Below are 288,358 nucleotides of genomic sequence, written 5' to 3'. Positions count from 1 at the left end.
ATTTTGTTTTTCTAATGGGTTTGCTTTTTGTGATGTTTTCGGTGAAACATAACAAAGTTACTTACGAGGATCTCTGAAAATAGCAGCTACAAAATAACCTGAAAAACCAGCGTGGCGAACAAGCCTTGAGGAAGATTGAGGACAATGTCGTGTATATACAGTGCGTGTGTATTCAGCAAAAGGTTTCACACGAAAGGACCCTTTCCTCCTCTGCTCTCAATCCCTGAATAACCAGTACACCTCTTGAATGTCACCTCATGTGGAAAGGAGAACTGAACTAACGGTTTCATTAACATGGAAAAATCGTACGAATAAAAATATCCAACTTCAGGAGCACAGAGATGGTTTATTAAGCAAACCTGAACCTACTGCCTTAAAGTCTTAGGTCTGCTATAATTTATATTTCCTGTCAAGAACGCTCATACTTCAGCTATAAATAGAACATGGCAGCGGAGAGAGTGGTGTTTTAATTAGGTCATTCGTGACTCTGAGTGACTTATTTTCTTGGAGTCTTTGCCATTTTTTTACTTCAGATTTAATTTCTTTGTGATGATAATGCAACATGACAGAGCCACACCAGGCTTCCAGAGAGTCCCCTCGCTGCTCTCCCCTCTCTCCATTTCTCTCTGTCTTTGTCAGTCTCTCTTTGTCTCTCTGTCTCTCTCCTCCCTACCCCCCCCTTCGCTCGCTCTCTCCCTCTGTCTCTATCTCCATCTCTCTCAGTGTCTCTGTCTCTGTCTCTCTCTCACGTCACCTGTGCACTTGCTCTGTCAAAACCTCTCACAAAGGGGAGGCAATGGGAGTTTCCATCATATGTTTACATCACAGATTGAGGCTCACCTCTGGTCACTCTGCCATCTGGGACTAAATGTCCCACCTGGTGCTTGGCTATGTCTGGCTCTCCCATGGCCACGTACCTTCTCTCCTGGACTTCGTGACTGACAATAATGGAGTATGTGAGTATGACTAAGGAATTGAGACAGAAGTAAGGGTCATTATTAAAAGGAATTGAGTGCTTTTAATGGACTGATTGATAGCTTTCCTGTCTTCCTTATTAAACCGAAATCTATAACAGTTCCTACTAGCTTTTGAAGGAATGATGAAAATGAAAAGACCCTTTCTAATCAATATTCTTTTACTTCATATAATTTTTGAGATGCTGAGAAGAGTCCTATGTCCTCTCCCTGTCACAGGCCCGTGGTAAAACTTTAGTAGGGGATAAATGTCTTCATTACCAGTGGCAGCACCATTGGTGACCCTGGAGGCTTTGGCATCCCCATAATTCTGTCAACACTCCAAAAGACAAACCCGAAGTCCTTCCTAATACCCACACATCTCAGCTAGAACTTACAGGAAAGGGCAGCTTCCCCCGTGTGTCCTCTCCATCAGCCCTCCCTTCCAGTCCTTTCCAACCAGACCACCTTCTGCATTTGTCCCAGGGTCATTTGGCTCCTATTGTGGCTGTGTGGGCGGGCCACCACAGCTGCATTATCAAGCCCAGACCTGCTTCCTGGTCTGGGATCACGGCCTGGAAAGGGCCAGCTGTTGTCTTCATAACTCGTTTAGCAGGAGAACCTGACCTGGACTGAACCCTCCTGGTGGAAAAACAGACCCTGTCTGATGTAAGACTATTTTAGCCCATATTTATCTGCTCTAGGACAGTTGGCCCCATTACTTTCCAGGTTGGGAGGGTCCCTTGAGGGTCCCTGCCACCATGCTTCTGAATCTTCACATCTCCAGCACGGGTACTGGACTGGCATGTAAGCGTCCTATAAATATTTACTGAGTTTAATTGAAACTTTATGTCTGAGCACTTAAGAAATAAAGCAAGTGATATCATGGTAAATTGTCCTTCAGAATAAGAAATCATGGGGCACCCCGGTGGCTCAGTCCATTAAGTGACCAACTCGTGGTTTTGGCTCAGGTTATGATCTCATGATTCTTGGGATCGAATCCAAGTCAGACTCTGTGCTGACAGTGTGGAGCCTGCTTTGGATTCTGTCTCTCCTTCTCTTTCTGCCACTCGCTCTCTCTCTCTCTCTCTCTCTCAAGATAAATAAATACAGTGTAAAAAAAGAATAAAAAATCGTGGACTGTTAGTTCATTCTTTCATTCCATCAATCTTTCATTTAACTAACAAGCATTTTTTGGAGACTATGTTTTAGGCTTTTGACCACGTATCAGGAGTGTAAGATGAGTTATACATGGGCAGTGCCTCTCCTTGTTAAGTTCATAGCCAAGTAGAGAAGACAGATAAGCACCCCAGGATTTTAATAAGATATGATAAGCATACTGATAAAGGTGTATACATCTATCCCTGCACAGAAGTCAGGCATCTATCCCTGTGTGACAAGATGAGATTTGCATTTTAGAAAGATCACGCTAAACACTAAAGACATTATTGTTTGAAAATAGGGAATGGTCAAGCCTAATTACTGCAATATAGAGTAGTACGTGGGGGTCCTTGCTTCAAGCTATTGGTAGTAACTAAAAGAGACTGCCTTTAGAAAAGAAAATCAGAGATAAAAATGGTCGGAGTTTTATTTTTTTTTAATTTTTAAATGTTTTTTATTCTTTTGCATTTTTATAAATGTTTATTCATTTTTGAAAGACAAAGTGTGAGTGGAGGATGGGTAGAGAGAGAGGAAGACAGAATCCAAAGCAGGCTCCAGGCTCTGAGCCATCAGCACACAGCCTGATGTGAGGCTGAAACCCATAAACTGTGAGATCATGACCTGAGCCCAAGTTGGTTGCTTAACCACCTGAGCCACCCAGATGCCCCCTGAGTTTTAAGTACAAAGATGTCATTGTAGGACTACATATAGCTCTTGCCTACTGTCACCAAAATGGTGCCACTTTCCTCTTCCTGGGGAATCTGCCCAAGATAACAGGTAACAGTGTCACTTCCTTTCATCTTAAGAGTCCTTGGGTCCCTGAGGAGGGCCTTTCTAAAGCATCAAAGGAAGGGAAAAGTCTACCCTTCGTCTCCATCAAGTGCTAAGTTCAAATCTGGGACTGCAGAGCTGATGCTCATGAAAGGAAGATGTGTGCACATTCCAGGGTCAGTGCTGGGCGTGTCTGCAGCGCATGCGAAGGTCCAGCCCTCCTTTTGCTCCCGGAAAATGAAGGTGGGAATCAGGATATGTTGTGCTGACCCCAGCGGCTACCTTTCAGCTCCAGATAAGTTTCCCTTCCATGCACTTCTATAGCATGTCTCACCATTCTGGCTCGAAGATTAGGAACAAAGTAGCATCCAGACAGGCTGAAGGACTGTGGGGAAACAGGAGGTGTTGGAGTACTTCCTGCAGAAGAAATGATGTTTGCATTTTTCAAATCCACATTTCCCTCCTGGCCATAGCCCAGAGACTCGACAAGGGCTGTAATAATGACAAATGTGCTTCCCTTAATGTACCCGCTAACTACAAGTCAGGTCATTTTTACATCAATGTCATAAATCTTGATGCTTCTGTAGCCACTTACATGACTAGCAGGAAATGCAGCTTTTTCCCAGGGATAAACTTGCTCAGATATATGTGAGAAGTCCTAGGCATGCTCAGAGGACTCTGCTGCTGCCTGCTGGGGGCAGGGGAAGCTTGGACCTGCCCCAATAGTCATCAGAGCCACCACTCCATTTGGGCCTCCAGTGTCTGCTGATCTCAGCTTCATGAGCACCAGGGCTGCCACTCTAGGGGCCCTGGGGTGGGAGGTCACTCTGGTCAATGTAGCAGGACATCTGCCATTGCCAGAGGTATTGCTGCATGGACCCAGCTGGTCTGAGGGCAAACCCCTATCAGCTGGCCAATGCAACAACTATCCAATGGGATGAGAGGTGGCTTTCTCTCTGTGTCATACTCTGTACTGGGTTCCTTATCCTTAAGAAAAGTGGTCTTACCCCCCCTCCCCAGTATTATAATTCCTCAGATTCTCTCTAGAGCCATTCCCAAGGTGAGCCCACAGCCCTGGGATGGGTAACTTGGATAGGTTCTGGTATTGTGCTCAGAACCAAGCCTTTCCTGATACTCTAGCTAGTTGAGAGCCTTCTGTTTGATCTCCTAACCCAACCCACCTAGTACCTTGTTCTTTGCAACTTTATTACTACAACGCTCCATCGACTCTTGGACCTAACTTTTTATTTTTTTTGTCACTCTTCTCTTATGTTGAGTCACCTTTTAAGAGCTCCATTGCCTGAGAATTTGAAGAGCTCCATTGTAAACAGCTCTGCTCTTTGGCCTCAGTCCATACCTTGCCTAGGCTATCGAATATGTTTTAATAGTCTGACAACTCAATGAGAGACTTCTGCTTTTGGAAAGATAGAGTACATATACCCTTCACTATTCTTCCCACTAAGTACAGCTAAAACCCTGGACATTATACATAAAACAAATATAAATGACTCTGAAGGTGGAAAAGAGGCAGATAAACCAGGCACTTTGGGACCAAAGTGTCATGAGCTAAATTGTGTTCCTCTCTAAAAGGCATATGAACAATAGCCTAACTATGGAAAGACCCCAAGTTTTTAGCAACTGATGAATGGATAAAGAAGATGTGGTCTATATACACCGTGGAATATTACTCAGCCATCAAAAAGAATGAAATCTTGCCACTTGCAATGACGTGGCTGGAGCTAGAATGTATTATGCTAAGTGAAATAAGTCAATCAGAGAAAGATAAATGCCATATGATTTCACTCATATGTGGAACTTACGAAACAAAACATGAACATATGGGAAGAGTGGGGGGAAAGAAGAGAGGGAAACAAACAATGCTAGAGAACAAACTATAGGTTGATGGAGGAAGGTAGGTGGGAGATGGGCTAGATGGGTCATGGGTACTAAGAAGGGCACTTGCTGTGATGAACACTGGGTATGGTATACAAGTAATGTATCACTGGATTTTATTCCTGAAACCAATAGCGTTCTGTATGTTAACTAAAATTTAAACATTAAGAAAAAAATAATAAAATATAAAAAATAAAATAAAATGAATATATTGAAGTCCTAACTCCCACTTCCTCCAAATGTGACTGTATTTGGAGACAGGATCGTTAAGAGGTAATTAAGGTCAAATGAGGTCATTAGGGAGGACTGTAATCCAATATGATTGGTGTCCTTAGAAGAAGAGGAAAGTTAGACACATAAAAAGATACCAGAGGCACATGTGCACAGCGTGTGAGGACACAGGGAGAAGACAATCATCTACAAGCCTTGGAAAAAACAAATCCTGCCGACATCTTGATCTTGGACTTCTAGCTTCCGGAACTGTGAAAAAATAAATTTCTCTTGTGCATGCCACCCAGTCTGTGGTACTGCTTATGTCAACCTTAGCAAACTAATACGCTAAAGAATTACACACTGGTAAGTTCATATATTGCAGACTTTGGTGTTTCCAGGTTGTTGCTTCTTAAGCTCAAAGGGCACAGATTAAAAAAAAAAAAAAAAAGTCTGCTCTCTCTAGGTAAAGGACAAAGAAAGGGGCAGCTTAGCAAGACAGAATTTTTGGATAATAACAGCTCTAATCCAGTCAAACTCCTCAGAAAAAACTATGGCCATGGCCATACTCTACCCATGGCCAAAGTCCAAGGGCAGGGGGACTAGACTTCCATCCTCATTGGACTGTAATGAGGCACCCTAATCCCCCCCTGGGGAGTTGTATGAAAGAGGGCTGAGTAGGGAGCAAAAACTTTCAGCCCTGGAGGGCCTCAGTGAGCCTCTCCATCCCTTAGTACCATTGGAGGCCACATGGGGAACTGTAACAAGATACTCCTAACCTTTTTACCCAGAGAAGTAGCTGTGGAGGCCTACTGGGAACTGGAACTCTCACCAACCCCCAACAGAAGCCCTCAGGTTTCAACAGAAGCTAACTCAGGAAACCTAGATTACTACTCCTGCCTGGAATTCTCCCCTTTCCCTTCTGGAGTGGTGTCAGCAGCTAAATTGGAAGATTTAAATAAGGTTTGGAGTCTCCTAATATATTATGAGAATGTCCAATTTTTAATAGGAAATCACTCAGCATACCAAGTCCCCAGAGTATCTCAAACTGAATGAAAAAAAGATCATTAATAAATGATAGCACCAAGAGACAGACATAATAGAATTATCTGGCAGGAGATTTTTTTTAAAGCAGTCATAAAATGCTTCATAAAAATGCTTCAACAAGCAATTACAAACAAGCTTGAAACAAATGAAAAAAATATCAAGTCTTAGCAAAGAACACAAGATACAAAGAAAAACCAAATGGAAATTTTAAAAGTGAAAAAGGCAATAACTGAAATAAAAAGCCTCAATGGATGGGCTCACCGGGAGAGTGGAGGGCCATAGAGGAAAGAACTAGTAAATTGTAAGACAGAGCAAGAGAAATTATCCAATCTAAAAACTTGCAAAACAAAACAAAACAAAACAAACAAACAAAGCAGAACCTAAGGGATCTGTGGGTATATAACGAAAGATCTAACTTATGTGTCATCAGAATCTCAGAGGGAAAGAAAAAAGCCAGGAATGAAAAAATTTTAGAAAACATAATGGCTGAAAAGATCCCAAGTTTTGTAAAAGATGTAAACCTGCAGATTCAAGGAGCTGAACTAACACCAAATAGAAAAATCCAAAGTAATCCACACCAAGACACACAATAGTTTTTGTCCGGAAACTAAAGACAAAGAAAAATCTTGAAAGCAGCATGAGACAAATGACCTTTAGGAGAAAACCAACTCAAATGCAGAGGATTTCTCATCAGAAACCATGGAGGGAAGGAGGTAGTACAACATTTTTAAGTGCTACAAGAGAACTGTCAACCTAGAATCCTATATGCATGGAAAATATATTTCAAGCATGAAGAAGAAATCAGACATTTTTAGACGAAGGAGAACAAAGAGAACTTGTCACGAGTAGATCTACCCTAAAGGAATTTCTCTAAACAGAAAGGAAATGATAAAGGAAGGAATCTTAGGATATCAGGAAGGAAGACAACTTGGCAAATAAAAATATGGGTAAATACAATATACTTTCCTTCTTCCCTTGAGTTTTATGGTTTTTTAAACTTAATTTAAAATATATAGATATGTATCTAAAATACAAATATAATAAATTTGAAGATTAATAAATATAATAAGTTTATGAATATACAAAATATATTTTTAGATATAGATCTATATATAGATATATTTAAATATATAGATCATATATTTAAATATATATTAGAGAGAATATATATGTATTTTAGAGAGAAAGATTGAGAGAGCGGTGCGAGCAGGGAAGAAGAACAAAGCGGGAAAGAGAATCTTAAGCAGGGTCCATGCTCAGCACGGAGCACAAAGCAGGACTTGATCCCACAACTCTGGGATTATGACCTGAGCTGAAACCAAGAGTTGGATGCTCAAAAAAACTGAGCCACCCAGACACCCCCCTTTGACTTTTCTATGTTATGTTTGATGGTGGAAGCGAAATTTGTAATAGCATCTGATGTGGCTCCAAATGTATGCAGAGTAAATGTTCAAGAATATCATAATATAAATGGGATAGAAAGGCAGATATAAAGGGAGGTAAGTTTTCTATATTTTCTATATTTCCTCAACTTATTAAAGAGCACCTATAAAAATCCTACACCTAACATTATACCTAGTGGTGAAAGACAGAAGGTTTTACAATAATCTCAGGAGCAAAGCAAGGTTATCTGCCGGGCAGGAAAGTGTGTAAAAGGTAGGTGGTTTGGGAAGGAAGAAATAAAATTATCCCTGTTTACAGATGACATAACTGCCTACATTAAAAAAAAAATGAAAACAAAAACTTGTCGAATCTCCAAAACTTTCCTACGATTAATAACTGAATTCAAGGTCACAGAATGGAAGATAAACAAACAAAAATGTAACGTATTTCTATATACTCACAACGAACATGTGGACACCAGGATTAAAAATGTAATACGATTTACAATCACTCAGAATAAAATGAAATACTTAGGTTATAAATCTAACAAAATAGGGATAGCACTTGTATGCTGAAAGCCACCCAAACACTGATAAAAGACAGAAGTGGCAAGATATATCCTGTTTGTAGACTGGAAGACACAACATGGTAAAAAACATCAATTCTCCCCAAATTAATATACAGGTTTAATGCAATTTTCTAACAATCTTAGCAAGCTTTTTTTTTTAAATTTTTTTTCAACGTTTTTATTTATTTTTGGGACAGAGAGAGACAGAGCATGAACGGGGGAGGGGCAGAGAGAGAGGGAGACACAGAATCGGAAACAGGCTCCAGGTTCTGAGCCATCAGCCCAGAGCCTGACGCGGGGCTCGAACTCCCTGACCGCGAGATTGTGACCTGGCTCAAGTCGGACGCTTAACCGACTGCGCCACCCAGGCGCCCCAGCAAGCTTTTTTTTAATGTGGACAAGATTATTCTATTTTGGTTTTTTGTTGTTGCTGTTTTAAAAATTTTTTTTTAATGTTTATTTATTTTTGAGAGAGAGAGTCAGAGCATGAGCTGGGGAGGGGTGGACAAGATTATTCTAAACTATAAAGTTTAGAGGCTAAGGAACTAGAATGAGTAAGATCATTTTGAAAAAGGTGAATAAAATGGGAAGAATCAGTCAACCCATTTTTAAGCCTTGTTATTCATCTACAGTAATCACAGCCCTGTGGTATTAGCAAAGGGATAGGCATGTAAATCAATAAGAAAGATGGAAAACCCACAAGCAGACCCATACAATATACCCAACTGATATTTTTAAATTCTTTTTTAAATGTTTATTTATTTCTGAGACAGAGAGAGACAGAGCATGAGTGGAGGAGGGGCACAGAGAGAGGAAGACACAGAATCTGAAGCAGGCTCCAGGCTGTCAGCACAGAGCCGGATGTGGGGCTCAAACCCATGAACCGTGAGATCATGACCTGAGCTGAAGTTGGACGCTTAACCGACTGAGCCACCCGCCCCATATACTCACCTGATTTTTGATAGAAATGCAAAAACAAGTCAGTGAAGTGAAGATCACCTTTCCACCTGGACATTCATAGGCAAAAACAAAACAAAACAGAAAAACCTCAACATAAGTTTCACATCTTATGCAAAAGTTAACTCAAAATGGATCACAGACTTCAACGTAAAATGTAAATCTTATAAAACTTACAGCAAAAAAAAAAAAAAAAAAGGAGAAAACCTTCAGGATACAGGGCTAGGCAAAAAGTTCTTTAGACTTGACACCGAAGCATGCTCCACACAATTAAAAATTAATACAATGAACTTCATCAAAATAAAAAAACCTTGCTCTGCAAAAGACCGTGCTAAGAGGAAAAGATAACGTGCAAACCAGGAGAAACATTTGCAAGCCACATATCTGAGAAAGGAATAAAGAATCTCAAAATCCAACAATAAAATCCCAACAGTTAGGAAATGAGCAAAAGACACAAAGAGACATTTCACCAAAGAGGAAATACAGATGGCAAACGAGCATATGAAAATGTGTTCAGCGTCATTAGCTACTAGGGAGGTGCAAATTAAAACCACAATGAGCTATCACAACATACCTGTCAGAACGGCTAAAATAAAAATAGTAAAACTCACAAGACCCTTTTGTCTTATGCTATCATAAGACAAAAGAGAGAGAGATCATAAATTACTGATGGTAATGTAAAATGATGTAAGCACTTTGGAAAACATTTTGGCAGTTTCTTTAAAAATCAAACATACCTTTACCATACAATCTGGCAAGTTTACTCCTGGGTCTTTATCCTACAAATATGAAAACTTAGGCTGATGCAAAAACCTGTATATGAATGTTTATAGAAATTTCATTCATTCAAGCCCCAAACTGGAAACAAGCCAGATATTCTTCAATAGGTATATCGTTAAACAAACTGGTACGTCCATACTTATTAACGTATTATTAACATATGATTAACATCCGCACATATTATTTTTTTGTAATTTTTTTTAATGTTTATTCATTTCTGAAGAACAGAGAGAGAACACAAGCAGGGGTGGGGCAGAGAGAGAGGAGGACACAGAATCCGAAGCAGGCTCCAGGCTCTGAGCTGTCAGCACAGAGCCCGATGCGGGGCTCGAACTCACGAACCACAAGATCATGACCTGAGCCCATGTCGGATGCTTAACCGACTGAGCCACCCAGGCACCCCCATCCGCACATATTGTAATATAATACTACTCAACAACAAAAAGGAATAAACAATTGATAAAGACAACGACCTAGATGAATCTCCAGAGAGGTTTGCTGAGTAACAAAAGCCAATGCAAAAAGGTATATACTGTGCAATTTATGTAACTTTTTTTTTTTTTTTTAAGCCTACAGCACCTGGTATTTCTGGGCAGTCCCCATCCAAATACTAACCAGGCCTGATTCTGCGAAGCTTGTGAGATCAAATGAGATCAAGATTGGAGCATTCAGTGTGGTATGGCCAGAGACTATGACATTCTTGAAATCATAGAAATGGGGAACAGATTAGTGGCTGCCTGGGGTTAAGGAGGGGGATGTAGTGGAGGGAAGTGGGTGTGTTTATCAAAGGGAAACAGGAAGGACCCCTGTGGTGATGGAAATGTTCTGTATCTTGACTGTTTCAATGTCAGTGCCTTGGTTACGTATTGTGTTACAGTTTTGCAAGATGTTATCATTGGAGACGCTGAGTAAAATGCTCACAGGATCTCTCTGCACTATCTCTTACAACTTTATGCGAGTCTACAATTATTTTAAAGTGGAAGGTTTGAAAAACTTACAACTAGATTGCTTCTAGTTGTAGGTGGTAAAGTTAGTTCAGTGTTTCTGTCAGTTCCTCTGAGAAACCAACCGAAAAGAGCGAAAAGAACAAGAAACAGACAGGCCAACATCATCCTTGACAAAACTGGACAACATTAGAAAGCCCAAATCAGAAAATAGCAGGAAGGGCTGTCTAATAATGAAGGCCAACTAGGATTGCAAAAAAAAAAAAAAAAAAAAAAAAAAAAAAAATGCAGAGCATGCCCAAAACTCATCGTGGTGATCACTTTGTAATGTATATAAATGGTGATTCACCATGTTGTACGCCTGGAACCAATATGATAGTGTATGTCTACTATACTTGAGTAAAAAAACATATGCAGACTTTTAAGAAGTGCAACAATAGGGAGCCAACAGTTTCAATCGGTTTGATTCCAAAGCGAAGCAGAGGAAATGGAGGCTGAACAAGGGATCGTATCGACAAACCACATTTTTAGAGAGCTTTCTGTCGGTGTGACAGAATGGAGGAGAAAGATAGCATTGTGAACAGACCTCAGCCTCCCCTCTCAGTTGTCAAGGACAAAGTAAATCACCAAAGAAATCACTCACATACTCAATCCTGTAGGATAAGAAAAATTACTCTGGCTCCCCTCCCAGATGAATCTCTTTTAAGGAACTGGTCCGGGAAGGTGTTGTGTCATTCAAAGATAGGTATTCAAAAAGAAAACTTACAGAATTGATATCAAGATACCACAATGTGAAAAAAGGGAAAGAAAAGTTAAAAGCAAATAGCAAATAAAACAAAACACCTCTTTGGGATTTCCCATAATGCCTAGAGCATAAAGTTTTCCAGCAAGCTTCTCCCACAAAGTTTTATAAAAACTGTCAAGGGGCACCTGGGTGGCTCAGTCAGTTAGGAGACTGACTCTTGGTTTCGACTCAAGTCATGATCTCATGGTTTTGTGGGTTCGAGCCCCACATTGGGCTCCATGCCGACAATGTGAAGCCTGCTTGGGATTCTGTGTCTCCCTCTCTCTGTCCCTCCCCCACTTGTGCTGTCTCTGTTTCTCTCAAAATAAATAAATAAACTTAAAAAAAAAAACTGTCAAAATTTTTTCTTTTAAAAAAAATTTTTTTAATGTTTATTTATTTTTGAGAGAGAAAGAGAGACACAGCATGAACAGGGAAGGGGCAGAGAGAGAGGGAGTCACAGAATCTGAAGGAGGCTCCAGGCTCTGAGCTGTCATCACAGAGCCCGACGCGGGGCTCGAACTCAAGAACCGTGAGATCATGACCTGAGCCAAAGTCAGTCCCTTACCCGAGTGAGCCACCTAGGTGCCCCTCTTTTTTTTTTTTTTAACATTTATTCATTTTTTGAGAGACAAAGGGAGACAGATTATGAGCAGGGGAGGGGCAGAGACAGAGGGAGACTCAGAATCTGAAGCAGACTCCAGGCTCTGAGTTATCAGCACAGAACCCGAGGAGGGGCTCAGACTCACGAACCCTGAGATCATGACCTGAACTGAAGTTGGACACTTAACCGACTGAGCCACCCAGGCGACCTGCCGCCCCCACCCAAATTTTTTTTCTCAACCTTCTGAAGATCTTGGAAAGTGACTAAAGCAGGTAGTAACTGCAGGGGAATTTACTATTGAAAGAGGACTGTAAGAGTAAGAATTGTAAGTTTGTGGCTTATTTTGAATTTCTGCCCCAACCGAAAATCCTACTGCTAAAAATCACAGCCTTCGTGGCTAAAGGTGGTAGAAGATGGAGCTCAATGTTGGCAGAAGAGAAGACTATTTAGAAGACTATCTTGAAGTCAGGAAACTTCCAGAAGGAATAAACCCCAAAATATGAATGTGAACATCGCTCACATCCCTGGCTAACTGCTAAACTATATGCATGGGGGAGATTCTGCTGGGCAGGTGGGGACAGTCCTAGTAAAATATGGGAGGTAGAAACAACAGAGGAATCTGCATTTGAAAAAGAACTGCACTGGATAAGATTTGTATTTGCTGTATATTTTGACTGTATATTTTCCAACTTGAATTTGGCTTAGATGGGAGAATGCTCAAGTTTTACTGGCCTAAGGAGTTAAAAGATAGAGCTAAGGATTTCAGAACACCTGGAAATTTAGGAGGCAATGCTGGAAGCAGAAGAACCACAGACAGTGTAGGTTCCCATATAGGAGTATAAATTCTACCCAAATCTTTGGCTGACAACTAAGATAGGCATATGTAACAGAGGCTCGGAGGGGCTCAAAGAAATAAGAGGCAGATGAGGGAGAGGAATGTGTTCTCAAAAGCCAGAACTGCCCCAGATGCATTATGTGTATTTGCTGCTTTTTTGACTATACGTGTTTCCAACTCATGCACAGCCCAATATGGTATAAAGGTGGAAGCCATAATGCCTGTGGTTTCACAGAACAGAGCTGGGGCTGGCAGATTAGCTGGAAGCAAGGAAACCTCAGAGAGAACAAGATCCAGAATCTGAGAATCAACTCTTTCCGAACTTGGCCGACTTCATACTACAAAGGTGGAGAACACTCCCAGAGGCAAGACTGTGAAAGCAGCAGCTGGAAGCTGAAATATCCTGAGCAGAGATATCAGCTGCCGCACCATATAAGGGAGACAAGGCTTATACTTAGAATTAAGGCAAGTTGACTCCTTAATAGAACAAAATCCAACAATCATTAGAAGAATGTAACAGAATGCAGAGTCTCCACAACACATCACCAATAACATTCAGTTTCAACCAAAAACTAACAGACACACAAAGAAACAGGAAAGGATGGCTTATATTCAGGGTAAAAGACCGTTTATGGACCCTTTCTGAAACTGGACCCGGGTGTTAAATTCAGCAGACAATGGTTTTTTTAATTAAAAAAAAATTATTTTAAATGTTTATTTATTTTTGAGGGAGGGAGAGAGACAGAGCACGAATGGGGGGAGGGACAGAGAGAGAGGGAGACACAGAATGTGAAGCAGTCTCCAGGCTCTGAGCCATCAGCACAGAGCCTGACATGGCGCTCGAACCCATAAACCACGAGATCATGACCTGAGCTGAAGGAAGACAAATAAACACTATCCAACCCAAATAAACACTATCCAACCCAAAGAGAAGAAAGAAAAGCAAGTGAAGAAAAAGCCAGAACCTCAGAGGCCTATAAAACAATATCAAACATCCAACATAATGTTTGCTTGGGATCCCAAAAAGAGGAGAGCAAGAGAGAGTTGAGAGAAAGAGAGAGAGAGAATATGAAGATAAAAATTACTAAGTCCCCACATCTGGTAAAATATGACTAATATCTGGTTAAGTATCTGATAAAACTCTACAAACCCCAAGTTGGATAAATACAAGGAAAACCACATTCTGGCACAGACTTCCGCTCTACAAAAAACCAATGATAAAGAGAAAATCTTGAAATCAGCAAGAGAAAATAAGACATTATATAGAGGGTAATTGACTTTCAGTGTCAGCTTAGACATAGGAAGAGCTTAGAAGTTATCTCTTCCAACTTTACAACAATGAAAAGCTAAACAAAGTAAAAATTAATGATTTCTGTTGGATGCATCAGAGCACTGAGATTGTAGAGCAAACTGCCACCCCAAAATCTGGAGAGACAGGGGAATCCAGAGAGTCACAAGGAAATCTGTTTACCCTGAGCTGAAGCCAGTGAAGCTATAAACTGGTAGAGACACTTAAATAAGAATTTTGACAAATTGCTAGAGGCTGAATGTAGAGTTGCATGAGAGTGAGAAACTCTTGAAGGATACAGTCTTTTTTTTTAAGAAATGCTTATTTTTTTTAACGTTTATTTATTTTTGAGACAGAGAAAGACAGAGCATGAACAGGAGGGTCAGAGAGAGGGAAGACACAGAATCTGAAGCAGGCTCCAGGCTCTGAGCTGTCAGCGCAGAGTCCAACGCCGGGCTCGAACTCACGGACCGCGAGATCACAACCTGAGCCGAAGTCGGACGCTTGACCGACTGAGCCACCCAGGCACCCCATGAAGGATACAGCCTTGGGGGGCAGGGAGACTCTACCTTCTCATGGTTTTTATCTCCAGAAAACTCATCAGGCTTTCATGGTGGAAAGCCAAGAAATATCCCCTCATGGCTCTGGCAGAGGCAGGGAAGGAACAAACCTTGTGAGATATAGCAGAATTACAAACAAACACACGCAGTCTGAAAGACAAAATAAGCATCACCATCAGACCCATATGACAAAGATTATGAAGTTGTCAGAGAAATTAAAATACCTATGATTACTGTGTTGATGATGTTTGAGAAAAATTAGACGTCATGCAAAAAAACAGATGGTAATATAAGCAGAGAGAGGGAAACTCTAAGACAAAAACAAAAACAAAAGGAAAACTAGAAATTGGGAACACTGTAATAGAAATGCAGACTGCCTTTCTTGTGTTCTTCAGTAGACTGCACACATCCAAGCAAAGAATCAGTGAGTCTGAAGATGGGTCAATAGAAAATTTCCCAAACTGAAATACAAAGAGAAAAAATAATGAAAAAAAACCCCCCAGAATATTCAAGAACTGGAAGACAATTTCAAAAGCTATAACATACATGTAATTAGACTACCAGAAGAAAAGAGAACAGAGTAAGAAAAATATTTTAAATAATGGCCAAAGCCTTTCCAAAATTAATGGCAGACACCAAAACAGAGATCCAGGGATCTCAGAAAACACTAAGCAAGAATAAATGCCAATACCTAAAGAGCCTATCTATGCATATTATGTTCAAAACCCAAAAAAAGAAAGACAGCAAGAAATTTTTGAAAGAAGCTAGAGAAATAAAACAACTTGCCTATACAACAAGAGAAAGAATTATAGTGAACTTCTTATCAGAAACCATGCCATAAAGGGACTCCTGGGTGGCTCAGGTGGCATCCCACTCTTAGGCTTAGGTCATGATTTCACAGTTCATGAGATCAAGCCCTGTGTCAGGCTCTGCACTGAGCTTGGAACCTGCTTGGGTTTCTCTCTCTCCCTCCCTCTGTTCCTCTCTCTCTCTCTCAAAATAAATAAACTAAAAAAAAAAGAGAGAGAGAGATGCTTAAAAAAACATACTATCAAGAAGAGAGTTGAATTTAATATTTAAGGTATTAAAAGAAAAAAAATCACCAACATGGAAGCTTATATTCAAAAAAACTATCCTTCAAAAGTGAAAGAGGGATATAGGTTTTCTGAGACAAACTAAAACTGAGGGAAATCACCAGAAGACCTATTTTGTAAGAAATTATTGACAAAAGAAGTTCTTGAGGGATAAGATAAATGGTATAATTCAGAAACACAAATCTACATAAATAAAGGAAGAGGGTAGGAGAAGGAATAAATTAAGGTAAGATAAAATCTTTTATTTTTATTTTTCATAACCGATCTAAAAGATAACTGTTACTGTTAAATAACAGTAACAATGTTTTGGGTAATAATAGCACACAGATTAGTGAAATGAATGTCACATGGGCCAGGGAGAAGGATTGGAAATACTCTATTATAAAGTTCTTACATTACATGCAAAGCAGTATAAATCAGTTTTAACTGATTTAGATCAGTTAAAAATGTATATTGCAAACTCTAGGGCAACAACTAAAATATTTTTTAAAAAGAAGTATTATTGATATGCTAAGAGAAGAGATATAATGGAATCAAACAAAATACTCAGTTAAAATCAGAGAAGTCAGAGAGTGCCTGACCCAGTGTCAGTGTCACTGACAGTGTCAGTGCCTGACTCAGTGTCTCAGTTGGTTAAGCATCCAACTCTTGGTTTCAGCTCAGTTTATGATCTCGTGGTTCATGGGTTTGAACCCTGCATCAGGCTCTGTGCTGGAGCCTACTTGGGATTCTCTCTCTCTCTCCCTCTGTCTCTCTGCCCCTTCCCTGCCCTCTCAAAATAAATAAATAAATAAACTTTAAAAAATTAAAATTAGAGAAATAAGAACAAGAGGGATGAGGCAAGAAACAAAGAACAAGAGCAATAATAGCAAATAGTCACAAATATGGTAGATATTAATCCAACTATGTGGATGATCTAAATACACTAATGAAGAGAGATTGTCAGAGTGGGTAAAAAAAAAAAACAAGACACAACTATACGTGTTCTATAAAAAAAAATTAATATAAAGATTCAGATAGTTTAAAGTAAAGGGATGGAGAAAGATATACCATGCTAACACTAACAAAAAAGCTTGAGTAGCATATTAACTTCATGAAAAGCAGACCTCAGAACAAGGAAAATTATCGAGGATAGAGAGAAGTGTTATGTAATGATAAAGAGGTCAATTCTCCAAGCAGACATAACAATCCTAAATGTGTATGAATCTAATAATAGATTCATCAAAATGTGTGTGTGTATGTGAAACAACCACACAAAGGACTGGATAAATAGAACCCTACGGTTTCAAAATTCCTGTATTGTACTTGAAATAATTCAATGTTAAATATACTGTTATGTGAACAGTATATGGATAATATCTAGAGAAACACCTAGATAATAATGCAAAGTGACATAGTTAAGTAGCCAATAGGGAGATTAAATTTTGGACTAAGAAATATCTGATTAAAACAAAAGAAGACACAAAAGGAGAAACCAAGGAACAAAAATATGCCGAGACAAATAGAAACAAGGGGAAAAATGGCAGTTCAAATCCAACTTTATCAATAATTATATTAAATATAAATGGACTAAGCACTCCAACCAAAAAGTAGAGATTGGATTAAAAAATAGAAAACAACAAAACAAGACTCAACTGTATGCTATGGGTCTTGTAAAACTTTAAAACATGAAGACATGAAAAGAATGAAGGTAAAAAAAAAAAAAGAAAAGAATGAAGGTAAAATGATGGAAAAAGACATTCCATACAAATTCTAATAAAAAGAAATCTGAAATGGCTATATTAATAGCACACAAAAATGATTTCCAGATCAGAGGTACTATTATCAGCAAAGAGAGACATTTCTATGTAGCCCATAGAAAGCACAGAGTGTGTCAGTTAGATGATTTCTTAGCAGACGATCAAAAGAAACAATGTAAAGGTGACACATCATATACATAAAAATACAAAGGTTAAAAGAATAAGAAAAATATAATCAAATAAAATTGGCTGGTAAAGTGGAAGGAAGAAATGTGCACATATATTACTTTCATGTTTCTCACACCTGGGAGACAGAATATACTAATGACCAAGTGGATTAAAAATATTCTATAAAGTTATAATTATAAAGGAAATCACTAGAAAAAAATTTTAATTTTCAAATTGTCAGATAAAACTTCTCCCTAAAACAAGCAAAGACAGGTCATGTAGTAGAACATACTTTAAAGATAATGATGACAGAAAACACAGCATGAAATTGACATGCCAAGATTAGATCTAACATTACCTGTAATATCAATAAATGTAAATGGGTTAAACTCACCTATTAAAGAAGACAAGTATATTGTATCACAAGGCAAAATTTAATATTTTCTGGATCAAAAAGATATACCCAAAACAAAGTGACTCAGAATTTACTTGAAGGTGACTTTTAAAATAAGAGATTGATGAAAGAATATCAGGTAAATTAAAAGAAAGAAATTATAGGGACATCTGGGTGGCTCAGTCGGTTGAGCGCCAAACTTCTGCTCAGGTTGTGATCTCGCAGGTTGTGAGTTTGAGCCCCACATTGGGCTCGCTGCTGTCAACCTGTCAGCGCAGAGCCTGCTTTGGATCCTCTGTCCCCCTCTCTCTGCCCCTCCCTCACTTGCAGTCTCCCAAAAATAAGTAAATATTTTTAAAAATAAAGGAATTATCTCAAATATCATGAAAGTTCGAATTTAGGGCAAAAAGAACAAAAGAATAAAAGAAGGCTCCTTTTTAATGATAGGTGTTCCAATCCACAGTAAAAATGTAATAATTCAAAATATCTATATGGCAAATAATTTTCTCAATATTCATTAAGGAAGAACTACAGGAACTACAAAAATTAATAGAAACACATTAGAAGTAGGAACCTTTCCCTCATCCTTCCTGACTCAACCAGATCAAGTGAATTAAAAATATGTAAATAAGTCCACCCTGGAAAGAGACAATTCATTTTCTTTTTCAAATACCCACAGAGCATTCATATAAATTGACTATATATTAGGCTACCAGGAAAATCTCAATAAATTCCAAAAAACTGAACTAGTACAATCTCTAGTCACAATACAAAATAAACTAGAAATAAGTGTAAAACTAGATAACAAAAATAAGCAAAACAAACTATCCTTCCTCTTGAAAATTTTAAAACTTTTTTCAAACAGTTCTTATGTAAAAAAGAAAATTAAAACAGAAATTGAGAAAATAATCATAGTAAAAATATATTATTGTAGAACCAAAATTTATAGACTGAAATACTTATCTTAATCTTAAAAAATAAAAGCTAATGAATACAGTATCTGTTTCAATAAGCTAGAAAAAGAACAATAAACTAAAGCCAAAGAAAGAAGAAATGAACAAAGAGTAGAATTTTTTTAACTTTCTGTAATTTATTTATTTTTTATAATTTATATCCAAGTTAGCACATGGTGCAATAATGATTTCAGGAGTAGATTCCTTAATGCCCCTTACCCATTTATCCCATCCCCACTCCCACAACCCCTCCAGCAACCTTCTATTTATTCTCTATATTTAAGAGTCTCTTATGTTTTTATATTATTTTTGCTTCCCTTCCCTTATGTTCATCTGTTTTGTATCTTAACATCTTCATGTGAGTGAGGTCATATGATATTTGTCTTTCTCTGACTAATTTCGCTTGGCATAATACCTTCTAGTTCCACCCACGTAATTGCAAATGGCAAGAATTCATTCTTTTTGATTGCCAACTAATACTCCATTGTGTATATATATACACCACATCTTCTCTATCCATTCATCCATCAATGGACATTTGGGCTCTTTCCATACTTTGACTACTGTTGATAGTGCTGCTATAAACATTGGGTGCATGTGCCCCTTTGAAACAGCATAGCTGTATCCCTTGGATAAATACCTAGTAGTGCAATTGCTGGACCATAGGGTAGTTCTATCTTTAGTTTTTTGAGGAACCTCCATACTGTTTTCCAGAGTGGCCGCACCAGCTTGCATTCCCACCAACAATGCAAAAGAGATCCTCTTTCTCCGCATCCTTGACAATATCTGTTGTTGCCTGAGTTGCTAATGTTAGCCATTCTGACAGGTGTGAGGTGATATCTCAATGTGGTTTTGATTTGTATTTCCCGGATGATGAGTGATGTTGAGCATTTTTTCATATGCCGGTTGCCATCTGGATGTCTTCTTTGGAGAAGTGTCTATTCATGTCTTTTGCCTATTTCTTCACTGGATTATTTGTTTTTCTGGTGTTGAGTTTGATAAGTTCCCTGTAGATTTTGGATACTAACCCTTTATCTGATATGTCCTTTGCAAATATCTTCTCCCATTCTGTCGGTTGCCTTTTAGTCTTGCTGGTTGAAGAGTAGAAATTTTTAAATGGCAAAACAGATAAAAAGTAGGTTCTTTTTTAAAAAAAATCAATAAAATTGGGGCGCCTGGGTGACTCAGTCGGTTAAGTGTCCGACTTCGGTTCAGGTCATGATCTGGTGGTTTGTGGGTTCGAGCCCCGTGTCAGGCTCTGTGCTTGCAGCTCAGAGCCTGGAGTCTGCTTTGGATTCTGTGTCTCCCTCTCTCTGCCCTTCCACTTCTCATGCTCTCTCTCTCTCTCTCTCTCTCTCTCTCAAAAATAAATAAACATCAAAAAATTAAAAAAAAATAAAATAAAAAATAAATAAAATAAATAAACTATTAGCTAACCTAAATATAAGAGACAAAAGCACAAATTCACAAAATAAAAAAATGCAAAGGGGGAAATAATCACAGTTACAGAGGAAATGAAAAGAATCATGAGAGACTACTTTTCTTAAGTATATGCATATAAATCTGAATTACTAAATGAAGGGAAATTCCAGGAAAATGTAATTTTATGAAACTGATTTGAGGAGAGACAGGAAATCTATTTTTTTATTTTATTTATTAATTTTTTAACATTTATTCATTTTTTGAGAGGCAGGGAGAGACAGAACACAAGCAGGGAGGGGAAGAGAGAGAGAGGGAGACACAGAATCTGAAGTAGCTCCAGGCTTCATGCTGTCAGCACAGAGCCGGATGCAGGGCTCAAACCCACAAACCACGAGATTGTGACCCAAGCCAAAGTTGGACACTCAACCCACTGAGCCACCCAGGTGCCCCAGGAAATCTGAGCAGAACGTTTACCATAGAAGAAACATAAATTTGTGCAAGGGCTATTTATTAACTCTCATGGACACTCCCCCATTAAAAAAAAAAAACTCAACTGAATAAATATTAAAGATCTTATTGACTTTATTCAATGATCCATGTATCAGGCAGCATCCCCTGTAGCAGATAGAAAGGGGCTCCAAGATGCTGTATAAAATGAAAGACTGTTATAGGCAAAAGGGAGCAGGAACATGGGAATTCTAATTATAAAAATCACATTGGGTATGGCAAGGTGACTTTCCTCTAGGGGATGGCATAGGTCTATCAGGCAGATGACCTAATGAGTGGGGATCAGATGATTCCTGATTGACTGGTTTTAGATTCCATTTCTGGGAGAGCTGAAATCATAATTAAGCAAAGTCTTGGTTAGTGACATGGGACTTAGCACAAATGACTCCATTTTGAGCCCGTTGTCTTGTTTTTAACACTCCTAGCCGCCCCCACCCCTCCCCCCCACTTCCCCGGCCCCTGCAAAGAACCGGGCTCAAAGCTTTCATAGAATTTCCACCAAACCTTTATGGAACAGATGCTCCAGTGCAATTTCAAACTGTTCCGATGCAGAGAAAGAGAAGGATATCTTTTCAGTTCTTTGTATAAAGCTAGCAGACCAAATCCTGACGACAATAGCACAAAAAGGAAACCACAGACCAAATTTACTTATAAACACTGATGCAAAAATCCTAAATAAAATATTCACAAACAGAATCCAGCAGATATTAAAAGAGTGTTCTTTCTTTCTTTCTTTCTTTTTTAACTTTACTTATTTATTTTGTGAGAGAGAAAGGCGAAGAGAAAGAGAATCCCAAGCAGACTCTGCACCTTCCGCACAGAGCCTGACACAGGCCTCAAACTCACAAACCATGAGATCGTGACCTGAGCCAAAACCAAGAGCCGGACACTTAACTGACTGAGCCACCCAGGCGCCTCAAAAAGGCACTCTTTCAACCAAGTGAAGTTTAGTTTGGGAATGCAGGCATAGTTCAATAAAGATATTCAATATTAAAGCAATTCCCCCTTAAAAGAAAAAATACTATCATTATCTTCATAGATAATCCATTTGATAAACATCCACTCTTGAGGATTCTGAATAGATAAATCATTAGAAGGTAATTTGTCAGCATGATAAAAAAAATGTATTTATCTCACCCAAACTACCATAATGCTTATGGAAAAAACCCTAAAACAGTCCCCTTAAAGTCAGGAACAAGACAAAAATGTCCATTACGCTCACCATTATTTGACAATGCTTTGAGGTACTAGCTAAGGCCACAATACTAGCAGAAAAAATAAGAGGTATAAAAATTAAGAAAGGAAAAGGTAAAATCATCATTATTTGCAAGTGATATTGTTGTATATCTAGGATACCTCAAAATAATCGAAAAAACTAGTTCAGTTAGAGAAATCAGTAAAGTAGGTAGAAAACTGCAAAATAAATCAATTCCCTTCAAATGTACAAACAATACGCAGTGTTAAGATATACTGGGGGAAAAGGACCTCATTTACAATAGCAACAAGAGATGAATGAACTAAAAATAAGCTTAAAAGGAAATGTAGAAGAATCAGAGAAAACTTAAAAATACTATTGAGAAAAAAAATACTATTGAGGTCCCCCCAAAGAAGACTTGAACTATGGAGAGATCTATTATCTTCTATAGAAGGGAGTTAACCTTATAAAGGTATCAATTATCTCTAAGTTAACTTACATATTTATTGTGATCCCAATAAAAATGCCAGCATGAATTAACAAATTTTTTTATTTATTAAAAAAAATTTAATGTTTATTTATGAGAGAAAGAAAGAGACAGAGATCGAGCAGGGGAGGAGCAGAGAGAGAGAGAGAGGAAGAGAAAGAATCCCAGGCAGGCTCCACACTGTCAGGGCAGAGCCCAAAATGTATTCCAGTCTGTTAAACTCAGTTCAATTCACTTCTTCAATCAGTTGAAGAGCCAAAATCAAGAGTCAGACGCTTAACCGACCGACCAACCAAGTGCCCCTGCCAGCATGAATTTTTTTTTAACTAGGTAAACTAAGTGTAATCATAGGGTAATGTAAAAAAGGTATGGAAAGCCAGGAAAAGTCTGAGAAAGACAAGTGAAGTTGTCCCAGAGATATTAAATGTACTTAGAAGCTCTGTATGTAGAACAGTGTGGTTTCGGGATGCAAATAAACCCATCCTGATGTCCCTGCAAACGTGCTTCTCCCCCATCCTCCCATTTCAGTACAGCACCTCTCTCCACCCAGTTCACCACTTCAGAAATACAGAGGTCTTCTGGGGGCCTGGGTGGCTCCGTCCGTTGAGCCTCTGACTTCGGCTCAGGTCATGATATTGCAGTTTGTGAGGTCAAGCCCTGTGCTGACAGCTGGGAGCCTGGAGCCTGCTTCAGATTCTGTGTCTCCCTCTCTCTGCCCCTCCCCCAGCTCATGCCTCTCTCTCTCTCTCTCTCTCTCTCTCTCTCTTCTCTCAAAAGTAAATAAACATTTTTAAAAATTAAAGATAGAAAGAAAGAGGTCTTCTTTGACACTTCCTTGTTCTTTACCCCTCGGGGTACATTTCATACTATATGATGCAAATTCTACCTGCAAAATACCTCTAAAAATCAGCCATAACTCTCCAAGTTACTAAGCCAACCAGTCCAGGTCAGAATCTTCTGGTACCTGATCTCTGCAGAAATCTTCCTTCCCCACTTATGACTTACCCACCCCCCGCCGCGCCCGGACATTCTCCACATGGCCAGGGATGTTTCAAAAGATAGATCTGCTCACGTCACTGTCCCGCTTCAAATCCCGCAGTGGCACTTAAGAGATAAAATCCAGGGGCTCCTGGGTGGCTCCGTGGGTTGAGTGTTGGACTCTTGATTTCAGCTAGGGTCATGATCCCAGGGTCATGGGATCGAACCCTTCATAGGGCTCCATGCTGAGCATGGAGCCTGCTTAAGAATCTCTCTCTCTCCCCCTTCCCCCTCACTACCCCCTCCCCTGCACCCCCCTAAAAAAGATAGAATCTAAAATAGCTGTGGTAACTGTAGAGCCTCCAGTGGGCAGACTCATCACCCGCCCTCCCCTTGCTCCCAGAGCTCTGGCCACTCTCTTTTAGTTCCCTCAACTTGGCAGCCCTTTCCCCCTCCAGGCCTTTCTATAATAAGCAGTTTCCTTTGTCTTCCTTTGCCTGGAATATTCCTCATATGGCTAACTCTTAACTTTCTTCCTTTTTTTTTTTTTTTTTAGGAAACAAACTTTTAATTTGGAGCTAATTCTAGATTCACACGCAGTTGTAATCTACAGCGGATCTACAGCACGGTATCACAATCTGCAAATGGACACGACTGCAATTCACCAGCAGCAAGGTCTCACCAATTTACATGCCCTCAAGTGTGTGTGTGTGTGTGTGTGTGTGTGTGTGTGTGTGTCTGTGTTTAGTCCTATACAATTTTTCACGTGTACAGACTCACATAAGCACCACCACAGTTTAGACACAGAACAAGCACCCGTCAGAAGGATCCCTCAGCCAAAGATGACCTCGCTGATCACACCCCAGACAGCGACAGTCTGTCACCCCTTCCCTCCAGGCTGCGGTCACATAAGCCTCCTCATGCCCAGTGGCCATTTTGGAAAGAAGTCCTTGAAGATGAGGAAATCTGAAAAAATGGATTCTCCAAAGGGAACTGATTGAAGAACTGAACTGAACTGAACTGCGTTTAACAGACTGGAATACATTTTAAAATGCTCTCCAGAACCCAGAAGGTGGCTTTGGAAACAATTAGATCAGTTTGGGAAAATGAGGGGCCTTTTTTTATCTGTCCACATGGGGGTACAGTGTGAGTAAACCAACTCTTTCCCAAAATATTTGTTGCTAGGATTATTTGTTTAAAATCTACCACTCATTTTAGACTGTAAACTCCAAGGAAACAAGGAAAGAAACTGTTTAGTTATTGTTTTTGTATTGCAATATCTGCACTACTGAGCGTGAGGCAAGCACTCCAACATTTCATACTATAAACACTGATGAATGCAGGGGCACCTGGGTGTCTCAGTTGGTTGAGCCGCTGACTCTGGCTCAGGTAATGATCTCCCCTTTCTGAGTTCGAGCCTTACATCCGGCTCTCTGCTGTCAGCGCAGAACCCACTTCAGATTCTCTGTCCCCTTCTCTCTCAGCCCCTCCTCTGCTCACGCTCTCTCAAAATTAAAGAAAACCTTTTTAAAAATGAATGCATGCCTACAGATTTAGCTCTGTATTAATGATTCGCCCGTACCGTGAAGCAAATCTGTCCCTTAAAATGTATTAAATATATTCTAGATACTTGAAACACCCTGTAAGATAAAAGAGCTTTGTTTTGATTTGTTTTCAAGAAAAAGCTGGTCAAGGCCAGGACGCGTTATTGTGTTACAAGTAAAATATAAGTGGCCCCCAGAGTGGATGCCTCTTGTCACTAACTCGTTGGCAGGGGATGGAGGTGGTGATATCAATTTTTTTTTCCCCTCCAGAGGGAAAAAAGGCTATCCTTCCCACCTTCAGTGGTAAAGGAAGAATAAACAATACATATTATTATGAAATTGGCATACAATGAAGACGTGCCTATTTAAAAAAAAAAAAGCTGGCTACTCAAATAATGTATAACATTTAACAACATCCTTTCCAAGGCTGGCTGGTAAATCCTGGGCCTGATAAACACCTGTCCCGTGGGAGGGGCAGCTCAGAGTTTGAAAAGAGATGCCTGACAAAAGGGTAAATGTCCGTAAGAAATCAGAAATGAGAGCTGCTTTCCTTCTTCAGGAACTCAAAATGGAAGAAAACAAGAAACCTCTTCAAATAGCCTGCCTCCTCTTTACAAAACAAACAAACAAACAAATCACAAACCACTCTGAGGCCATGAGAACAAAGAGATAGAAAGGTGCCTTAACCTTAGTTACAGTTTTATCAGTTTGTGCCATGACACGGACGTTATTTACTACAAGTGCTGAAGTTCTAAGCCAAGTTGTTTCTGGTCCAAGCCTCTTGCTTCTTTTCCCACAAGTGTGCATCTGTATGCTGTATTATACAGTTGAAGACACTTCTGTTTGTGAGAATAAATCTTCATTTACAAAATTTTTTGTGGGGGGCACGTGGGTGGCTCAGTCGGTTAAGGATCCGACTGTGGCTCAGGTCAAGAGCCCATGGTTCATGGTTTTGAGCACCATGTCAGGCTCTGTGCCGACAACTCAGAGCCTGGAGACTGCTTAGGATTCTCTCTCCCTCTCTCTCTCTCTGGCCCTCCCTCCAACTCTCTCTCTCTCTCTCAGAATAAGTAAACTTTTAAAAAATTTAAAACAATTTTTTTAATTTTATTTTTTAAAATTTACATCCAAATTAGTTAGCATATAGTGCAACAGTGATTTCAGGAGTAGATTCCTTAGTGCCCCTTACCCATTTAGCCCATCCCCCCTCCCACAACCCCTCCAGTAACCCTCAATTTGTTCTCCATATTTATGAATCTCTTCTGTTTTGTCCCCCTGTCTGTTTTTATATTATTTTTGTTTCCCTTCCCTTATGTTCATCTGTTTTGTCTCTTAAAGTCCTCATATGAGTGAAGTCATATGATTTTTGTCTTTCTCTGACTAATTTCACTTAGCATAATACCCTCCAGTTCTATCCATGCAGTTGCAAATGGCAAGATTCCATTCTGTTTGATTCCCGAGTAATACTCCATTGTGTATATATACCACATCTTCTTTATCCATTCATCCATCGATGGACATTTGGGCTCTTTCCATACTTTGGTTATTGTTGATAGTGCTGCTATAAACATGGGGGTGCATGTGTCCCTTCGAAACAGCACAACTGTATCCTGTGGATAAGTACCTAGTAGTGCAATTGCTGGGTCTAGGGTAGTTCTATTTTTAGTTTTTTGAGGATCCTCCATACTCTTTTCCAGAGTGGCTTCACCAGCTTGCATTCACACCAACAATGCAAAAGAGATCCTCTTTCTCCGCATCCTCGCCAACATCTGTTGTTGCCTGAGTTGTGAATGTTAGCCATTCTGACAGGTGTGAGGTGATATCTCACTGTGATTTTGATTTATATTTCCCTGGTGATGAGTGATGTTGAGCATTTTTTCATGTGTCGGTTGGCCATCTGGATGTCTTCCTTGGAGAAGTGTCTATTCATGTCTTTTGCCCATTTCTTCACTGGATTATTTGTTTTTTGGGTGTTGAGTTTGATAAGTTCTTTATTGATTTTGGATACTAACCCTTTATCTGATATGTTATTTGCATATATCTTCTCCCATTCTGTCAGTTGCCTTTTAGTTTTGCTGATTGTTTCCTTCGCTGTGCAGAACCTTTTTATTTTGATGAGGTCCCAGTAGTTCATTTTTGCTTTTGTTTCCCTTGCCTCTGAGACGTGTTGAGTAAGAAGTTGCTGTAGCCAAGATCAAAGAGGTTTTTGCCTGCTTTCTCCTTGAGGATTTTGATGGCTTCTTGTCTTACATTGAGGTCTTTTATCCATTTTGAGTTTATTTTTGTGTCTGGTGTAAGAAAAGTGGTCCGGGTTCATTCTTCTGCATGTCCCTGTCCAGTTTTCCCAGCACCACTTGCTGAAGAGACTGTCTTTATTCCATTGGGTGTTCTTTCCTGCTTTGTCAAAGATTAGTTGGCCATACGTTTGTGGGTTCATTTCTGGGTTCTCTATTCTGTTTTATTGATCTGAGTGTCTGTTCCTGTGCCAGTACCATACTGTCTTGATGATTACAGCTTTGTATATAGCTTGAAGTCTGGGATTCTGATGCCTCCTGCTTTGGTTTTCTTTTTCAAGATCGCTTTGACTATTCGGGGTCTTTTCTGGTTCCAAACAAATTTTAGGATTATTTGTTCTAGCTCTGTGAAGAATGCTGGTGTTACTTTGATAGGGATCGCATTGAATATGTAGATTGTTTTGGGTAGTATCGACATTTTAACAATATTTGTTCTTCCTATCCAGGACCACGGAATCTTTTTCCATTTTTTTTTGTGTCTTCTTCAATTTCTTTCATAAGATTTCTATAGTTTTCAGTGTATAGATTTTTTTCCTTCTTTGGTTAGACTTATTCCTAGGTATTTTATGTTTTTGTGCAACTGTAAATGGGACTGATTCCTTGATATCTCTTTCTGTCGCTTCATTGTTGGTGTATAGGAATGCAAACGATTTCTGTGCATTGATTTTATATCCTGCAACTTTGCTGAATTCATGAATCAATTCTAGCAGTTTTTGGTGGAATCTTTTGGGTTTTCCATATAGAGTATCCTGTCATCTGCGAAGAGTGAAAGTTTGACCTCCTCCTGGCAGATTTGATGCCTTTTATTTCTTTGTGTTGTTGGATTGCAGAGGCTAAGACTTCCAATACTATGTTGAATAACAGTGGCGAGAGTGGACATCCCTGTATTGTTCCTAACCTTAGGAGGAAAGCTCTCAGTTTTTCCCCATTGAGGATGATATTAGCGTTGGGTCATTCATATATGGCTTTTATGATCTCGAGTTATGCTCCTTCTATCCCTACTTTCTTGAGGGTTTTTATCAAGAAAGGATGCTGTATTTTGTCAAATGCTTTCTCTGTATCTATTGAGAGGATCAGACGGTTCTTGTCCTTTCTTTTATTAATGAGATGAATCACATTAATTGTTTTGCGGATATTGAACTAGCCCTGCATCCCAGGTATAAATCCCGCTTGGTCGTGGTGAATAATTTTTTTAATGTATTGTTGGATCCAGTTGGCTAATATCTTGTTGAGGATTTTTGCATCCATGTTCATCAGGGAAATTGGTCTATAGTTCTCCTTTTTAGTGTGGTCTCTGGTTTTGGAATCAAGGTAATGCTGGCTTCATAGAAAGAGTTTGGAAGTTTTCCTTCCATTTCCATTTTTTGGAACAGTTTCAAGAGAATAGGTGTTAACTCTTCCTTAAATATTTGGTAGAATTCCCCTGGAAAGCCATCTGGCCATGGACTCTTGTTTTTTGGCACGTTTTTTATTACTAATTTGATTTCCTTACTGGTTATGGTCTGTTCAAATTTTCCATTTCTTCCTGTTTCAGTTTTGGTAGTGTACATATTTCTAGGAATTTGTCCATTTCTTCCAGATTACCCATTTTATCATCTTATAATTGCTCATAATATTTTCTTATTATTGTTTTTATTTCTGTTGTTTTGGTTGTGATCGCTCCTCTTTCATTCTTGATTTTATTTATTTGGGTCCTTTCCTTTTTCTTTTTGATCAAACTGGCTAGTGGTTTATCAATTTTGTTAATTCTTTCTGAGAACCAGCTTCTGGTTTCATTGATCTGTTCTACTGGTTTTTTGTTTGTTTGTTTGTTTGTTTGTTTCAATAGCATTAATTTCTGCTCGAATCTTTGTTATTTCCTGTCTTCTGCTGGTTTGGGGTTTTATTTGCTGTTCTTTTTCCAGCTCCTTAAGGCGTAAGGTTAAGTTGTGTATCTGAGATCTTTCTTCCTTCTTTAGGAAGGCCTGGATTGCTATATACTTTCCTCTTATGACCGCCTTTGCTGCATCCCAGAGGTTTGGAGTTGTGGTGTTATCATTTTCATTGACTTCCATATACTTTTTAATTTCCCTTTAACTGCTTGGTTAGCCCATTCATTCTTTAGTAGGATGTTCTTTAGACTCCAAGTATTTGTTACCTTTCCAAATTTTTTCTGGTGGTTGATTTCGAGTTTCATAACGTTGTGGTCTGAAAATATGCATGGTATGATCTCGATCTTTTTGTACTTGCTGAGGGCTGATTTGGTCCCAGTATATGGTCTATTCTGGAGAATGTTCCATGCGCACTGGAGAAGAATGTATATTCTGCTGCTTTAGGATGAAATGTTCTGAATATATCTGTTAAGTCCGTCTGGTCCAGTGTGTCATTCAAAGCCATTTTTTCCTTGTTGATTTTTTTATTAGATGATCTGTCCATTGCTGTGAGTGGGGGTGTTGAAGTCTCCTACTATTATGGTATTACTATCGATAAGTTTCTTTATGTTTATGATTAATTGATCTATATATTTGGGTGTTTCCACATTTAGTGCATAAATGTTTACAATTGTTAGGTCTTCTTGGTGGATAGACCCCTGAATTATGATATAATGTCCTTCTGCATCTCTTGATACAGTCTTTATTTTAAAGTCTAGATGCTCTGATATAAGTATGGCTACTCTGGCTTTCTTTTGTTGACCATTAGCATGATAGATGGTTCTCCATCCCCTTACTTTCTATCTGAAGGTGCCTTTAGGTCTAAAGTGGGTCTTTTGTAAACAGCATATAAATGGATCTTGTTTCCTTATCCATTCTCTTACCCTATGTCTTTTGATTGGAGCATTGAGTCCAGTGACATTTAGAGTGAGTACTGAAAGATACGAATTTATTGTCATTATGATGTTCATAGAGTTGGAGTTTCTGGTGGTGTTCTGTCGTCCTTTTTGTCTTTGTTGCTTTTGGTCTTTATTTATTAGGTTTTTTTTTTAATCTTTTCTCCCCTCAGAGAGTCCCCCTTAAAATTTCTTGCAGGGCTGGTTTAGTGGTCACAAACTCCTTTAATTTTTGTTTGTCTGGGAAACTTTTTATCTCTCCTTCTATTTTGAATGACAACCTTGCTGGATAAAGAATTCTTAGCTGCATGTTTTTCTGATTCAGCACACTGAATATATCCTGACACTCCTTTCTGGCCTGCCACGTTTCTGTGGATAGGTCTGCTGAAAACCTCATCTGTCTTCCCTTGTAGGTTAGGGACTTTTTTTCCCTTGCTGCTTTCATGATTCTCTCCTTGCCTGATTATTTTGTGAATTTGACTATGATATGCTTTGTTGATAGTTGGTTTTTGTTTAATCTAATCGGGGTCCTCTGTGCTTCCTGGATTTTGATGTCTGTGTCTTTCCCCAGGTTAGGAAAGTTTTCTGCTATGATTTGCTCACATAATCCTTCTACCCCTATTTCTCTCTCTTCCTCCTCTGGGACTCCTATGATTCTGATGTTGTTCCTTTTTTAATGAGTCACTGATTTCTCTAATTCTTAAATTGGGCTCTTTTGCCTTAATCTCCCTTTTTTCTGCTTTGTTATTCTCTAAGTTTGTCCTCTGTATTGCTGATTCTCTGTTCTGCCTCATCCATCCTTGCTGCCATTGCATCCGTCCGTGATTGCAGCTCAGTTATAGCATTTTTTATTTCATTCTGGCTATTTTTTTACTTCTTTTTTTTTTTTAATTTTTTTTTCAACGTTTATTTATTTTTTTGGGACAGAGAGAGACAGAGCATGAACGGGGGAGGGGCAGAGAGAGAGGGAGACACAGAATCCGAAGCAGGCTCCAGGCTCTGAGCCATCAGCCCAGAGCCTGATGTGGGGCTCGAACTCACGGACCGCGAGATCGCGACCTGGCTGAAGTCGGACGCTTAACCGACTGCGCCACCCAGGCGCCCCTTTTTTTTACTTCTTTTATCTCTGCAGAAAGGGATTCTAATCTATTTTTGACTCCAGCTAGTATTCTTATTATCGTGATTCTAAATTCTGGTTCAGACATCTTGCGTGTATCTGTGTTGGTTAAATCCCTGGCTGTCATTTCTTCCTGCTCTTTCTTTTGGGGTGAATTCATTCATTTTTTTCATTTTGAAGGGAGAAAAGGAATTAATGAGGTAGAAAAATTGAAATCAAAAATTAAAATTAAAAAAATATTAAAATTAAAAATTATGCACACGCACACACACACACACACACACACACAAATTGAATAGATGATGCTAAACCCTAGGTGTGTTTTGGTCTGGGTGTTGAAAGTGGTGTGACAGATTAGAGAAAAAAAATGGGAGGAGAAAATAAAAAGGAAATCGTTTGAGAATTTGAAAAAATGAATCACTGAAGTAGACTAAAATGAGATGATGGGGGTAAAATAGAATTTGAAAAAATATACACAAAATTAAAGAATATAGTAGAAAAAAATTAAAGAAAACTATTTTTAATAAAAATTAAAAATAAATATGAATTTTTCTTTTTCTGTATTTAAGAAAAAAGAAAAGAAAAAGAGAAAAAAGATTTAAAAAGAAAGAAAAGAAATCCTTTGAAAATTTGAAAAAGTGAATACACTGTAATAGACTAAAATAAAATGATGGAAGTAAAATAGAATTTGAAAAAATTTACATAAAAGCAAAAAATATAGTAATAAAAATTAAATAAAATATTTTAAACGAAATTGAAAGTAAAAATGAAGTTTTTCTCTTTCTGCATTCAAGAAAAAGAAAAGAAATGAAAAATAGAAAAAAGAAAAAGAAAGAAAAAAAGGAAATTGTTTGAAAATTTGAAAAGGTGCATACACTGAAGTAGAATAAAATAAAATGATGGAAGTAAAATAGAATTTGAAGAAATTTACACAAAAGTAAAAAATATAGTAATAAAAATTAAAGAAAAATATTTTTAATAAAAATTGAAAATAAAAATGAATTTTTTCTTTCTGTATTCAAGAAAAAGGAAAGAATTGTAAAAGAGAAAAAGAAAAAAAAAGAAAGAAAGAAAATTGAATAGATGAACCTGCTAACAGATTGAAGTAGGACTGAAATTGCTTCGTTTTCCCCTAGAAGTCAGTGTATGTAGCGCTTTGTAGTCCATAAACTAAGCCGGCGGTGAGACTTGTGTTCTTGAAGAGGGAAGTTGGCCCAGTTGGGTGGGGTTGAGTGTAATGGCTCTCCTCTCCACCAGATGGCGCTGCTAGCCTACTGGGGTGGATTGTTGCCGCGCTCATAGGTGCGTATGCGCATGCGCGGCAGTGGTAAAAATGGCGCCACCCATTTTTGGCGTCCACTCCCCTCTTTCTCAATCTCCGTGACCAGGCCCCAGGCAGTACCTCTCTCCCGAGTTTTGTGTCAGATGTGGCTGTTTTCCCCAGCCCCTTACTTCCGAAGGACTGCGGCTTTGACCCGTTCCGCCCCTCTGCGGGAGGGTCTCACCGAGCAATGGCCGAATGAGCAATGGCCGAGTGTCGGCTGCAGCCAGGATCGCTTGCGGGACCCTGCTGCTGCCGGTGCCCCGAGACTGTGGCCAGGTGCCACCCGCCCCAGAAAAAGTTCGCGAGATGGTGTAGCTGCAGCGTTTCAGGGATTATGGAAAATCACAACACACATCTGGCACCAGGCTTCAGCCTTAAGGACCTTGTTCCAGCACCAGCAAATGTGGCCATTTTCTGGGGTCTGCTGGGACCAGGTGGCTTCAACGGTCTCCACCAAATGTCCTTACAGCAGTGGAACCGCTTTTCCCCGTGTGGCCGAGAACCTCCCAGACCCCACTCTGTTCCTGGGGATTTGCCCTTCCCACCAGAGCACCGCCAGGTATGGAGCTGCGGAGTTGCAGCCTTTGCGCTCCCCTTGTTTCCAGTCTTAATGGAATTTAAACCCTCTCCTTTCTCCTTTCTCCCTTCTCCCTTTTTAGTTTAATCCCTGCGGCTGTTCTCCAATTTTCCACTTTGTCTCCAGCTCCTTTTGGGGAGGGGTGCTTTTCCTGTATTCTCCCCCTCTCCCCAGTCTCCATCCTCTCTCTGCCTGAAAAAGCAGTTCCCTACCTCTCATGGCTTCTCGCTTCCTAAATTCACCTCTCCGCACTGCGTACCTGCTGAATTCTGTGGTTCAGGTTGTGCAGATTGTTGTGTTAATCCTCCAATCAGTTTTCTAGGTGTGTAGGATGGTTTAGTGTTGGTCTGGCTGTATTTCATGGATGCGAGACACACAAGAAACTTCCATGCTGTTCCGCCATCTTGGCTCCTCTCCAAAAAAATTTTTTTAAGATTTGACAGTAGGTGATTACCTCACTAAACATAAATTATTTCAGTAGTTGTACTTTGTCCAGGAATAGACTGTAGGTGGCCCTTAAGTAAATAATTAATATTTACCCAGGGCTGGGTCAATTCGTAATCAGAAAGAGTAATCCCAGATCTTCTCAAGTCCTAGTCAAGGCTCTTTGGGTTGAAAACCATGCAGACTCTCTCCAAATTACACAAAATGAACAGAAATGAGTGAAATGACCCAGGAATATTCATAGAATCAAGTGCAAGTACAAGACTTGGGACTGGAACCCAGGCTTGGGAAGCCACAGAAAGTTCCTCTCTGGTGCTTTTTTGGAAGTTTTTGGTGCCTCCTCTCTGCTTTCCTCTGAGCATCTACTTGACTATTCTCTCCACAGACTCAGTTTCTTTACTTCTAGAAGAAAATGACTCATTGGGTCCTCTAAAAGTTCTCCACCAACCACTAGGAATGCCCTTGTCCCGGTGGCACATTCCCAGGAAAGTAAACTCTGCTGGCCCAGGCTATCAGTGGACTGGCTCCCCTCTGGCCATATCATCAGTTAACGTTTTGTCAGGGTAATGGAAGCCTTCCCTGTATGCCAAGATGCAGGGTTTTATGTCATGGAATAGGAGGACCACACAGCCGTTGGAAAGAATGGAAGATGGACCATCAGGCAAAAAAGTGTGTCATCTCAGCCTGCACAGCCAAGCAGTGGTTTTCAAGAACTCACCCCAAAATCATTAAGAATCTCAATATCTTTGGGGTTACCCACCCATTTATCTCTATCCACAACAGGGAGATTCTCAAGAAGTTTGCCAAGGAGATGCTTCCACGATCAAGAACCTTCTGGAAGCTCCCACTCCATGTTAGCCTGCAGCACAGATGAGTGATTCACAGAAGTGGCTGCAAGCTCTCTCAGCTGCCTGTATCCCCAAAACGGTGGTTGGCAGGAACTTGCCCAGACACTGCTGTGAACCCTGGGTCTGCCTACAGATGCTTCCAGACAATAATTATTTCTTCTCTTCTGTCTGCTAAGTCTCATGAGCGCCTCTTACTAGAAAACTCTGACCAGAACCCTATGTGGAGGGGGATTCTGGAAAATGCTGTTCTAAGCTTCTCCTGTGTGATATGGAGGAGATGGGGGAAGGGGGTGGTGGTGAGCTGAGCGTGGGGGCGTGCACATGTGAGTGTGTGTGCATGTGTACATGCCTGTATGTGCTATATCCAGTGAGAAAACAGACAGGTCTTGGGAACTGGGGCATGGCCTAGCCATCACTTAATACCAGAAAAAGCAGATTTCCCAGACTTTCCTTTCTTGCCCTTTCCTACATAATCTGACAACAGTTCATCTCAGCTTGCTTAAGAAAACTCACCACAACACATCCAAAGAACTCGTCTGTAGCTAACATTTGATGTTCTCATCTCCTCTGCATTCCCTCCTCCTTCTGCTTGCCCTAGGCCCTCGCTTTAATGTGCGCAGCCATATTCTCTGTGAGAATGACTTAGCCGCACGGGCATGGGAGTCAGGACTATCTAGTCAACCCACTGCTCCAGCCTGGGGCCCCAGCGTTTGACAGAATCGGGAGGGCAGCCAGGCCCAGCCAGTCAAGTCATCCCTGGATGGGAATTGGGGGAGGATTACAAAAGTATCCGTGATTACAAAATGTGAGGCCAGGATTCACAAGAGATGTAGAGAGCACAGAGACTTGATCATCTCTTTTATATCCCCAGATTCAGCAACCAACATCTGAGGTCAGTTCTTCTAGCATTTTCATTACACATGCCAATAAATCTCTCATTTTATTTAAGTCTATTTGAGTTAAATGTCTCTGTCAAACATCTTAACTAGTAAATAAACGTAACTAAATCTGGTCTAGACTTTTCCTCCGCTTGCATGTTCTTTGTGCCGTTTCCCTGCCCCACCTCTACCTGTTGAAATCCCAATTACCCTTTCCCACCAGGCCAAATGTCACCTTCTTCCAAATGGAGCCTACCCTGTTCCCCTGGACTTCCCTTCCCCCCTATGGTGGGAGGGCCATATTTACTCCACGCTCTCTGTCCTGAGTAAGTTGTTCACACACATTCTCCCCACGGTGTGAATACTGTAACACTACAGTGTTAAGCATTAAGTTCTAGGGAGCCAGTGTCTTATTCATCTTTGTATTTATCCCTGAACTGAGGGCTTGCATGGTAAATACTAACTAAACAGTTATTGAATTTAAAAAATGCCCCAAACCAACAACCACCGAAACAACCATACCCAAAATGGACTTGAGTAGACATTTCTCCAAAGAAGATGCATGAGGGATCAGTAAACACAGGGAAAAATGCCCAACACTATCAGACATTAATTAGGGAAATGCAAACAAAACCATGAGATACCATCTCACACCCATTATCGACAAACCAAACAAACAAACAAGCAAACAAACAAACAAGAAAAACAGAAAATAGTGAGCGTTGGTGAGGATGTGGAGGAAATTTGAACCCTTGTAAATTGCTGGTGGTAATGTAAAAATAGGGAAGCCTCTGTGGAAAAGAGTATGGCAGTTGCTTAAAATTTAAACATAGTTATCATATGATCCAGCAATTCCACTCCTAGATATATGCCCCAAAGAATTAAAAGCAGGAGCTGAAACAAATATTTGTACACTCGTGTTCATAGGGGCATTAGTCACAACATAGCCAAAAGGTGGAAACAGCCCATGTGTCCACTGACAGATACATAGATAAACGAAACATGGCGTAGCCTTACAAGGGAATATCATTCAGCTGTAAGAAGGAAAGAGATTCTGACACGGGCTACAACCATGGAAGAAATTTGAAGACATTATGCTAAGTGGTATAAGCCAGTCATAAAAAGACAAATGCTGAGCGATTCCACTTATGAAGTGTCTACAGTAGTGTTTAGCATGGAGACAATGTAGTACGGTTGCTTCAAGAGTCTGGGAGGAAGGGGGAAGAGAGTGTTGTGCTGAAGACGGACAGAGTTTCAGTCTGGGATGACGAAAAAGATCTGTGCCCAGCTAGCGGTGAAGGTTACGACAGCGGAACGGAATATGGATGTATTTAATGCCGCTAAATTCCACACTTACAAATGGCTAAAATGGTTAATTTCATGTCATGTGTACCATACCACGATCATGATTGCCTGCAAGGTTGTTTTTTTTTTCACTTTTCTTTTAATGTGTGTTTATTTTTAGAGAGAGAAAGACAGAGTGTGAGTGGGGGAGGGGCACAGAGAGAGGGAGACATAGAATCCGAAGCAATTGCCTGAAATTTTGGACCAGTTGTTAAACTTAGGGAGCCTTTCGTGGTGCCGACATCTCATCCCATTCCCAACAACCAAATACAGGGCAGATATAATTTTCCCCCTTCTAGAGATGAGGATGCTGAGGTTCTGAAGACTTATGTTGTGTCCAGAGTTATTACATTTTGGATTAGGTCTCCGGACTCTTGAATTCCAGGCTTTTTCTGCTACTTCTTTCAGCATTAATTACCTTCTGCTTAGTGCAAAGGGAGTTCCTAAGCCAGAGCCTCACACACATCATTTGCCAGAAGGGCTACTGTGGGTCTGCATGGGCCTCCTAATGTCATGAGGACATTATGTTCACCTCCCTGGAGCAGTGGCTTTGCTACGTGTTCCTGGGGTTGCCAGTGTCATGGACTGAATGTCTGTGCCCCCCCACCCCCCGCCAAATTCGTATGTTGAAGCTTTAACCCCCAGTGTGGTTGTATTTGGAATTGGAACCTCTAAGGAAGTCGTCAAGGTTAAATGAGGTCAGAAGGGCAGGGCCCTGATCCAATGGAATTTGTATCCTTCTAAGAAGATAACACCAGAGGCCTTGCTCCCCCACCCTCCCCACTTGAGCACAAAGAAGAGGTCATGTGATCACACAGTGAGATAGCAGCCACCTCCAAACCTAGAGAGGAGGCCACAGATGAACCAACCTTGATCTTGGACTTCCCAGACTCTAGAACAGTGAGAAATTAATTCTGTTGATTAAGCCCCTCAGTCTGTGTGGGATTTTGTTATAGCTGCCCAGGCTGACTAATACACCAAATCAAGAAAGCAATATGATCAAAAGTGTGTAGCACGTTTGTGTACAGCAATGTGTGTGTAGTATTCCTAGAAAACATACCCAAGAAAACCTCGTAGGAAAATGATTTCTAGTGGCCTCCCTCTTGGTAGCCTCCCCCTCAGAGAAAGTGGCTGTACGTGCTGGTTGAGACATCAGTCTCAGGTATTCCAACATCACCGGCCTCTCCAGGAGAAAGGCAGACAATCAAATCCGTGGACCTTGATCTAGGCAGCTCTGCCTCCCACGGTGTGTTCACCTCAGTTCCCTCTGAGGATTTTTAGAATCCCAGCCCATCTTTGGCTGAGAAGCCCGGGACTAAGCAGCTGTCAGCTTGGCTCTCATTCTGGTGGCAGATTTTCTAGTCCAATGGGTACCACTCAACACCCATGCAGTATGAGCAGAGTCTGAGCAGCTTGGCTGTCATCTGCACATTCTGGTGCTCCTTGAATGTGGGGTACTCCCTTGAGACACAGACTGGACCTCATGGGAAGACTACCGATAAAAATAACAAAGAAAACAGTTAGTTTTCTTAAATCATGTCATGGAGAGCTCCAGATGAGGGCTATGTTCACTGTTAAAAGAAAGGAATGAGGGGCGCCTGGGTGGCTCCAACAGTTGAGCGTCCAACTCTTGATTTCAGCTCAGGTCATGATCCCAAGGTCGTGGGATCAAGCCCCACATCAGGCTCTATGCTGAGCATGGAACCTGCTTAGATTCTCTCTCTCTCTCTCTCTCTCTCTCTCTCTCTGTCTCTTCCTCTGCCCCTCCCCTGCTCACATACACTCTATCTCTCTCTTTCAAAACTAAAAAAAAAATTGTGTGTGTGTATACACACACACACACACACACACACACACACACACACAATTTTTTTTAAAAAAAAAGAAAGGAGGGGCACCTGGGTGGCTCAATTGGTTGAGCCTCCGACTTCAGCTCAGGTCATGATCTTGCGGTCTGTGAGTTCGAGCCCCACGTGGGGCTCTGTGCTAACAGCTCAGAGCCTGGAGCCTGTTTCAGATTCTGTGTCTCCTTCTCTCTCTGACCTTCCCCCATTCATGCTCTGTCTCTCTCTGTCTCAAAAATTAAAAATAAAACGTTAAAAAAAAAAAGAAAGGAAAGAAATTTAGCACATACTGAACACCTATCATGTGCCAGGGAATGAGGAAAGACTTTTCCACAGAATTCAAAACAACCCTGCAAATTACAGGTTACTATCCCAATTCTTTAATTGTGGTAAAATAACACATAACCATCTTAATCACTTTTCAGCCTATAGCTCTGTGGCATTTAGTACATTAACACTGTTGTGCAACCATCCAGCTAGAACTCTTCTCATCTTCCCAAACTGAAACTCTGCATCCATTAAACACTAACTTCCATTGCCCACTTCCCCCAGACCCTGGCGACAGCTATTCTATTTTTTGCCTCTGTGAATTTGACTTCTCAGGATACCTGAATCACACAGTATTTGTCTTTTAGTGACTGGCTTATTTCGCTTAGCATGAAGTCCTTGAGGTCCATCCATGTGGTAGCCTGTGTCAGAATTCCCTAGTCTTAAAGGCTGAATAATATTCCATTGTGTGTATATATCACGTTTTGTTTATACATTCATCCATGGATGGACTCCAGAGGGTTTAACTTTCTGTTTAATTTTTTGATGTACCACTGCACTGTTTTCCATTGTGGCTATAATATAGTATTTTCTATTCCCACCAACAGTACACAAAAGTTCCAATTTCTTCACATCCTTGCCAAAACTTGTTATTTCCTTATTACCTTTTTTAAAATGGGAGTATGGTGCTATCTCATTATGGTTTTGATTTGCATTTCCCTAATGTCTAATATTGAGCATCTTTGCATGTGTTTATTGGCCGCTTGTATATTTTCTTTGGAGAAATGTCTGTTTGAGACCTTCGCCTGTTCTTGAATAAAATTGTTTTTTGTTGTTGAGTTTTAAGAATTCTTTACACATTCTGGCCCAGTCGGTTGGGGCTGACTTCGGCTCAGGTCATGATCTCACGGTTTGTGAGTTTGAACCCCATGTCAGGCTCTGTGCTGATGGCTCGGAGCCTGGAGCCTGCTTCAGATTCTATGTCTCCTCCTTTCTCTGTCCCTCCACCACTCACTTTCTGACTCTCTCAAAAATAAATTAGCATTTAAAAAAAGAATTCTTTATACATTCTGGATATTAACCTCTTATCAGATATATGATATCTGATCATCTCCCATTCCACTGGCTGCCTTTTCACTCCATTAATTTTGTCATTTGATGATGTTTTTAATTTTGGTATAGTTCAACTTATCTATTTTTTTAATTTTGTTTCTTGTGCTTTTAATGTCAGATCAAAAAAAATCATTGTCAAATCCAATATCATGAAGCTTTTTTCAGTTTTTTCTAAGAGTTTTACAGTTTTAGCCATTAAGTTTAAGTCTTTGATCCATTTTGAGTTAATTCTTATATATGGTATAAGGTAAGGGTCCAACTTCATTCTTTTTACCTGTAGATATCCAGTTTTCCCAGTATCATTTAATGAAAAGATTGCTTTTTCTGCATTGAATGATCTTGGCACCCTTGTTGAAAATCCTTTGACCACATTTGCAGGAGTTTCTTTCTGAATGCTTCAGTCTATTTCCTCGCTCGTATGTCTGACTTTCTGCCATTACCACACTGTTTTGATTACTATAGCTTTGTAGTGAGTCTTGAAATCAGGAAATGTGACTCCTCCAGCTTTGTTCTCTTTCAAGATTATTTTATCTATTTATGGTCCCTTAAGATTCCATATTGATTTTAAGGTAAATTTTTCTATTTCTTCAAAAACTGCCATTAAGCTTTTACTAGGGATGGCATTGAATCTTTGTTCAATGGCTTTGAGTAGTAGACATCTTAACAGTAGTATTAAGTCTTCCAATCTATGGATATGGGATGTCTTTTCACTTATTTGTGTCTTCTTTAATTTCTTTCAGCTCCATTCTGTAGTTTTCAGTGCACAAGTCTTTCGCCTCTTTGGTTAAGTTAATTCCTAAGTATTTTATTCCTTTTGTTACAATTGTATGTAGAATTGTTCTTTTAAACTCCTTTTTGGATTATTCATTGTCAGTGCATAGAAATACAATTGATTTTTGTGTGTTGATTTTGTATCCTGCAACTTTTCTGTATTCATTTATTAGTTTAACAGTTTTGTATGTGTCCATGAGTGTGCATAGTCTTTATGGCTTTCTACATATAAGATCATGTCAGCCGCAAACAGAGATCATTTTACTTCTTCTTTTCCAGTTTGTATGCTTCTTATTTATTTTTCTTGCCTAATTGCTCTGGCTAGGACTCCCAGTCCTGTTAAATAGAAGTGGTATAAGTGTACATCTTTGTCTTGTTCTTTATCTTGGAGGAAAAGCTTTCAGTCCTTCACTATTGAGTATGATGTTGTCTGTGGGTTTTTCATATATGACTTTTACTATACTGAGGTAAGGTAGTTTGCTTCTATTCCTAGTGTATTGACTGCTTTTATCATAAAAGCGTGTTAGATTTTGTCAGTTGCTTTTTTTGGCATCCATTGAGACAATGATATGCTTTTTTTCCTCCTTTATTCTGTGAATGTTGTGTTTGACATTGATGGATTTTTATATGTTGGACAATCCCTGCATTCCAAGACTAAATCCCATTTGGTAATGGCGTCTAATTCTTTCCGTGTGTTGTTGAATTTCATTTGTTACTGCTTTGTTGAGAAATGATCCCAATTTTTACAGATGAAGAAATTAAACCCCAAAGATGTGAGATGATTTAAGCCTGTCTGATTCCAGAATCCATGCCATTTTCACTATGCCAGTCTGCCTCTTATTACTCCACAGTGGGGTGGGGAAGGGAAATTGTGGGCTAGCAAATACCAGCTCTGTGACTTTATAAGAAGAAGAAAAATTCATTCATTTCTGAGCCTTAGTTTGTGCTTCTATAAAATAGGGATGATGATACCTATTTTCCAGCACTGTTTAGATAAGATAAGGACTGTAACACCCTAAAACATCCTGAGCTTTTAGTTAATGGAAGCATGTATGGCCCTCAGCCACCGAGGTGGACTCTTCCCATCTCAAAATGTAGCTTGTTCCCCAACTTGAGACAGAGGCTTCGTGTGTGGTTTTTTGGCCAAATTACTGATCTCTTCTCTTTACTATAAATATTCCAGAAGGCTTAAAACCTTCAACAAGTTGTCCTGTGACTTTATGTTCTGGCCAACAAGGAGGTTTCCTTTCCCCCGATGACTCATTTACTCCTTTTGGCAGCCTCCCCCCTCCCCAATACCTTTGGCCATTGACATTTCAAATATCCTTTTCTTTTGGCTCTTCTTCAGCAGCCTCAACTCATGTCTTAAATTCTTTCCCTTCCTTCTCTTCTTTTTTCGCAAGCTTGGTGAACAGAGCATTGGTAGCGAAGATACCTAGCATTTTTAGGAGCGCTTCCCCCACATTTGTCACAATAATTTCATGCAGATCATTTCTGAGCCCAGCATGCAGACAGGGTGCCTGGGGCTCATAGTGGTGATGAGATTTTTCCAAAACATGCTAATGGGAAAAGGGAACAAGAGATGGCAAATCCAGAAATTTGACTTCTGGCTTTCGGGGCTACACACTCTTCCACTTAACGAGAATTTGTTCATTTCCTTGGAAATGAGAAGCACAATGCGTGAATCCTGAGAACGCCTTCACAGTGCAGCTTGAGAGGGATCTGCGTGAGGACCACAGGGGTACACAGAGGAAGGAGCTGTGCACTGGCCATAGGGAGGAAGTTACAACTTGAACTACAAGGGTTGCAGTGAGAAATGCTATTAAACTGCACTTTATATGCAGGAACATATAGACAACTGAGCTCCAAGAGCCAATGTTTACGTAGTGTTTTCCACCCAAAGGGCCCAAAGCCCTCACTAAAGCTATAAATACCAGAATCCCTTCATCTTTGAAATACAGCCAGTTCCAGGCCCTGCTTAAATAGCCCGAAGCCCGTACATACAATGCATGTGTGTATGGTGAAAGAGGCCTTTATGAGTTTGCCGCTGCTGGAGGCCACAGAGAAGGGTGAGCAGAATGTTTTGGAATGTCTAGCAAATGACAGAGGCGGATTCTGGGGCCAAACTGCTTGGTGGTTACTGTGGGGCTGAGTTCTAATCTCTGGGGCTGCAGGCTGCCTGGCTGACCCGGCCTCTGTACTTGTCTCTACAGTACCCCTTGCCTGGTTCCTGCTCCAGAGACAACATGGGAGGGTGCCGTTCTCTGGCCCCATGGGAGGTGTGGGCATTCACAGCCCTAGCACTTGCCCTGGCACCCTCCCAAGCCTGAGAGAGGCCCTCCTTCCTCCCAGACTGGGCCCCCACCCCCTCCTTGGATTCAAGAACTAGGCTACTCACATGCCCTGAACAAGCCCCCAGGTCCAGCATTTCCTCTAGCTCACTTCCCTTTCCTAATTCATGCATTCATTCCTTAACAAACATTGCTTAGGACCTGCTAAGAGCCGCACCATGTGCCAGGCTCTGAATAGAACTGAATTAGACCGGCATGATCTGTCCTTCAAACCATAGCATCTGGTCAGGGAGCAAACCACAGAAAAGTAAATAAACAGAAAGCAAAATAATTGCAGATTGTGAAACATTCTTTAAAAGGAAAAAAAAAAAAAGAACCCACATGGGATAAATAGCAGTTTGGTGGAGGGTCTGTGCTCCTTATATGGATAGTTGGAGAAGGCTCTCCAGGAACCAGGCGGGTGTAGGGGAGCCTCCAGTGCTGGGGTGGGAGATAAGAAAAGGCTTCCTTGCAGTGCTCTGGGACAGCAAGAAGGAGGCCGGTAAGCAAAGGGTGGGGGGACAGGAGACGAAGTCTGACGGTGCTGGCTGTGTCCTCCTAATACGTGTGGCCCTAAAGGGAAGTTGAAATATATTGGAAGAGCAGGGGAAGCCATAGAAGGATTTTAAGCAGTGATAAGAGTGATACAGGGTGTGAGTGTGTGAACATGTGCGTGTTTTAATCGCTGCAGCTGCCGAATAAAAGAATGGATTACGGAGGTGAGAACAAAGCGAGAAAGAGGAGTTAGGAAAGTCTGGGATAGTCCAGGGGAACAACAATAGTAGCCTGGACCAGAGGAGTGAGGATGGAGTTAGGGGAGAGGGGGCAGCTGATGAGGGACTAACTTCACGAGTAGAGCCAACAGGACTTGGTGGTGAATTGGAAGGTAGAGGAAGGTGAGGAACCCAGGGTGAGTGCTGGGTTTTTTGCTTGAGCACCTGGGTGGTTGATGGTTTGACTTTCTAAAATAGAAAAGCCTGGGGACAGGCAAAGCAGTGACTGATGTGGGAAACAAAAGCAGAAGGAAATGGCAGAAAAAAATTAAATTTCCGTATAACCTACAGCGCTTTGACGAATACTTTTTTTTTTTATTGAATATAATTTATTGTCAAATTGGTTTTGGAGAAAAGACAGTCTGTTTAACAAATGGTGCTGGGAGAACTGGACAGCAACACGCAGAGGAATGAAACTAGACCACTTTCTTACACCATACACAAAAATAAACTCGAAACGGATGAAGGACCTGAATGTGAGACAGGAAACCATTGACAAATACTTGAGGCTGGCAGAGTGTAGCGTTTCTCCAGGAACTCCCTACTGTCTCGATGCTAATGCTTTGCTAGAGGGAAGAACAACCTTAGCTTGACCACAACTGGGCCTCCAGTAACCTGGGAGTCTTCTCTAGCATATGAAAGTCCCTTTGGAAACTTCCCCTTGACTTTACCTCCCCCAACTCCATAGTAATATAACCAGTCTCTCTTCATGGTCCCAGGGCAGCTCTTCCGGTTCACGGATCCCATTCCTGTGACACCTTTTGGCACCAAAGACATCACCAAGAATTCTTTCTTGGCTGTCAGCTCCGAACACCCCTCCCCATGACCCCAAAACCCCATCAGTAACTAGGGACAGGGCAGCTTTGAGGGGTTGGTGGGAGGAGGAGATCCAAGTCATTGGTGGCTCTCTTGGATGGTGCCTTTCCATCCCCCCACCCCCACCCCATGCTTCCCTGCCCCCCAGCACACCTGGGCTGATTTGCTCCACCTGGAATGTGCTTCTCCCGCCTGTCCACCCCTGGCAGCCTCTTCTCTCCTTCACCACCCAATGCCCCTTCCAGGGTGAATGGGGGACCTGCTGGTACTTAGATATGTTGGTGTCATCTTCATTTGCTTCTTGTAGTTGACAGACTAAACCAATTTGAGATCTGGCAAGGCAAGATAGAGGAGGAGGTAGAGAAGCCAGGGCCAGGGGCGCTGATCCTATATAGAAAAGACCTCCTAAATTACATCCACCAGCAGAGTACCAAAAGTCCCAACAGGTATGGAAACGTCCCCGCCGTGGAACTGAGGGATATAAATCAGCAATGGAGTGAGGTCAAGGTGCAGTAAGTGTCCTGATGGTTCTGAGTGATGGTCTTACTGAAAGGAGAACACTAGTGAGCAGCCACAAGGACAGGGGACGGGGTCCCACCCCCAGGGAAGAGGAAAGAGGGCTGGCAAGGGCTGGGTAGGGAATAAGGTGCAGACATACAGATGAGCCAACCCAGCAGGGGACAGGTATATCATCTCCCGTGTCTCCAAAGGGCGCCACACCCCCAGGCCACATGACTGTCAGAACTCTCCATCAGGTGTACCCAAGCTCTCCATTTACTGAGTGCCCACCACTTTCCAGGGTTGTGGCAGACAGCAATAGTGAGGTCCTGCTCACAACCACCTTAGGAGTGCCCTACCAGCAGTCCCGAAATACAGATGTGGACATAGACACAGAGAATTTTCATAGTTTGCCTAAGTGCTCAGAACTGGTAAGTAGTGGAGTCAGGAAGGGTTTTCCAGTGCATCTCATTCCAGAATTCCATCCATTCACCCTTTCCATCATGGCACCTCACCTTGGCTAGCTTACCTCAGGATGGACAGGGCTCATTATGTAGGCTAATGCGTTAGTAGTGACACCTGTAGGGGCCTTAGGAACAGTTGGGCCAGGCAGCAGCAGCAGCAGGAAGCTGACCATTAAACCTGCTTCCCATTCTGGAGTCCCTGGAGTCTTTCATAGTCCCTGTCAGGTTCCTTCCTCTCTGGCCTATGTGTCAATGGCTCTTGGTCCTCCAACAGCTAAATCCCAGATATTTCTGTAGTTTTATAGCTTAGGAAAGATGCGCCAAACACTTCCGAAGGATCGAAGGACAGACCCCACTCCAGAACCCTTCTTTGCGAGGTATGATTCTGTTCTGCCTAGCTTCTTGGTATTGTTTCTTGCTTCTGCAGGAGCCTTGTCTTAACATCCAGACCAGCGTTTCTCAACCTTTTCCCCTGAGAGCACACTTCAAAAATGAGGACATGGGTGTAGATTGTGGGGGCAGGCAGGGGAAGCTTCTCTGGCCTCCCCTGACCCCTGATACCCTCAGCCCATTGAAGACACTCCATTGAGAAACTCTGCCACCCCTCCCCCAAGACACCTTGATGGGGGCTACTTACAGCTTTGTCTCTATCACCCCTTTGTTCATGTTCCTTCTTTTTCTTGTTAGAAACAGAATCCCTGAATGACCCAGCTTTGTTTTCTGACATTTCTGCTCTCAAGTCCATGCATTGGAAGTTGTGCCTGCCTTCCCTTCCCCTCTATCTCCACTCCTATCATTTCCTTTGAATCGGAGGCCCTTTGATGCTTTATTTATGTAAAATGTCTAGCATGTGTCTGGCACATGGTAGACACTCAAAATATGTTCTCTCAGTCCCCCTTTCTCCTATCCTAACATATGTACCAGGAAAATAACTAGATCATATGGCAACGATATATACCAGATTTTCTGGGGCAGTCCCAAATTTAAATAATTTTATCCTTTTCAGAAAGGCAACATGTTAAACGTATAATTACATGAAATTTAATTTTTGAAGAAAGATTTATTCAAGTATGGTGCGGGCAGAATTCTATGATGGCCTCTAGGAATTCTTGCCCTGCATAATCCCCAGGACTGATATAATATGGATTTTACTCTCATACTCAGGATATGTTATATGACACAGTTGATCTTAAAATGGTGAAATTATCCACGTCGGCCTGACCTTTTTATATGAGCCCTTGAAAGCAGGGCTGGTCACAGAGTAGGAAGTCAGAGATTCAACATTGCTGGCTTGAACATGTGGAGGGTCATGTGGCCAGGAGTATGGGTGGCCTCTAGGGACCAAGAGCTGACCCAGCTGACAGCCAGCAAGGAAATAGGGACCTCATGCTTATAGTTACAAGGAATGAAATTCTGTCACTAAGAAGAATAGGCTTGGAAGTGGATTCTTCTGCAGAGTGTCCAGACGAGAACTCAGCGTGGCTGATCTCATGTTTTCAGCCTTGGGATGCCCTGAACCGAGAACTCAGCCACAGATTACCAGACTTCTGACTTGCAGAACTGTGAGCCCAATGGGTGTTCTAAGCTGCTAGGATTGTGGTGATTTGCTACTGCAGTGGAAAACCAACACGGATATAACTTATATAAAATAAATTCATCACTTTGAAGTGGTCAGCTCCATGAGTTTTTCTAAAAGTTTATTTATTTTGAGAGAGAGAGAGGGAGAAAGAAAGAGAGAGAGAGAGAGTGTGTATGTGGGGGGGGGGGGTGATTCGGGGAGGGGCAGGGAGAAAGAGAGAGAGAGAATCCCAAGCAGGTTCCACACTGTAAATGCAGAGCCCCATGCTGGGCTCTATCTCACAAACCATGAGATCATGACCTGAGCAGAAATCCAGAGCTAGTTACCTAACCAACCAAACTACCCAGGCGCCCCTCAGTGAGTTGTGTTTTTTTTAAGTGTATTTATTTTGAGAGAGAGAGAGAGAGAGCATTCATGCATGTGCATGAGGAGGGGAGGGTCAGAGAGGCGGAGAGAGAGAATCTTAAGCAGGCTCCTCGTTGTCAGCACAGAGCCCCACGTGGGGATCGATCTCATGAACTATGAGATCATGACCTGAGTCAAAATCAAGAATCGGAAGCTTGACAGACTGAGCCACCCAGATACCCCAGGTTTTGACAAATTTATTCAGTCTTAAAACCACCATCATAATCAACATACAGAACATTTCCATCCCTCCAGAATTTCCCTACTCATTTAATTCTCTCCTTCCATCCCCAGTCCCTGAACTACCTGTTTCCTATCATATTTTTGCCTTTCTAGAAGGTCAGGTGAATGAAACACAGAATCTATAACCTTTTGTGTCTGATTTATTTCACTGAACACAATGCTTTTGGGATTCCTCTGCTGTTGCATGCATCTGGGGCTCCTTCTTTATTGTTGAGTAATATTCCATCAGATGTGTGCATCATAATCTATTCACCTGATGGTGCCGGTTTGGATTGTTTTCAGTTGTTGGCAATATTCTTATTTCTTTCAGTAAATATGTAAGTGTGGATTGTATGATATATTTGTATGTAACTTAGGAGAAACTGCCACACTGTTTTCCAAAGTGGAATATTTTCACCAGAAATATATGAGGGTTTCAGTTGTCCCACACGCTCATTGACACTTCGTATTGTCAGACTTAAATTTTAGCCACTCATGTGAGTATGCAGTAGTATCTCATGAGATTTTCATCTGTATTTCCCTAACGGCTAATGTTGTTGATCATCTTTTCCTGCGCTTACTTGCCATCTGCGTCTCTCCCCTGGTGAAGAGTCTATGTGCATTGTTCATCCATTTTTTATTGGAATGTTCTAGATACAAGTCCTCTATCATCAGCCAGATATTTTGCAAACATTTTCTTCCAGTCTGTGACTTGTCTTTTCATTTTCTTGACAGTTTCATTTGAAGAACAGGAATTTTTAGTTTTGATAAAGCCCAATTTATGAATTTTTCTAATGGTATGTGCTTTTTCTATGCCTAACTAAAGATCACAAAGCTTTTCTTCTAATAGTTTATTACAGTAGCTCTTATATTTTCTATGATCAATTTAAAATCAATTTATTATATAAGATTCAAGGTAATTATAAGGGTTTGTTTTCTGCATATGAATATCTGATTGTTCCAGAACCACTTATAAAAGAGTATCCTTTCTCCATTGAATTGCCTTTGTATCTTTGGAAAAAAATCAGTTGACCACACATATGTGAGTCTATTCTGTTCCATTTATCTATATACCTATTTTTAAGCCATGCTCATTCTCTCACTGTACTTTTATAGTAAGCTTTTAAGTTATGTAGTGTGAATCTCTCAACTTTGTTCTTTTTTTCAAAATCCTTTCGGCTGTTTGAGATCTTTTGCATTTCTGCATACATTTTAGAATCAGCTTGTCAACTTTTATGAAAAAAACCTTCAGGGGTTTTTACTGAGATTGTGTTGAAACTATAAACTAATCTGGGAAGAAATTATATCTTAATAATATTGAGTTTTCTAATCTATGAACATAGTATAGCCCTCTCTTATTTAGATCTTCTTTAATTTCTGTCAACAGTGTTATAGTTTTCAGTGTACAGGTCTTGCACATATTTTGCTAAAATTTTTCCTAAATATTTAATTTTTTGATGCTCATATAGTGGTTATTTCAGCTTTTTAATATCCAATCATTCATTGTTAACATATAGAAATATAATTTTTTTTATCTTGACCTTTGCAACATGGCTAAACCCACTTAGTTCTAGTAGCTTTTCAGTAGATGCCTTGGAATTTTCTGTCAATGATCATGTCATAAGCAAATAAAAAAATTTTAACTATGGGGCACCTGCGTGGCTCAGTTGATTGAGCACCCAACTCTTGGTTTCAGCTCAGGTCATGATCCCAGGACTGTGGGATTGAGTCCTGCTAAGCGTGGAGCCTGATTGAGATTCTCTCTCTCTCTCTCTCTCTCTCTCTCTCTCTCTCTCTCTCTCCCCCTCCGTCTCTCTCTCCCCCTCTGCCTTTTCCCCTCTACCCCCCACCCCCTCCAAAAAAGTTTAACTTTTCCCTTCCTAATCTGTAGGCCTTTGATTTCATCTTCCTGGCTTATTGCATTGACTGAGACCACAAGTAAAATATTGAATAGAAGTGGCAAAAAGTATTCCTGGCCTTGTTCTTGAGGTTAAGGGGAAAGCATTCAGTTTTTCACCATTAAGTATGTTGTTAATTCTAGATTTTCCATAGATGTTCTCTGTCAGGTTAAGGAAGTTCCTGCCATTCTTAATTTGCCTAGAATTTTTTATTGTGTGTAAACCTTACCTTTCTTTCTTTTTTCATGCTATTTCTTCATTTATTGACAGGATCATAGGTTTTTTTTCTTTTTCTGTATTATTGATGGGTGATTTATATTAATTAATTTTCTAATGCTGAAACAGACTTGCATTCAGGGAAAAGCCCTTCTTGGTCATGAAGCACTTTTTATACATATTCCTTTTATATATGGAAGGATTTGAGTTGTTAAAATTTTGTTAAGGATTTTTGCTACCATGTTCATGAAGGATATTGGTCTGTAGCTTTCTCTTCTTATAAGATCTTTGCCTGTTTTGGGCATCAGGGTAATGCTGGTCTTACAGTATGAGTCGGAAAGTGTTGCCTTCTCTCATATTTTCTGAAAAAGCTTATATAAAATTCCTATTATGTATTCATTTTTTAAAAGTTTATTAAGAGAGAAAGAGAGTACAAGCAGGGGAGGGGCAGAGGGAGTGGGGAGAGAATCTTAAGAGAGCTCCACGGTCAGCTTGGAGCCTGACATAGGGCTCAAACTCAGGATTGTTAGATCACAACCTGAGCTGAAATCAAGAGTCAGACGCTTAACCAAATAGGCCACCCAGCTTCCCCTTATTTCTTAATTTTTTGGTAAAATGCCTTACTTTTTTGGTAGAATTCACCAGTGAAGCCATCTGGACCTGGAGTGTTCTTTGTGAGAAGGTTTTCAACTATAAAGTCATTTTACTTATTTGATACAGGACCAATCATTATCTAGCTCTTCTTGAGTAGTTTGTGTCTTTTAAGAAGTTATCCATTTCATTTAAGTTATAAAATTTATTGGCATAAAATTGTTCATGATAACCCCTTTTTTTCTTTCATGACAAGGGATTTACAGTGATGGTGCCTCTCTCATTCCTGATACTGGTAATTTATTTCTTGTCTCTTTTGCAGATTAGTCTTTCCAAGAGCTTATCAATTTTACTGATCTTAAAGAACCAATGTTTGGTTTTTAATTTCCTCTATTATTTTTCAGTATCCTATTTCACCGATTTCTGCTCTGATCATCATTGTTTCCTATCTTCTGCTTACTTTTGTTATAATTTGCTCTACCATTTCTAGTTTCTTAAGGTGTAAGTTTAGGTTGTTGATTAAGGTGTTTCTTCTTTTCTGATTACAGCCATTTGGTGCCGTAAGTTTTTCTCTAGTCATTGCTTTCTCTCTAAGCTGCATCCTATACCTTTGATATGTTGTATTTTTGTTTCCATTCTGTTCAAAATATGAATTTCCCTTTTGATTTTTCTCTGATCCATGGGACTAGAAGTGTGTTATTTAGTTTCCAAGTGTTTAAAAATTTTCCAAAGATTGGGGCACCTGACTTCAACTCTTGATCTCACATTTAAAATTGCTCTCTCCTCTACATGGCCTGGAAATTCTATGAAGATAGCAATCATATCTGTCTTCTTTGTTAAGGGTCCCTGATACATAATAGGGACACAACTGCCTTCAAATGGATGATGATGTGAAATCAGAAAGTGTGGGTTAAATTTCAGCCTCACCACTTAATGGGCAAGCACACCTGAGCAGTAATGTATTCCATCCTTTACATTTTCTTCTAAAAAGTAGAGTCATCATAATCCTATTTTACAGGGACTTTGTGATGATTAAATTGGGGAATATACACGTCAGGTATGATTCTCATGCCAAACACTTAGGAAAACAAGAAATGTAACTTTTTTATTGTCTTTGTAAGTGAATTCAGTTTCTATTTCAGCCACCAGTCTGCTGGATGATGGAAATATAATAACAATAATAATAATAATCTGCCAATTAAGTGTTTTCTTAGTCATGTCCAGGCAAACACTCCCCACTTCTGTCCTCCCTGGGGTTAACATGAGTTCTGGAGGGCTTTCCACTGTGAGAGCATGTGCCGTTGAAGAGACACTAAGCATCTAGTCTCATGTAACCATCATCTTCACGCACATTGGCATCAGCTGGCATATCCGGTTTCCATCTGGCTTCTAGTTATACGGTAGATTAACTAGTAGATTCTAGTAGATTCTAAATCTAGTAGATTTAATCTACTAGAATTTAAATCTAGAATCTAGTAGATTCTAAAAGGTTGCTTTAGGTTTGCCAGATTTCTGGGGATAGATCTGAGCCATTATAAGTCACACACAAACAAACATTCTGGTGCTTCTGGAACACTTGTGGGGAGTGCAGGGACCCAGCTGGGCTGCCTTGGCCTGTCTGGACACAATGTGTAGCTATTTCAGCTCTCCTGCCTTTTCACCCATCTGGGCCCTCCATGAAGCTTGAGGCTTCTCAGGCTACTCCCAGAAATTAAAACTCTGATTCCCTCTGCTTTCAGATCCCCTGATCTACATGAAGTGTTTGCTCTCCCCATCCCTTCCTGCTGGGTCAGTATGGGATCAGGGGTCAGCAACACCCACCTAGTGACATGCCAACACTCAACTCTCCAGCTCTCTTTCTCATTCTGTATCATTTTCTCTGAAGGACACTTTTGTTTGTTTGGTAATTGTTTCTTCCTGAAGCAGGAGAAACTGATTCTAACTGATCTTGTGGTCTGTTAAAAACTGTTATTTATGACATAAATTATGTGTGCTGAGTTATTTCAAGCTCAGAACTTTTTCTATACTCCAAATTTGAAAATTACTTTCTTTTTTCTTAAAATATTGTCTTTTCCATGAGTTCAAAACCTTATTTGGAAGTCACAAGCCAAGACTTGACTCTTTTTCTCTCTCTGGTTCTACTATGAACACCATCCCTTTGAGATGGGTATGGAGTTTCAATGATATCTTGATATAAAGAGAAATACTTGAAAATAAATTATTAAAAAATATTGAGACTATTTGACTAATACATCAAAATATCGTCCAGTTACATGCACATAAAAGACGTGCAAGTATGAGTTGGTCATAATTTTTTAATTTAGCATTGTTTCACTAAAAGCTTTCAAATCAATGCTGTTAAACTTTAATCAATGCATAGTGTAAGCACTTAAAAGTCTCTCTTTGCTTCCTTTGTTTTAAAAAAAAATCACTGTTCTCTATTTTTAGCAAGTTCATTACTTGCTGTTTTCTTTGTTCTGACTGTGATATCTGTCTTAGATATTAAGCTCCTCTGGAGCAGAGATTGTTTTTCCTAAATACTATACCCATTTCCTGATAGATTGGTTCTGATAGCTCATCTATCTTTCTCGCTCACACAAGACATGTGGCTCACTTTCCCTACTATCCTCCAATGCGGTCCTATATTTGAGCCCAAATAGTCTACTTTCAGTTCATTTATTACCAATATCCATTGAGAATATAACACAACATATGTTGGGGGTGGGAGGCAGAAAAGTAAACAAGTATTTATACCTAATATTTGTTGAAGACTACACACTGTCCACTTTTCTTAATGTTATGTTTTCTTATACATGTTACTTCACTAAGCTGTCCCAGCCCAAGGTATATGCTGTTATTATCTCCACTTACAGCTGAAAAGTCCAACTCTGAGGGATTAAGCATCTTGCCAAAATTTTTCCAGCTAGATTCCAACCCATGTAGTCTAGCTCTAAAGTGCACACTTGTAATCTGTATACTGCCTCAGAACCCAGAAGGTTTGTCATATTTCTCTTAAAACCTGAAGAATCCTTAGGTAGAAATAAGTCAAATATGACTGATGTTAAGAAACTACAGTGCTGGGGTGCCTGGGTGGCTCAGTTGGTTTAGCGTCCGACTTTGACTTGGGTCATAACCTCACAGTTTGTGGGTTCAAGTCTCACATCTGGCTCTGTGCTGGCAGCTTGAAGCCCGGAGCCTGCTTCAGATTCTATGCATCCCTCTCTCTCTCTCTGCATCTCCCGAGGTGTCTCTCTCTCTCTCTCTCTCTCTCAAAAATAAGCAAACAGTTTTAAAAATTAAAAAAAAAAAAAAGAAACTACAGTCTACCTAAGTTTGTAGTGACTTCCCTGTCATAAAGTAATGCTTTTGGATAGTGAATTGGATAGTGATGTGGTTTTGAGTGGTCTTCAGCACTTTGCCATAAAGAAGATGCCCTGTTTGGTGCCCTATGTGTTTTCTCTCCTTGGTGATATATCTTTACAGGGGAGATGGGTGAAAAGCTATCAGAGTTTGAAAGCACTTCTTCACGATATTCCACTTCTTCTCTGATCTCTTATTCCCACCGATTAGCCAACAGGTTTATAAGCTTTGGGGGTTGGCCCTTTGTTTTAATATAGGAGACTGTTGGACTCAGAGGCACGACCATCCCATTCTAACATCCCATTGAGTTCCTGTCTAAGAGAATATTGAGTGGAGCAAATAAGGACATCATGGAGCCATGACTTCTGCTGTGGTCAGTGAGAAACATGGAGGCCAACAAAGGGAAGTCAATGGCCCATTTGAGTTGGAGATTAGGGTAGGAGCAGAGGGTGAGGTGAAGTTTAAGAGACTGAAAAAGGACAAGCTATGGGTAGAAAACAGCACCTAAGAAGGAAAAGAGCAAAAACGAAGAAAAGTTAAGGCTATTATTCAATAAAAACAGGTTGAGAGCAGAAAAATATCAACATCCAGACACAGTTGACTAAAGTATTCAACTAATCAAGGGCATTACCTTAATCATTTGAATAAGCAGATGGTCAACCCAATCTTGTCTTTCTGAACTCCTTTCTGAACCCCTATCTTTTCTGAAAGGAAAAGAAGGATATAAAAATATAAAAGCAGAGGGATATTTCATGAAACCTAAAGGTAGGAGTATAGCTCGGTGTCAGAACATGCAAGGTTGTAGGACCCTCAAAGGCCCTCTTTCTTCTCTGTCTCTGCATTTCTCCTTAATTCTTTACTGTTGCTTCTTTTGCTTTTTCTAAGATCACAACAGCTCATTAACTTTGGTGTTAGAAGCCCATCCCATCCAGATTCTTTCTCTGGATTCCAATTCTACATTCTAGGAAGAGAAGATTCGAATTGACTCAGTCTGGTCAGATGACCACCATTGGACTAAACAATTGTGCCTAGGTTTGGGATCCAGTTATATTAGCATGGCTGGTGAGAAACTACCATGTAGGCCAGAGCCCATCCTTCAATTTCACCATTTCCCAGGCCAGTCTGTTTTGCTGTAAGGATCAGATTAGATAACATACAGGAAAGGGTGCCATGAAAATGTAAAGTACTATTACAATTTTCGTGGCTGAAATTTGTAACCATAGAGAAATATTTGAAGCCAAATTGCTTTTATGGTAACAGGTATTAGTTTCCATGCACTATAAAGATACTCTGGGTCTATAAAGAGCCCTGTAAATTGGAGTCAATTTGTTTCATCTGATATTTTATTCTAGACCTTCTGCTCGCAAAGGATGCAGTGAGAGAAGAACAGGCTTTCCAAGACCGTGTTTCCTGATCTTCAGAGAAGAGTCTCAGCCTTAGAGGGTGAGGCAGTCATTATTTGGTACTCAGAAAGTTAAAATAGAAGGTCGTTAGGCATCGATCAAGGATGTCTGAAGGAGAAAGTGGCTGGGTTTTAAGATTCCTCTATAGAATCTGTCTTCTGGAAAAGAAACCAATTTTGTACCCTGGAGAGGATGTTTTATGTTGCTAGTGGTAATTGTTCCTCATCAACTTTGCCACAAAAAAGCTTTGGTGCACTGTGCATAGAGGGGGGGCGTGGCAGCTTTTTTCTAGTTAAATGCAAACTACTTTAGACCATATGGTTCCTGGGCTGTAGATTTTGATTAAATTTCCTGAATCCTCCTATACCGTAAAAAATAAGCCAACGAAAACGTAAAAGAAAAATATCATAAGCTTTCATTTAAAAATTTCAGAGATTCTTATGCCTGAGAATACGACATCTATTTTTAGTTGGTAAAGCCTTAAATACCATTCCAAATCATACTTGTAATTTGAAGGACAAAGCAGATTGATTGTTTTACTTGTAACTTGCTGTGTTCATTGGAGTGAATTATTTAACTTATTTGTACTTTTTTGGGAGGAGAGGCAACATTATCCTGCCTCTTGAGTGTTTCTGGGACGCTTTAGCATAAAAAGTATCTGAAACACAAATAAAAACTCATGGCAGAGTGTTTTCCTCTGCCTTGATGACAGTGCATTGTGGAATTTAAATTACTAATGTGCTGTTCCAATGTGTCCAAATGCTTCCCTTTTAAAAGAAACAGGGCCATAGAAAACGGAGTGCTTAGTATGACAGTAGAGGGATTTATGTTCATAACCAGGAATTAAATATGGGGCCATCTTTCTGAGATTCATAAGCAGTTTATTTTTTTTTTTCAACGTTTTTTATTTATTTTTGGGACAGAGAGAGACAGAGCATGAACGGGGGAGGGGCAGAGAGAGAGGGAGACACAGAATCGGAAACAGGCTCCAGGCTCCGAGCCATCAGCCCAGAGCCTGACGCGGGGCTCGAACTCACGGACCGCGAGATCGTGACCTGGCTGAAGTCGGACGCTTAGCCGACTGCGCCACCCAGGCGCCCCCATAAGCAGTTTAAAATAGAGATGGAGATGACCAAAGGAAAGAGAAGCAAGTAGAAATAATTAAACACTGAAGACCAAAGTAAGTAAAGGATGTTAAGAGAACATTCACACTGCCAAAAAACAGCAAGAATACATTTTAAAGGTCTTCTTAGTTTTATTCAGTGATTCATGAATTGGGCAGCACCCATCTAGCAGATAGAAAGGAGCTCTTTGGAGCTATACAAAAATGAAAGCCTTTTATAGGCAGAAAAGAGCAGGAACAAGGAAGTCATACTAGACAAAAAAATGGGTTGGTTATTACCTGAAAATGACTTTCCTCAGGGGATGACAAGGGTCTTACTAGGCAGACTACCTAACAAGTGTTGATCAGGCAATTCCAGATTCACTGGTTTCAGATTCCATTTCTAAGACAGCTGAAACTGTAATTAAATCTCAGTTTGTTGATGTGGGGCTTAGCATAAGTGACTCTATTTTGAGCCTGTTGTCTTTAACAGTACATGTACACACACACACACACTCTCTCTCTCTCTCTCTCTCTCTCTCTCTCTCTCTCTCTCTCATGCTAAAGAACAAGAAGAACATAACCTATTTGAACCCGAGACTTAAAAGGAGAACATTTCCATGTGGATTTGTTGATACCTTCTGCAGAAAAAAATGGTTTCCCCCAGAACTATGCTTTTCAGGGAAGGTTATAGGGATGGATAATATTTTTTTTATATAATTTGCTATCAAGTGAGCTAACCTACAGCATATACAGTGTGCTGTTGGTTCCAGGAGTACATTCCCATGATTCATCGCTTACATACAACCCCCAGTGCTCATCCCAACAAGTGCCCTCCTCAATGCCCATCACCCATTTTCTCTTCTCCCCCACCCCCCAATCAACCCTCAGTTTGTTCTCTGTATTTAAGAGTCTCTTATGGTTTGCTTTCCTCTCCATTTGAAACTATTTTTTCCTCTTCCCTTCCCCCATGGTCTTCTGTTAAGTTTCTCAAATTCCACGTATGAGTGAAAACATATGACATCTGTCTTTCTCTGACTGACTTATTTCACTCAGCATAATATAGGGATGGATAATCTTGAACACACAGCCAGTTGGTTGGTCCTCAAAGGTGGATACTTAGTAGGATCCAGGCAATGGTGGAAAAAACACAACATAGGGAACAAGACAGACATGATCCCATCCTTGAGGAGCTTCTTGTCTAGAGGAGACAGATACATAAACAAAATGGCAGATGATGATAGTGCTACAGAGGAATAATATAGGGTACTTCCAGGAACATATGAGAGGCACACCTAACCTGGAGGGTAGGGGTAGCCTAGACAGGCAGAGAGAATTGCATATCTAATGCATGTTCAACAGTGCTGAGTGAGAACAGATAACTTGGCTTGTCTGCATGTTCCTAAGCTCCCCTCTACGAACCACCAGTTCAGAGGGAAGTTGACAGCTGTGGCTTAAAGGAAGATGCTTGAACTTGAAGTCAGACCAGTTCTAGGTCCATCATCACAAGTTGCAAGACCTTGAGTTTCCTCACTTCAGTTTCCTTGCTTGTAATTGGAAATAATAAAATATTTCCATGATTCTAAGTGATTATAAGATGCACATTAATTTAATAAGAAATTTTGAAGGTAAAGGTAATGAGAGAGAGAAATATCTGTCAATTGTAGGATACTTCCTGATTTTAGCAGCATCAAAATGTAAAAATATGTACATCATAGGGGCACCTGAGGGGCTCAGTCAGTTAAGCATCCAACTTTGGCTCAGGTTATGATCTCATGGTTCATGACTTTGAGCCTGCATTGGGCTCTCTGCTGTCAGTACAGAGCCTGCTTCAGATCCTCTGTCTCCCTCTCTCTCTGCTTCTCCCACCCACTCTCAAAAATAAGTCAACATTGAAAAAAAAATTTTTTAAGTTGACACTAAAAAAAAGATATGTACATCATAAAGTTTAGGAAATGTGGTGACCTGTACTTCCCAAGGTTGTTTGTGAAGACTAAATGAGATTATATGTGAGAATATACTTTCACATTGTGCTATGGACTGAGTGTGTATCCCCTCAAAATTCATATATTGAAATCCTAACCCCCAATGTGATGGTATCAGAAGGCAGGACCTTTGGGAGGTAGTTTGGTGGTGAGGGTGGAGCCCTCATGAGTGGGATTAGTACCCCTATAAGAGATGTGAGGGGTGCCTGGGTGGCTTAGTCGGTTAAGCATCTGACTTCGGCTCTGGTCATGATATCACAATCTGTGAGTTTGAGCCCACGTCAGGCGCTGTGCCGATAGCTCGGAGCCTGGAGCCTGCTTCGGATTCTGTGTCTCCCTCTCTCTCTCGGCCCCTCCCCCACTCGCACTCTGTCTCTCTCAAAAATAAAAACATAAAAACAAGAAGTGATAGCTTGCTCTCCCCACTTACACGTAAGGACGCAAAGAGAGAAGGTTGCAGTCTACACATGAGCATGGGAGCTATCACCAGATACCAAATCTGCCCGTGTCTTGATCTTGGACCTCCCAGCCCTACTTGCCTCACCCTCTACATGGCCCGAACTTTTTTTTAAGTTTATTAATTTACTTAGAGAGAGACAGAGATAGCACAAATAGCTAAGAGACAGAGAGAGAGAGGGAGAGAGAGAGAGAATCCCAAGCAGGCTCCAAGCTGCCAGCTATGGAGCCCGACGTGGGGCTTGAACTCGTGAACCATGAGATCATGACTTGAGCTGAAAACAAGAGTTGGTTGCCCAACCAATAGAGCCACCCAGGTGCTCCAGTGGCCCAGCCTTTGATAATATACTAGTGACTTGAAAAACTGGATAGGGCATTCAATCCTGGGATCAAATTTCTTCATGAGTCATTTTTATGAAATGGGAAATATTGTTATTAATAACTAACATACAGAGCCTTTTAGAACCAAAAGGAAATTTAAAGTTCAATGAATCCTATCCTTAAATTTTATAATCGAGTTAGACTGAGGATCAGAGATACTAAAGACTTTTCTACACACCTATGCACACGGCACCGTTGGGACTGAAAGAGGTCTTTTGATAGATAATTGTTGACAATTATTAGTAATTATGGTTCTATAGGGTGAAGTATTGGAACTGGTTGTATCACACGAGCTCATCTGAAGCAGCTATAGAATACCAGTCTCCCAAGTGAGCAATGCCTTAGCAACACGCAGTAGAAGGCTAGGCTGATTTAGGTCATGGAATTGAGACGGTGGGGCCTATGGTATACACTCACAGGCGTACATTCCTGATGTATTACATGAGCTTCCTTCCCAAGAGAAACAAATTCATGCTCAACCTGAGTGACAGAGTTATTGAAATGGTGGGTCCTCTGTAGGGTAAGATTTGCATGCCCCTCCAGCAGTCATCCTCACACCACCCCCAACCAGTTTACCTGGGTCTGAAAATAACAAAGTAGATTAGGTCTCAGGGTTATGACTGCTTGGTGGGGGAGGAGGGGCTGCTCACAAAAGAACCATAAGAGGTTATTACTCTCTTTGTAGTCACCAGGAAGCAGGGCTGGGCTGAGCTGGACTGGACTGAGCAATGACAATGCTAAAATCACCAGAAATGCATCTTCAAGTGCGTTCAGTCACAGATCTACCTATGCTCATGCCAACCATCCACGACCTGATACTGTAGCAACTTCCTTGAAGGCTTATCAAAGCGTTGCAGGCAGGATCCAGCTCATTGTGGCTTTATCTACAGAAGGCAGATGAGGACAGACTTGTCACCATCTCCCGCCTGGGGAGACTGATACCTGGTTAAATAATCGTTCTAAGCTCCCTGTCGCTGAAGGGAAGTCAAGTCAGGTCTCTTACTTCTGGGGTGCTCTATCTGGCACTAGGTTGGACTGCTCTTCAACCTTAAGACAAACTGGAAGCAGGCTGCTCAATAGTGGACAGAACAGAACTGAAAAGTCCTAGGATTTCAAAGCAGAAGGAGGCTACGCAATTTGCGTTTAGGATTACTTCATTTAGCTCGAATACATAATTTGACCCATCTGACAGAGGTGGGATCCGAGACTAGGAAAGCTTAAGCAAGCTGCTCAAGATAGGACGACTGATCAGTTAGTTAAAGGGCCAACAATCCCAAAGTTCCGGGCGGGGCCACAAGGAGTACTGCGGAGAGTGTATCGCCACCCCGCTGCCCCAGCGGTGTACCCGCGAGTTATCCCTGTCCCTAAGGCAGCAAGCCGCAGGGCTGCAGCCTTTTCCTGCTGTGACCCGTCAGCCAGCTCAGCCCCCTCACCCGGTGACCCGCAGGCGCTGAGCCTCCACGCCTTGCTCTGCGGCGCCTATCTTGTCTTTGTTTGGAGTCCCGGAAAATCTGAGACCGGGGGAGGCGTGACTTCACTATTCATATCGCTTTTAAACAAACGATTTCCCAATGTGTGTCTGCTTCAAGGCTGCTGACACTTCCGTAGGCAGAGCCTGCCGCGCGGCGAGCCCTACCTTCTGCCTATCCCCACCCACCAAGCCCTCGGCCTCCCCCCACCGCGCTTCCCTCGGCAGCTGAGAGAGAACAGCGGAGCAGTCGAAACAGCCAGGGCCGCGGGTGGGAGGCTGTTCGCGTAGCTCGTGGCTGGCGTGGAGATCTCCCCATTCATAAAACTACCATCCCTGCTCGCTGAATTCCCGCCGGCCCCGCACCGCCCCACGCGCAGCAGGGTAGGGCTGGGCCCCGGGTGCTCGGTTCCGAGGGCCACGGGGCCTAACGCGGCTCGTTTTCGCGCTTCGCCATGAAGTCCCAATTTACAAATCCCATCTCGTGTCCTCGCTCAGTCTGTATGGACGACTGACATCGACCGCGGATGAGCGCTCTCGGTTGAAAGCAAGAGAGAAAATGGCTTGGGGTTCAATGCATAAATAGCACCTCACTCACCCTTTGACTTCAGGCTATCCGACATTTTGTGACTTGCATTTTTTGCTCTATCCTAGATTTAGGAAGCGCCTGTCAAACTATGCTACCTATTCATTTGTAAACAACTGGCTTTTTAGGTCCCTTTCTACCCTTTTACGGTGGTGGGTGGGAGCGCGGTAGTGGGCAAGAGAGATGATGGCAGGGGCGGGGCGGGGCAGGGCGTTGTACTAATTTAAGATGCAATCTCCATCCAAATAATAGATTGTTATTAACAATGATCCTCTCCGCGAAACCCTTAAAATTGCCCCCTGACTCCCCTAGCAGCAAAAGGCGAGCCCTTATTCGCTGAGCTGACGCTTCCTCGGCTCCCCCCGCCCCCCACTACTCCTGCTCTGGAAATTACAACTCCTCAGCGCGCCGCGCGGGGAGGAGGAGGCGGCGGCGGCGGCGGCGGCGGCGGCGGCGGCAGGAAGGCGGGGAGGGGATTCCCGAGCCAGCCGGGCGCTCGCCCTCCGCCCGCCGGCTGCAGCGTCGCGCGGCCAAGGTCAGAGGCTCCGCCGCCGCCGCAGCAGCAGCAAACCAGATCAGCGGGTCAATCCTTGCCGCGGAGGGGAAAAGCCCCAGGGCGCATTTGGTTCGCACCAGCAGCCACCAGGGAGGGAGGCGAGAGAAGGTCTCCGAGCCTGCTGGGCCCCACCGAGACAGTCGCGGGCGCAGCGACCCGGCACGGCAGGTGGCCGCCTCTCAGTCTGCGCTCCAGGAGCTGGGGCGGCACTTTGAGCTCTGGGCGCTGTCCGTCGCCTCGTGGTGCTGAACCCAGCCCCACGGCCAAGGGGCCTGCTCACCCGCCTTCTCGCCTACTGATCGCTCCGATTGGGGCAGGACAGGGGCAAAAGGGAGCCCCTGGGCAGCTGCCCACTGGAGCCGAGGGGTTGAAACAGGAGAGCTAGGAAACGGCAGCCTGGCCGCTGCTCCTGATGTGCATAGGAGACGCGCGCTGCAGCCGGCGGCGGCGCTAGTGCTGATTCATCACCTAGAGCTCCTCACAGGCCATCGCGAGGGCAGCGGACTGACTCTGGACTCTGGCCGCAGGTTGAAGCCGCTGGCGCAGGAGCCCCGCGGGCAGGAGGTGAGGACCCCTTCCCTTCTCTTGCCCCCAGTCGTCCTAGGGCGGTGGCGCCAGGACACAGAGAGGGGCGTGCCCCCAGGCTGTGAAGTGGTCATGCCTGTGTAATGCCCTCGCCTGCAGTCTCTCCGGTGCTGACCACGCTTGGTCCCCTCCTCAGCCTGTCTCTGGAGCTTGGGCCGTTCCATCTCCCACCCTGAGCACCTCGGTCTGTTCGCGCCGCGATGGAGGAGGAGCTGAAGTGCCCCGTGTGCGGCTCCCTGTTTCGGGAGCCCATCATCTTGCCCTGTTCCCACAACGTCTGCCTTCCTTGCGCTCGTACCATTGCCGTGCAGACCCCGGACGGTGAGCCGCACCTGCCCCAGCCGCTCCTGCACTCCCGGGGCTCGGGGCTACCCGCCGGCGCCGCCGCGGCACCCCCTCTGGACCACGACGCGGCGGCTGGCCCGGCCTGCAGCGGCGGAGGCGGGAGCGCAGCTGGCGGCCTGGGCGGCGGTGCGGGCGGTGGCGGGGACCACGCGGACAAGCTGAGCTTGTACAGCGAGACAGACAGCGGTTATGGTTCCTACACGCCGAGCCTCAAGTCCCCCAACGGGGTTCGCGTGCTGCCCATGGTGCCCGCGCCGCCAGGCTCCTCGGCCGCCGCGGCCCGGGGTGCCGCCTGCTCTTCGCTGTCCTCGTCCTCTTCAAGCTCCATCACGTGCCCGCAGTGCCACCGCAGCGCTTCCCTGGACCACCGAGGCCTCCGCGGCTTCCAGCGTAACCGGCTGCTCGAGGCCATCGTGCAGCGGTACCAGCAGGGCCGCGGGGCCGCGCAGGGGGCGTCCGCAGCCTCTGCAGTGGCCATCTGCCAGTTGTGCGACCGCACCCCGCCGGAGCCGGCTGCCACGCTATGCGAGCAGTGCGACGTCCTCTACTGCGCTGCTTGCCAGCTCAAATGCCATCCATCCCGGGGACCCTTCGCTAAGCATCGCCTGGTGCAGCCGCCGCCGCCACCCGCGCCGGCGGAGGCAGCCTCAGCATCCCCGGGCGCGGCCCAGGGCGCCCCCAGCGGAGGTGGCGGCTGCAAGAGTCCGGGGGGTGCGGGGGCTGGAGCGGCGGGGGGCAGCGCCGCCCGCAAGTTCCCTACGTGCCCCGAACACGAAATGGAGAACTACAGCATGTACTGCGTGAGCTGCAGAACCCCGGTGTGCTATCTGTGCCTGGAGGAGGGCCGTCATGGCAAGCACGAGGTGAAGCCGCTGGGAGCCATGTGGAAACAGCACAAGGTGAGTGCAGGGCGCGCTAGCGTGGGATCACGGGTGCAAAGAGGGTGGGAGGAGAAAGGCTCCTGGTCTCTTCCCTGGAGAGTTGGCAGAGGCAGGGATTACTTTGTTCACTCCCTCATTCCCTCATCAGTCATTTGACAAACACTTAAATGAATCCAAGTACTCTGAATTGGGTGTCGGAATGGGAAAGGCAGGGAAAGAGGACTTATTCGGTGCCCTTCCCCTGAGACTGTATGATTCTACACAAAGGGCACCCATAATGCAGAAACAGGGCTTTTTTCATTCCCAAAGTTGACTAATAAATTACCCTGACGGCCCCTTCGGTTTTATGGCATCCAGGGCCCTCTTCCTCCATGGAAAAAGATTTTTTAAGTACAGATGTTCCCACCTGCTTGCAGGAAATTGCAAGGCAGGGAGGATTCTTTCCGAGCCCTCAGTGAAGGGACACACTATTTCCTACAGAGCAGAACTCCCCTCTGCTACCAGAACAGAAATTTGCCTACTGTTTCAAGGAGTCTCTAGCACTTTCTACCCCCAGAGTGCCTCTCAGCCAAGAGGGAAGATATAATTGCTCATGGGCTTTATTTGAGAATTTGGCGGTGCGCCCTCTTAAGAAAGGAGCATCATTTTCCCCCAGAGACTTTCTCTTCCTGGGACTCTGTCACTCATGCTGGTGGGAGTGTGGTGGCCCTGCAGAGCAAGCCACCCTTCCCTCTGCAAGCTGCTGCAAACCTTCTTCCCCTGCGACTGGCCTGGGGGTGCCACCTCCCAAGTGAAAATGGAACAGCCTCTAAGTGCCAGTTCACGGTTGCCAATGTGTCTTCCTGTCTGACACTGGGCAAGAGAATCCTCAAAATCAGGTCATGCCCTTGTTCAGGCCCCCAGGCAAGAGTGGGTTCAACTCTTCTAATGAACATTGACCTTAATTTCCTATCCAAAGGCCAAGCCAAGCAGCTGGACTCAGGGGCACCGAAGGTCAGTGATTCTGGTCTGGCAGAGTTAGAGTCCCTGCTGGATGACCCCAACTACACCTGCACATTTGGACACTTGTCATTCAATATCCTCTTTCCAGTAAATTCTCACTCCACAAAGAGGCAGGAGGTCTTAAGTTCCCAACAGAATTATGTATTCTGCTTGAGGAGAAAAGACACAGGAAATTAATCAATTTGCCATGGTTACCTTGTATCATCCAACTGGAAATGGACAGAAAAGGTAGCATACATGAGAGAAGGGACTAACTATTCCTATTATAGATTTATTATAGTCACAATAAGTAACTATTAACTATATAATTTCATCTGCTGCAATGAGTGTGCTATTATTGTAATTTAACATTTTCAAATCAGAAAATTAGAAAAGGAATGGGGAAAACTTTAGAAATCCCCCTTGGAGATGGAAATTTGCAGAAGAGGCATCATGTCACAAATAAAACTTTTGCAAAGAGGGTGTGATCAGTTACCAAGACAAGAAGTATAGGTTCACATTCAGATGTCACAAGCTGTTAAATTTTCACAGTCTTGAAGGCTAGAAATAATTCTAGGTATTGCCACCCAAATCTTTAGACTTAGTGAAGAGTGGAAACCAACATGAATTGAGATTTTTTTAATTAATCTTTTAAAAAATTTTTTTAAATTTATTTATTTTAAAAATCTTTTTTAAAAATTTATTTATTTTGACAGGGAGAAAGAGGGTGTGAGTGAGGGAGGGGCAGAGAGAGAGAGATATGGAGAGAGAGAGAGAATCCCAAGCAGGCTCTGCACTATCCGTGTAGAGCCTGGCATAGGCTCAAACCCACAGACCGTGAGATCATGACCTGAATTGAAATCAAGAGTCAGATGCTTAACCGATCGAGCCACCCAGGCTCCCCCAGATGAATGTGCAGTCTTAAAAGAGATTAAGACTCTTGCCAGGAAAAGTGAGTTAGATAATGAGCTATGGTTTCCAGAACCTCTTGGTTCTTGCAGAAAAAATCATTAGTCATCCTTCCCTTGATGTCCACAGCACTTTTATAACATTTCTAACCTCAACCAACAATGCACAGTTATGAGAAAATACGGAAAGCACACGTGAAATTGGCTCAATGGACTGGGAAAGTTATCTATGGAAAACACAACTATGCAGAATCTGGTGTGTCAGATTCACAGCTTCACAAATCCAGAAGGAATGGTGGGAGATACTTTTGTGAAACCCCATTTCCAAGAATGAATAGAAGTTCTCTTTCAGTAGGTACTGGTTTTCTAAAGAAAGGAAAATTATTGAGTGCTTATGATGAGCAGCTCACTGAAGGGCATGGGATCAAAGGAAAAGATAAATGAGGAAGCACAGGTGGAACCTTTGGTCTTGCTTTGTGGTCAGGCATGTAGACCTCCACTGTGAGAGTGGCTTTTTTTTTTTTTAAGTTTATTTATTTATTTGGTGGGGGGCGTGCAGAGAGAGAGGGAGAGAGAGAGAGAGACTCTCAGCAGGCTCCACACTGTCAACACAGAGCCCATCGCAGGGCTGGATCCCACATCCGTCCTCAAGATCACGAACTGAGCTGATATCAAGAGTTGGGCGCTCAACCGACTGAGCCTCCCAGGTGCCCTGGTAGCTACCTTTGAAAGAGAAACTGGAACACTCAATTTCACAGTCCCACTGGGGCAATTTAAGTTCTTCAGTAAAACTTAAAGTCTCTGTTGTTGTTATCATCCAAAAATCCCAGCCGCCATGACAAAGACTTGCTGCCCTACCAGAACTAGACTTGGGACGGAAACATTTCCCTAACACTCCTGTGACTGCAGAAGCCTTCATTTAAGCCCTGCTCTAATTCCTCCCAAGCATGACCAGAGCTTGCCATCTAATTAGTGACTCTTTGTTGGCAAAGAGAAATGTAAGTGACACTGAAATCTATTTTAAAACGAGATTGATTATCACCTTTTGAAAACAGTGTAAAAACTTTAGGTGTTGGCTCAACACATTTTTATGTATTGAAGTATACTTGACATACAATATTCTATTAGCTTCACACATACAAGTTAGTGATTGGACATTTATATACATTGTGAAAACTGACCACCATAATAGGTCTAATCTCCACCTGTCCCCGTAGAAACTTAATACAATGTTATTGACTGTATTCCCCATGCTGTACATTGCATCCCCATGACTTGGTTGTTGTATAACTGAAAGTTTGTGTGTCTTGATCTTCTTCACCCATTCACACCACCCCCCTTTTGAACCCCTTTCCCTCTGGCCACCACCACTCTATTCTCTGTATCTATCAGTGTGGGTGTTGTTTTGTCTATTTGTTTGTCTTTTTTTTTTTTAAGATTCCACTTATAAGTGAAATCATGTGGTATTTCTCTTTCTCTGACTTATTTCACTTAGCACAATAACCTCAAGGTCCATCCATGTTGTCACAGGTGGCAAGATACTGTTCTTTTTTATGCCTCAGTAATGAGAGAGAGAAAGAGAGAGAGAGAGAGAGACCGCCTCTTCTTTATCCATTCATCTACTGATGAATGTTTAGGTTGTTTCCATATCTTGGCTATTGTAGCACTTTTTAGATGATTCTTCCAGAAAAGTATTCATCCTTTGAAAGACACGTTGATGTAAAGAAACAATGTGTGGGGAAAGATAGGACAAAGGAAGGGAAGCTTTCTAGGAGAGCTTTTGTCTTTCTGCGTATTGAATATGGAATTCTAATTTTCCTGAAGCCAGGGGAAAAGGATTGTTGAAAGCTGTGTCTCTTCCCTAGACAGACACGTCATGGACTATCAACAAGTCCATCTGTAACTCCTACTGGGTGCCAATGGTCAACGCTAAATTATCATCGGTAGAAGTTGATTCCTGAACTGAGGTATAAAATGCTAGATGAACCCTTCTTTAGAAGTCTTTGAAGATCCCGGGAAAATAAGAGAGTACTAAAACAAAATCTCGTTGAGACCCCAGGATTACTGTTCCTAATGAGTCAGCACTTCACAAGAGCAAAGGAAGGGATGACGAGGCCTAGAAATCTCAGAGAAAACAAGACTTCAGGCTACTCTCATGTCTTGAGGTTCTGCCAGAGGGCACTTGACTTCTCAGCACCCTGTTCCTACCTGATTTTATTTTTATAAAAGGGATAAGGAAAGGCTTTTAGCCTTTAAAGCCTGAGTGTAAAGGTTTCCTCCATTAAAAGAAATAACACATAAATAACAAAGGCAGAACATGTCATTGTAGCTGAACTATGATCATTAGTACACTTATTTGAATATTGGCAGAATTTTATAACACGAGTGACCAATGCTCATTGTTAAGACTTAGAATTACAAATCTAGAATTGTAAGAAAAGAAATAGCCCTAAATCCCAATTTGGAGAGAAAAAAAATTTCTAATGTTTTAGGTTTTCCTTGTAGAATTCTATCATATATTTATTTTGTGTCCTTTTTTCATTAATCATACAATATAAATATCTTTTCTGTCAATTAATGTACATCGTTTTTGATACAGCACGCCATTGCTGCATAAAGATTTAGTATTTTACTTCAGCCACACCTTAGTGCTGGACTTTAGGTTGTTTTCAGTCTATGCCTATACTCTTAATTATTTAAATCTATGCCTATACTCTTAATTATTTCCTTACGTTACATTTCTAAACATGGAGTTACTATGTGAAAACATACCTGGCTTTAAGATATTTGATTAATGTGGGGCGCCTGGGTGGCTCAGTCCGTTGAGTGTCCGACTTCAGCTCAGGTCATGATTGCACAGCTTGTGAGTTCAAGCCCCACATCAGGCTCTGTGCTGACAGCTCAGAACCTGGAGCCTGCTTCGCATTCCGTCTCCCTCTCTCTCTGCCCCTCCCCCACTCATGCTCTGTCTCTCTCAAAAATAAATAAACATTAAAAAAAATGTTTTTAAAGAAATCCTATATATAAAAAAAGATATTTGATTAATGTTACCAAATTACCTTTCATAAAGGTTATACTTATTTTATCCCAAGAGAAAAATTATGTAAATAATAAAAAAGTCATGTAGAGAGGGACCATGGTGGGGCAGGAAAAAGGTGGATTATTTTGTGTCTAGTAATTACTACTTGCTATTTTCATCACATTATTAATAGAATTATTTTTAAAAAGAAGATTACAAATACAGTAAAATCTTGGATTGCGAGTAACTTGTTCTGCGAGTGTTCCGCAAGATGAGCAAACATTTTTAATAAATTTTAACTTGATAAGAGAGCAACATCTTGCAATACGAGTTGTACGTGATGCTGAATGTCACATGATCACAACTGAGCCAACGGCTCTTGAAATTCACATTGATATATGAGTGATTTGGATTACAAGCAGATTTCCGGAACAAATTATGCTTGCAAACCAAGGTTTTACCATATGTAGAATTTTAAAATTTTTTTAAGGTTTATTCATTTTTCAGAGACAGAGAGACAGAGCGTGAGTGGGGGAGGGGCAGAGAGAGAGGGAGACACAGAATCCGAAACAGGCTCCAGGCTCTGAGCTGTCAGCACAGAGCCCGACATGGGGCCGAACTCACAGACGGCGAGATCATGACCTGAGCTGAAGTCGGACACTCAACTGACTGAGCCACCCAGGCGCCCCCATATGTAGAATTTTAGATCCCTAACTACTAGTTGGGGATCTGCCTTCTCTCAAAACTTGGTTTGATCTGCATGGCTGTTGTCCAAATAGCCCTCTTGATCTTGAAGGCCTATGAAAAGACCAGGCCTTGAGGGCCCACCTATGGCACTTTAGGGTGGGGTTGGGTGGGGAGAAAGAGTTCAGTAGAGAGAAGTGCTTGGCAAAATCCTTTGGGGAGGTCTGAGTTCTATTACTCTATAGCTGATTGCTGCACAAGAGCTGAGCTGCCTGTTCTAAGCCAACTGCTACTGAGTGAAAATGCATCAGTGTCATCAGAGCATGTGGCATGGAAACATGTGCAATCTGAGAGAAAGTCTGGATTAAAAAAAAAAAAAAAAAAGGAGCATGCGCAAGCAGGGGAGGGGCAGAGAGAGAGGGGAGACACAGAATCTGAAGCAAGCTCCAGGTTCCCAGCTGTCAGCACAGAGCCCCTCCTGGGGCTCGAACTCACGAACCATGAGCCAAAGTCAGACACTTAACCAACTGAGGCACCCAGGCACCCCAGAAAGTCTGGATTTTCGAGAAGCTGAATCTTTCACCAACTCTAAAGTTCTGAGAAATGTACTGTAGGCTGGCTTCTGTTCCATGTGCCCCAGGCCAGCTAAGAACCAATGGCTAATCTGTTTAGACTTCTGGAAACATGAGTTCACTCTGATAACTAGACACCACCATGTCTTCTCAAACCACCCTCCATGTTCACATCACCACTGTCTTCAAAGACACCTGGGCTATAGTCCTGCTCCTTTCTTGGATTTAATCCCAAGCAGGTTGGTGATTTCAGAACAATTACTCGAAAGAACCCTTATGTTAACAACCTTTGAAATATATGCTTTCCTCATCACTCCACACATTTGGAAAACAGAAGTGGGTTTCAGAGAAGAAGGCAAAAATCCATAAGCTTGAACTGCTTTCTTTGAAGGCTGTTTATAGAGATAGGAGTACTTAGAATTTAGGAAGACCTTAAAGAATGTGAAAGGACATTGCTAGTGATAAATAGATTTCATACTGTGTGCTATGGTAGTCATTCCATGGCTGAGGTGTTGTATTTTTAGCCTGCACTGGGAGGTATGGATGGATATTTATGGTGGGTGGATATTCATGGTGATGGGACTTTAGCTGTGGATGTCAACAACGTGGAATATTCCAGAGGGGAGCTTATCGCTTCCTCTCTGAGGCAGACTAGGGAGAGGGTTGACAAACTGTAGCCCACCATCTGTTTTTGTGAATAAACTTTTACTGGAACCGAGCCATGCTTGTTGGTTTACATATTGCCCATGGCTGCATTTGGCTACAGTTGCTGTTGGGGAGAGTTGAGTGGCTCCAACAGAGACCTGTGGCTTGCAGAGCCGAAACTATTTACCATCTGGTCCTTTGTGGAAAAAAGCGTGCTGACCTCTAGACAAGGACCTGCGACCACAGTGTGGTCTGCTGAGCAGCAAGCAGCAATGGCAATACCCAGGAGCTTGTTGGAAATGCCACAGTCTTAATGAGTCCAGATTTGAATGTTAACAACATCCCGTGTTGATTTGTGCGTACTTCAAAGTTTGAAAAACCCTGATGGGAATGCTTTCTGGGCTTCAGGGCACTGGGCCCATCATTCTAACTGTGCAAGTCGTTTGAGAAGTGGGGTGCCCCCTCAAGCCTGAAGCTGATACTCAGTAAGTGGACTCTAGGGAGTCTAAGCAGATTGAACCAGAGAGCCTTACTTAATTACTCTGGCGCCAGACAGAATCTTTAGGCTCAGCAAATTCTGGGTGCTGGGAGACATTTCAGTGTTCGAAGAACACCTGGCCCGGAGGGGCAGGAATCTCTGAGGGGTGGAGGCGTGTGCAAAGCTGAGCCTTCCTGGGCTCAAGCGTAGGTATCACAGGAGAAGGGAACGCTGGACAAATGCTCTTTGCTGCTTCCCTGGGATTGAACAGAAATGGATTTACTGTTTGTATCTCTGGATTTCCTTTGGGTTGGTGCCTTAGTTGTTCTGTAAAGAAGCAAAGAGAGTCTTTATCCACTCTTTAGCCAGGTTTGAAGGGCCTGCCCAGGGAATGGTGGAGTTTGGAAGTATCAAAACCATGGAACCTAAGGGGCAAGGGAAAATCCAGGCAGAGATGGGGGGGGGCGGGTATGAATTCACCCTTCCCTGCTTGCAATTTCCTCTTGCAAAGCAAGAGCTGTGCAGGATTTTAAGTGTTTCATTCCTAGAATAGACTGTTTCCGGCAGACGTGGTGAATTCCAGCCTCCTCATTTTGCAGATGAGGAACTTGAGGCCCAGGGGCTTGCTATTGTTGCACAGCAAGTTGTGAAATGATTTCGTAAAAAGATGATCCTTTCAATCTCTTCACTGTACCTTTTGATTAACTACAAAAATGTAACAGAATGCTGTGTATGTATCTGAACAAAAACAGATGTGTATGGCATCACTGAGAGAGTAATTGTGAATGGAAGAAATATTCTAAAAAGTAGGGACAGAGATTGGGCATGGCCTCTCTTTCATTCAACTGCAATGGGGCAGCATATGTGGAGGAGACAAAGCATCCTGTTTAGAATAAATAGGATGAAAGAATTTGAGGGCTGGAGGGAATGTAACAGATCACATAGCACCGCCTCTCTATTTTCCAGGTGGCTGTAGAGGGGTTAAGTGGTTTGGAGGCGAGAGTAGGGAACGGTCCAGAAGGGACAGGAACGGTGAGGTGGGGCTAGTGAGCTCAAGAGTATGGAAGAGGTCTAAGTGACAGAGATAGCAGAATGGAACACTGGCACCTGCCAGAAGACGGGGCCTTGGTCACATGTCGTTTGAAAAATCTGTTCGGACAGGACATTGTTTTTGTTTGTTTGTTTGTTTGTTTTAAGATATATATATATATATGTATATATATATATATATTTTATTTTTTAGAGAGTGAGTGCAAGTGGGGGAGGGTCAGAGGGAGAGAGAGAGAGAGAGAGAGTGAGTGAGAGAGAGAAAGAGAGAATTTTAAGCAGGCTTCATGCTCAGTGCAGAGCCCAACTTGGGGCTTGATCCCACAACGCTGGGATCATGACCTGAGCTGAAATCAAGAGTCCGATGTTCGACCAACTGAGCCACCCAGGCACCCCAGACAATACATAGTTGTTGTTTTTTTTTATGTTTGTTGTTTATTTATTTATTTAGAGAGAGAGAAAGAATGAGAGAGGCAGAGAATCCCAAGAAGGCTCTGTGCTGACAGCACAGAGCCCAACAGGGGGCTCCATCCCATGAACAGTAAAATCATGACCTGACCTGAAACCAAGAGTCAGATGCTTAACCTACTGAGCCACCCAGGCACCCACAGACAGTACATAGTTTTTAAAAATGAGGTCAAGGCTGTGTTAAGAAATGTAAGCAAATGTTGTCCAATCTCTTAATTCTTATTAATTGTTGGATTCTGGGTGGTAGTAATAAAGGCTGTAAACCAATAAAATATGAATAATCAGAAATGAGAAGCCTCTTAAAATGAAAACTGTGGCTTACCATCATTCAATGAATTATGTGTTGCCATATGGTTGGCTTTGCCTATCAGCTGAGCGGTATACCCACATAACTAAAAGTGATCTCTAGTACTTAACTATGGATAACTAAAAGCTGGTGGATGCCTCTTGACCATTAAGTCCTTTTTCTGAGCTTATGCCTCTAATAAGTATTTATTCTTCAATTCAACTAATTACTTCTTCAGTCAACAAGTAGATTGTGAATGTCTAAATCATACCAGGCACCATTCTAAACACCAAGGCTACAGAAGGGTGTGTTCTCTTCTCACAAAAAGCATAAATGTAGTCCCAAGAAAAGGAAGATCAACAAGTGTACAAATAAATAAATTTCTAATATTAGATGATTTCTTAGTGGATATCAGAAATTATCTGATATCAGAAATTATCTGATATCCACTAAGATGGAAGTAAAATAATGTGATAAAAAAAAAAACTTGGTGGACTTCTTTGGGGGGGAAGATGGAAAAAGCAAGACTTGAAAACTGGATGAGATGTGGCCAGCCCTGCCCAGTTCTGAAAGTAGCATATTTCATAGGGAAAACAAGAACCAAGAACCAGAGGTGGAAGGTGCCCAGTGTGTTTGTAGGACAGAAATGGGCCCCTGTGTTTGGAGTATAAGAAAGATGAATAAGTGGCAGAAGCAGAAAGATAGGCAGGGTCTGGAGGACACAGGACCTGGCAGCCACAGGAAACAGGTTGGATTTTATGGTAAATGAATGCAGTGGGAGACTGCCAGAGACCTTCAAGCTTGGAAGTGATGTTTTTTTTTAAATATCATTTTTTGACTGCTGTTTGCAAAATGCATAGTAGGGGGACAAGAATAGAGGCAGGAAGACAAATTGGAGGTGATTGCAGTAGTCTGGGCTACTTTAATTGGGAGAGAGGCAGCAGTGATGGAGAGAAGTTTATATATTCATGTCCCGCTTGGAATTCTCTGAGCTTCTTGGATTTGTGGTCTGATGTCTTTTATTATTTTGGGAAAATTCTCTTATATTGTCTCTTTAGATAATTTTTTTGCTCTGCTCTCTCTCTCTTGTCCTTTTTTTAAAAATTCTTTTTACCATTTATTCATTTTTGAGAGACAAACAGAGTACAAGCAGGGGAGGGGCAGAGAGAGAAGGAGAACACAGAATCCAAAGCAGGTTCCAAGCTCCGAGCTGTCAGCACAGAGCCTGACGTGGTGCTTGAACTCATGAGCTGTGAGATCATGACCTGAGCCAAAGTTGAATACCCATCCGACTGAGCCACCCAGGAGCCCCTCTCTTGTCCTTTTGGAGTTCCAATAACATATATGTTAGATTGTTTGATATCATTCTACAGTTCTTGGATGTTCTGTTCTTTTTTCTTTAATCATTTTTCTTGTCTCTTTGTGTTATGGTTTCAATAATTTCTATTGACTATTCTTCAAACTCGCTGATTCTTTCCTAGACCGTGTCCTGTCAAGTGATTAGCTTATTTCCAGATTTCCTCTGCATTTTCTTAGTTGTCTTGTCCCTTCTCCAGCAGTAGGAAGCTTCAAATAGTCTGGACCCATGACTGTTTTCTGCATATCCCCCAGAAACATAGGGTTTTTCTCTTTCCCTTTCTCCAGCCATAAGAGGTCTTCACCTTATTCAGAGCAATGAGGTAGAAGGACAGGAGTTGCTGTCTGTCCTCAGTGGCTTAGGATTTTGTTCTGGATGGAAGAAGGATCCCAGTGGAGCTTTGTACTTCCCTGTAGTGATTGCCACATTCCTCCTTCAACGCAACTTCTGGGGTGCAGAAGTTTCCCTTTTTTAATCTAATGATCACTTTAGATTATGTAACTAATCAGGTTCCCTTTTCTCTTCAGCTGTCAAAATGTCTAGAGCCAAATATTTGATACATACATAATAGATTTAATTATGTTACGGATTCCAAGCTTTATTTCTGGCTCCATTTATGTCCTCACCCTTCTTTTTCTCTCGTTTAAGTGATGCACTATTGAATTCTATAGCCCCTTGCAAACTGCCTTAAATACCTTTTGAAATAGATTAATAAAGAATAGGCAAACAGTGGCCTACTTGAGTCAAACCAAAAAGAATAAGAAACCTCATTAAGATAGTACCCTACTTCTGAGCAGTGCTCAGTCACTGCTAAAGAAATGCTGCTTGAAAACATTCAGTTCAGGGAACAGGGATCTTCCCAGTCACTGGGACATGTGGCTGCTCCCTTTCAGTCCTATGTAATAAAGAGACTCCAAAACGACTGCCTGCTCTAGACAATAGATCATTCACCCTATTTCACAGTCTTCATGGGAACAACACCATATACCATTGGTTTGTTTGGAGGTGTGATTACTACCTCTCAAATTGGCTTCCTTTCCAAGTATTTGCAGCTTATCACTGATGAATGTGTGTCCTCCTTACAGTCCAATCTAGCAGGGGCCACACCTGTAGCTTTTAGGGAATACGAAGATGCACAAAGGGGCAAGCCAGGGCACATTAAAGTCAAGAAGATCCTGCTGGGAGTAGTAGTGTCAGGAACTGTGAGACGTTTGAAATTTTAGCCTATGTACAAGCTCTCGAATCCAGTTACTACAATTTCATGCATGAAGGCAGAAGACATGAGACTCGAGGCAGAGATGAAGAACAATTTATCACTCCCAGCAATAGCAGTAGTCAGAGTATCGATCAGTATATCTGTGCCAATTCCCTGAGCCGCGATTCACCCTGGGTTGTATGCAGAGGGCCAGATCCACCTGCACACATAGTAGGTTGCATCACAAGACAGGAAGTGTGAACTTAGAGAGCCCAAATCTTTTTTTTTTTAATTTTTTTTTCAACGTTTATTTATTTTTGGGACAGAGAGAGACAGAGCATGAACAGGGGAGAGGCAGAGAGAGAGGGAGACACAGAATCGGAAACAGGCTCCAGGCTCCGAGCCATCAGCCCAGAGCCTGACGCGGGGCTCGAACTCACAGACCGCGAGATCGTGACCTGGCTGAAGTTGGACGCTTAACCGACTGCGCCACCCAGGCGCCCCAGAGAGCCCAAATCTTTTATAAAGGGCAGTTATCATGGGGCACTTTGCTCCAGAGAGAAACAGCTCTCTAGTTTCCAAGATTGTTGTCTCTACAAACATTCTTGGAAAGACTGTCCAGAAAAAAAGAGTAATCAGTACTTCATGGTCAGACTTGCAGAAATGTGTGAGACCCACAGAAAAATGTATTCCAACAGGATTAAAAAAAAAATTTAATAGTTCCTCGAGTGATTTCCACCTCATGGGCTTCATGGGAAGTTACACAGGCCCCTCTGGTGCCCAAAGCTTCTTTTCAGTTCAGGTACGCAGGCCTCAGAGCCACCTGGGTAAAGCAGGAAGGATTCATGCTGTTATCTGTCACGTTTCTTGCTCCTTTAGGGTTTGTCGGGTGTCATGATGGTGGTGGTGAGGGAATCTGTGTAATGGAGCCCAAATAATGTTATGAGTTAACATTGCACAGTTAAGGTAGCTTTCGTTCCTGAGTCTATTCATGTTTCCTCTAGCATATGAATGACAACAAACATCATTTCATGGCTCTGTATTATCTAATCAAAACATTCCATTGGATAAGCATTTGTTGGGCACCTACTGTAATTCACAGGCTGTGCTGGGGACTGGGGATACGCATAAAACAGGCCACAGGAGAGCTCAGCGCCAACTGGAGAAGAAGGATCATTTGATAATGTTGTTCTATGTACAACCTTATGTGCATAGAATTAATATTAAACAGTAGAACAGATGGGGTGCCTGGGTGGCTCAGTGGGTTAAGCATCCAGCTCTTGATTTCAGCTCAGGTCATGCATGACCCCACGGTTGGTGAGATCTAGCCCCACATCGGGCTCTGCACTGACAGGGAGGAGCCTCCTTGGGATTCTCGGTCTCCCTCTCTCTGCCCCTCCCTCACCTGTGCTCTCTCGTGCTCTAAGTAAATAAATAATTTTTTTTAAGTGGAACAAGTGCCATATTTTAAATGTGAATAAGCCAGTGAGGGAACAGAGAGGAAAAGGCAGTTAATTCTGCCTAGAGTTTCAAATGGGGAGGGGAAAAGAGTAGTAAGGGGGAGACTGAAGACAAGATCTTTGAGCTAATGTTATGACTGATGAGTGTGAGTTTTATCAGTCAAGAAAGAAAGAAGGAACTTACACGTACAGCAATGTGTGAGGTGTTAAGAAGAATGTTTTATGGTAGAGTAAGCCAGGGCTTAACATATATCCACTTGAAGCAAAGGGACATTGAGAAATATGATGCCATTCCTGATTTTAAAAAAACAAACAAACAAGGGATCCTCAGTTACCCATTTTTTTAGCACCTGAGACTTACTGAAAACATATTGGATCTGGAGTGGTAAAAGAATAATGAGGGTAATTGGATTCCAGCAGCTGCATTTAAGGGGACATCTAGCTTGAGAGGCTAAGAAAGGTTAAACATTAGCTGTATTTCAATTTCAATGGAGAACAGGAATAGCTTGGGCATAATCCTTTAGAAGATTCTTGTAATGTTTCATCATTTCCCCAGGTGTTATATTTACCCTGTTTGCCAGTAAAACCTGGTAACAAAAATCTGTGAACATTTCAACTTGCTTTGCTCGGTTAATGGGTTAGGGGAGGGAAGAGAGGAAACAAAAGGAGAAGAAGAAGGAGAAAGAGAAGAAGGAGGAGGAGAAGGAAGAGAAGAAGGAGGAGAAGAAGGAGAATAAGAAGGAGGAGAAGGAGAAAGAGAAGAAGAAGAACAAGAAGAAGAAAAGAAGGAGGAGGAGAAGGAGAAGGAGAAGAAGGAGAAGGAAAAGAAGAAGGAAGTGGAGGAGGAGAAGAAGAAGTGAGAGAGCTGGATGAGAAAAGAGATTCACAGGACAAAGGAGGCGATAAAAGGGACTGGACCCAAGGGCTGATTAATAGGGTGATTTTGGATTGGTCATTAGATAGACTCATCTCTCCACTGAGGCACAAAAGATAAAGAACAACTCCAGAGCACGAGTAACTTGTGCTGAAAGTGCATGGAACCAACCTAAGAATGAACGGGCTCAGAGTAGGGAGTCATACCAGCAGAGACGTTAGGGAGGGCTGTGAGAATTGGGGAGGTGCAGTTGAGTTTCAGAGAACTGGAAGAATTTGGAGGGGTGAAAAGGAAGGAGGTGTCCCAACAAAAAGGCAAATGGTATTTTCCGTAATTTGACCATGGAAAGAAAACTCTCAATTCTCATCAAACGTGATTCTCACAAAAACAATTCTATTATGGTTACCAGTGACGACAGTTGGCCTGATCCTAACGAAGCAGTTTGGGTTACTGGGCCATAAAAAGGTCCCCTCGCCTTTGCTCAGCAAATGTTTTTTTGTGCATTGGCAAAGTCAGGATTCTGGTCCCGTGGGGTCTGTGGGCCCGACATCCTATCCCAGGCTTGTTTGGTACCACCCACACATGATCTGAATTACTGTCTGCTCTCTGGCCAGTCTTCATGGTCATGGCTGTGCCCAATTTTACTTTTCTGCCAATAGGGTCCTCTCAGAGTCTTTATTACTCCGAGAAGTAGTTTATTACAGAGACGAGACTTTATTATAACAGGTAATACTCATTGTAATACTCCAGACAGCTTTAAAAATAAAATCCCATCTTGATTAGACTTTCCTTATTTATACATATCGATGGGGTCTTGCAGCTAACAGAGACTTACCAGGTGTCTGTCCTTATTTAACCAACTTTATACATCACATGCATAAATAACACTGTACTTTGAACATCTTGACAGCAAGAACTGTCTTATTTATCTTTGTATTCACAGTACCCAGCAGAGCGGCTGGCACCCAGTAGGCTATGAGAAACATTTATTTAATAAAGGAATAGTGACAATACCAAAATGTGTTTTAAGAGCAATGCCACAAATGACTATTCCAGTGGAATCCTTATGAATCCGTGGTGAATCACGAAACAGAGTGTGATTCAGCCAACGGTACGGAAAATGAGGGGAGGAGGGATTTTGCATTTTTCTGGTCCCCCTATTGAAAAGAGCCATCCACACTTGCTGGCATGGCACTCCTTTCTCTCGTTATATATGGAAGTGGTATCGGAAACAGTGAGCTGATCTCATGGCATGACAGAAGCTAGCTGGAAATGTTGGTGGATTTTTCCTAGATGTTAGCATTGCTACATCGCTTTTGTCATTAAGTTTTAAAATTTTAATTCCAGTGTAATTAATATACAGTGTAATATTAGCTCCATCACTTGCCAGGGAATGACCTTGTACTAAATGAGATAATGCACTTTAAGAAACTAAGGCAGTGCACACGCCGTAGTAGGTGTTCAATAAGGAAAGCCACTATCATCATCATTGTCGTGGTATTATTGTCAGGGTCAAGTGTGGTGTGAAAGGGCACTGGGTCCATCTTCCAGCGTCGGTCCTCTGGCGGGACCACTTCACACCATCGCGTAAAATGGATGTCTAGAGAGATCTATCCCAGGATCATCGGGACCGACCTTCTGGTCCTTCGCTGGCTGAAGTCATGGGAAGGATTTGAATTGAAATCAAAAGATCTAGGATCACTTCGGAGCTGTGTCTTTGGGTTAGTGTTTAATGGCTCTCCTGCCTCAGTTTCCCTCCACTTGAAAGACTGGTGTGGGATGAAATGAGATGGAGTAAAGGTCCCTATCATACCTTTGAGGCAATCATTCCTTGCGGTCCTCGACTTCTTTCCTGAAGGTACGAGGAACTTGTCCTGCCTTCCCTTTAACTCAGTACTTGTATTTATGATGTGGAGACTGAGGACGTGTGATATGATCCCATGCAGTGAATACATATGAAAGAATACATGGTTAGATAGATAGGTAAAAGGAGTATACATCATGGCCCCTTGTTAGGGCTGCTGAAACAAATTGTCACAAAGGGTGACTTAAAACCACCACAATTTATTCTCTCCCAGTACTGGAGGTCAGAAGTCAGAGATCAAGGTGCCAGCAGGGCCACGCCCCCTCTGAAAGCTCTAGGGAAGGATGGAACCCAGGCCTCTTTCCTACTTCAGTGTGTTTCCTTGGCTTGTGGCCATGAACTCCCAGTTTCACATGGCATTTTCCGTGTGTGTGTGTGTGTGTGTGTGTGTGTGTGTGTGTGTGTGTCAGTATCCAAACTCCCCTCCCTCGCTTTTTAAGTTTATTTACTTATTTTGAAGTGGGGGGGGGGCGCTGCAGAGAGAGAGAAGGAGAGAGAGAATCCCAAACAGGCTCCACACTGTCAGCAAAGAGCCCTATATGGTGCTCGAACTCATGAACCCTTAAGATCATGACCTGAGCCAAAATCACAAGTTGGATGCTTAACCGACTGAGCCACCCAGACCTCCCCAAACTTCCCCTTTTTATAAAGACATCAGTCACATCCGATAAGGGGTCACCCTACTCCACTGTGACTTCATTTTTTTTTTTTTTTTTTTTTACTTAACTAATTACATCTGCAATGACCCTCACCCCAAATAAGTCATATTCTGAGATACTGGAGATTAGGACTTCAATATAGGAAGTTTTGTGGGACACAATTCAACCCATGGCACACAATAACATTCATAAATCAACCTGGACGGAGAAATGAAACAAAAAAAGAGCTGGCAATCGAGAGACAGAAGTTACAAATCCAAGCAGGTCAAACCAACTGTTTCCTAAAACCCTGTGACAATATTCAGCCACATTGACTGGCTTTGCTCCTGACGTTGCAGAAACCAGACTCACTAAGGGCCGTGGGGGTTTAGACTCCAATTGTGGGTCAGGGGCAATGAAGGTCCTGTGGTAGGGGAGGGACCAAGGGTGTTAGGTGGCAGTGCTGGACACCTGCAGGTGTCTGAAGACTCCGGGCAAAGAGTAGGAGAAGGGATGGAGGGGAAGGTGGCTTCATGGGAGCCTTTTCAGCCTTACCATTTTCTCATGAGTCCTCACGGTAATCACCAGAAGTAACTATATTGAAAATATTAACCATCCAGGATTACAGCAAAGAAATATCATCGCTTAACACTGTATGTTAGCTACTCTGGAATTACAATACAGAAATAAAAGCAGCAATAATACATATGTATTATTGCTGCATCAAGACGTTGTTCTCACATTTAAATCCTGCATTAGAAGGTATTTGGGGGAAAGAACATGGGGCTGTTAGTTTTCGTTCTAAAATTGCTTAGTGGTGGAGATTTCAAATGAGATCTTAGTCACGTTATTTTTTTTAAACAGAAATAGCTTTATTGTTTTTTCTGACTGAAAAAGAAGAATAACACTCATTGTTTAAAAAATCCAGAAAATACAAAGATGCGAAGAAAAATGTGAAAAATCACCTGTACCTTTACAACTTACAATGTGTGACACACACACACACATATATAATTATCTTTATAGTGGCTAGATAGATAGATACATACACACACACACACACACACACACACACACACACACGGTATATACCATGTATACACACACACTACTTATTTATATATATAATTTTTTAAATATTTTTTAATGTTTATTTATTTTTGAGACGGAGACAGAGCACGAGTGGGGGAGGGGCAGAGAGAGAGGGAGACACAGAATCTGAAACAGGCTCCGGGCTCTGAGCTGTCAGCACAGAGCCCATGCGGGGCTCGAACCGACGAACCGTGAGATCATGACCTGAGCCAAAGTCGGACACTTAACCGACTGAGCCACCCAGGCACCCCTATATATATAATTTTTTAATGAGATTTTTTATATGTGTTTTTTGGTGTTATATTCTTCTTTCTACTGAACAATCTATCACAGAGATTGTTCTATGTCAAAATAGAAATATATTTGCCATTTTAATGGATGCTGAGTATTCAGTTACCTGAATAAAGCACCATTTATCTAATCATTATTCCTGAAAATTTAGATTGTGTATAATTTTTTACCACAAATTTTACAAATGTAGTGGCCATTCATATATATCTTTGCATGTTATTTTTTAGCCTGTTACTTCCTTTAAAATAAAGTCATATACAAATAGTGAAACACATTAGGGATGTATTTCTTATTTCTCCCTGAATATATAAAGCCACAATCTTGTCTTTAAGAAGCAATTGTCAGCACTTGTATTTAAGAAGCAATTCTTCCCACCGTCTCTGTCTTCCTTTCCCGTCCCCCTCGCTCAAATACTTGCCTTGCCCTAAGCTGTTCTGACTCCTGTCAGATCCATTGCATTGAAGTCAACAGCATGGAAGGTAGAGGATGGAGGAAGAAGGCAATCGTAGAAGGAGGGGTGGATGACCCAAGGGAAGGAAGAAAAAAAAAGGCACAGGGTGTGATATGTTTTTCAATTTTAATTGTCACAAGTCAGAAGTAGGTGCTGTAATCCACAACATATAGATTCTATAGAAGAGCGAAGACTTGCCCAGGAGGCCATGGCTAGTAAAGGGACTGACTCCAGACATCATGTTGCTACATTAAAAAGAAATTTTTAAATGTTATTTATTTTTGAGGGGGGTGGCGATGCACAGAGAGAGTGAGACACAGAATCTGAAGCAGGCTCCAGGCTCTGAGCTGTCAGCACAGAGCCTGATTCAGGGCTGGAACTCATGAACCACAAGATCATGACCTGAGTTGAAGTCAGACACTAACAGACTGAGCCACCCAGGTGCCCCATCTATATATATATATATTTTTTAAGAACATCCCTTTTTTTAAAGTTTATTTATTTTGAGAGAGAGAGAAAGAGAGAGGGAGAAAGAGAGAGAATTAGCAGGGGAGGGGCAGAGTGGATCCAAAGCCGTCTCCATGGTGCCAGCGGAGAGCCTGATGTGCGACTCGAACTCCCAAACTAGGAGATCATGACCAGAGCCAAAGTCGGGATGCTTAACCAACCAAGTCATCCAGGCATCCCATGTTACTACATTTTATTATTTCTTCAAAGCACCTTCTGCCCTCCTTGTGGGATGGTTGTACTTCCTGCCCCATCCATACAAGGAATGAGAGCAAGAAGTAAATGTTTGCTGTTGGAAGCGTCTGAGTTGTGTGCGGGAGTGTTTGTTACGATGGCTTAACTAGCTTCACACTGTCTGATACAACCACACTCTTTCCACTTCACTATCTTGCCTCTCCCTTCTGAGCCCTGCTCTGTTTCTTGGTCAAAATGTTTCTATCTTTTCGCGGTGCCTGGTTGCTCAGTCAGTTGAGCGTCCGACTCTGGATTTCGGTTCAGGTCATGATCCCAGGGTCATGGGATTGAGCCCCTCATCGGGCTCCTAACTGAGCGTGGATTCTCTCTCTGTCTCACCCTCTGCCCCTCCCCCACTGTCACACACACACTCGCTCTCTCTCTCTTTCTAAAATAAAGAAAAAAATTCTATCTTTTCATTTGATTTCATAATAATGAGGAACCACTTTTTAAATCTAGCACTGTCCTCTACCAGAACCATGTTTAGATTTGTTTTCAGACCTGATTTTTTTTTTAATTTGGGCTTTTTCTCATGAACCCCTGAACGATGAAGGGGTAGATATTCCCTGTCACACATACGACTCCTGGAAGAGGGCATCCTGTCCGGAGGTGACTTTTTTATCACTTTGGTTTTCCTTGAACTTCTTTTCTCTGTCCTGAACCTTTTTCTGGATGGTTTCATTTTGCTTAAAATCCATGTATTCTACTATGGTAGAAACATAAATCTACTTCCTGAGCAAGTTTAAAAGTGACAGTTTGAGGGGCGCCTGGGTGGCGCAGTTGGTTAAGCGTCCGACTTCAGCCAGGTCACGATCTCGCGGTCCGTGAGGTCGAGCCCCGCGTCGGGCTCTGGGCTGATGGCTCGGAGCCTGGAGCCTGTTTCCGATTCTGTGTCTCCCTCTCTCTCTGCCCCTCCCCCGTTCATGCTCTGTCTCTCTCTGTCCCAAAAATAAATAAAAACGTTGAGAAAAAAAAAAAGTGACAGTTTGAGGGGCGCCTGAGAGGCTCAGTCAGTTAAGCGTCCAACTCTTGGTTTCAGCTCAGGTCATGATATCACGGTTTGTGAGTTTAATCCCAACATCGGGCTCTGTGCTTGTCAGCACAGAGCCTGCTTGGCATTCTCTCTCTCTCCTTTCTCTCTCTCTCTGTTCCTCCCCCACTGATGCTCTCTCTCTCGAAATAAATAAATAAATAAACTTAAGAAAAAAAATTCAAAGCTAAAATAGAAGCTCTAATCCTTGCTTCCAATCCGTGGTTCACGTTACGAAATTCCATGTCTTGTTGTCTAATAAAAAACATAATTCATTTTTTCAACAAATACTTTGTACCCTGGTAGTTCATACAGAGGTGGAGCAAACAGAATTTCCATCCTCTAGGACCACGCAGCTTAGCCGAAGAGAAAATAAACGCATGACAACAGTATAATATAATAAGGTGTAGGGTGACACGGGGGCCCAGAAAAGGGCATCTCCATAGACTCTGGGAGAGTGAAGGAGGGAGGGGACAGGACAACCTGGAGGAGGGACACTTGAGCCGATTTTCGAATGACAACTGCGTGCGTCGGCAAAGCGGAGGACACATTAGGCAGGGGAACAGCAAGGCAAGGGTACAAAGGTGTGGCGCAGCCCGACAGGTTGTGCTAAGGTGGTTTGTGTCTGGAAGGTGGCCGCAGCCGCTGCCCTTGCCTGTTAACCGCGACAGGAACTGGCAAGCCCGAGTCCCAGGGGGGACAGGCAATTTCCAATTATTCTGAGTCTGGTTCCTGCACATGGGTACCCTTGAGTCACTTGGCTCTAATGGACCCCCTTCTCGGAATAAGAAGCAACCGCGTGCCCGTGGGTATATTTAATGATTAGAAGCTACTTCCTGGTGATATCAGCCAGGAGGCCTGCCTCTTCTTATTTTTGACCTCAGCATGAAGTCCCAGCCAGGAAGTTTGGTTGGGGGCTCTGATCTATCAATATTGGCAGCTTCAAGATTCCAGCAGACAGGCCGGACTGCCCCCCAACCCTTGCATGCCTGGGGGCAAGAGCTCATGGAGAACTCCTGAGCTGTCAGCATTTGGAGAGTCGGGAGTCTGAAGCTGAGTCGTGGGTAGGAAGGAAAAGAGGTCTCCCCGTCTCCCCATCTCCATAAGGATCAGATTCATCGAATCATGAATGATAACACAGCTATCTGTGTTTGTTTGGCCTCCTTGCCACTAAATTAGTCAGAGTTCTGTGTTGCAAACAAAAGAATTCAATTCTGGGCAACTCAAATCGAAGAGGATTTATTGGAAATATCACCCTTTTTTGCTGAGCGCTCGCTGAGTCAGGGGGAGCTTTGAGGGCCGGGATTGAAGGCATAGCAGTGGTGAGCACATGCACAGCATTGCATGGGAGACGCGCTCTGTTCTCAGCTCCTCGCACGTCTGAACGCACTTCATCACGCTAGAAGGTACCTACCGCCATTATCCCCCTTTCCGTGGTTGAGAAAAAGGGGGGCAGGGAGAGATGAAATGATTCATCCGAGGACACGGGAGTATGTGAGCCGGGATTCGAACCCAGCATTCCAGTTCCAAAGGCTTTTCCAAATGCTGAGAAGCAAGCCCCAACAGGAATGGTCTAATAGCAGGAATCTGGTCAGGGAGCAATGGAAAAAAAGCTTATTTTTCCAGGTCTGTTTGTCCCTTTGCCGAGTTTTGAATTCTAAGGAGCTGGTATACTAAGGGCCTAGATCAGGGCATGCGTTTGCCCCTTGTAGGGGTGAAGGCGATGATATCAGGGCTGATTCCAGTCCCGCCAGACTGTCCCCCGTGGGGGAAAAGGCAGTTTCTCAAAGCAGCATAAAGTACTATTATGAAGAACTGGATGGCCAACAGCAGGGAAACTATGGTCCTGGGCGCCTCGGTGGCTCAGTTGGTTAAGCATCTGACTTGATCTCCACTCAGGTCATGATCTCACAGTTCGTGGGCTCGAGCCCCGCATCCAGCTCTGCGCTGACAGTGTGAAGCCTGCTTGGGATTCTCTCTCCCTCTCTCTCTCTGCCCCCTCCCACTCAAAATAAATAAATAAAGTTTAAAAAGAAAAGAAAAGAAAAGTATGGCCCTGCAATTGCCTGGAGAAGCCCTCTCTGGGGTCTCATTATGCTCAGAACCACCATCCGTGGAATGCCCCTGAACCCAGGGCTTTCTGTGAATGCTCTCACTAATACCCTGCCACAGCCCTATGGGGGCATGTGTCATTACCCCATTTCACAGTTAAGGACACAAAGGCTCAGAGAGGGTAAGAAACTTGGTCACATAAAATTAGGGTTTGCACTCAGACCCGGACTCCAAAGTCCATTTCTAGGAGTCACTGGGTGAACATGGGGCAGGGCATCTGAACTCATGGCTGGCAGGTGGTAGAGGGTCAGCTTATCGTGCTCTCAGGGCCTGAGTTAGTGTGAAGCTGAACTGGGACCTTGGAAGCACTTCAGTCATCGTCTCCCATCTACCAAAGCCTGAGTGGCTGACTTAGGGAAAATATCCATCTGCAGGAAATTCTGAGTCAAGCCAGCCAACATGTAGCTACACGGCATCCATTCCTGGCCACACTCCACCGTTGTCTGGATTGGCATAGCCTTTATCTGAAACCTCTCTGCAAGAAAGGAGCCTCCCCTCCCCCCAGACCTCCCTCCATTCCACCCATCTGCTTTGGAGGGATCTAAGGAAAGCAAAGGAAGGAAGTCAGAAAAGCGTCTGGCTCTACGTTTCTCATCTTAAATGGGGAAGAATCTAAAATTGCCCAAAGGAGTGGAGCTCAGGCACCCCCACCAGGGTAGGACCGCTGGAAGGGGCCATAAAGCTGGGATGAGCCAGACGGGGCAGGCCAGGAGGTGAGGCTACCTCAGGAATGGGGCATCAGAGCCCCTAGAAATAGAACAAAGTACAGTCCACAGCTGCTCCCCTGGACCTCACCCAAGGGAACTAAGACTTATCCCTGCTTTTCTGTTGCCCCCAGAGTCCCTGGCACGAGATTCAGTCAATTCACTATTCACTAGCGAGCAATTCACAGACACTACTGAGTGCCTGTTCTGTGCAGGCACAGAACTTCTCACTCTGAAAGTCCCAAGCCAGTGAGTGACACCGGCAGGTAGGCAAGGAACTAGATCTCAAGACACACAGTGATAAGGACTATCACTGGGGAAAGCAAAAGGCCAAGGTAGAACAGTGGAGAAGGGGTCCCACAAACTCATGGACTCTTGGAAGGCTTCATGGAAGAGGAGAACTGTGAGTGAGACTTGGGCAAGCAGAGTCCATTATTAGTGGAAGTGACAGCTGGGATAAGGGCTCACAGCTGTGGGGGAGAAGCCAGGGTTGTGGATCTGCTGGAACGTAGGTGCCTGGGTTTCAAGTTAGCCCAGGGAGGGAGAAGGTGCTAATCCTTCCAGCCATATAACGTGGCTTCCTCATCTATGGGAGGCCAACAGATGGTTGTTGACTGAGTAAACCAATGAGTAGATGAAAGTCTTGACGGCCTGGTGGAGAAGTTATGACTTTGTTCTGCATGAGCTGCAGAAGAGAAAACCTTGAACCCCAAGGGTCAGAGGGAGAGATGTTGTGGCAGAGACAGGATTTTTTATAGAAGGAGGAATCCATTTCAAGGTAGGACAGAACAGATCAGGATCAACCCCTGGCTTTATGGTTTAAGCAGGACTTCTGTGAATGTCCTGCTAAGACCCTTTTGCACTTTGCCAAGGCTGCCATAACAGAGTAGCACAAACTGGGGCACCTGGGTGGCTCAGTCAGTTGAGTATCCGACTTTGGCTCAGGTCATGATCTCATGGTCCATGAGTTTGAGCCCCACATGGGGCTCTCCCCTGTCAGCACAGAGCCTGCTTCAGATCCTCTGTCTCCCTCTCTCCCTCTGCCCCTCCCCTGCTTGAGCTGTCTCTCTCTCTCACTCTCTCTCTCTCAAAAAGTAAATAAACAGGGCACCTGGGTGGCTTAGTTGGTTAAGCGTCTGACTTCAGCTCATGTCATGATCTCACAGTTTGTGGGTTCGAGCCCCGCGTCGGGCTCTGTGCTGACAGCTCAGAACCTGGAGCCTGCTTCGGATTCTGTGTCTCCCTCTCTCTCTGCCCCTCCCCTGCTCACATTCTGTCTTTCTCCATCTCTCAAAAATAAATAAATGTAAAAAAAAATTTTTTTAAGTAAATAAACAACAACAACAAAAAACACCAAAGTACCACAAACTGAGTGACTTGGAATGCCATAAATTTATTCTCTCGCAATTCTGGAGGCCAGAAGTCTGAAATCAAGGCAACACAAGGCCACTTGGTTCAAAGGCTCTAGGGGAAGATTGGTTCCAGGCCTCTCTCCCAGCTTCTGATAGTTCCTTGGCCTGTGGCTGCATAACCCAAGTCTTCACATGGTGTCTTCCCTCCACGAGTGTCTATCTCTGTGCCTGTACATAAGGACCCCAGTCGTATTGGGTTAGGGCCCACCCTAACGACGTTATTTGATCTTGAACACCTCTGTAAAGACCATATCTCCAGATAAGCTCACATTCTGAGGTACTAGGGTTAGGACTCCAACATATCTCTTTGGGAAGACACAATTAAACCCATAACACATCCTCTTGAAGCTGATCAAGGGTGAGGGCTTGAATTGAGAAGTATCTTGACTGCGGGAAAACGGCAGTCAGCCTCTCCCTGCTCCCTTCCAGATGGAAGCTGGGATAATGGAAAGATATTGCTCTGGCCATCTGGATTGCTTCTATCCCCTGTCAGAGGCCTGCCCGTCTTACTAACATAGTCCCATGGCATCTATGTCTACCTGATCAGCAAGGTCATGTGTCTTACCAGGCACATGAATCTCAAACAGAAGATAAATCTATGAACGGAAAGCTCAGAGGCCTCCCGGGGGAATGATGAAGCTGGAAGGTCACCACTGTGTTAGTCGTTGGGGTCCTAGTTGCTGGGTCCTTCGGCTCTTACACAGCAGAAGAGAACATTTCAGAAGATGCAAGGAAAAGACGTCAGTGGGCTTGGACTCCCCAAGTGGGGAGTAGGATTCTACCCTGGGAGACTGAGGAGGCCACCTGCTTGGGTGGGGGTGGGTATGTCTTAACACTGCTCATGCATCTCCAGCCACAAATTTTAAAAACCAACACATTACTACTAGCAGAGGATGAAAAGGTGGGAGAAATACCCTGGGGCCCATGCAACCCCATTTCACCACCTCCTCCTTTGTGTGAGCGTGCCAGATGCTCTGTGAATATCCAGCTCCTTTTTCAATGTATCCCTTCTCTAGTGTCTCCCGAGGGGGTGTCACGCTGCAGAGGAGGTGTAGGAAAGGCAGGTCCAGAGGAAGCCAAGTGCCCCAGAAGCACAGGAGGAGGAGGGACTGCAAACTGTCTCTGAGCCGGGCTGTGTGCAGAGGGCTCCTGGTGGTACTTCCCTGTGGAGACTTGCTGGATGTGGGCACTTGATTAGGCTGAGGGACAGGACATCTAGTTTTAGTGACAGCAGAGAGAGCCATTGGGAATGCCCTTTACAGATGAAAAGCAAGTCCTCTTTTCTGTTTGCTCTTCTAGAGTTTAGCTGCCCGTGTGCCCCTCCCCCACCTCTCTAGTCTGCCTCTCACACCCTCCTAGTGCGATGATAGTGTGATATTGTGATTTAAAAATAAAATATGTATGTGGTCTTCATCCCAGTTCCTGGCACAGAGCTCCTAAAACCCTAGAAATTTCCTAAGTGATGAGAGCAATAAAGGTTTCTTTTACATTAATGAGGTGACTTTTGGGAAGCCCCTAGGTAACCTACAGTTGGCCATGGGACCAGAGGGTTAAGCTGTTCAGCCCCTCCCCACTCTGGCACCCTCTCCTCCACCCCCAACCCAACTTCCAGGGAGGGGAGAGGGGCTGGAGGTTGAATCAATTGCCAGTGTCCAATGACTTAATCCATCATGCCTCTGTAATGAAGCCTCCATCAAAATCCAAAAGGATAGGGCTCAGAGAGCTTCCTGGCTGGTGAATTCATGGACATTTGGGGAGAGTGATGGCTCAGAGAGGACATGGTCACTCTGCACTCTTTCCCCAGGCCTTACTCTATGCATCTCTTCAATCTGACTGATCGTGAGTTATATCCCATTTTAATAAACTAATAATCTAGTAAGTAAAGTGTTTCTCTGAGTTCTGTGAGCTGCTCTAGCAAATTAATCAAACCCCGAGGAGGAGGTCATGGGAACCTCCCATCTATAACCAGTCTGTCAGAAGCCCCACGTCGGGCTCTGTGTTCACAACTCCGGGACTGGAGCCTGGTTCAGATTCTGTGTCTCCCTCTCTTTCTGCCCCACCCCACTCACGCTCGCTCTCTCTCAAAAATAAACATTAAAAAAAAAAGTGTTCATGGAAAAGATAAATTCAGCTGCTAGGTGTAGCAGGCTAAATAATGGCCCCAAGAACATCCCCTTCCCAATCCTCAGACCTGTGAATATGTTACCTGATATGGCAAAAAGTACTTTGTAAGGAGTTTGAGATAAGAAGACGGTCCTGGATTACTCAACTGGGTCCAATGTCATCGTAAGCGTCCCTGTAAGAGGAGGCAGGAGGCCAGAGTTGGTAGTTGAAGACATGAGGACAACAGCAAGAGGTGGATGATGAAGGAAGAGCCAGATGGGGGTAGTGCCTCTAGACAGTGGTAGAGACAGGGAAACAGATTCTCCTTTAGCCTCCAGAAGGAATGAGCCATGATTTTACCTTGATTTTAGCCCCATAAGACTCACTTTGGACTTCTGGCCTCCAGAACTGTAAGAGAATAAAACCAGTGTTGGCGTGGGTCACTAAGTTTATTGTAACGTGTCATAGCAGCAACAGGCAACTAATACAGCCTAAGAACTCACAACCAGGGGAACTGAATGAGTCTGAGAAGTCAAGACAAGGCAGATCCTCTCAGAACATTCTCTTATTTCGCATCAACGCTGTGTGGGGGCAGTAAGGGAGGGTGTGGTCTTCGTAGATAACAGTTCTTCAGTGTTGACAGGGCCATGGCAGTAGCCTCCATCTAGAGGTTCTGGGGTTGGCAGGCTCATAGGGCAGAGCATTGGATTAGCATCTAGAGCCCCATTCAAACACCATGTCTCTTCCTTACTGGCTTAGTGGCCAGAAACACAGGGAGCCAGTGGGGACAGAGCTGTGATCCTCTAAACTGTTTTGCTTCAGGGGACCCCCCACAAACCTGGCCCACATCCACTGGAAAGAAGCTGTCTGGGTAACCCCTGGTTGCTTAGTTCTTCCGGCAAAGATATTTTGTGCTACTGAGGGGGGGTCCCCTTAGCCTGTGACCCACAGTAAACCCAGAAGAAGTCTGCCATTCAGCATTGCTCCCCTCAGAGCAAATACTGGTCTGATCTGTCTCAAAGCAGACTTCTACTTAAGGGCCCTGTCCATGTTGCCCCTTAGCATCAGTCCTTCACACCCCGTGGATCAAAGTCTCTATGACTTGGCCCCTTGGGGGTGGGGGCTGAGTCCTGGAAGCCGACTGGGAAGGAAGGGCCTTATGGGTTAGAGGATTCTGGGAGGCCTGGCTGCCACTGCCTCATTGCGGGGAGGGTATTCTCATTCCCATCTCAGCACCCTGCGTGGGTCTATCCACTTCTCCCTCCTGGGAACTCCATGTACCCACCTGTCCCTGTGAGCTGTCTCCAAGGACTGGAGTGCTAGGCTTTCCAGTCTCCAGCTCTGTCACTGCATCTGCTTCAATAGTAACGGCAATCAAATCCCACCACTGGCTTTCCGAGCCTCACTTTAGGCTGACAACTAGGACAGTTTTAGTCATTTAGTTACTGGGCTCTTGAAGCGTGTGGCTAGCAGGTTGGAGAAGACTGGAAAACAAAGCTGTTGTCTGCCAGCTAGAAAGGAGGGTGCTGCTATGAGACAGGGCTTTTCCAGCTGTTGGCAGTTTGCTCAGGTCTTCAAGCAGGAGCCAGGATTGGAAGGACATCAGAAGTCCCACCTAGTATGACTACATTTGGGTGGATCTGTGGTGGCAATTAACTAGAAAGAGTTAACACCCAGAAGTCATGAAAATCATCTCAATCACTAGGGTAGGGTCAGATTGCCAATGCCCAGTACCATATGGGGCTCTGTGCCCTGGAAATGGTGGGTTCAGAGTGGCCACATGGCCATTTTAATTATGCCCAGCAGGTGGGAGAATTGAGTCTTGAATAGCTCAAGGGAGCTAGTCAGACAAAATCCAGACAGAACAAAATCAATTCACTGACACAGATATTTATGCAGCACATTCTAGGTGTAAGGCATCGTGCTGCCCACACAACATGCACAGGGCAAGCTTGCCAGGCACCAGGGGCTGGGACTGGCCAACAGGACAGGAAAGTTAATGCACTTCTCCTGGGCCACCTGTCTCAAAGACAGTGAGATATGTCCTAGAAGCCAGCCCTATTTGAGGAATTCAAAGGGAACACTCCATTTGCTGAAGGTCACAAAACTTCAGGAGGAGGTAGCATTTGGGAAGGGTCTTGATGGATGGATGGATGGAAGGATGGATGGATGGATGGAAAGATGGATGGGATGTTAACAGGCAACCGCAGGCAAAGCAGAAGTGAGAGAGCTTGTGAGGCAGAGGGAACTGCAGGAGCCCAAGCAAGGAGGAGGGGAGCCCAGGGGTTGCTGAGTCCAGTCTGACCGAAGGGTGGAAACCACATGGGCAGCCCTGGGAGGTAACGCCAGAGAGGGTGACAATGTCCAGAGCCTTGGACGTTGAGCTAAGGACTGGACAGTGACTCAGTGGGGAGTGGAGGCCATTGGTGAGAGGGGAAATGACATGGTCAGAGCTATTTGAGAGACAACAGTCACAAGGTAATTTGGATATGCAGGATTCAGTTTCCTGGCATGACCTTTAAGTGGTGAGCTTCATCATGTAACCACACATTTCCCCCATCAGGGCATACGGGCAGCGTTGAACTCAAAGCCCTACCTCACTCCCCAGTTGATGGGGGCTAACAGTTCTACTGGGAGCCTTGCCTTTTCTCATTTGGTAGTGGGTCTCTAGTGCTAAAAGGAAGGATTCAGCAGCTCATGGGAAAAATGTTCTCCAAACATTAGTAGCTGGTGTTAAATGAACACAAATAGACACTGTAATAACATGGGTCTCATTCCTCCACCCCCTTCAAGCCTATGGACAATATTTTCCTTGAGAGGGGTGCCTAGGGAGTTCTAGACCTTTTACATTCAAACAGGAATGGCTTTTAGTAAGCTGTATGACCTTGGGCAATTTCACGAAAGAAACATTTCATGAGTGTTTACTGTGTGTAAGGCATACTACCCGTATCATTTGTGCCATCTACCATCAAGGTAATATGCTAATGCATTTGTGCACTCCTTGACAGTCACCTTTTACTAGGGGCTCAGTTTTCTCGTGTATGAAATGAGAGGTTGGACTGAGCCATGTCTAGACCCCTGGTGTCTAGCCAAGGATGTTCGAGAACAAGGACCGAGTTTAAACAGAGGCAGCTTAGGACCTTCTGCACAGAGCCCATGACAAATGGATGAGAATGATCTCTGAGGCCATTTGCAATGAAAATATAATAGATTCCAGTCAGGTAACTTAGATAAATTCACGCCCTGGTCTCTTTCAGCCCCTCTAACAAAATACCACAGACCGAGGTAATCAACAACAGATTCATTTTTTTACTGTCCTGGAGACTGCAAGTCCAAGATCAAGGTGCTGACTGAGTCACTTCCTGTTAAGACCTCTCTTCCTGCCTTACCAATGGCCAGCCACCCCATCACTGTATCCTCACATGGTCTTTGCATAATAGTAAGACGTCTTTGGAGGGAGGGGTTATTACTATCATCCCCGTCTTGTAGAGGACACTACAGAACAAAGAGATGGCATATGGAAGGAAGAAATAAAAATGATACACAGCCGGTGACAGAGCCAGGATTTGAACCACACTAGCCCAGAGTTCTCATGCCCCATGCGTTATAATGCTCTGCACCGCCATCCAGAATATGGAAGACGAAGGCAGAGGACTGCCCTGTGTACCTAGAAGCTGCTCTTGGTGAAGACAGTTTGCTGGGCCAGGCAGGCAGCTGGTTTGACCCAGATGGTAAATACTTATATTTTCAACTGCCTGTCTCCATTCAGAGACTTTACAGGAACGTAATTCCAACCTTAAAAGAATAGGGAGACATAATGTGTACCTGGGTGGCTCAGTTGGTTAAGCGTCTGACTTCGGCTCAGGTCATGATCTCATGGTTGGTGAGTTCCAGCCCCGCATTGGGCTCTCTGCTCTTGGTGCCAAGCCTGCTTTGGACCCTCTGTCTCCCTCTCTCTGCCCCTCCCCCGCTTGCTGTCTCTCATCCTCTCTGTCTCTCTCTCAAAAATAAATAAACATTAAAAAAAAAGAATAGGGAGACATAAAATGCAACTTTTTTGATTCAGGTTAAAATCCATTCAGTCATGAATCACTGTATTGTACACCTGAAACTAATATAACACTGTATGTTAACCATCCTGGAATCAAAGATTTTTTAAAAATCCATTCAGTCATGAAAAAAATTTCACCTTCTGCCTGGATATTCCCTTTCTTTCCAAGAGTTTGGTATAGTCACCATCCAAAGAGACAACACGATCCATTCTTATTTCTCAGACCAGAAAGAGACAATTCTCGGGGCACCTAGATGGCTCAGTCAGTTAAGCATCTGACTCTCCGTTTTGGCTCAGATCATGATCTCATGGTTATGTGAGTTCGAGCCCCCAAGTTGGGCTGACAGTGACAGTGTGGAGCCTCCTTGGGATTCTCTCTCTCCCTCTCTCTCTACCCCTCCCCTGCTCACACTGTCTCTGTCTCTCTCAAAATAAATAAGTAAAACTTTAAAAAATGTTCTTTATAAAATAAACAAATAAAAGAAAAGGACAATTGTCCATGTCCTCTGCTAGCACTCCAAATAGTCCCTGTAGAAAAGAAAAAGCACGTGTCTTAAGGAAAACTGAAGCGGGGCGCCTGGGTGGCTCAGTCGGTTGGGCGTCCGGCTTCGGCTCGGGCCATGATCCCGCAGTTGATGGGTTCGAGCCCCGCATCAGGCTCTGTGCTGACAGCTCAGAGCCTGGAGCCTGCTTTGGATTCAGTGTCTCCCTCTCTCTCTGCCCCTCCCCTGCTCATGTTCTGCCTCTCTCTGTCTCAAAAATAGAATCAAACATTTAAAAAATTAAAAAAAAAAGAAAAACTGAAGCAAAACACAATATGCTGTAAACCCCTAACACATAGCCAACATATAAACCATTTGTCCCTCGAGAAGTGATTTCCACCTTTGCCCCCAGAACCTTTGCTCCTTTTCCACTAGAATGCCCAGGTCCAGCTTCTACAATGCTGTCCCCCCGGCAAGTAGAGGTGACTTGTGGCCATTCCACGCACAGAGCAACGGGGGTCAAGAAAAGTACAAGTTTGTGCTTGTGGGACTTCCATTAATGCCCCCCGGCATTCACACTGCCATCAGGGGCTCTTCCGTGGGGAAATAGCAGACCAGGGTACAGGAGCCCCCACGTGGATGAGCACGCTGCTGGGCCCTGGGATGGTCTGTGCTTGGACAGCCTCTCTGGGGGTGCATTGAGAGAAGGAGCTGGAACGATCAGGCAGCTGGTGGGTCTGGAAGCAGTGTCTACCAAGCTGTGAGATTATTCCCCTTTGAGCTGGGTATTTGCCTAAGGTCACTTGTGTCCTTCAAAATCACTCTGTTCTTGGGCTCCTTGCCACGCTCCTTGGTCTACTTGCCAAGCAGGAAGCAGGTGGACAGGCCCTGCGGTGGGCTGGGCTGCTGGGAGGCCGGTGCTGGCCGGATGGAGTGGGGACAGAGCCATGTTGGCTCCAAGTACCAGGAAGAGGGTGAAGGACCCTCACTAATGCCGCCTCTCAGAACTTCTTGCTGGCAAAGGGTGCGCGCAGCAGTGATAGGTCTCCTGGAATCTGTCCCATGTTAGCATGTACCTCCAGTGAAGCAATCAATCTGTTTTGTTTTTTTTTTTTTTTATCCAGCCAGTGAGGCTTTTCTGAGCCCCTGCTTTGTGCCGGCATCACTGGCTAGAAATGCAAAGACAAAAGACAAAGTCCCCAGCATCAAGGACTATATAGGTTCATGGGAGATGCCTCCCCCCCACTTGGGGAAGGAACTTTGCAGCCACTGTGGGCCCCATGCTTTGGGAGAGTGTAATAGGGAGGAAGGTGCCACACTTTTCTGGACACTGATAAACTTGCATTTAAAATCCCTATTGTATGGGAATACAAGCTGGTGCAGCCACTCTGGAAAACAGTATGGAGGTTCCTCAAAAAACTAAAAATAGAACTACCCTATGACCCAGCAATTGCACTACTAGGCATTTATCCACGGGATACAGATGTGCTGTTTCGAAGGGACACATGCACCCCCATGTTTCTAGCAGCACTATCAACAATAGCCAAAGTATGGAAAGAGCCCAAATGTCCATCGATGGATGAATGGATAAAGAAGACGTGGTATATATATATACAATGGAGTATTACTCGGCAATCAAAAAGAATGAAATCTTGCCATTTGCAACTACATGGATGGAACTGGAGGGTATTGTGCTAGGTGAAATTAGGCAGTCAGAGAAAGACAAAAATCATATGATTTTACTGATAAGAGGACTTTAAGACACAGAACAGATGAACACAAGGGAAGGGACACAAAAATAATATAAAAACGGGGGGGGGACAAAACAGAAGAGACTCATAAATATGGAGAACAAACAGAGGGTTACTGGAGGGGTTGTGGGAGGGGGGATGGGCTAAACGGGTGAGGGGCATTAAGGATTCTACTCCTGAAATCATTAGTGCCCTCTATGCTAACTAATTTGGATGTAAATTTTAAAAAATTAAATTAAAAAAAATAAATATATCTTGAAAAAATAAATAAATAAAATCCCGATTGTTGAAGATCCTCTTGGGGCCCATGAATGATCCTGACATCTCAGTCTCTTTGTGGGTGCAGCTTTCTGGGGATGGGCTGAGTTATCCTGGGACCTGTAACCTTCCAAGGCTGTCCACACCAGCAGCCACTGGCCACATGTGAAGCATTAACTAAATACAATTTAAAATGCACCTCCTTGGGGCGCCTGGGTGGCGCAGTCGGTTAAGCGTCCGACTTCAGCCAGGTCACGATCTCGCGGTCCGTGAGTTCGAGCCCCGTGTCAGGCTCTGGGCTGATGGCTCAGAGCCTGGAGCCTGTTTCCGATTCTGTGTCTCCCTCTCTCTCTGCCCCTCCCCCGTTCATGCTCTGTCTCTCTCTGTCCCAAAAATAAATAAAAAACGCTGAAAAAAAAATTTTTTTTAAATAAATAAATAAAATGCACCTCCTCAGTTACATTGGCTACTTTTCAGTGCTCAGCAGCCACACGTGGCTGGTGGCTGCCGAATCAGAGCAGACATGGAACCCTTCTGTCATTCCTGTAAGTTCCATTGGCTAGTCTTCGTGCATAGATACTTATAATAGAAAGTGGTACCCCCTGTGTGGGCTGTGGGGGGCGGAGCCTAAACCACCTGGGGTGGGGGTAGGGATGGGGAGGCCAGTGGAGAAAGGGGCAGGACAGAGCCCAGACCTCACCCTGACCTCATCTTGAGTGTGGATGCTTCCTGGGTCTGAGGCTCCCTCCTTCTCTCTCCTCATTTTTCCCTGAGTGGTCTTTTCCACTCCATGGCTTCATTTACCATGTTCCCCAGAGATGTTCAACCAGGCTGTGTTGGTACAGTTCAGTGGATCTCAAACTACATCAGATCCCCTGAGAGGGCTTCATAAAAGCCAGGCTCCTGGGCCTTCACTCCCAGTTTCTGATCAGTAGGGCCGAGGGTGGGGCCAGAGAAGTCGTGTTTCAAAGTCCCAGGTGACAGGTGACCCCGATGCTGCCGGTCTAGGAACCACACTTTGAGAATCATTGGTACGGTCTAAAGAATCACCTTCACTGGGGCACATGGGTGGCTCGGTTAAGTGTCCAACTCTGGGCGCAGGTCATGATCTCATGGGTCATGGGATCGAGCCCTGCATTGGGCTCTGTGCTGACAGTGTGGAGCCTGCTGGGGATTCCCTCTCTCCCTCTCTCTCTGCCCCTCCCCTGCTTGCATGCATGTGCGCTCTCTCTCTCTCAAAAGAAATAAACTTAAAAAAAAAAAAAAAGAATCTCATTCACGGATTCACCCATTCCACAAATATTCATGTAGTGCTACCACGTGCCCAGTGCTAGAGGTGAACAAACCAGGCAAGGTCCCTGCTCTAGGGAGCTTACGTGCGGGCGAGGGGAGACCGTCAGTAAACAAACCTGTGTCAGGTGGTGATGAATGTTATAAAGAAGAACAGAGCAGAGCGAGGGGAGAGGGCTATTTCATAGGGTCACCAGGAAAGGCCTCGCTGACCAGGTGACATTGGAACAAAGACCTGAAGCTAGAGGGGGAGGGCGGGCCGGATATGACCCTGGCCTTTCTGGCCCCGTCTTCAGTTTTTTAATTAGCAAAATGTGACTCATGGTCAACATGGCCACAATCAAGGTCATCAGTCTCCAGCAGCTAGGTTCGAAGACCAGTTCGATTGCACGTGTATGCATTTTGTTAAAAAGGCCATAGATTCCATCTGGGCTGGCGGTTCCACCTCTGGGTGCCAGCAACTGGTGTCCCCTCCGAGCCCCCTCTGTCCACACTGCCCTCTGCAAGGGGAGGACTCTGGAGGGCTAAGGGGACCGCCACAGGAGGCTGCGTCCCACTTCCAGAGGATGCCTTAGGGCTCCCAGTCCGTACGGCTCCAGCACGCGGGATCCGTTCTAGCCCCTCACATACCCACAAGCCTTTCGGGTGCGGCGCAAACTCAGGGCCGTTCATGCCGGATTTGTCTTTTCACCGCTCGGTATCTTTTTAGGCCCAACTGTCACAGGCCTTAAATGGAGTTTCCGATAAGGCGAAAGAAGCAAAGGAGTTTCTGGTTCAGCTGAAAAACATCCTGCAGCAGGTCCAGGTGAGCAGAGCTGCAGCACGGGGAGGGCGGGCGTGTCGCAAGGGAGGGTCCTGTGGCGAGCGTCTTGTGGGGGACGAACACAGGAGGCTTAACTGTCCTGCTGCACAGCCTCGGACGTTGCAGACGTCACCCGCTCAAGCCGCTGACAGTCACGTGGCACCTGATACTGGAAAGGGATCCCACATGCACCCAGTTACGGAGAATCGTAGAACGAGAGCTGGAAAGGGGCCAGCACTCCGTGCGGCCACGGAGGCCTATGTAATATCTGTGCACGGCGCTTCTGTACCCAGGGAATCGATACATCATTTACCGCATAAATGTGTTTACTGTGCCACATACTGAGCCCAACACAGATCAGTAAGTCTCTGGCTTCAGGAGCTGTCCGCAGGGGAGAGGACACACGCGCGTGTGCTCTATACGCATGTGCATGCGTGGAGGGCCCATTCATACAGACCGGACCAAAGGCGCCGACTTCTTAATCTTGGAGCAGCCCCCCCACGAATGACTCCATTGTAATGTCATCACCTCTCCAGAGGCCTTGTCTCCAAACACGGTCACATTCTGAGTTCCTGGGTGTGAGAGCTTCACCAGAGGCCGTAGCACAAGGTCTGGATCCCTGCTGATCTCTGAGACCTAGAAGGATTCTTTTTTAAGACTGACCGAGATCCTGCAGTCTTCCGTTGTTTTCCTGCTTTCCGATTATAAAAAGCAAAAGCATGTATTATAGAAATTTTGGAAAGTAGAGAGTGAGAGAGCCACGGAAAGGTTCACCAATATCTCCCCCCCTGGGGTGACCACCTCACCATTCTGCCATGTTCTTCTGCAATGTAGACACGCGTGTGCACGCACACACAGGACGGAATTATGCTGTGTGCAACTTGTAGCCCCCCTTTTGTTTTCTTCCCAGTCTCTCATGAGCATTTTCCAAGACGTTAAAAACTCTCAACGGACGAGGTTTGAATGACTACCGGATATTTCACCATACTGGTGTGCCAGGATTCATGGTACCCTCTCCTGATTCGTATTTACGTTGTTTCCAATGTAGTAATGTTACAGATGACTCTGGGGAAAGCTTCTCTGAAATACGTCTTCGCGGCTAGCACTGGCCGGGTTTCAGCATGTCTTCTGTCTAAAGCTCTCTGCTCCCCCCAGGAAAACGGACTGGACTACGAAGCCTGCCTGGTTGCTCAGTGTGATGCGCTGGTCGATGCTTTAACTCGGCAGAAAGCCAAGCTGCTCACCAAGGTCACCAAAGAGAGAGAGCACAAGCTGAAGGTACGTCCCCGGGTGACGACACCCTCGTTTCCCATCGTGGCCTCCACACCGCGAGTGGACTGGAGCACACAGTAGGTACTGGGTCAATATTAGGTGGGTGAGAGAATGAATGAATGAATGAATGAGGCAAGGAAGGGATAAGCCAGCTGCCCCGGACGTGCTCACACTCACGTGACTTTCCCCAAAGCCAGCCATCACCCACACTGTCCCTGCAAAGCCACAGTCAGGTGCGCTGAATCCTGCTGTTCTCAGGTCAGGGGTACCCTTCTCCTATCTTCTCTGAAGTCCTGTTTTCCATCTAAGGGACTCCGCCTGTTCTCAGCTTGCAGAGCAGTAGTGACCAGTGACCGTAGTGAGGCCGCCCTCTGTTCGGGTCGCCAGCTCTGTCACCTTCTTCAGGCCCTCTCTAACATCTCACACATTCAATAAGCAGCAATAATAATGCAATGTTGTTATGGCATTATTAAATATTAAATATTTATTGCGTTGTTAAATATCCACCACGGGAAGGGGATGGTGTCCCCTCACGGGACGCTGGGCTCCTGCTCCGGGCAGGTGCCATGAACGCTCTGCGTTGACAGAGGACTGCTTCATTGCCTTGACGGCTCAACCGATTTCATAGACATTTCCCAACTGAAGCAGGAAATATTACTTTCAAGGAAAGGAGGAATGCGTGTTGGGGATAGCCCATGGTTTCCAAGTGAAGAGGCCAAGCCCATGGAGTTATCCACGACCACCAACGATGAAAAGTAAGACAGGAGGTGGTCACTGATCACGTGGACAGTTTCAGACCGTGCACTTTCTCTAGTGCCCAGGGTTCAGGCAGAGAGTTTGTTCTGTTGGGCGGTGGGTCCGTTTATTCCCCAAGGAAGAGGGCGCGTGGAGCTCAGGAGCAGAACAGCCAGAGTCTCGAGAGGGTGCAAGGTGGCGCAGACCAGGGCTGCAGCGTCTAGGGCTTTCTCTGTGCTAATTCTCCAACTTCCACTGCAGCCTGGCTGCCCCTCCTCTGATGAGATGGTTACTAGGGGTTCTTTGCATCACAGATGGTTTGGGACCAGATCAATCACTGCACACTGAAGCTGCGTCAGTCAACCGGGCTGATGGAGTACTGCCTAGAGGTGATCAAGGAGAACGACCCCTCTGGCTTCCTACAGGTGAGCCTGCGCGCTGGGAGGACCCAGGGAGGCTTGGCTTCCTGCCTCCAAATCCACCACCGCTTCCCAAGCTATCCGGAGTTTTAGGACGGTCCCTACCAGTGGCTTGGAATTGAATAGATTCTCCCTTGCTCAGAGATTCCCGAAGACCCAGGTTCTCCTCTCGTCTGACTCTCACTAGCTGTGACCCTGATTCTGTGCCCTCGTTAAAAGAGGAGGTCAAACGTCATAATACCTAGGGCCAACGTGTCGTGCATTTATGCTTTGACTTCCAGAGACCCCAACTCAACATTTTCTCCACAAATGGGAAAGGACAGTCTTTGCCAAACAAGCTGGAGGCTTGGAGGAAGTGAGTTAGCAGAATCCACACGGCCCATTACCTCAATGTGCGGAGTGCCACAGGCCTGGACAGATGGCCGCTGCCTGCAGAGCCCATGCAGGCTTGCCAGGGCGTCCCTCCAACAGCCAGGCTGACTCAGGGCCACGAGCATCTCTAGAGGACAGGGCAGTGACAGGGGCTCAGCCCTCCATCTATGGGGAAATGATGGCCCCCTTCACTAGTCCCCACGAAGGGTTCACAGGATGGCTCGACAGGGACATGTAAGTGTCTGAATGAGCAGGACTTTCCAGCGGAAGACAGCAGAGCTGGGAGTGCAATGGAGGGACAGCTTGGAGCAACTTGGGGGGAGGGGGAGGGGGAGGACACACTGTGGGGAGCAAGCTTCAAAATTCCGGGGATACAGGAAGCGCTCTCTTCAGACCCTGGGAGGAACTGCTAGCATGTTTCACTTTGCAAAGTACTGGATCTCACAAAAGCAGTATAAGGAAGAATGCTTTTGCGTATTTGCTTCACAAAACGGTTTGGCCTGATATCTTCACATTTTTTAATGTGTATTTATTTTGAGAGAGAGAGAAAGAGAGAGAGGTCAGGGGAGGTGTAGGGAGACAGGAAGAGAGAGAGAATCCCAAGCGGGCTCTGCACTGTCACGCCAGCCTCGATCCTACCAACCATGAGATCATGACCTGAGCTGAAATCAAGGGTCACTCAATCGACTGAGCCACCCGAGCGCCCCACCTGATACCTTTAGATAGCAGGTTCTTCTTTATATTTAAATTACTGACCTTTTAGAATACGATTTAAACAATACAGTTCACTTTTATTTGCACGGTGGCATGCCGGCAGGGATCATATACTCCCTGCCCTGGCTGGTCTGAGAGCATATGGCTGACACAGCCCCTTCCTGTCCCCAAGCCACAGACGCCAAGCCCCTCCTCCTAACCCATCACTTGCTGCATGACTTTCCCTTTGCACATCGAAACCCTAAACTCTGTGCTCCCCTTTAAGATCTCGGATGCTCTGATCAAGCGCGTGCAGGTGTCTCAGGAGCAGTGGGTCAAAGGCGCCCTGGAGCCAAAGGTGTCTGCGGAGTTTGACCTGACCTTGGACAGTGAGCCGCTGCTGCAAGCCATCCACCAGCTGGACTTCATCCAGATGAAATGTAGGGGTGAGCCGTGGTTGGCCCAGTTCTGTCCGTGCCTCTTTTGGAAGGGGCATCCACTCTGAGGGGGGCAGCTTAGTGTCACCAGAAGACGGGTGACACACAGAGTGAGGCAGAGCGGGAGGGGAAGGCCGCCCGAGTCACAGGCCGGGGCCCAAGTCCCAGTTCAGCCTGGGTCACCCTGGGTAGCTGGAGGACCTAGGGCGGGTGGCATCCCAGTCTGAGTCCAAGTTCTCTCCTTTGTAAAAGAGGGTTCTTTGTTCATTCAGACACTTAGTGAGTGTCCACCCTGTGCCGGGCACTGTTCTAGGTGCAGGACACCGCTTTGAACAAGTCAACACACTCGCTCACAAGACTCAGCTGATATTCCAGAAAAGGAAACAGACAGTACACAGATACATCGTCTCATGGCCAAAAGAGGCTTTTGGGGAAAGCGGGATGTTTTGAGGGGAGAGAGATGCAATATAGGGAAAGAACATTCCAGGTGGCAGAGGAGTGGCAAATGCAAAGGCCCTGAGGCAGGAATCCATTTTCTGGGTTCCAAGAAGAAGAGCAAGAAGGTCAGAGGTGAGAGCAGAATGAACAAGGTGGAGGAGGCTGGGAGGTGAGCTCAGAGAGCCACGAGGGACACAGGCTAAGGGTCAAATAAAGTTGCGTGGCTTGCACCAGGTTACAAAGTAGCAAACGATGGCCCGAACCAGTCCTGATCCAAAGGCCGCCTCTCCAGAGGCATCGAGGCCACATTCAGGAGAGGCAAGGAAGCTGTTTGGTTTTTTTAAACCAGAATATCGAAGGATGGAGTGCTACACCTGCAGAATCTGTGAGCGCAGGAAATCCTTACCCGCCAAACGTGTGGCCATTTTTACGCCAAAGATGAAACAGGAGTCTTGCACGTCCGCGTGCTCCCTCCCACACTCGGTCTGCACCTCGGGCCAGGTTTGGAAAGGCTGCCTGCCCTGGGTGTGAACGAGACGTGGTGCTGAGGAGCAGGAGGAGCCTGGCAGAGTGTGCAGGGGTGCGGCAGAAGACAGGGGGGCTCGGGAAAGCTGAGGTGCCAAAGGTAGAGGCCTGGAGCCGCTCTGGACGCTGCTCCGGGAGGGATTCACAGAGGGCGTGGGAGAGCCTAGGGCTAGAGGGGGACCCCTACCTGTTTGTAAACCGAGGCCCCGGGGGAGTCAGCTACGCTCAGCCAGCCCTGAGACCAAGTCTGTAAGTAAGACAGGGCTGCACCCAGCTAAACCATGGGGGGAAATCTGGGAATAATAACGGGAGCCCCTAATAACGGGAGCCAAATGGAAATCTGGAAGTTTTACAAATCTGATGTTGCAGTTTTCCCTTTAAAAACGGTCAGTGTGGACTGTATTTATTTCTAAAATCTCCGGAGCCGGAACAAGGCTAGAATATAAAAACTTTCTCCGGATCTTGCTGTGACAGAACTTACCATGATAACATTTGATTCAAATCCCTGATTCCGAGGGTTGACCACTGGATACTCTGATTGCCTCTCCTTCCCGGCTCTGGTTCCCTGGGCCTCTAACGTGCTTCCAGCCAAAGGTTTAAATGCGTCCTTGGATTCACCCCACCAGCACCTTCCCAGCCTAGTGTCAGCTGCACGCTGGCCCCGCAGTGGCTCCGAGGCACTTGGAACCCGGCTCTGTTGGCAACCCTCACGGGCTCCTTGTGGGTCTGAGACTCAAAACTAGGGATTCTCAGTGGGTAGGTGGGGCTCCTCCTTGGGGCTCCAGATGCAGAGTCGTGGAGGCACGGGCCATGCCTCTCCCACCTCCCACCCCAGATTCCAGGACAGGCTGGAAGTGCACGGTCACCTGAGATCGCACTGCCCCCCTCTGCCAGCCTTGAGACTGAGATCCCGGGGCTGAGGTGTGCCTGCGAGAGGCTGGGAGGGACCGCAGGGTGGCGCCACCATTCCTCCTGGGGGCCGGGGGGGGGGGGGGGGGCCCTGCGATGGGGGAGGAGAGTCCACACAGGTGTCTGGCATGCTGCCGGGGTCCGTGAGCTGAACCCGCCGTTCCTGTTCCTGTCACAGTGCCGCCCGGCCCCCTGCTGCAGCTGGAGAAGTGTTGCACCCACAACAATAGTGTCACACTGGCCTGGAGGATGCCGCCCTTCACCCACAGCCCCGTGGACGGCTACATCCTGGAGCTGGATGACGGTGACGGGGGCCAGTTCCGGGTGAGGCCCTGATGCTGGACTGGGGGGTCCTAACGCGGAGGCCTCTGGACTGCCCTCGGCTCCATTGCTGCCCCTAGGGGGCGTTGGCCCAAACACAGAGGGCTGGTGGGTCTGGAACCTTGGGAAATGGGGCTTCTCTGTCGGGGGCTACGTCTGGACAGCTGGGGCAGGCAGAGGTGACAGCCACAGAGAAAGTTTAGGACAGCCTTTCTGCAGAGACTGACACAGGTCTGAGGCAGAGGAAGAGCTCGGAAAAGGTATCCCCTGCCCTGATCTACTTCCTGCTTCACCCCACCAGTGCAGTCCCGGCTATTCCTCAGCACCTTCCCAGATATCCCCGCTCACACAGGCTCCCCCCCCCGCCCCCCTCCCCCGCCACTCCCTCAAGGCTCTATCCCTCCTTGTCCCGCCTGGGTCACTGACTGTTCTACCTGGCGAGATGCTCTGTGGGTGAGGACAGCCACTTGGTAAATGGCCGTTGGGTTGAGATGAACTTCTACCTTCGTGTTTCCAGGGATGAAATGTCATGGGGACAAGAGAGGCTCTTAGTGAGCCAGAAAATGGTGTTCTACTCCCCCATCCGATAGAGACCCCCCAAGCCAGGCCCCCTAAAGAACTCTTCCCTGAGTTTTCACACAGCAAAGTTCAGGTCACTGTCAAGTTGCTTTGTTGACCAGGGTCTTCTTAGAGCTCCTCCTTTTCCATTCCCGAGGAGACTGCATAAAGATGTTCCGGAACAAAGCACTGCAACCACGACAGTTCCGACATCCCTTCTCCTGGGGGGCTGCCCCATTGAACAAATCTTGCTGAAGATCAATATTCCTTTCGTTTCTCTCAAAGGGATTTATGCATAGGTCATTTCATTTTCTGTTTGAGACCTACCCTACAAGAACGTAAGCGTTGGGGAAATAATAGCAGCCTTCCCTTGGGAATTACTGGGCCCCGTGTGAATATATGGGCAATTTAGGGGACAGTGGAGTTGAGGAATGGCAGATCATTCACTGGGTGCAGAACCTCAGTCATTGTGGCTGTGCAGAGAAGCTAAGGTTGGAAAGAACTCCTGGACTGGAAACCAGGAGAAGAGCCCCCGTTTCTGAAGCAGGAAGGGAAGACTGTTTCCGGATGTTAAAAGAAGCAGCCACAGGGCTCACATACTGATGGCCCCTTCCCTCCGAGACATAACCACCAGCAAAAGCTGGATACAAGGGCTGGAATTTATGAGGAACCACCTGTTAAAGTGGGAAGAGTGTCGGCTTTCAGTGCAGGCAGGCCTGGATTTGAACCCTGGCTTCCAAATGGGTTCATCTGGATCTTGGGCAGGTTTCCAACCTTCTCCGAGTCTCCTTCTGTATGAAATACAACAACAACAACAAACCAATAACAACATCCAAGCGTTGTGTGAGGATTAAAATGCCCTACACAATGCCTCGCACCCAGCTGTTATTATTAATGACTTGGCATAACAAATGAAGAGTGAACCCCCTAGACAACGAGAGAGGAAAGATGTTTTAGACCAAGTAGAAATGGTGACACAGGACGGGGTGCAGGGCTGTGCATTTGAGGGAGTTAATAGGACAAAGGTAAGTTTGAAGTGAGTGGGGAACAAAGTCAATCCCTACTAACGGATCTTTGGGGTCCCCTGCAGAAATGTCTCACCTCTCAGGAGGCCATGAGAAAAGCCGTTCAGGGGGCAGGGGGGCCAACGAGGGGAAGATGGCAACCTCAGGGGTGGCGGAAGTTGGGGAGGGGGGCGGAATGCCCCTCTCGATCCAGAAGCGATCCCGGCCCAAACCCACCTGAACCCACCTGTGCTTGGTCACGCCCTTCCTCTGTCCACTTTTTCCCATCATGGGTGATGACCCTTCTTCTTTTTTTTTTTTTTTAATTTATTTTGAGAGAGAGAGAGAGAGAGAAAGCACAGGTCGGGGAGGGGCAGAGAGAGAGGGAGAGAGAATCCAAGCAGGCGCCTCACTGTCAGCGCAGGCTCCAACGTGGGGCTCGAACCCACAACCTGTGAAATCATGACCTGAGCCGAAGTCGGACACTTAACCGATGGAGCCACGCGGTCGCCCCTGTGATGACCCTTCTTTTAAAAGTATTGCTTATTTTGTTTATTTAGCTGCTTTAGCTCATGTTCGCTAGCTTAAATTCCCACCGACAACCAAGAAGGAGGTGGGGGTTTCTGCACCTCCACCCCTCCTGGAGGAGTGGGTGTCCCTGGGATCCAGGGTCCTATCTGATCGGCTGGCCTCAGCAGAGGTAGGACATTCTCGGGCAGCTGCCTAGCTGGCTACACACCTGCCATCCCTCCCCGCCTCCCTAAGACCCCGTCACACCTCACATTCTCACGGGCAGAGGGGCTGGCCAGCCAGGAGTAGAGTTTGTGCCCAACTTGGACACGGTCTATGACCCTGCCTCCAGTCCTCCAAATGTCCCTTGTTCAAGAACTCTGCTGAGGCACTAGCACTTTGAATGTCAACATGTTGCCAAGAGAAACTTTCCAAATAACGGAGGCACCTCCTGAGCAGTCTTGGCTGTCTTTTAGGAAGTGTATGTGGGCAAGGAGACCCTGTGCACCATCGATGGTCTTCACTTCAACAGTACCTACAATGCCAGGGTCAAGGCTTTCAACTCCTCCGGCGTCGGGCCTTATAGTAAAACTGTAGTCCTGCAGACATCTGACGGTGAGCACTGGGGTGCTGGGGGAGGACCAGATTCAGGCACGCGCGGATGAGCTTCTAAAGGAGGATGGCAGGGGGTGAGGGGTGGGGGGAGACTATCAGCTGTGCAGGGCAGGGGAGTGAAGGGATGGAGGAAATTCGGCAGCAGCAAAATGTATGTGTCTCCTCCCAGCCCTGTCCCTGCCCTTCTCACCACGGCCCCTTGCCTACTTCTCCCTACTCATGAGCCACAAAAAAAAAAAAAAAAGGCCATTTCTTCACCCCATTTGCTGGCGTGGGAAAGGAGACAAGGATGTGAGAGGCTCAGGGAGACCCAGGGACTGAGACTGCATAGGACAGACCTGGAGAAAAGGCCACTTAGTCCTGGGTTTGACCTTCCCCCCAGTGGGAAACTATCCCTCGAACACCTGGCACGAGAGCCCAGATCTGATGGCTCACATACCCAGCTGCATCCTTTCAGGTTTCAGGCAAGAGGAGCACATCAGCATCAGTGGGATGTTGGTCATCTGTGTCCTTAGCAGGAAGAGATGATGTAAATAACGAACATGTCCCAACAAGAGCCTGCCCTGCTAACCCGGGCATCCCAGGATGGTGTCAGTCCTGTTTATCGTCATCATGCATCCCAGCACATCCTGCGGTCGCCCTGAGGAAGATGTGACACGCCTGGTTTGTCTCCCCAGGACGCAGGGGAGAGAGGGCAGGGGCAGATGCTGTTGTCAAGGGCACGGCTGGGGACGCTTTTCTGAAGATCACCAGCTTTCTGCCCTTAGGTGCCCTCCGCCCTGCAGAACAGTAGTTCTTGCCCTGAGCACTGTGGTCACGATTCTAGAGTCAGGACCTCACGTCCCGCAGCCTGAGGATATCGGAGAACAGAAGGAGGAATGCGAAACAGGAGGATGGAGCGTGGCGACTTTGGTTATATCACTTCACCGCTCCGGGTCTCGGATCCCACACCCACAAAGTGGGGCAGGGATTAACTCCTTCCTCTTTAACTTACAACGGCGTAGGAAGCGTAACGGAAGGGTGTCGGAAACCAAGACTCCATAGAATGCATTTAGATTTGGGGCTCCGGGGCTCGAATGTCTGCGTTCCTTGGCAAGGCTGGGTTCGTGGGACCGAGAGCTTGGATGAACAGAGATCGGGGAGTGTGTGTGTGTGTGTGTGTGTGTTCGCGTGTGTGCGCGTGTGTCCCTGTGTGTGCCTGGGAATCACACAGGGAAGAGCGTGTGTGATGCTGGATGCCAACTTGCTCTTAGATGTGGGTGAGTGAGTCTGTCTCCGAGCCCAGGTCGGAGACTGCTAGCGAGTCCCATCCCTGACTCTTGCTTCCTTCCTTTCCAGTGGCCTGGTTCACCTTCGACCCCAACTCTGGGCACCGGGACATCATCTTATCCAATGACAACCAGACGGCCACCTGCAGCAGCTATGACGACCGGGTGGTGCTGGGCACAGCCGCGTTCTCCAAGGGCGTGCACTACTGGGAGCTGCACGTGGACCGGTACGACAACCACCCAGACCCCGCCTTCGGGGTGGCCAGGGCCAGCGTGGTCAAGGACATGATGCTGGGCAAGGACGACAAGGCCTGGGCCATGTACGTGGACAACAACCGCAGCTGGTTCATGCACTGCAACTCCCACACCAACAGGTGCGTTGCCAGTGGCGGGGGGGGGGCAGTTGGGGAATGAGGCTCCTGTGGGGGACAGCATCCCTTCTGCTAGGCATCAGGAATGTGGGGGAGGCCTTTCAGCCACTTGGGTGTCCCATTTCCAGGGAGAAGTGAGTGTGTGCCCAAGGGTCAGCATGCAACAGAGACTAGAGTGGCCCCAGGGCATGTGGCTTTACAGGTCACCCGGCCAGCCACACGACCAGGCTCTGCCAGGTTCCTCGGCTGCCACTCCCTTCCCACTTCTGCTCCGTTTCCCTTTAGACACTGTCAGCCAGGGGCACAGCCGGTGTCCTCGCGGCTGTGACCATGTCTCTACAGACGTAGCAGGTGCCATTGCTCTGGCAGTGACACTGCCCCCCCACCGCCCAGCCTTGTGTGGGCTTTGACCCAAGACAGTGCCCCCAAAAGGGCAGGCCTGGGCGTGGCAGGCACTGTTGGGGTGCTCACTGCCGGGGACTCTGTCAAGGGCCCTGCCATGGCTGCCTTACTCTGAGGCCGGCCCAGGGAGTGGTGTTACCAGGGCAGACACAGGAAGATGGGCCCTTTGGGGTCGCCCTGGGAAGATGTCCCTGATACCTGGGCTCCTTCAGGGACTTGTGGGCACCTTGATCTCTCTCCTCAGAGAAGGCAGTGGCCCCCCCCCCCCATCATAGCTCAGTGCTTACTCTCCTCACCCAGGGATTCCGTGTTCACACCCGGCCTGTGTGTCCAGGGTGGGGGTGGGGGATGGAAAACCTTTTAAGGCCAGCACTGGCCAAGGAGCCCAGAAATAAAGAATGGTAGTCACCTGGAGCTGCCCTCTCCCCACGCGATCTCCTTCCTGGCCTGCTCAGGGCCATCTCCCCAGGAGGAGCCAACCTCACGGGGCCCAGCTCTAGGCCATGTCAGTGAGCCTGGAGGCTCTCAGTGTTCTGGCCCCAGGAGTCCTGATCTGGGGCAGGGACTTGCCTGAGGGTCCCCAGGGAAGCAGACTGCACCTCTCCCACCTGCCATTTCTCTGGCAGTGACCTCTAGCTCTGGAGGCCTGCGGGAGGGTAGCACCTCGTCCCTCTGTCCCCTCTGCCTGGGCCCTGCAGGCTGACTGGGTGTTGCAGGCTGCCAGGTGCTGCGGGCTGACCCGGCACTGGATCTACCCCCGGCCGCTGTTCCCAAACCACAGAAGAGTGGAGTCCAGACCTACCAGCTCCATCTCTACCTGCTTAAACCAAATGGTGCCCAGATACACCGCTGATGGGGGTAATGGAGCGTTATTGAGCTTACTTGGTGCCTGAGGCTGTAGGAAGCACCTGACTTCCATGATCTCCCTTAGTCCTCCGAAAAGTACTATTGTGATTGGCATTTTACCCATTAGACCAAGGGCTTAGGTGAAACAAGCGTCCCAAGTCACAGGGCTACTTAGTGGCGCTGTCAGGACTCGGCTCAGAGTCCCCCCGGGTAGGGGGCTGCGGTGGGGAGCCCATGAACCTGGGGCAGCCAGCGCTTGGGTGGGAATCACGTGTTTGCGCCTCACGCCGGTCTCTACCGCCACCTGGCGGTCAGTGTCCGAATAGCACCAGGAGCCCGGTCGTTGCTCCCTTTCCCTACCTGCAGGATCCTGTCCTGGGGTCCTGACACCGCTCCCCACCCCCACCCCACGCCTCCCGCCCTGGGGAAATTTGACCTCCTGGGAAGTGCCTTTCCCGTCAGCGCACCGAGTTTTCCCCACGACTTTCCTGTGCTCTCTGCCAGGCCATCAGCCCCCAGCTAATCAGCACCTGCCCCATCAGGAAAGGCTAAAAATGGTTTTCTCATCAGAGCCGAGCAGCTGGGGTGGAGGATGAGCCCTCAGCCCTCAGCCCTCAGCTAAGGGAAGGGAGTCTGATGGACCCTCTTCTTCCACGGACAGGAGGCGGATCAGCCAGGGAGCCTGGGGAGAGCATCTGAAGAGATGCTTCTCGCGGGCCGATATGAATTCCCACCACTGCCGAATGTGGGATCACAGACATTTATCAAGAGCTCCACAATTTAGTCTCAAGGCTCCACCGCTGGCGCTCATGGGATGGCAACTCGGGACTGGGGACTTGATTCCAGATTCAGCATCTGTCCCCTGCCACGCATGGCTGTTCAAGAGTCCCTGGGATGTTTCGGAGAGCAGCTGAAGTCGAGTGGGCCTCGAGATCTCCCGAAGGGCTGGCGCTCTGCCTCTTTGTGGATCTCAACGTTCTCGCTGGTTAAAACTATAAAGGGTGCCAAGCTATTTCTTTCCCTTGGAGGGCAAAGGAGCCTTCCCTACCCAGGCTCCAAGCTCCGGGTGTTTTCAGGTGGGACCCGCTCATCCACACCCTAACTCCCTGGGTGCCCAGGTCTCAGGGACTGCCAGGAAACCAGGGACTGAACAAGCCGATCCCTCCGGGGTAAGGAAACTTACACGAAGGGTAAGGTCTTCCTGTGTGGCCCTTAACTGGAGAGTGCGTTTCAAGGCAAGTCTCACAGCCCAGAAGAACAGCTCCCTGCACCTCCATGAGGGCTGTGTGTTTTAAGTGAGGATATTCCTAGCATCTTCTGAACCACCACCTACATCCCAGGCTAGATGTGGTGGTGATGGGGCTTCCTGGGGCTTCTCTTCCCAGGACGGAAGGCGGTGTGTGCAAGGGGGCCACTGTCGGCGTGCTCCTGGACCTGAATAAGCACACGCTGACCTTCTTCATCAACGGGCAGCAGCAGGGCCCCACAGCCTTCAGCCATGTGGATGGGGTGTTCATGCCAGCCCTCAGCCTCAACCGCAACGTGCAGGTACCACTTACCCTTCCGGGCGGGAGCTGTTCCTCTCGGGGTGCTGGGGCCTCCGAAGTGCACTTGGACGATGTGGGCTATAAAGAAGCTGACTGCTGCCCGCCCAGGCAGAGAGCCACCTACCAGCTCCCCTTGGGCATTCCCCGGGGACGGTCCTCTGTGGCATGATCAGTTCGTACTTGTTTGCTTGAGATAAGTGGAGGCGCTAAGCTGCCAGCTTGTGGAGCCACAGTGGGAGGGAGGGGGGAAAAGGGAATGGAGGGGGAGGCAGGTGGGGGTTCCATTTTCTGGGACGGGTGCGATGGAGGCATTCGTTAAGCCATCAGGAGGAAGTCAGTGCCCCCTGCCCAGCTTGAGCCGATGGCCAGGTATGCGCTGGGGCCTTTCAGGTATGGCTTTCCCCAGAGAGGAGAAGCACAGGGGGGCTGGGAGAGACCAGTCCTAGGGGCTTTGAGTCTCCTTCTGCCCCCTCTCACCCCTCCCTGCCCCCTCTGGCTCCCACCTGAAGCAGGCAGGAATGTTGTGCTTTTAGATCTCAGGGCTGGAGCCAGTCCTGGGGGGCTGGCGAGGGCTCGGGAGGCCCCAAGTGGACAGAGACAAAATGGGAGCTCAGTGAGGGGGCGAGGGTGGGAGAGAAATGTGAGGGCACTACCCTTAGCTTCTAGCAGAGCCCTCATCCCTCTGGGAGTCCTGGCTGTGAATACTGACAGGCCTACATCAATCACTGATTGATTGATTTGTACCTGCACTCACTCACGAAAGGGCTTTGAGGCAGCCTGAAATATAACAGATGTCAGAAAGGAACGAAGGCCCTGGGAAGAACGCAGAAACCAATATACAACCATGAGAACCGTTCACCTGCTGCAATGGAGCATCAGCCTTGCCGGGGCTCCTGGGACAAGGTGGGAAACCCAGGCCCAGACCGGCTCCTCAGGATGAACTCGGGGACATTACGTGAGTGAGACTGGGCAACAATAAACAGCATACCCCGCAGTACAGAGAGGCCCTCAGGCTGCTGTCTGTGGCGACCCCAGCGAACAGGGGGCCTTGCACGAGGCCGCTGGGCCGTCTGAGCACTCAGGATTCTCGTATTGGCCTCCCCCATCCTCACTGACTGGGTCGTCTTTTCCAGGTCACCCTGCACACAGGATTGGAAGTACCAACAAACCTGGGGCGGCCAAAGCTATCGGGCAACTAGCCTCCCGGCCCCAGCTGTTCACCGGCGTCTGGGAAAAGCCCCACCATCCCTCGCTGAGGTCGAAGGACCCGCGAGGGCAGGACGATCGCCTTGAGGGGTGCAGCCCAGCAGCCGCTCAGTATCTTAGCGACGTGTTTTCTTTGGAGGGTGAGAATAGGTCTGCAGGCCACGCTTGTTGAGGCAGCTGGTTAATAAGCGGCCACTGGTCGGTGGTGAAGCTGCGTGTGTGTTTCTCTCATTCCTCCTGGACATTACGAATGCTCACAGAGAAGGAACTTTCTCGAGGGAGGGAGAAGGCATCCGGGGTTTATGATTATGTTTCCTGCCATCTGTTTTCAAAGCTTGTCTTTTATGCTGGTGGGGGGGGGGGCAAGAGGAGGGCCGACTTTGAGACTGGCATCCTGAGAGCAGAGGCAGGAAGGCACTTCCGGAATCCCACTCCCCAAGTGTTGATTGACCCTTTGCTGGGACACCTCTCTGTCCCGAGGCTGCAGGTTCTCATCTCCTCCAGGAAAGGTTCTCCTTTTTGCTTTTTTAGTCCTGGAGTCTCCACAACATTATGCCCTTGCAGACCTAATCCAAGGTCGATAGAAAGGGGCATTAATCTTGACCTTCACCATTCCCACTGACCTTCACCATTCCCACTGAACTATTGAGAACCTTTAAAATGGTTTCTTTTGGTCCTTCATTAATCAACTCTCTCTCTCTCTCTCTCTCTCTCTCTCTCTCTCACACACACACACACACACACACACACACACTAGCCTGCGAAAATGCATTCACTCAGTTCTTAGTCCTTAAACACAAAAGAAAACAATGGAATTGGAGTGACCACATGAAGCGTGTCTGCTGGCTGGCAGCTGTTTTCTGGAACTGCAAGCTTGTCTGAGTTGCTCTCTTCCAGGCTTTGGTCCTCCCAGGGGGACCCTGGGGAAGCCTCTTAGAGTCTGCCTACCTTTTCTTCCAGACCCACCCTACTGTCATCATGAAAGTAGGAGATGGCCCCCCATGGCAGTGGTGCCTCTGCCTTGGGATGGGCAGGTCCTCTAATGAAGGCAGGAAATAGCAATATCAGCATGTCCCTTACACCCCAGACTCCCGGGGTGAGCCTGGCTGTGCCAGAGGCCCAGGCCGAGCCCCCTAGCAGGGCGCCCTCATGGGCCCAGGAGGTCCCCATAGAGTCATTTGCATCTCTCAGAAACAGAGCTCGCTTTCGGGGGTCTGAGCCCGGAGCCCGCCGCGGTCCTGTCCCCAGAGCACCTTCCTGTCCCCTCCTGCTCTTCCTCTTTGTCACCTGCCACCTCCATTTCCATCTGGTGGCGAAACTTTCTCCTTTTTAAAAAGAATATATTTTATCAAGCATTTTATTTTTGAGGTTGAGGAGTACCTTGTCCATTTGCTGGATTGGATTTTTATAAAACTTAGCCCATAAACCGGCAGCAACTGTGTTTACTCGGTTCTACCTGCTTGTGTAGACACTGCCCTTGTTTTCTGAGCGGCCAAGGCCAATGCTGTGTAGATCCTGCCCCCCTAGCAGCAGATCCTACAATCCTACCTCAGAGCCCGCGCACCCTCGGACCTCGAGGCTGCCTTGTCCCCGCCGTGTGGGCAGACGTGGCCGGCTAGGCCACCTGCCCGGCGTCATCAGGAGCTGCTTGGTGCTGTTTCGGCCTCCGAGCTCGGGTCCTGGCAACCACCTGCGTGTGGAGCTGAGGTCTTGCCTCTTGGTTCTCCGCCAGCGGCGTGGTTTCTCAGGCACCCGGAGGTCTTCCTCGTCCTGTCCCGGACCCCTGCCAGAGCCCCGAGGGGGATGCAGGCTCCTGCCTGTCCTCCTGCCTGCACCTGCCTCTCCGTTTCACTCCTTAGCCATAGCTTCGGGTGGACTCAGCTTGGAAGCTGGGGAAGCTTCCTGAAGATTGGAGGACACAGAGGAGCCACGGCCTTGCTGGGGCTGATGAAGCATGGCCTGCAGGTCCAGATGCATCGGCTTTGGGAAAAGACTGGCCAGTGTGCCGGGAGTGACACCAGGAGTGAGTGTGGCTGGGGAAGGTGGCAGTGGCTTCCTGCGGTGGGGGCTGGATGAGAGGCTGGGGAGCTTCCAGAATCCCCGAAGCTGGGCTCCCCAGGCGGCCCTGGCTCTGCCTGTCTGGAAAGGAGCTGCTGGAGTTCAGCTGGACTTGGTGACACCCTCGGGACAGCCAGCACCGGGGTCAGAGGGAAATGTGGAACAGGGAGAAGCAGCAGTCCCACAATGGCGGGGGTGGGGGGGTCTCTTTAGGAAGAAAAAGGTAATTTTTCAGAGGGAAGCCGCCAGAACTTGCCGCCTCCCTGCAGGGGTCAGCAGCTCCAGGAGGCCCCGTGAGTGTCCCCAGCAGGCACCTTTCCGGCTTTGCTCCTCCAGGAACCCAGCAGCACCGTGTCAGGCTGTCCTGAAGCCACCTCTCCTGTCCTCAGCACAAAACACCTTTCAGGGACAAGAACGAACCTAGGAGAGAAGGCAGGTCTGTGCCACACTTGTTTTCGAGGGATCGGCCAAACAAAGAAGGAATCATCAACGGCTGTGGCCTGACTTACGTCACCCTCCCAGGAAGCCCCTGGGATTCGGAGCAGAGGCTACAGGTCGTGAATTTCTCATTGGCCATCGAATTCCCTGTCCCCTTACAATGTGGTGGCGTTTTTGTACTTAGAATTGTATCAAAATGATGCTTCTGTTGGGCTGGCTGAGGAATCACTTGGTGTTTGTCTATCAAGCAGTTTCAGTGAGAAGAGAATTCAAAGTAACTTAAATGTCAGGTCCCGATGCATTGTAAATAATGCCTCCTCGACGTAGTTCCGCGGTTCGTGCTCTGCTCGTGAGCAAGTTTGCTCAAAGCATATGCCTTTCCTTTTAGAATGAATCCCTTTTAAGCGTCCACTAGCGACTCACCGCAAAGCACCCTAGCTCCTAATTCAAAGCAAAAGCTAAAACATTGCACACAGCCCTCTCTGCCCCATCGGGGAAAATAATGATTCTAATCAAAGTAGACATCAGTAATCCTGACCCACAAAGTAACTGGCATAAAAACTATGTACACAGTTTTATATATAGCTCTGGGCTGAATCTTCAGCCCTCCGTGAACTCTGTGGTTGTGACAGCGCCCTCGGGCGCCTCGTGGCCCACCGAGAGTGAGGAGGGTCATGCTCTCCAGAGTGAGCCTGGGCAGAACCGGAGTTCACCAGGGACGCTGGGAACGGGTTCGTGCTTCCTGCTCTTGGTGCCCGGGAAAGCCCAGCCTCGCGGTGCCCGTGCCCTCTGCCTACAGATTCTCAGGAAAGGATCACAACGCAGGTTCTACGTGTCCTTCTTCCGGGGACATTTGCATTTTAGCCTTAATTCTGGTTGCAAGTGAAAGGCTCGGTCCCCTGTGAAGGCATGTTTCAGCACAGACGAGCAGACAGTTGTCCTGTGGCCACCCACACGCGGTGAGATGGGGAGGATAGGGAGGGTAGGTAACACTCCGAGGTGGTGAGGGGGGGGACTCAGCACAGGAGTGCCGGAAAACACTCTCACAAGGCCCATGGCTGATGCCAGGGTTCCTCAACCTCAGCACCCCCCGGGGTGGGGAGGGGGTGGGGTTCTCTTGTTGTTGTGGGCTGGCCATGGCCTCCCCACACTAGATGCCGGTAGCACCCCCCCAAGTGAGGGGTGACGACCCAAAGCGTCTACAGACATTGCCAGATGTCCCCTAGGGGACACCCTGGGTTAAGAACCACTAGCGGTTTGTCATGTGTCCATGCGTCGATATGCAGGGTGATGCTGGGGTATCCACTTCAGCGTTACCCGGAAAGCCTGTATCACAATGTATGGACCTTCCTACCCAAGACCAGGATTGTCCTTCCATAGGCCTGCAGTGCTCTGCCAGCCGGGGCAGGTAGGGGGAAATGGAGGTGAGCCACCAACAGAGGCCACGCTGTCAGGTCTCACTTTGTATTTACTGAAGATGCCCCCACCCGCCCCCCCCACTCCTAGAAGACACCCCCCATTCCTAGAAGGCAAAACTTGTTACCAAATGTTTCCTTGGCCGCTTTTGCCTGGAGGCAACAGGAACTTAATGGATTTGTGGCCTATTATCTGGTTTTAAAAATCTAATCAGATCTCATTAGAAGATATTTAGGGTCTCTGCTGATTCTGGGAAATCTCTACTTTTGTTTTGCAAGTAAGCCAGTAAGCTGTTTTCAAGGATCACTTTCCTTGGCAGGTTCCTCCTTAAAGAGAAAGGGATCCTGGTGGCTTTCGCTTTAAATGGACTGTACGATAGGTAAGAGTAGGTGTGGGGTAGGATGTGTGGCTCAGGCACCGCATTCAGCCCTCAGACACTCGTGTCTTTGAACCTGGCTTTGATATTGGTTCACACGTCTTAAATCTTTCTGTGCCTCGGTATCCCCACCGAGGGAACGCTTTTGAAAGAAAAGAATATAGTCTCTCATCTATTGAGTCTAGGCTAATGGTCCCCTTCAAAGAATCAAGCCTGTGTGGTGACCTTCCAGAATGTTCTCCGACCACAAGACAGTGTCTTCCATCCCAGCCTCTTGTGACCAGGAGCATGTATGTATTAACACTGCTGCCTGGCCTTGAGGAGGGAAAATTGACATTTGAAATAGGCTTCACATGACCATGCAAAGCAACACCCCAGACGTTCCCATTCCCAGCAAGGCCTGTTTTAACGGTACTTCGGTGCAACATGCTGTAAACGGGCCACACGTCAGCATTGTCATTGTTAGTCCCAAAGGCATCTGTGTGCAGAAGCCCCCATAAAACGTAGAAAGAGGTTGACCTGCCTCTCTGTCTCCTCGGTCACCTTAAGTTCTAACATCTGAGGCGTCCCCCAACCCATCCTGTGTCTCCATTGTTTCCGAAGATCTCGGCAGGGGAGCGGCTTTGAGAACCAATGTCTAAGAGTAAGGCGGGAGGCACCTGACCCCGCGGCTGGGAGTCTGCATGGCCCTGGGACTCCACTCGCACTACCTGTTGGGGAGGGGGGTGGGGGGTGGTTCCCGGCTTTCTCGGTGAACGACCTTGGCTTCAGGCAGGAGTTGGGAGACCCCACAGGGGAGTCTTGTCTGGAGGGCACGGGCTGCCCAACCTAGTCCTGGGGAAGACCCCCGCAAGGTGGGCACCACTCACCAGGCCAGGCCCTCAGGCAGCCTCTGAGGAGACTCCAAACACAGACTTCAGATCCGGAAAAGCGGCCTCCAGTGGCTGTGGAAGCAGGAACACGGCGAGGGCCTGCAGACCTTTCCAGCTCGTCCCGCGCCCGGTGGCTGGGCGTCCCCAGCCTGACTTCCTCGGCACCAAGAGGAAGCGCGGAGTGAGCCAAGCAGAAGACGTTAAATGCATGATGTAGACGTGCTGCTTTCCCACTAACTTTGTCGTATTCAGCATGAGTGATTTGTTTAACGTTGGCAAAGGAATTTAAAAAGTAACAAGCTCTGTGTCCTTGTTTTGGCTGTCCACAGTTCTTGCATTTCCCTGCCTTCCTCTACCCCCGCCCCCCCCCACCATCGCATCCACTTTCTGTCACAGTTGTCCGTATACGGTGGCAGCTCTCGGTCCCGTTGGTGTTCGTGTTCCACTGGAAACACGGGGGGGGGAGGGGGGGGGAAAGCAACTTTTTTCTAATTTTTGTATCGGTATCCACGAGCGTTTGTATTTTTTGAATTGCAAACACTGTGTTTTCTGGTCTTTGGGGGGTTGGTTAACTTTGTGTATTGCCTTCTGGAAAACCTGAGTTTTATCACAGTCTTGAGCAGATTTGAAATAAATTCTTTGGACACTGCCAACAACCGAAAGGCAGGGCCCGGTCTGGATTACTGCCCAGAAGCACAGCGCGCCTCTTGCCACGCGGGCCCTGGGTGGCGGCGGGCGGCTGGGACAGGGGAGGCGGAAGGGAGGCCACCCCGTCTCTCCCCCGCAGGGCCTGCGCCTGTGAGACGCCATAGGGCTGTGCTGCGTGTGCCCACGAGATCTTGAAGCGGTTCCATGGCTCTGAGTAAGGTGCATCTCAGACAAGGGGGGCTTTATGAATTCATTCTCGCAAGAGGGGACAGGGCTAGACATTGGTAACAGCACATGGTTAAGGTACATTCGTGAATAAAACATTGGTCAGGGGTTACAAGAAACTGAGATTTGGGGGAGACCTCCTAATAACCTATGAGCATCGGGGAGACTGACCGGCCCCTTCAACCACACCGTCTGAGCCCAAGTGTGTCCGACCTGAAACCTCTTAGCCTTCCTCAAACTGCGGTCCTCACAAACACCCATCTCAACACGCCTCCCCCAGCAGCCCCTTCGGCCCGGCCTCACTGCCCGGTTAGCTGCTGGATCCCTGAATGGCTTGCCTGGGGAGGGGCGGTTGCAGACTCCAAGATGAGGCAGCAGGGCATTATGAGCAAGGGCTCTGCGGATCAACCCCCTTGGGAGCGAAGGAAGCAGGGCCGGCCAAGGGAGACGTCGGGTTGGGACGCAGACCCAGCAAAGGCCTCTGCCGCTCTGGGTTGGGAGAGGGGCACTGGGTTCAATACTCCCGTCTCGATCCAGCACGGACGTGGGCCACCCCGGGAAGGAGGTGAGGTGATCCCTGAAGAGGGCCAACGGCTGAAGGTTGTGCCTTCAGTGCTCAGAACAGTAAGTTCTTCTACCCGAAAGAGGATCTGAGGGAGACATCCGGGCATCGACCCCCCCGCGCCACAGGTCTATACGGCTCCTTCAGAATTCCAGTGAGGGAAGCTTAGCCGAGGAAGGCCAGGGACGCTGGAGCTGGTCTTGGAGCTGCAAGGGACACTCGTGGTCAGCCTCCTCTCCTATTCATTCTAGACTCCCTTCACTCTCACCTAGTGCCTCTGCTTATCGTGGTCGGGACCCTCATCCCTGGGGGTCTGAGCCTCAGGTCACCAGGCCCTTCGCACCCAGGGTTGCTGCATTTGTCTACTTACCATCAAAATCAGGTCAAAGGACTATGAAGAGATGCCTGAGTCCCACCTGAGTGCAGAATTTTCCCTGCCCCACTGGGTGACGGCAGCCTCGTCTCCTCTCGATGGTCAAGGGTAGGTCACCCCTGCGAGGTGGTGGCTCTTCTTGCCTGGACAACTTTGGCTCAGCGGGACACGTGCTGTGTTGTTTCTTCCTTTGGGAAGCAGGGTCTCCAGGTGTCCGGGGCCGAGAGTTGTAGGGACGGGAACCTCCAGGTCCCTAAGTGGGTCACTGGGAATAACGGTAGGCAGGGCGTCGTGTGGAACAATGGCTGAGCCACCAGACGTGTCGGGGACTGAAAGACACCCCTGCAAAGGGGAAATGGCAGTGTGACGACAGTAAGGAAACACGTACCCACAGCACGGAAGCCGTCTGTTCCCTCTGTGGCTGTTGGCAGAATCTTAGTCATAACCGTCTTTCTTTGGATGACTGGTTTTCATGGTGGCTTCTCTCTGCTGCTATCTTGCTAGAGGCAACTTCCATCGATGGGGAAATAAAAAGTGTGATCTTAAGCCTGCTCTCTAGCCCTTAAAGTACAGGTTTTTCTTAGTCCCTAAATATCTGAGGATTCCTGGAGCGCCCAGTGGTAACAAGACCACTCTTTAAGTATTTATTCAGTAAATTAAAAGGTGAAAGCAAAGCGAGGTGAGTAATTTAAACTCAGAACTTGCATGCTTCTCCCGAGTGGACTAGTCTGCAGTTCTGGTCCAGAGTCTGGCTAAGCGTTCAGCTGTCTGAGCTGCGAGGCCAGTGGAGGCGGGGGTGGGGTGGGGCGGCCTCGGACCCTGGGCTGCCTGTAGAGAAGGGGAACCAAACTGTCCCGGTCGCTGCTCTGATAGGTCACCTCTAGGTCTTCAGATATTTCCTGGTGCTTTGTCAGGCTTGGGATCCTCTACACCTTTAAAAAAAAATCACTCTCTGGGGGCCTGGGTGGCCCAGCTGGTTGGGCGTCTGACTTTGGCTCAGGTTCACGGTTCACGAATTCGAGCCCCACATCAGGCTTTGTGCTGACAGCTCTCCCAAAAACAAACATTAAAAAAAATTTTTTTTTTAAAAACCTCACTCTTAAAAACTGCCAAAGTAGGTATTCTGCCAAGTACTGCCTTTCAAAATAAACTTGGAAAACAGAATGCTGATTCCACTCTTGCTTCAACTCAGGCCTTTTGTGGAGCTCCTCACTTGGCAATGGCCTTGGAGTCCTCCTTGGAGCCACATAAAAATGTCAGCCATTTTTACCCTTTGTTTTGACCAAAATGTTACCGTGTGATAAGATTTTTTGTCATAAAGAAAAACAATGCCAAAAGTGATTACTATCATTGAAGACTTTTTGTTTTTAATGGGTCACAAGCTTTGAGAAGTTCCAGACGCTTTCAGTAAGTGCAATGTAATTTAAAAAATATGTTTAGCCATCCACGGTGATTATTCTGGAGAGGACATTAGCTTACATGTAGGTGTGGCTAAAGTCCTCTGCTGTGTTACCTGTCACAGTCACATATACCACAAAAGCTGTGTTCTATTTACATAACTTCTTACAGAGATTTCACGCACGGGGTAGGCTAAAAATCAAAACTGCTTTTCCCACAAAAACAACTGACAAATTATCACACGTGGTTCTTTCATGACAAAGTAACATGACACCATTTTTAGAAAATTAAAAAAGGCAACTTAAAGCTAATTATCAGCATTTACAAATCAGTAAATCATGAAGTTTATGAAAAATCATTACATGCAGAGGTACAAAACACCAGTCAGAGCCAATCTAGCATAAATCTCGCTGGACAGGATTAAACGTCCTTTTCAACAGGCTGGCTATAATTATACTCACAGTGCGATTGGCCCTTCCCACCGTACGCTTATCACCATAAAACACACACACCTCACCGGTAAAAATTTTATTATTTCTACTTGACGTTTTCCCCTAAAACAGAAAAGCAGTCTCTAAAATATGAAATAAATTAAGAATAATCTAGAAGTCTCATAGGGGTCCAGTTCCAGTACAGAGTTCGTCTATGTCACGAAGTACTTCACTTAGCCACTCGGGAGGAATTTATTTTCTTGATGTCAACCTGGCTCAGAATCAGTGTCCCATTTTTGAATTTTCCAACCTGTCCAATCCGTCCACTTGACAAAATACTGGGAGCTGATTTCTTCTTTTTGGCTCTCCTGCAGTTAAAAATCAGGGAAGGGTACTGAAGTTAAGCTTACGAGGAAGGGCTATCGCACCGCCAGCCAGGTGGCCGGGGCCCCGCCCCTACAAACTCCGGGTGTCCCCCTGTACGTCCCCCCCACTGCCCCGCCCCAACTGCGGGCCTTCACGTGGCCCCAGAAACATGCCGCCTCCTTCCTGCCTCAGGGCCTTTGCATTGGTTTCTTCTATGTGGAATGTTCTCTACAGATCTTTCCAGGCTGCCCCCTCCTCTTCACTCAGTTCTCAACTCAGATGTCACCCCCCCTAGAATGACATCCCGGCCCATCCCTGGTGATTTTCTCCCCCGATGCTTTAGCGCCACCTCTTCATAGAACCTGCCGGGGCCTGACATCCCCTCGCTAACCTGTTCATATGTTTTGGTGTGTTTCCCTCACTACAGTGTAAGCTCCTCAAAGACAAGGAAACTGCCAGTGTGACGATGCCTATATTCCCGACACCCAAGACACCCATATGCCTGGCACGCAGGGGACCCTCAACGGACAGACATGTATGGTCAGAACAAACGACCGCTTGACGGCACGTGCAAGCTCACTAGGAGTCCAAGGAAAAGGCCAAGACAAAAGAAGTCGATTTTGAACCAGTAATTCAAGGAGGGAGAAAAGGCATTTTTGAACAAAAGCTAAGAAACAAAAGTAGAGCAACAACATCAATGTCCCGTTACTCAGACCGTGGCGCCCTGCCTACGTGGTAGGTCAAGGAACTGGCAGTAGAGACCCAGGCCGTGCTGTCTTATCAGCAGGCTCTTGGGGGGGGACACAAGTCTTTTGTTGGAAACGTCAATCTCAGCTTCTCCACCAGTCACTTGAGGTGTCTGGTCTTTGGAAATGGGAGACTGGAGAAAATTCCCAGTTTGGTTCTGAGGTAGCTATTCGATCTTGGGCCATGTCCTACACCTGGTCTTCCCTTCACAGGACTTGCTGAGAATCCACGAGGGACAGTGAAGCACTCTAACAGGCTAGAAACACCGCGTAAACTCCAGGTGCTATCTTCACAACCGATCCAGTATGCTTATCCAGATCATTCCACCCCAGTAGCTGATGATGTGTCACTCACCTGTCTTCCTGCCCTTTCCTCTTCTTTTTCTTGAAAATATCTGTGTCCTGGGCCTGATTTCAGAATTTAAGATAATATATATGTCAATAACGGATAATGGAGATTCAAAAAAAAGACGAGGTTTGTGGTCAAAAGCCAGTAAGCTATCATTTAATATTTTTTTTCAAGTAGGTGTATGAACACAAACTTAGTTTCTTCCTAAAACTCTTTCAGAGTGTGAAAGGTCATTCCAGAAAAGACTGACAGTAGAAACATCGAATCTTCCGTTTTAGATGAAAGGGAGCGAGTGTAACCTCTGTTCCTCTGAGGTTTTTCATGGGTCCTCGTGTTCTACACAATGTAAAATGCAATACAGGAGGAAGAGCAAGGCAGCTTATGTTATCCGAGTGGGAGTTTGCTATTTCAGAGCAAACCTTTCATGTAAATATGCCAGGTTACCTGGCTGGTATTACGGAATAAGGCGGACCTGAACAAGTGGAGAAAATGGTCCTCTAACTCCAGATTTTACTGTTGTCTACACTGCTTTCCAAGCAGCCGGTCCAGCATTCCACTGTGGCCAAATGCAGCCACCTTTCTGTTCTAGCTTAGGAACGAAAAGGCTATTACTCCTACCATTCTCTTTTCTTCTTCTTTTGCTGCCTTTTTTTCTTTGATTTGCTCCTGCAAGACCTTGTAATTCACATAACTATTTTTGGGAGGCTGAAATGAAAGGAAAAAAAAAAAAGACATCATTTTTTATTTTGCAAAGACCTCCCAGTGACCCACGCCCTGACTTGCCCCGGGCTCTTCCCCCGCTTTTGTATCCTGTCTGATGCTGGAAGACGGAAGCAGCCCCCCACCTGAGCACCCAGCATTATGGCACGTTCCCGTTCCAGGACTCTTTCCTTTCCTTTTCCGTAACCCGTGATCCCGAACCGGTGCACTTCCAAGCGAGCCTGTGGGCACAAAGCAGAATCAGACCCAGGTGCGTTCCAAAGACTCCAGACAGGAGATACATCCCAGGGAGTAACACACGTCAGACACAACGTGCTGTCGCAAGAACTCTGTGGAGGGTGGTTTGCGCAGCCTTGTGGAGGTCTCCATTCTCCCACGTTTAATTTTGGACAGGTGAAGCAAAGACTTCTCTCCACACAAATTAGCAACAGAATTCGGATTAAACGCAGAGATGCTCTCTGAGTTTCCACTTAAAGGTACCCCTCCAAACACACTCACAAGGAGAAACTATTCCTCATGGAGGTTTCAAATACAGATCTGGGTTTGCTCATTTGTTTAAAGACACTGCAGAGGAAGAGGAAAAAGTCACCAGTGCCCACTCTTAGCAGCTCAATCCCTTCCTCCTCTCTTTTTCATGCATTTTTAAAAACCAAGTTTTGACTACAAAATACACACGCCTGGCTTTTCATACTTACCACTGCATTATTGGCATTGTGGTCACAAGTCCTCGGGTTTTAACTGACAGCCTAATAATCACCAAGAGAAGGTAGTGTGATTTGCTTAGCCATTTACTCAACCACTGGACATGTAAGCATATTCGTGTGTGTGTGTGTGTGTGTGTGTGTTATAAAGCTGAAAAGATTAACAATTTCAAAACACATACCTTCTCTAAGTTAAATTCTTGTCTATCCACATCATTCCCAAGGATATTAGTTTTGGTCTGAAAAGAAAGAGAATTCTTATTAAGATCATCTGTTACTGTATCATTAGAGTATTTGTCACCAACAGAGTAGTCATGTTTTTTTGTTTTTCAGCTTATTTATTTTGAGAGAGCGTGCACATATGCGTGTGCATGAGCGGGGGAGAGGCAGAGAGAGAGGGAGAGAGAGAATCCCAAGCAGGCTCCGATGCAGGGCCTGAACCCTCGAACCAGTAGATCATGATGTGAGCAGAGATCAACAGCCAGACGTTGAACCTACTGAGCCACCCAGGCACCCCCAGGGTAGCCATGTTTTAAAAAGCCCACAAACTGGCCCAGATGTCTACGTACCGAACAATAACACAAGCATGTTGCACAAAAGCCTAATTACCAGTTAATGGAAGAAAAAAAAAAAAAACCTTTTGAGGTCTCAAAGCTTAAGAAAGGATGAGAAATTTCTTTTAAATTTTTTTTAACATTTATTCTTGAGAGTGAGCGAGACAGAGCACGAGAGAGGGAGAAGCAGAGAGAGAGGGAGACACAGAATCCAAAGCAGGCTCAAGGCTCTGAGCTGTCAGCACAGAGCCCGACGTAGGGCTCGAACTCACAAACCATGAGGCCATGACCTGAGCCGAAGTTGGATGCTTAACCAACTGAGCCAACCAGGTACTCCAGGGTGAGAAATTTTTTTTAAATACAAAAATAAAAAAAAAAAACGATGAGAGAGACTAATGTCTGTCTCTCATAAACCACATGTACAAGATTCTGTTTGGTGCGGGGTTTAAAAAAGGGTGGGTGTTTGAGGGATTCTGGAGAGTAATATTATATTTGAATAATTCTTTCTCTTCTTTCTTCTTCCCATCCAGCCATTAGAATGATGGCTAACAAAACTCTCTTGACTTGAGTATTTCTTTCAGGAACATCAGATTTCTAGAATGGCTTATACTTCCCAACAGAAAATGATGATACTGCAAAAGCCTGCAAAGCATGTGACTCTTTACATCGATGCATCTACTAGCTACGGTTACTGACCCACAGAATTGACCAGAAGCTTGAGATTTGAAGGAAATACACTGTCACATCTGGTTAACAAGAGCGGTCGCTACTCAACTCCAGCCACCAGATCTGGACCAACGGGAAGCAGGCTCTAAAAAAGAAAAGGCACCCTTCTCCCTCACAGGACAGTGGTGAAGAGGGATGGATGGCCGGCTGCTCTGCTCCCAGGATGGGACCTCCCGCTGCTCCTGCTCAGCAGGTGGGGGTGGGGGGAGGGTCGGGGCTGGGTTGGCTCAGTGCCCTACCCCACACCATGCTGGGAAGTGCCAGAAACACTGCAATCTACAGGTCTCCTGGACTCTCCTTCTGCAAAGGGGAGCTGTATTTCAGCTCAGCCTGTCCCCCTGACCCCTGCTGTGTTTGGGCTGTGTGGGTCAGTCAGTGACTGTTTCCCCAGGGGACAGCCTCCGTCTCCACGAGGCCATGTACTGACCTCACAGAGGGGTTCTTACGATGAAAGTGGATGAAGCGTGCAATGGTAGATGTTAGCGACGTCCAATAAACAGGAAGACGTGGCCAATGCTGCGAAGTCACAAGACTCCTGGGGGGCACCACAACACTGCTCACCCGCTGTCACGCCGCACACGGACTCTTGCAGGCCCATGTGCTGATGGTGACAGACAGAACAGGGCACCACCAAGGATGCTCTAAGCATGCGGCCTCGTTCTGTGCTCTCAGTCCCAATAAATGCACCTTCCGCGTTAGTTTATCAAGATTCCTGACTTTTACTACACTTACGATTTTCTTCGATCGTGTATTGCACAGACTCAAGTGACTTAATTAAGACCACGGGCACGTGGAGGACGCCAGGCACCTCCGTTCATTTATCCCAGAAAGTCTTACTTCCTGTTCCATGACTGGAAAAAGTCTACGTCTACCTTGAAGGTAAAAACTCTTCTCCACTGGTACACGCGTCTAATCTACTCAACATGATGAACACTAATACCACTTTTGGAAAACAAATGGCTTAAGTCTTAATGACTTCAGGATCATCCGGATCCTCAAATACAAATTATATGTTAAAAAGAAACACCGTAGGGGTGCCCTGGTGGCTCGGTCAGTTGAGTGTCCAACTGCTTCTCGGGTCATGATCCCAGGGTTGTGGGATCAAGCCCCATGTCGGGCTCTGCGCTGAGCATGCAGCCGGCTTGGGATTTTGCCTTCATCTGTCCCTCCCCGCACCCCACCCCCGTCATGCTGCCCCTCTAACCCACGTGTGCTCGAAGATAAAATTTAGGAAGAAAAAAGGAAACCTGTACGCTGGTCACAGATCTCCAAAATCCCATGAAACATTTACCTCCATTTCTAAGTACTGAAGTAGTTCTTTCTCTTTCTTCTTCTATCCCAACCATCCAATCAAGTAATGGCTAAACTCTTTCACGTTGAAAATTTCTTTCAGGAACATCAGATTTCCAGCAATACTGGAGATGTCACAGATGCCCCTGACTATTACTAAAAGATCAGCAAGAGGAAGGAAGCACTGTAATAAAATTCCTAGCCACCTGTGCTACAGTCACCGCAGGGCTGAAACCCCTGGGTCTGGGGGAGAAATTGGCCCCCAAAGGACAGGGGCATGGCTTCTGATGTCCCTGCTTCCCCCAACGCCAGCCCACAGATTACCCAGTCCTTGCATGCAGGCGTCTGTTCATCTTGGCTGTGGGGACACCTGGGCCGAGGGGCTGTGGAGACCTGAGTGGCAGGCCTGGCCTCACACAGATCATCTTGCTGTTCCCAAGCCCTGTATCAACATGTCACTAGAAACTCCTCAGCTTTGTAGCCGTCGATGTATTTGAGAAAAGGTCTGGATTCTAGATCCTTGTTTATTTATCTTTTCATTTTTATTAAAAAAAATTTTTTTTAATGTTTATTTTTGAGAGAGAAAGAGCACGAGCGGGGGACGGGCACAGAGAGAGAGGGAGACCGAGAATCCAAAGCGGGCTCCGCGTCGACAGCACAGAGCCTGATACGGGGCTTGAACCCACGAACCGTGAGATCACGACCCGAGCAGAAGTCGGACACTTAATTGACTGAGTCATCCAGGCACCCCTCTAGATCCTTGTTTACAATAAAAATAAACATTTGGAAAATAATTCTTAGCTAATTATTTTGTGATGCTGAATCCATAGGCATGACCCCCCCCCCCCACCATTACCTAACTTTTATTCACAGCTTTAAAGCCACTTCAGTACATTATTCATAACGTATTGCCTGGTAGAAAAACAATCGGTGGTTTTCCCTGTTTTCTTGCCCCTCGGACCCACTGCAGTAGGAGGCACAGCACCTGCAGACAATACCGGGTCCTCTTCTGCTTCTAGGCTTTGCTGCCTACCTGAAGCTAGACGGGGCCACGTGACCTTCTGTGGCCAAAGAAGTGTGAGCAGAAAGGAAGTGTGCCCCTTGCACATGGAGCCTCTCTCTACCAGTCATCTGTTGACTCCCCTTCTTCACCAAAGCAACTAAGAACCTTCCAGATGGTGGAGCCCCTATTAGCCCCGGCCCCTAGCTGAGGACGGTGTAGGGCAGAGCAGTCTGTCCTTAGGAGATATAAAGATAATTAATTTTTGCCTTCGAACCACTAAGATGGAGGGACTATGTTATTAAACCACAGCCTAATCTAACTTGACCGGCAAAGCCTTACTGTCCCACACACAGGAAAGAGAAATGTCTGCAGATTTTGAGAACTTGCGTGTTAGGCTACGAAGAAAGAAAGCCGTGGAAAGAAGAAACCGTTTGGGAGAAATGCACGGGGATGATGGATAAAGGCCCGCAGCCCCCTAGGCTCAGTGAACTCATCCACGGGTTGACTCGCTGACCACAAGTACTTTCTCCTGCACTGGTTAGATTCTTTTATTCTATCAGCTACACTGTCCAACCTTTGTCCAATTAGAGAGTAGCTGGGGAAATAAACAGTCTCGTTTTAAAAAGCAAGCAGTTCTGGGGCACCTGGATGGCTTAGTCAGTTAGGCGTCCAACTCTCCGTCTCGGCTCATGTCTTGATCTCATGGTCGTGAGTTCAAGCCCTGCACTGGGCTCTGTGCTGGGCATGGAGCCTCCTTAAAAATATAAATAAAAAATATAAATACAAAGTATGTATCTACATAACTGTATTTATAAAAATATAATAACATATATGTAATTTAAATGCAAGCAGTTCCAAGAGCATCAGGAAATGTACTCTGATCTTCTTGAGGAGAAGTTTCTTCAACTACATTACTCTTACACCTATCTGACACTGGATCTCGCAAAGAACAGGGGTGTGGAACAAAGTAAGAACCTGGGGAAATAACTTGGGGACAGGTCTTTCTATCTAGTGAAGATGCTGGGAAGCAGTGCACTTGTGTTACTCAAAGGACAAAGAGCCTAACCTGACCTGTATTCTCTCTTTCTGGCGTAGTGGTGAGGCACACAGCTCTCACACAGCCAGAAACCCCGGGGTCCGAACCTGAGCTCTGGTATTTACTTCACATCCATAATCCTTTGTGTGGAATCCTTAGAAAATTAAGAAGTTTTCACATTTTAGAAAGGTAATACCGTGACTATACTGAATATCATACGTCATTTCCAGTGGGGGCCGAGACAGCAACCCATAATCCATTAAGCACGTTCACATTTCTGCAGCAGGATCTATGAATATTCATGCCAAATGCAACAAACAGAAATAATTCCTAAGCCTCATCTGAGTTCAGTTCAGGTTTTGCTGCCAAATAAATCTATCTGCATCAAACTTCGAAACAAAACATTAACTGTGACTTCCAAAGCTCCGGGGTTCTGGGATTGCAGGTATGGGGCGGCTGACTATTTAAACTCAGGCATGCACCCTCACCTCTCCAGGCATCAATTTCCTCTGTAACATGAAGACAGAGCGCATGAATTGTGAGGATTCCACGAGATAACGAATTAGGGAACAGGATCATCACTCGTGGAATGCAGTACGCACCAGTGCATCTTGGTTATTAGGAGTGACTGGCTACCTGCTCAGGAACAGTCTACATGCACCTGGGTCCAGGCCCCAGGAGCCAAGAGCCCCTTCTGATCTAGAGTCCACCGTCCTATTATTTCTATTGTCTTTCTTACCCCTTCTTTTCTATGGAGGCCACAAAGGAGGCTAAGGTTCAGGGCAGGGGCCGATGTTAAGGGTGGAAAAAACACTGGTGAGACATCCCTGTGAGCCAAACAACACTTGCATCATATCCAGCCACACCCGATGCTTTCATTTCTCAAGACCCTTCCTCGTAGGCAGCCTTGCACCCGTTCAAGAATGGTTCACGCATATTCCGTCAGGCCACCCATCCTGACCCAGCACCACTGCGGTCAACTCCTGATTCAGCTCCTGCAGGCCTCTGCTACCGCTTCCCTGTAATCTAGTTACCACACAGAGGCCTGAGTGATGTTTAAAAGGTTAAGTCAGATCACCTCATGCCCTTAAAACTCTCTGCTGGCTTTCCACATACTTTAAACTGAACTCCAAAGGTCTTACCATCGCTTACGAGACCCGGCAGGGGCTGGCCTTGGCCTGTTCCTCCACCGCAGCTCATACTATTCTCCTCTCTGTCCTCCTCCGCTAGGCTTCCAGCTTCCAGAACACATTAGGCCTTCTCATGCATCCGGACGCTGGCAATGCTGTGTACTCTCCACCCGCGTTAGTCTCCCGGCTCCTTTCTCTGACAAACCTCAGCAGAGCTTTGTCACCTTCTCCTGAGACTTCCACCGACTCTACCGAAAGGAGGTTCTGCCTGCTACTCTCAAGGCCCTGTTTCTTTTCCTTCAGAAGGTTTATAACTTTTTAATTACATTATTAATTTACCTGGAGTTTGGCTGACCCCACCAGTAGAGAGTATACTCCAGGAGGGCAGAGGACTCTCTCTCATTCACCATTGGATCTTCTGGGTCTGACAAATAGTTGGCACCCAAATTATTTGTGGAATAAGTAAGTACACAGGTGATCTTTTACCTACTGTTTCCTGATAGACTACTTCTATAGTCACTCCACTGTAAAAAGGATAGGATTAGGAAGTTCATCTGTAGGTTAGACACCTGGGATGGGTAAAATGTTACATAAATGGTGGCCAAGTTCCCAGATGAACCCATTAAAGGGGGTGATGTCAGCGGGGAGGGTTTCCCCCCACAGCCGACAAGCAATCCTCCCACACCAGCTATAATCCAACTCTATCTGGAGACAGCACCACACTGCACAGCTTAAGGGCTCAGTCCTATAAGACTGTCCCTCGCTTCATATGCTGCAAGCCCAGGTTGTTACCTGTACTTAGGACTGGCTACCCACAGGTTACAAGTCCCCACGACTCCTTCCTTGGGTTGGACGAATTTGCTAGAGCAGCTCACAGAACTCAGGAAACCTGTCTAACTGACTAGATTGCTGATTTATTACAGAAGGATACAAGTCAGGAACAGCCAGATGGGGGAGACGCACAGGGTACAGCAGGTGGGACAGGACAAGGCACTCCCATGTCCTCTCTGAGCGTGTCACTCGCTAAGCACCTACAAGTGTTCACCAACCCATAAGCTTTCCAAACTCTTTTGCGTTTATAGAGGCTTCACTACCTAAGTATGATGGACTAAATCGCTGGCCATTGGCAATAACTTCAACCTCCAGCCCTTTACCTCTCCTCAGAGGTCAGAGAGACAAGATTGAAAGTTCCAAACCTCTTGTCACGGGGTGGGTTCACCTGGCAGTCTGTCCCATCTTTACAGCCTTTCCAACTCACTCATTACAAAAGATACCTTTACTGCTCTTATCACCTAGGAAAGTCCAAGGGTTATAAGGGTTTTGTGCCTGAAACAGGGGAAAAAGAAAACATAGATACATACAGATACAGATACAGGTACAGATACAGATATAGATATATACATACACACACACACACACACACACACACTAAGTATATATATATATTTTTATTATAAATCACCATACCACACCATGAAAAACTGTTTCAATATACAATGCAGTTTAATCACAGTATTTAAATTTTTTTTTTTTTTTCAACGTTTATTTATTTTTGGGACAGAGAGAGACAGAGCATGAACGGGGGAGGGGCAGAGAGAGAGGGAGACACAGAATGGGAAACAGGCTCCAGGCTCTGAGCCATCAGCCCAGAGCCCGACGCGGGGCTCGAACTCACGGACTGCGAGATCGTGACCTGGCTGAAGTCGGACGCTTAACCGACTGCGCCACCCAGGCGCCCCTAATCACAGTATTTATGGCACAAGCCTAAGTTCTAGGGAAAGACGGTCACTTCCTGGGTTCAGGCAGGGCCAGCTGGGTAATCTAACTGGTTAGTACCTCTCAAATATTCTCCAAAGACGACCAGCTGACTCCATGCAGGCTATCATTATTACACTTCTTTGCTGATTCCATGTCTGTTTGAACTGTCCTACAATGACCTGTAAGCTTGCAGAGAGCAGGGGCCACAACTATCTTTTACTATGTTGTACAAACTCTTAGCATGGCATCACATATCCCAATTACTCCCAGCTGACTGACTGTTCCTTACCTGGCATTCCCTAGATCCAGGATATGCCATTAATAAGCAGTGTTGTATTCATTTGTATTTATTTACATGTTGCAATGCCAACAGGCTGAAGTCTTTTTACAGGCATATGTGTTTTTATTGTGTTCATATCCCGTCTCCTTAGCCAGACACATTCACATTTTCAAAAGAATCAATTTTAGGGGCTCTTGGGTGGCTCAGCTGGTTAAGCGTCCGACTTCAGCTCAGGTCATGATCTCGCGGTTCTTGAGTTTGAGCCCCGCATCGCTCAGAGCCAGGAGCTTGTGCAGATTTTGTGTCTCCCTCTCGCTCTCTGCCCCTCCCCCACTTGCACGCTCACACGCTCTCTCTTTCTCTCTCTCAAAATTAAACATAAAAAAAAATTCTAAGGATCAATTTTAAAAAGGAGGAAAGGGCAGAACGGCCAAGGGCAACTGAGAAGTTTCATTAGGGTCAGGAAGTCCAAAATGTCCAATGAGCTGAGGTTCCTGAGAAAAGCCAACTACAATGAAAAAGGGATCAATTGGAATTGGAAGAAAATGCATCTAACAGCCTGCTGCAGATGATCTATTATTAAGAGACAGAGAAATGCATTCATTCAACGCTAACCTTTTTGTCCTCTCCACTAGAAAACTTTCCATTCTAGAGAGAACATAAGCAGGTGAAGGAGGAAACAAAAGACCGAGGACCTGAGGAAATGAGGGAGGGTACTCAGATGCTTTGCTAAACTCCCCAAATGCAGAATTATATATAATGCAAAGCACTGTTTCCCAACCTTTCTCACTGCACGGCACACACAGAAAATACTAACATTTGTATGGCACACTGGGGGACACTATGCTAATATTGATCTCTTGTGAGTTTCCCTGGCTGATCAGCTTGGGAGTTCCTGCTGGCTGAAGGACCAAGGGAATCCGTTTCCTAGTCCACCTCTAACAGTGCCCAGTGCCCCAGCATTTGGAGTATGAGTTGGGAACTGACCGGGAAACCTAAAATAAAGGTAGATTATTACAAAAAGCACTATTAATCTTTGAGGAAGAGATCCTGATGAGGATCACTTCACTTGACATGAAGTGCTGCCTGAATTCTAGGGAAGATTATACAGATGGTTTTTAAATCGTAAAAAAGATGTGGTAAGCACTGGACACCGACCAGCACATGCACACACGTGTTCACTGAGAACCATGCAAGCCTGACTGTCTGCAGTGGGTTGAGTTGTGGTCTCCAAAGAGACATGTTCTAAACCCCCAGAATCAATGAATGGATCTTATTGGGGGAAAAGGGTCTTTGTAGTGTAATTAAGGATCTCATGACAAGACCCATTCTAGATTTCGGGTGGGCCCTAAATCCAATGACAGCTGTCCTTTGAAGTGACAGAGGGAGATTTAAGACTCAGACATATAGAGAAGAAGGCCATGTGTAGACACAGGCAGAGGTTAGGGTGACGCAGCCACAGGCCAACGAACACTTAGAGCCGCCAGCAGCTGAAAGAAGCAAGGAAGGATTCTCTTTCAGAGCGGAAGGTGCCTAGCCAGCCAACACCTTGATTCTGGCCTTCTGGTCTCTAGAACTGTGAGAGAATGAATTTCTGCCCAGCAGCCCTAGAAACTAATACAATCCCCTTTTCCGTTTACGACAGACAGAAGTTTATAGGACATGAAGAATGCAACAGAAAGAGTCCCTGGAGTTCTGCAATGAATTTGACCAAACCATAATGATATCCTTGTGGGCAAAGCTGGATAAGCAACCATACCTCTCTCCTGGACTGAATTTTGAGTGAGACTTCCAAACTCAGTCTGAGATTACCGCTCAGTGAAATCAAACTGCTTTCCGTGAGAAGGGGAGTTCCTTGAGAGGGAGCAGTTTCGTCTATTTTGTTCAATGCTGGAACCCAGTGCCTACAATAGCAGCCAGAAATAGTGGCTGAATGACTCCGTTTTCTCAGAGCACAGTTAAGCAGAAGCCCCAGGCGCATGAAAGAGTCAACTCGGCAGGCTTGCGTTGGAATATTGTCTGATAAGAGTGTTTTTACATCCCCGAGCCCCTGAGTCAAGGCTGCCCGGATAGTTTACACTAGCCGTGGGATTTATGGTGAACACGTCCTTTTTCCTGGGGGTCTAAGAGCTTCAATAACTAAGGTCAGTCTGGATGTCTACACAACCGACCCCCAATAAAAACCCTGGACACTCAGGCTGGAGTGAACTTCCCTGGTCGGCAACACTTCCGACCTGCTGTCACGAATCACTGCGGGTGGAAATTAAACGCATCCCACGCAACTCCACTGGGTAGGGACCTCTGGACACCTGCACCCGGTTTCCTTCAGACTTGGCCACATGCACCTTTTCCCTTCGCTAGTTTTCCTCTGTATCCTTTTGCTGTAATAATTTGTGACCGTGACGATGACTATAGCCAAGTCCTGAGTCCTGTGAATGCTTTTAGCCAATCCTCAAGCCTGAGGGTTGTTCTGGGGACCTCTGACACGGTCTGTAAAAGTACTCATCTAGGTGCGCCTGGCTGGCTCAGTCGGAAAAGCATGCGACTCTTGATCTCGAGGTCAGGAGTTCGAGCTCCATGGAGGGGAGGAGAGGGTAGAGATTACTTAAATAAATAAAAAATTTTAACAAAGAAACAAAAAGATACTTCTCTACAACTGCAATATCAGGGTTTCCAACACATACATTGAAACTAACCAACTCATTACCTGTGTGTTCTCATCTTGATCCGGCTTCCCTTTCCTTTTTTTATTTCTGCTGTGAAATTCTATCACTTGTACTCGCTCCCTGCTGTTCCTCAGTGTTGAGGGAGATGCCGTAGCACTAGGGGCGTCTGGTCCTGAAGGAGAGCTGGTGGGGGTCACAGCAGGAACACCCTGCAGCTCTTCCCTGAGTTCCTTGAAGAAGCTGGAGACTCTCTTCCTTCGGCCTTTCACGGGAGAACCAGGTACAGGAGCTGGGTCTGCTGCCAAGGTCACTGGAGTCCCTACATCTCTCCTCTTGTTTTCTCCCTTCTTTCTGATCCTTTTCTGTTCTGCCTCATCTTCTGTCTCCCCTGTTTGTTCAAACACAGAGTGGAAAGATAAATATTTTTGGTTCTATCGAATGAGATGAAGGCACTTATACATACGCCACAGCTATCAACACCCAGAAATACAAAGAAAAAAAAAAAAGATTTCTTTTCCTTCAGATAGGGATGTATTTGCACAATTCATAGAATCCCAAAATGCGTGGGGCGCCTGGGTGGTTCAGTTGGTTAGGCGTCTGCCTTTGGCGCAGGTCATGATCTCGCAGTTCGTGGTGAGTGTGGGCCCCACATCCAGAGCCTGCTTCAGACCCCCTGCCTCTCTCTCTCTCTCTCTCTCTCTGTCTCAAAAATCAATAAACATTAGAAAAGAAAAGAAAAGAATCCAAAATGCAACATCTTTTCCTAGGTAACTGACTGTATCCATGCCTTTGACCCTTGCAGCATAATAAGTTCTCACCTTGTTCCGTAATAAAAGTGACATCAAGGCAATAATCCCAGGAACTGGTAATCCCAACTGGCTCACGTTTTGTGCTGAAAATGTCTGCCACTGCAGCTGGTGTTTTGTTTTATTTGTTTTTTTAACACTTTCTAGGGGTATAGGTAAGTATCACAGTCTTCCTATCGTCCAGAGTAGAAGTCCATACAAATACAGGGACTGTACATACGAGGGAGTCTGAGGATTGGAACCCAGGCTCTGCAAATTACTAGCTAGGTGAGCTTTGGGAACCATTTTAACCTCTAGTGCTGGTTTCTCCATTTGTAATAATGGGATTAAGGACAGGATCAAGTTTACTGGGTTGTGAAAATTAAATGAGTAAATACAGGGGCGCCTGGGTGGCGCAGTCGGTTAAGCGTCCGACTTCAGCCAGGTCACGATCTCGCGGTCCGTGAGTTCGAGCCCCGCGTCGGGCTCTGGGCTGATGGCTCAGAGCCTGGAGCATGTTTCCGATTCTGTGTCTCCCTCTCTCTCTGCCCCTCCCCCGTTCATGCTCTGTCTCTCTCTGTCCCAAAAAATAAATAAACGTTGAAAAAAAAAATTAAAAAAAAAAATGAGTAAATACATGAAAAATATGGAGTGCATGGGAAATTCTCTATACTTTTAGCTATTGTGTTTACTGTTTAAATAAACTGATCATTTTGAGCAATGGCTCCAAACTAAAATAGCTTTTGAAACATCACCTTACAAATTTAAGAAATGCTTGCTCCTTAAGGGCGTTAACGCCTAACAATCATCTCTGTTGCATGAACAAGGGATGTCGCCTTCCCTGGAGAAAGTTCTTCAGTGTGTGGAACTGTCTTCCTACTAAAGTGCCTGGCGGTTGCCAATCCCAATGACCTTTTTGTATTTCCTTTTCCCCAGTCAAGATAAAAGGAGACCACAGGCTGGCCAACTTAATGAAGAAAAGCCTGCAGCAAAAAAGCTTCCCGTGAAAACGTTCTCTGAAGTCCGTGGGGGAGGAACACACTGAAGGATGGGGCACCAACGTCACAAGGTGGTACCAGGGCACCAGGATCACCGAGTTTGGGGGAGAATGTGGGGTGGGCAGTGGGCTTCCCAGAGGGCCGAGAAATGTGAAAGGGTGGGCTATTCCGAGAACCCTTTAAACCTGACAGCCTTGGTGCTCATGACGAGTAACTAAGTGGTGCCCACACTCAGGGGCGACGTGGGAGGCTGTATTCGTAAAGAGTAACAACAGACGCTGAAGGTGGGGGTGGGGGGGGGAGAAAGGGGGAACTCGGACGCAGGTGTGTGCTGAACCCATCCTGGGAGCCAGGTCGGCAAAGGGAGGGGTGCTCCACGTGCAAGAACCTTTAGCCTTGAACACCGAAGGCGACCCAGTTCGGAAGGCACAGCAGACACCTCGGCTGCAAGTCCGCTCTCCACGTGGGCTCCAAGGCCCCTCACTCACCGAAGTCGTAGAGGTTCCGGAGCAGGGCATCCAGAAGTGTCTGAGAACCCGGAGGCGCGGGGGCCTCCGATCCCCGCTCCTGGGCCATCGCGGGGTCTGCCACCGCCGTGCGGCCCAGAGCCCGCCCGGACGCCCACACTTCCGAGTTCTGACGCGCTGCGCGCGCGCGCGTGCGTCGCAGGTCCCGGCGCGGCTTCCGTCCTGGTTAAGATGGCGGCGCCCGGGGTCCTGAAGAGCGGCCGCAGAGGGTGCCGCCGCCCTAGGCGAGGTCGGGCCGCCCTGCGCGGAAGAACCGCCCCCAGCAGCATCACTACGACCGCTTAGCAAAGAATTTCAGGCCCCGCCCGGACGGCAGCCGCATCATGGATTCTTCCAGCTCATCTAACTCTAGCTTCTCCGTCGGCTCCGCCAGTCCCGGCGCAGTCGTGCTCCTCTACTCGGTAGGCGCCCCGGGGAACGAGGCCCGGGGCGGGGCCGCAAGAGAGGACCCCACCCTCCCGGTCCCGGCCTCCTACGGGCCAGGACCCCTGGCCCAAAAGAGTGGGTGCCGGGGTCGCCGAGTAGGGGTGAGGTGGTTGACTTGGTTTCCAAGGCAACGGTGTATCGCTGTATGTGTGAATGTGTGTAAGCTTTTAGAAGTTTCTATGGGCGACGGTTCCTCTGGTTCCTTTCCACTCGTTCCTTCTCTTTGCCTCCACCAGGCGGGGGGCCTTCAGAGAGCCCTGACGCAGGAATGAGGCGTGAGAAAGGGATCTCTCTGCCTCCAGCGAGGGGCTGCCTGTAGGTGGAACCGGAGAAACCTGCGATTCTGACCTGGCCTGATATGTCAGCGTGTGGCTCCCCACCCCGCCCATTTGCTGCCGTGATGTTCCTGGGAGAAAAGTATTTGGCTCGTATGGGGACACAGAGTTTGTGATAAGACTTAAAAGTTTTTCAAATAGAAAGATTGGGAACTTCTGGAAAATTTTACTGCGTTTTTTGTCTTCCATCCGTACCTTTTGCGGAAGGAACCTAATGCCGCCCGGTCTCTCCCAGCTTGCCTTCTAACCCCCAACCCTCTCTCCCTCTCCCGATTTTAACTGATCTTTCTTGCCAACAGAATGTCGGTCGCTCACCATTTATATGAAGAAATTATGAGGTGAACGCTTTGTAGTTCTCAGGATTGCACAATTCTGGGGCAGCTGATTTTTTTTTTTAACTACGAAATTAATTTTTACGTACTTTACAAGGCAATGAAAGAATGCATTTTAAAAAGCATGTTACTATGTCATGGAGGTTAGTGCCAATTTCTGTCTTAAATACAATGTTATTGTGTGTAGGAAGGTCGTAACAGGGAAAAGACAAAACAATGAGATAAACCAAAAACTCAGTTTCAAAAGAGAAGGTAGATACAGGGCTACCTTCAAATTGGGACACCAGCATTCTTTGGAACATGGGGAAACTTCTCCCTCCATGTGGAGAGCTCTGGGCTTATAATTGCTGTCAACTGCCCACTTCTGTGAGAGTTATTACTTTAACCTCCCTAGTTGTTGACCTCACCCCACAGCTCTGTGGGGGAACTATTTTGACCTCATTTTCTGACTCTGCTGTTCCAGACCAGGCATACAAGGAACCGGGTTGCTGTGTAGATCCTGACTCACCATAGGTAGCTTTTTCAGCCCTAAACTGGCTTGTGAATTGACTGCAATTTTGCACATGCATATAAAGGAAAGAGTTGGGTTTTTTTTTTACTTCCCCATTTACTGCTGGTTCTTTAATGATAACACTTTGGTCGGCTTTTTCACATGAAAAATTAAGGCGATTGTACGTGAGCTTTTTCTACCTCTGAAGCTGGACAGAAGCCCTCACTATTCTTGTAACTGCATAGGCTTTACTCTTAGGATAACCTGAACTTTTTCTTACTATTTCAGGCTGTCCTTATTTCCTCAGCCACACTGTTCTTGTGCAATACTCTAATGTGAGAGTAGTACTTAGAGATATGTAAGATACTCCTGATTGCAACAAACATTACAGCACTGGTTACTTACAGCATCCTAGTCATTATTTTCAACACCCAGAATATGGACGTTAAAGACCCAGCCTTTGCCTCCATGGACTTGAAGTTATGAAAATAAACAATTGCAATTACAATTAAGTGAGGTAAGGGCAAAGGTCAAGTCATCCACAGCACGTTGTGGCAGGAATGAGAAGGAGCACCTGACCTGTTTGGGGACTCAGAGGAGACTTTTAAGAGAAGGCGACATGTGAGCTGAGTTTTTGAGGTGTGAATGGGAGATGAAGGAGAGGAAGTCACCCATGGTAGGCACCCATGTAAGAAAGCCACTCCCTTGCATGTTTGGGAGAACCTAGTAGTTAGGTAAGGGTAGAATAAAGGAGACATGGGAAACAAAACTAAGGAAGTGGGCAGAAGATAGTTCCTAGAGGGATTTTATATATCATATTTACGCACCCTTAAGAATAAAAGCTTTCTAAGGGAACCTTTAAGGATGATCGGATTTGTATTTTTGGAAGTCTAAGGAGACTGGGTTTCTGGAGTGGTTATTTGTGTGGATAACCTTCACTTAAGTAGAGACAGTAGGAGAATCTGATAGGTGAAGGAATCTGACGCCCTAAGCCTGGGGAGCAACCGAACATGATTGCCGTCATCCAGAGAAGTCATAAAAGCCTGAGGCAATGGCAGTGAGCCTAGGGAGAAGGGTAAATTGGTTAGTTTGAGTTGGTTAGGATAGTTGAATGCGGTGGCTGAAGAAAAGGAGGTTTCTGTGATTTGGCAACTGGGCGGACGCTGCCGATAGGAAATCTGGGGAGAGGAACAGGTTGTGTCAGTTTCAGATGTGTTCAGTTCCAGATTCGAGTGGTAGAATGAATGATTTTTAAGTCGTGGATTACTACGTTATGGACCCCATACCTCACAGGTGTTTGGGAGACATCCAGACAGAGTTAGAAACATGGTACCGGAGGAAAAGAGGCAGGTCTAGCCTAAAGATACGGATTTGTCAGACATCAGCAAGCAAATTGTAGCTGAAGCCATAGGTCTGCTTGAAACCGTGCTTTATGAGAGCACGGAATGAAAAGAAGCCTAGGGATAGATACTTCCTGGTGTACCCAGAACCCAAACTATGGCTTCCTGCTAAAGTCTGAAGGAAAAATCTGGACTCCTTACAATGTCCTGCAAGACTACACCATTGCTACCTCTCTGATTCTACTAATGTTGCTCACTGGGCTTTAGCTACACTGGCCTTTGTTTCTCTGACAGTAAGCAGGCTCTCCCCTCAAGCGTGCTTACAGTTCCCTCTGTGTGGCATGCTGTTTTTCCCAGAAATTTGCATCGCTTCTCCTGTCCCATTTGAGGTCCCAGTTCAAATATCACCTCCCAGAGAGGCCTCAACCCAAGCATTCAATCTAAAGTAGCTCTCCAGTCCTTCCTTGTTAGTTACTATATTTTATTTTCTTTATATTCCCTTTTCCAATGTTGTGTTAACATTAGTCTTGTACTGACTCTCAAAGCTGTGTGTTAATGTCTCATGACGTTTGTAGAGCCCATTGTTGACATACAACCGTTATGAAAAATTAAAGATTGACTTTTGTAAATTTACAGTTAAATAAATTCTGTTAAAAACGAAAGTAATAAATACCCCAAGCTCAGCACTTCCTAATTATTTTACTAAATTTTACTGTTACCCACACTTTTGAGGTTATTTATGTCCATCAGACTGTAAGGTAGAGATGCTATGTAAGAGTGGCTAGTGCACATCCCTCCCCAGCTCTCCGCCCACGGAAGTCATGTTGGTAGCTTGAAATCTGCCAGGGCTCTCCCATGGTTAAACATTCACCAGCGTGCCACTGGGAGTATGCCTAAGTGAACTTATTTGTTGCCTGTCTTTCTGTAAGGCAGCGTAAGCTCCTTTCCTACATGTTCTTTGTCTGCCTTGTTCATATTTTATCCTCAGCCTGTAGAACAGCGCCTGGTATGTTGTGGGCTCTCCCTAACTATCTGTTGAATGAATGGATCCTCCAGAGCAGTTGAAAGGGAGGTACAAGGAGAAGCTTGTTTAGCTACAAATAAGAAGGGGCTGCTGTAAAAATTAAGATAGAAAAACAATGGGGGGAACTAACTGAAATCTTACTTGGGCTCCTCTTTGTATCGTGCCCCTAGGTGAGTAGCTGTGCAAATACATTTATCTTATGGTAGTAAATACTTCTCCATCACGTATAGGGAAGGCCAACAAATGAGTAGTTACCACTCAACCCTAGCTGCATGTAGGAATCACTTGGAGTACTTTTAAAAATAATTCTGATGCCCCGGTACCATTCACAGACTAAATTAATCAAGAATCTCTAGGGGGTCCTGGGCATCAGTATATTTTTTTAAGTGCCCAGGTTATTTTCATGTGCAGCCTGGGTTAAAAAATCACTGGATTAGCCATTGGGTCAGGACCAGATTGGGAGCACTTTGAGCTTTAGCCTGTGAATATTGGGGAGCCAGCAGCAGCAGGGCTCAGGAAGTGTCTTCATTCAGTAATTTATTTTTTCATTCTACAATGAATTCCTACTAGGAACTGGGAATACAAAAACATATAAGACACACGACCTACGCAGACAAGAAGTTTACAGTCTTGCGGGGGAGATACCAATCTGGGTTTAATGAAGTATTTTAGATGCTGTCATGAAAGGCTCAGTTAAGAGTCAAAGGAGAAGATGGTCAGTTCAGTCTAGGTTGAGGGGGGAGAGTCAGGAAATGGTACACAGAGGTAAACAGAGGCTGAGGTTGATGGCTAAGTGTTTTCAGGTGAACAGCGCAGAAGGGTCTCCCTCCCTCCTCCATCTCTCTCCCTGTCTCTATATATGTACACTTATTTATAATTGTTTTGTATATTCATATGTAATATAAAAATGTTTATAAACATAAATGCCTTACGTGTGTGTGTGTGTGTGTGTGTGTGTGTGTGTGTGTGTGTACAGAGAGAGAGAGAGAGAAGATCTTTGTCTCCCTAGCTGATTCCAATCCTTTTCTCTTCCCACTCCCAGGACCACTAAGTGGGAAGTCTCTAAATCCCCTTTCATCCCTAAAATTATAGAATCTATAATGACAGTTTGTTACATTGTACCAAGTCTGAGTCTATACATAAACTGTATATTCTTTTACTGATGAGAAATGGGAGATTTGAGAAGGTTCTTGAACCTTACAAGCAAGAGTATGATATGTTACAAGGACAGAGTTTTACAGTAGAATCCCAGCATTAGAAGATTTTTCCCTCATCTATTCTTTATACTTTATATATGTGGGCATAACAATGTTTGTGTTTGCGTATTTCATGTTTTACATGCTACCCTTTTGATGTTGAAACTCCTCTTAAGTGCTCTTTTGTTTGTATTCTCATTATGCCTAGTCATGTTCTCAGTTTAACATTCTATATTTTTTTCTGTTACTTCAACATGTAGTCATTCAGTTGTGCTCTATTCCAAACACACCTGGATGTTGGGAAATACAAAGAGGACATGTGTTTTGTCTTCAGGATACTTGCATTTTGGGGTGACGACATGCAAACGATTGCAGTATTATGGGTACATTCCATCATAGGTGAAGGTACTGGGTAAAGATGTTCTGATGGGGAAGGCAGAGTAAGTCCCTCTGAGCAACTCAAGGAGAGTTTTCTCACAAGAGTGATGCCTGAGCAAGGATGACAGAGGAACAAAAAGGCCTTCCAGACACAGATATGAGCATGTGCAAAGGCCCAGAAGCATGTCAACAATGAACTGTGTTGGGGAAATGCAAATCATTTGCTATTGAGTAGACCTTAGCATGGTGGCCAATGAGTCTGGAGAGGGGGGGACAGACGAGCTCACAGGGGTGCTTGTATGACATCAGAAATGGTTTAGGTCTTACTCTAAAGGAGTTGGCGAGTCACTTAAGTATTTTAAGCAGGGAACAACTGGGTCAGAATTGTGCTTTGAAAAGAGCACATGGCAACATGGAGGGTAGAGTCAAAGGGTCAAGGAGACCAGTGAGGAGGCTGCTGTGATAAAGTGCACAGGCTGGACCTGTGGTTGAGGAGTAGATGTGCTATGTTCTTAAAGCCCACCTTAACAGGATCAGATGGATTGCACACAAGGGTGAGGGAGGAGGGGTCTAGAATAATGCAAAGGGATGTAGATGGCATGGTGGTTGTTGAGATTTCTGGTGTAAAACTCCAGAAAATAAGCAGGTTGTAGGATTGTGCAGAGGAGAAATGAGTTCAGTTTTAGAAAGGCCAAATGTCGGGGTGCCTGGGTGGCTCAATCAGTTAAGCATCCGACTGGGGCTCAGGTCATGATCTTACAGTTCAGGGGTTCGAACCCTGTGTCAGACTCTGTGCTGACGGCTCAGAGCCTGGAGCCTGCTTTGGATTCTAAGTCTCCCTCTCTCTCTGCCCCTCCCCTGCTCATGATCTGTCTCTCTCTCTGTCTCTTAAAAATAAATAAACCTTAGGAGGGCCAAATGTGAAGTGTTTGCAACTAAATGTGTACATCAGGAGCTCCCATGGGAGAAGAGAACCAAGCAGGAGGTTCGATCACATGTACAATTATTATCTAAAGCCAGATGAGCAGTACAGTGGGTTGAGACAGGACAGTTGGATATGTTAACATTAAGGGAAATGGGAGGAAAGAAGAAACATTTTCATTTTGGTTGAAATTTTCCCCCAAGGTTGAGAAATCACTGGATTAGAGAAATGAGGTGGATCTTCTGCTGTGACAAGAGTCATGAATTAAAAACCAAAGTAAAGGGTGGCTCAGTCGGTTGAGCGACCGACTTTGACTCAGGTCATGATCTCAAGGTTTGTGAGCTCAAGCCCCGCGTCGGACTCTGTGCTGACAGCTCGGAGCCTGGAGCCTGCCTCAGATCCTGTGTCTCCCTCTCTCTCTGCCCCTCCCCCACTCATGCTCTGTCTCTCTCTCTCTCTCTCCCTCTCAAAAATGAATAAATGTTAAAAAAAAAAAAAAAAGGAAAATTTCAGGACGGTTGGAGGTGGGGAAAGGAGGGAGCCCTTAAGAATGGTGTCAAGCCATAGGGAGGTCTAGGAAGATGAAGACTAGAAGGAGGTCAGGGTTTAATGATTAAATTAGAAATAATAATGTGTGTTGTATTTTTTAATAGCAACGAATAGAAAATAATTAAAAGTTCCATTAGTAAAAATAATATGGTGGAAGAAACTGAAAGGACGAGGAAGTTTATACAGGAAGTGAAAAACTCAAGTGACAAATCAAAATGTATGTGTGTCAGGTGGGAATGTGTGTATATGCCCAGAAAAAAAGCATTCACTAGAATGGTCCCTGGGTCATTGGACAACAGGTGATTTAAATTTTCTTCTTTGAGCTTTACTGTAACTTCCAGATTTATTTATTTATTTATTTTTGGCTTTAAAACATTTTATTAAGGGCACCTGCGTGGCTCAGTCAGTTGAGTGTCTCTTGATTTTGGCTCAGGTCATGATCCCAGGGTCATGGGATCAAGTACTGCATCAGGCTCTTTGCTGAGCATGGAGCCTGCTTGGGATACATGCTCGCTCACTCGCTCGCTCTCTCTCTCTCTCTCTCTCCCTCTCCCCCTCTCCCCCTTCTGCCCCTCCCCCGCTTGTACACGTGCTCACATACACATGCTCTCTCAAAACTAATTTAAAAATTTTTTAATTCCCTGGTCAAAACAATTCTTAAAAAATAATAATGATAATACATTTTACTAGAATCTGAATTGCTATTTAAGTGCCCCAGAATCTCTAAGCATTTTTTTCTCCCCAGTAAGTTGACCGCTGCTCACACAGGTTAATGCAGGAAAGATAAATAGAAGTTCCTAGGATCTGCCTAACCCCGGATAGAGGACACCCTTTGTGTCAGCAACACGCATGGTAGCCAGGGAGAAGGCAGGTGGCTCTTTGCGTCTCATCACAGCCTGTAGACGGAAGTGGCAGGAGCCATGATCTGGGCATCCCTGCTGCCCCAACAGCACTTCTCCAAGAGGGTAAAGTTCAAACTTCAGCCCTTCAGTCACCAGAGGAAAAAAGTATTTGAAGAAGTTGGAGGACATATGGGGTGCCTTAAGTGGATTGGCACCCATGTAGTTTGATTTGACATAATTTTGAATCTGTATTGTATTTGATTTAATTGTGAATCCTAAGGAGAAGAGGCAGGCAAAACATATTTATCAATGTGATTGATAAAATTTACCAGATAAAATTGATTATAAAATTGGTCAGATTATTCTAGAGCTTAATCTCTCATCTTTACTATCTTTGTTGACTTTTCCAAAAGGGTACTGGCTTTACAAAGATAGCAAACAGACATAATAAAATATTGTGATAATTCAGTATCAATTTATTGACCCCTGTCATTATATTTCCTTTTTTTTAGTATAGGAGAACCTTTTATCAGTGCACTCTGCTCTTGTTCATGTGTCCTTGAATAAAAATGTTGGCAAAGATGAAACCTTACCAGTGTAGTCCCTAATCTGCCCTAATTTATTTTACAGTATGTGCGTTACTTTCTTTCATTTTCCTTACCCACAGAAGGAGCTCAAAAAATGGGATGAATTTGAAGATATTTTAGAGGAGAGGAGGCATGTCAGTGACTTGAAGTTTGCAATGAAATGCTACACACCTCTTGTCTATAAGGGGATTACTCCTTGCAAGCCAAGTGATATTAAATACAGTGTTCTCAATTCTGAAGAGGTTCATTATGTCATTAAACAGGTAAGCGATTCCCTCTTCAACCACAGCCAACAAGGAACAACATAGGTTGGAACTGTGCGGGTCCACTTAGAGTGGATTTTTTTTTTTTTTTAATAAATACAGTACAGTACTGTAAATGTATTTTCCTTATGATTTTTTCTTATGATTTTGTTAAAAATATATTCTCTAGCTTATTGTGAGAATATAGTATATAATACATATAACATGGAAAATACGTGTAAATCAACTGTTCATGTTATCAGTAAAGCTTCCAGTCAATAGTAGGCTATTAGTTAAGATTTTGGGGAGTCAAAAGTTATGCATGGATTTTCAACCGCATGGGGGGTTGGCACCCAGCCCCCACGTTGTCCAAGGGTCAACTGTAGTCTGATAGGGAATGACAACAGTTGTATAATCCATTGAATTGACAATGAAATCTGATATGCTGACAGGAGCCCAGTATACAGGGGCACTAATTACTTATAAGGCAAATAATTTGTGTAGGGAGTTGGGAAAGCGATTTTTTTTTTTTTTTGGTCCATAGACTGATGAATGGATAAAGAAGATGTGGTGTGTGTGTGTGTGTGTGTGTGTGTACACACACACACACACACACACACACACACAATGGAATACTACTCGGTGATGAAAAAGAATGAAATCTTGCCATTTGCAACAACGTGGATGGAACTAGAGGGTATTGTGCTAAGTGAAGTAGGTCACTTAGAGAAAGACAAATATCATGATTTCACATATCTGTGGAATTTGAGAAACTCAACAGATGAGCATAGGGGAAGGGAAGGAAAAGTAAGATAAAAACGGAGGCAAACCGTATGAGACTCATAAATACAGAGAACAAACTGAGCGTTGCTGGAGGGGAGGTGGGTGGGGGGATGGGTTAAATGGGTGATGGGCATTAAGGAGGGTACTTTTCAGGATGAGCACTGGGTGTCGTATGTAAGAGATGAATCACTGGGTTCTACTCCTGAAGGCAAGACTACACTGTATGTTAACTCACTTGAATTTAAATTAAAAAAAAAAAAAAAAGAAAATCGATTTTTTTTTTAATGATGCCTACCTAAAAGATGATTAGGGGTTGTCCAGGTGAAGTGGGTGAAGAAATGTTCCTAGCAGAGCAGATAACGTTTTCCCCGTGGTTTTCAAATTTCACTGCACATTAAAGTTGCTGGAGAAGCTTTCAGGAATTCCTGTGCATAGATCTCACCCCCATATGAATTGAATCAGAACGTCAGAGGGAGGGAACCAGACATTCTAGTAGTAGTTTTTAGAGAAGCCCAGTCAACTCCAAAGTATAGCAAAGTTTGGGAACCACTGGCTTATTTTAAAGACTAGAGAGCATGTGTACTCACAGTACTAGAAGCAGGTCCGACCAGACCGAAGAGGGCACAGAAGGAGTAGTGGTAAGAATTGGGACTGGGGAGGGAAGCAGCGGCCACATGGTGAAGGGTTTTATAAACCATCCAGAGGAATTCGATTTTATCCTACATACAGTGCAAAGTCATTGAAAGGTTTCAGGTTGGACTGTGGCCTGATCGGTTTATGTTTTAGAAGCACCGTTCTGCTCCAGACGGAGAGGGGAAGTCTGGTTATGATGCTTTTGCAATACTCCCTTTGTGGGATCACACTTGCCTAGACCAGTAAGTGGTCGTAGAAACGAGTTGGACAGATTTAAGAAATTTAAGAGGTGGAGTAGACCTTATTGAATGAAGGGAAGGGCAAGAAAGACTTAGAAATGAGAGCACCATTCATTGCGATAGGGAGCCCAGGAGAAGGAATGGACTGGGGAGAAACACTAAGTTCTGTCTTGGACGTGTGATTTGAAGGCAGCAGGATAGAGGCATTCAGTGGGCAGGACTACAGCTTCCTGGCGGCCGGCCCTCCCTGTTCTGTTGCCCAAGTGCTCTTGTGCCTTGAGGTGAACCTGGAGAGATCTTTGCTTCATTGACTTTTAAGCGGAATTTAGTCAGATGTATGGCCTCAGAAAAGCTCTTTATCTCTGCTGTTTTCTTCTGATTTGGATGTATGACCTGTGCTCCTAATCCTTTTGTTTTCATCTCTCTGTCATGATCTGTCTTGAAGAAACAATTAGTCTTCTCTGATTGGTCCTATTCCATCAGTGGCATGAAGTTTCCTCGTCAATTAGAAGCCAAAGACAGTGGTTCTCAATACCGGCTCTTTGATAGAACTTTTACAGAAAGTTAACTGTTATTATCCACCAGTATATACACTCCATGAAGGCAAAAATTTTATCTCCCTTAATGACTTTTTTTTTTTTTTTTGCTGTATTCCTAGTGCCTAGCACATAGTACACATTCAGTAAATATTTCTTGAATGAATGAATAAAAAAATATGCTTTGGTCCTGTCCACAGAGATTCTGATTTAATGACTCTGGAATAGGACCCAGGCATCTCTTTCTTCTTCTTCTTCTTCTTTTTCATCTTCTTTTTAAAAGCTTCCCAAGTAGGAGTGCCTAGGTGGCTCAATTGGTTAAGCATCCGACTTCAGCTCAGGTCATAATCTCACGGCTTATGAGTTCCAGCCCCGTGTCAGGCTCTGTGCTGACAGCTCAGAGCCTGGAGCTTGCTTCAGATTCTGTCTCTACATCTCTCTGCCCCTCCCCCGCTCATGGTCGGTCTCTTTGTCAATAAACAAACATTTAAAAAGTTAATAAAAGCTCCCCAAATAATTCTAGTGCATAGCCAGATCAAGCGTGACTGACCCAAGCCAGTGTTTCTCAAACTTGGCTGTGCTACTGAGAAAAAAATCCCATAATGTAGGTAGATTGGAATTGTTATAACTCAGGACTATGTAACCCAACTGGGCCCTCTGTAATTCTTGTTACTCAGGAATTCTTTGTTTCCCCAGTGAAGTCTCTTCCATTCTCCAAAATGACAGTGTCAGTGTCCGTCCCATTCTTTCTGAGCCTCCCATCTCCCCCCCTTACCCTCAACATGAGATTTTTCTTCTTGCTTCACAAAAAAATGTAAACCATTATATGACCACTCTCAACTTCCTGTGATCAAGCTACTAATTGACCTGCATCTGATACCCATAATTCTCCTCTTCCTTCCTGTTCAGAGGGGACAGGGAGCCCTTTCTCCTGTTGGGAGTTCAGTCCCTCCCCTACTCCTTTGCTCTGAACTTCACTTGCTCCCTCCTTCTCCGGGACTTTGTTTGCTCAATTGTCCTCCCAAATGTCTTTAACTTTTTACTGTTCTTTACTGCTTTACATCCTCACTGAACAGGCTTAATTGTCTTCCAGCTTAAATCAGCCTTTGAGCACATTTGTTCCCCCTTATGACTCAGCACTTCCTTTCCCTGTTGTGTTCTACTCTTAGAAGCAGCTGGCTGTTTTCTGTACTTTCTCACCCTTTGTGTATACGCAGCTCCAGCTCACTGGAATCTGGTTTCCAACCCGCTGTAATTAATCTCTCCAGGATTGCAAATAATGACTTCCTTCCTTATGGCTAAAATCAACCTTGTTGAAATCCTTCGCAGTCTTTAGCACACTCTCCCTCTTTTTTTTTTTTTTTTTAGAAGTTTTTAGGTTCTCTCTACACCCAGCATGGGACCCAAACTCACAGCCCCGAGATCAAGAATCCTGTGATCCGGGGCGCCTGGGAGGCTCAGTCAGTTAGGCGTTCAACTCTTGATTTCGGCTCAGGTCATGATCTCATGGTTGGTGAGATGGAGCCCCACATCAGGCTGTGCACTGACAGTGCGGAACCTGCTTGGGATTCTTTCCCCCCTCTCTCGCTGCTCCACTCACACTGGCTCACTCACTCTCTCAAAAATAAATAAACTAAAAAAAAAAAAACACATGCACCACTAACTGAGTCAGCCAGGCATCCCCCCTCCCACCAAATCTTCTTGATTTCCTCCGTTGATGTGCTTCTTTTCCTTCGCTTGTGTCTTTAAATGCTGCTGTTCCTCAACTTCTTGTTCTAACTCACTCTCTGAGCAGTTTTATTTATTGCCAGAATTATAAGTATCTTCCTTATACTTACGTTGTTATGTTAGTAATATGTTATAAACAACAGTATGTAATAAATAATAATTACTCTCTGTTGCTTCAGTCCAGATCTCTTTTGAGACACATATTTTGATGTCTATTGGAATACCTACTTGGAAAATCCAAAAACCTCTCAAATTCAGGATGTCTGAATCAAACTCTCTTACCCTCCCACCCCTACCGCTGTACCACGCACACCCTCCTCCCCCTGTTTTCTGTACTCCAAGAACAACCCTGCCATGTGCCTGCTGCTCAAACCGCAAATCTGGATGCCGTCTTCGGCTTCCTGCTTTCCCTTCATCCTAGTCAGTCACTAGGAGCAGCTCCTGTGCTCCCCTTGATAACTCTTGTCTGTTTCTTTCCATCTCTGCTGCCGCTTCTCCAACTCAGGCTGTCTTTGGCTCACAGGAATGCAAGAGCTGCCATCAAAGTGCTTTTAGCCGAGGAAAGATGAGATTACTGCTGCATCTAAGGGACCACTCAGGTTTGTGGTGCGGAGAGCAGACTGAAGAGGGACAGCACCCGGACAAGGACTTACAGAGCTATTGCTCATCTTTTAATCTCATCTGAGGTTTCCAGGAAGAGGGTGCTGGAAGGACAGACATACCTGTTGAGCAAATGAGAAGCCCAGGTGCACAGAATAAGGGATCGGGTCATTCTCTGCTTCCGTGCTTTCGTCCAGCTTTGGAGAAGGCATTCCTTCTGAATCCACCAGCCTGCTCCCCTGAATGCCTCATTCTTTCAGAACCCCGGGGGTCATGTCCTTCCTACTCTTCAGCCTTCTCTACCGGCCCAGCTGGCATAAGCACTTCCTGGCTGGGGGAGGGCCCTCTCGGCCACGTCTCTCTTTCCCTTCTCGGCTCAGCTCCTCAAAGGTATAGTCTGTCCTTCCCCATTCACGCCCCACTTTTAGCAGGCCATGCACCTCATCCGGTAAAGGTCACTGTGGATCTCCAAGGGACCCGATCCCAGGGGCCGTTTTAGTCTTCGCTGTATCTTAACTGTGTCAGTTTTTGTTGGGCAGTCTCCTGCAGGACCTCTCTTGACGTTTATGGTGCAACCCGGTGTAGTTCTCTGAATATCTCCCTTCTTAATCTCTTTACAGGTTCTTCCATCCACCAGGCAAGTGTTTCTCAAGGTCAAACCCTCAGCCTCCTTTATCCCTGCAGCCTCCCTGATCCATTTTGTCCATTGTCTTCATTTCCATTTTCACCTGTAGTCTGGTGATGTCCAGACAGGATCTCTAGCCTTGGCTAGATTATCAGGGTTCAGACTTTTATCTCTGACTGTCCTGTTCCCTGAAGGTCATCTAATTTGTATGTCTCACAAACCCCTCAGAATCAGTATCCCCGCCTTCTCAACCCCCGCACCACACTGCCTTCTACCCTTGGTCTGTCTCCCCCATCTCAGGACCGCCCCACCATCCATTCTGTTGCCCATAAGAACTGAGCATCTCTCTGCCCTTCGCCTTCTCTTCAGCACCTTTTATTACCTTTGTTTGGGCCTTTTCTGTCTCTGGCCTCAACTATTTTGATAGTTCTTCAAATGGACTCCCTTTCCTAGGCTTGTTTCCTGAAATCCATCCTTACCACTAATCCACTGATTCCTCTGTTTCCCTGAAAAAGATAAAATATGGAGCTAGGTAGAGGATAATTATCCATTTGTGAAGGTACCAAATGCCACTGAACTGTTTATTTTGAAATGGCTAATTTTATGCTATATTAATTTCACCTCATTGTTTTAAAAAAAAAAAAAAAAACATGTAATTTAGGAAGCTGGGACTCCAGCATTCTACCCTCTGATCTTCTGGACCTCATCCTAAAGCAGAACATTCTCCTCTGCAAAGGATAATTATTATTTATCACATAGACTCCACACTTGTTTCCAACATGCTTGTTTAGGGGGAAGTAAAAAGAGTCAGATTAGGATTCCTTAAGGACAGAAACGGACTTGTTCATCTCCAGGCCTAGCACACGCCCATATTTGTTCTCTTTACAAGAAGATATGGTGTGCCATATGAATAAAGAGAGTTCCGTTGTGAGGTCATTGATTTCACTAGTTACCCTTTGATACTTGGGAGAGTTTTGTCCCAGTGACCTCTATATCTGAATAGTTTAAACGGTTATCATGATGTAATCTGGCATTTTTACCTTGTATATTACCCTGTAATAGCACTGAGCAGCAGATGGAGTGCTGCAACATTCTAGGGAAAGAAATGGCTAAATATGTATTCTAGGACACTAATACACGGGCAACAACTTATTTTAGAGAATTTGGTTGTAAGCTTATTAACAAATCAAATGAAAGGTGAGAGGTTTTCTTTAGTCTAAAATACTATCCTTGAAAGACGATTCTCTTTGAATTTCTAGTCTGTGAGGTTATCTAAATAGGATCATTTATCTACTGTGGTTATATTGGAAAATAAATTATGTCAATTTAAATGAAGAAGAGAGCGTAGCATTTTTGAGCTATATAGTATTGGTCCATTTGGAACCAGTCATACTGGCTTGAGGGAATACAGTTCTGGCTTATTTCCTTCAGAAACGTCTCCCTGCTTTTCCTTTTCCTTCTAGCTTTCCAAGGAATCCCTTCAATCCGTCGATGTCCTCCGAGAGGAAGTTTGTGAGATCTTGGATGAAATGAGCCACAAACTGCGTCTGGGAGCCATCCGTTTTTTTGCCTTTGCGCTGAGCAAAATATTTAAACAAATTTTCTCAAAAGTGTGTGTAAATGAAGAAGGTATTCAGAAAGTGAGTATTGCTGGTTAAAAAACAACCTCTTCTTCTACCCCTCATGATACAGTCAACGCAGAGACATCTCACTCTGCACCAAATGAGCAGGCCCTTGGCATCGGGCATCCAGGCTGGCCGGAAGAGGCTCTGCCTCTCTGGAGGGTGATGTTTGTCACTTTCAGATCTTCAGACTTGAGATTAAGTTACTTAGGTAATACTTACAGGCTAACCTAATGTCAGATGTCCATAAAGTTACAGAAGTAATGCCGAGAATTTCTGTACGCGGTTCGCCTGGATTCCCCTCCAACATTTCCTTCATCCTTTTCCTCAGTTCTCCGGTGTGTTTTTCCCATAAGCGGTTAGGATACTCCCATCTGGCGCAATTATCAAAATAAGCAAACTGACATTGAACGCTAGAATACAGACCTCATTCGTAGTCCACCAGTCGTCCCGGTTATGTCTTGTACAGCAAAAGAAAATCCTCTATCACGCGTCACATTCAGCTTCCTTATCTCTGTAGACCCTTTTAAGTTAGAACAATAACTCGGCCTTTGTTTGTGTTTCATATTAGTTTTGGAAACAAAACCCAAAAAACAAAACCAGACCCGTTGTTTTATAGCTTGCCTTGATTTGGATTCGAGTGATGTTTTCTCAGTGGGAAAACATTGTGACCTTCTCAGTGCAGCAGGTCAGGAACACGGTGATGTGCACTTTCAGCATTTGGTTAAGGTGGTATTTCCCTTTGTAATGAGTAAGTATCTTGTGGAGAGATGCTTCAAGAGGGGTCCGCCTTACTTCCTCCATTAGTTTTTACATTGACTGATGATTTTTGCCTGAACCAGTTATTACTCTAATGATTGCCAAATGGTGATTTTTCTAATTCCATCACTGTTGTTAACAGCCTGCTTCCCTCTGAAAGGAAGAGCTTTTCCTATTTTTATTCATTTATGTTTTTTAATATCATTTTTCCTCTTACCAAGAAGCTCTCACCTTCATTGACCTGCCTGTACATGTCTTTTAAGGTTTTGTTTTATTCAGTCATTTACTTTCAAGTATTCTTTTTTTCCTCCTCTATTTTCTAGATTGCTGACTTACTCTCTGGATCTCTGTCAAAGAATGTTTGATAAAGCCACCCAGAGAGGGGCCCTGGGTGGCTCAGTTGGTTGAGTACCCACTTCGGTTCAGGTCATGATCTCACAGTTGGTGGGTTCGAGCCCTGTGTCAGGAAGTCTCTGTGCTGACAGCTCGGAGCCTGGAGCCTGCTTTGGATTCTGTGTCTCCCTCAGTTTTTGCCCCTCCCCTGCTCGTGGTCTGTCTCTCTCTGTCTCTCAAAAATAAATAAACCTTAAAAAAAAAAAAAAGCCATCCAGAGAATCTTGACTGGTGTTGACTGGCCATGTCTTCTTTTTTTTTTTTTTTTTTTTTAATTTTTTAACATGTATTTATTTTTGAGAGACAGAGAGAGACAGAACGTGAGCAGGAGAGGGGCAGAGAGAGAGGGAGACACAGAATCTGAAGCAGCCTTGAGGCTGAGCTGTCAGCACAGAGCCCGATGTGGGGCTTGAACTCACAAACCGTGAGATCGTGACCTGAGCCAAAGTCAGATGCTTAACCAACTGAGCCACCCAGGCGCCCCGGCCATGTCTTCTTAACTGATCACACATTACCTTGCCTTGGCGAATTATAATTAGATTAAAAAAGAAAAGAAAAGAAAAGCAGATAACACACTGATACGGTGAATGTATTTGAGGTATCTTGACAGCCTACAAAATATATCTGGAGGCTCAAATTCCTTCTAACTGCAGGGCTCCCATTCTTCCTGCAGCCAGTCCAGTGTGTAGAGAAATACCGTACCTCTCATTTATCCTGCTAATTCAGGTTTGTTTTCACTAATCTACCTGAGAGAAGCTTTGTTCCCTCTTATACACACAATCAGTCTAGCACAGTGGGTAACAGCTGACCTTTTTTTTTTTTTTTTAAGTTTATTTTTTGAGAGAGAGTGCACCCATGTGAGTGGGGTAGGAGCAGAGAGGGGGGCGGAGGGAGAATCCCAAGCTGTCAGCACGGAGCCCAACGCAGGGCTCATTCTCCCCAAAGGAGAGCTCATGACCTGAGCTGAAATCAAGCGTCAGACACTCAACCAGCCGAGCCTCCCAGGTGCCCTGACAGCTAGCTGACTTTTTAATTCAGACTGATTTCAGTTGCATCCCCAGCCTGGCCATCGATCAGATGCACGACCACGTCGCAAATGAGGAACCTAATGCTTAGGCCTTCTTTACAAATATGTGGAATTAAACAATGCGTGTAAAATGCTTCATATGTGAAATGCTTAATGTGGTGCCCCGCTGATATGTTAGTGTTTATCACTATTATTATTATTTTCTATGCAATTTACATTTTTAATGTTCTTGCATCATGTGTGCTTATTTCTGTAAAACTCTGAAATGTAGTAGGGGATTCTGTATGTAGCAGGGGAGCCAGAAAGACCTTGTTATCCTTAGTGTTCCCTCTGTACGTATACACGTTCTTCCTGTTCTGATGTGGCATGTGCTTTTAATAATATGAAAACCGAAATGATTCAAAAGGGAACATTTGTTTTAAAGCTACAGCGAGCTATCCAGGAGCACCCGGTTGTTCTGCTGCCCAGTCATCGAAGTTACATTGACTTTCTGATGTTGTCTTTTCTCTTATACAACTATGATTTACCTGTACCAGTCATAGCGGCAGGAATGGGTACGTATTGTTTCCCCCGTTTTTTATTTTAATTACAAAAGTAAAAAATACTCACCAAAGCGATTTTAATAGTTACTGACGTGTTTGAAGATGATGGTGAAAATACCCTGTCCCTTCTTCCGTTTCAATTTTACATATTTTTATATGAGTGTTTTTACTTCTGTAGGACTGATGCCCAAAAGCAGGATTGCTAAAGCAAATAATTGTTTATCACCTCCCTTTTGAGGTAGCCAGGAAAGTTGGGATTCAAGAATACACCTTGGTTAATAAATGCAGCAAACAGTAAGGTAAAAACAGCCAGGGACTTAAGTACTTTAAAAGCATTTTCATCTGTACAGACATGTGAGGGAGTTATTTGAAAAGTAAGGAAAATGGAAAGAAGGAGGGTTTTTAAACTGATGATAGAACTCTTCCTCTCATCCGGGACTTGGTGGATTTATTCTGTGCCACTCAGAGAAGGCTGGGTAAAAAAAGAAAGGTGGATAACAAAAAGAAAAAGAAAGTCGCTCTGGACAGCCGTCCAGCATGGACCACATGTGCTGGTCTGTCGTCCAGGTCGGCAGCAGTGCTAACTGAAGACCTTGGCATGATGACATCATTGAGCTGGCCACTTGCCCACTGAGGCCACAGTCTCTGGTGGGTCTGACCGTAAACGCCAAGGCGTCCGGTGGCCCTCGAGGTAGCCTCCCAGCTGGCCTGCCCACACGGCCCCTCCTCTCCCATCAGGCTGTTAGAGGTCCTTAACGGATGTTCATGTCGGGAAGTGTAATTATTTTTTTTTTAATTTTTTTTTAATGTTTATTTTTCGAGAGAGAGAGAGAGAAAGAGAGAGACAGAGTTCAAGAGGGGAAGGGCCAGAGAAAGAAGGAGACACAGAATCCAAAGCAGGCTCCAGGCTCTGAGCTGTCAGCAGAGCCCGATGCGGGGCTCGAACTCAGGAACCGCGAGATCATGACCTGAGCCAAAGTCAGTTGCTTAACCGACTGAGCCACCCAGGCGCCCCGGGAAGTGTAATTATTAATATCACAGGGGTGTTTTCCACACACGAAATCTTTCTTCATAGAATGTGAGTTGAGGTATTTATGGAAAGTTCCAAGACCTGCAAAAAAAGATGATCCCCTTCTGTATTTATTTCCTAGACTTCCTCGGAATGAAAATGGTCAGTGAGCTGCTGCGGATGTCTGGTGCCTTTTTCATGCGACGCACTTTTGGTGGCAATAAACTTTACTGGGCCGTGTTCTCTGAATACGTGAAAACCATGCTACGGGTAAATGCAGATAATTCCCGAGTACTTTCAAGCTGTATTTCCTTTTCACTCGAGCTTGCTGGAGGAGCTTAAATTCTTCCTTCCCGAACGCTCAGCCACTCGTCCCGCTGCAGGAACGCACATGACCTCCGCAGCCTGTGTGACCTGCGGCCCTCTCGCCCGTGCTTTGCCCCTGCGCCCTGCGCATGCACAGTGTTGGTTCCAAAGGCTGGACGTGGGGGGTTGGGAGCCTGGGGGAAGGAATCAAAAGAAGGGCACCTGTTGGGATGAGCATTGGGTGGTTGTATGGAGGCAATCTGACGATAAATTATATTTAATAATTATGTTTAATAATTATATTTTAAAATTATATTTAATAATATATATTACATATATATATAATATATAAATAAATGGTTTGGGTATGGGGGAAAAAGCATTTCTCACTCTGAGACTAGGCAATGGGTTTTGTGTTTTGTTTTGTTTGTTTCTGTTTTCTCTTTAAAGAATGGTTATGCTCCTGTTGAATTTTTCCTCGAAGGGACAAGAAGTCGCTCTGCCAAGACACTGACTCCAAAATTTGGTAGGTCCTTTAGAGATTGAAGGAAGAATACAAATCCAGAAGATGTGATGTGGTCACAGCTACTGGATACAGCTTGGCACTTTTTTTTTTTTTTTTTTTGGCAAGATATTCTTTCTTTTTTAAGCCTAACTGTTTAAGTTGTAACTGTTTCTATTTATGGGCTTAGTATCTATTGTGCACTTCAGGGTCTTCCTGTTTGTGTCCCCTTGTTTACTCCACTTTTCAATACATCTGGAAAACCCTTTCTCCCTGTTTACAGGTCTTCTGAGTATTGTGATGGAACCATTTTTTAAAAGAGAAGTTTTTGATACGTACCTTGTTCCAATTAGCATCAGTTACGACAAGATATTGGAAGAAACTCTTTATGCGTATGAGCTTCTGGGGGTGCCTAAGCCAAAGGAGTCCACAACTGTGAGTAAATTTAGGACAACCAAACTTTTATTTGAATTTGATTTTACTTGAATTCAGAGAAAATGCTCATTTATACACCAACTCCTTTCTGAACTTACTCCTGTTTATCCCCCTTTCCCCTGTCATGACGCCACTAGGGATTGTTGAAAGCCAGGAAGATTCTCTCTGAAAATTTTGGAAATATCCACGTGTACTTCGGAGACCCTGTGTCACTTCGATCTCTGGCAGCTGGAAGGATGAGTCGGAGCCCGTATAACTTGATTCCAAGGTGCAAGACCTGTGTTTTCATAACCGACATGGAGATTAGGATGAAAATCTGGAAGGGTAGTTGTGATTCTTGAGTTGACCCCTTCTAGGACTGCAACTTAGTTATCCGAGATGACGTATCAGAGGAGCAGAAAGCTTCAATTAAAGAATTACGTTTGCAGGATACGTGTGTCAAATAGGCAAGGTCAGTGCTCATTCTCAGGGGAGCCAGTGCCCTACCGCCTACGCTACACCACAGCGTGCAGTGCGCTGCCCGTACTGCGTGTGTGGGAATCGTTGAGCACTATTGGTAAGTCGGCCAAAGTGTGGTTAATCCTAGAAAGGATTATGTGGTCAGAATGAATGGCGGTGAGTCCCAGTCCTCAAGAAGGTTATAGTTTTGGGGCGCCCGTGTGGCTCAGTTGGTAGAGCACGCTACTCTGGATTTTGGCTCAGATCGTGGTCCCTGGGCCGTGGGATCAAGCCCCACCGTCCGGCTCTGCGCTGAGTGTGGAGCCTGCTTGGCATTCTCTCTCTGTCCTTCCTCCTTCCCCTCTGCCCCTCTCCCTCACTCTCGCATGCTCTCCCTCTCTCTCTCTCTCTCTCTCTCTCTCAAGTAATTTTTTAAAAACAGGTTATTGTTTTATGGGCACAGAAATGTATTAGGTTCTTTCAGGTTGCAGGTGCAGATACACCTTTGGATTTTCTTAATTTAGAGAAATACACATGGGGAAGTAAGGGAGACAGAAACCACCTGCTCAGACAGGCTTCGCACGACCACACCATCATTCATCATTCATCCGTAGCGCCAGTGGTTCTGCGGCAGCTGGAGTGCCTCACTGGCGGCCTCGCCGGCGATCAAGCAGATGGTAGCTTTATGCTGCCATAGGCTCCACGCTATAGATCTCGGATACGTAGGACGGGGTGCCCTCACTGGCTCCAGCTTTCCCATTAAGCCACCTTACGGTGTGGACACTCTCAGGTCCTGTGCCTGTCCCTGCTTCAGCCTGTTCTGTATCAGTTCCTGATACCGGATGCCAAGTTTGGTGATCCATGCCTGAAGAATCTGTCAGGCGAGGATCGTGAGCTGCTCAGCAGAGCAGCGTAGCAGTCAGGCAAGCTGTGTAGCCCATCCAGGGCAGGCACGAGCGGTTACCACGTAAGCTGGTGTGTTCTGTGAGAGAGGTGTTCAAAGGGCAGCGAGCGAATTCTGAGAGGGCAGAGTAGTTCAGGCCACTGGGGGAGGCATCAGGTTTCAGAGGAAGTGATACATTCTAGTTATAAAACAACAGAAGTTGTTTTGCCTGGAACCAGGAAGAATAGGACTGTGTCCCCCTGAGTGTATTTTATCACCTCTCAAGAGCATACCGTAGAGACAGAGGGACAGATGACACCACAGTGAAAGTATATTCTTGCACTGTGACCTGAGAGAATTCGGTTGGCAGAAAGAATGAGAAGCCTTCTAAAGGGTCTGCCTTCTCCCGTTCCCCTCCCTCACCATTCACATCAGTGTGGGTAGCAAAACTGTAATTTGTTGTTCCCTGTTCTTCTTTATAGGTATATCCCTCAGAAACAGTCACAGGACATGCATGCCTTTGTCACTGAAGTTGCCTATAAAATGCAGCTTCTGCAAATTCAAAACCTGGTTCTGAGCCCGTGGGCCCTCATGGCTGCTGTTCTGCTTCAGAACCAGCCTTCCGTGGACTTTGACGCTCTGGTGGAGAAGACTTTATGGCTGAAAAGCTTAACCCAGGCCTTCGGGGGGCTTCTCACCTGGCCCGGTACGTATGTGAGATGTATGTGAGGAGCGTGCTTGCTTTTTGTTTCTTAATTTGGAAAAGCTGTCACCTAGACATGAAACACCTACACAGGACACTGAGCAAAGCTTTGCTCAGAGAGAAAGAAAACTTTTTTTTGAAGTTTATTTATTTATTTGGAGAGCGAGAGAGAGCAAGCAGGGGAGGGGCAGAGAGGGGGAGAGAGAGAGAATCTCAAGCCGGCTCCACAGGCTCAGCACAGAGCCCTATGAGGGACTTGGACTCACAAACTTTGAGATCATGACCTGAGCCGAATCAAGAGTCGATGCTTAACTGACTGAGCCACCCAGGTGCCCCAGACAGAAAGAAAACGTCATTTGTTTTTATCACTGGGGGACACTGAATACAGTATGTTGATTATTTGAGAACAATTGCTTACGTGTCACTTCTTCCTATGAGACTCTGGGTATGTCAATTAAAATGCTGCCTCCTTGGCGCCTAGCAGGGTGGAGAGTGGATGAATCTTCTTTCCTCCGCATATTCCTCCCTCCGTACCCACTTCTTGTTATTTTTATTTTTTCAAAGTTTTTTGTTTTTTGTTTTTTACTAAAATACAGTTAGCATCACGTGTTTTGTTTCAGGTGTGCAGCCTTGATTGGACAGTTCTACGCATTACTCACTGCTCACCGTCATCGGTGTAATACACCCACCTCGTTTTAAACCACATTAGATTTGCAGCCCATTCGCTTCACCCCATCAAAAGGACCAAAGGGCCAGTCTCGTGGACCTTTATACGATTCTCGGAAAATGACAACTTTGTAAAGCCCTCATTGGCGTTATAAATACTTCGCCGGGAGTTTGGGACGTGTGTGCCAAGTGTTAGCTTTAGCTGTTTCCAATCTCTTTGAGTCAAAATTGCAGAGACCACAGTTGGAAATGTAATCCGTTCATAGCTCCCCACTGGTCACTCATTAAACCTCTTGAGTGCCTGGTGGGTGCTGGGAACTACCCAGAGGCCGGAGAGAACAAGGCGCAACCCCTGTGTGGGACGTCCTCCTGGCGTGTGGAAGGCAGGGGTGGGGCATCTAGTGAAGCGGGGCCAGCGAAACACACACAAAGAACTTCGGATGGACCGCAGAGCGTTGCTGAGACCCCTGTGTAGGGAAGGGCCACGCTCGGGGAAGGTTTCATAGAAATGACTTTTGAACGGATCTTGATGGAAAAGCAGGAACCATTCTGGAAGACGAGCAGGCAAGGGATTGCTAACGTAGGGATTGGGAAACGTGAAATGGTGCAATAGCACCGCATCACGGTGATGCTGGCCTGCAGGTGGGTGGGTGAGCTTACAGTGTTGGCTCTGGGAGACGGATGATGGAAGGTAAAGATGTGGACACAGGCTGGATTAGCTGGGCCTGCTGCCTGGGGGATCTGGACTGGAAGCTGTAGTTTATGGGACTCAATCGCAGATTTTTTTTTAAGTTTATTTATTTTTTTATGTTTATTTATTTTGGAGAGAGAGAGCGTGGGAAAGGGGCAGAGAGAGAGGGAGACAGAGGATCGGAAGCAAGCTCTGTGCTGACAGCAGAGAGCCGAATGCGGGGCTCAAGCTCACGAACCGTGAGATATCACCTGAGCCGAAATCGGACACTTAACTGACTAAGCTACCTGGTCGCCCCTTAATTTATTTTTGAGAGAGAGAGAGAGAGAGAGAGAGAGAGAGAATCCCAAGCAGACTCCATGCTGTCAGCACAGAGCGCGATGTAGGGCTTGAACCCACGAACCGTGAGATCACGACCTGAGCTGAAATCAAGAGCTGGGCACTTAACCAACTGAGCCACCCAGGCACCCCACAGTCGAGGATTTTAAGCAGGGAAACATGACTGCAAACAACTGTAGAAAACAACCAGTGTCCGTTTTCAAGCTGGGCCACATGAATGGGAAGGGAAGGAGCCTGAACGAGGCAATGGCAGAGCTGAGGTGGGGCTATGAGGTGTTTAGGCAGAACTGCCAGCAGAAGTGGCCATCGCCTTGAATAGTGGTCACCAGTAGGGAAACAAAGATGAGTCAGACACATGCTCCCATGGGCGGCAAAGGACACGTTGAGTGTGATTCAGGTAGAAAATCATGAGAAAAGCGTAGGTAAAGTGCTGACTCCTACTTGGCCCAGGAGCATGTGAAAACCTAGGCACCTGTCTTTCCAAGCGTTTTTGTTTTCTCAAGATGGAAGAAGTAGGCCAGTCTGTAGCTAAGAGTATCTATTCAGCAACTAAAATAATTTAAGTTATTATAGAGTGAGAGTCTGTTGGTATCTAAGTAACAGTAATAGAGTGATTAAATATGATTTCTGATTCAGAATGTGGTATATCCGTTCAGTTCCTTTTTTCTTCCTTACTCCACTTACCACATATTCCTAAGCATTCTCCTATCAAGAGGTCTTCATGATACATGTATCATTATGCCATGTCATATTATATCATGTATATAACATTACCATATGTCATTACCCTGAGGAAGCGGAGACAAGACATATGCATCTAGAGCAATGTGATCGAGTCCAGAAGGAAACCCCACACCCCTCAGTTGTCTCTTCCGCAAAGCATTAGCAGACTTTGCCCAGCTTGACCAGTGTGCCTGGCTACATACCCGGCAACCAGCTCTTTGGCTCAGGGAAACAGTAAAATGATTTCCCTTGCCAAGAATGTTGGTTAAATATCACCATCTCTTCCTTACGCTTCTGTAATACTAACTTCTTGGCCTTCTCTAGGCCAGCATAGTGTCAGGTGGTAAGTTACCAGCATCTGTTAGGGGCTCAGTTCTTTAGTTTTCTCCGATGTGAAAAAACCAGAAAACCTCCTCAGCGTCCACCTGCGCCCAGGGAAGCCTGGTGCTAGGGGAGTGCCTCTGGGATTACCCTTTGTTCACCAGCAAAGTTGCAAAGCAATATTCTTGCCATCTTGGAATTAATTGGTCTAAGCAAGGGGTGTGTGTGTGTGTGTGTGTGTGTGTGTGTGTGTGTGTGTGTGTGAAGTATGTTTTCATCATGAGCCTTCTTAGTATTTTGTGAATTCACATGCATGTGATTTTCTTATCCTGTAACTTGCTATTACAAAACTCTGGATACCCTTGGTTCCTGAGGAAGTGTTGGTTTTTAGACTGGGAATTGGTATGCATTTCAGAGTGGCTGACAATTTAGGGGTAGATAAGAAAGTGCATTAAATGTCCTCAGAGTTTATACTGCTTTTAGAAAATACCTTTGGGGCGCCTGGGTGGCCCAGTCGGTTAAGCGTCCGACTTCGGCTCAGGTCACGATCTCACTGTGGGTTCAGGCCCCACGTCGGGCTCTGTGCTGACTGCTCAGAGCCTGGATCCTGTTTCGGATTCTGTGTCTCCCTCTCTCTGACCCTCCCCCGTTCATGCTCTGTCTCTCTCTGTCTCAAAAATAAGTAAATGTTAAAAAAAAAAAATTTTTTTTTTTTAAAAAGAAAATACCCTTCACAGGGGCACCTGGCTGGAACAGCATGTGACACTTGATCTCAGGATTGTGAGTTTGAGCCCCACGTTGGGCATAGAGATTACTTAAAAAAGAAAGAAAAAAATAGGTATCTTTCACGTAGGGTATCATTACTTCAGTTGGTAGAGCCTAAAACCAGAACCTGGCTCTTGAAAGTAAATCTGTCAGGTCCCTAACGTTGATGCATACACTAGCCTAAGACTCCCATCAGGGAACCCATCCCATTCCTTTGCTGCCTGAACGCATTGTCTTTGTGTGTAGATAATGAAGCTGCTGAAGAAGTTATCCAGTCCAACCTTCTTCTGCATTCCAACATCGCCAGCCTTGTCAAAGACCAGGTGGTTCTGAACGTGGACTCCGGAGACTCAGAAGTGGTCCATGGGCTTCTCTTCCAGCATATCACTCTCCTCATGTGCTCAGCTTACAGGAACCAGTTGCTCAACATTTTTGTCCGCCCTTCCTTAGTAGCCATGGCACTGCACATGACACCTGGGTTGCGGAAAGGTAACTTTCGGGAATGTGGTCTTGAACTTTAGAAGAGACCTGGCCGTTCAGCTCCGTATATAGGGAGCAGCATTTGAAGCCTTATCACGCTCAGCCACATGTGTGCGTCCCAGACACCGTCAAAGAAGGGGCCCTGCGTACTCAGAAGAAGCTAGGCTTGTTCCCTAAATACATGGCCATCCACTTAACATTTGGGAGTTGAAAGGGGCCTAAGAAATCATCTAGCCTGAACCTCTCCATTTATAAGTAAGGGAAGTGAGGCCTGGAAAGGTACCTAATCACCTAAGGAAGGTTCTGGGACTAGAGCACGGCTGTCCTTGTCCCGGTCAGCATGGGCACAACAATCCAGCAGCGCAGGAGTGCTTACTAGATACCCAGTAGCGTCCCAGTGGCGATGAGGAGTGTAAACAATGAATAGAACCGTTTTTGTCCACCGGAACCTGTAGTCGAGGTCAGGGGTTTTCTACCCAGGCTATGCTGGGATTACTAAGGGCGAGCCCCGTTCTGATTCAGTGGGTCTGGAGTGTGGCCCACACATTGCTGTGCTTGTTTTTGTTTTTCAAAGCTCCAAAGATAGAATTATCGGTGCCAACCATAGACCTTTAGCATTGGAATGAACCTCACAGGTCCTGTGTCCATGCCCTCATTTTGTGGATGGGGAAATGGCCCTGGAGAGAAGTCAGACAATTTAGTTCAAGACCCAGGAAACTCAAATCTTGATCTGAGGTTTCTTACATTGAAATTCATTCACAATCAAGGATCACATGCATGGTCTTCTAGAGTGTTGGGGACACCCTGAAATTGGAGGCAACATTTCCTGTCCATGCGTCTGTATATTCTTCTAATGAGAAGTTCATAGCATATGTCAGAAAAATGAAGAAGGCTCTGTGGTTGATGGGCGAGGTAGACCTACGTGTCTGAAGAATCCGTGTTTTCTGCTGTGTGCTGGTGTCTTCTAGTGCTAAAGATACAGTAAAGACAGCAGGAAATATGAATAGAGAAGGGACTGAAGTAAGTCATTGCTTCCCTTCTCTACTAAGGAACCATGGGCAGGGGAAAGTGAAGGACCCTAGTGTCCAAGAAATGTGGCATCTTGTTCGTCACCAAACTGACTGGTTTGAGGCCTAGTTGTGATTAAGATTCAATATTGAAACTGCTAAACTATAGTTTGTTCTGTACGTAAAATTTGGATTGGTTATAGCTTCCTTTGGGGGCCCTAATTCTTGTCCCTGCCTTTGAATAACATGCCTTTGAAGCAGTGCATTTTGGAAAGTCAAGGACTTCTTGGTACTCCCTTCAAAAGCAATGTTGTAATTTGATGTAATTAATTTATTTCCAGAGGATGTCTACAGTTGCTTTCGCTTCCTGGTCAGTGTTTTTTCAGATGAGTTCATCTTCCTTCCAGGAAACACAGTCAAGGTAAATCCTTACAGCCGAAGAGCCCGAGTGTGTTCGCAGTGTGAGTTCTGGAAATGGTAGGCTTGCATCCACGAGTGTGACCTCCCTTTCTCCAAGGCTTCATTTGGCAGAATTAAAGAGACACTTGGACACTCACAGCTCAGCAAGCTCTGTTTTGGTTCTTGGTCAAGTTTAATCAGTAATGTAGGGCTTATTCGGTGAGAAGAGTCTTTCTTTCAACCTTCAGTGCAGCCACTGTAAATAAATCAACACCATTTTGTTAAAAATTTACCAACCAGCAGGGGCACCTGGGTGGTTTGGTTCATTAAGCGTCCAACTCTTGGTGTAGGCTCAGGTGATGATCTTGCGGTTTCTTGAGTTTGAACCCCGTGTTGGGCTCCGTGCTGGCAAGCATGGAGCCTGCTTGGAATTCTATGTCTGCTTTCTCTCTGCCCCTCCCCCACTTGCTCTGTCTGGCTCTCTGGCTCTCTCTCTCTCAAAATAAATAAATAAACTTAAAACAAAATATACCGACTGCCACACGTTTTCCCGTTAACAACTTGTTGGAATGTGTCGGGCCTCTTGCTTTGAGATTGGCGAGCAGTAGTGTTACCCAGTGGTATAGACAGCTCATGAGGAATCGGGCTCCCAGATTCCCGGTAGTTTGCTGGCCCGCTGGTTTGCCGCGGCGGGCGGTGTACCAGGATGGCAAGTAGTTAGGTTTCTGTACGCTGTGCCAGGGAGCACAGGTTTTCCTCAGTTGAAAATGAGGGCAGCAGATTTTGAGCATAAGCATAACCCCACATATTTTGAGGACCTGCTGTATGTCCTTCCTGTTGGAATGTAAGGAGTGTGGCCATGCAGAGTGAGAAAATCCATCCCCCGGGTCGTGATTTCTGAGGCTTATGAATCTTCTGTGTGTTTGCTGTTTGAGGTTCCGCATTTTGCGTGTTAGCACACACGCTTCTCTGGCTGCTAACAACCAGAACCTTCTGGAAGGGTTGTGGAATTAACTGGTGTTCTCTCAGTGTCCCCGTTAACCTAAATTAGTGGATGCACTCTGTCTTCTCCTCTTCCTTCCCAGGACTTTGAAGAAGGCTGTTACCTGCTCTGTAAAAGTGAGACAATACAAGTGACAACAAGGGACATCCTAGTTACCCCGAAAGGAAATCCTGTCTTAGAATTTTTAATAGGCCTCTTTAAACCTTTTGTGGAATCTTATCAGGTATGTAACTCTTAGGAAGTTCTGCTTCATCCTCCCGTATCCGGTATAACTAAGATCCCCCCAGCCTGTACTTCCTTCTGGTCCCAAGGGCAAGTGTCTCCCCCAGGTGAATGGTGGAACAGTAGGGAGATTGATCAATAGGGTGAAAGATTCACCTCTCAGGTGATTCACGCTCTCAGACCCCAGAGGGTAGCAGCTTTATGACGCCACATAACTGCACTTACACCCAAGCAATGTCATGCTGTATCTTAACAGCTGTTTTCGTAGCACGTAGCAAGGTGTTTGATACATCATAGGCGCGCAGTAAATGCAAGACTTGAATGATACAGAAAGTCATTTCTATCAGAATTTCTATACAGAAATTATTTCTATCACTAAAGGCTGATGTTGGAAGGGAAAGGAAAGGTTGGGGTGCAAGCATCAGAAAGAGTGTGTCAGAGCTCTAGGAGTGCTTTGAGAGGGGGGAGGGTCTATATGCCCGGCAGGAACTGTGCCAGGATTCAAAGGGAGAAGGGGAGTTTGCAGTGGAAGCTCTCAAGGGACTGTACATATTTGCAAGAAGAGGGCTCTGTTTCTGAGTTCTGTGCACCGGTTAGAGGCACCGGGGACTGACCTCCTGGCAGAGCGGCGCTCTGGCCTATGAAATAGTTCTTGTACAAAGTCTGGCACTTAGTAAATAAATGATAAATGCTCCTTCTATCTCAAAGCACCTTTCAGTGCTAGAAGCCATCAGCATTTGGGGCCTATTAGGTGTTTTTAGAGAAAAAACAGTTGCAAAACTTTCGGTCCTCTCTTCCTAAGCAGTGTAAGATCTGTTAAGCTGATGGTGATTCACTTAATTTGCAACCCATCAAAGTGAGAAATTGTATTTTAATAAATGTCAATACTATTTCAAACTCTTTTTTCTAACTATAAGCAGTGATACGAGCTCAAGAGGGACCCAAGAATTCTGTGGCTTTTCTGTGCCCAAACCCTGGAGGGCATTTATTCTGCTCTTACATAAAGTATCTTTCTGTGACGAGGGGCACTATCACGTTACTGGCTGTCCTATTGTATTTGGCTGCGTTTTTCTCTTTCTGTTAAAACCAGATAATTTGCAAATACCTCTTGCACGAAGAAGAAGACTACTTCACTGAGAAACAGTACTTGGATGGAGTTAGAAAATTCACCAGTGAGCTTCTTGATCAAGGTCAGTCACACCCCTGTGGGTGGTGATTTCCTGTGGTTGAAAACAAGAAGTGGTCCACTCACTTCTTTCTCTGTCCCAGGTGCCTCGCAGTGTTATGACGTATTGTCTTCCGATGTACAGAAAAATGCCTTAGCAGCTTTTGTGAGGCTAGGTGTGGTAGAGAAGAAGAAAGTGTAAGTACTGCGTGGGACCGCATGGGTGCTGAAGGGGCGGCGACGGCTAATGACAATTGAGCCCCGAATCCAGACAAAGTCGTAGAAATAGATGATCTGTAAACATTATACCATACCTCCCTCACCCATCTGCTGATGGGTCACGTCAGTATGAGTTACTGTGGAAATTTTATGTGGATATGAACAAAAATGATACTAAAGCAAAAAAAGTGTTTTAGGCCAGCAGTTTGGCTTTGACCTAATATTGAAATTTATAGATTAATTATAAGAAAGATTTTGGGGGAGCACAGTAGAGTGTGTGTGCATGTATACACTTGTATATGCCCACGTGCAATACCTAAATACATACGTGTATGTGCAGATCGTTAGATGTTTCCTCTTCTGAGTGAATGAAGGTAAGAGCGGTCAAGCTTACGGACGGCTGGCTGGCTCAGTCAGTGGAACATTCAACTTTTGATCTCAGGGTCGTGGGTTCGAGCCCCACACTGGGTGTACAGATTACTACTAAAAAATAAAATAAACTTGAAAACAAAAGAAAAGTAGTCTTACTGTATAAATAATGAACATTGACTGTATAAATAATGAACATTCCCCCCACCCAAGTTTATGCGATAAGAGTTTTTTGCATTTTCTTCCCCTAGAAATAGTCACAGTGTATTTAATGTGAATGAACCTGCCACGACAAAATTAGAAGAAATGCTTGGTAAGTACAGTTTAGTGACATATGTGGTTTCACATTGTATTTATCACCATACAGTAAAACAAGAAAATATACTGTGGCACCAGAGACTTCATCAAAATGAACAACAGTAGAGTTTTAATATAAAGAGAACTATTTATATTACCTAGGTTTTTCCAAAGGGAAGTGAGGACAAAGTGCAGAGAACATACAGCAAGCATAAAATGGGCAGTCTCCTCACAACATAACAACTATCAGCTTCTAGGGACGCCTGTCTGGCTCAGTAGGTGGAGCGTGTAATTCTTGATCTCAGAGTTTGAGTTTGAGCCCCACACCAGGTGTAGAGATTACTTGAAAACAAAACCTTTAAAAGAAATTATGTGGGGCAGCTGAGTGGCTCGGTTAATTGTCCAACTCTTGATCTCAGCTCAGATCTTAATCTCAGGGCTCATGAGTTCAAGCCCCACATGGAGCCTACTTAAAATTTTTTTCATTAAATTAAAAAATTATCGGCCTCAGGGACACCTGGGTGACTCGGTTGAGCGTCCAACTTCAGCTCAGGTCATTATCTCCTGGTTCGTGAGTTCAAGCCCCGCATTGGGCTCGCTGCTGTGAACATAGAGCCCACTTTGGATCATCTGCCTCCCTCTCTATGTCCCTCCCCTGCTCATGCTCTCTCTCTCTCTAAAATAAATACACATTAAAAAAAAATTATCAGCTTCTAGCATAATTAATCAGGGCCTGAGATCTGGACCCTTCACATCCAGTCTTATCGGACATGGAGAAAATACCTCTCATCTGAGTCCTTGGATTCATTTTCTCCCTGTCTACTCTTGGATCCCTTCTTTCCCCGGTGAAGGGTTGGGGTCAGTGTTCACAGCATATAGACTTTCTGAACTCAGAATTGGGGCCGACAGCACCTCCTTGGGAGAATAATCCAGCCTTACTCTTCTCCAGATGCCATTGGCTTATCAACAAATAATCCAGTCCAGAAAGGCAGGGTCATTTGTTTATGGTATGCAAAGAGAGTTGAGAGTATGGATATAAGCAAAGAGATCTAAAGGTCAGAGGAGATAGCAAACATTTCTCATAGGAATGATGGGATAGTTTTAGAAGGGGAGAGTGTTAGCATCTGAAAAAAAAATACTTGTCTGCTGATTATATTGAATAAGCACTACATCGTTGAGTGGATATTCTCACAAGTAGCAGTTTTGTACCCCTACATGAAATTCAGTACATTTGTCAAACCTACATGAAAGAGCTTTAGGCAGATGTCCGCCAGGATGAAGGGAAAACCCGGACGGGGCGTGTGGCTGACAGAGAAGGGTTGAAGAGAAAGGGTAGACGGACAAAGGAATGGTTGACATAAATAGCGAAGGTGGGAATGCTAGTTTCTTGCTGAAGAAAATATGAATGATGAAATCCCAGTCTTCTGTCATATTATGTCTGCAATCTCAGAACATGCAACCTTTGAGTTTGGTAAGAGGTGCGTATAACCAAAACAAACCCTAAATAAAACCCTCATTCAGTGAGGATGACAGAATGGATTTCTTAATCATGGATGGCAAATGTAACGTGGGTGTGGATGTACTAGAACGTAGGAGGCTGGAAGTTCAGAAAGCAGACTGGGTTCTAATCCTGGCTCTGGGCCTGGCCAGTGGGGCGGCAGTGGGAGTAGAGCAGGGGAGGGGCTGCTGCTTCCCCTGCGGACAGGCAGGTGTCTCCGTCGGGGCTTTGTCAGCCTGTGAAACCACACAGGTGTCAGGCTTAAACAGCTGTATGGGGATGGGCAAACTCAAGGTCATTTCATGAGCTGGTTTTTTTTTCCTTAGGTTGTAAGATACCCCTAGGAAAGCCGGCAACTGCAAAACTCTAATAATTGCCAAACAGTTATGCGAAATGTGGTCACATAATTGCTGTCATCTGAGGACTCTTATTCCAGCAAGCAGTGATGTGAAGGAAGAGAGTCATCTGCTCGTGCTTCACGAGACGTGAGAGCCACGGGCTCGGCAGAGAGGAAGAGGTAGCCGGTGTAAGCAATCAGTGTAACTCTCTCCACCGTGACGGTTCAAAAGGCATCTGTGTCCGACTCTGTGTGTGTTTTAAAATAAAACAGTCTTTTGGAAACATGTTTGGAAAAACAAAGCCCAGCTCCTATTTCACTAACTTGTTACACGTATTATACATTTACACCGACTTGTTGAATTGCAGTGTGACATCACGAAAGGCGGTGGCTGTCGGAAGTGGCACACCTATATTTCCTGTGGCTTCCTTCACCTCACGTGGCGTCAAACAAGTACCAGTTTGACGGAGGTGTGTGATAAATCAGCCAGCTTACATGAAAGCTTGCCGCCCGGGGGCCTTAAGCGATAAAGCTGCATTGGAGAAAGTATGTGCAACAAAGAGACGTTATGTGATTGATCATAAATAGGCTTAAGAATCCAGGAGAAGAAGAGTTCGAAATAAGATGGGTGACACCAAAAACTGTGACAGCCAGCCACCACTGGGAGTGGCATTTAAGCTAAGAATTAAGATGAGTGCCAGCCCTCCCAAGTGTGGGATTGGGGGGACAGAGCGGGGACAGAGGAGCAGAGTGTGCTGAGAGAAGGGTGATCACAGTGTTCTGGGGTTAGTTCTGGAGAACCCGAAAGGCCAACGTGGCTGAAACCACAGTCGTGGGCAGCGGAATTAAAAAGAAAGGCAGGTGTATTAGTCTGCTTAGGCTGCCATAACGAAATACCAGATTGGGTGGTTTAAACAGCAGAAATTCGTTTTCTGACAGTTCTGGAGGCTGAAAGTCCCAAGATCAAGGTGCCAACAAGGTAGGTTTCATTCCAAGGCCTCTCTTCTGGGCTTGTCGGAGGCCACCATGTTGCTATGAGCGCACACGGTGGTCCTGCCCTCGTTATTCTGTGTAGCCCCAATGACCTCCCAAAGGCTCCCTCTCCACAGTCACGTTTGGGAGAGTTTGGGCTTCAGCATCAGAATTCAGGGCTCACAATTCAGTCCACAGCAGCAGGGTTAACACATGGGGACTGAGGGACTCTCGTAAGACATTTGAACTGGAACGTAAGTGCCGTGGAAAATGTTGGAAGGTTTCGGCATGTGGTGCCAGGACTTGCTGTGTCCAGATTCCTGGAATGTGCATTTGTTTTGCAGAGGCCAGGCGGTTTCTGCTGCACGTGCAGATTGTGGAGAGCTGCTGTGCTGGTCCACACGTTGGTGGCAGAGGGGCCCTCCGTGTGGCTCTGCTTGTATGGAAAGCCAGAGATTTATGTGTGTTGACAACAAGAAGTCAATTAAACAGTGTTCCTGGCAAAGGATTTCATGGCATGCCAGCTAGACGGGGACACAAAGCTGACCATCCAGGGAGAGAGAGTGAGTTCAAAGCAGCTGGCAACCTGGGACCCTGGCCAATTCCTCCCGAGTAGATGTGCCTTCGAAAGAGTCCCCATACAGCCGATTTTGGTGGTTTGGTTTTCTCCATGACAGTCGTGCTATGCATATAAATGTTGAAAACTGAGTAAGACGACTTATTTACATTTAACACGTTTCAGGTCTGGGGGCAAAGCCTGGGGTTCTGGGCACAGGTGGCTACGGACTTGTCTCCTGGCCAGCTCTGACGTCCGAGCCAGCAAGTAAGCAGATAAAGAGAGGGGCAGGAAGAGGGGCGGGGGTGGCCAAAACCAAATGAGGCTTTGCAGCAGAGGCTCTGCTCCCCTAAAACCCCCTGGGATCACCCAGGCAAACCTAAAGTTGTGGGGAATAGCGTGCTCCCTATGCTAACGTACTTTCAAAGCATGCTATCCTACCCCACGTGTGCTCCTTTACACACACGTGGTTTCAGACCACACTGCTGTGCCTACGCCCTTCCACTCCATCCCATCTATAAATCCTGAAGCTGCCACTGCTTTGAAGTGGGTAGAAAGGCCCCTAGCACGTGGCTTTCCAAGTCTGCTCTCCCAACACAATGTTGCAGCTGAGAATGCAGGGTCTGGAACCCAACCGGGTTTGAAATCCAACGCTGCCATCTGCCAGCCCTGTGTTCTTGTAGGATTTCCTTATACTCAAAGCCTCAGCTTCCTTCTCCATCAACCAGGGATGATGATCCCTCTTGGGCTGTGAGAAACGGGAATGCTGGGGGGCTCAGTCAGTGGAGCATGGGACTCTTGATCTCGGGGTCATGAGTTCAAGCCCCATGTTGGGTGCAGAGCTTACTTCAAAAAGCAAAAAGAAATTTCTGAAATTTCTAAGGAACTTCCCAAACTCAACCCCCAAAAAACAATCCAGTGAAGAAATGGACAAAAGACATGAATAGACACTTTTCCAAAGAAGACATCCAGATGGCTAACGGACACATGAAAAAATGCTCAACATCACTCATCATCCGGGAAATACAAATCAAAACCACAATGAGATACCACCTCACACCCGTCAGAATGCTAACATTAACAACTCAGGCAACAACAGATGTTGGCGAGGATGCAGAGAGAGAGGATCTCTTTTGCACTGCTGGTGGGAATGCAAACCGGTGCAGCCACTCTGGAAAACAGTATGGAAACAGTATTAAAAAACAGAACTACCCTGTGACCCAGCAATTGCAGTGCTAGGAATTTACCCAAAGGATACAGGAGTGCTGTTTCAAAGGGGCACATGCACCCTAATGTTTATAGCAGCGCTATCGACAATAGCCAAAGTATGGAAAGAGCCCAAATGTCCATTAACTGGTGAATAGATAAAGAAGATGTGGTATATATATATATATACAATGGAGTATTACTCGGCAACCAAAAAGAATGAAATCTTGCCATTTGTAACTACATGGATGGAACTGGAGAGTATTATGCTAAGTGAAATAAGTCAGAGAAAGACAAATATCATATGACTTCACTCCTATGTGGAATTTAGATACAAAATGGATGAACATAAGGAAAGGGAGGCAAAAATAATATAAAAACAGGGAGGGAGACAAAACATAAGAGACTCTTAGATATAGAGAACAAACAGGGTTGCTGGAGGGGTTGTGGGTGGGGAAATGGGCTAAATGGGTAAGGGGCACTAAGGAAGACACTTGTTGGGATGAGCACTGGGTGTTATAAGTAGGGGATGAATCACTGGAACTTCCTCCTGAAATCATTATTGCACTATATGCCAACTAACTTGGATGTAAATTTAAAAATTTTTTTAAAAAATAGAAATGCCGGTAGCATATTTGAAACAGTCTTTGGCAATAAGTGTAATCTTATTACACTTCTACTTATCTTTATCTTATCTATCTACTTATTATCTTCTACTACTACTGACAGGGACAAACCCTAGTTGGCTTCTCAAAGAAGATGAGATTGGATGCTTTCAGGTGATTTCTGTGGCTGCAGATGCATGTGCCTCAGCCCAGCTGCTCAGCCCAACAGCATCATGCTGTGCGCTGCCCCAGTACCTCATCCACAGACACCTGTCATGTTCCAAGTTCAGCTGAGCGGTGCTGGAAATCACAACTTTTCCCTACATCTCTTCTTCCATTAATAGAATGGGAACATTCAATGTAGGGTAGAAAGTAGATTTTGATGTATTGTTTGACTTTGTTCATTCCTTTCCTTTCTTTCTGTCTTTTTTTCTAAATTACCAACTCTGACAGAAGCACAAATCTCCCATCGACAAATTCAAACATCTAGGCAGCTGAGTGGCTCAGTCGGTTGAGCATCGATTTGATTTCAGCTCAGGTCGTGATCTCATGGTCCGTAGGATCGAACTCTGCTTCAGGCTCTGCACCGACAGCATGGAACCTGCTTGGGATTCTCTCTCTCTCCACATTTCCCCACCATGCACGCACATGTGCACTCTCTCATAATAATAAATAGGCTTAAAAAAAATAGATTCAAGCATCATTTTTTTCTAGAGCCATCTCTGGACCTGCTGCACAGCTGTCAACCTCGGATTTCCCTTCACTGTTCTCTTGACAATTCCCTTCACTTTTCTGTGGTGGATTCCCCTCTTTGGGGTCACATTTATTCCCTTTTGTTTATCAATTCTAGTGAAGCCTATCTTCCAACTGTAGGAGGGATTAATGTTGTAGACATCACCTTGTCTTTTTTCCATGCACAGTTGTCTGACAATTTAGCTGGGTATAGAAATTCTAGTTTAGAAATAATTTTCTACGAACATTTTGAAAGCGTATTTCTCCATTGTCTTCTAGTTTCTAAAGTTATTTTTCTCTGAAGTCAAAAGAACATTCTGATTCCTGAATACAAACTATTTGCCTTCTCAGGAAGTTTTTAGGATCTGTTTTTTATACTTTCTGAAATTTCAGGTGATGTGCTTTGTTGTGTTTTATGTTTTGTTTTGTTTTTGTGGCTTAGACAAATTTATGATCTTACAGTTGCCAAGGTCAGAAGTCTGAAAGGAGTCTTGCTAGGATAAAATCAAGGTGTCCCCTTGATCCAGAGGCTCTAGTAGGAGAATCAGTATCCTTGCCTCTCCCAGCTCCTAGAGGCTCCCTTCATTCCTTGGCTTGGGGCTTCTTCAAATCCAGCAATGTCAGGTGGAGGCCTCATTCTACATCCTCTTGTTTTTTCTCTTCCATATTCCTCTTCCACTTTTTTTTTAATTGAGATATAACTGACATTACAGTATATGAGTTTCAGGTGTACAAGGTAATGATTTGATATCTGTATATATTACAAAATGATCACAATTAAGTTCAGCTAATATCTGTCACCATACATAGTTCTAAAAGCTTTTTTTCTTGTGATGAGAACTTTCAAGATCAAATCTATCTACTTTCAAATATGCAATACAGTACTAACTAAAGTCACTATGCTGTGCATTACATCTTCCTGACTTGCTCATTTCATAACTGGAAATTTATACCTATAGACTGCTTTCACCTATTTCACGCATCTCCAAACCCCTTTCAGAGAACCACCAATCTCTTCTCTTTATCCATGAACTAACTGATTTTTGTTGTTGTTGTTTTTGGGAGGGGTGGTTTCTTCGATTCTACCTATAAGTGAAATCATACAGTATTTATATTTTTCTGTCTGCCTTATTTTATTTAGCATAATGCCCTCAACTTCTATCCATGTGGTTGCAAATGGCAAAGTTTTCTTCTTTTTCATGGCTGAATAATATTTCATGTGCATGAACCAAACCTTTTTATCCATTCATTCATGAATGGACACTTCGGTTGCTTCCATGTCTTGGCTGTTGTAAACAATGCTGCAGTGAAATGGGGGTGCAGGTATCTTTTCATTTCTTTTGGGTAAATTCCCATAAGTGGAATTACTGGGTAATATGGTAATTCTATTTTTAATATTTTGAGGAACCTCCATACTGTTTTCCACAGCGGCTGCACCAATTTACATCCCTACCAACGGTGCACGAAGATTCCCTTTTCTCCACATCCTCACCAACATTTATTTCTTGTCTTTTTGAAGACACCTAACCTTCTTAGCCATTCTAACAGGTGTGAGGTGATATCTCAGTGTGATTTTAATTTGCGTCTCCCTCAGGATGAGTGAGACTGAGCACCTTTTCGTGTACTTGTTGGCCATCTGGACGTCCTCTTTGGAAAAATATCTGTTCAGAGCCTCTGCCCATTTTTTAATTGGATTGTTTTTTGGCTACGGAGTTGTATGAGTTCTTTACATATTTTGGATACTAACTCCTTATCAGATGTGTGATTTGCAAATCTTTTCTCCTGTTCAGTAGGTTGCCTTTTCATTTTGTTGATTTGTTGTCAATGTTTTTAAATTCTTTATCCTGGTCCCTCAGTGGACCTTTTTAATAGATGCGTGTTCTTCAGTGCTAGGGAATGTCCTTGTATTATTTCTTTTATAACTGTCTTCCTTCTGTTTCCTCTACTCTTTACAGCTAAAAGTCATATTATTTTATTTTAGGACCCTCTGGCTTCTAATTTGCTAACCCCCTGTCTTTGTTTGAGGGACACACTACCATCTTAATGAGATTTCCCCAGATGCCTAGCGACCTCTGCCTATCTATCCACATTGAGGAGTGAGACGGGACTGAGCTGATCGGCAGCCCTCGTTTCTCCAGAGAGGAATCGTTTGGTCTCCTAGCATCCGGGAGCCTGGGGGGTCTCCTCCAGCGTATACGCTTTCACAGCACCCGGCCCCGGTGTGCTCGGTGAATCTAAGACTAGGGTCACGTTGGTTTAACCTCTTCAGAAAGTAAGTCTCTAACCCGGAGGATGAGGAACCGCTGCTGGGAGGGGCGAGGTGGGCGGCCTTTTAGGACTCTGACTGCTTCTCTCACAGGTTCCCAGGCTCCTCCTCACGATCCTGCCTCTCCTGAGCCTCGCTAGGGTTCCGGGGCTGGGTTCCCTGGCGCACATTGGTTGGCTTCGTTTCCTGCAGGTTAAGGTTTTGATCTCCTAAGTCAGGTGACTTTCAGCGCACGCCTGCGACGTTTTTGCCAGATTTCTCTCAATCGCCTACTTTGAAAAAAAAAAGAGAAAAAGAAAAAAGCTTAGGGGTGCCTGGGTGGCTCAGTCAGTCAAGCCTCCGACTGCAGCTCAGGTCATGATCTCATAGTTTGTGAGTTCGAGCCCTGCATCGGGCTGTGTGCTGACAGCTCGGAGCCTGGAGCCTGTTTCGGATTCTGTGTCTCCCTCACTCTCTGCCCCTTCCCCATTCACACGCTGTCTCTCTCTCCTTCAAAAATAAATCAACATTTTTTTTTAAAGTGTAAAAATCGCTTATTAAAACGGAAGGTAATGTTATGCTCAAAAAACCGAAGGTGACTTTCACCCAGCACACTCCTTGTCTTGTGCAACAGCGTCTGAACTGAGGAGCTTAATTTGGGGGAAGCAGGTGGGGAGCCGGGGGACCTTGGGCTCATGTCAGGCCTTGACGGGCTGGCTGTGTCCCCTGCAGAGGGAAGACTTGCGGCTTACTTGTTCTATTTGAGTAACACTTACCGGGCGCTTACTGTGTGCCAGGCACTTCTAGAAGTGCCTTCCAGACATTAGCTCTTTTTTTTTTTTTTTTTTTTTTTTGAGAGAGAGAGAGAGAGAGTGCGTGCAAGCAGGGGAAGGATCAGAAGGAGAGAGAGAGACAGAGAGAGAATCCCAAGCAGGCTCCACCCTCTCATTGCAGAGCCCCACATGGGACTCGATCCCACAACCCTGGGGAAACGACCTGAACCCAAACCAAGAGTCGGATTCTCCACCAACCGAGCCACCAGGTGCCCCAAAACGTTAACTCTTTGAGTGCTCGGGACGAGTGTGCAGAGGGTCGTGTGAGGATTACCCCCTTTTCATCAACAAGGGAAGTGGGCCCCGTGGAAGGTCAGCGACACGAGGGAGTAAATCATCTTCTGGTTCCATTCACATGAATTTTGTGAAAGAATCATGAACTAACAAGACTATAAAGTCCAATTCTTGTTTCCATGAAAAACAAGACAAAACAAAAATCTCGGGCCAGGGGGTTAATGGCCAGAGCAGCCGGAACCCAGGCAAAGGCCCAGAGCTGGGGCAGTGACACCGCTGGGCCATGGGGGATGGCGTGACTCCAGAAGCCCTAGGACCCTGCTGGGGATGGAACAGCCCTGGACTGGGAGCCTCAGGTTCTCAGGTGAGGTGGCTAGGGCTTCCGGCTGCCCATGGCTTTCCCGTCAGTGCCCGACCCACCTCCCACCCCACTAGGCCCCCTCTCTGTCCCCCCTCCCTCCCTCTCTCCCTCCCCTCTGTCCCTCCTTCCCTCTCTCTATCCCTCTCTGTCCCCCCCACCTCCCTATTTTTCCCTCTCTCTGTCCCTCTCTCCCCCCCCATCCCTCTCTGTCCCTCTCACCCCTCATCCGTGCCCTAGATCAGCTCTGTCCAGTAGAATATTCTGTAATGATGGAGATGTTTTATAACTGCATAGTCCGATAGGGTATACACTAGCCATCTGTGACTACTTAGCTCTAGTAATGTGGTTAGTATATCCAAGGAACTGAGTTTATTGTTATTATTATTATTAATAGTATATATATATATATTTATATTTTTTAATGTTTATTTTTGAGAGAGACACACAGTGAGAGTGGGGGAGAGGCAGAGAGAGAGGGAGACACAGAATCCGAAGGAGGCTCCAGGCTCTGAGCTGTCAGCACAGAGCCCAACAGGGGGCTCGAACTCACGAACCGTGAGATCATGACCTGAGCTGAAGTCGGAGGCTTAACTGACTGAGCCACCCAGACGCCCCTAGATAATTTGTATATATTTTTTAAGTTTATTTATTCTGAGAGAGACAGGGAGAGAATGAGAGGCTGAGGGGCAGAGAGAGAGGGAGAGAGACAGGATCCCAAGCAGGCTCCTTGCCGTCAGCATAGAACCCAACGTGGGGCTCAAACTCACAAAACTGTGAGATTGTGACCTGAGCCGAAATCAAGAGTCGGGCGCTCAACCAACTGAGCCACCCAGGCGTCCTTTGATAATTTATATTTAAACAGCCACATGTGGCTAAGTGACTACATATTGGACAGTCCAACCTTAGATGTTTCATCTCTTAGAGAAAGACTAGAATCACCCACCCCAGATTCCCCTAACATCCTCCCCAGCGTACCTGACCAAGACCTTCGAGCTCCAAGCAACGGGGTCTAAGTGTTACTACTCTCAAGTATGTTTGAAAACATGATTTTCTTTTCCAGAAAAAGAACCTGAGGTAAGGGCAAGAACAAGCACAGCGCTCCACGCAAGAAAGGTAACGCCATCGCCACGTGGGAAAACACAAACGTTTTACATCTTTACTGGGGAGTTGTTACATCCGCAGAACCATTTTTCCAAATTTTCGAGCCAAGATTTATGCATTCCAGTGCGTTCAAAGCTTATCTCCAGCAAAACTGTAAGTAATAATAATAATTAACAACAACCAGTGGAGATGGGGTGGGGTGGGGGGAGCTGTTGGGTACAGGTGAAACAACACTGGCCAAATGTTGACAATTTTTGAAGCTTGGTAATGAGGACACGGGGATTCTTTATACTGCTCTGTTACTCTCTGTGTGTTGAAAAATTCAAAATAAAAAGTCTTTAAAAATAAGTATCCTTAGCAGGGGCTCAGTCGGTTGAGCATCCGACTTCGGCTCAGGTCATGATCTCACAGTTTGTGGGTTCAAGCCCCGCGTCGGGATCTGTGCTGACAGCTCGGAGCCTGGAGCCTGCTTCAGATTCCGTGTCTCCTTCTCCCTCTGCCCCTCCCCCGCTTGTGCTCTGTCTCTCTCTCTGTCTCTCTCTAAATATAAATAAACATTAAAAAAAATAATAAGTATCCTTAGACCTCACACATAATGTATAGAACAAAAGTGCTGGAAAGATGTAGCACAGAACAGAGAGTGGATCTAATTTTTAACATCACGTACTTAATTTTCTTTTTCTTATTTAATGGTTTGAAAAGGTGATACATTCAAGTACTAAAACAAAACGAAACAAAACCAATCTACACTGCATCTCTATCCCTGTCTCCCAGTTCTAGCTGCCCAGACCCCTTCAGAATTTCTCTGCAAATATACACCTGTATTTTCTCTTTTTTTACTCCTAAAGCAGCACACTGTAGGATTATTCTGTATGTTGTCTTATACTTAACAACATATTTTCATTTAATTAAGTAATTAATTTATTATTATTATTTATTTTAGAGAGAGAGAGCATAAGTGGGGGAGAGGGGCAGAGGCAGAGAGAGAGAGACAGAATCCCAAGTAGGTTCCATACTCAGTGCAAAGCCTGACGTGGGGCTCGATTCCACGACCCTGGGATCATGACCTGAGCCGAAACCAAGAGTAGGACGCTCAACTGACTGAGCCACCCAGGCACCCCTGTTTTAAGAAATCTTTTTTAAGCAATCTCTATACCCAACATGGGGCTTGAACTCATGACCCCAAGATGAAGAGTCATACACTCTGCCCACTGAGCCAGCCAGCCACCCCTCTTAACAACTTACTTAAGACATGTTTCCACCTCGGTACCTGGAGAGGGCATTCCTTTTTAAGCTGCATGGTATTACACTGTGCATGCGCACTGAAGTTTGATATGGTTCTGGGTAGTTTCCATTCCTTTGCTGATACAAACACTGCTTCAGCGAAACCCATTCAAATATTCTGTGTTTCTTCCTTCTTCTTTTCCTTCTGGTATTCTCATTATGATATGTTACACTTTGTTTTGAATGTTTATTTGTTTTGAGAGAGAGAGAAAGCATGAGTAGGGGAGGGGAGAGAGACAATCCCAGGCAGGCTCCGTGCTGTCAGCTCGATCCCAGGACCCATGAGCCAAAATCAAGAGTCAGATGCTTAATCGACTGAGCCACCCAGGGGCCCCTGTTACACTTTTTACAGTTGTTCCTCAGTCCTTGGATATTCTGTTCTGTGTTTGTTTAGTTGGTTTTCAGTCTCTGTTTTCCTTGCTTTTCGGTTTTCAAGGATTCTGTTGATACATCCTGCAGCTTTCCTCAACCAGGTCCAGTCTACTGAGAGGCCCATCAAAGGCGCTCTTCATTTCCACTGCGATGTGGGCTTTTGTGAGTTGCTTTTATCTCTAGCATTTTTTTTTTTTTTTGGTTCTTTCTTAAGATTTCCATCTCTGCATTACTGCTGCCCATCTGTTCTTGCGGGCTGTTTTCTTTATCCGTTAGAGGCCTTAGCATTTTAATCATGGTTGTTTTCAATTCCCAGTCTGTTTTCAATTCAACGGACCCTGTCATGTCTGGTTCTGATGCTTGCTCTGTCTCTTCAAATTCTGTTTTTGCCTTTTGGGACGCCTTGTCATTTTTTTCTTGGTGGCTGGACATGGGGTTCCCGGGGAAGAAAGGAACTGCTGTAAATAGGCCTTTAGTGACATGGTGAGTGGGGGGGAGCAGGGCTGTACTATCCAATGACGAGGTCTGTCTTTAGTGAATTTCAGGAGTGTTTCTCAGCTGTTTTCGCCCCCCTCGGGTGGGACAGGCTGGCTAGAGTGGGCTGGGATTGGGTATTCCCTTCCCCAGTCAGCTAGGCTCTGCTAATGCCCCAGTAGGTTAGGCTCTGGTTAACTAGTCTCCCCTGAGGGCGGGCCTTGTTAAGAAAAACAGAGTGCTCAACCCTATTTCAGGAAGTACCTTGCCCCGCCCCCTGCTGGAAGCCTCTGGATATTTTCCTCTGATACTAGGAGAACCTAGAAGGAGGTATATTTCACAATATGGTGGGTGGTGAAATTTGAAGTGGGGTTCGTGAGCTAAGAAAGAATTCTTGAGACTACTTTAGTGCAAAAAGGTGATTTTATTAAAGCACGGGGACAGGACCGTAGGCAGAAAGAGTTGCACTGGGGTTGTGAAGAATGACTGATTATATACTTTTAAGTTTGTGGAGGGAGGGGAGGGACGTATAGATAACAGAGGTCTCCAAGGAGTTTTTGGATGCTGAAAGCAGGGTCTCCCAGGACCCTGAAGATTTAGCTATTGTCAAGGTAAGGTTGCTTTTAGTTTTTAAGGAAGTGTCAACATTAAGCATTAAGGCAGCCATGAACGTCTTGGGGAGTATTACACTGACATCTATCAATGGGCTGCAGGCTGTAAGGGCATTTAATTTAAATGACATTTTTCTTGCCTTTGTTTCCCTCATCAGTGGGGGTCCCCCTGGAGTTAACTCTCAGAGTTTTGGGCACTGAGCCTCCAGTGAGCGTTCAGATTTCTCTGCCCCAGCACTGGTTTCTACCCTAAACTTCTTTCTGCTCTAGTAAGATAAGACATCCTATATCTGCCAACTGGTCTCTTCAGTCTGGGGGCGGACCCCACCTGTGCCCCACCCCCACCCCCACTTGTGGATCCAAGAAGACTGGCTGCTTTTTCAGTCTCTTCAGCTTTTACTTATCAGGACAGAGGGAGACTTCTGGGCTTACATCCAAAACCGGAAACTAGAAGTGTTCTTACAAACTTATTTACAGGGGCCTGGGTGGCTCAGTTGGTTTAGCCTCTGACTCGTGGTTTTGGCTCAGGTCATGATCTCACAGTTCGTGGCATTGAGCCCTGACTTGGGCTCTATGCCAACTGTGTGGAGCCTGCTTGAGATTCTCTCTCTCTCCTTCTCTCTCTGCCCCTCCCCTGCTGGCTCCCTCTCAAAATAAATAAACTTTAAAAAATCTGATTCGTAAATCACATAAGTTTACGGAGTAAATTTAATTTAGGAAGTATGCTAATATTTTTGTAGAATAAATCTCCAGAAATGGATCGTAGGGTCAAATGGTTTGTATAGTTCTGTATTTTTAAAAATGTTTTATTTATTTTTGAGGCGGGGGGTGGGTCAGAGAGAGGGGGACAGAGGATCTGAAGCAGGCTCTGTGCTGACAGCAGAGAGCCTGACATGGGGCTCGAACTCCTGAACCATGAGATCATGACCTGAGCTGAAGTTGGATGCTCATCTGTCTGAGCCACCCAGGTGCCCCATAGCTCTGTAATTATTTCCAATCTGTAAATATCGCCAAAGTGCCAGTGACCCAGTTTGCTGTAATTCCCCCTAGCAATGGCTGAGGCTACACGCACAAATATTTTAGAGACACTTCAACATTGGCGTGGATCCTGTAACTTTGAGGGACATGTTTAGCTAGAGAGAGTAAGTCAACATATTAGGTAAAAGGAATCAAATGTGACATTTAAGACATAAGCTCTTGTCCTGCAACTTTCCTACTTAAATGACACCTACTCACCCGTTTAGAAGGTTCATCTAAACAGCTAAGTGATACGTATCTTCATGCCCAGTGAAATTTCTTCAAGTTTGAGACTGTTTAATTTTGCCAATTACAAAGAATTCAGTAACGTACACGCCAGTGTTAATGGGGCGCCTGGCTGGCTCAGTTGGTGGAGCATGTGACTCGATCTTGGGGTCATGAGTTTGAGTCCCACATTGGGCATAGAGATTACTTAATAAACAAAGAAATAAAATATCTTAAAAAAAACCCAAATTGGTGCTAATGCAAATAATCTGGTTTTATCTATCTCATTAACTCAAATCTGCCACTTTAAGGAAATTATATAAATTATGATATCCTCTGTCAAAACACCATTAACAGAATACTTACAACTGTAAATGGGTAAAGCTTTGAAATAAAGACTGATCTATACTAGTGAGATGTCAACCATCAGACATAATCCAATAATCTAGCCTACTGGCTCAGAAGCCAGCCCTAGAAGAAAGTCTGTCTGAGTTCAAATCCCATCTAGGCTACTTGTGGGAACTCTTTACAGGCTGAATTACTTGCAAATTACTTAACTTCACAAAACCTTAATGCCTTCAGAGACTGATGTGAAGATTAGATAAAATGACCTGTTAAAGGTGCTGTAATCATCGATAAATGGTTCTCCAAAGGAAGGTTTGCATGTTGTTTATCATACTTGAATTTTTTACATGTCAAATATTTTGATTCTCTTTTTTAAAATGTTTATTTATTTTGATATATGTAGAGAGACAGAGAGAGAGCACGTGTGAGCGGGGGAGAATCCCAGGCAGGCTCTGTGCTGTCAGTGCAGAGCCTGACGTGGGACTTGATCTCACGAACTGTGAGATCATGACTTGAGCCAAAATCAAGGATCAGACGCTTAACTACTAACTGAGCCACCCAGGTGCCCTAAATACTGATTCTTATTGATGGAGCCACATGTCAAGAAAATTTCATCTTCAGAAAATGTACAAAGAAACACCAATTTGAAAGAATTCTGTGTATTAGTAGTGGTAGGGTTAAAGGTGGAGTGTAGAGAATGTTGCTTTGGCGTTGAACAGACCTGGCCTTGAGCACTGCCTCTCATGTTCAGTGGGGAGATGCTTTGGCCAAACAGCAACCTCTCTGTCTCTTTCCTTAGCTGGACAAGGACTAGAACAATTGCTATCTTCCAGAGTTACTGTGAGGGTCAAATGAGATAACGCCTGGAAAGGGCCCGGTGCAAACTAGGACCTTCATAACCGAGAACTGTCATTAGTTATTCGAATCATCCAGTCAATAATATTCATTAATCAGCATTTATCAAGTGTCTATGTTATGCCCAACACGGCTCTAGGGAAGCCAATGAGAAAAAATGAAATGCAAATATTCTGTATGTGTGGTGTGAGATTAAAACATACATGTGTTTCTCAACATAATGGGAATATATTTAACATACATATATCTTGCATGTCCCGTACAACTCTGTTAAAGAGTAAAATGGAATGGAGAGGAGGGTCAATGGAACACCTCCTTATCTCTTTTTGTAAGAGCTCTAACTGTCCTATAAGCTTAGAGTGGCTAATTCTGATTTGAGGGGCTACAAGCCAGCTGTGTCACACTGTCTGATTTTTCATTCTGTTTGGGGACTGAAAAAAATGAGAATGTGTCTTATCATTTCATTATTATCAGGCCCCGCGCACCTCATGAATGACATAAGATGACAAAGCACACACACACCATCATAGACCGATATTGCTAATGGATACCGATACAAAAATGTGAATGAAGTCTTCATTAGAATCAGGCAGTATATTAAAACAATTATATATTGCAACCAAATAGAATTAATTCACAGGGTGTAAGTGTGGTTCAGTGTTAGGAAATCGATTTTAAAAACTTATCCAATTAATATGACGTAGAAGAAAAGTCACGATGAGCTCAGCGGACACTAAGATTCATTTGGTATTTCAGAATCCATTCCGGACCTAAAAAAAATTAAAACAACTGTTAGTTAACATGAATAGGGAATCACTTCCTTAACATAATGATCAAAAGCCAATGTCAGGCTTCAATGGACAAATAGGAAAAACGCTCCTACCAGATACACATCCAGTATAATTCCTAATTCTTAGGTAGGAATATCAAGCAAAAAGAGTGATGTAACATAGTTCTGGATGTTCAACTTAATACACATACTAAGAAAACTACGTAAGATGTGTAAAAATTGAAACGAGGCAAAATGATCTTTATTTGCAGGTGATGTGATTATATACTTGAAAACTCCAAAGAAACAACCGGGAAACTATTAAAACTCATAACCTAATTAAGGCACTGGTTGCAATATCTGTAATTAAAAATATATTATTTTTTTAATGTTTATTTTTAACATTTTTAACATTTATTTATTTTTGAGAGGGAGACAGAGCGATCAGGGGAGAACAGAGAGGGAAGAGGACAGAGGATCTGAAGCAGGCTCATTGCTGTCTGCACGGAGCCTGATGTGGGCTGGAACCCACGAGCCACAAGATCATGACCTGAGCCGAAATCAGGTGCCCAACAGACTGAGCCACCCAGGCACCCCCAAATGTAATGTATTATTAAAATGGCACTTCTAGGGGCGCCTGGGTGGCGCAGTCGGTTGGGCGTCCGACTTCAGCCAGGTCACGATCTCGCGGTCCGTGAGTTCGAGCCCCGCGTCGGGCTCTGGGCTGATGGCTCGGAGCCTGGAGCCTGTTTCCGATTCTGTGTCTCCCTCTCTCTCTGCCCCTCCCCCGTTCATGCTCTGTCTCTCTCTGTCCCAAAAATAAATAAACGTTGAAAAAAATAAAAATAAAAATAAAATGGCACTTCTAGTCGGTGAGGAAAAAGGACAATTCAAAACTGTGAAAACAACGTGTTTATTGTGGGAAAATGGGATTCTTACATCATTCTTTAAAATGAACTATAAGTGGGAAAAAATCAAATATTAAAATGAACAAAAACATGACATTTTTAGAATCTGGGTAGGGTAAGAGTCTGAGTGATAAGGCCTTTCTAAGCCTGATGGAAAACAGAGAAGAAAAAAACCCCAGGTATACCTGGGTTCAATTAAAATTTGCTATACTACAAAGGTGCCTGGGCGGCTCAGTTGGTTGAGCATCTGGCTTTGGCTCGGGTCGCCATCTCATGGTTGGAGGGTTCGAGTCCCACATCCGGCTTTGCGCTGACAGCACAGAGCCTGCTTTGGTTTCTCTCTCTCTGCCCCTCTCCACCTGTGCTCCTTCTCAAAAATAAATAAACATTAAAAAATTTTTTTTTAATTTACTATTCTACGTAAGTAGATAAATAAATGACAGTAGGAAAAACCGACAGCATTTCGTACTCATGAATTTCCCAAGTATTCAACAGAATCCGGCAAAATGGTAACACAAAGATAATCTAAGAATGGCAAAGAACATAAACAGGTAGATTACAAAAATACGAAATTGCTCACCTCACTCATAAAAATTACAAACGAAACTAGGTACTAGTTTTTCACAGATAGGATTAGTAAAAATAAATTTTATTACTAATAAGAATAATCTGATTATTTAAAACTGGATGAATAAATGTGGACAGGTACTGTACATAGTTGGGACGAGGTAAAATGGTTCAACTTGCCTAATGAGCAATTTGGCAATGTTTGCCTAAATTTAAGGTAGAGTTTGGTAGAGCAATTTCTAGAAATGCATCCTATAGACATATTCACGCATGTAAGCAAAGATATACGTACAGGGAACTTTTTTCAGGAGTTTTTGTAACATAAAAACCTGAAGCCAACAAAGTATTGTAATTGGAAAATGCAAAATCATGATAAATCCATCCAATGTGACTGAATACTGTTTAAATCATGGGGAAAAAAAAGCCCCAAAACCCAGTCGGTGTAGCTACAGGTATTCACGTAAGAGTCTTAAAAATACTGAATTGGTGAGTAAAAGCAAGATACGGAACAGTAATGTATAGTACAATCTAATTTTTTTCTTTTTTTTTTTTTTAGTATTTATTTCTAGGAGCCCTATGTGGGGCTCGAACTCAATGAACTGTGAGATCATGACCTGAGCCAAAGTCAGATGCTCAATGGACTGAGCCATCCAGGTGTCCCCAGTCCAATTTCTGAGGGAAAAGAATGTACGAGAAACTCTTCTGAGTGGCCACCTCTGGTGAGTGGGTCACTGGGTCACCGGGCTTGGGTGCAATGACCCTTTTTACCTCACACCTTTCTGCGTGGGCTCAAGCTTTCTTAATAAGCACGAATTAATGACCCCACCTTTCTTGCCTCCAATATTTGAAACATCTTCCGTGTGTCCCTGCAGCCCATCCTAGCCTGTGCCGCAGGTACTCCCGTTTGTGTCCCTGCTCACCTTTGCTCTTCCTTTTCCTTTGTGCATTTAAATCTTGTCCATCCTTCAAGGGCCAGCTCAAAGGCCAACAAATCCATGAGGACTCTCCAAACTTCTCAAAACAATGCTGCCCTCTTCCTTCTCAGTATTCCCACGAAATTACTGAGCACGAAAATGACAACACACAGGGTTTTGGGGTTTTTTGCAATGCTGTCTGCACTCAGTTCTTTAATTGATGTAATTTGCATCACACTGTTGTGTATTTCATTTACTTTCCAACCTATTTTCCAATTTTTTATTCTCTATTTTTTCCAAGTCAAGCATTTCAGAGAAAGCATGCTCAAATTTATTTTGTCCTCCCCACCCCACGTTATAGTCCATGTGAGGCACGGCATTCAACAAATACTTTTACTTTTTAAATCAGTCATATGTGAAAGCTCCCTCAGGATCTATATGTATCAAAAAAACAGACCCTTGTCATTTATGTTCCTAGGTCCTGGGTCACATGGCCGACATTACATTTCCTTCATTTAGGGATGTGCAAATGGCATCAAATCCACTTTTTAGAGCCAATTCACACTTTGTGTGTCTGAAATTTCCCATTCAAGAGAGTCCCCCAAAAACAGATCTGATTTGATCACAATTTGGATAGTAAGCAGAACACTTATTTAAATTAGCTAACAGCTTCCTACCTATCATCCCCATATACAAAAATAAACCAAAAAAACCCCCCAAAAACCAAAAAAAACCAAAACCTGGGCTCATAAAACAGTATTTCAGTAACAAGGATGTAAGAATACTGAATCCTAATTAAAGAAGAGAGATATAACATTGTAATACCAATTTTATCCAGCGTAAGAAAAATTTTAAGCTTTATTTTGATAAAACATTTCAGATTCCCTCATACCACAGCATATCAATAAGCAAGATGTACATGTACTGATTTTATCCTACATGTCAAGCCCCAAATTCCCAATCCCAGGTAAGCAAGTTGCAAAATACAAGTGCCGATAATTTAACTATAGGTAGTATTTTAAAGAAAAGTGAGTGTTCAGCACTTTAAATTAAATGAGGCTTTAATCAAAGAGAGACTTAATACCACAGGGTGTCTTTTTTGCAACAGTAATGAATTCAATCAAGTCTGTGATTCCAAGCTCGAGCGACAGTGTTCTGTTTGAGGCAAACAAGCAAAGGCAATCAACTCTTCGGTGGTATATTACAGTATGTACTATATATTTTTGGACAATTTCATTCCATTTTTAGCACTTGGGAATCTAAGGAAACAAGAATTAGAGAAGAGCTCTGATTCCACTTTGGGGAATGCAATGTAATGGCTCTGTCTTGGCACAAAGGTACACTGTAACACTGGTGGTGGTCTTTGATCAACTTCCCACGGTAATTGAATCACCAACAACTATAACTCTGATCAAGGAACACACAGATTTTACCAGAAGAAAATTCTGTACTTCCAGTTTTAAAAAGCAAACGGTTCTATGAAGACGCAACCATTTGAATTATCTGAGTATATACATTTAAGTTTTTACAACTTCATGCCTTAAGTTTTGACTTCCAAAGTATCATTTCCTGGACCCAACATCAAATATTTACACGCTATGTGTTTCACACAATATAATTTTAGAAACCGTAAGTTGCACAAAGTAATCGTAAAAGTTTTTATCAAATTCATGTTTCCAGTGATCTTAAAAAAGACAATTTATAGTTGTTTTTTTGTTATCTAGAAAATCCTAACTGTATGTGAAAAATTAATCAAAGAAAATCTGTAACTCTGATAATTTTCCACCCTTAAAAGGCATCGCTAAAAATAAATAAAAGGGCTCCTCTGCCAATGAGTAATGACGTCAAGGAGCTTCGCAACCCTAAGCCACTCTTGAAAGCAATTTTAAGTTTTACCTAATTTCCAGTCTTAATATCACTATTTTAATTCAGGAAAAAGATATGACCTTTTGAAGTCCGTGGCATCAGAAATGGCACTTTTGGACAAGAATCACAACTGAAAGCTAGTGGAAAAATGAACCTGAGCACAATTTCTCTCCACGGATGAGAGATATGCTCAAGGTACAGTAGAAACAGTAGTTCAGAAACCTTGAGAAGCTCAAATATCTTGAGCCATTTTTGTTTCACTAAACAATCTGAAGTAAGCATTATACTCACTTTTAAGAATAAAGGAAAATATAAAACATGAAACATGCAGTAGGAGTCACCAAAAGTTCGTTTCCTCCCTTTGCTTTGGGCACACTGTCTCACTTTTTGTTCTCTACTTTGTTACCAAAAAACCCAAAAGCAGATCTCTGCTCAAAGCAGTCATACTTGAGAACACTATAGGGTGTGCATATGATTTTTTCTCTTTTCCCATCCACCCAGACCTGAAATCTACATAAATATTTCCATGTATACTTTTCTCCCATTTGCATGAAGTCTGAGCCACTATATAATTTACACGGAAAAAATCGGGGGAGGCAGCTAAAAATCACTGGCGGTTGCCAGGTTCCTCAGTCTGTCCTGCTTCTTTAATCATTTTTATTTTTTTAATATGATAAAGACAAAAGCTCTAGCTGGAAATTCACACAGTTCAGGAACATGTTGAAAATGTTTTTTACCATAGTCCTTAAGATTCAAGTAAATGCTCCCAAATCAAGTATCATAAAGCTGCTAATTAGCAGCTCAAAATAATCAGCCATTCAAATGACGTTGAAAATGTTTGCTGAACTGTTTTTATGAAAGCTCCCCCTTGTATTCTAGAAGGTTCCAAGTACTGGAGTCCACAAACTAGCCACTTTTAAGAAGGAATTCTTTTGACCAAAATGTACCCTAAAACCAATCTTCTCAATTCCTTTCTTTTCCCAAAGTTGTTCAATCACATTTTAAGGTGGGGAAGTATATGAACCAGGGTGTTTTGTATGGAACTGTACTCTTTAAGAAACCTAACGTTTTAGTCAACGGAGAAACTTCACAACATACTTAAACCCTACGTATTTTAGATATGATTTCTCTGTGCTGCATAAAATATACTGTAAGGAAGTGTGTTTTGACTCAAAGGATACACTGAAATGCTGCAGTATGACAACATATTCTTAGCATAACTTAAAAGGAAAGCATGTATTTTAACAATTCCAATGTTTTGTCATTGGGGCTTAATTGGAACTTTCTTTTCTTTTTCCTTTTGATTCTGCATTTCTGTTTGAGAGGGCATCTTTTATTTTTAAGCTGTGTTTGAGACTATAAAGAATATGCTAATGGAACTTAATATATAAATATAAATAATATATGAGCAACATATACGTATACATATACCCACGACGCGAGCATCAGACCACTGATGTTGTACTTTCGGGGTTCACACGAATGAGTCTAGATGCGTTCCTCAGGTCCTGGAGTTGCTTGGCGGGTTTCCCCACACCTTCCTCAAACCTTTTCTCCACCACGGGGAGGACGGTCTCATATAGAAAGGATGCATTCTGTCTGATAAAGGCCTTTTTCTCTGGATCCTGCTCACACCGAAGGCTATAATCCACATGCTGCACAGCGACCAAAATGATCTCCACCAGGCTCTCCAAAAGTACCATGTGCAGCTCGGGGAAATACAGCTTCAGTGCCTCTTCCAAGAAGCCCATGGTCTGTTTGGTAAAAGCAACCACCGTGTAGCTCAGGTTCACCCAGCAGTCGTCCCCGGTGTACTGCTCAAAGTTCCTCACCCCACAACTCTTCATCTCCTCTTTGAGCTTGCCCAGGGCCTCTGGAGTCATCAAGTTCATCCTCCTCCACATCTCCTCAGAGTTGCGATGTTTAGTGGCTTCGATGATAATTTCTTTGTAACTGTGCAAGGCCCCTTGGATGTCTTTCACCAGAAGGGCATGGATGATGAAGGTGAGGTCCAGTCCGATGTCACCCAGTTGCTGACAGTGCTCCTTGGCCACTTTGACACACTCAGCCGCTGTAGAGAGGCTCTCCTTACTGTCAAACACCTGCTTGCTAAAAGCATCCACGAACATGCCCATGGCTGATCTCGCCCAGACCACAAAGGCAGAGTAGCAGCCACTGTCAGTGCCTGCAAAATCCGTCTCGAATTCCCTTGCAGTCTCAAGGAGGCTTGTAAAGAAGACGTGGCATAGCTTATGGATATAGAGTAAAGTGGCACCCTCGATGCGAAGCTGGCGGATTGCGGTATGCACAGCTGCTGCCCTGTTTCTCAAAAACAGCTCACAAGCCTTTGTGCACTGGCCAAGCCGGATTAGTTGAGAAACTGCCCTTCGAGTAGCCTTGGGACCACCTCTCAGGGAACGATCTGGGGAGAGTTCAAAAACTAGCACCTCCGTGAGCTGTCGGACGCGCTCATCCACTTTGGCCCTTAGTTCTTTAACAGGCGGTGGGCTGGGCTTATCTTCCAGGTAATGGTTCAATTTGTCCAGCAGGTCAACGGCCCCTTCAAAGTCCCTCTGGGCGATACAGACATCCAGGTCTTCAGGCAACTCCTGGATCCACTCCATTGAGAGGTCCACCTTCTCTTCTTCTACCTCAGGAACAGCTGGTTCGTCGTCTTCTTCGTCCTCAAATGGGTTACTGGCCTTGGAAGGCACCTGCGGTGGTCCTCGTGGGGCCGCTGCCTCCTCCTGTTCCCTGCGTCTTTTTTCACTGAGGGCCCTCTTGGTTTCCTCCAGCACTTCCAGCCACTCTCGTTTGATTTTAGCATTTTCCGCCTGAAAAATACGGCTCTCGGGAAACATTAGCAGCTTGAACATGTCTTTCATGGGCGGGTTGTCCTTGACATTGACCACGGCCAAACCATCCAGGGGATAGAGGGCGTTGTAGCGATACATCCCACGCCTCTGAGGCAGCCAGGTGGCCACCAGCAAACAGTCGTTCATGAGAAAGCCGTGCACCCGCTGCAGTTGGGCCATGTGGTCCGCCTCGTATTCCACCAAATCCCCGTTGTACACCAGGTACTGCCCCGGCGTCTCCAGCAGGTGCCTGCAACCTTCCACCTTCTCAAGCAGAGTGGTAAGAGTGCGCTGCTTCCCTTCCTCGCCCGGACCCGCACCGTCGCGGGAGGCGCCCCCGGGTGTGGGAAAAAAGCCAGCCTGGCCCCGCAGGTGGTCTCGGCCCCCCGCGCCACCTCCTCCTTCCTCTCCTCCAGAGGCCGCGGCGGCCCCGGCGGCGGCGGCGGCAGCCGGGAGCAGGGTAAGCGGGATGCTCTCCAGGCTGCTCTTCTGCTCCGTCAGCAGATGGCTGAGCTGATACATCTCGCTCTCCAGGTAGGAGATCTCGCGGGCAGTCTCTATGAACTGCCGGTAGTTCTGGTAGACGTTGCGCTTCAGGTTCTGCGCCGTCTCCTCCGCCAGCGCCTGGATGCGCTGCCGGTGCTCCTGCAGGTCCCGGTCCCCGTCCGACTGCTGCGAGAGCTGCTTCACGTACAGCCGGGCCTCAAAACCCCCCGATTCCAGCTGCCGCCGCAGACGGCTCGCCCCACTGTCCGACATCGCCATCGCCATTTCCCTCCGAGTCTCACGCAGTCGCTGTCACTACCGCCTCCGCGGGTGCCGCCGCGGTCGAGACCCACCCAAGTCCCGCGGAGCTCCAGGGCTGAGGAAGCAGGACGGAAGGGAGACGAGTACGCCTGCGCCCGGGTCTGAGTTTCAGACTGCGCCTGCGCAGCGGCCGAGCGCAGACAGCGCGCCTGCGCGGGAACGCCAGCGGCTAGGGCTCATGCGCCGGAGGCTCTGTTGCGGAAGAGAGTGGAGGGCGAGGCAGCGAGACGTGGGTACTGCGCATGTTCTGAGCGTGACGTTGGTATTTGAAGTTAGTGGCGAAGCGTAAAGGCGGTAACCGGTTTCTTGAAACCTTCCTCTAGACCAAGGCCTGGGAACCCACGTTTTGAGCCCACTAAGAGGTGTCATGCTGAGTTCTCTACTTTAAGCCGCAGAATCTTGGCTTCGGCGTTTGGGGCAAATTCAGTTCTCGTTCTCGGGCCGGTTATTCTTGAATTCTCGCGAGATCGCCGGGCTGCCTCGAGAGTAGCCCGAGAGCCGGTATCTCCTAGGAGCCGGGTCAGGCCGCTGCCGCCGCTTCAGAGAGGTGGAGTCGCGGCCTCCCCTGGGGGCCAGCTTAACGCCGGCGAACGCCGCCTGGGATCCCGGCAGAGATGGATGAGGATCTGGTGTTGGCACTACGGCTTCAGGAGGAGTGGAACTTGCAGGCGTCGGAGCGCGACCGGGCCCAGGCGCCCCTGTCGCTGGTGGACGCGTCCTGGGAGTTGGTGGACCCAACCCCGGATTTGCAGGCCCTGTTTGTGCAGTTCAACGATCGGTTCTTTTGGGGCCAGCTGGAGGCTGTCGAGGTGAAGTGGAGCATGCGAATGACCCTGTGAGTCTCGAACCCCACTGGGGAAAAGAGACCGGCTGGCAGCTCTTCTGCAGCCGCCGGCCGCGAACTTCTCTTTCTCCGTCCCCAGTGGTCCCAGGGTCTGTGAAATGCGGGGGGTGGAGGGGAGTGTCGGTGTCGGTCTTGTTTTGGGCCAGCATCTCCTGGTGTATCTCTCCCTTCCCTTCCCTTCTCTCTCTCTCTCTCTCGTGCTCAGACAACTTGAGGAAAGCTGTGTGGGCCATCTCGCCAAGAGTTTGATTTATAAAGGACACAGTGAGGGGCGCCTGGGTGGCTGAGTCAGCTAAGTGTCTGACTCTTGGTTTTGGCTCAGGTCATGATCCCACGGTTGGTGAGTTGCATCCCCCTCCCCCATTGGGCTGACAGTGTGGAGCCTGCTTGGGATTCTCTCTCTTTCCCTCTCTCTGTGTTCGCGCGCACGCGCTCTCTCTCCCGAAATAAATAAACTTAAAAAGCAAATAAAGGACACAGAGAAAAGGATATTCCTTTGTTTTTTGTTGTTTTTGAGAGAGAGTGAGCACGAGCGGGGGGGGGGGGAGGGCAGGGGGAGAGGGAGAGAGAATCCCAAGCAGGGAATCTCCACACTGAGTGTGGAGCCCCAGGTGGGGCTCGAACTCAAGGACCTGAGATCATGACCGGAGCTGAAAGCGGGAGCCACCCAGGGGTCCCGAAAGGATATTTCTCTGAATCTCCCGTCGCTTGAAAATCAATTAACACATTCCAGATTTGTCTTATGGTAGTGCTTTGGGACCCAGGAGGGAGAAGGGAGTCTGCCCCAAAGAAAGAATGCTGAGGACACAGGGAAGCCTCCCAAGGGTGGGTGTTGTCCTTTTCCATGCTCGTTAAGACACCACCACTTAGTAGTGAGCTCAGGTGTTAGAAGGGGGACAGGGTGGACCGTTTCCATATTGCTGGACCCAAGGGATCTTAGGGGATGCCTCTAAAAGGATCCCTTTCCCACCAAGGAGAGAAGTCCCAATTTGAAATCATCTATTCCTGCACACGAATGGAGCTAACAAGTTTAAGATGGGATTGTGTTCTGTGTGCTTGTCTTTGAAGTGCTACACGACAGCCTTAAGTAAGCCAGGCTAAGAAAATGATAGAAAACTGTGTGTAAAGAACAAATCTCCTTCATAGAGGCTTCTGTTACCGCTTTGGAGACGTGCTCATGGCGACCTGGCTGTAATCACCGCAAACCGATTACAGTTTGTAGGGAGGAGACTGGGCGCAGCAGAAGAGGATGATCTTCTTTGGGCTCTTGCAGCCTGGCAAGGCCAAGGGACAGTCACTGCCTGGCTGGGGCAAGGGATGTCACTACCATTCACACATCTTTCTCCCTAGGGTGAGATGCAAATATCTCCTGACAAAGAGGGTGTCCTGGTGGGAACTAGTGTGAAGTGATTTACTCTTTCATTTCTATTTCCCTTTTGTGTATATTTGGTAAATAATGCTTTTGTGGTGGTTGTTTTCCAGGTGTGCTGGGATATGCAGCTATGAAGGGAGGGGCGGAATGTGTTCCATCCGGCTCAGTGAACCTCTTTTAAAGTTGAGACCGAGAAAGGATCTTGTAGAGGTATCCTTTGCATAAACTTGGTTCTTACCTCAGTTATTTAAAAATGCTTATTATTGATTTAGACTGATGTGAATTCACCTATACATGTAAAAAAAAAATTATTTCCTCACAACTTTAATTGCAGGGCCAATAATAATGATTACCTTATATTTTTATGGTTCTTCACAGTTAAAGTTTTTCAGGTATAATACCGGATTTGAGCTTTACAACCACCTTGTTTATGTGCAGTGTGTGTTGTCCTCATTTTTATAAATGAAGAAATTTAAGGTTCAGAGAGCATAAGTAAGCTAGTTTAAGTTACATACTAAGAAGCAGAGAAAAATCAGGACTCATATCTTCCTATTGAGGCACACAAATTTTGATTGTCCTCTGTTCAGCCACAATGACGCTGTCCTCCCAGAACATCTAGCTGAGCTGGTAGAACCAGCCCGCGTGAGTGAGGGCACTTGACTAGCAAAATGGAGCCATAGGAGCTCCCAGATTATGGTTAGTTTGAGTTTAGAAGATGTCTGAAATTCCTCAAGATATACCCAGTGTGACTTGTCTTGCCCCAATTGTATAACTTGAAACGTAGGCACCAAGGAAGATAGAGTGGTAGAGGATGGATGGGACGTACATTAAAATATGCTTGGAAATACAAAAGATGCTGTTTTTAAGGATAATAAAAGGTAATGGGTTGCAGAACACTGTGAATATATTTAACACTCTTGAGCTGTACACTTAAAAATAGTTAAGATGTTAAATTTTGTGTTGTGTTTTTTTTTTACAATTAAAAAAAAAAGTAAATGGCTACTAAACATAAAATGGTACAACAGGAATACTTGATTAATAAAAAAGAAAGGAGGAATAAAGGAACAAAGCCCTCCAAAAAGAAGGGTAGGTGTGAAGACGATATCAGTAATTATATTAAATGTAAATGGACTAAGCACTGCTTTAAGACATGGAGTGACATACTAGATTAAAAGAGGTGTGCTTAAAGTCACACACACGTTAAATGTGAAAGGTTCAGAAAAAGTATATCATCCAAAACCCTAACAGAAAGCTATTGTAGCAAACTAAAGGTCTTAAGGGAAGAAGTTTTACTAGAAAAAAAAGTTCACGTTTTATAATGGTACAATAATCTATTAAATAAAAACACATAATGATTCTAACAGTAATAATGTAGCTTTAAACTACATGAAGCATAAATTAGTAGAAGCAAAAAGAGAAATAATCGACCCATAATCATAGTTGCAGATGTTAAACACAACACTCTTGGTAACTCAGTGAATAAGCGGAAAAAAAACTGTAGACATAAAACAAAAAAGTTGAACATAATTAACCAAATCAACCTTCTGAGGAGCCCTAATTAGAGTAGTAGTTGCATAATGAATATTTATTGTGTAAATGATTAAGGAAACACACGAACAGTGTTCTTTTTAAAGGTAATGGGCGATGGGGGCGCCTGGGTGGCTCAGTCGGTTAAGCGTCTGATTGCAGCTCAGGTCATGATCTCAGTCTGTGAGTTCAAGCCCCACTTTGGGCTCTGTGCTGACAGCTCAAAGCCTAGAGCCTGCTTTGGATTCTGTGTCTCCCTCTTTCTGCCCCTCCCCCACTCACTCTTCTGTCTCTCTGTCTCTCTGTCTCTCTCTCTCTTTCTCTCAAAAGCAAATAAACATTACAAAAAAATTTTTTTAAAGTAACGGGCAAGAAGAGAACGGAAAATGTGTGGTAATGCTGTCAAGTGAGCATTTGCTATTGTTAGAAAGTTACAATCTCAGATCAGTGTAGGAAGGCCCACGGAGGAACAGTGTGACTCTGGCCTGTACATAAAGTAGCGACCCATATTATAATGAAGAGGATTCAGGAAAGGAAAGGACTGAGTCTGGTTGAGGACAGAGAAGAAAAGCTTCATACGCGTGTATTTTATTACTACCTAACATCACCACTCCTGCCTCTCACTCTTTATTGAGCACATATTATATGCCAGATTTTGGACTAGTGTTCATCTAGTTAATAGCTAATCCAGTGTGTGCCTTTCCCGTAGCCCCGCAAGATTAGGATATCCCCATTTTAGCGACGAGCAGCAAGTTGTAACTTGTCCAAGGTCTTGTGCATAATAAGTGACGAACCCTTGTGGTAGGCTCTAGTTTCCCTGGCCCTAAAGCTCTTGTCCTGTCCCGTCTTCACTACCGCTGTGTAATTGCTACTGCTGCAAATGAAAACGTGGAGCTGAGCCTCACGGGACAGATCGGATTCTGACAAGGAGAGATGGTACAGGAAAACTACTCTTGGCAGAAGGAATAGGATGCTGTGAGCAAAATTGAGGCGTGAATCTCGGGGCATATGGAGGACTAGAAGTAGTTGCTTTTGGCCAGGTAGAGAACCCAGTGGTGGGACATAGAGGTGTTTGGGGACCGTGTTGAGTAGAACCTTGAATCTAGCCTAAATGTGGAAAATAGAAAATACATACAAATAGAAACGTTCGGTGTGGTGCTGTGTGCCGCTTTCAGGATGTTTCCGTTGAACCCCAAATTAGGGATCTAAATTTATTCCTCCTTTGTGAGAATAGTTACTGATCATGACTTTAGAATGTTGGACAAAATTGAAATGTAGAATGCCCTTTGAATTTGAGTCCTAGTAGAGTGGCATTTACTTGAAAAGATTAAGTTCATTTTCAGAGATACAGAGTCGATCATTGTAAAAGGGGTGTTTTCACAATGACCAAGTTACAGTGCTTGACACACCCGTTTTTCTGTTCGGCATAATTTGATAAGCCTCCAATTCATTAATGGCAATCTGGTTCTTCTGCAGGAATTCTTTTTATAAAAATTATGAACAAGGTTCGTTCTTGAAGACCTCTATGACTTTCACTTTTTAAAAAACGTCTTCCTATTTGTTAGGACCAATTATGAAACAGCAGCTTTAAATACTTTTAATTCTGCACCTATACGTCTGCATTCGTGGTGTGGGAATGAGCAGGAGCGTGGTGATGGTGTTGTTTTAAGTCAGAGATTTTTGGAATTTCTCTAAGTACAAACTCAGACGAAATCTGGGCCAGCCACAGGATTTACCTTCAGATGCTATTCACCAGAGCAGTAGGTTTTAGTGTTTGTTTGTGTGTTTTAAAATTTTACATACTCAGAAATCCCCAAACTATGGAAAGCTGTACACAGAGAAATGTCCCACCCCATCCCTGCATCCAGAACTCCCCAATTATTGTATGATACTCTTGCCATTAGTTTCGTTTTTCTTTTATTGTTGTTTTGCAAATATTTATGTCCATTCTTATTTCCTCTCCTGATCACATAACATACTTCTTACACGATATATTGTGTACTGTCTTCTGCCTTTCGCCTTTTTCATTAAAACCATGTACTCTGGGGGTGCCTGGGTGGCTCAGTCGGTTAAGCGGCCAACTTCGGCTCAGGTCATGATCTCACACTCCGTGAGTTCGAGCCCCGCGTCGGGCTCTGTGCTGACAGCTCAGAGCCTGGAGCCTGTTTCAGATTCTGTGCCTCCTTCTCTCTCTGACCCTCCCCTGTTCATGCTCTGTCTGTGTCTGTCTCAAAAATAAATAAACGTTAAAAAAATAAAATTAAATTAAAAAAAAATAAAACCATGTACTCTGTAGGTTCCTCCAAATGATTTCAGAGATCTTTTTCATTTTTTTTTTTTTAACTCTGTATAGAATTTTGTAAGGATTTTCCATAGTTCATTCAACCAGGTCCCTATTGCTAGACACTTACTTGCATTGTTTTGCTACCATAAACAATGCCACAATGAAAATACCTTGCACCTATGACCTTTCCTATTAGCCTAGGTATTGCTGGGTCAAGGGATAAATGCTTTTGTCATTTTGTGAGATGTTACCAAATTCTCTTCCGTGGGGGTTTATAAAACATTTTGCACCTCCTGCCAGAGACAGCTGGGAATGTTTGCTTCCCTTAGCTTTACTAATGGGGTCAAACTTGGGGAATTTACTCCTCTAGATAAGCGAGAGGTAGCATGAATTTGTAATTATTTTTATAAATGAAGTCGAACATTTCTTTTCATGTTTATGGGTCATTTACGTTTTTCTGTGAGCCATCTATAACCTTTGCCTACTTAAAAATTGGATTTTAGGTCATTTTCCTGTTGACTTCAGTCGGTCTTATGTTTGAAGAATTAGTAGCCCATGAGAGGCATTGCACGTTGTTCTGAATTTGTCTTTTCACTCAATGCCGCTTTCTCCCCCATGCGGAATTTTAAAGTTCTTATGTAGTTGAGCTCATTGATCTTTCCTTTTGGATTCTGAGTAAGAATTAAAAGGGCTTTCCTGTGACAGGAGTCCTTGACCTGGGATCTGCAGAACTTCAGATATCATGCGCTGAGTTTTGTGAATGTATGTGTATGTAATTTTTCTAGCAAAATGGTTCATGACTTAACAGTTTCTGAAAGGAGCCTGTGATCCAAGGGAAGTTAGGTCCCCAGGTAGAGAAGGAAAATGCATTTCTCTCTTCAAAAGCGCCCTAACAAATGCATTTGTATGTTTCTGTTTCAGACCCTCTTGCATGAAATGATCCACGCCTATCTATTTGTCACTAATAACGATAAAGACCGGGAAGGGCACGGCCCAGAGTTCTGCAAACATATGCATCGCATCAATCGCCTGACCGGAGCCAACATAACGGTGTGTAAAGCCGCGCGCGTTTATGATTTTTAGTCGTTAGTTACTCTGTACTTCCTGGGGCTTCACTAAAAATAGACAACAGGGTGGAAACGAATACCGACTTTGAGGATTTTCCACGGTGGGTGGTAAGACAGGCCGAGAAAAGCTGACTGGCTTGTTTGGGCCTCACAGTAGCGCCCTTGCTGTCGCCTCATGGCACATCTGGTGTGACATGTTGTGCATGGTTACCGCAGGCCCGCGGTACCTCTGGGTTATGACATTTGTCTCTTTGTTAACTTAGTTTTCCGGATTACGGCCTCCTCCTCCGATTGTTCCTGTGCTCTGTCGTTTCACGTGTTGTTACACTCACTGAAAGTCTTCCTTGATTCCTCTTTCTGCATAATATTGTAGGAAGCGGAGTCTGGGGTCAAAAAAGCGTGAGGAGTCCTGACTGCTTGGGTTGAGATGCTGGCTCTGTGGATGGTTAACTGGGGGGCCTCCTCCCTAACTTCTCTGCAACCCCGCGTACTCTCGGGCAGCACGAACTCATCTGCGGGTCCTTGGGGGGGATCAGAGGAGAAAATACAAAATATTGTAGCCTGGTTTGAGCACAAGTTAAATACCAGTTGTTTTTATTACTGATGCATTTTATCAAGTGACCGTAATGTCTTTTTAGTTTTTTTTTAAAATTATTTTGAATGTTTATTTATTTGAGAGAGAGAGAGAGCACAAGCAGGGGTGGGGGAGAGAGAGAGGGAGACACAGAATTCAAAGCAGGCTCCGGGCTCTGAGCTGTCAGCACAGAGCCCGACATGGGGCTCGAACCCACGAACCGTGAGATCGTGACTTGAGCCGAAGTCAGACACTTAGCCGACTGAGCCACCCAGACGCCCCTGTACTGTCTTGTTTCAAAGTGAACTTTGCACCCCCTGTGCCTCTCCTCCTACATCCTCTTCCTAAAATAGGCCATTTCCTCTGTTTTCTGTCAAATGCACTTCATCTTTGCAGTGGGCTAGACCTTCTCCCTCCTTTGAATGTCCTCAGCAGCTCTTGTACCTTTTATAATATTTTATTCTGCTCTCAAATCTCTGAACACCAGGTAGCTCTTGTTTCTCTGTAGACCTCTGTATAAGGTGTGTAATGCAGTGCCCCGACGGGGCCTTAACAAATACCGAATTGGACTGAACCAAATAGAATCTTAGTTCCTACAAAGATTAAATTCTTTGGTGTGTTTGGTTATTTCCTGCCTTTAAAGGGCGGTAAAGACCGGTGTGGTGGAAAATGGAAATGTTCACCTTCTGTGTGTTTTTTTTTTCTAGCTATTGGTTTTCATTTTCTCCAGAGCTCTTTTCATTATCGCATAGAGTTCCTTCAACGTCAAGAAAGTAGCTTGCATTAAAAACCAGTCCCATCAAATCCAGATTAGCAGAAGAAGTATGGAGCTGCTAGTACAGTACAAAAGGCTTTTAGTTTCCTCACTGGTGTTTTCACTTTAAGCAAAGTCCTGGTATACTTCCTCTTGTTCACTTGGAAAAAGAGCATCTATTCTTTTATCTCGGCCGTCTGTGTGTTTTCATTTAGGAGGTTTTATCGAGTGGACACCCCTTGCTTTTACAGGTTACATCCTGTTATAATAAACTCCACAGGGCATCCAGTTTCGCAATTTTATTTTAGTGACTATGTCGTTAAAGAAGTCACATCCCCATGCTGGAGGAGGAGTTACAGGACTTGGAAGCAAAACAGATCCCACTCCCTGATCTTTTTGGCCAAGAAATGAAGCGAAGAAGCGGCCGGGCGTTCCAGATCTCTTTGCCCCTAAACCTCTGTCCTCCAGTTCCTTCTGTGCCTCATACACTGTGCGTTACTGATATGCTTGCCAAGTGATACGAGATTTTTGCTTAGGATGGAGAGGTGCTATAAAACTAGGTGTAGAGTTATGGAAGGCTTCACATTCCCTTAGGGGAATTTATTAGAAAATTCAGTCTCTGGTTAAGAAAAGTCTCATTGGGGCGCCTGGCTGGCTCAGTCGGTAGAGTATGCCACTCTTGATCCTGAAGTTGTGAGTTCAAGCCCCACGTTGGGTGTGGAGATTACTTAAAAATTAAAATAAAAAAGTCTCATCTACAGATGCTCCTTATCTTGTACAATAGTAACATTCCACTGAGAAGAGAGAAGAAAAAGGTACTCAGGGTTATTTAGGATTACACGCTTTTATTTTTTATTTATTTTTTTAAAAGACACTTTCTGGGGTTTTGTTGTTCTTAAAAAATTTTTTTTAATGTTTATTTATTTTTGAGAGAGACAGAGTACAAGTGGGGGAGGGCAGAGAGAGAGGGAGACACAGAATCCGAAGCAGGCTCCAGGCTCTGAGCTGTCAGCACAGAGCCCGACGCGGGGCTTGAACTCACGAACTCTGAGATCACAACCTGAGCCGAATTCAGACACTTAACTGACTGAGCCACCCAGGCGCCCCAGATTATCGGTTTTTAAATGGTGCCCTGCTATCCTCCAGGCCCCCAAGGTGGTAGGGCTAACTTTCCTTTCAGACCTCTTTGATCTGTCCTCTGCTTGGGTTCTGAGTAAGGTCCCATCTTGAAGGTGAAATGGAAGGATCCCATGTAAGGATCAAAAAGCACATTCGCAGAGAATTTTATTTGAGTCAAGGAGTGAAGCTTTCCACTCACCCAGGCAGCAAGCAGGTACTCACTGTGCCGGAGCCTAGGTTAGCCACTAGGGGAACAAAGATGAAAACGATCCTGGGGAGCCTTTGCCTTAACCAGATAAAATGCTGCCCTATGAGGCTCGTTCCAGAGACCGGAGCAAAGAGCTGCAGGGCTGTGGATAGCGGGTGTGGCAGAGGCCGGGACAGCGCAGGGTGCTGGGTGGCGGGGGCCGAGAATTTGCAGCAGGTGGTCCAGGACCCTGTGGTTCTGTCACCTCTGAGGGCAAAGTTGCCACTGAGCAGTGGCAACAGTTCTTCCTTATCATGGCACTATGCACAGTTTTGTCTTTATCCAAATATTTGATCGTTTTACGATTTGGTCTCTAAAACTTCTAGCATGTGATAGAGCTTTTGGCGAGTCAGAAAATATTTTCTTTTGTCTTCCGATCTCACGGTTTTCTATCTTCACACAGTTCCTGGAGTATGAACTGCTGCCCTTCCATTAACGTGAAATTTCGAACAGAAGCTAAATCTAGTTGCCACCTTCCCCCGGGTATCCCTGCAGAGAGCTCTCGGAAGCTGCGAGGTTGAAACCGAGAAAAGGCTGCCCGTGTATTTTCTGGAAATCGTTAACCTGCCCCCCTAACGCCTACCGCGTTCTGTCCGCGCAGGTGTACCACACGTTCCACGACGAGGTGGATGAGTACCGGCGACACTGGTGGCGCTGTGACGGGCCGTGTCGGCACAGGAAGCCCTACTACGGCTACGTCAAACGTGCCACCAACAGGGCGCCATCCGCTCACGACTACTGGTGGGCAGAGCACCAGCAGAAGTGTGGTGGCACCTACGTGAAGATCAAGGAGCCGGAGAACTACGCCCGGAAAGGCAAGGGGAAGACAAAACTAGGAAGGCAGCCGGCGGCCGAAAAGAAAGGTACTTCTGTCTGTCCTTCCGCCTCTGCCGAGACCACGGCTGATGGCCCAAAAAGCCAGCCCCGGCCTGGGGAGGAGCGGTGTTTAGATGAGCTTAAGGATTGTTGCTGGTGTAGATGTTTGCAAGTGTGGACCTCAGAAGATCACGTTTTTTTCTGAAATGGTGGTAGAAAAACGTACGCTGCTCTGTATGGAGGGGAGTTAAGGTAGAAATAGTTTGCACTGGCCATATCAGAAACTAAAAAGTCCCTTTGCCAGTGTGACTCACGCTGCTCTGTATGGAGGGGAGCTAAGGGAGAAATGGTTTGCACTGGCCATTTTAGAGGCTAAAGTCCCTTTCCCGGTCTGGGCTCACCGAGTCACTGGGAAACAGAAGGCAAAAAGATTGTCAAAATAAAAACAGGGATTCAAATAACAATGCCCGGAATCAGTCCTGACTCCACCCCTTCCTATCAGTTGGATTCTGTCCGAGTGACTTCTGTGGATGGACGTGTTTTCATTGGGAGAATGGGAAAAGGATATGACATGTATGTGCTGGTCCTTCATCTGCAAGATTTATCCGTTTCCTGTGAAGTTCAGAGTCACTGCCTCTTGAAGAGGGAACCAGGTCGCTGAGTTAATGCTTCTTCCCTTGGCGAGTTGCTGATTGGATGCAGGAGCGTAATAAGCTGCCCTTCCCGAATCCGAAACATTAAGTGAGCGGAGGCGCTAGAGAACGTCCGTGGGGAGATGACGCATCCTCATTTTGTGCGAGCCGCAGGAAAGCGAAACATGTGGGAGCCGACTTTTCCCCCTGGGGCAGAACTGCAAGACCGCTATGCGATTTTCAAGGTCCAAGTGCCTTTGCTAGTGGCCCTCGGATGGTAGAACCCCTGATCTAAATAGGAGAGGATGTTGTTTTCTGGCCTTTGCCCCACCAGCGCCCCCTGACTGCTGCAGATCGTCCCCCTCCCGATGAATAGGTAGTTGGTGCGGAGACCGAAGTTACAGAATAAAACCGTATTTCTTCATTTGGAAAAAAAAAAAAACCTGTCCATTGGCTCGACATTTGTTACCATGTTGATCTCGAGTCAGGAAAACCTCTGCTTTCTTTTGCAGATCAGCCCAACAGAGGTGAGACCCAGCTGTTGATCCCTTTCAGTGGGAAAGGGTACGTCCTGGGAGACGCGAGCAATTCGCCTTCGTCCGGGAGATTTGTCGCTTCACACGCCGTCAATAAAACCCAAGATCTTTTAAGTCAAGACCGCTCAGCAACAGCTCTGAGACCTAATTCTAAAATGGAGGTGAACTCTGAACAGAATGGTCCAAGCAAAAAAACCTCTCTCGTCGCGCCTGTTCTTGCTGCCAGTCGCCAAAATGTCGTAAGCAACTACTTTCCTAGAGTGTCAGCTGCCAACCAGAAGGCCTGCAGAAGTGTGAGTGGATCTCCACCAAAAAGCGGGGCAGTCGGCGACCTCCCTAAAAACTCCGTCTCTTCCACGTCTCACAGAAGGGTCCCCTCCTCTAAGATAGCCCCGAGAAATTCTTTAAAAGCCCCGGAATCGACACCTGTGACCGCGGCCCTGGACGGGAGCGGGCCCGAAGAGAGATTGCCAAGTAAACGAGCCAGGCTAGAAGACCAGTCTGTTTCTGACGAGCTTTTTATCAAGAAAGAGCAAGTGCAACGTGGTGGAAGTGATTCTAAGTGGAGTTCACGTCCTCCAGCTGCGGCTCAGAGCTCCAGCCCTTCAGCCAGTCAGAGCAGAGCGGTCAGTTGTCCTGTTTGTTGGAACGAAGTCCTAGAGTCGCAAATTAACGAGCACTTGGACCGGTGCCTTGAAGGCACTAGCGTCGATGGCAAAAGTTGAAAAGGTCTTCGGAAAACAGACGGGTGTCACACGCCACCTGTATTACCTCACTAGTCTAGTGTCAGGCCCTCAGGAAGTTCTGGTACATACTCCGATTTGTCGGTTAGAATCTAGTTCTATTTTATATATACACATGAGATTATAATGAAAAATATTTTATGTTTTAAGGCGCTACCGTTCACTCCTGCCTTGTGTATACTGTAGCCCAGAGTTTACTCTGCATGTATACACGTAGAATTTTTAGATATTCGTGTTCTTGCAGTTAATCTTTTTATTTATACACCTTCCTCAGAATACTCCGTGAGGAATCCTGTCCGGTGTTTGGTTCACTGAGCATTTCTTCAGTTACATTAAAACTCAGTCCTAGAACTGATGTTAATTTCATGATGTCAGACATACTGACCATGTGGGGTACACAGCATATTAGTTGTTTCAGGGTACTCAGAGGCTTGTTTTGTTTGTTTTTGTTTTTTTTCAATCTTCACAGGAAGTAAATTTTCTCTGTTTTAAAGAATTTTACTTCTGTCATCACTGAAAGGTGGCAGCAGATTTTAGGCTCAAGTACATAAGGAGTACAGTAAAATAAACCTCTTTTAGAATGTTGCCAGTAACAAATAGCTACTGCAGTTTCGTAGGCCAGGGTTGAGCGGTTTTCTCAACGCGTCGCCGAGTGAGTGGATGCGGCGCTACCCACCTGGAACGTACAACGTCACAGAGCTGCCTCGGTGGTGTTCACGGTAGCGCGTTCTCTGGAAACAGTATTATGAGCCGTAAGCCAAAGTTGTAATCGTTCTAATAAAAAGGAATCCCATTTGTGCATTTTGAAAAGTAGAATTCTTTTCGGAAATACTCCTTTCCACCTCTGGCAAAGAGACGAAGATACTTTCATCTGCCAACTTTCTGTCTCTGGCGACACCTCTAGCACGTTGGTTGGCATATTCCCGAGAGTTTAGTTCACGGGTTCTCCCTTTTCTCGACTTTTTTGCAACACGATCTGTGTGTTCCTAAGGGGCCAGATCCCCAGTGTACAGCGGGGTGAGCTTCCCCGGGGGGGCCCCTGGGCGCCTGCTGCCCAGATCAAGTTAGAGAACGCTGCGGTTCCCGCAGGAGGTGTCCTCAAGGGTGCCCACTCCTGAAGTCCGAACCCACAACCTCCAAAGGTGACACGGTTTTCATCTCCGTCACCGCAGATGGGTGGGTGAGCTTGTTTTTGAACTTCATAAAGGTACTCTCCTCGCTGCTGCTGCCGGTGTAGATGTCTAAGTTCATTGTTTCATTGCTCTGCGGCGTTTGTATGAATATGCCAGCGTTCATTCATCCATTCCGCTGCTGCTGGGCGTGGGAGTTCTTTCCGATCTGGGGCTGCCTATCAGGAATAATGCTGCTGAGAACGTGCTTCCTCATTTCTGTTGGGCGTATACCCAGGATTGGAACTGCAGGGTAGATGTACGTCTCGCTTTACAAAATGCTGCCAGGGGACCCTCGGGCCAGCAGTATGGAAGCGTTTCAGGTATCCATCTGTCTTAACTATTATCTGTTACCATCTATTATCTATTAATAGCTAATACCTTAACTATTATCTATTATTCCTTTTCATTTTAGCTTGTCTGGTGAAGTGTTGACAAGTTTTGATATTTCTTAAGTATGAAGTTAAAAAATAGTACTTAATATTTACAGATAAAGGGCTTCAAATATGTGTATTATGTTGCGTATATGCCGTTATATGCTTGCGTAGAGGATCATTTTCTCTTCATTTGGCAAATTATGTGCAGGTAAGCATTTTTTTTACTCAAAACTGTACAAGGTTCTGGGGCAACTAAGTAAAATGCCCGATGTCCGTAAGTTTTACAGCTTGGTTGGGGAGTGAGACGAGAGCGGATTAATTTGAACACAGAAAGTGCTCTGCTGGGTGCTGTGGGGACGTCAGGACTTCGGGGGATGTTTCCTGGATGAGACCACATCCAAGCTGGGTCTTCTAGGGTGAGTCAAGCTAGCCGGGTAAGGAAGGGTGGAAAGGGCCGAGCAGAGCGAAGGGGCACCAGAAAGGCGGTGGAGACAGACCACCACACTGTCCTGGGAGAAGTAAGCTGTTGCGAATGAACAGAGTAAGATGTGAGGGGTAAAACGGCAGAAGGACGGCAGACAGACCTAGCTGAATAGAGTTTCGGGGGGGGGAGACCCTGTCTGTCACTTTCTCCACTTCGTGTGGCCCCTGAGAGTGCACATCTTTTGATTCAGGTGGGGGTGGGGAGGGGGGGGTTGGAAAGATTTGTAAGCCAGAGAGTCAAGGACGTTTGAGAAGCGTTCAGATGGATTCTCCGGGGGCAACATCAATGGGCAGAGGAAGGGCACTGGCCGGGATGAGAGAGGGGTGGGCCGAGAAAGAGCCAGCTGGTAAAATCAAGAGGTGGTCAGGTTTAAGGATGATGGAAGACTGTTGGCTGGCAAGAAAAGGGAAGTTAATTTTAAATTTGGAACTTAGCCTTCAATTCGCATTAAAACTTTTGAGAAAAAATGTTACCTTAAGAATTGTTACCCCCAACTCTGAGTCATTTATAACAAAGAAAATTTTGTTGTTGGTTTTGTTTTTTTATCCCTTAAAAAAAGCAAACTTCCTACCCTAATACCAGCTGGAAATTCTGGGTCCACCTTTAAATGCTATCACCCTTCATTCTGGGGACATGGGTTGCGGGTGGGGGCGGGGGGGGAGAGGGGAGTAGACTTTATAAAAACTCTGTGTTTTCTTAGAGCCAGGGCTATTCATTATCTAGCAAACCTGACTTCAAATCTGGAAAGTCCTGTCTTGCTTTTTAGACTATAAATGTGTATCTAAGTGGAAGACACAAGAGCGAGCATCTCATGCTGTCCCATTGTCCTAAAGCACTGAGCTTGTATGTTTTCGGACTTCATAGGATTTTTAAGTCAATTTCAATGTCAAAGTGGAATAGCTGCTGTATCTTCTTACAGACTTGCTACCTCCCTGGGATCCTGCACCCGGGGCACGTGCAGGACCTCCTCTCATTGGGTTGTTTGAAGAAAAAAGCTGAGCTCTCTGTAGTTTAATTCCTACTGAAGAGCAAGGGTTTCCTGTTATTCTTTGTCTTGGTTTTTTAGCAATTTGTTGTAGTTGTTGTTGACTAGTGAAGTGAAACTCTAATGTGACAATTATCATTACGGGTTAAATTGCCCAGGGAGTTAAAATTAACAGAAAAGGACGTCACGTAATTAGTGCTTTTCTGACATTCCCCCAGAATGTTGTTACGTATCATACTTCATCATCACCTGTCTTTTGAAATGAAGAGCAAAAGACTTGCTCTTCTTAAATGACTCTGGAACCACATCATCATTAAGGCTCACAGTGTTGTATACTGTAGTACAGAAACCAGCTGCCGTTGGCTTGTTTCTGTGCTGGAATTACCCTTGGCCAAATTTACCCTCTCGTTTATTGAACACCAGGGGGCGCTCCTGGGAAGTTCAATATCTGAAAAACTGAAGGTGAAGCCAAAGGGAGGAAACTTGCCAGCAACTGGCATGACAGCTGCCAGTTCTGATTCATAGAAAGGAAAGGACAGGTTATGATCTCAAGTCCTGTGAGAAGGGAACGGCAGGCCAAGAATGTGTGCTTGTTCAAACAAACAAGGGCTGATGCACAAGGCACCCTCACCTCCCCAACCTTGTTTTCAGTTCGCCTTTCACTGGATACACTAACAGAACAGTCTTCTGCCAGAAAGACACCTGGAACAAACATATAGGGCCTAATGGTAATAATTCAGAACAGGAAGTCTTCCAGACAAGGCAAGACCTATATTTTCCTACTATTTCTGAAATTATAGTGCTGTTCCTTTGAGTCTGACATCTAGCACTTTGCTCCATATCATAGATTAGTCTGGAAGCTTCCTGGGACACAAATAATGTCGCTTGACCCTACATCAGCGGCCCAAAAGAACAAAGAGGAGCCTCTCAGATTCTTAGTGTTAAGTGGTGTTAAGTTAGACATTTCTCAAGTTCGTTTTTCTGTGCTTTTTCAATAATCCCTTTATGAACACGGACTCTTTCCGAAGAACCAAAGTTTGTGCATTTTCAAGCTAGAATACTCTTAAGAGATGCAAATCATTCCAGGTTAGCAGCACTGTTTACAAACTGAATATTCCTTACAAACGAAACGTATGAAAATCTGCATTTATACGAAAGAAATGGGGAGGGTATTTGTTTTATTGTTTTATTATTGTTCTTACAAGATTCCTCACAGGATTCTTTTTATGTATTGGTATACATTTTTTTTTTTAATTTTTTTTTTCAACGTTTATTTATTTTTGGGACAGAGAGAGACACAGCATGACCGGGGGAGGGGCAGAGAGAGAGGGAGACACAGAATCGGAAACAGGCTCCAGGCTCTGAGCCATCAGCCCAGAGCCCGACGTGGGGCTCGAACTCACGGACCGCGAGATCGTGACCTGGCTGAAGTCGGACGCTTAACCGACTGCGCCACCCAGGCGCCCCTGTATTGGTATACATTTAAAATAACAATAGAGGAGCGCCTGGCTGGCTCAGTATGTAGAGCTCTTGATCTCAGGGATGAGTCCCATGTTGGGTGGAGACATTACTTAAAATCTTCAAAAAAAAAAAAATTTTTTTCAGTATATAAATGTGTGTACCTACACAGGTATAAATGGTTTCCGGGAACTCATTTATGAAGATAGACCCACCCACACTTGTTCAGTTGCATCCTAATGCCAGATATCCAGTTACCTCCATTCGATCTACAAGGGGAGGCTGTGTATCAGTAGCCCGTCCGTTCTTGTCACTGTGTGAGCGCACCACGATGCACACACTTGTGTGCACCCGTTCTGCTTCCTCTGTGTAACTTCTGCTGTGTACCCTTGCCTGCTCTCCTACTTTCCTTCACTGCCCTTCCCTGAATCTGTTCTCCCTTGTTCACCTTTTAATCATGAGATGATTTTGTCTTTTTCATTTTTTTACAGGTCGTTGAAGGTTTTCTTTTTTTGTTTCATTTCTGTGCTGACATTTTGAATGTTCAAGTTCCGGCGTGAAGTTTAATTTCTGCAAAGTCCTGGGTAAGGATATTTGACTCAGCCTGGCTCTTGTGGTTTTCTCTGCCTTCTGGTTGAGGAGAGGCTTTTCATCAGCTGGAATGGACTCTCATTTTGTCTTCTTCCTATGGCAGTGTTTATAAATGTCTTCCTTTTTCTGCTCATTTTGAAAGGCATTCTTTCTCTTGACTTGCAGAAAATTGGCTCTATCTAGGCAGACATGAGGGGTTTGTGCGGCTTACTGGGTATGATTCCAGAGTGTTCTGTTGGTACCGTGACATGCAGTATTCCTCAGAGGGAACACTTTGCTATTTGAGCTGGGAGGGTGGTTCTCTTCTGATTCTGTGATTTCCCCCTGCCCATAGCCTCCCCACCCCTCCCCCCGCTTCCTTCTTGCACTTTACCATCCAGCCCCTCCTCCAACAAACAATACTTTCCCCAAACAGCCACCTGCAATCTCATGAACTTTCAAACTTCTTGATGACCCAGTGGCCAGTGCTCTGGTGAACTGGTGTCAACTTACAGTGGAACAAACCCATCATAAGCTGAAGATGCATTTAATACACCTAACCTACCCCACATCCTAGCTCAGCCCAGCCTTCCTTAGACGGGCTCAGGACAATTATGTTAGCCTGTGGTTGGGCAGAGTCCTCTAACACACAGCCTATTTAATTTAATTTTTAAATTTATTTATTTTTGAGGCAGAGAGAGAGCAGAGAAGGGGCAGAGAGAGAGGGACAGAGAGAATCCCAAGCAGGCTGTGTACCATCAGCGCAGAGCCCAGTTTGGGGCTCGAACTCATAAACCATGAGATCACAGCCTGAGCCAAAGTCAGATGCTTAGCTGACTGAGCCACCCAAGCACCCCATAGCCTATTTTATAATAAAGTGTTGACTGTTTCATGTAATCAGCTGAATGCTGTGCTGAACAGATGGCTGTGTGGGTGCAGAACGGTATGAAGTGTGTCGTCGACCCTTGTGATTGCATGGCTGCCCGGGAGCTGAAGCCGCTGCCGTCATCCGGCATCATGAGAGAGTATGTACCTCGTATTGCTGGCCTGGGAAAAGATCCAAATTCAAAATTCGAAGTACAGTTTCTACTGAATGTGCATTGTTTTTGCACCCCTGTAAAGTCAAAAAATCATTTAAGTTGAACCGTCATCAGCCGGGACTGTATTTCCATCACTCGTGGTGGGGTCCCTGCCTTTTCCCCCCGTGTACTGCCACCACTCGGCCCCTCTTGCCCTCGTCCCCTTATCACACAGTTTCCACCTGACTCTGCCTTCACATGGGTCCTGATGCTGGCCTCGGATGCTTATTTCTCTGCTTTCCTGAAAGCTGAACTTCTGTCTGTGTCTCCCACTTACACTGCAGGTATGCGTTATAGGGAATTTACTTGGTTCTCCTTGTCTGTATGGTCTTGGGAAGATTATGAAAGAGATTCAGATTTAGGTAGCTGCCAATATTTCTTGGAAAACCAGAAGCCCAGCTACCTCCCCTTAAATATGAACGCACAAGAATTATGACATCTGAGCAAAACTTACAACGTGAAAGAGAAAAATTAAACACAAAGTAAGGTTAAATACTGTATCTATTAAATAGAACAGCTTATTGTATCCTACACACACACACATTAAGAGAAGAAAAGAGAGCTCTTGGAAATTAACACCAAACCCTCACTTGGCGTAACTGGAAAAGAGATGTAAAACAAGTAAAGGACAAAGACACACGGTAACTAAGAGCAATATGCACAAACCAGTCGATGCCCTGTCTGGACAACAGAAGTTCCCGAAAAAGCAAGACAACGGAGAGGAGAAATAATCTCCTAGTTTAAGAAAACAGCCTCAAATGTGGGGCGCAAAGGTACAGTCTGCGTGCCTGCTACACTGGCTGAGAAAGAGGATCGTGCTAAAGCATGCTGTAACACCACAGAGACCCGGGGGCGAAGAATCATTCCAGGAGCTTCCACAGAGGACAAGCAGGCTACATATAAAGAGGAGTAGGAACGGCCTCGGATTTCTCTGCAACCACACTGGAACCTAAAACCAGTGAGGCGATGCCTTCAAAACGCTGAAGGAAAATGATTTCCCAACTTGAATGGTAAGCTCCATTCTAGTTACCAACGAAGCGTGAGGGCAAAATAAAGACACTGGTCTTGGGAAATTTACCACCCACATACTCTTTTTCCCAGGAAGACATGTGAAGGACATGCTCCACCAGACCGAGGAAATCAGCCGAGAAAGGGGAAGATAAGGGATCCAGGAAACAGGAGACCCAACAGAGAGTGGTGGAGGGGGTCTCCAGAACAATGGGCAAAGGAGACCTCAGGAAGACGGCTGTCTACCAGGCAGAGAGGACAGCCGCTCCGGACTGCTGCAGGCTAGAAGCCACAGGAAAAGTATGAAAAATCAGGACATCAGGATAAAAGCAAAAACTGTGGAAGAAAAGTCGTCACTATTTCCTCCGTGTAAACCATGCTCTGAATATCACCAGTAGTCTTGACTATCAACCTGATCTAGGTTACGACAGAATTACAAAAGGAAGATGGGGGGATGTGGAGGCGTGCTGTACATGTTTGGCGGGGATGGTGAGGGAGGCCGGATAGGAACCTACATTTTTTTTTTTTTAATTTTTTTTTTCAACGTTTATTTATTTTTGGGACAGAGAGAGACAGAGCATGAACGGGGGAGGTGCAGAGAGAGAGGGAGACACAGAATCGGAAACAGGCTCCAGGCTCCGAGCCATCAGCCCAGAGCCCGACGCGGGGCTCGAACTCACGGACCGCGAGATCGTGACCTGGCTGAAGTCGGACGCTTAACCGACTGCGCCACCCAGGCGCCCCGGAACCTACATTTTTATCTTTCATGTGGGGAACCGGTCAGTACATAAGGTCTCACACTGAAGATCCAACATGGAGCAATGGGATTATGTTACTTAGACCTCTTCTGGCCACTAATTAAACCCAAAGAGTCACGTAAGAGTTAAATTCTCAGATGAAGAACAGGAGGGCTGTTTTCCTTAAAAACCCTTACAGAACAAGTTGACTTGGCTACATGTACATGTATAGCTTTGACTATGAAAACAGGGGCGCCTGGACAGCTCAGTACAGCATGTCACTTTTGATCTTGGGGTTGGGAGTTTGAGCCCCACGCTGGGTGCACAGATTACTTAAAAAATAATTTTTAAAAAGTTACACAAGGAAAGGAAAGCCGATGCTCACTACCGCTTACTAGCTCCGTGACTGTGAGCCAATCACTGCGCTATCCTGTTGCAATTCTAAACGGAGATGAGGTTTGCTCGGCCTACTCTGCTGGTTCGGAGGGAAAAAAATGTAGAGGGATTTTATGGAACTCGATAATAACAGTAATTAACTTTGGCAGGACAGGTCCTAATCCCAATGAAAAGACCTGATCCAGTAACGCCCTATCTAATAAACTTTACACCTTGTTCAGGGTTAAAAGATCACCCGTTCGATAGAAGGCGCTTTGGCTGCTGGCAGCTGTTAGGGCTCCACCTGTCTTGGGAAGTGGTTTCTTCTTGTTTTCTCCTTACAAAACTTTTTCCAGCTCGTGAGGCCAGGCCCTTCACGAACATCACTGGTCCAATGGTTTATCCTTGGGCACTTGCCCTATTTCAAGTGAAATTTACTTGCTGGTGGATCAGGAAAAGAATATGCATTAAAACCAACAGCAGAATTTGGGCAACATATTCCTGACTTCAGATGTGGTAGTGGAGACTGGGCATTTACTCCCGCGTGGTTATAAACTAACAGAGAAACTCCAGTCTACAAGTCCATTATTAAATGTACGGTACAAATACTGACCATCGGAGTCTACAGCCACAGCGGAGCTCTCCATCCTTGGGCCATGTGCACCTTGGGAAATAATCTGTACTTCATTAGGTCTCACACAGCTCTGCAGGTCCGGAGCTACTGTGTTTATTTTCAGATGAAGAAGTCCCCAGCGGTCACATAATTAAGTTCCTGGGCCAGAACTGAAGAGAGATTTGTCAGTCCTGTGCTCTTTTCACAACACTACCTAATTTAATTAGTCTTCGTCTCAGACTCATCTGCCCTCTCCTTTCATCCACCCAGCTTTATTTCAGTACAGTTATCCAAATGCCCCAAGAGAGAGGCTGGAAAATAACGAGAACACCACACTAAAAGTTTCTTAGATAAGAGACAATGGAACGTGTCTATTGATCTCACACGACAAGAGCTCTTATATTTTAGTCCATGACCACACAAAGTAAACTTTTGTGCACACATAGATAGGACACCTGTGACAATTATAGATCTATGCCTGATGCCCCTTCTTGTTTGTTGCAGAGTGGGTGATACAGATATGCTCAGCAGCCCTGGTGTTAGGGTAGTTTTAAAAATTCTGTCGAAAGGGCAAGAATCCAATTGTTGAGAATCCAAACGGAGAGCTCATGGATCCCACAGACAGGCCAATCACCCCCAGGACGTCTCTAGGATTGTTAGACTCCTGTGTTTACTGTTGTCTCTCTTTCCCTCGTTATCATTTATAAAAAGTCATCCCAGACATTCTGGACTGAGCCAGAGATGTGTGATAGAAAAGCACATTATCTGATAGAAGGGCCCATTAAGACTGTCCGTGTAGGATAAAAGATTTAAAAACCGAAAGAAAAAAAAAAGACAGCTGGAAATAACAACCATAATTTTTCAAGAACATTTATACATCTTTTTAATTAGATTAGCTTTACAAGCAACTTGAGAGCTCTTTTGTAACGGAACACTGCTTTTCAAATTACATGACTTTCCCGTCTATCTGTATATGAATCCTGAAATTCTTTGCCTGCTGTTGATAAAGGTCTGTGTTTTACAGCCGGTTAATGTATTCAATGAAAAACAGCATTAGAAGCTTTGTCTTTAACTAGGATTAAACATATATAGGCCACAAGTAGTTTTAAATTTTGTTTTAAACAGAGTCCTGTTTGGTGACAAGTTAACGGTCCCGCTAACATGAAACGAACAGGTTTTAAATGGATATTAAAGAAATGGCTCTCCTGGATTCCTTGATCCTTTCACAATGATCTCCAAGGAATTAAAATTTTCCGAAAAGTACAAATGTTAAGACCTGCCTGGAAAGCACAACCCACATAGAGTAGAATCTGACACTTTGCACAACTGCAGAGACACACATGTGAATGACACAGGGGCTCCCACCCTGACAATCACACAACCCCCCCTCCCCCCATCAACAGAACAGTCTCCACTAGACCTAAACATGACAGCGTTTCTGAGTCAAGGCCGAGTGCAGCGTGCCGCACGCAGACCAGATGGCAAAGACAGCTTGCTCTCCCAGGTCCGGCTGGCAGAGGCACTTACTAGAGAGATGTTACATTGCATTATCTGGAACAGAGAGAGGAAGTGGAACAAAACTGAACACGGGCAAGGAAAAACAACCATAAGCTCTAATTTTCTCCTGCAAGTTCTAAGTGAGATCACGATACTGAATATTTAACCCCACCCTAAGTCCACACTGTTGGTCTCACTAGATTTTTTTTTCATGTTTTACATGAACAGCAATCTTTTAATAAAAATTACTGAGCTTTCCATAGAAAAGGTCTCTAATTGAATACAAACTATACAGATACTAAAACTGTCATAAGTTGAAATATACAGAAATATTTCTGTACACACATTTTGGCAAAGATTAAGGACAGAGATAGAGAACTGAAGTGGGCAAGGTCTAGACCCTAATTCACGTTAAATACGGATACCACCCTCTAGGCTCTGCTAAAGACTCGCCCAGGAAAATGAAGTCTTATGTATCCATCCCAGTTCATATATCAAAAAACAGAAGTCTGGGAGGCCTTGTGTGATAGTGTAATATTCCCTCTTCTTCTGAAAAGTAAAAGAAAAATCATAAAACAGAAAAAATCATCTGGTTTTCCACTTCTTTTGTTTTTTTAAGCTAAACACACACCTTCCAGTACTGACAAGGAGGCGAGTATCACGCCTAGGGAATACCTGCCTCAGCACTGGTCTGCGCTACCTCGGCTCAGCCCTGGCGCTCTGTCCGCCCGCCCCCGCCCCGACGCCATCCAACAGAAGCAAGGTTCTGATCTGCACATCACGTGGGTCGCAGGAGGAGGAAAACATAACAGCAAAATTGGAAGTACGACTGACTGGCTGGGAAGAAGAGCTCTTAGGAAGGGGACGTTACCTTCTACATCTACAGAATATACCTGAAAGCGTGAGAAAGCCCTTTATCTCGGGAACTTGATGCGGAGGGCAGATCAAGTTCATTTAGTGCCAGTCACTTTAGTCTTGTAAAAATTCTAACTTAAAAAATAAAGCCTTCTGGGTATTTTTTCTTATAAAATGTGAACTGAAAGTTATTTGTAGTAGTAAATGGTGATGGTTTGTACTGTTATGTTCCATTAACAATGTCAAAAAAACGACAGCAGCAATTTTTAAGAGTTCAAATTAGTGTACAAGACGGGACTACAAAACAATCTGATTTTTTAGTTGGTGAGTAAAGTGCTCCTTTTCTTACGTTAGGTAAAAAGAAAATGAAAGGAATCATCAGTCACTGGCAACAATCATTATGAGAGGTCTTTTAGGGCAAAATTTAATAGTACGAAGAAGTTTACAAAAATAGATCGATGCTATTTTGGGGAATAATACTGTAATTTTTTCTCAATTCAGTTTTGATATATTGTACCTGATCATACAAAAATTACTTCAAATTCAAACTTGACTATATAAAAAAGGGAGCGATGAAATGAACTCATCTAGATGACAGATCTGGCAAAATATTAAGAATGAAAAAATTCTACCGAGGGCACTTATTTCATGTCCAGATGTCAATACCATTGTCAGCTGGTAGCTTATACTCTTCCCATTAGCAATCACAGGTTTGGAGTCGATCATGCAGTACAAAGTCACGCAGTCCAGATCTTCCTTCTGATGCAACACAAAGAAGTTGTTTCTGTTTCCTTATTAAAATGCCAACTGGTTGTCTATTTGTCTTTATCCCACTTATTTGTATTCACAAGTTAACAAATCGCGTCAACAATTACTGTAGGTGAAGGGGGGTATTGCTGGATCAAAGGCTCTATAAGACGTCTTTACTGATTGAATCAGAAGGCTTATTGAGTTCAACCCTCACACCTTTTTCGCCTGCAAGGCAAAAAAACAAAAAAAAACACAACAATTATTACTCATTCATTAAACACCAGATAGCTTCTGTTACTGCTTCCCACTGAAAAGCCATTCCCAAGAGAAAAGCCATTCTCTACAGCGATCATGATTTTATCTCCTTTTCACTTCAAAAGCAATGTGAATTGCTACAAAATAGCAGTGTGTTGTCACTGAAAGCTCACCACTAGGGTTCTGCCACAAATAAGAACTTAAAAGCACAAACATCCAATGATAGGGATAAAAAAATTTTTTTTTAATGTTTTATTTACCTTTGAGAGAGAGACAGAGTGTGAGCAGGGGAGGGGCAGAGAGAGAGGAGGAGACACAGAATCCGAAGCAGATTCCCGGCTCTGAGGTGTCAGCACAGAGCCTGATACGGGGCTTGAACTCAGAAGTTATGAGATCACGAGCTGAGCCAAACTCAGACACTTAACCAACTGAGCCACCCAGGCGCCCCCAATTTTATAGTTTTATAAAAGGTTGATGTGGGATTATCGACGGCTCATGAAAATACAGCTAATCAGTAATGTGAGCACTGAGCAGCCTTTGGAGATATAGGGTAGGGTTAAAGAAGGAAGTGGTCCATCTGTTAGAAAAGTAAGACCCACTTCTCCTGGGAGAGAGTCCGTGGTAGGGACGGCGGGGGAGGCCAGCACACCGAAGGATCTTAAGATCTGGTGCAAGTGTGTTTGGTCCATGGACACCACTGGCAGGTACAGACTCAGCACGCCTCACTTAATGGTTTCAGCATTTCAATTCATCTCCTTTGTATTAATGTTCTTCACAAATTCACATTCAATGTGGAAAACCTGGATTCTTTACGTATTCATTAGAGCACGTACTTTTAAAAAGGAAAGGGTACTGGGGCGCCTGGATGGCTCAGTCGGTTAAGCATCCAGCTCTTGGTTTCAGCTCAGGTCATGATCTCATTGTGGGTTGGAGCCCTGTGTCGGGCTCTGCGCTAACAGTGCGGAGCCTACTTGGGATTCTCTCTCTCTCTCTCTCTCAAAATAAATAAATAAACTTTTTAAAAAAAAAGTAAAAAATAAAAAGGAAAGCATACTTATGAACTTCCAGCTAAAAGGAGCATGAGAGGAAGCCAGATGGCAGTTATCAAAAGTGTTTGGCAGCCTGCGATTGAAAGGGATATAATCACAGAAAAACTCAGCTTGTGTCTGAATACTTTTCTGAAGGTTTCTTGCCTCAAACTTTCCTAATCTTTGAATAATTTTGTTGGTTAATGATAACAATGAAGAGAGCTTCAGAGAAGTCCTCTTTTACCTAAGGGAATTAAGGAATCTGACAGAAATAAGGAGCAAGTCTTTGTGGTATTAATAAAGGCTGTGTCTGCGCTCACACTCACGGACAGCACCGCCTGACTGCGGGCGCTTTCCCTGCGGTAGACCCTGGCCCCAAATAATGTTTACCTGTTAGATATTTTACTTTAGCTCGCGCTCTCTCATCTGCATCAAAATACCAAACAGTTATTGCGTACCTACAAGAAAATTTAGAATAGGGTTAAGAATGATCACACCGGGGGGAAGAAAAAAAGTGGTAAGCTCTTCCAACAGCCTATTAAAACGTGTAATGCCAAAGTAATGCCTAAATTGAATGATCTCAGAGGATAACAACCCACCTCTCCAGGAAGCTCAATGCTCAAGAGTATAGCAGAGGGCAAGAGCACCTAACAGTGATGTTGCCAAGTTGATGAGTTTTTATGATGTTCTTACCACCTACTTAACCTGCTTGATTATCTGTTTTGCAAGCCCACAGTAGATCGGAAACAGACAATAAGAAGGTAAAAGAACTGGCTATTACAGAAAAAGCACACTATCAATAGCATTAAGTTCCGCAGAACAGAACCCCAGGCCTGGGGTCCTGTGGAGGGGAGGAGGGCTAACAGTTTGAACCGCTTCTGAGGACGTCGCTGAATTACCGCAAAGACTGAGGGATGTTTACAAGTTTATAACCTGGAGCCATCAAGAAAGACTTCAAATTATGCTAAGAGTTCTCAGGATTTTTACCAAAACAATTACACTCTGTTTTAACATTTCAAGTTTATTTAGCTAAACTCCATTCCTCTGAAAACTTCACTTAATTGGAAGAGCTCATTCCACAAATAAAGGAAGAATCTCTGGTTTATCAAATACTACAGAGCACAGTTACAGCTTCTGGTACCAATAATGGGCAAAGTGCACACACACACACAGGAAGTAAAAACACCCTATAAATGGTAATTCCTTAGAACACAACAGTGAAACCATCATGCAGATTCTGGCCAGGGCTCCCTGGTGGGGGAGCAACACGGATCGAATGAAGAGCCTGTGAATGTGAACTGAATGAGAACTGAATCGTGTAGGCGTCTCAAGGAAGGAGTCAAAGGCAGAGGAGAGTCAGAGTCTGGGAGTCTGGACAACTGGGCAAAGTGAGGTTCACAGATCACTCAGCTGCTGAGTGACAACAAGGAGGTCAAAATGAGGCCTCCTGACTTCCAGATTCTGCTCCTTCCAGAGCTCCAGCACCCTTCTAACCATGTAGCCTCTTCTATTTTTCCCAGTGGCCTTGGCAATGGGAAAGGTGCACAGATATTGCCCCAAATTTTCAGTTACTTAGTAATCGGAGTCCTCCCATCTGGATCAACCCCTTCTCTAGCCAGTAGTCCTCACCAGAACACAGCTGGAAACTCACACGCCATTCTATACTTCTGCCCTGATCTCCCATCAACCTACTCAAGAGTCCTCCTCACATTAACTCTGCGCTTCTGGTCATTCTGGACCCAGCTGAGCTCCTCTCTTCACCGTGACACCTGGCTCATCTAGTCCATCTTTTCCAATTAATGCCACTCTCTCCCTCTTCCAACGTCCTGTAGCATCTACTCTCCACAGCTGTTTGGCATTTACTACCTAAAAATGTCCACTCTCTCTTTATCTAGAAATGATACAAGCAGACCATACTCAAGATTCCATAAAAAGGAAGGTCTATGAAGCCGTTTCTAGGTCAAAGGGGTTTTAAAGAAGCAGCAGGAGCAGAGACAGGCACCGGGTGCCAGCAGGAGAGATGGGAGAGGCAGGACGGGCACATCATCTGATGGGACAGGATCCCCCCTGGTTTCCATCTGTGGCTTCTTAGGATCTCTTACCACAAACTACTAGGTTTGCTACTAGCTGTGTGAATCAGGGTTAAAGGCAACACAGCTCAGAAGGAAGAAAAGAGGGGCACCTGGCTGGCTTAGTCAGTAGAAAATGCAACTGTTGACCTTGGAGGTCGCTGGGTATAGGGATTACTTCAAACAAAAAAAAAAGCAAAGAAGGAAAAAGAGAGATGAGAACAAAGTCTTTGGAATTGGAGCCACACTGGGGCTGGCCCACGCCTAGCATCACCGGGTAAAGCCCGCTCTTCTCCTGTTTTATCTGAGGCTAGGCCTCCTCTGCCCCCACCTACCCACTGAATGCCGGTAATTCACTACCATGATGCTCAAGGTCCCTTCCGTAATGAAAAGTGGGTATCTGAAAAACAGTGCTATTTTTCTATAAATATTTATAATGAGGTCCGCAACATCTTCCATTTTAATACTCTTAACATTTCAATGTAGGAAAATGGCAGAAAGAATATATAATAAGGCTCACAGATGCTTACTATTAAAGCTGAAGAGTTACTTGGCTAACGTGAACTCCCACACATGGCAACTTTTTCCTCCTCACTTCTACTCTCTGAGTGCTTCTGATTTTTCTGTTTTGTAAAATTTTTCTACATTATCCTTCTTTTTCCTCCCTCACTCTCTTTTAAAAAACTGCCCTTTTCCTTCTCTGTAGAATCCTTCTATCCCCCAAATGACTATCACAGAATTGCAGAATGGATAGTAGTTAGAGATGCATAAGACAAGGAGACAGGGCTGGAGACAGATGGCCTGTATTTCCATTTCTTAGCCTAAACATAAGTGGCTGTGCAAAGAAAGTCACAAACGCTTGGCACTGAACTGGGAATAAATCATATAAAATTATCCAAATTAAAAGTTATGACTGAAGCATTATGATAAAGATTACTCGAGAACAGGAAGATAGCAGAAAACTTTCAAGTATATCCTATCTATCCCCTCCTCTTCTACCACAGTCTTTCCCAAATTTTTCTTAAAAGGAATACTACCTTGTAGCATATGCTGGTTGTACTTCATGAGGGTTGCGACGGTCAGACCAGAAAAACAGCAGTCTATCAAATTTGGGTTCAATGTCAGCAAACTGGGCTTTGCCTTCTGGAAAAATTCGAAGTATACCTCCACTTACCTAAGGAAAAGAGCCAAATATTTGAGTATGAGAGTAAGAATACTATAAAATTAAATTGATGGGGGGCAGGGGGAGATCATTTCAGAATCAAAATTCTTAACTGGATTATTCACAAATACATTCCAATTAACAAGGTATGAAAAGGAGCTGAGATTCCAAGTACATGCAATGATATGAGGAAAAATTCATTTTTTTTAGGGACTTTTTTGTAAATATTTGGTGAAACAGATGAATATTCTGAATTCAAAAGGCTTAAACATGACACTTGGAAGTTTTAAGAACTAGTCATTACACCTTTCTGATTTAGGTATGCTAATGATATGCTTAATTAGCCTATTCTTTAAAAATGTGTCCGTTTCAATTACTATAAATGGTTAAGTATGTCAAATAAAGGGCTTACTGTGTTTTAACGTTCAACAGTAATTAACAGGACAGTCACAAATTTAATGGCTCTTACTTAAGGAATTCAACCTATCAGTAGAAAGTGTCCTCATTTATGATCATCACTGCGGTCATTTTATTAGAAATGGGGGCTCTCCCTTGCAAGACTGGGCCTCACACATTGATGGCTAGCTGCTTACAGCACTGGATTCCATCCAGAAAGGATAATTACTATTCACCCAAATACACATCCTTCTCTATCTGGGATCAGATGGACTCACCTATTTATTCCCATACCAACCGAGTGTCTACTGTTCTGGGACCTGTGCCGGGCCCTCAGGACAGAGGAGGGAACAGTGCACACAGATGCTGTCCTTGTGGTACTTACAATCTGGGGGGAATTAAAGTGAGGCAAAACCCACCCAACTGAGTAGCTCTTTACCCTTGAAGAACTGAACTCCTAAGCAGGTAGATTCTAAAACTGAAAGGAACTCATACTTAATCAAGACATCAAGGAGGTTGAGCCTATGCCCAGAATCTGTAGACAAGCTGTTTATCAGGCTCATCCTTAAGTTAAATTTGAGTACTGTGTACCCTGGCCTGCCTTCCTCAGGCTCTCTTCAGATGGATTCCCGTGGCACTCATGCAAACATCTAAAGAATCTCTAGACTGTGACCAAGAACATATCCTTTCTTCCCCTTGCCCTTTGACTGGAGTCACTGGGAATATCACAGGTGATCTGCTGAAAATATTTGAAAACAGGTAATTAAAGCTTTCAATCCCCCTGTGGGAAACCTTCCCTGAACCCTGAATTAGGTGGCCCCCTACGTGGTCCCACAGCAATCTATCCTGCACTGGGCATAAGCAATTGTTAATGTACTCATCTGTTCCCTCCACTAGATTCCAAGCTCCATGAGGGTTATTTCTATTTCTGGTCTATTTCCAGCATCCAGAGTGATGTCTGGCATGCTGTACATACTCAGTGTAATCTTGCAATGGAAGCTTTTAGATCTATATACAAAAATCCTAATGACTTTTTTCTTCTTATGTACTAATTTAGAAACTACGTATTAATGACCTTGGCTAGGTCATATCAAAATTAAAAGGAGATCAGCCTAGAAAGAACCTAACAAAATACAGAAGTTAGGAGTTGTTCAAACATATTTCTAGCTGTCAAGATATTCACAGAATTGGGGAGAAATATTTTTTAAGTTTTAACCGAAGTTACATCAATCTGTTTTGTATGTTGGGCTCAAGGTGAATGACCAAATTTCTTTCTTTTAAACTTTGAAAGCTGTAATAGAAAAACCATGCACGTTGTAATGCCTCAACATCTACTTAGTAGTAAAACTTACCTTCATTTTGAACTTGGGCAAAACCAGAGGAAAATCTTTAAATCAGTGTAACACAGATTACTAGAACAACACTGTGAGCATGCCTTAGGTTTTAGGGTATGATTTAGGATAGGACTAGGTTTTTACATAATTAAGACTTGGTGCTTTCCATTTCTGTGTATATGTTTGTTTGTGGGAGGGAAGTGTTTAAAGGTTATTTGATTTTTAAAAATTACTGGGGCACTTGGGTGGCTCAGTCAGTTAAGCATCCGACTTCAACTCAGGTCATGATCTCATGGGTCATGAGTTCGAGGCCCATGTCAGACTCAGTGCTGACAGCTCAGAGCCTGGAGCTTGCTTCAGATTCTGTCTCCCTCTCTCTCTGCCCTTCCCCAGCTCATGCACACACGCGCGCGCACACGCACACACACACACACACACTCACTCACTCACTCTCTCTCTCTCTCTCTCTCTCTCTCAAAAATGAAGAAACAGGGGCGCCTGGGTGGCGCAGTCGGTTGGGCGTCCGACTTCAGCCAGGTCACGATCTCGCGGTCCGGGAGTTCGAGCCCCGCGTCGGGCTCTGGGCTGATGGCTCAGAGCCTGGAGCCTGTTTCCGATTCTGTGTCTCCCTCTCTCTCTGCCCCTCCCCCGTTCATGCTCTGTCTCTCTCTGTCCCAAAAATAAATAAACGTTGAAAAAAAAAAAATTAAAAAAAAAAAAAAAAAAATGAAGAAACATTAAAAAAAAATTACCCTGGCTATACAGGTGTGTTCCCTCTGAAAATCCACAGGGCTATTATATACAATGTGTTCATTTTTCTATTTGAATATTTTGCTTCAATAAAAGTAAATACAGATTTTAAAAAAATCAACCCAAAATTAGTTTAAACAACCTACAAAGCAGTAACAAAGCATGACATACTTCTGAGGTTTCAATCATTTAAACTCAAGTGAAACTCAGGCTAATATAAGGAAATAAATATTTAAAAGAGAAAATGTACTGTAAACTCTAGTAGGTTTTACAGGATTTGTCAGCACTGATAAACTTCTAGTTTTTCCATAATCAGGAGAGAAGGAATCCTGCCTCCAATATTCAATTCAATAACCCAATGCCAGACAGTATCTCTGCAACAAGAAGAAGTAGGAAATAACCCATAATAATTATTTATATATAATCTCCCTCAAAAGCCGTTATAAAACAAGTGTTCTCAGAAGTGTTTTTTATAAAAGCCACTAAAACGTATATATTTTAATTAAATACATTTTGGTATCGGTTAAATTTGGGGGGGCACCTGGCTGGCTCCATCAGTAGAGCATGCGACTCTTGATCCCGGGGTCGTGAGTTCGAGCCCCCCGTTGGGAGTAGAGCTTACTTAAAAGAGAAAAAACAACAACAACAACAAAATGTTACATTTGGATGAATGCTCTAATATCTGAAAACAAGGGAATCCACTTTTTGAGACATATTATTAGATTTCACTTACAAAGATCCACTCCTAATACCCAAGACTAGAACAAATCTAAGAAATTTTAAACTATTCCATGTGTGAAAGACAGTCTCACCTAAGAGGAATCTGAGTCTTAATACCTATGAGAAAAAAAAAAAAAAGAAAAAAAAAAAAAAAACGGTCAAGCAAGCTGCATACCTTGGCATCCCAGTCTTTATTAAGATAATATATACACGTCACACATCTTCCATCTCCATTTGGATTATCAACGTGACGTACATAACCCGTTCCGTTGCCTGGATAACAAGCAACCATAGCCTGTAATAATAACGATGATGGTTTTAAAAGTCTATACATACATGAATAAAAAAGAAAACATTTTATAAAAGAAATCTCTGATTTAGGACTACTTTTACACTTACATTCTCCTAAACAAAAACCGTATTTTGTAGGTAAGAAAAGGCGAAGATATTCTACGTTGACACAAAGATTACAAAGGTAGGTTGGTGAGTAATCCAAAGCCTGGGGAAATCTGCTTCACGGTGAAGGGAAGAACTGACATCGAAGAATCAGAGTATCACTTGGCTGTTACAAGCCATGTGCCCTTGCTTAAAACCCCAAAGGTCAGAAGGATTCAGGAACTACTTTCACGTTCATTCGTACTGATAATCAAGATCAAATGAGTCTTTATTCTGCTCCAGGGGAGACTTCTATCATCCATCCCTGAGCTCAACCAAAGAACACTTACATTATTACTGTCTGACGGCCAAACACCCAACCTGACACTGTCTCTGAATTTAGTTCAACTCCAAACATTAACTCATTTGTCAGTGACTTTAAAAAAAAAAAAAAAAAAAAAGGCTAAGTGTAAAATTAGCACGTGACTCACTCCTCCTCAAACCAGAAAGAAAGTCGTTTTTTCACTCAGATTATAACAAGATGTAGTTCAGAAGACCGTTGGGTTAATAAACACGAAGGTGAAGAGAGGTCTAAAATAGGAAGCACTAAAAGAACTCATAGGTTCTACGACCGTAGTACATAGTAACCAACTGAAATTAGAAAGAGTGATTAAAAACAAAAAACCTCAGGAATTATGCAAAAAAACAAAAATAAAGATGGTCACACTTATTCCCGAAATCTTTCACTTCTCCAATCTCTTTATGGATTGAAGTCAATAGGGTCAGTATTTTTTTTTTTAATAGGGTCAGTATTAATGTCAATGAATTAGTATAAAGTTATTACACACTAATTAAGTTACATCATTATTTAAAGGATAAATGGCAAATGCTAATTTTTAAAATTCATATTCAACTGATTAGTGAATAAGTAACTCAGTGTTCCATCTCTGAGAGACTAGGAAGCATTTTAAACCTGAAGGCTTAAAAAAAAAAAAAAATCACATTTTCATAAACAGCCTGGACCTACAGCTCTTTCAGAAGCAGAATTTTTGGTAAACATTCCATACGTCTCTATTTTTTCTGATTCCAGATAGACTTACATGCTTTCTCTTGGGACTTGAGGTTGGTAGTAACAGGCAGAACAGCATGAGCTCAGTGGACTGAATAAACCCAAATAATTTCCTTGTCACTAGCAGCTAGGAAAGGCATGTGTAGCAGACCTTGAACAGTAGTATAAGAAGGTACCAATTCAGGGTACCTGCGGGACTCGGTCAGTTAAGCGTCCGACTCTTGGTTTCGGTTCAGGTCACGATCTCATGGTTTGTGAGATCAAGCCCCATGTCAGGCAGGCTCCATGATGATAGCAGGAAGACTGCTTGTGATTCTCTCTCTCTGCCCCCCCTGCGAGTGCGTACACACACTCTCTCTCACAAAATAAATAAACTTAAAACAAAACCAAAACACCCAACCTGAAGCCTTCTCTAAAGTGATCTCATCTTAAAAAAAGTTCACTGAGGCCTCTCCAGCTATCTGGTAACCTGACCATATCTTGAGCAAAGAACAAAGGGGAAAATCTTTCTTTGTTCATCCACCCACCACCCCACCCCATCCATCCCATAGCAAACACCCCCTGAGCATCAACTATGTACCTGAAAGGCCTTGGTAGGGAGGAGCTACAATGATGAACAAAACAGAGTCCCTTGTTTTCATTTATTATGGAACTTAGTGTAGTGAATAAATAACCAATAAACAAACAGATATAATGTTAGGTAGTTATCTTTTCATAAAGTTGAAGGACACAGAAAACAGGATGATTTCTAGAACAGAAATCAAGGAAGACCTCTCTGAGGAGCTCACATCTGAGCAGAGACTAAAATGAAGGGAGTGGCAGGTTGTGCAAATATCTGTGGGTGAGCACTGTGGCTGAGGGAAAATGAGAGCAAAGGCCGAAATGGCTGGGCCAAGTGGAAAACCATCGCAGGCCAGCTGGACTAGAGTGAGCAAGGGAAATTAGGAAGGGTTCAGCAAGCCATGGTAAGGACTTCGGATACTGCTCTAAAAGGGACACAAAGCCAATGGAAACATATCTGATCAATGTTTCAAGAAGGTCGGTTTCAGTTCGGGATGCATAAAACATGGCAACTGCAATAACCTCAGTATCACCTACTAGCTGACGTTTGCCAGATGCTGACCATCTGCCCACACTGTTCTAAGAGATTTGCGTGTAAGAACTCCTCTGATACAACCACACGAGGTAAAAAGTATCATTATCCTGGTCTTCATTTAACTGTGAGGGAAACGGAGTCCCAGAAAGGCTAATTAACACACTCAGGGTCATGTGACAGTAGAGCCAGGTATACTGCAGGCATACCGAACCGCTACATGAGGCTGCGGGGAAGAAAGAGTGAGAAAACAAAGGCGGCCAGCTGGCCGCTGTAGTTTCTAGCAGAGAAACAGAATAGGAGGCTGCCCAGGCAGGCAGAGTGGGGCATACTCTGAAGGCAGAAAAGCAAGGTGATTTGCTAACAAAGCGGAAGTGGAAATCGGGAAGAGCCAAGGATGACTTCAAGGTTCTCTACCTACATCATCGGATGAATGGAGTTAAGTCTTCCCCAAAATAGAAATACTAGATGAAAGAGCGGTTTTTATTAAAAAGGGGAAAGAAGTTTCTCAGCAATGGCCAGGATGAGCCAGACACCGCAGAGCAGAACAAAACTGCACAGCGGGATTACGGCTCAACGTGGGATCTGTTTGTACGGGTCACTTCTAAACTGCTTTCCTTGGAATCCTGGGGTTATGTAGAGGTAAGGGAAGGGGGGGTGGAGGAGGGGAAGTGAGTGGGGGAGGATGGGGGGAGGCATTGAAATGAGAAGAGACCTGGGCGCCTGGGTGGCTCGGTCGGTTAAGCGTCCGACTTCGGCTCAGGTCATGATCTCACGGTCCGTGGGTTCGAGCCCCGCGTCGGGCTCTGTGCTGACTGCTCAGAGCCTGGAGCCCGTTTCAGATTCTGTGTCTCCCTCTCTCTGTGACCCTCCCCCGTTCATGCTCTGTCTCTCTCTGTCTCAAAAATAAATAAACGTTAAAAAAAAAAATTTAAAAAAAAAGAAATGAGAAGAGACCCAAGTAGGCGGTTCTGCCCCAACCTTCAACTAGGGGCAGCATTTCCCCGCATGCTGGTTTGCAACTGAGGAAGCAAGGCCAGGAGTGAGTCCCCAGAGCACATCCCTGCAGGCAGACACTAGGAGGGTGTCTAAGCATACCCAGAAAAACCAGATTGTCACAGGAAACCTGTGAGCCAGGCGGGGGGGCACTCCTAGAGGTTCTGGGGAAAGAGAAATCCTGTAGGAAACCTGCAAAGGTCTGGATGAATTCATTCAAATACTGATATGGGGACAGTGCATTTAGTAACTGACGCACGTACCAAGACTCCTCTCATTTGGACTGTAGAAAACACAAAAAGGTATTTCTCTAGGGCTCGGGATTAAGAAGGGCACTTGTCTTGATGAGCACCGGGAGACCTGTAGAACTGGTGAATTGCTACATTGTACACATGAAACTAACATAACCCCGTATTTTAACTGGAATCAAAATAAAAACTTAAAAACGGTAAAAAAAAGGTATTTCTCTAATCTCATGAAATCTGGCAGCTACAACTGTCTTCAGCCAGTATTCATATTTAAACACAGTTATCCTAAAAGATCTGAATTATCAAAATTTAAAGTTCCTTAAATATGGAGCACCTGGGTGGCTCAGTCAGTTGAACGTCTGACTCTTGATTTCGGCAAAGGCATGATCCCAGGGTTGTGGCATCAAGTTCCAAAGGTGGGCTCTGCACTGGAACCTGCTTGGGATTCTCTCTCTCTTCCTCTCTCTGCCCCTTCCCTGCTCACTCTCTCTCAATAAATAAATGAATGAATAAAGTTCCTCAAAAGTAACATAGCTTTTCCAGTTCTTCCAGTTTTGAAATAATATTCATGCTCTATTTAATTGGTACTTTTGTTTTCCTAGTGCATTTTATATATATTTGTGTAAAAAAGACTGATGTTGCTGTTCTTGTTTTGTTTGCTTTCAATATGCACCTAACATGCTCTTATTCATAATACTTTCAGTAAACTCACTTTTTTTTCTATGAATCAGTTGGTAAAGCAACTAATAGCCACTCATTCTAATCTACATGTCATCAGCAGCCTTAAAAAATATTTATGGCACTGATTGGAATTTAAACAAAAACTTTAAAAAAGGAATTTAAAAAAATGTTATTTATGGCACACCTACCATATTGCAACTACAAAAAGGGCTGCTATGGTAGCTGTCTCAAAGGACTTAACTGCAAAGAAAAAAAAATAGGCACACAAAACAAACTGAGTCGTATAAATAATAAACAGAAAAAGAATCCTGAAAAAAGGAAATATTTGTGTAGGATAAAGTAAAATGAGGGGATGAGGCTTTGAGCTACACATAAGACTGAAGCTTATCTTTGAAGGACAGATGTGATATGAAAAGGTGACAGGAAGAAAAGCAGAGTGTAAGAGCATAACAAATACAGCAGTTAAGTGACTGTGGGGTATTTTATTGATCTGCTCCACTACTTAACTACTTAAATGGTGAAGTTCATTTGGTGGAAACAGGATGAAATCTTGAAAGTTACACAGAGGAAGTAGGACATGAAAGGGAAGCAGCGGTGGGCCACTGTGGTCCTTGGGTGGGTATGACCACTGTGAAAGCTTTTAAGAAGGCAGCTTCTTTATTCTAGGATTTATATGAAAGATTATTCTCAGATAAAGCACACTGCTTTGGTCTGAATGTCTGTGTTCACCCCAGATTCATGTTGAAATCCTCACCCCCAAAGATGATGGTAACAGGAGGGGCCTTTGGGAATAGGATTAGTGCCTTGTAACAGTGACTCTGGGAGGATCCCTGCCCCTTCTGACCAATGTGAAGACACAGTGCAAAGCAGCTGGCCATGAACCAGGAAGAAGGCCCTCACTAGGCCCTGCTGGTCACCTGGATCTGGGACTTTTCAGCCTCCAGGACCGTGAAATACATTTCTGTGGTTTAAAAACTACCCAATCTGGTTTTGCTGTTGTTGTTGCTGTTGTTACGGCAGTCTGAATGGACCAAGTCACATCTGTAAAAGATAAAACTGTTCCAACAGATTTATGTCAGATGTACTAGTTCTAAGGATAAGGAAATGCATTAAAGTCTATCAAGAAAACTCAAAATGAGGCTTATCAGGGATTGAAGTGGCACTCCCTGGTTGTCCTCTGTCCTTTCCCAGGAGAAGCAGGACTAGACTTGACCCTGCACTCGTCTAAGGTTTGGGGTTGAGGATAGCAGAAGAATCTAGGCATTTGCCCGGAAAAAAAAAAAAAAACAATGCAAATGCTCATTTACAATTCTGAGGTACGATCCTAATCTGCCATGTCTTTGAGATGCCAGCTTTAAATATTTCAATTTCCCACTGGGAAAAGCCTATTTAAACATAAGCAAAACAATTAAATACTATTTTTTCCTTTTTGATATGAAAATATACATGATTGAGGATGTTCTTAAGATAAGAAACACCATAAATTTGTTTTTCACTCTGAGAATAAAAGGAAGGAAGAGGTTTGTGATACCTCTTTGGAATCTGAAGACATTTATTTCTGGCATTGGAAGACTTGTATTCAATATGAAGTTGAACCAGGAAACTTTAAAAAAATTTTTCCTTTTTGAACAGAATTATTTTAAAACATGGATTCAAAGCTAAGAGAACTAGGGGCGCCTGACTGGCTCAGTCGGTAGAGCACGCAACTCTTGATATCGGGGTTGTAAGTTCGAGTCCTGAGTTGGGCGTAGAGAGCACTTAAAAACAAAATCTTCAAAAAACAAAAGAAAAAAAACGAAGCTAAGAGAACTAAAATTTTACGGGCTATCAAAGTACTATTTTCCCTGGATGAAGGGAAACTGTTCATGCTCTGAAAATCTATCCTATTACAATGTACTGCCTAAGGGTACACAGCCCTCTGCCCTTTGTCCATGCTGACAGCTAACACTAGCGGTCCCTGCCTGCAAGCCAGGTGTGGACGATCTCCTTTAGACTTCACAGCAAATTTATGAGGAAGGTACAATTAATCTCTCCATTTTAGAGGTTAGAAAATTGAACTACAAGGAGAATAAAAATCTTGCCAAAGGCTCTCAGCGGTGGAGGTGGGACATAAATTGAGGCAATCTGGAGGGAAAAATCACTCCGCCTATTGTGTTCTTCAATTCTTGGCCCCAGTGAGGCTTGTGTTCAGTCTGAGGGGTTCAGACGGGATCGGTAACACAGGCTCCTACGTGATTCCCCGGCCTGCTATATGCCACAGACTCTCGCATAATGCTCAACTCTCAGACGTACAGATGTTTTCCAGCTCTATAGGACACCTCACCTTTTAAGTCTCTTCCCCATCCATTCTGAAAGCACACCCCCGGCCCCATCATCGCTACCTCTGCGGTTATATACATCTAATTCAAATATGGGGAAAAATAATTGGTCATCAAAAGAACTGAAGTAAGAGCACGTACTGTAAGAATAACCTAATTTTAAAACTGCAGACTTCAATTACACCGGTTTAGGTAAATCTCATTTCCAAAAAAATACCACTAAAAACTTTATAGATAAAGTCATGAATTTTGTTCACTGCTTTAACTACTACGGAGGGAGGGGGTAATGAAAGAGGGCAATCTATATGCATTAACATTTTTAATCTCTTATTTGCTAACCTTAATGTTATAAATAAATATCTCACCATAAGTAAACCCAGACTTTACGTTTTGGGAGGCAAATTTTGCAAATCCATGTCATGGCAAAAACGAAACTAGCACTGAAAAACAGGGTTGGGCAGTAAGAACAAGGCCAGTTTTTCTCTTGGTACAAAAGCCTCCAGTCCACATGGGGCAATAAAGACCTTTTAGAAGATCAACATTCGCTGAAACTCAACTAATTCTAAAGAGGAAGAGAGGAATGGTAAAGGAGGTCCTGGGAAAGTGTTATGGCAGATCATGGCAGAGTTTATGGGAGAAGTCGTATATGAACTAAGCTTAAAAAGGAAATCTGTAAGGTGGAAAGTGGGTACTTCCAACAGAATGAATTTCACAAGGGCAGTTTTAATCACGGGAAAATAACAGAACACGTTTGGTGACAGGGAACGTTCAGATTTGCTAGCGCACCGAGTTCTTGAGAAGGGGGAAGAACCCCGAAGAGGTAAGAGGGGCCAGACTGAAGACAAACTTGAGCACCTTTTTACTCCACAGGTAGAGGACAGCCGGCATCCTGGGCAAGGGAGCAACATAATCAGAACACGGCAAGTTGAATGTAAGATGGATTCATTCAAGGGAGCAGGAATAAACAGAACACTGAGAAGACCGGTCAGAACACACTAAAACACGCAGAACTGCAACACATCAAGAAAGGAAAAACAGTGTGATGTGGAGGAGGGTCTCTGGGGAGGGTGGAAAAGAGGGAGCCAGGGCTGGGCGCAATGGGGAGGAATCCTGGCCAGGAAAAAGGGAAAGGACTTGGTAAGGTTTTCACAGACGGTGGGCGGGGGAGACAGGGCTGAACCAAAGCTGGCTTACGAGGGTCTGTGTCTGGTTGAGATTAACAGACCATGAACAGAAGCAGGGAGCATGGGCTTGGGAGAGGCCGGTTCCTTTTTTGGACATACTGAGTTTGCCATGCTGATGGGCCATCCAGGCGGAGATGTTCAAAAGGCAGTTGGAAATGCAAGTCTGGAACTCCAAAAAGAGTCAGGGCTGGAGATGCAGACTTAGGCGGCCTCTTCACAGGGGCTGAAGCCATGTGGCTACAGACACTGCCAAGGAAGAGAGTGTAGGGAGAGAAGAAAACAAAGCACAGATTCGTATGGCATAAACTCATCTGGAATAAAAGCTCATTAAACTGCTTTCCTGATCACAGCAAAAACAGTTAAATAACCAGGCAAAGGTTGATAACTGTAAATGATTTATGACTGATTTTTTTTGACTAATTATTCATTGACTAATTGTACATGATAAACACATACTACAAAATGGGATTAATAGGGGCATTTAGGTTGTTTCTTTAAAATGTTTTAAGAGGTTTTTACTATTATTGGGTTGCCCGGGTGGCTCAATCGGTGAAGCATCCGACTTCGGCTCGGGTCATGATCTGGTGATTCACGAGTTCAAGCCCCACATCAGGCTCTGTGCTGACAGCTCAGAGCCTGGAGCCTGCTTCGGATTCTGTGTTTCCCCTCTCTCTCTGCCCCTCCTCCGCTGATGCTCCATGTCTCTCTCTCTCTCAAAAATAAACATTAAAAAAAATTTTTAAAAAGTTTCTTGCTGTTATAAACAATATTGGGATCAACAACAGTTCTCGGAGCTTGTCATTGTAAACATCCTCAATACTTTCCTAAAATTAAACTCCTAAGAGTGAAATTATAAGCCTTTAAAAATTTGTTATTGCCAGAATGTTCTCCAGGATGGTTATATTAGCTTCCACCCCCACCCGCTCTGCTGGGAGTATACACATCCTCCTACTCATTTGCCAATCCTGGCTATTGAATTTTATTCTTTTAAAAACTGCTCAATTTGATAGGTAAACATGTATATTAATATTTTAATTACATCTCAATTTATGAAAGCAAACATTTTCCATATTTTTATTGGCCATTAAATTCTTCTTTTGTTCACTGCTCACTCACATCGTTTACACGCTTTCCTACCAGGCAGTTATCCTTTCTCTACTGAACTTTAGGAGTTCATTAGCTACTACTAGCCTTCTGCCACATGACAGGACAATTTCAACATTTTTACTGTGCTCCTACAGAATATTTTAATACAAAGTAGTTATTATTTGTGCACGAAGGCAGAGTATGGCCGTATTATTAACATAAACTGAAGTTTTAAAAAGTCCAAGAGACTTTCTGACTATATTCATAGGAATGTGAAAAATGCAGGGAACAAAAGCAAAGATAATAAATAGCATTGTTCCAAATTACTCCCCACGTGGCTCAGGAATGACGGACTGTTTAACACCACACACACTACTTTCCTTCCTGGGCCCTAATTCTATCCTAAGAGAAAAAAACTTCAATAACTTTTAAAAATCGGCTTGCTGAAGGGCAATGCTCCCAGTAGGCAGCATTACTGGATTACTCCAGCAATCTGGAGCTGTACAATGATGCTGCCTTACTAACTCTCCATTTCCCTTTTAGGAATTGTGGAGTTATACTTTATAAATTAGGAATCTATCTGGTGAAGCAGTTTCTATTTGAGCTGCCTAACCCTGCCATCAGAACAGAGACCTATAATTTGCTAACCTTGGCTACAATCTCACCAACTCTGCACAACTCTTCCCCCAGGCTCCTAAGCAGGGCTCTGTATTTATGCCACTCAACCACAACGCCCCTGTCCCCAACCAACCGCAAACTTGAGGAGGAGGACAGAGCAACCTCTCACCGCAAGAAGGCTGGGGATCCCAGGCAAGCCTCAGCTTGATCCCCACCCAGGGAGGGAGTTATGTGATTTCATTCGAGCCCATGCAAGGAGGGGTCAGTGGTAACATACATACTCAGACAGCTATGGTAAACTTGTTATGTTATTAATAGAACTCCCTGGCAGAGTATGCAATTTAGCATTAAAAGAAAAATAAAAACAGAACAAAACACTCAGCTGTTTAACATTACAAACACCTGCCTCAGCACTTCCCTAGGCCTCCTGAGCAGGCACTGCAGTCCGCATGGGGACACCAATGAAAAACTTCAATTCCAGAGTCTACAAGAGAGTTGTGATTTTAAAACATTATTTAAATGATTTCAGCACAGAGTGTAATGCGTGTTTATTTTAGTGGACTGGAGGGCATGGACTGAAGGTTCCTGATATTTGTCCTGGAGCAAGGGGTTAACCACTACTGGATATACACAATCATTGGTTAATGCTGAAAGCTTCTAATAAAAAACCTCTAGGGGCGCCTGGGTGACTGGGTTGGTTAATCATCTGACTCTTGATTTTGGCTCAGGTTGTGATCTTGCATTTCCTGAGATGGAGCCCCCTATGGGGCTCTGCACTGACTAGCTTGGAGTCTGCTTTGGATTTTTCTCTCTGCCCTTCCCCCGCTGATGCATGGGCTCCCTCTCTCTCAAAATAAATAAACTTAAAAAAAAAAAAAAAATCTTACTCCAGTGAGATTAAGTCCAGTTTCCTCACCTCAAATCCAGAAGGTAGGCAATTATTAGCGCAGATATCAGAAATGACTACAGTACTAGAAAAGAGAGGTATAAATATACTTATATATTTATATATATTTACACTAAACAAAATTGAACAAAAAAAGAACCGAATACCCAAATAACTGAATCGATTCAAGATGAATCACAACAGGGAAACATCATGCAAAAGCATCCAGGCCAGTGTGATAAACACAACAGTCTTATACAAGGTACCCACGCAGCAAAGATCATGAATGCTCTCGTGGGAATAGGGACTCAGAAAAGACTTTGTGGAGAAAGTGACAAATGAGCAGAATCTGAAGGATAAAAGTACACGGTTTCTAGAGTCAGGGGAAATTCCCAGCAGAGGAGAGGAAACAGTATCTACAAAAAGAACTACCAGGGCATCCCCAGAGAAATGCACCTGGGTAAACACTTTGGGAGATGAACTGTGTGGTGCAGAGCAGATGATGGGGCAGAAAAGATGAGCAGGGGTCAGGAAAGTTCTTCCTGACTTGCTCAGGAGCTTTGTTTTGTAAGCCAGTGTGGCCAAATATGTTCAGTAAGAATCACTGGATGTACTTCTTAACATACGCTGCCCAACCCTCCACTTGAAATCATGAGTTAGCAGGCACAGAATGAGACCTGGGAACCTGGAATTTTAAACACGCACTCCACAGGATTCTGATTAGCAAGTGGCCAAGTTTTGAATAACAGCAGCACAACAACCAAATCAAGGTCTTGACCTCAGGGTTGTGAGTTCAGGCCCCGTGTTAGGCCCTGCACTAGGCGTGAAGCCTGCTTAAAAAAAAATAAAATAGAGGCGCTTAGGCGCTTCAGTCAGTTAAGCGTCTAAACTCTTGATTTTGGTTCAGGTCATGATCTTGCAGTTTGTGGGTTTGAGCCTCGTGCTGGGCTCTGTGCTGACAGCACAGAGTCTGCTTGGGATTCTCTCTCTGCTCTTCCCCCGCTCGTGTGCACTCTCTAAATAAATAAATAAACAAATAAATAATAAAACTAAAGATCAAATAAAAAATGTGAAACAGGATTTGGTGGTGGTGAGAGAGAAACAAGAACTCATTAAAAAAAAACCAAACAACAACCAAGGCATGTGGCTGGCTCAGTCAGAGGGGCATGTGACTCTTGATCTCAGGGTTGTATGTTTGAGCCCCATGTTGGGAGAAGAATTTACTTAAAAAAAACAAAAAACAAAACAAAAAACAAAAAACCCACAACTTAAAATATATCCACTATTTGTTCATTCAGCAAATATTTTCGAAGCACCTATTCCATGCCAGGCATTGCTCTAGATCCTGGGGATACAATAATGAACAGAACAAAGAAATGACCACCTTTGGGTAATACATGTCAGAAGATCAACACTGGGGAAGCACTGTAGGGACTGGGGAACACAATGCTGGGGTCTCATTATCAACAGGGTTGTCAGGTCAACCTCTCTGAGAAGCTGACATCTGACAAAATTTTAAGAGATGAGGAAGTGAGCGTCCCATGCACACTGTGTCCAGCATGTCTAAGGAAAAGGAGGGTCAGTGTGGCTGGAGAGGAGAGCAAAGCAGGGGATATGGAAGATGACATCAGAGAAACAGGGTTGGAAGCACAAATCACGTCGAGCTTTATAGAGGCCACTGTAAAGACTAAGCCACTGGAGGGTTCTGAGTAGCCTGGCCGCCATGTAGAGCAGGGACTGGCAAACTACAGCTAACTGCCTGTTCTTGTAAGTAAAGTTTTATTGGAACACTCATTCGTTTACATTTTGAATGGCCGTTTTCATGTTACAACAGCAGATCTGGGAGGCTATGCCAGAGACTGTGTGGTCCAGAAAGCCTAATATATTCACCATCTGGCCGGCCCTTTGCAGAAAATGTTTACTGACCCCTGATGTACAGAATGGATTGAAGGCTGGCAGAGTGAAAGGCCGAAGACTGGTTAAGAAGGCCACTGAACTAAATCAGGTGAGGTATAATGACTATCTGGGCCACGGTGGTTAAGAAATGATTGGATGAGTCAAAAGGATTTCCAGAAAGACTGACATGTGGTATGAGAGGATGACTCTGGGTATGGGGGGATGTGGGAGATCAGGGGTTTCATTCCGAACATGTTCAGTTGGGGCATGCATAACGCACAGTTTTAGGAAGACAGTCCCTGGTCTTAAAGAACTTATATTCCAGTGGAACAGAAAGGAAAACTAATCATTTCAACACAACCAACGAAATGACCAGGCCAGGCACTGAGTATTAGTCCACTGAAGGGGAAGCTGGGATCAGAGAAAGCTTCTTGAAAAATGGGTCTTGGAAGAAGTATACGAATTAGCCAGGCAAAAGAGATGTATGCATATACAAAAAGAAAGTTACTAAATTACTATACAGACTGGTTTTCATTCAGTACCATATGCCTTTATTTTGGGCCCATGCACAGCTTATTTTTAAGAATGTTCAAATACGGGGGATGCCTGGCTGGCTCAGTCTGAGGAGCATGCAACTCTTGATCTCAAGGTTGTGAGTTCGAGCCCTACATGAGGTGTAGAGATTACTTAGATTTAAAACTATTTTAAGGGAAAAAAAGGTGGGGGGGACATCCAAGTAGGGGCACCTGGCTGGCTCAGTCAGTAGAGCATGCGACTCTTGATCTCAGGGTTGTGAGCTCAAGCCCCACGTTGGGCTTGGAGCCTACTTTAAAAAAAAAAAAAAAAAAAGTTCAAGTATACCTAGTGAACGGTTTAGAAAAAGAATCTAAATAAAACACAAGATTTCTACAACAAGTATTAAGAAGTTAAGTTCTGTAAGCCTTTATACCTAGAGACTTTCAGGCATATTGCCAGTAACTAGCAACCTCCAGGATTTCTCTCCAACCCTTGTTCCCACTGCCCACCAGACAAGCATCTATGCCACTCTGCTGCTTCTCCCCTGTTCTTCAGAGCCACCTGCTTCTCTGATCCACAGTTTTCTGCTGGCCCAGGCTGTCTTTATGTCACAATGTTTACTGAACCCTATTAATAAATGATCTACCCTGCTCATCCGATCAACATGACATGTCAATCGACTGTAGGCAAATTCTTATTCAATATTATGTGTAAACGTGCTGTTGGTAAAAGAGGAAGTTTTATTTTGGTTCCAGATGGGGCCCAGTGGCTCTAACAAAACTGACCTATGGGCCATAAGATAAAATCTGAGGACCATTGCTATAAGGATAGGAATTTGAAGAGGATGTTCCATGTTGCAAGAAGTCTTAAGCTGAAGTATTAAAGGCTCTACTTGTGTGTGTAATCTGAGAGAATTTTCAGTAAATTAATTACGGAGAACCAACCAGATACATCTAAAAGAGTCTTGAAAAAAATCCTCACATATCTGGCTAATATGCTGTGCTGCACAAATAGCTCACTTCTCTATGAATCCACATCTCAGCCTTTGTCAGCCTGGAAGGGGAGTCTGCTGCCATTAGCCTTTAATCTACATTTTTACCAATGATTTTGAATCAAAGACATGTGTGATTTATCAGTGTGGCTTTTGTGAACAGGAAAAGTGTAGGTAAGCACACTCGACAGGAAAACCGCCAGCAATCACTGCGGAATTACCACATGCCAGTCACTGCACCAGGAACTTTACACTTTTTTACTGGATCCTCAGAGTCCCTGTGAGGCAGGTATCATGCTCCTCATATGGAGTGAACTACACAATGTGGATAAGACCGGTTGGCAGAATAGACACCTTAAACAAAACAAAACAAAACAAACCTAGTAGGGCTGGTTGACCATAAATTTCAAGTGTTGCTAAAAAGCTCTGGCTACCTTAAGCCACATTAAATAGTTAACTAGATTCTGTATGACTCAGGCCCTACTCATTTCTGGGGATACATTACAGGAAGGATACTGATAAGCTAGAGTATTTTTTTTTAAGTTAATTTATTTATTTTGAGATGGGGGGGGGGGCGTGGGATGGACAGAGAGAGGGAGAGAGAATCCCAAGCAGGCTCCACGCTGTCAGCACAGAGCCTGATATGGGGCTCAAACATGTGAGTGACAAGTGAGATCATGACCTGAGCCGAAATGGAGAGTCAGATGCTTAACCGACTGAGCCACCCAGGTGCCCCTGGTGTAAGTATTTTGTAAAAAAAAAAAAAAAACAGCCAAAATGCTGAGAGCAACGTCCAGTAAGGAAAAGGCACAGGAAGTGAAGAGGTTCAACCTAGAGAAGATGTTCCCAGTGGGCTGCAATCTCCGGAATACAGGGCCCGAGTCAGATAAAAATAGCACCACATTTTACATGGTGCTTTCCACTTTGCAAAATGTCTTTTACCTTCCCAAAAGGCCACATGAAATAAAGGAAGCACACTGAGATTAACAAGACGGGGCTATGAAGCCAGACTGCCCGTTACTCACACTCCAATTTTGCCCCTTCCCAGGTGGGTCACTCTGCACAAGTTATTTAACATTTCTGGGCCGGATTTCCCTTGTCTGTAAAATGAAAATAACAGTGGCGTATCTGCACGGCTGATACATTACTACATAGAAAATTGCTTACAAACACTGCCCAGTGTGCAAGCAGCATTAACATTAGCTAAGACCATTAGCTATGGGGCACTGGAGAAGTCCCAAGCTCCCAGAGCTGTGACCTCACTTGAAAAATTAGGATTATCACTATTTACTCATAGGGCTAGGAATGAAACAAGACAACAGGTGTTTGGTAAATCTTAACTCCTTCCTTCTTTCATAAACACCTTTGTCATAATCTCTGAGAGAGCCTACTATGCGCCAGGCACTATGCTAAGCATAACCTTTATTATCTCATGTAATCCTTGCCACAACTTTATAAAAGGCCTGCTTCTAGTACCCTCGCTTTACAGACAAGGAAACAGGCTTGGAATGGCTAGTTTACATGAGGCCGCAGAGCTAAGTCATCACGAAGATTGGGAACCCAGGTTTGTTGTCGCCCAGTTTTGAGCCTCCATTATATATGGCTTTTCATACACGTTCCTTCATTTGTATATCTCGGCAACTAATAACATGTCTAGTAAAATGCCTTAAATGGATAAGATGTTTAGTAAGTGTTTCCTTCATCAAATAAATGAATGCTAGCTGTCTTCAACTCAGTACAGCTGTAAGGAAAGCAAAGCTGTAGAAAACCTTCTGTCTCTGCTCCATGTGCCGCTAAGTGGGGACAGATCGTGGGTCACATAATCTGGGCCAGGTTTATTTCTAAGGTATGGAACCTGGACTGCACAATCTTCCAATCTCATCCGAAGACTATATGGTTCCATGTGGCAACACTTCTGATATGGCAGAGGTTTAAAACAAAAACTCTGGAATTTCAAAACTGGAAGAGACCATACAGGCCTGACCCAAACTCTTTAAACATGGGAGTCCCAAAGGACAAAAATCTGGGTTTCCCAATCGATTTCCAAACCTACATTGCTACTTTTATAATGACACAGAGCAGACATTTCAAACAGGATTAAAAGAAATATTACTGGGATCACAAAGTCCAAAAAACATGGGTGCCAAAAGTAAACAGTACTTAATAACTTCTATTTTCTAAAAACTCACTTTATTAGTCACTACAAAACACCAAGTTTTACTGCTTAAAATAAGCGTTTCAAATAATATTATCTTTTAATTTTGTGAATACCCAATTCTAATAAATGAACAAGGTAACCTCAGAATAAATTTTTTATAATAACAGCCTTGCAGTAGCACTAGCTTTTTTATTTTTTAAAGCATTTATAGAAATCCTGGATAAGATTCTGAAACTACTGTTATAAAGGCTAAACACAACAACAAAAAGTTGTCACAGTCCCTGGAGACATGTTAAATGCAAAACTTCAACTCGAATTTTATATATTCAAGGATGGTATCCAGTCTTTAAAAAAAGAGTACTGGGGCTAAATATAAAAAAAAAAAAAAAACCTTTGAGATGAAATAAAATATCACAAAATATTTCAAAGAGAAATAAATAAGATTCTTTAAAAAAAAGCAATTTCTACTCTAACACTTAAGGTAAATGTTATTTAAGTCACACTATAAGTTATTTCTTAAGCATATTATATAGAACAAATGTCCTAGACCCATCTCATTCAGCATGCTTTCACCCACCATAAATCCTTAACTGTAATACACAAAAAGTGGACAATGGGAAACCTACAAAAAAATGTTACGGTGGCAGACAGAGGGTAAAGCAACATGCAGTAAAATGGTCTAGTAAGGTTCGGAGCTAGCAGCCTGGATTCAAATCTCAGCTCCACAACTACTACCTCCATGGGGGGATTAACAACCACATACACCCCAAAGGGGTACTATGAGGACTGAAAACAGAATGCACATAAAGGACTGGCACTGCACCTGGTACTCAGTAAACATCTGATAAATGTGAGCTATTAGCAGCACTGCCGATATGCTCCTCAAACACTGACACAGGAGGATTTCATCCCTGCCCACGTGCTGACACCTGCTTTTGTTTTCCCAGTTCCCATTCCCCACCCCCACCCCCGGCTTCCTTGGGCAACCCCGATCTGCTGTCCTCAATCCTATGTTTGGGTGAGGTTCACTCTCTACCCTCCAGGGTGAGCACGAGGCTTAAGCCTGGTCAGAGATTGGTTCAGAAATGGGCACATGGCCCAAGCCATTTGGAGCCAGTGGGACTAAACCCCAGGATTTTATTTGGAAACTTCTGGTAAAGAGAAGCTCTCTTCCTATGTATATCTCTAGGTTGTAAAGCTAAAACTTTTGGGGCCAACTTGATGCCACGTGAAGAAAGCTTACAGAAGAGTAACAGAAGAGCTGAGAGAGCAAGTTTTGATGTGTATAATTTGCGCCCTTGGTTCCAACTATGCCAGAATGTTGATCACTGGATCTATAGTTATGGGGACCAATAAATTTCTTTTTTGGTTTGCTCAAGCCCATTTAAGGGATATTTCATTTTGTTTTTGATACCTGCATCTGAGATCTGACACATGTGGTCCCAATCACTTTCCAGAAGCTGGTGACCCAGGGTGTAGTCGAGCTTTCCAGCAAAGGGCACAGATTTGAAATCAGCGACATCTGGTTTCGAATCCTGGTTGTAGCACTCAAGAGCCGTGTGAACCATGGGTAATTTGTTTAAGCCTACGTCTTCATCTATGAAGCAGTTTGATACCTGCCTCAAAGGGCTGATAAGAAGGGCGCCTGGCTGGCTCAGTCAGAAGAGCATGCGTCTCCTGATCTCAAGATCGTGCATTGGAGCTACACGTTGGGTGCAGGGATTACTTAAAAATAAGTAAATAAAGTGGCAAAAGAAAAAAAGGGCTGATGAGGGGACAAATATGACAATGCCTATAAACTGCTCAGCCTTCCACCTACAGGCAGTAAATACTCAATTAGTAGAAGCTATTATTATATCATTGATCCTCAAATCCATCTTCATATCTGACCTGAGTCCCAGGTCTTTATTTCTAATGGGTTAGCCCCCTGGCCTCAAATTTAACATTGTCAAATCTCATCTTATCCTATCTCCACACTGCCCATCACTCCCTCTGCCCCTCCCAAACAAACCCTCACTGGGGATCAATGCTTCACCGATTAATGTGTTCTAAGTGGTCTCTGATTCCAGAATCCTAGGAGTTATTCCAGACTCATCCTTCTCCTCGGTTACCCAATCAATCACGGAGTCCCGCCAAGTCTCTGTAGCCCTGACAGGAAAGAATGCTCTTCTTCCCGGTGGATGAGGACAGGGCAGGACCCCTCTGACTCCAGGAGGTGCAACCTTCTCATTGACTTTTCAAGGAAGCCTCTAATCCTCTTACCCCTCCTGTTCCTCATCTTTTCCTTGTGGCCTCATGCCTTTCCATATCCAGGATAGATTTCTTGCTATCCCTCTTTATTTTTTCCTTAACCTCACCTTGCAAATGGGAAAATTTAAATGACTCCAATCTTTGCAGCTCTTACGCCCACCGCAGGCTGTCTCTGCCATTATTTCAGCCCCAACTTTTTAATTCACTAAATGGAGATGTTTCCTCTTTACCTGAGGTAATTAAGGCAACCAGGTAGAAACTTCCTCAGCTTCTTACTTCCACATTTCTTAAGGCATCTGAATCGAAATCTAAAAGCCCACCACCTCATTTGCCTTAATCAGAATGGCTGGCATGTACAAGATACATGTATGGTGATGGGATAAGTAAAAGAGGTGTTCTTTCTCCTAATAGGGCTTGTGCTGCCTCCCAAGCTGCTTCTGAAATTTTCACATGCATACACATCACCTGGGGATCTTATTAAAATCCATATTCTGATCCAAGAGGTCTGAAGCTGGGGCCTGAGATTCTGCATTTCTCCCAACAAAACAGTGCTGCTGGTTTGGAGCAACATTTAGAAAAGCACGGTGGGGTGCTTGGGTGGCTCAGTCAGCATCGGTTAGTTAAGCATCTGACTTCAGCTCAGGACATGATCTCATCATGGCTCATGAATTCGAGCCCTGCATTGGGCTCTATGCTGACAGCTCAGAGCCTGGAACCTGCTTCGGATTCTGGGTCTCCCTCTCTCTCTACCCCTCCCCCAGTCACAGTCTGTCTGTCTCTCTCAAAAAATAAATAAACGTTAAAAAGCAAGGTCTAGGGGTGCCTGGGTGGCTCAGTCAGTTAAGCATCTGACATTGGTTCAGGTCGTGATCTTGCAGTCTGTGAGTTCGAGCCTTGCATCGGGCTCTGTGCTGACAGCTCAGAGCCTGGAGCCTGCTTCTGATGATTCTGTGTCTCCCTCTCTCTCTGCCCCTCCCCCCAACCCCTCTCTACAATCTCTCTCTCAAAAACAACATTTAAAAAATTTAAAAAAAAAGAAAGAAAGAAAAAGCAATGTCTAGATCCATCGTATTTCATCTCCTCAGAGACCTTTTACTCCAAGTACTTGTTTACTCCCTGTATCTTCACATCTGCTTCTCTATCAACTACTCCTTTCCCCAGCATTTAACATATCTGTCTCCTCGACTTCAAAACAAACCTTCCTTTCCTCTTCCATTAGCTACCATCCAATGTTTTTAACTGCTTGGCTCCACAGCTAAGTTTCTATGAAGAACATAGAAACATTCAATGGTTCTCAAACTATCTTGGTTCACAGAGTAATTAATGTCTCAGTAATTTTTTCACGGCACGTCTAAGCCAAAAGAAATATCTATTCTCTTCGTTAAGTAGTATGGGCCAAACCACCTGGCAAGCATTTAAGTCCTAACAATTTTGCACCTTTGGGGCGCTGCACAACTTTCCCAACCTTGGAATCAGATTGGACAGACAGCTTCATTTCCTGTTTCACATTTATTTTTAGGTGGGACTTACTTTTTTATCAGAGCAAGCACCGAACATCCACCTTCCAAAGGTATGACATCAACAAAAGGAATATAGTGATTTCACACTGTAGCATCTAAGAGACATTGCTGTATTTCTCTTGAGACTTAAAAACATTCCATGGCACCCCGCAGTCTGCCCTGGGGTGCCTTGGTGTGCAATTAGTGGTCCTTGGGATAGCAGCATTCTCCTTGCTTGGGAGGGAACCTGGAGATTTACCCCAGGCTCACTGATTCAGGCTACTTTAACAAGATCTCCAAGTGACTGAGACACCACTAAAGTGTGAGAAGGCTGATCTAGAGTGCTTGGCTACATCTTCCTTTTTTGTTTTTTGGGGGGTTTTTTGTTTGTTTTTTAAGAGAGACAGAGAATGCCTATGGGGGGGGCAGGGAGGGAATCTGAGCAGGGGTGCAAGCAGGGGAGGGGGAGAGGGAGAGAGAAAATCTTAAGGAGGCTCCATACTCAGTGGGGAACCAGAAGTGCAACTTGATTTCACCACCCCAGGGATCACGACCTGAGCCCAAATGAGCCAGTGTCAAGAGTTAGAAGCCCAACCAACTGAGTCACCCAGGTGCCCCTTGCCTCATCTCCTCTGATCACTCCTGCTCAGCTCACCGCTTTCTGACTTGTCTCAACTCCAGTGAAAGTGCAGTGGGCAAAGTCCCAGATTATACCCACCCCCTTTTTAATTTATTTATTTTGAGAGAGACACACAGAGAACGTGAGCAGGGAAGGTGCTGAGAGCGAGGGAGAATCCCAAGCAGGCTCCGTGTGGTTAGTGCACAGAACCTGAGGGGGGGCTCAAACCCACAAAACTGCGAGATCATGACCTGAGCCTTGTAAGTCGGATGCTTAACCGAGCTACCCAGGCGCCCCAGCCCTCCTCCTTTTTTAATAAAAGCAATACACATCTTTCAGTTCCAATCCTAATGAAGCTTCTCTGCTGTGTTTGATACTATTGAACGTCTTGCACCTCTATTCTTTCTTGTTTCTAAAATAGTCTTCTGGTTTTCTTTTTCTTCCAACAGTACCTCCCCCCCCAAAGGAGAGTTTTGTTTTCCCTAAGGCTTCTGTAATTAGCATTACTCTTGCTATGTAAAACTCTTCCCTCAGGGGACTGCACTCAATTTTGTGGTTTTAGCTACTGTCTATATGCCAACCACCACAGTCCAGAAGGCTCTCTGGAGTCTTAGGCCTCTAAAACCAATTTCTCCGAGCATAGGAGCATTTCCACAGGCACAGGAGGCTCCACAATGCCTAAACACTTCACTTGCCTATCTTCCCTGGCCTTCAAGTGGCTCTTCTTCAATACCCTTTCCTTTACCAAATGGCACCCTTGTTCAACCAATTTCCCTAGAAAATCTGAGAAATCATCCTTGACTCATCCTTCTCCCTGTTCCTTCTCCTACGCAATCAATCCAACCAAACATCCTTGCTTTGTTTCCAATCTGTCTGAATCTCTCCATCTTCATTAGCTCTATCTTAAAAGGGGTCCTTGTCTTTTGCTCGGGTTCCTATAACATCCCCCTAAACTCGTCTCCCTGCCTCCAGGATGGCCACATCCTGCTCCAGACCCTTCTCCATGCCCCACCCAAGTTAGCTTTCCAAAATTAAAATCTGGGTGTCACTGCTTTCCTCTAAATCCTTTGATGGCTCCAATGCTCAGCAGCACTTTTCAAACTTTTCCAACAAATTGCAGAAAAGTTTGAGATCCAGATCTAAGAAGCACATTATAAACAAGACACTCCTTGCAAGACTCAGTTTCACCTTAAACAGTCATTTCAATTTTACATTCTAGTCCATGAATAGCTACTTGTTATTAAAAGAATCTTTTAGGGGTGCCTGGTTGGCTCAGTCGATTTACTGTCTGAGTCTTGATCTCAGCTCAGGTCTTGATCTCAGGGTCATGATTAAAGCCCCACGCTAGGCTCTGTGATGGGTGTGAGGCCTACTTAAAAAAAAAGAATCTTTTAAATTACTTACCAATTAAACTACTTAAACTTTTCCACGTGGTAGAATAAAAGTGACACTCAAGGAAGATACACTGGTTACCTGTAGTTTCAAATATCCTTTGGCACAACGCCACTATGCCTGACAGGCTGGCAAACTACAGTCTACAAGCCAAATCTGGCCCATCGCATGTTTTGCAAGTAAAATTTTACTGGAACACAGCCAAGTTCTATCATTTATGTATTGCTTATAGCTCTTTTCAAATTACAACAGCAGAGTTGAGGGGTGCAAAAGAGATCATGTAGCCCACAAAGCCTAAAACATTTACCATCTGGCCCTTTGGGAAAGCCTACTGACCCCTGCATTCGACCACGAGGACTGTTAAGGCTAAGCCCATTTTACATGTCTTTGTGTCCCACATTTAACTTAAGAAATTAGAATACTGCCAGGAAGATTTCTGAGGGCTCATAAGGGATGTGCCCACAAAGTTGATACAGAATGCCCCCAAGCCCTAAGGAAGAGATGTTCCTTTATCATCCAGTGTAATATGAAAGGATGAGATGAGGTAGGGAAAATAGAAGACTACTACACAGGTTGAAACAGGTTCCGAAGAAACAGGCCCATCAAACCTAAAGCTGCCTTCCCAAAGAACCTCCATCCATACAGCACTGTATCACTAACCTGTGTCTGGTAGCATCTAAGAAAGAGTTAGAAACTATCATTCAGGGCAAATGCTGTAAGAGCCAGTGTTTCTGGAACTTTGGCAACCGCATCGTATTTTTCTTCTCCAAATGATGAGCAGCAAAACTATACTTAAAGCCAAAATATTTTAGTTAAAGGTAAGAAAGCAGGGCACCAGGAAGACTGTCCTACATTGCAATCAGTATTAAAAAAGAGAATCATCTGAAGAAATACTGTATGGAGTGGTAATTAGGGAGGTAGGGAAGAAAAGTAGAGTGCTTACTCTAGGACCTTAACCAACAAAAGAGCCATGAGATACCGGACTGAAGCATGGCACGTCCTAGGAACAGGAGGTAGTTCCAGTGGATGAGGAATGCATGATGCGGAGAAGAGGAAAATAAAGTGAAACGGAGGCCCCATAATAGCAGATCTTACATACTGTGCTGAGGAATTCAGACACCATTTTTCAAGCTACTGAATGCCTGAAGTCATGTAAACAAGCACAGATAACAATCTGAGCTATACTCTGGCCTGTGGGTCAACTCTAGCCCACCACCTGTTTTCTAAAATAAAGCTTTACTGGAATATAGCCACATTCATTCATTTACATATTGTCTAAGGCTGCTTTCCCAACACGACAGCAGAGTGGAGTAGTTGCAACAAAGACTGTATGGACCACAAAGCCTAAAATATCTGCTATTTATTTAGCCTTTTGGGGAAAATCTGCTGATTTCCCACTTTGAGATGATGACTCTGATAAAGGAAAATGAATGTAAAAAACAGATTAGGAAGGACAAGGAATAATGGAGGTGGGATGATGACATTCATGGCTACTGAGAAAAAACTCACAAACAAGGTAACGAGTGTCTAAACTATAGTAGTGAGAACTACAAGCCAAATACGGGTTGAGTCTCAGTGTGGGTAAGAATGGAGCCTGCACAGCGAGGAGCCAGAGACAGACTGAACAGGAGCACAAATCAATTCAAGGCTAAGTAGTACCATGACTAGGAGGACGCCAAGAACATGCATTTTATTTTTTTTAATGGGGTTTTATCTAAAAAAATTTTTTTTTAAGTTTATTTATTTTGAGAGAGACAGCATAAGAGGGAGAAGGGCAGAGAGAAAAGGAGGGAGAGAGAATCCCAAGCAGGCTCCACGCTGTCAGTGCAGAGCCCGATGTGGGGCTCGAACCCATGAAGCCACAAGATCATGACCTAAGCTGAAACCAAGAATCAGATGCTTAACTAACTGAGCCAGCCAGATGCCCCAGAACGTGAATTTTAAAACAGAACATAGGGGTGCCTGGGTGGCTCAGTCGGTTGGGCGTCCGACTTCAGCTCAGCTCAGGTCACGATCTCGCGATCTCGCGGTCCATGAGTTCGCGCCCCGCGTCGGGCTCTGGGCTGATGGCTCAGAGCCTGGAGCTTGCTTCCGATTCTGTGTCTCCCTCTCTCTCTGCTCCTCCCCCGTTCATGCTCTGTCTCTCTCTCTCTCTGTCTCAAAAATAAATAAACGTTAAAAAAATTAAAAAAAAAAATAAAACAGAACACAGGACAACGTTTCAGAGGGAAGATGAAAGTTTCTAAGGGATTAGTTGATCTCAGATTTGAAAACTGCAGGATATCAAAAGACATACAGAAAGCACACCTTTGCAGTGTATAAAGGAAATCCAACTAGAGAAACAGCATTAAGGAGCCTCAGTTCAGCGATGATACCTGAAGATACAAAACCGAGTGAGACTAAGTGGATGAGACATGCTAGAAATGACGGCAGGAGGAGCAGAGCCTATGGACTCAGCAGCTGCATGTGTCAGACCCTATACTGGGCACTGGGTTCTCTCATCCTCTCAACCGTCTTGCAATACAGAGATCACCCCAGTTTTACAGATCAGAAACCTGAGCTTGGAAAGGATTCAGGTTAAATTCTGAGGTCACACAGCTAGTATGTGACAGGGGAAGAATTGAAACCCAGGTCTACTTGATACCAAAGCCAGTGGCCAATCTCCCTATTACAGGTGAAGAGAAAAATGTTGACACCAAATCAGAGGGAAATACCCACATTTAGTGAGAAGAAAGGAAGCCAGCAGAAGACTGCTTCAAGAGATTACAGAAAGCCAGGGCAGTGCAGCATGTCAGCCAAAGGGGGAGAAAAGGAAAAGGAAGAGGGTGCCTAACAGTCGGGAATTCTGATAGCTTATGACGTGTCAGGTACAATGTGCTACATACATCAGCTCATTTAATGTTCTCCACGATCATGGCATAAGTACTATTGTTTCCCATAAACAAATGTGAAAAATAGGCAGATAACTTGCTAGCATAACACAACTAGCCAATGGTAGAGCGAGGTTGTGAATCCAGCCATTCTGATTCTGAATCCTACACTCCCCAACCAATACACCACACTAATACTGGGGTTAAGCGCTACAGGGTAGCTAAGGAGAGAAAAGGTGGGAAAGAGAAAAGGTGGGAGACAGAAAAGGACAGGTCCTCTTGTAGGAGGGGAATAACAACTTTTAAAAGATGAATTTCAGAACAGTGCCTGAAGGCACATGTCAAGTTATGAGAGAGGTTAAGAATAAGTGACGAACAAGTAAAGGCAGATAGTATCATCTACTTGTAGAAGACATGGGGGGGGGGCAGGGGGAGGTGAGAAAATAGCAATTTATGGGATTAATGCAATCAAGAATATGTAAACCCATTATTTTAGTTAATGAAAAGATCTTTTTTCTTTGCAAATCGTTGGGTTAAGAAGTGTTCAGAATAGTTAATAAACATCCTTTGGGTATCTGATATATCAGACATTACATTTTTAAGATCCCTTACTGATTAACAGTATGTCCTATACTATTTTCCTCAGACCCAAATGTGAATCAATTTCTGTGAAGTTCTACGAAGTTGTCTGGCCTTCACTCTGGATTCAAAATCTCTGATTCAGGAGATGTACAGCAGGCCCGACATTAACGTGATTCTGGTGCAAAACTTACACGCCAAAAGGACTACAACACCCTCTGCACACACTGCCTATTTGAAAACCTTATCTTGGGGCGCCTGGGTGGCTCAGTGGGTTGAGTGTCCCACTCTTGATTTTGGCTCAGGTCATTATCCCTGTGTCTTGGGATCGAGCCCCACATCAGGCTCCGTACCGAGTGTGGAGCCTGCTTGGCATTCTCTCTCTTTCTCTCCCTCTGTCCCTCTCCCCTGCTCATGTGCGTGCACGCTCTCTCAAATAAAACAAAAAAAAACCAAAACAACAGTATCTTGATAAGTGTTTGAGGTTAACATGGATTTACTATCTGATACCTTTATACAATTTGCATGAAAAAACCAGCTCAAAGAATTGCATAGTGTATTTGTATACTCTCAAAAGAATGTTCCTTTAAGTGAATGGTTGGTGTTTTCATTGAGTATGAGCTTGTCTTTGTTGAAATTAAACAACATTCCAATGGTACATTTCTGAAATTACTTCAGTAAGGAAAGAGAAAGACTCATTTGATAAACACTTGGCTTATCCTCAACTTCCTAAAATTAAGAAATTTCTGTAATGCACAGAGCAAGATCAAGTAGGGGACCTGAAAACAAATACAATACCCTCAAAACATGCATAAATAGCTCTGTAAGCACACTATCCTGATTTGTGCCCCGGCTCTCTAACTTCCTAGTTGTGTGATCTGAAACAAGTTTTTAAAAAAAAAAAATCTTTCTGTGCCTTAGTTTCCTCTAGTGAGAAATGAGGGAAATAATAGTACCTCTACTTTCTATGGTTGTTAGAGAACTGACCAAGATAATCTGGGTGGAAAGAGTACTTACAAACATGCTTGGTACATAAGCATTCAGTAATGCTGGCCATATAAACATATAAAAACCTTCTCTAACCCAGCAATTCTACTTCTGGAAATTTTTCTTACAAAAACTGTGGGTATCTTCAAGGGTATCTAAGGCCATAGCAAAAAATCAGAACACAAACTTCCATTACAAGTAGCGAAATAGCTGATAGTACAATCTCTCCCTTGGCACAGTGTTTCTGAGATTTATCCAAGTTGTTGCCCAAGAGTACAGTTCGTTTCATTCTATGGCTGAACAGGATCCCACTGCATCACGCACTACATCTTATTTATCCAGTCACCAGATGATGGCCCCTCGGGTTGCTTCCTGTTTTTGACTATGATGAATAATAATACTCAAGTCTTTGTGTGGACATGTTTTTATTTCTCTAGGTGGGTACTTAGTAAATACTTAGATACGTGGGGCCATAAGAAGAGTCTATATTTAGACTCTTTAGAAAAACGGCCGACCTGTTTTCCAAAGTGGCATTCCCTTTTGCATTCTCGCAAGTAATGAATCTATCAGTGTAGAAGGATTCCAGTTGTATTTGCTACATCCTTACCAAAATTTGGTACTCTCAGGATTTTAAGTTCTAGCCATTTTAGTGTATGTACAATGGTATCTCGTTGCACTTTTAATTTTCATATCCCTAACAACCAATGATATACTGAGAATCTTTTCACATATTTGGTCATTTATATATCTTCTCTTGTGAAATACCTGCTCAAATATTTTGTCTATTTTCTCCTAAGTTGTTTCACTTATTACTGAGTTATAAGACATATTTAAACCTCTCACCCTCTCTCACTTGCCCACTCTGAGGGAAGCAGCTGCCACACTGTGAAACTGTCCATATTTCCTACTCTATAAAAGATCAAGGGAAGGAGAAAGTCCTCCAGCCAATAGCCAGTGAGAAACTAAGGCTTTCAGTCGAACAGTCTGCAATGAACTGGATCCTACCTACAACCAAGGAGGAAAAACAGAGAGACATTTACGGGAGAATGGAAAACACGACAGGATTTTTCTCTACCAGCTCTCTGTTGTTACCTAAGCGAGCAGACTCATCTATCTCCATGACTCCAATATCTAATGAATCACCTTGACTGCTGTTTGCCTTAAAAAAATTTTTTTAATGTTTACTCATTTTTTGAGAGAGCGAGTGAGCATGAGTGGGGGAGGGGCAGAGAGAGAGGGAGACACAGAATCCAAAGCAGGCTCCAGGTTCTGAGCTGTCAGCAAAGCCCGACACAGGGCTTGAACCCATGAACCGTGAGATCATAACCTGAGCCAAAGTCAGAGGCTCAACTGACTGAGCCAACCAGGCAACCCCTATTTAAAGAAATTTTTCATAAAAGAACACAAAAACTAAGTAACAAAAACTTAAGAGCAAATTATGAAGAAGAACAGGTTAGCCATAATAGCAAAACCCAGAGAGAGAAAAAAGTAAATATTAAGACATTAACAGTGGTTATTTCTTTCCTGTTTTATGTCTGTATATGTAGATTATAATATATGCTTATATTTTTTAAAAAGCATATATTCCAGATTTATTAGATATTATGTTTTATAAACATTTTCTCTCAAAAGAGAGAAAATATCATCTTTTTTTTTTTTAAGCGGTATTTTTCTATTAAGCAAAAGGCTTTCATGTTTAGAGTCCAATTTGTCGGTTTTTTCTTTTATGGTTCATCTTTTTGTTTTGTTCTGAAAAATCTCCGCCTATCTCAAGATCACAAAGATTTTCTGTTTTCAACAGATGTCAATTAGGTCAAGTTGGTTGACAGTGATGAAGTCTTCTCACCCTTATTGATTTTCCTCTATTTTATACATAACTGTTATAGCTATAACAATGACTAGAACTAACCACTGAAATCTTCACCTTTAATTTTTAATTTGTCTATTGCCTTTTTCTATTCCATCAGTTTCTGCTTCATGTATTTTGAAGCACTGTATTATTTTTCATCAGAAACACATAAAGCTGGGGCGCTTGGGTGGCTCAGTCATTTAAGCGTCCAACTTCGGCTCAGGTCCTGATCTCACGGTTCCTGAATTTGAACCCCATGTCAGGCTCTGCCATGACAGCACAGAGCCTGCTTCAGATCCTGTCTCCCCCTCTCTCTCTGCCCGTCCCCCGCTTGCACACTCTCTCTCAAAAAAATAAATGAACATTAAAAAAGTCTTAAAATTACCACATATTTAAGCTATATTAAATTATTAAATTATCCAAAGTATTTGTAAAATTCAAAGCAATTACTCTTCTATAATATCTGGATAGATATATTTCTATAAGAAAAATTCAGTTATGGACACATGCCGTTTGACTTCACTCGCCCTTCCATTCCTTATTTTCAAATAAGTTTTATTTCCTTTGTAAACAACTAAAATAATCTTAACCAGAGTCAAAACATAGTAAAGCTGCTTCCTATAATATGCAAAGTTTCAATGGTTTCAATGGTTTCATGTTTCAACTGTCAAGAACGATCAATTTTAGAAAAAAAAAAGTGTGGAATCTACAAGCAATTTCTTAATGTTTATTTATTTGTTTATTCAGAGAGAGGGAGATTGAGAGAGAGAGAATCCCAAACAGGCTCCACGCTCGGTGCACAGCCCAACAAGGGGCTCCAATCTCACGATGGTGGATCACAACCTGAGCTGCTGATCAAGAGTCAACTGACTGAGCCACCCAGGCATCCCCAAGCAATTTCTTAAATCAAGGGGAACACAGGATTCTTAAAATGCATCTTTCACTATAAGCACAAATATCATGAGTCAAATTCAACAGAGCAGACACCAAAGTAACTCTAGGGATTGATGACAGCACAAGATGATATGATACATTAAGGGTAAAAAGAAGCTATAAAGCATGGCTGAAAATAACTAGTTAATGCCAAACACTTTCCATCATTTTAGGGAATTAAGAATTAACTTTTAGGATTTTGTTTTAAAAGCTTTTTGTTAGGGTGCCTAGGTGGCTCAGTTGGTTGAGCGGCAGACTTCCGCTCAGGTCATGATCTCTCATCCTGCATGAGTTTGAGCCCCACGTCAGGTTCTGTGCTGACAGCTGATAACCTGGAGCCTGCTTCGGATTCTGTGTCCCGGTCTCTCTGCCCCTCCCCTGCTCATGTGCGGGCACTCTCTCCCTCTCTCAAGAGTAAATGAACATAAAAAAATAATGAAATAAAAGCTTATTAAGCCATAGACACTATGGTAAATAAAAGAAATACTAATACCAACAAATTACAAAACAACCGGATCTATGTGTACATCACCAATAAAAACTATAAAATAAGTATAAACTCACTTGTGTGAGATCTGATCCAATCATTTTATAGGCACTAGCTAATTTGTATGCATGACTAGCTTCTAAAATTAACACCTAAAAGATTCAATTTTTTAGATGCACCTTAAGTAATTAAATTAATAATAAATAAAATATTCACTACCATCTGACTTCATTCTGCTAAGAGGACATAGAGTGGCAGAGTGAAGAGAGTGGGGGGGAAAGAGGGCCAAGAGAGAGAGAAGTGCTTTGATCAAAGTGTCCCTGTTATTTCATTATCCATGATGTAACACAACTACCTGAAATTCAGTGCAAGATGCCCTTATCAACGGACCATTTCTTTTTTTAGTGTCAAGGCTATGTGCCAACTGCCTAATCAACATTAAATACATTTTAATTAAAAATAAGATTCTGCAAATGGTGTTGGAAAAACTGGTCAGCTACATGCAGAAGAATGAAACTGGACCACTTTCTCAAACCATGTATAAAAATAAATTCAAAATGGATTAAGAACCAAAATGGATTAAATGTGAGACCTGAAACCATAAAAATCCTAGAAGAGAACACAGGCAGTAATTTCTCTGATATTGGCCGTAGCAACATTTTCTTACATAAGTCTCCAGAGGCGAGGGAAAAAAAAAAACAACAAAATAAACTCTTGGCACCACATCAAAATAAAAAGGTTCTGCACAGCAAAGGAAACAATCAACAAAACTAAAAGACAACCTACTGAAGAGGAGAAGGTATCTGCAAATGATGTATGTGATACAGGGTTAGTATCCCCAAAATATAATCCAACACCAAAAAACCCAAATAATCCAATTAAAAACTTGGCCAAAGATATTAACGGACATTTCTCCAAAGAAGACATACAGATGCATGAAAAGATGTTCAACATCACTAATCATCAGGGAATTAGAAATCAAAACTACAATGAGGCATCACTTCATATCTGTCAGAATGGCTAAAATCAAAAACACGAGAAACAAGTGTTGGTGAGAATGTAGAGAAAATGGAATCCTTGTGCACTGCTGCAAGGAATGCAAACTGGTGCAGCCACTTGTGGAAAACAGTATGGAGGTTCCTCAAAAAATTAAAAATAGAATTACGCTAAGATCCTGTAATTCCACTACTGGGTATTTTCCCAAAGAATACAACAATACTAATTCGGAAAGATATATGCGCCCCTATGTTTATTGCAGCATTATTTACAATAGCCAAAATATGGAAGCAGCCCAAGTATCCATTCAGCTGATACATGAATGGACAAAGATGTGGTGTGTGTGTGTGTGTGTGTGTGTGTGTGTGTGTACGTATATATATATAATGGAATATTACTCAGCCATAAAAGAATGAAATCTTGCCATTTGCAACGACATGGATGGAGCTAGAGAGTATAATATAATACTAAGCAATGTAAGTCAGTCAGAGAAAGACAAATACCATATGATTTCACTCCTATTTGGAATTGAAGAAACAAAACAAATGAACAAAGAAAAACAGAGACAAACCAAAAAACTGTAACTACAGAAAACAAGCTCATGGCCACCAGAGGGGAGGTGGGTGGCGGGGACTGATGAACTAGGTGAAGGGGTTAAGAATATACTTACCATGATGAGCTCTGAATAATGTATACGATTGTTGAATCACTATATCATACACCTTAAGCTGATCTAACAATGTATGTTAACTAACTGGGAATAAAATAAAACAAACAAAAAAGAACCCCAAAGTAAAAATACGGTTCTGGTATCCCATTAAAGACAAGTCAAGAATTCAGAATCTACAACTGAACTTTAACTTGTGATGCTAATGTTAATCAACATGAGGCAGGAGAACAAAGGTCTAGAGTCAAGGCCAAGTCCTAACAATTTGAAAAGGTGCTGCAGAAAGCTAAAAATATAATCACTTTTTAAAGAGTTTCTTACGGTGGTTCCTGGCTGGCTCAGTTGGTGAGAGCGTGCGACTCTTGATCTCGGTCTTGTGGGTTCAAGCCCCTACACTGGGTGTGGAGATTACTTAATAAAATCTTAAAAAAATAATAATAATTAAAAAATATTAAAAAAACTTCTTACAATAATCAATTATTCAACATATCTCCTTTAACTAGGTCAATATGATTCCCACTGCATCGATAAAGTAACTGGGAGAGGTGCTGAGTGATTTGCTCAGCACTGAGAGACAGAGGACAAGAACCCAGAGCAGGGTGGCCAGTCTATTCCCATTCCTGGCTCCTGTCAACAATCACCTCTTTTCCCTACTGTCCTCCCTTTCTCGAGACAATTCTAAGACAAAGAAACACCTGCAGGAACCTTTACAGTAAGTATACATTAGAGAAATACCTCACTGTTGTCATGCAACATCAAAACACAGTTCCTGGAAACCAGCAATATGAACAAATTGTTCTTACATATTTTAAAGATACTTTCTACCAAAACTATCAAGAGATGCTTTAGATCTTAACAATTCTAGGAACTATTTTTAATATAAATAAAACCAACCAATAAATTCTAGTTTCATTTTTGTTAGTAAGAGAGTACCCCTACTCCTGGGCCCCTGGTACACTGTTACTGAGGTTTTTATTTTTTAAAAATTCAAATTAATCTTACTGAAATGCTAGTTACAAGTAAGAAACCAAAATAAAAGCAAAAGACACATGAACACATGCAATGGGAGCAGGGAATAAGACAGTATAAAGGGAAGAGAAAAGAGAGAAACACAATGCAGTGTTAATCATTTCTGGTAAAGGTTCTCAGTCTTATGGAACTGTACATCTAGAATACTAAAGCAAGGCTTAACCCAGCACCTGCTTAGAGAAGTACTAAGGTTATGGTTTCCACCTTGGTACATGCCAGTTAACTTTGTTTTGTTTTATTATATTCAGATTGTATGAGGCAAACATCTTTCAGAAGTCCATACATATACACCACTAGTTTTAAATTATAATGTATAACCCATTATCTGGGTCTCTACAACTTGAGTACTACCATGGGGGGAAAATCCAAGGCACAGTTCTACAGACACAGGGGAGGAACAGCAACTGAATAAATAAAGAAACCTGGGGGCGCCTGAGTGGCTCAGTTGGTTAAGCGTCTGACTTCAGCTCAGGTCACGACCTCATGGTTCCTGAGTTCAAGCCCCGTATCGGACTCTGTGCTGACAGCTGGGAGCCTGAAGCCTGCTTTGGATTCTGTGTCTCCCTCTCTCTCTGCCTCTCCCCTGCTTGCACTGTCTCTCTTTCTCTCTCAAAAATAAACATTAAAAACAATTTTAAATAAAAAAGAAATTCACTCTACCATAAACATTTCATTTTTAAATGCTTAAAAATGTTTGTTTTACTCTTTTAGAACCCTTCTTGTAACAAGTATTCTTAATGTTGGGTCTATGATGCGTGTTATAATAAGCAAAACTTTACATGCATGTTCTTCATTAGGGTAAAAAACTGCACAGCTTCCATTAGATTCCCAAAGGGGTCCAGAAGCAATACAAAGTTATAAACCACTAACATGCATAATTACTTTGAAAAAAAAAACAAAACTCCTAAGCTATTGGGGAAGGATGCTATTTTATTATTATACATGATTTTTAGTCTAAGTTTTCTTTATTCAAAAAATACACAATACTCCAGGCTGTATGCACCAAAACTACAACCATTCTTTCACACATGAATTATCTGCAGTAAATATGAAATCTCAGGTTCCCTTCCTTACCAACCCCAAGACTGTACTCAGAGAAGGAAAACACATTTTAAGTACCAAAATTCAGCAAAATTAGGAAATGCAACTCTTTTTAAGCATACGAATGTCCGAATACATTTCAAGGCCAAATTCAAATGACCATGACACTGACAGGTTTCCATCATCGGCACTACTGGTGCCCTCTTGGAACAGTTAAGTCGACAGTTTCCCCCAAACTGATCGAATGCTTGAATGTGGCTAAAGTCACAGGTTTTCTGATCATAAAGAAGTATGTCTCACCTTGTTTAACCCATGTCCTCTGGTGTTAAATATCACTCTTAAACCATCTTTAATGTTATCTGAAATTCTGAATATAGTTCTAAAACCAAATCAAAAGTTGGATAATTTTAGAAGTTTCAAAGTTCGCTCTTGAAAATTTTTACTTTGTATATTAATCACGTGGTATCAATGTCAACTTGAACTTCGTGTCAGCTTGCTAGCCATAAGCTTCTCTCTTCCAGGTCATGCAGAAGAATACACAAGGGGTCACTTTCAACATCATGTTTATTATGTTGCTTTGTTTTGAAGTGACGCATGTTCCCTGGGGATTCTCATGCCACTGGTGGGGGAGAGGGAGGGAAGATACGCACGCAGGCCCGTCCCCCTTGAGATTCACGGACGGGCAGGATTCTACAGCCATCTGTAACCCGATCAACTGACTTTGGGCCCAGGCAATGGCATGAAACTTCATTTTATCTTCACAGCACCCAGACTTAGGAGTTAAAAATAGTTTAGGCCATATTGGCCTGGGTTATTTTTATCTGGAAAAATAGGGACTAGAAGCAGCACAGTAAGCACAGAAAGGAAAGCTGACCACAATAGGACAGAAACCCTCACGGACTTTCTAAACCCCTTACTGTAGATTTAGAAATGAGACGGAAATAAGGGGGAGCAGGGTGAGGTGTGCTGTGGTGCAGGGCAGTCGGGTACGACTAAGTGTTCATATGTGAATAATAAAAACCATGAACAACAACACAAGGTGCTTTGCATAAGTCAGAGCGCTATATAAACAGCCCCTCTGCCCTTCTTTCTGGAGAAGATACGTCAGGAATAAATGGTGTACAAAGTGTTTGAGAAGAGAGATCGGTGGAGGCACAGTGTTCAAGGAGATATTTGGGAATGGGATTTAAGCCAGGTCTTAAAGAACGCAAATGATTTAAATTGCTGGAGCAGGGTGTGAATTCACAGATGTGCTGGGCGGAGTGAGAAGGGCAACAGGAAGAAAACAGGCTGGCAGAAGTAGCGCATTTGTCAAAGAGGAGAAGCGAAGACCAACGGACAGATGGTGTGGTTGTAGGCCATCAGTGAGCATTATGTGCATAAGAATCAAACTGTCTCCTTTAAGTAAAACTCAGGAGATGGGGCGCCTGGGTGGCTCAGTCGAAGCGTCCAACTTCAGCTCGGGTCATGATCTCACAGTTCACGAGTTCAAGCCCCGCGTCGGGCTCTGTGCTGACAGCTCGGAGCCTGGAGCCTGCTTCGGATTCTGTGTCTCCCTCTCTCTCTGCCCCGCCCTCGCTTGTACTCTGTCTCTCTCTCTCTCTCAAAAATAAATAAAAATATTTAAAAAAAGTTTTTTTTAAATGAAACTCAGGAGATTTCTGAGTAAGCTTTTGACAAATGTTGAATTTATAAAAGATGGATACAAGTAGTACGTGGAAAAGAGTGAATTAAGAAACAATAATACTGTGTAACAATCCAGGTGCAAAGTAATCAAAACCTCAATCAAAATAGGGCAGTGGAAATTTAAATATGATACTTACTGGATGCCTCACCTGATGAGCATTGCGCAGCACGGATAAGACAGGGGTCCCATCCTCAAGTGGCTCACGTTTAGGACAGGAGTCCCACCACTGTAGAAAGCACGCTATCATTGATAAGAAGTGTCACAGCAACAGCAACACATAGGATAGAATTGTAACTCTGCTTAGCGACTGGGGCAAAACTCCACTCACAGAAACACCCCTACCACCTTTCCACATAGAAAGAGCCAGGGAAATGGACAGAGGCAGAAAGCAAATGCAGGTTCAAGGAACCTGCCAGAAGCCTCCGGTGGCAGGAGTAGAAAATATATGATGAGAAATGATGTTTTTTTAAAAAAAAATTGTATGGCATATCAAGACTCTGGAGGAAACAAATATTTTCAAGCAGGACAACAACATGATCTGTGTTTTTGGAACGTAACACCAAGAGAGAATGGATGGGAAAGGAAACACACGAAAAGAGAAAAAAAAATAGACTTTTGTAATAATCTAGACAGAAAAGAAGATGGGTCTCAGCAGGGCAGTGTAAATGGAAACAGGGACAAGACACAGGTAGGAAATAATTTTTAAATAGGTAAAATTCCCAGGGTCATAAAAAAAAAGGTATGTTCTTCTGAAACATCATGCTCTTTTCAGACCTGGAGACTTTCAATGGACTTCCTCCACTGAAATTGACTGAACTGCTGGAAGCATCAGTCTAAAGAACTGCTTCTTCCGGGAGACCTCTGGCATGCAGGCTATTAGGGCCCCTCGAACAAGCTCCCACAGGATCTTGTACATCTGATCAACATCCACCACACATGGTATTGCTGGCTCAAGGTTGTCTCCCCTCGGACCATAAAACTCCAGAATGGCAGAGAGAATGACCTTGACTTGCCTAGCACTGACCCTGGCATATACTGGGCACTCTGTAAATAGTTGTTGAAAACATAAATGCAGTTCAAAGACAGGACCAGTTTTAAACCTGCTCCCCCACTCTCCCCACCACATAGCCCCACCAACCCTCATCCCCTCCAAGAGGAAACTTGGGAGGGCACTTCAGTCTTAACCATGCTGAGTTTGCAGTACTTCCAGAACATTCAGGTGAAGGTTTCCATTAGTCCTCTGCAGATGCCAGGGTAAGGACTCTGACAAATCCTACTAGCTGAAGTCATGGTTGTTCCTCTCCTCGTCCTCCTCCTTCCATTATTATTACAGTTACAACTAATATTAAATGAGCACTAACTGATCACCTGCTGAGCATTTCTCATGCATCATCTCATCTATCTTCAAACAAACATTATTGAATTAGGCGCTATTAACTCCTATTATACCAATGAGGAAGCTGATGCTTTAATTGTTAGAAAATGTGCCTAAAATCAGAGCACAATTAGGTAGCTAAACCAGGCTTTGAACACAGGCAAACTACCCTAAGAACCTGTGAGCTTCCCAAGCGCAAAGTGATAATCAGCCAGGGAGAAAAATGTGTCGACTAGAGCAAAGAGAGAAGACAAACCACAGACTGTGAAGAACAGTAACATTTAAGGGGCACACGTGGCAAAGGAAGAGACAACTTAAGAAATGGCATTCACACCCTGTGTAATTCCTTCCCCTTGAGTGTGGAATCAATCTTGTGACTTGCTGCTAACAAAAGAATCCTGTACAGGTGATGGATGTCTCCGTGGTTAGGCTGCAAAAGCCTGCGACTTCAGTCTTGCTGGGGCATTCTGGGCTTGCACGCTTTGATGAAGTGAGTTCCTGTGTTGGAGAGACCCACATGGCAAGGAACTGAGGCCCTCAGTCCAAAAACCCATGAGAAAATGAATGCCCCCAACATCCAGAGAGTGAGCTTGAAAGCAGACACACCCCATTCAAGCCTTGGAAGGAGAGTGCAGACCCTTGCCGACATCTTGAGGAACAGTGAAGGCAAGGATGAAGCTAGGCTGTGCCCAGATTCCTGATTTACAGGAATTGTGAGATAATAAATCCGTACTGTTTTAAGTCACTACGTTTTGGGGTAGTTTGTTATGTAGCAATAGGCAAAAGAAAAGTATAGAAACAGAGATGTTTCAAGTTCTTCCTACCTGTGTCTTCTGACAGAGATGAGGAGAAAATTAAGAACTGAACTTCAAGAAAAAACTATAGTCAGCGCTGCCTGGGTGGCTCAGTCGGTTAAGTGTCTGACTTCGGCTCAGGTCATGATCTCACGGTTCCCGAGTCCGAGCCCTGCATCAGGTTCTGTGCTGACAGCTGGGAGCCTAGAGCCTGCTTCAGATTCTGTGTCTCCCTCTCTCTGTGCTCCTTCACTCGCACTCTCTCTCTCTTTCTCAAAAATAAATAAACATTAAAAAAAAAAGTAACTTTTAAGACACCTATTTCAGAGGAATAGTGTGAAGAAGTCAGAGGAAGGCACAACAGAAGGTAAAAACTTTCTAGAGCTAGAATGAAGGATAATTATAAGACAAAACTATAGACTCTGAACTTCTAGTTACCATTTATAGATGAGAACTGAGTACCTATACTGAGAAAAAATTCAGATGCATGGTCAATCTCTGATTACTCCAAAATCCTTATTAGACCTTTCCAATTAATTGGCTAGATCTGCTATTTCCTACCTAGGTTTTATTATTTAGTCCTAAACTGAAGTTGTTTGAATTAAATTGAGAGTACAGATTCCTAGATTCTATAAGCTCATGTTCGACTCTTCAGGTTTAAAAATTTTAAAACCATTTCATACACAATAACCTAATGTTCAACCATACTTCTGGGCCCTCCCCTCACCCTGGAGTCAAAACCAAGGCTTCTTATCCTTCAAAGTCCTGGATACAATATTGTAATGGGAACTTATCAATAAGGCTATGGGAACTATTTCTCTGGCCTCTTTTCAGACCACTGAATATGGTCCCCAAGCAATCATAAATTTATCCCCTCCTTCCTTACTACAGGAAGCTATCACATCATCCTGTGTTATCTCTATATGTCAATGGGATTACTTTTGATATTTTATATTCCTTCTAGCTCTTCTCAATTTTCTATTGTCGTTTGAGTTTCCACAGCATATTTACATGAAGGTGTTTTATTTCTGACTTTATCTGGACATTTAATCTACATCTTTGCTTGTCTCTCACATTGAACCATTCAATTTTCCCCAGTGTTTCCCTAGACTTTCCCAATCCGTGTAATTCTTTTTACGTGATTTGTATCTGTAAGCCATCTTAAGTGAGCAGTTCATGCGAGAAGTCACAGCCAGGCTTGCGGACAGCACCAGAAATGTGGCAAGGTTTCCCGCAGCAATCCCTGCAGGCAGCCCCCGCGGTAGGGCTGACGGGAGCGCACACTGTGCAAGGAAGCCATAAAGCCTCTGGAGAAGAAAAGATGGGCTGTAAGGTCAACAACGGTAGCAGCAAGCACAGCCAACTTGAAGGAATGTGCAAAAGAAGAGCGCAGAACTTTTTTCTGTAGCTCTGGCTGCAAAATAAGTGTCAACAAGCTGCTATAAATAGAAACTGAAAAAGTGGGGCAAGAGAAGAAAGGCAGAGAGTTAGGGCAAAACAAAATAATAATTATTTCCTCCCAATGCTCAAGCCAAAACCCTTGGAGTCACTCTGACGCCTTCCTTTCTTTCACACCTCACGTCAAATCCATCAGCGAATCTCACTGACTCTACTTTGAAAATATACCCAGAACCCAACCCGTTTTCACCATGTCTGCAGTTGCTACTCTGATTTAAGCCACCGTCTTCTAGAGCCTAGACGACTACAAGGATTTCCTCACTGGTGTTCTTGCTCCCCTCCAGTCTACTCCAACCCGGCAGCCACAGAGAGCTTTTAAAACAAACTCCCCAATGGCCTCCCCATCACCTAGGATAAAACCCACCGTTCCTGCCTACGAGGCAAAATCCTACATGAACTGCTCTTCCTTCTTCTCCCACTGCTTCACTGATTGCATCCTTACCACACCCCCTCCCTCGCTCTGCTTTAACCACAGTATTCCCAACACGCCGAGCACTGTTGTATCTGCTCTGTAGTATCTTTACTTGCAATGTTCTTCTTGCATGTATCCACATAAGCCAGGTCCTTGTTTTGTTCAAGCGTCTCCTTAAATATCATCTTACTACTTTATGGATCCTAAGAGAGTACCCCCTGTTTACTTTTCGACTTAATGTTGGCCTTGTTTACCTTCTGCCTTAATATTTGCCACCTAACGTGTTGTATATTTACTTACACACTTGTTTATTGACAGTCTCTCCCCACCTTTCACCCACCTCAAGTAGAATGTAAGCCCCGTGAGAACGAGGGCTTTTTTGTTGTTGTTAAGGTAATCCTAACTCCTAGAACCGCAAAGTACTCACTTCGTATTTGGTGAATGAACGAAGGACAGAAGAGATTATCAAAACAGGACTCAGAGGACAGGAATAAGGGGGAACCAAGAATACATACACTTCACTTTTGTAAAGAAATGGGATTTGGGACACTGAGTAAGGAAAATGAGGACTCCAAACACGTGAAAAGGTTCTAGCGGTGTTAATGAGCATATAGAGACTACAGATACTATCTAAGCTCTTTGGAAACAGAAATGTGAGTTGGTTCTGGGAAAATGTGATAACAAAGTAGAAGACATTCCCATAAAGGTGGCAGAACAGTTCAGAGTTTGGACCAGGAAATACAAGTGCAAAAAAAAAAAATAGTTTAAGGGAAGACTTGTTTGTTTTTGTTTTGTTTTGTTTTTCAGAACGGAAGGCTTTCAGCTGGAATAAGAGTCCAAGAAAAGCTAGGAATATGGTTCAATAAATGACAGGAATGCCATCCCATAGTTACAGGGTTTCAAGTACAGAAACAAGGGCACAGTGGAAAAGGAGATAGCACACAAGCATGGTAGCAAAATGCAAGCACAGTAGTAAACTGCATCTATGAAAACCCTCTAAGCATGGATTCAAATGAAAGGGACTGAAACATTTGGTTTCACTTTAAAGTCTAAAGCAAAAAAAAATGAAACAGGAGAAAAGCAAAACATTAAATAGGAGCACCCGGGTGGCTCAGTCAGTTGTGCATCCAACTCTTGATTTCCGCTAAGGTCATGATCCCAGGGCTGTGGGATCAAACCTACATCAGGCTCTGTGCTGAAAACAAGGAGCCTGCTTGGGATTCTCTGTCCCTCCCTCCCTCTCTGCCCTTCACCTGCTCACATGCTCTCTCTCTCTCACACACACACAAAATAATAAACATTAAAAAAAAAAAAGATTCTCTGTCTCTCTGCCCCTCTCCCTTATGTTTTCTCTCAAAAAAAAAAAAAAAAAAAAAGACTAAGCTGATAACACTATCCAAAGGCATACCAGCAAGGCACAGCCTTCAGAAAACATTGGAGAAGATGAACAAACATAGATTTGCAGTCTGATAGTGAAAAAAGGAAGGGGGAGGAAAACAGAGAATGAAAGTGTAAATCAGAAATGCAGAGTATGGAAAGACAGTTCCTACTAAGGAAACATGAGAGGGTAGGCCTCCTTCAGGAAGATGGCTTGAATGTTGGAGGAGAGAAAAGAAGGTGAATAAAGAACATCTGGGGAAATTAGGGAGGAATTAACCAAAGGAGGAAAATTTTAAATAGGTCAGATAAGCCAAAGTGTACAATGAGAGGAATAAGAGGGAGAAGAAAAGGGAAGTTATAAATGTTCAAGCAATTCTCAAAAATGGTATAAAATACACCAAAATTAGTTAAGTAGGAGTATGTCCATTTTTCCAAGAGATGCAGCAAAAAGTTGCAGGTGTAAGAAAGAAGTGAATCAAACGTCAGTCTGATTTGTCAGTAAGGAGCTCTATGACCTTGAACAAGTCACTTAACCTCTCTGGGACTTATTTCCTCTGTTTAAAAAAGAAACGAATGTGTTGGTGGGGGGTAGTGGTAGTGGTCATGTCAAACATGGGTGATCATTCTCGGTCTCTTCCCCTCTGGGTTATAAGTGGGGAAAACACAGGAAAAGCATAGAACTCTTCCAGAAAGGATCAGAAAAACTGAAAACTTTTATGATGAGAAGAGTAATAGTTAACAAAGGTTTCACAACCTTGCTTTAAATTTTAAAAAGTGCCTTTATATGTATAATTATGTGTACTCCTCACAGCAAGCCCGCAAGGCAGAAAAGGCAGGTATGGATTTAACGCCACTGTGCAAATGGAGTCATTCACCGAAGCTCAGAAATATTAAGCAAGTGGCTCAAGGACACAGAAACAGTGGCTGATCCAGGAGCCCAGCCAGACTGAACAGCAGCACAAAGTCCAGCCTCCTTCCACGTTCAGATGCTGTCCTCTTGTGTGACTAAGGTCTCATGGGATATTTTTGCAGCTTACTAGGTAATAGATGAGTGAAGAATTATCAACGTGCAAACAAAAAGCCCCTTTTGATTTAAAGTTGTTTTTTTGTTCAATTCCTAATTTTGAGAGAGCGAGCGCATGCGTGAGTGGGGGAGAGAGGGTGAGGGAGGGAGAGAGACAGAGAGAGGGAGGGAGGGAGGGAGGGAAAGAGAGACAGAGACAGAGAATCCTAAGCAGGCTCCATGCTGTCAGTGCAGAGCCCAACACGGGGCTCAATCCCATGAACCATGAGATCACGACCTGAGCCGAAATCAAGAGTCAGACGCTTGACTGATTGAGCCATCCAGGTGCCCCCAAACTCCTTTTGATTTAAAATAAAATTCCTTAGGGCGCAGGGGTGGCTTAGTTGGTGAAGCGTCCAACTTCGGCTCAGGTCATGATCTCACGGTTCCTGAGTTCAAGCCCCGCATTGGGCTCTGTGCTGATGGCTTAGAACCTGGAGCCTGCTTTGGTTTCTGTGTCTCCCTTTCTCTCTGCCTCTCTCTCTCCCTCCCTCTCTCTCTCTCTCTCTCTCAAATGAATAAACATTAAAAAAGATTTTTAATGAAATTCCTTTACAGTTAAAGGAGTTACGTTATATGTGAACTACATGCAAACTAACTCATTATACATTTTCCTACAAAGTTGACCTTGATTCCATAACAACCTATGAAGACCACTCTTTCAGTCCAAACGAATCTCTTTTAACTGTAAAGCACTACAGTGAAACTGTTATTACTGCAGCTGCCATATTTTCAACCTTTCTGCATACAGAATAATGGACTTTGATCTTTAAGACTGATTTAGCTATTAAGACATTGAACAGGCTGCTCCCCTTTATACATGGTGGATGTCAAGAGTACAGAGGAAAGTGGCAGAAGTGGATTGAGAAGTTTGGTTTGGTTTGTAACATCTAGGACTGTCACATGTCTACAGCAGTGATGATAATCCTCATCCTATTCTTTGCTCTAAAAGCCATAATCAGCCACAGCAGACCAACTACGACACTAACAAAAAATCTTAGATATATCTGGCCTTCTTCGTAGCCTCAACCTATCTTATCACTCCCTTAAGGTTCGGCATTTCCCCGTGATCCCCGCAATCCCCGCTGGTCTGCGCTTCTTGTCTATCTCCACCCAAGTCAAGGCCCTTATGATTTCTTAAGTCCACAAATCAGCAGACCATGATTTCTCCTGCCTGAACACCACTGCCAGCTAAAGAAAGGGTATGAGAAAGGAAAAAGGATCAAAGGTCAGTCTAAGGGCAAAAGAGGGGAAAATCCCAATAAAAGGACCAGAGAAAGTGGAAACTTGACGCGGGTTACATCAGTGTCCTTGTGTATTACTTCATCCTTCCCTTGCAATTCCTCTTTTAAAGCAGTTGGACAAACAGTGAGCCAGATAAGCATGCCTGAAGTAGAAACTTGGGGGAAATCAGAGTCTAACGCTCAATGAGCCACAACCAATTATACCTCATCTGATTATCAGGCCCTCAGACACACAAAGACCACACAGTAGATAATAAAAATAAAAAAGGACATCAGAATCTTGGTCAGAAAACTTCAGTTTAAGTCCTGGTATGCTGCATGATTTCCAACAAGTGCACGATTCCCTGAGACTCACTTTTCTAACCTACACACAGGAATAACATATCAACAATCTATTTTACAGAGTTGCTGTGAAGAGCTAAGTGAGAAAAACACTACACGTTTGACGCAAGTAACTTTTTAAATCACTCTAGTGTTGTAAAGGACAACAGAATTCTTCATTGAAGACCCTCTCTCTAATGCCATTGTGTACCCATATTCTGCCCCTCTTACAAGTTATCCCGAAATGACCAACACTGAAATAGCTAGTTTTAAAATGGCTTTGCAGTCACTGAAATAAACATTTGAAATAAGCATTGTGTAGTCACCTAATAAAAAGTTTATAGAGCCTAACCATAAAGTACAGTTATTCACATACAAGACTACCACTGTCAATAAAATCTACCAAATTTTAGTTCCAGTATGCTAGGTAATCTACATCTTATCTATATCCTACCTACATGCACAGTAGTAGAAAAGCCTGGGGCTTGATATCTGAAGGACCTAAATTTGAATCCCAGTGAGGTTATCATTAAGTGGTAGACCTTAGGCGAGTCAGACCTGAAACCTTCTCAAATGGAAATTAGGAATACTACTACCTACTTCATAGGATGAAGATTATTGTGATCATGTCTCTCCCGGGCTTAATCTGGTGCCTAGTCCACTGTGCTAGCTCAATGCACGGTGGCTAATAATCTGATTGCCCTCCCATTCCCTCACAGCAAGATATTTGTTTTTGGTGTTTTTTTAAGCAATACTAAAATTACATGATTAAACACGCTTAACAAAAACTCTCTCAACCAAATACAATGAAGGGGATTCCCAACAATAACTCACAGATTTTCAAACTGTGCCCTGAAAATTAATGTAAGGAAAGATCAATCCAAAGAGCTTAACAGTCTGACCGTCCTTCAGCAAGTCCTTTATCATATGACAGTATGTGCAGTCAAGTGATTTAAAACCTCAACTACTGCTCCCTTCAGCCACTGGGACACCTGAGGAAGGAGCTCCCCATGACAAGCAACTTCTCTAACAGCTGGGCTGACTAACAGCTCTAACACCTGTCCCTTCCCTGAGGACAGGTGAAAACAGGGAGAATAGGAGAGGGCTTAGCTTAACTTGGAAAGCTAAATTAACTAAGGAAAGCAGATCAAGGAAGATTTAGGACATTGACTTCTTCAGGACTTCACCTTAAGCTTATGCCTCAACTAACTACTCTGGTCAGTCTGCACAGAGCTATATTAATATCCCTTCAAGCTAGTTCCTGTCCTGCTCTAGAGTCCGTGACTGTATTCAGATCTGATCTATGACAAAGTTTTTTGTTTTTTTTAAATATAAATGAAATTCTCATTGAAGACCAAGACTGAGGTCTAATCAGACCCCTTTTTCTCTTCCAGCTTAACATTAAGAAACTGCTCAGTTTTTCAAACTACATGACCTTCAGACATGTGCCTTCATCCACTAATAAAGCGGCAATATATAAATCAGACTTGGCGTTGTATTTTCCCCCACAAGATTTTCATGTTTAGAACTTTCCTCATTGCCTTATGCTCAGCCTTTCAGGCAGCCTGAGAGTCACCCACAACGACAGCTAAAAAAGACGCCCTGACAACACACAAAAGAACCAGAGGCAAGAGTCAGCATGCGTGCACAAACACACACATGTGATGATCTCCTAAGACAAGCTCTCAAAACTCAAAAAATCAGACAGAGATTGATGGTGGAGGAGGGTGGAGCAGGGTGGCCTGGGGAGGAGCCGGATACAAAGAAAAGATTAAGACCTGGCAAGTAAAATGAAAAAGAACTGGGAGAGAGTATTAAGGAGGGAAGAGTCTCCCATTTACCATCTAGAGGAGAGAAGAAGGATTAGAGTAGGTACGAACTAAAGAATCTGTTGGGGAAAAACAAGAGAAAACAAAGAGATTCCACCAAATTGAGACTTCAGAACCAGCCCTCCCTCCTGCTACAATTCCGTGTTGTTGTTGTTTTTTTCTTCCAGGAAGCTACAACACAGCTTTTTCAACAGGAGGATTACACTAACAAAGCAAATAAAGGAAACCTCTGCTAAAAATGTAACCTACCTACACTGAAAGGTCTAAAGACGGAAATACTTCTTTCCCCGTTTTTTGTAGTGGGTTTCAAAACAGAAGGGACAGGAAGGGGGGAAAGAGCAATAGTGAGAGGGGAGCAGCCAAGCTCCCGAATATGAGGAGTCTTTGGACTACATGCCTATTTTAAGTTTATCTTTTCGTGGGCAAGTTGGCAGATTCTTAAACTAAACACAGCATTCCACTCTGTAAACCACAATCTGACCCCTGGCTCCAACACCACAGAGAATTGAGGGGCATATGCAGACACAAGGCATATCCAGAACCAGCTCTTGCTTTGGGTCCTACCCTAATATCCCCAAACCGGGAGGCTAAAACTCCAGTCAGGTTTGAATGGACTAACAGTGCAAGGGAAAAGGAGGGGGAAGAAAAAAAGCCAAGTGAAAGGGAAGGCCTAAGTTTAGCCACAAAACCATGCACTTAGGCTTGTCAACGGGCAGTTAAGTGGAAAATAGCGGGCACAGAGAAAGCAGCTACCTAGATAAGCACCTACTGCACGGATTATATTCCTTTTTCTTATGGGGGTGCTACACAAGAAGGAAATTACTTTTATACAGAGAAGCCGTGCTCCTCTGCCCTGAGCGGCTCCCGTCGCCGGGCAGGGGGGCTGCCCGCCCAGTAAGAGATGTCCAGCGCCACCCTCTAGCACTCACTTACTTTCGTCCGGCCATTGATTTTGTAGTTGCCCAGCTTCCCGTTACAGTGGCGGATCAGGTCGTCCATGCTGCTCATGAGCCGCCCGATGGTTTCGCAGCCGGGCTCCTTGCCCTCGATCCAGGTGATCTTATCGCCTCGGATGTCCTTGGACGAGTCACTCTTCTGGCTGACCAGCTGCCCGTCCGTGAACTTGCCGGTGTCGTGCAGGGCGCGCACCTCGTCGCCGATCTGCTGCCCGGTCTCCTTGCCCAGGAAGTCGTCCACCACACAGATGCCGTGCTTGTTCATGCACGGCACGATGTACTCCAGCGCCAGCTTCAGCGCCGGCAGGGGCTTCGTCTGCCCGTTGGGCCGCAGGCCGCCGCCGTGGCTCAGCCCCTCGCCCGGCGTGTTGCTCGGCGGGTACAGGTTCGCCTTCTCCTGGTACTGCGACGCGCGGGCCAGCGCCTCCTCCTTCGCGGGCTCCACCTCGGCCGCCGCCGCCGCCGCCTGGCCCTGGCCGCCTGCAGCCGCGCGAAGCGGGGGAGCGGCCGCCGCGGGGTCGGCCGCGGGCTTGGCCTTTGCCTTGGCCGCGTCCCCGGCGGCCCGCGCGCCCGCATTCTCGACGGCGGCGGCGCTGTCCCGGCGCGGCACTGCCTTCCTGGCCTCCCTGGCCCCGGCCCCGCCGGCCCTGGGCGGCGGCGCGGAGGCGGGCGGCGCGGAGCCGGGGTGCCGGTGCTGGCCCGCTCCGGGGCCCGGGGCGCCCTCGCCGCCCTGGCACACTAGCTTGTGCTTCTTCCAGTCCTGGCGCTGGTGCTCCTTGCTGCAGTAGAAGGAGCTGCGGCAGCGGCTGCAGCGCAGCAGGTTCTCCATCTTCCCGCACAGCTCGCAGTACTGCCGGTCTCGCTCGCTCGGGCTCGGCCCGCCGGGCCCGCCGCTGTCATTAGCCATGGCGGCGGCGTTGGCGACGGCGGCCGAGCAGGACGGGTGGCGGCCAGAGGGCCTCGCCCGGGGCCGGGGAACGGGCGGAGCGGCAGAGGCCGTCACTGCGCCACGCACCCGCCACTCCTCGCCTGAGGGAGGCCGGCGCCCCGCGCTCTCGGCCCGGCCGCTGCCTCGTCCTCGGGTCCTGCCGCGCAGCGCCGGCGGCCGCCTCAGCGCCTCATCGCTGCCGCGAGCTGAGGGACCGCGGCCTGCGCGGCGGACGGCGACCTCCGCTCGGGCACGCGGGCCCGGACGCGCGAGATCGGCCGCCCCGGCCGCCGCCGCCGCCTCACCGTCCGGGGCTGCCCGGCCCGGCCTGTGGAAGAGCGCAGGGAGTGCGGGCGCCACTCGCTCTGCGCGCTCTGCACGTACACCACGGCCCCGCCGCGACCCGGGCGGGCGGCGCGCGAGGGCGGAGGGGGCCGAGGGGAGGGCCGAGGGGAGGGCCGAGGGGGCGGCGGCCGAGCACACACGCTCGGGCGCGGGCGGCGCCGGGGCCGCCTCCGCTCCCCCGCACGCGGCTCGGCGGGGCTGGGCCTCGGAGTCGGTCCCGGCGCCCTGCCCCCGCCCCTCTGCGGGCTCCGCCCGGGGCGGGCTCGGGACGCGGAGGCCGGCGCGGGGACGCCGAGGGGCAGGCCCGGGAGGGCGGAAGGGCGGGGCCGCTCGGCCGCCGCCGGGCCCTACGCCGCGGACGGTGCCTACACCTGCTGGGGGTTGCGGCGCCGAGCGGGGGACCAGAAGATGGCTGCTATTTGTTTAGGGCCCACCCGGTGTGCGCTAGGCGCGCTCCAGCCTACGCTGCAAGGTGGCTCTCGCCTGGTTTTTTGCCTAGGAGGAAACGGAAATTCAGAGAAGTAAAGTAACTCGCCCAAGGTCACGCAGGACTGGACGGAATCCAGGAATTAGACTCTGTCAGATTCCAAGGCTGCTTTTCCCATCACACCAACACAGCCCCCATTTCGAGGCCTGAAATGGTTAAAAGTACTAATTATTGCTGCGGTGTTCATCCAAGCCCCTATGCCCCGTTCGAGCTACATTTAAAGGTGCTGAAGTTTTGTTTCAATTTTTTAAAAACCATTTCTAAGCCCTGTGAAATCTTGGCGAGTGTCAAACCTTGTGAAGAAATTTTTGGCTACCAAGTTCGATGAGTTAATGCGCATTCCGGTATCCACATTCAGGCACTTAAATTCAAACGGATGAAACTACTGAGAATTGGACTTTGGTGGTCAATGAACACTGCTACGTTAACGTCTTAAAAGAAAAAAAAATCTCGTATTGACAGTCGCTGGTACGCAGATGAATACAGTTCTTTGTTTTATATAACGTGAAAACCTTATCAGAAATAAGCCAAAGATTTCTTTCCGCACGCCATTTAAGAATAAAAAGAGCTGCGATTTTGATTGTCAGAATTTTTATTGAACACCTGCTAATGTGGAAATTCTGTGCTAGGCTTCCATATCGTCTGAATAGATTGCAAGTAACGTCGTCAGTCCTTGAGGTGATGGTCTTTCAGACAACATAGAAGTTGAAAGGTGTAGGTCAAAGGCAGAAGAATATAAGGAATAATTATAAACCACTCTGTAGAATATTTTTTAAGAAATTAGCCTGAATCCAAAACATCAAAGCTCTTTACCAACTATACAGAACTTAAAAGTGTAATTAAGTTCCTCTGTATAAATGAACAGTTTCCTGGGAATCCAGCCTGGTGAAAGAGGACAGTAATTCCAATTAGTTTGGACTTTGGGAGACCGAGGTAAATGTTATACTCACAGCTTCAAATTCTAAACCAAACTAAAAACCCAACTGTCTGTAAAGAATCTAGATCTGAATCAGTCTCACTTGTGTATCCCAGAGCTTTATTAAATAGAGTAAAATATTGTTTCAGATACTACTAATTAGGCTTTTCAACAAATGTGTTAGGAGCGTGCTACATGCCATAAGTCCTTGGCATACAAATGAACTAGTTACACTAGTTATACTCAGGAGGTGTATATGTAGTCCAGTGCAGGGAGTAGACTTGTAAATGAAAAAGGACAACCTAGAATTTGGACCAAGTGTCCACAAAGAGTGGGATGGATAGGATGGAAAGGGAACAAAGAAAAAGGAATTGCTGGGTCCGCCCTTTGCACTAATCCAGATTCCAAGCAAATTAGTTTAGAAATTCTTTAAAATGTAAAGAAACTATTTAATGGCTTAAGAAAGCAAACTTTTCAAACATTTTTGATATACATAAATTATATAAAGTATAATTTCAATACAAGTAAAACCAAATACTTCTTAGGCCTCCTTTTGCTATGGTAATTATAAATGATTCTTTTTTTCTTGCAATTTTTTAAATGCTTATTATTTATTTTTGAGAGAGACCAGTGTGAGCAGGGGAGGGGCAGAGAGAGAGGGAGACACAGAATCTGAAGTGTGCTCCAGGCTCTGAGCTGTCAGCACAGAGCCTGATGTGGGGCTTGAACCCACGAACCATGAGATCATGGCCTGAACCGAAGTCAGATGCTCAGCTGACTAAGCCACCCAGGTACCCTAATTATAAATAATTCTTAACAATTCTCAAGGGCAGGAACTTTACTGGAGAACACTCATTCCACAAACACTTGAGTCTTCTAAACTTAGTTATTTGTAGGTACTAAAAGTAGTCCAACAGTTTTGTTAAGAATTACTATTTGTAATTTGTTAGAATTATTATTTGTTAAGAATTACTATTTGCTCTTCTGGCAATGTTTACATAAGAATTACCTACATAGTGCAAACAAGTGTATTTACATCTCCATATGCTCTTTTCATTATATTTTCATTGATACCTAGTTAAAAGAATAGACGTCCATGTCAAAACCTTCATTAGCTTTCATTTTCCAATTAAGTGTACTAAATCACAAATTGAACATGTACACCTTGAAAATACCTAATCAGGGGCGCCTGGGTGGCGCAGTCGGTTAAGCGTCCGACTTCAGCCAGGTCACGATCTCGCGGTCCGTGAGTTCCAGCCCTGCGTCAGGCTCTGGGCTGATGGCTCAGAGCCTGGAGCCTGTTTCCGATTCTGTGTCTCCCTCTCTCTCTGCCCCTCGTCCGTTCATGCTCTGTCTCTCTCTGTCCCAAAAATAAATAAACGTTGAAAAAAAAATTTTTTTTTAAAAATAAAAAAAAATACCTAATCAGTCAAATATGACACTTCCAAAATCTTCATAGGCAGAAGTCAAATATGAAGTATTGTTTCAAGTGTTTCCAAAGATCCACAAGTTCTGAATTTTCATTCATTCAGGCTCAATAGTCTGTGAACGAATTCCAAGTTAGGGAGGGTTTCACCAAACCGTCTGCTGGCAACGCAACAGCCAATGACAAGTTCACCGACAAGATTCTGGAACTCTACCAGCATTGTAGCAGTCGCCGCGTATTCAGATGTTATACAGAAGAATTACATTGTCATGTGGGAATTTATCTTATAAACACGTACGGTGCTTAATACTATGTCAGTCTCTGTTCTAATCATTTTGCAAATATTCATTTAATCCTCATAAAAACACTGTCGGGTGGGTACTATTGTTATGCCCATTTACAGAGGGTGAAACAAGAGTAAGGCAATGAGTGTCCCTCCCAATTCTCAGGATTATATGATTAGTAGCATTAGGTGTGTTACCGAATACTCTGGGGAGAACAAAGGCTTGTGCCTCCCAAAGCCAGGAATTATTACAAGTTGTTTCCTGCCCCGAACCTAATCAAGATCTCGAAACCAGAGGATGAATTAAGTAAAAGTTCTGTCATCTCCATATCACACTGGATTGGGTCAAAGCTAACTGACCACCTATCTGGCTTCCCTTTGCTCTCCTGGCAGTGTTTACATAAACTGTAAAGCAGTATCCACTACAAGCTGACAAGAGACTTACTGAAAGATCAAGGTGAAGCTGAGAGTAAATACACAGGACAGAGCTAAGTGAGGAAATGAATTTAGAAATGGCTGTGTTGACTCGAGGCAAGCCCAAGGAACAACTTAACCTTCAAGGGACTACCCCCATTTCTCCTTTAAAAACATGTTTAAAATTCACAAGAGAGTATCTTCGCCGCTCAGGAAATAAAAATCAAATATCGGATTGTTAACTAACGACCTCTTGTTTTCCCATCGGTGACAATTTTGTTTTAAAATGTTACAGAGAACAGAAAAATCACAAGTTATCACATAGGCATCCCACCAAGATAAACAGGAAGACGATCTTTGAGTTCTGGGAAAGCAACTAAAAATCTGAGCTGTTTTCTAACTATAGTTTTGGGATGTGCACAAGTAGGTGTCGTTGGGAAATAGCACCTGCTCTTCTCTGTACTGGGGGTTCTGCCAGAGGCACACATAAGCTGTGTGCTTCCCCACGTACGTGGGGCCAGCTTTACCGTCTACTAAGGTTTCCTCCGAAAATAAGGTATTTAAAAAGGTTTTTTTTATATACTCAGGAAAATTTGTCTATCACCTGACTTTATCAGTTTATGACTGTAAACTTATTCACCAATCCAGTTAAAAATTGATCATCTCATCTCAAGAAACATAAAACTTTAAACCATTTCTCACTATAGTGAATTTTTGTGTTACTAACGAACATGGGATACTGTGTTGTGTGTTAATATCATTACACAATGAGGGCTTTTGTTCCCCCCCAACAAACATTACTTAATGTTGAACTGACTTTGAGTGTATTCCCAGTAAGTAGCTTATACCCAGCTAGGCAGGAGACAGCTAAATAATTTTTTCTGTAGAATTCTTTTGTGTGCAAAAAATGTAAACCTACACAAAACTATTGGTCATTGTATAATCAACCTCGACCCTGATTAGCTCAACAATTATCCACATTTTTACAACCTAGTTCCACCCCCATTTTGCCTTTTTAAAAATTTGTTTTTATTGCGATATAATTGATGTAGAATATTGTATTAGTTTTAGGTATACCACATAATAATTTAACACATGTACATATTGTGAAATGATTACCACAATGTGTTGGGTTAACATCAATCACCTCACATAGTTAATTTTTTTTCTTGTGATGTGAACATTTAAGCTCTACTCTCTTAGTAACTTTCACATATACAGCACAGTATTGTTAACTATAATCACCACATGGTCCATTAGATCCCCAAGACTTATTATCTTTTAACTGGAAGTTTGTACCTTCTGACCACCTTCACCCATTTTGCCCACCCCACCAACCCCCACCTCTGGAAACCACCAATCTGTTCTCTGTGTCTATGAGCTTAGTGTTATTGTTGTTGTTTTCATGTAGACCCCATATATAAGTGATATAATACAGTATTTATCTTTCTGTCTGACTTATTTCACTTAGCATAATACCCTCAAGGTCCATCCATGTTGTCACAAATGGCAGGGTTTCCTTCTTTTTTGTGACTGAATAATATTCATATATATGAATATTATATACCTTCTCACAACTTCTCTATCCATTCATCCAGCGACAGACACTTATGCTTCCATATCATGGCCTTTGTAAATAATGCTGCAGCGAACATGGAATGAATGTATCTTTTTGAGTTAGTGTTTTTATTTTCTTTGGATAAATATCCGGGAGTCAAATTGCTGGATCATGCGGTAATTCTATTTTTAATTATTTGAGGAAACTCCATACTGTTTTCTATAGTGGTTATACCAATTGACATTTCTACCAACAGTGTATGAGGATTCCCTTTTCGCCACATCCCTGCCAACACCTGTTCCTTCTTGTCTTTTCTAAATTAGCCATTCTAACAAGAGTGAGGTGGTATCTCATTGTGGTTTTGATTTGCATTTCCCTGAATTAGTGATGTTGAACACCTTTGGACGTACCTGTTGGCCATCTGTATGCCGCCTTTGGGGCAATGCCTATTCAGATCTTCTGCCAATTTTTAAATCAGATTCTTTTTTGCTCTTATATTGTATAAGTTCTTTATAATTTTGGATATTAATCCCTCATCAGATATGTGATTTTAAAATATTTTCTGCCATCCAGTAGGTTGCCTTTTCATTTTGTTGATGATTTCCTTTGCCCTGCAGAAGATTTTTATTTTGACATAGTTCCACTTAGTTTTGTTTTTGTCACCTTTGCTTCTTGTGTCAAATATAAAAAGTCATCCATGAAGACCAATGTCAAGTTGCTGACTGCCTATGTTTTCTTCTAAGTATTTTATGGTTTCAGGTCTTATATTTAAATCTTTAATCCATTTTAAGTTAATTTTTGTGTGTAGTGTAACAGTTTTTTTCTTTTGCATGTGGCTGTCCAATTTTCCCAACACCATTTATTGAAGAGGCTGTCCTTTACCCACTGGATACTCTTGGCTTCTTTATTGTAAATTAATTGGCTCTGTATGTGCGGGTTTATTTCTGTGCTCTTGATTCTGTTCTATTGATTTTTTGTAATGTTTATTTATCTTTGAGAGAGAGGGAGAGACAGAGTGCAAGCAGGGGAGGAGCAGAGAGAGAAGGAGACACAGAATCTGAAGCAGGCTCCAGGCTCTGAGCTGTCAGCACAGAGCCCAACGTAGGGCTCCATCTCATGAACTATGAGATCATGATCTGAGCCAAAATCGGATGCTTTAACCGACAGAGCCACCTAGTCACCCCTATTGATCCTTTTTTTTTTTTAAAGGCTAATACCATACTATTTTGATTACTATAGCTTTGTGATATACTACTTTGAAATCAGGGAGCAGAAATTTCTACTTCATGATTCAGTCTTGGTAAGTGGAATGTTGCTAGAAATTTATTCATTTCTTCTAGATTATCCAATTTGTTGGCATATAACTCATAGTAGTCTCTAAATTTGTCCTTTTTTTCTTTTGGCTGAAGTATCATAAAGCGAATCCCAACTTCAATATGCAGGTCTAATAAGGAGGGGGTTTTTTTCTTTATTTAAATTCTAGTTAGTTAACAGTGTGATTTTGGTTTCAGGAGTAGGATTCAGTGATTCGTCACTTATATACAACACTCAGTGCTCATCACAAGTGCCCTCCTTCATACCCGTCACCCATCTAGCCCATGTCTGATAAGGACTTTAAATAAGACCATATTCGCAATGCCATTATCACACTTACAAAATTAAGAAAAACTCAATACTATCCATAAGTATTAAAATTTTTCTGATTGTCTCAAAGATTCTCTTTACAGTTGCTTTATTCTATTCAAGATCTAAACAAGGTTAATGGATTGCACTTGGTTAAGTCCCTTTTACTCAGTTTTACTAGCACCTTACCCTTTTGTTCATACCATTGATTTACTAGAGAAGTGATATATTCCATATTCTGGATTTAGCCGATTCTTTCCTTATTATATTCCGTCCTTAAGATAGTCCTCTTATTTTTGTAGATAAGTAGTTAGAGCGAAAATGTTTGTTAAATTCCGTTCCATATTTTATTTTTTATTTTTTTTTAATGTTTATTAATTTTTTTTGAGACAGAGGGAGACAGAGCATGAACGGGGGAGGGTCAGAGAGAGGGAGACACAGAATCTGAAACAGGCTCCAGGCTCTGAGCCGTCAGCACAGAGCCCGACGCGGGGCTCGAACTCACTGACCGCGAGATCGTGACCTGAGCCGAAGTCGGCTGCTCAACCGACTGAGCCACCCAGGCGCCCCCCATATTTTAGATGAGAATATTCCATAGTACTTGCTATATGCTTCCTAACGCATCACATCTTGAGGCATATAATGTCATAGTATCGTTTTTTTATGGTGAAATATTGATCATAGGTTCAAGTGGTATCAGCTTGATTCCTGTATTCAAAAGTTATTCATCAACCCTTCACTTAATTGTTTTTGCATCAATTGATGATTATGATTCAATATTTTATTAGAGGTTGTACAATAATGAGTTTGTTATTCTGTCATTCCTTGTGAATTTACCAGGTACCCTAGAGAACTTTGTATCATCAGCTGTTGTTACCTTGAAATACAATTTGTAGATGACGGATAGGATCAATGCTTGGTTCTTTTTATTTATCTATTTTTAAAATAATGAATTGGTGCCCTTGCATCTTCGGTTGTGACAATGAGGCCTTTTAAAAAATTGTGATGAATGGATTTTCATATATTTGAATTATTTTACTCTTTTTGATGCTTAAATATTTTGGCCAATAGAAATTATTCAAGTTGGTTCCTGTGTATTTTAGATGTGATCACATTAATCCTTGAACATTTTCTTGCCTTCTGGCATAAGATGGCCCAGACTCATCTTGTACATTTCCTGCTCCTGACCTCGAATCAGTCATTTCTCCAAAAAGCACTGGTTCCTTTTGGTAGGAAATGGTAGTTAGAAACCACCAGCAGTAGTACTCATTGCCACTGAGTTGTTATTGTTCTAGATCTTTCCAATGAATACAGCTAAGAATTATCTAATTATTTCAAGAGACAAAAATGTTGAATTCATACCAATATTCCAGTTCAAATGTAACATAGGGTTTTATCTTAATGTATTTTATTTTATATTTGTGTTTCATTTTCTCATATGAAACCTTTTTTTCCTAATGACATTTACGAAACCACTTATCTATTTTATACTAGTTAACAGTTTATTGCATTCCTTTTGTCTGTTGTAATAAGTGTGTTTTAAAGTCATCTGATCTGGGGTGTCTGAGTGGCTCAGTTGGTGGGATGTCCAACTCTTGGTTTCGGCTCAGGTCATGACCTCATGGTTCCTGAGTTCCAGCCCCACATCGGGCTCTGCACAGACAGTTCAAAGCCTGCTTGGGATTCTCTGTCTTCCCCTACCCCGTGCTTGCTCTCTCTCTCTCTCTCTCTCTCTCTCTCTCAAACTATATAAATAAACTTAAAAAATGTTTTTAAGCCACCTGGTCTAATTATTTTCTCTATATGGCTGTGCCATCAACTTGAGATGTAGTTAGTTTAGTTTCAATTCTGTTTTCAATTTTTAGGGGCTTGATTTGTTTCCTTTTTAGAAGAATTGCCTTTTAATTATACAGTGTATGGCATATAGCTAGACATTGTTCTAAATTCTTTTCCTGCATCATCTAATTTATCCCTCAGGGTAAACCTGTGCTGTGGGTATTACCAACTCTGCTTTACATTTAGGGAGAGTGAGGTACTAAAAAGTTCCATAGTTCCCAAGAGCACAAGGGGCAAGATAAGGATTTCAACTGAAGGATCTGGGGGTGCTTGGGTGGTTGAGTGGGTTAAGCAACCAAGTCTTGATTTTGGCTCAGGTCATGATCTCACCGTTCTTGTGTTCGAGCCCCACGTCCAGTGCTGCACTAACAACAGAGAGCCTGCTTAGGATTCTCTCTCTCCCGCTCTCTCTGCCCCTCCCTCTTTCTCTCTTTCAAAATAAATAAATAAACTTGAAAAAAAAAACTAAAGGATCTGATTTATAATCCCCTGGCAAAATATAAGTTCCATGAGAGAGAAAAATGCAAATCAATATGGGGAAATCAGAGAAGAGAAAATTGCATTTTTTAAAAAAGTTTACTTATTTATTTTGAGAGAAAGAAAGTACAAGTGGAGGAGATGCAGAAAGAGGGGATAGAGTGAGAATCCCAAGCAAGCTCAGCGCTACCAGCATGGAGCCCGATAAGGGACTGGAACAGTAAACCGTACATGACCTGAGCCAAAGTCAGACACTTAACCCACTGAGCCACCCATTGTTTTAATTACAGCCATCCTAACAGGTGCTAAGTGATATCTCATTGTGGTTTTGGTTTGCAGTTCCCTGATGTTTAAGGATGTTGAGCATCTTTTCACATACCTGTTGGTCATTTATATATCCTCTTTGGAGACATTTTTATTCAAGCCCTTTGTCCATTTTTAAATTGGATTATTTGTTTTTTTTTTTCCTATTGAGTTGTAGGAGTTCTTTGTATATTATGGATGGATATCAGATACCTAGTTTGCAAACATTTTCTTCCACCCATAGGTTGCCTTTTCACTCTGTTGATTGTTTCTTTTGCTGTGGAGGAGCTTTTTAGTTTAATGCAGTCCCCCCTACCCCTGTCTATTTTTGCATTTGATGCCTGTGCTTAACATGTGATATCCAGGAAATCACTACCTAGATCAATGCCAAGGATCTTTTTCCTTACGTTTTTTTCTAGGAGCTTTTTTTTTTTAAATTTTTTTAATGTTTATTTATTTTTGAGAGAGACAGAGATAGAATGTGAGTGGGTTAGGGGCAGAGAGAGAGGGAGACACAGAATCCAAAGCAGGCTCCAGGCTCTGTGCTGTCAGCACAGAGCCCAACGCGGGACTTGATCATGACCTGAGCCGAAGTCGGATGGTCAATCGACTGAGCCACCCAGGCACCCCGTCTAGGAGCTTTATGATTTCAGGTCTTACATTGATCCATTTGAGTTAATTTTTGTGAATGGTGTTAAGATAGGGTTCCAGTTTCATTCTTTAGCATTTGGCTGTCTGGTTTTCCCAAAATCATTTATTGAAGAGACTGTCCTTTCCCCATTGTGTGTTGTTGGCCCCCTGTCAAAAATCAATTGGTCATATATGTAAGGATTTATTTCTGGATTCTCTATTCTGTTCCACTGATCAGTGTGTCTTACGTTATGCCAGTAGCATGCTGCTTTGATTGCTATAGCTCTGTAATATAGTTTGAAATCAGGTATTGTGCTGCCCCCAGTTTTATTTTTCTTTCTTAGGATTGCTTCGGCTATTAGGAGTCTTTTGTGGTTACACACACATTTTAGGGTTGTTTGTTCTATTTCTATGAAAAAAAATGCCACTGGAATTTTGATTGAATCTGTAGATTGCTTCGGGTAGTGTGGACATTTTCACCATATGAATTCTTCCAATTCAAGAACATGGGACACCTTTCCATTTATTTGTGTTTTCTTCAATATCTCTCATCAAGGTGTTACAATTTTCAGTGTACAGGTCTTTCACTTCTTTGGTTAAATGTATTCCCAAGTATTGTTTCTCATGCTATTTTAAATGGAATTGTTTTCTTAATTTTTTACTTCATATGGTTTTGTTATTACTGTATAGAAATGCAGCTGAGGGGTGCCTGGGTGGCTCAGTCGGTAAAGCGTCCAACTTCAGCTCAGGTCATAATTTCGTTGTCTGTGGGTTTGAGCCCCACATTGGGCTCTGTGCTGACAGCTCAGAGCCTAGAGCCTGCTTCCAATTCTGTGTATCCCTCTCTCTCTCTCTCTCTCTCTGCCCCTCTCCCACTGGTACTCTGTCTGTCTGTCTGTCTCTCTCTCTCTAAAATAAATAAACATTAAAAAATTTTTTTAATAAAAAATAATTTAAAAAAAGAAATGCAGCTGATTTCTGTATGTTGGTTTTGTATTCGGCAACTTTACTGAATTCATGTGTTAGTTCTAACAGTTTTTTTGTATTTCTTTTTTTTTTTTTAAGTAAACTCTAAGCCCAACATCAGGCTCAAACTCATGACATAGAGATCAAGAGTCGCATGCTCCACTGACTGAGCCAGCCAGAAGCCCCAGTTCTAACAGTTTATAGTGAGGTATTTAGGGTTTCTATATATAAGAGCACATCAGCTGTGAACAGAGATAACTAATTCTTCCTTGCTGATATGGATGGCTTTTATTTCTTTTTCTTGCCTAATTGCTCTGGCTTGGACTTCCAATACAATGTTGAGTAAAAGTGCCAAAAGTGGGCATCCCTGTCTTGTTCTTCATCTTAGAGAAAGATTTTAACTTTCACCATTGAGTATGATGTTAGCCGTGGGCCTGTTATATACGGCCTTTATTATGCCGAGGGACATTTCTTCTATACCCAATATGTTGAGTGTTTTTATCATGAAAAAATGTTGTACTTTGTCAAACGCTTTTTCCGCGTTTGTTGACAGGATCGTGTGATTTTTGTCATTTGTTTTGTTAATGGTGTCTCAATCACATTGATTGATTTGCAGATGTGGAAACATGCTTGCATCCCAGGAATAAATACTACATTCTCATGGTGAATGATCCTTTCAATGTGCTGTTGAATTTGGTTTGCTAATATTTGGTTGAGAATTTTCACGTTTACATTTGTCAGGTCTGTAATTTTCTTTTCTTGCAGGGTCTTTATTTGGCTTTGGTATCAGGGTAATGCTATCCTCAGAAAATGAGTTTGGGAGTGTTCCTCTTCAGGTTTTTTGGATGAGTTTGGTAGAGTTTGCCAGGAAAACTATCTGGTCCTAGGCTTTTTTGTGTTGGGAGGTGTTTTGATCGCGAATTCAATCCTGTCCCCTGTTTATCTGTTTAGATTTTCTATTTCTTATGATTCCTTCTTGGTAGACTGTGTGTTTCTAGGAATTTATCCATTTTTGTTCTCATTTACCCAGTTTGTTGGCATATAATTGTTTGTTGTAGTCTCTCATAATCCTTTGTATTTTTGTGGTATCAGTTGTAATTTCTCCTGTATTTCTTTTTATAAAAAAATCTATAAATATAATAATAATAAATTTGTAAATTTCTTTGTAAGCAGATTTACATATGTTTTTTAAATTTTGTCTTATAAAAGGTAGCATACTTTATGTACTGATTTGCATTTTACTTATTATACTTAACATATTCTGGAAACCACTACACATTTCTTCCCCAGGGATCTTCCTCAATTTTTACTATAACTGTACGGGTTTCCAACATGTGAATATACTGTAGTGTATTCAACCACCCGCCTGTGTTCAAATCTTTAGGTAGTCCCCTTATATTGGTATTTTATTTTCTCTCTTTTTTTCCTGATTGATCTAGCTGATGTTTTTAAGCATTTGTTGATCTTACAAAAACAATTTTGGTTTCATTGATTTTTAAATTAAGTTAAATTTATTTTTATTTTTTGAGAAAGAGAGATCATGCACAAGTGGGGGAGGGCCATAGAGAGAGGAAGGAAGAGAATCTCAAGCAGGCTCCAAAGCCAGCATGGAGCCTGTCACGGGGGTGGATCTCATGACTGTGAGATCATGACCTGAGCTGAAATCAAGAGTCGGATGCTTAACGAACGTACTGAGCCACCCAGGCGCCTCTCATTGATTTTCTTTACTGTTTATTTTCTGTTCACTGATTTTTGCTGTTCTCTGAATAATTTCCTTTTACAATTCACTCTAGATTTAACTGTCCTTTTCTGGTTTTGTTAAGGTGGAAACTTGGGAACGTGTTTAAAGTTTCTTCTTTTCCAATATGAACACTTAAAGGTATAATAAATTCCTCAGGGTGCCTGGGTAGCTTAGTCGGTTAAGTATCCAACTTCGGCTCAGGTCATGATCTCACGGTCTGTGAGTTTGAGCCCCACATCGGGCTTTCAGCTGTCAGCGCGGAGCCTGCTTGGGATTCTTTCTCCCCTTCTTTCTCTGGTGAATGGTCCCTGTGTGCTTGAAAAGAAAGTATCTTCTACTGTTGCTGAGTGTTCTGTAGAAGTCAGTTGGGTCAGTTGGTTAATAGGGTTCAAGTTTTCTCTATTCTTACTTATTTTCTGTATGTTATCAGTTGGTGAGAAAGGAGTGTTGAAATCTCCAGCTATACTTATGGGTTTTTCTTGTTCTGTCTGTTCTGAGAGTTTTTGCTTTTGTATTTCAATGCTCTGTTATTAGATACACAATTGAAATTGTTATTTCTTAGTGCATTGATCCTTTTTTCTTTAGGACATACCTCTCTTTATTCATGTTAATTTTACCTATCCCAATGTTTACTTTGATATTAATATAGTCACTTTAACCAACTTATTGATGTTTGCCTAAAACAAACAAAATTGATGTTTGCCTAAAATTGATATCATTTTCATCCTTTTACTTATGTCCCTGTGTTTTAAGTGTGTCTCTTGGGGATAATATATAGTTGGATTTTGCTTTTATATCCAGTCTGATAATCTCTATCCTTTAATTGAGATATATAATCTAGGGTTTAGCAAACATTTTCTGGAGAGCCAGATAGTAAAGTGGTCTCTGCTCTGCTGTTGTGGTGTCAAACCGTCTATAGGAAATATGTAAAAATATTCACATGTTCCATTTATTTACAAAAACAGGAGGCTCTCTCTGCTTACGAAGCTCATTCTGCTTCTCTTCCTCATCCTTCTCTTTCTCCTCTACCTCCTCTTTTCTTCTATTCCTCTCCCTTTTCCTTTGCTGCCTCACTTCCTCTTTGTTCTTCTTCTTTGATAGAGTGATGTTTTCTTGGTGTAATTTTCCTTAAGCCCAATAAACTTCCATAAATATTTCCTTAGTACAATCTGGCTGGCAAAAAAAAAAAAAAATATGTGTGAGAGAGAAATTCTCTCAGTGTTTGTCTGAGAAGTCTTTATTTTGAAAAATATATTTTAATGTTTATTTTATTGGATTTTGGGGGGGAAGGGGCAGAGGGAGGGGGAGAGAGAATCACAAGCAGGCTCCATGCTCAACACAGAGCCCTATGTGGGTTTCTATCTTACAACTGTGAGATCATGACCTGAGTTGAAATCCATATTTGGGGCGCCTGGGTGGCTCAGTCAGTTAAGCATCCGACTTCAACTCAGGTCATGATCTCGCAGTCCGTGAGTTCGAGCCCCGCGTCGGGCTCTGTGCTGACAGCTCAGAGCCTGGAGCCTGTTTCGGATTCTGTGTCTCCCTCTCTCTCTGACCCTCCCCCATTCATGCTGTCTCCCCCTGTCTCAAAAAGTAAAATAAATGTTAAAAAAAAATTAAAAAAAAAAAAAGAAATCCATATTTGGACACTTAATCGGCTGAGCCACCCAGGCTCCCCTTGAAAACTATTTTTGCTGGATATAGAATTGTAGGTTGAGAGTTTTTCTTCTGGCAAAATAAAGGTGTCATTTCACTGTGTTCTGACTCCACTGTCTCTGAAAATAGTCTTTGATGTTTCTTGCCTTTGGTCTACTACAAATGTGTTTTGTTTTAAATGTTTTTTTAAGTTTCTCTTTTTCCACTAGTTTTTGGCAATTTGATGAAAACATGGTGGTGTTGTTTTATTTTAATCCTGATTAAGTCTCATTGAGCTTCTTGAATATATTGGTTTATAGTTATCATCAAATTAGAGAATATTTGGCTATTCTTTAAATATTTTTCTGCCCCATTGTTTGGAGATTCAAAATATACATATATTAGATAACTTAATATTGTCCCACAGATCCCTGAAGTGAAGTTCTTTTCTCCCCCTAGCCTTTTTCCCCCTCTCTGCTTCCATTTGAAAACATTTCTATTGCTATATCTTTAGTAGATGATCTTTTTTTTTAAATTTTTTTAACGTTTTATTTATTTTTGAGACAGGGAGAGACAGAGCATGAACAGGGGAGGGTCAGAGAGAGGGAGACACAGAATCTGAAACAGGCTCCAGGCTCTGAGCTGTCAGCACAGAGCCCGACGTGGGGCTCGAACTCATGGACCGAGAGATCATGACCTGAGCTGAAGTCGGCCGCTTAACCGACTGAGCCACCCAGGGGCCCCAGTAGATGATCTTTTCTATGCAGTGTCTAATCTTCTGATAATCCCATCCAGTGAATTTATTCATTTCAGATATGTCATCTTTTTCAGCTCTGGAATTTCCATTTGGCTTTTTCTTCCAGTATCTTCCATTTCTCACTTCATTATGGCATTTTCGTTTATGTCCTTGAGCATACTTATACAGATTTTTTTTTTTAACGTTTATTTATTTTTGAGACAGAGAGAGACAGAGCATGAACGGGGGAGGGGCAGAGAGAGAGGGAGACACAGAATTGGGAGCAGGCTCCATGCTGTCAGCACAGAGCCCGAAGTGGGGCTCAAACTCATGAACAGTGAGATCATGACCTGAGTGGGAGTCAGATGCTTAACTGAATGAGTCACCCAGGTGTCCCGACTTTGCATACATTTTTGAAGCTTTTAAAGTTCTGTATGTTGCTCTTGAGAAGTCTGGTGCCAGCCTAATTTTCTTACCTTTATAAGTAATTTTTTGTGCCTGGAGGCTCTGCGGTGTTACCTTTGTCTTTAAAATTTAGTGATTTTTCTAAGATATGTCTCAGAGTTCATTATAACAGGTCATTTTCCCCATGCATGTGGTGAGCCCTATCAGTATTTATATTTAAATACTGGAATATATTTAGGGGCACCTGGGTGGCTCAGTTGGTTGAGCATCTGACTCTTAATCTTAGCTCAGGTCTTGATCTCAGCGTTGTGAGTTCAA

At 44.2% G+C, this 288,358-nt stretch overlaps 6 protein-coding genes across 11 annotated transcripts; 3 read left to right on the top strand and 3 right to left on the bottom strand.

Moving 5' to 3' along the window:
- Positions 1–62,720: 62,720 nt before the first annotated feature.
- TRIM67 (tripartite motif containing 67) lies at positions 62,721–113,233 on the top strand. 2 transcript variants are annotated; one of them, XM_047088717.1, is made up of 12 exons: positions 62,721–62,841; positions 62,962–63,473; positions 63,537–63,764; positions 98,700–98,795; positions 99,948–100,070; positions 101,114–101,224; positions 102,570–102,729; positions 104,771–104,916; positions 107,462–107,600; positions 108,939–109,242; positions 111,873–112,035; positions 113,168–113,233. In XM_047088717.1, exons 1-12 carry the CDS (start codon positions 62,721–62,723, stop codon positions 113,231–113,233), a joined length of 2,169 nt encoding a protein of 722 aa, XP_046944673.1. The 2 variants fall into 2 exon arrangements, with proteins under 2 accessions (XP_046944673.1, XP_046944672.1); XM_047088716.1 differs by having other exon boundaries at positions 62,721–63,764.
- Positions 113,234–121,549: 8,316 nt separating this feature from the next.
- CUNH1orf131 (chromosome unknown C1orf131 homolog) lies at positions 121,550–137,782 on the bottom strand. The gene is made up of 7 exons (XM_047088564.1): positions 137,634–137,782; positions 135,404–135,750; positions 125,102–125,158; positions 124,344–124,439; positions 124,117–124,203; positions 123,505–123,557; positions 121,550–122,405 (listed from the first exon to the last, which is right to left on the bottom strand). The coding sequence occupies exons 1-7, from the start codon at positions 137,719–137,721 to the stop codon at positions 122,267–122,269; spliced, it is 867 nt and encodes a 288-aa protein (XP_046944520.1). The 5' UTR covers positions 137,722–137,782; the 3' UTR covers positions 121,550–122,266.
- Positions 137,783–137,855: 73 nt separating this feature from the next.
- GNPAT (glyceronephosphate O-acyltransferase) lies at positions 137,856–170,901 on the top strand. The gene is made up of 16 exons (XM_047088563.1): positions 137,856–138,073; positions 146,174–146,356; positions 152,943–153,119; positions 155,705–155,834; positions 156,974–157,101; positions 157,588–157,663; positions 157,923–158,074; positions 158,212–158,342; positions 159,878–160,101; positions 163,850–164,092; positions 165,432–165,511; positions 166,575–166,715; positions 167,805–167,904; positions 167,984–168,077; positions 168,719–168,780; positions 170,589–170,901. The coding sequence occupies exons 1-16, from the start codon at positions 137,996–137,998 to the stop codon at positions 170,630–170,632; spliced, it is 2,043 nt and encodes a 680-aa protein (XP_046944519.1). The 5' UTR covers positions 137,856–137,995; the 3' UTR covers positions 170,633–170,901.
- Positions 170,902–185,219: 14,318 nt separating this feature from the next.
- Positions 185,220–193,376, bottom strand: EXOC8 (exocyst complex component 8). Its single transcript, XM_047088642.1, has 2 exons — positions 191,087–193,376; positions 185,220–185,397 (listed from the first exon to the last, which is right to left on the bottom strand). Exon 1 carries the CDS (start codon positions 193,275–193,277, stop codon positions 191,097–191,099), a length of 2,181 nt encoding a protein of 726 aa, XP_046944598.1. The 5' UTR covers positions 193,278–193,376; the 3' UTR covers positions 185,220–185,397; positions 191,087–191,096.
- Positions 193,377–193,552: 176 nt separating this feature from the next.
- On the top strand, positions 193,553–217,210 carry SPRTN (SprT-like N-terminal domain). 4 transcript variants are annotated; one of them, XR_006963700.1, is made up of 8 exons: positions 193,553–194,148; positions 195,640–195,739; positions 200,262–200,390; positions 203,703–203,964; positions 207,654–207,790; positions 210,793–210,885; positions 211,793–211,896; positions 216,800–217,210. XR_006963700.1 is itself a non-coding variant. In XM_047088574.1 (5 exons), exons 1-5 carry the CDS (start codon positions 193,928–193,930, stop codon positions 205,808–205,810), a joined length of 1,461 nt encoding a protein of 486 aa, XP_046944530.1. In that variant the 5' UTR covers positions 193,560–193,927; the 3' UTR covers positions 205,811–206,638. The 4 variants fall into 4 exon arrangements, 1 of the variants encoding a protein (XP_046944530.1); XR_006963699.1 differs by having other exon boundaries at positions 211,773–211,896; XR_006963698.1 differs by lacking the exon at positions 211,793–211,896.
- Positions 217,211–217,433: 223 nt separating this feature from the next.
- On the bottom strand, positions 217,434–272,648 carry EGLN1 (egl-9 family hypoxia inducible factor 1). Of its 2 annotated transcripts, XM_047088575.1 has the most exons (6): positions 271,309–272,648; positions 260,636–260,725; positions 225,675–225,794; positions 222,175–222,311; positions 219,459–219,526; positions 217,434–218,010 (listed from the first exon to the last, which is right to left on the bottom strand). In XM_047088575.1, exons 1-6 carry the CDS (start codon positions 272,236–272,238, stop codon positions 217,946–217,948), a joined length of 1,410 nt encoding a protein of 469 aa, XP_046944531.1. In that variant the 5' UTR covers positions 272,239–272,648; the 3' UTR covers positions 217,434–217,945. The 2 variants fall into 2 exon arrangements, with proteins under 2 accessions (XP_046944531.1, XP_046944532.1); XM_047088576.1 differs by lacking the exon at positions 260,636–260,725.
- Positions 272,649–288,358: the final 15,710 nt, after the last annotated feature.

The sequence above is a fragment of the Lynx rufus genome, unplaced genomic scaffold, assembly GCF_022079265.1.
Source record: "Lynx rufus isolate CCGP_SWC_20201006 ecotype Redwood Valley unplaced genomic scaffold, mLynRuf1.p SCAF_25, whole genome shotgun sequence".
NCBI lineage: Eukaryota > Metazoa > Chordata > Mammalia > Carnivora > Felidae > Lynx > Lynx rufus.
This window is presented reverse-complemented; position numbering and strand designations above follow the sequence as displayed.

Coding starts and splice junctions, on each gene's coding strand:
- TRIM67 (XM_047088716.1), top strand. CDS start 62,721: ATGGAGGAGGAGCTGAAGTGCCCCGTGTGCGGCTCCCTGTTTCGGGAG. Junction 101,225..102,569: donor ACCCCTCTGGCTTCCTACAG/GTGAGCCTGCGC, acceptor CTCCCCTTTAAG/ATCTCGGATGCTCTGATCAA. Junction 109,243..111,872: donor TGCAACTCCCACACCAACAG/GTGCGTTGCCAG, acceptor TTCTCTTCCCAG/GACGGAAGGCGGTGTGTGCA.
- CUNH1orf131 (XM_047088564.1), bottom strand. CDS start 137,721: ATGGCCCAGGAGCGGGGATCGGAGGCCCCCGCGCCTCCGGGTTCTCAG. Junction 124,440..125,101: donor AAGAATTTAACTTAGAGAAG/GTATGTGTTTTG, acceptor TTGTGCCCACAG/GCTCGCTTGGAAGTGCACCG. Junction 123,558..124,116: donor AAGAAGAAGAAAAGAGAATG/GTAGGAGTAATA, acceptor TTCTGAAATCAG/GCCCAGGACACAGATATTTT.
- GNPAT (XM_047088563.1), top strand. CDS start 137,996: ATGGATTCTTCCAGCTCATCTAACTCTAGCTTCTCCGTCGGCTCCGCC. Junction 157,102..157,587: donor ACGTGAAAACCATGCTACGG/GTAAATGCAGAT, acceptor TTCTCTTTAAAG/AATGGTTATGCTCCTGTTGA. Junction 166,716..167,804: donor CTTTTGTGGAATCTTATCAG/GTATGTAACTCT, acceptor TGTTAAAACCAG/ATAATTTGCAAATACCTCTT.
- EXOC8 (XM_047088642.1), bottom strand. CDS start 193,277: ATGGCGATGGCGATGTCGGACAGTGGGGCGAGCCGTCTGCGGCGGCAG.
- SPRTN (XM_047088574.1), top strand. CDS start 193,928: ATGGATGAGGATCTGGTGTTGGCACTACGGCTTCAGGAGGAGTGGAAC. Junction 195,740..200,261: donor CGAGAAAGGATCTTGTAGAG/GTATCCTTTGCA, acceptor TTTCTGTTTCAG/ACCCTCTTGCATGAAATGAT. Junction 203,965..205,061: donor GCCGGCGGCCGAAAAGAAAG/GTACTTCTGTCT, acceptor TTTCTTTTGCAG/ATCAGCCCAACAGAGGTGAG.
- EGLN1 (XM_047088575.1), bottom strand. CDS start 272,238: ATGGCTAATGACAGCGGCGGGCCCGGCGGGCCGAGCCCGAGCGAGCGA. Junction 219,527..222,174: donor CAACCAGCATATGCTACAAG/GTAGTATTCCTT, acceptor ATTTTCTTGTAG/GTACGCAATAACTGTTTGGT. Junction 218,011..219,458: donor TAAAGTAAAATATCTAACAG/GTAAACATTATT, acceptor TTTGCCTTGCAG/GCGAAAAAGGTGTGAGGGTT.